The 260,580-nt window shown below is 40.0% G+C and overlaps 1 protein-coding gene across 1 annotated transcript; it reads left to right on the forward strand.

The window, feature by feature from the left end:
- The first annotated feature begins 7,098 nt into the window (after nt 1-7,098).
- COL5A2 (collagen type V alpha 2 chain) lies at nt 7,099-218,143 on the forward strand. The gene is made up of 54 exons (XM_089670000.1): nt 7,099-7,320; nt 110,353-110,568; nt 112,653-112,666; nt 114,933-114,965; nt 118,565-118,597; nt 119,582-119,635; nt 142,355-142,453; nt 143,528-143,608; nt 144,532-144,576; nt 145,605-145,658; nt 146,894-146,947; nt 148,681-148,734; nt 149,072-149,125; nt 150,613-150,666; nt 154,885-154,929; nt 157,178-157,231; nt 157,473-157,517; nt 158,596-158,649; nt 165,906-166,004; nt 166,206-166,250; nt 166,344-166,442; nt 171,715-171,768; nt 171,895-172,002; nt 174,060-174,113; nt 174,814-174,912; nt 178,584-178,637; nt 183,842-183,940; nt 184,033-184,086; nt 185,871-185,924; nt 186,016-186,069; nt 186,229-186,282; nt 187,169-187,213; nt 187,305-187,403; nt 187,828-187,935; nt 188,026-188,079; nt 190,285-190,338; nt 190,593-190,646; nt 191,933-191,986; nt 192,518-192,625; nt 192,981-193,034; nt 193,815-193,868; nt 194,375-194,536; nt 195,606-195,713; nt 203,036-203,143; nt 203,672-203,725; nt 204,786-204,893; nt 205,135-205,188; nt 205,273-205,380; nt 208,062-208,115; nt 210,202-210,309; nt 210,413-210,701; nt 210,896-211,086; nt 213,887-214,126; nt 216,137-218,143. The coding sequence occupies exons 1-54, from the start codon at nt 7,230-7,232 to the stop codon at nt 216,281-216,283; spliced, it is 4,476 nt and encodes a 1,491-aa protein (XP_089526126.1). The 5' UTR covers nt 7,099-7,229; the 3' UTR covers nt 216,284-218,143.
- The last annotated feature ends 42,437 nt before the right edge of the window (nt 218,144-260,580 follow it).

Raw genomic sequence — 260,580 nt, forward strand, 5'->3', positions numbered from 1 at the left:
TCCCCTAGCTCTTAAGACCAGAGAGAACAAAAGGAATTGTGATCATTTATAAAAAAAAATGGAAGAAAGGGTATTTATAGTTTTTTTTTTATATCTATACACAAATGTTTTAGCTTTCCTTTCTATTTTAATAGAATGAATAGGTTGTTTTACAAGGTGATCGTGTACAATGACTTTACGGCCCCAGGTGTTTTGCTTCCACCACTTAGTAACATTTATAGATACCACATATATATCTGGGGTATCACTGCAGAGTGCACTCAAAAACATTATCATTGCATTATTTGGGTCTGATTTTGCTCATTACGAGTTATTTCAGTTAAAGTTTGGACTTACATTGACACAGTTTAGGTATTTCCCCCTGTGATAGGCCAGAATTCAATTTGTTAGTTCTGCAACTTTTAATTGTTTATTGCTTGATGCCAAGTCTTGAATTGTTTACATGCTTGGATATAATACACTAGTTCATTATTCAGTAATCCATGTCCTTAGTCTGCTTGTCTTCAGCAAACTGTTTGCGGGCTTTCTTGTGCATCATCTTTAGAAGAGGCTTCCTTCTGGGACGACAGCCATGCAAACCAATTTGATGCAGTGTGCGGCATATGGTCTGGGCACTGACAGGCTGACCCCCCCACCCCTAAAACCTCTGCAGCAATGCTGGCAGCACGCATATGTCTATTTCCCAAAAACAACCTCTGGATATGATGCTGAGCATGTTCACTCAATTTCTTTGGTAGACCATGGCGAGGCCTGTTCTGAGTGAAACCTGTCCTGTTAAACCGCTGTATGGTCTTGGCCACCATTCTGCAGCTCAGTTTCAGGGTGTTGGCAATCTTCCTATAGCCTAGGCCATCTTTATTTAGAGCAACAATTCTATTTTCAGATCCTCAGAGAGTTCTTTGCCATGAGATGCCATGTTAAACTTCCAGTGACCATTATGAGGAGTGAGAGCGATAACATCAAATTTAACACACCTGCTCCCCTTTCACTAAGACCTTGTAACACTAAGGAGTCACATGACATCGTGGAGGGAAGATGGCTACTTGGGCCCAATTTGGACATTTTCACTTAGGGGTGTACACACTTTTCTTGCCAGTGGTTTAGACATTAATGGCTGTGTGTTGAGTTATTTTGAGGGGACAGCAAATTTACACTGTTATACAAGCGGTACACTCACTACTTTACATTGTAGCAAGGTGATATTTCTTCAGTGTTGTCACATGAAAAGATATAATAAAATATGAGGGGTGTACTCACTTCTGGGAGATACTGTATTTCTTCTCACTTCCTGTTTTGGTTATGAAACAAGAATTGAAGGGAAATCTCTCCAATGCCACACAAATGGTAAAAAATAAACAGAGGTTATAACCCTCCCTTAGTTTATCCAAAATGAAAAAGTGTTATAGTTCCACTTTAAAGCAGACCGTTTTTATCACAAACACAGAATCACCTGGTACATACAAATCTACATGCTGGCCTGAACAATTCCCCAAAGCAAACTGTATTTTATGAGATGTCATTTTTTTCTACCTTTTTTGTGTGTTCACTTTCGGATTCCTTGAGGTGCTTATGATGTAGCCCCGGTCAAACAAATGTCTCCAGGAAAGGCATCATCATCAATGCTTTCCCTGATGGTCTTCTCTCAAAGTTGCATGAGAAATCTCATGAGATTTCAGGGAAACATGACAAAGCATATACAAAAATGCATCTATTACTGTACATGTGCAAGATTTTGTCTCATTGGTGTCATGCTGCTGTCTCTGCCTATGCACAGTAATAGATGCTCAAGGTCCATATGTTGCCACGTTTTCCCAAGATTAGTGAAAGATGGCAACATATATGTAGCAATCGTGCCCACAGAGATGGATGCGGACCTCCATTTTGTTAAGAACCATTTCTCACTCCCAAAGCAGGCTGCCTCCTCCAATCATCCCCCCCCCTCGCTGTGGAGTGACATGTGGTCTGGGTGATGACAGAGGTCACAGGCAGCCAAATCACAGTAGGAGAGCTCCAGAGCTATAGAACCCCCAAGGGAGCTGGGGCCTAGCTGTCTGGTAGCTGTGCAATCTGGGATATCGTAAAAGCGTAAACCAAGTCCTTCACGGGAGTTCAAAGACACCACATTCAACATCCATTTTTCCCTATGATTTCATATCTTAGAATATGAGAGACTTACATAAAAACCAGGCATATCTTCAGATTGGTCAAGTTAATACAAATCGTTTGGTATATTACATTCCCTAGCTGGCATATATAGAAGGGCAGGAAAGCATATCTCCTGAACCATTCAAGTGTATATGACATGTTTCATCTCTAAACATTCCGCAGATGCTGCTGAGTATTAATATACTAGTGCCCAGGCTGCCAAATGCCCCGAGAATAAGTTATGAATCATAATAGCAACTTGAGAGTTTCTGGTCATAACTTAGGGCTCCACCTACCCCTTATCCCCAAAAGGAGATGATTGGTTTACTGCTCCAGGGAGGTACCTGGTGGAGATGCTAGAAAAGCTAAGCTGAGTTAAGGGGTAGAAAGAAGAGTCCCTTGTTTTAACATTGAAACTGACAGTGGGAGATAAATCCTTTTGACTTATGAAACTTGAAGCTGCTTAAACCAAGGCTGACTGGCAAGTACTTTAACTCTTTAAACTCCTTTCTGTTATCTCTTTGCTGTGCTATTGTTCTCTGTATATTTATATATATATTGGCTACATCTTTTTCTGTAAATATTTTCATTGCACCCTTTTGACCTTTTAGTAATAAATTTTACTTTCTGAAAGTGTTGAACTGTTTCTAAAGCTCTTTAATGCAAATTACGAATTCCTGCCGCTGAAGAGCGCTACTGTGTTTGTTTAACCCTCTGTATAACCTGCCTGCAGTGACAGTGGTATACAGATGATTATTTCAACCATCATATTGTTATTACTGATATTGCTGAGTTTCCTCTTTCTCTGTACAAAAAGGAGGTGGTGGCAGTGTGAAGGGTTAATTGTGTAATTAACCTGACCCAGTAACAATCGCTCCCAGGCTATCGGTACATCGATTGTGGTCCAGTGAGCTGGAAAATGTTTGTGCAAGGTTCAGCTTGGCATGGCATTGTTACACACGTGACATCGGTTTTAGATTGGTTAGTCCTTTGGTCACGAGTTTGGTGAGAAGGGCTGGGGTCTGACACCGCGATCGTCACAATATACACAAACATGCATTTTTTACTGCACTTGCATTACATTTTGTACATACATCATCATTGGCCAGCAAAGGAAACCAGGAAAAAAGATGCAGGCCACTGATCATGTTATTTTTTAATATGGCGGTGTTGAAGCAGGAGTAAAACATGAAGGGGAAATCTGACATGGGATATAAACTTTGCATTGATGATATATAGTAAGTGTATATGTAAGTTTGCTTGATTTTTTTAAAATGTGGTTTTGGCAGTTTTAGGATGGGGAGTAGGAAAATCCACTTTAACTCTTTCTTTCTTGGGAAAACCAGAAGTTTAGGTAAGCAGCACTGATATAGCAGGAGCCAGCAGAAGGTTAACCACTTAAATTGTTTCTTACTGTGTGTTTGCCTCCTTGTAATGCCCACTGTGAATTCCCAAACCTTTTCTCCCCCCCCCACTTCCGTTTGTTTGCAACAAGCAGTGCGTGTTAGTTTGCAGTCGTGTCCGCTGCTTTATTCACACTACACATCCCATAATCCATAGTCCACATACAGTGGGACCACAGAGAGCAAACATAGCCACAGTCTAGCAGGAAGTTTGATCACAGTAGCAAAAAAAAAAAAACAAGAAATTTGGAGATTTGGAGGAGGCTGCGAGCAATATAAGGTGGTTTTCTTGAGTTAAGAATACATACTTGAATATAATTTTATTTTTTTTAAACCAGAGTTTAGTGTCACTTTAAAGAAAATCCTTCTGTTGTGCCCTATCTGGTCAAAGCATGGCTTTGCTCTAAAATGGAGATGCTGAAAAGCCAAATAATAAATCCTTTGTTTTAAAGTACACTGCTCAAAAAAATTAAAGGAACACTTTTTAATCAGAGTATAACATCAAGTCAATTAAACTCCTGGGATATTGATCTGGTCAGTTAATTAGCAGAGGGGGTTGTAAATCAGTTTCAGCTGCTTTGGTGTTAATGAAATTAACAAGAGGTGCACTAGATGGGCAATAATAAGATGACCCCCAAAACAGGAATGGTTTTACAGGTGGAGGCCACTGACATTTTTTCCCTACTGATCTTTTGTGATTGTTAATCATTAGTTTTGTATTTGGCTGAGATCAGTGTCACTACTGGTAGCATGAGGTGATACCTGGACGCTATATAGGTTGCACAGGCAGTACAGCTCCTCCAGGATGGCACATCAATATGTGCCATTGCCAGAAAGTTTGCTGTGTCTTCCAGCACAGTCTCAAGAGCAAGGAGGAGACAGGCAGTTACTCTAGGAAAGCTGGACAGGGACGTAGAAGGTCCTTAACCCATCAGCAGGACCGGTATCTCCTCCTTTGTGCAAGGAGGAACAGGATGAGCACTGCTAGAGCCCTACAAAATGACCTCCAGCGGGCCACTGGTGTGTATGTCTTTGACCAAACAATTAGAAACAGATTTCATGAGGGTGGCCTGAAGGCCTGACGTCCTCTAGTGGGCCCTATGCTTACTGCCCGGCACCATAGAGCTCAATTGGCATTTGCCATTGAACACCAGAATTGGTCGGTCCGCCAGTGGTACCCTGTGCTTTTCACAGATGAGAGCAGGTTCACCCTGAGCACATGCGATAGACGTGAAAGGATCTGAAGAAGCCATGGAGAATGTTATGCTGCCTGTAACATCGTTCAGCATGACCGTTTTGGTGGTGGGTTAGTGATGGTCTTGGGAGGCATATCCATGGAAGGACACACAGAACACTAAAGGCTAGACAATGGCACCCTGACTGCCACAAGGTTTTGGGATGAAATCCTTGGACCTATTGTCAGACCCTACACTGGTGCAATGTGACCTGGGTTCATCCTGGTGCAGGACAATGCCCAGCCTCCTGTGGTAAGAGTATGCAGGCAGTTCCTGGGGGATGAAGGAATTGATACCATTGAAAGGCCCCCACACTCGCCTGACCTATATCCAATAGAACACCTCTGGGATATCATGTTTCAGTCCATCCGATGCCACCAGGTTGCACCTCAGACTGTCCAGGAGCTCAGTGATGCCCTGATCCAGATCTGGGGGATAGTACCCCAGGATACCATCTGTGTTCTCATTAGGAGCATGCCCCGACATTGTCAGGCATGCATACAAGCACGTGGGGGCCATACAAACTACTGAGTACCATTTTGAGTTGCTGCAATGAAATTGCAGTTAAATGAACTAGCCTGCTGCACCATTTTTTCACTTTGATTTTTGAAGTGTCTTTGAATTCATTCCTCTGTAGGTTGATCATTTTCCTTTCCATCTAACGATGACATCGATTGATGGAGATCCTTACATTCCTAACACATTACCCCAGTCCATATCAGTATAGATATCCAGCATGACATTTTCCCCATTGAGATCTGATGTGTTTTCAAAGTGATCCTTTAATTTTTTTGAGCAGTTTATATGTAAAACAACCCATTCCGTTTGAAATAGAATTGAAAAGCAAAACATTTGTGTATAGATATAAAAAAACATTATAAATAACCTTTTCCTCCTTTTATATAAATGATCACATACCCTCTTGTTCTCAGCTGCATAAGCAGCTCAGGGAGGAGAAACAGCAATACACTGATCCTCCCAGTGAATGACTGTGTGTGTGTTGTGTGTGTGTGGGGGGGGGCGGGGGTTCAGCAGAAGTCTGGTCATTGGAGGAGTGTAGGCTGAGTTCCCAGAACAGCCAGAAAACTGACAATTCTGTGTTCTTATGCCAAGTGGGGTCAGTTTTTAATAGGGAAGCAGAGGGACTGGCAGGGGCACCAGAGAGTTCACACAAAGGAAGCAATACAAAGAGAATAGGATACTTTTTCATATAAGTACATGGTACAGCAGGCACTAATCAGGAATATGAAATATTCTTTAACACCTAGTAATTCATTAAAGCTAAGCTGATTATTATGAAATATTATGTAAAAACAAGGGTCATGTTTATTCTTCTTTGAATCTTGGTGTTCTTTGTGTGCTTCTTCCAGATCTGTGCAGTAATCCAGTGTGAAACTTTGGCTCTGCACAGGAGTTTCCTGTAAAGACCTGTCACTGCTGCTCTCTCTCCTTGTGCACGGCGATTAGTCTTGTGTTCGCCCCCTTCCTGTAGTTTTCTACAGACAGGCTGTGGTGGGTGGAGCCAGATGGATCCCTCCCACAGCTCTTATCTCTGCACAGGCTATGTACAACCAGGGGCAGACTGACAACTCATGGGGCCCCCGGGCAATAGGGGATCATGGGGCAAACTCAAAAAAGCTTATGAAAAAGGTACCAGGGGCATCTCATGGGGCCCCCTACTGACCCTGGGCCCTCGGGCAGTGCCCGAGTTTCCAAATGGTCAGTCCGCCCCTATGTACAATACAACAATAATATCACTGCTACTTTTACAAGGTAATATCTGGTTTTGCAAAGGCATTTGGTACACACAGAGTGTCTTTATGACTAGTGAGGATATATTTAATTAAACGTTTTTTGTATTTGGAGTGCAGCTTTAATAATTGTCTGCCTTCTTTAGCATACTCTTTTTTAACCCCTTTAAATGAAAATGTATAATTATTACTTTCTTATAATAAAATGAACTGTTACTGTTAATGTCACTGTTACTGATGATATTACACTTCTAAAGAAAGCATGACTATAACCCAGCACAAGAAATCAGAGCTGACACAATGAGACAGAAGAAAGCAGGCGGTTTTAGTCTATTAAACATAACCTGTTAATTAACCCTTGCAGTGTTGGTCACTTTGCTGTCCTGAGAAGCCTTTCCATCCAGCAGGGAAGTTGAAGGAAGAGAGTAGTTTTGATTCGGTTGTTTACCATCAATCAGACTCAGCTTGGCAGGGAATGGATGACTATAAGCCTGCACAAGCTAAAAGGGGCAGGAAAACTAGCGAAGGCTGCATTCTTCCTATTTAAAGCTGCAACACTTCAAAAAAGGTCTTGTTTGCAGACTTTGTCTTGGAGCTCAGAGGAAACATACTGGTGGCTTAATGGTGCTCAGAAGACCTTAACCTTTTTTTTTCACCCCCCCAAAAAAGAAGAATCACATGTCTAGCAACTAGGCATGATGATTTTAATACAGAAAAGGAATTTCTTTATTTTTTCACTTTTCATAGGGCAGTTTCTAGCTGTAAAAGCTCAAGATGAAGAAAGTGGTAAGTAAAGCAAGTCTGTAATTTTCAGTCTTTTGTGTAATGCTAGTTTATAGGAAAGGTGGATAAGTTTGTTTGAACTACTTTTTACAACAATGGATCTCTGCTTCACTTGGGCTGATCACCTGGAGTTTGTTGCTTCATTTCTGCACAAGAGGTGTAAAAGAACAGCCATGTGACCTAAAGGTATTTGTCCCAGTAAAGGTCTTGACAAGAGCAAGGCGGGTGTTACCTGGCAGGAGGAAGACGAAACTGATGGATAGGGATGTGTGGGGCACAGAGTTACTTGCTGCAGATTTCTGACTTCTTCATCCAGCAAGGGTGGAGTCCTTGCTATGTCTTCAGGCTTTTCTTTGTTGAGAAAGAATTCCCTTGTCTCCTGGTTAATTATACTTGCTTTTACACTTAGCCTGTATTTTTCTTTTCTGTAATTAAGCAAAAGCCATTCCCAACCTTTTCTCTTTTTTATTTTGATGCATTGAATTATTTCATTTTGGAATGTTGCTCATCCCCACTTTCCTGGCAGGATTTGTTGTTGATATTTGTTTGATAGCTTAGTTTTTATTCTTGTATTGTTGGATAGATTTGTGCAATTAGACTTCTTTTTAAGGCAGACAGAGAGCACAGTTTGACTGTTCCCTGAAGCTCTGTTCTCCCTTAGAGATTTCCTTGTATTGCCTTCCCTTGGGATCTGCTTTGGATAACAAAGACACAGCAGTGAACTTTTTACTGAGCTTCACACCAAGTCATGTTTACACATTGCTGTATTTAGCACATTCTGAGTTGCTAATTGATGTACAGTTTCAAAACTGTGTAGTTTAAAGAGAAGGAAAACTATATATATATATATATATATATATATATATATATATATATATATTTATAAATATTTAAATGTATATATATATATTAACAACAATGTTCAGATTTTATTTCAACTGCCAATAGATTGCTTTTATAGATGAACTTGACACCATGTTCAATATGCTGATCATTTATAATGACAATGGGAAGAATTGTAGTTTCATCTGTGGCACTGAAATCACAGGCACAGTGATACCTGGTCATATCACAGAGAAGAATTACTGAACTATTACCTTTTAAAGGTAAATAGACATCAGAGACATTGGTGGTTATTTAGTAAACGTGGAGAGGACAAAATCTGGTGTAACTCTGCAGAAGAACCAATAAGCTTCCAGGTTTTATTGCCAAAGCTTAACTGAACAAACTGAAGTTAGAAGCTGATTGGCTACCATGCACAGCTGCACCAGTTTCTGAGTGCTCCAGTTTTAGTAAATCTCCCCCTGGAGGTTATTTACTAAACCTGGAGAGTGCAAAGTCTGTTGCAACTCTGTAGAGGAATCAATCAGCTTCCAGGCTTTATTGCCAAAACGTAACCGAACAAACTGAAGTTAGAAACTGATTGGTTACCATGCATAGCTGCACCAGTTTCTGAGTGCTCCAGTTTTAGTAAATCCCCCCAGTGAGACTGTACATAGCAGTCATAGGGATGATGATTTTTTTTGGACAGACAGGGAGGACTGTCTTTAAAATGACCACATGGAATATATTATGCCCCCCTCTGTCTTTGGTATCAGATAGCTTTAGCAGCTTTCTTTTCACAGTAAGACGCATGATGATGGTGATCCAGCAAGGACGTCTGGAGATTTACTCAGTCTGTAACTTTCCCATGCATATCTCTTGCTCAGAGCTCAAATACCAGTTGGGGGGATGTGCACTCTGTATGGTCACACCTACAGAAAAGACAACAGAACTCTAATGATTACAACAGTTGGCTTCAGTGCCATGTCAGGGGTCATTAATTCTAGCATGTACTGTCATGAAGGCATGTACCTGTTAACTCCTTCTTTCACATATAGTACCTAAAGCAAGCTACTGTCTAATTCACATTGTTTAAGAGGTTTTAATGTATGTTACGACGTGATATCTGATTATATTTTATTGTATGTCTGTGGATTACTTTTTTAATTAAGACCTTCTGTCCAAACACTTCACCAGATTTCTTCTATACACTTTCAGTGGGGTAATTCCTTATAACATAATTGACAAGTGTCAGAATGCAATCACCAATACCTGCTGGGATTCCCATATAGCTAGTAGAGTGAAAAAAAGTGCCCACTTGCCAGATCGCTATCTAAAACAAACTACAGAGCTGGATTAGGACAAAACCAGAGGCAAAGGGCCAGATTATTGAGCAGGATAAAATTCTATAAAGTTGCACTTAGGGTTACTGAGAGTCTTGTAGCACCTGGCTGAAGGCTTCCCAAACAAAAGGACAGGTTCATCTGAAGACTGTTATCTACAACAGTGCAATACATTGTGTGTTATTTTGCATAAACCTCAAGAATATTACACACATTTGTAGAGACAAAGAAGAACATGTACTTTATTGTTACTGTAACTGAGCCCTCTAGTAGAGTAGACCTCTAGCGGTGGATGTGTATTTATAAAGCTTTTTCCATTATTACTGCAAAGATCTAAAAGTTATATTACACTATAAATTATGTTTGCCTGTTTGCAGGACATTAGATATCCCTAAAATTGATTGAAGTGGTATGGTGTTCCTTCAAGGTATTCTACAAAAATACATTTTTATATCAATTCTTATGGCATAGACAATACATTAACTCACCATGAGGTCCCTGCTGACCTAGACAGCAGAATACAGTAGTGTATGGTAAATGAGTCATATTTTGGCTTCCAGACCCTTGAAAAGTGGTTAACAGGACTTTTTTTCTGGAAAACAGAAGGGATCAAATTTACAAAAAAAAATCGAGATCACTTAGCTTTTTAAAATGCAGAGAACTGAAATACCATCATTGAATCGTAATGTAAATACCTGCTGGAAACTTAATAGCAATGTACAGAGAATACTGAGATAAGACACATTGGTGACCTAATCATGAAAGAAGCTATGATATCATTGTATGTGTAATATTTCTTTTTCCAGTAGTAGTGACCGAAGCATAACACACCCTGGGGAGAATTACAAAGTTAACCTTACTGGAGAAATGTTTATTACTTACTTACTTTTAGTTGGCTTTCTTTAAAATGTTTTGGTTATTTTCTTTTCTGGTTCATTATAGATACTAAAAGACCAAGGAATATATTGCCCAATAATCTAGTTATCGGGTCATTATTGTCTGCCTTACTAACTATCATAAAATGATCTTTGCTATGAGCTAATCAACCTATTTGCTTGATGTTATGAAAATCTGGTGGCCATATATCTCAGATGATGGTTGAACCATAATAAAATACTTTTATGTTCAGTCTGATGCACAATGATTAATTCTTGGGTCTCCCATGGTATTTTCCAGTTGCATTATACAGGGTCACTTGAGGGTCAAATGTTTATGCTACAAACTCATGAGGGAGCAAGGAGGAGACACTAATGGGGATGGCTTGTCTCACAACAGTGATCAGAGGAGGCTTTGAGACCTAGCTAATAAATCCCATTCTCCTAGTTTGGCTAACCAGAGGCATCTGCTGGAACCAAATTTATAAAAGGTTCTGCTGGATGAAGGTGGCTGAATTGGGCAATTGTATGCTCAGCTTTAGATATCACCCAAAAATGTGTCAGTGAATATTTTATGACATTTGTGTCCATGCTTTTAATGGAAATGATAGGGTTAGACCAGATTATGTCACTTCCTGTTGATTACTGCAACTCCAGCCTAATACCACAATGTCTCCTTACACAATGTCCTGAGAAAGATGGATTTTTACATAAAACAGATCTTAATAACTCTAAAGAAGAAAACAACCATAGGCAGACCTTTTTGACCACTGTAGTACAGAATTGAACAGTGGTATGTGTCCAGTCTCCTTCCCCTATTTGCACTGTAACTCAGACGCAACTCCTAGGAACAACAACCATAGTTGGCAAGGAGGCAATTCTGAAAAAGAAAGAAAGAAACTGGAGAGACATGCAGTTGTGTATAATAAATACTGGAACACACTCTATTCTGGGTATTGGAGTCATGCATTGGATGCTTTTTATTACTATGTTGCTTTATTGGGTACATTTAATTTTTTAACAACAATTCCGCAGGAATGCGTGCTCTCTCTTGGTCTTGGCCCAATTATCATCCATATTCAGTAAAGTGTTATTCTAGTTTTGGATAGCATAACGAATGGTTTAAAGCCTGTCAATCTTATTGGGGAGATGTTCCTTCACTTCCTGTCTTAAAGACACAACAATGAGAAACAGTGAGAAATCTCCTTAGACAGTTGTCACGTTAACAGGTGTCCCCAATGAAAGCTTTCCCCACTATTCCTGTTGTGGTCACATCCATAACATATTGGAATTCCCAGTCATTTTCCATCCCAGTGACAGTTGTCACCAGGACAAACAAAGAGGGTACATCTTCACAACAAGTACACAGAGAGCAGCAAAAATCTTTAAATCTTCACCACTCTAGGGCCCCTTTCACTCGAGGTGAACTCTATTCAGATCTGCATGGGATCTCTCCACTGATCCCTTGCTGAACAGAGCAGGTGGGTGACAGGTCCGTGTCTGCTCAGTTTATGCGGAGTGGATATAGACAGAGCTCACTCTGCTCTCAGTGGTTGGGAGGAAATGGACTCCACTGTTGGTGTACACTCGACTGCCCTCCAATCCAATCCGCCTAAATGGAGAAGGATGGATCCCCTTCCATTTTTTTTTTAGCAGACTGGATCGAACCAGAGGTAGGCGGATGTAAACGGACACAAGTATGTTTACACCTGCTGGTCCAAAGGGGTGAATGGATCATCTAATTCAGTCCGCCTGAAAAACTGACAGGCGGACCTGATTGGGTCCTTTGTGTTAAGAGCCTAGCCAAAAGCTTTCACTGTAAACATGCTTTAACCTTCCATTTGACTCGATATAATAAATATCTAAACGTGTGTCTAATGTTGTTTAGACCTTTAGGTTTTACAGCTTTTTCATTAAGGAATTTTGTTGGTATTCATAATACACTTCCTTGATATTTCTCTGGATTGCTAAACACAATTGAAGAATGTATGGCAACATCATGCTAAACAAGGGTATTTACAGTAACTATTCCCCAGCCCAATTGTGGTATTCATTATCATTTTTAGGGTTAAAGTGTTACTGCAAATGATGGAGATTGTTGTAACATGCAGAACTGGCCAGGGGTTACAAACTTTACATGCAATCAATAAAAACGCTGGCTTCCTGTCTGATGACGTAATGGACTTATGAATGTTCTAGCAGTAAAGCTGGATTACAGCTCTCTTGGAAAAGACTATTCATTACACAAAAGAGAGACAGTGATTTTTTTTCCCTTGAATCACAGGATTTTAAGAGCTTTTGGGTTCCTTTTAGCTTCTTCACAGTAAGGTGGTTATCCTGTTTCAACAATAAGGTGGTTATCCTGTTTCATTACAATTTGGTAGAAACAAACTTGGATTAAAAAACATATTCAAGAGTTATGCTATCAATATGTAACTTTGTATGTTTTTTTTAATTGTTTGTATTATCAGGTGGAGTGATATGTTCATTCACAACTGGCTACACTGTATTTGCTTCAGTGAGCGTGCTTTTGTGTGTCACCTGATAGATGTACATTTATTTTAATTAAAAATTTTATATTACAGGTACTTGTATATAGCTCCATCAATTTATGCAGTGCTTTACATATATTGTACATTCACATCAGTCTCTAACCCTCAAGGAGCTTACAATCTAAGGTTTCTAGCTCATATTCATACTTACACATACTAGGGTCAATTTAGACAGGATCCAATTCACCTACCAGCATGTCTTTGGAGTGTGGAAGGAACTGAGAGTACCTGGAGAAAACCCACACAGGTACAGGGAAAATATGAAAATTCCAGGCAGGTAGTGCCATGGTTGGGATTGAATCGATGACTCTAGTTCTGCCAGGCAGAAGTGCTAACCACTTAGCCACTGGGCTGCCCAATGTACATTATCAGTTCTATGCAGTCTGGCCACTCACATGGTAGAGATAGCTGAATTGTGCCCCAGTTGGCAGCACACAACATTCAGCATTACTGCAAGGCTGGGTGGGTCCAATTATCTAAACTCCTTGCGCCCATAGTATGGATTGTGTGCCTCCTCATATGGGTTTTACGATTGTGTAGATGTCATCCCTAACAGGTAGCTTTGCTGTCATTTGGCCCCATTGGATGAGATCACTATGAAAAGACCTACTGTGAAAAAAATTTGTCTCAGGAACCACTTCTAGGTAAATGTGCAGACAAAGTGATACCTACATCCACATTCAAGGAAACCTAGAATTGCTATAATGAAGTCACCAGTAATTTCCTACAAGGACCAGTCAACATTTTAGTAATATCATTACACTGGATTGGATTGATTGAATCCCCTTCAGTCTATTATAAATGCTGCTGCTAGACTCGTACACATTACCAACCAATCAGTGACTGCTGCCCCTCTCTGGCAATCCCTTCACTGGCTTCCGCTAACCCAATGTATAAAATTCAAAATACTAACCACAACATACAAAGCCATCCACAACACTGTCCCTCGCTACATCACCAGCCTCATCCACAGATATCATTCAGATCGCTCGCTCCGTTCCTCCCAAGACATCTTGCTCTCTAGCTGACTTGTCACCTCCTCCCACGCTCACCTCCAGGACTTCTCCAGAGCCTCTCCCATCCTCTGGAACTCCCTACTGCAGTATGTCTGGTCAGCCCCCACCATGTCTGCCTTTAGGCGATCTTTGAAAACTCACTTATTCAGGGAAGCCTACAACACCTCCACCTAAGAACTGTACTTGAGCCACCTCCATCAGATCATCCCATGCAGCTATCACCTTTTGTACCACCTCCCCCTTCCTTTAGATTGTAAGCGCCAAGAGCAGGGCCCTCCTATTCCTTTTGTACTGAAGTGTATTGTACTCTCTCCCTTTATATTGTAAATTGCTGTGCAAACTGTTGGCGCTATAAAAAAATCCTGTTTACTAATAATGATGTCATGTCCTCAATGTTAAAGAGCAACTTTGGTCCTGTTTTACAAAAATTAAAATCAGCAGCTCCTTTTTCCAGGCTGTGGATCCTTGGCACTACCCTCTTGGATGTGGGAGCAGGCTGTGGCTTCTTTCTGTCTCCCAGCCGGATCACCACAGTGCAAGCACAAGATTACACTCTGCTTTCAGACTGGTCACATAGCCTTCTTGAAGCTGCGGGTGAGCCTAGCTTTTGTAATTCTTGCTTTGGTGAGAATTGTGGAAGTAGGAGCGGGTATCTGTCAGAAAAAGGTACCTACCCTCACAAAGATATAAAACTCCAGTTTTGTTAGAGTGGATAGGAGGATGAGTGGAATTTTCACTTTTAAGTGAAAGATGGCTGCAGATGGAATCCATGGCCAGAATGAATTCACATTGAGTATTTGAGAATTGTGGAAGTAGGAGCAGGTAACCATCAGAAAAAGGATGTTCAAAAAAAACCCTACCAATTTTATTATTGTGGATAGGTGGATGAATGGAACTTTCCCTTTTAAAGGATACGCTCACCTTTTTGACAAAAATAATAAATGCACATTTTTTTGCAGGTAAAAAATGTGCATTTATTATTTTTGTGTGCAAGAGCTTGGAAAGCATTACACCAGAGAAGATCAGTAGATTGCTGATACCATGCAGGTCTCCTGCAGATCCGTCATCTGTACATCCCATACGGCAAGCAGATATTCCAACAGGAAGCTTCAATGAACTACCATAGAGCTCCACAGTGCCAAGGTAGTTCATTGAAAACTACAAGCCGACAGCTGCTAAGGCTGCCAGGACTTGTAGGCACTCATTCACAGAACTCTGTGAATGAGTGATGCGGCTGTGTGGGCGGAGCCCCGCACGGCTGTGTTGTTTTCAAATCTGACAGATAGTATGGGAAACTTCTCCCTGTAGTATCTGTCAGAGGAGGGGGGCGGTGGGCATGGCTGCAGCTATGGGAACATGTAAAGTTCCCAAAGATGAACTTATCCTTTAAGTTAGAAATGACTGCAGATGGAATCCATGACCATAATGAATTCACTTTGAGTCATACATTTCATGATTACTGTGTGTGGACTTACCAACAACTGTATAGCAATGCAGTGGCTAACTGAATCTATAAGGGTTAGTGGAAACTATTCTCATTGAATGCTTTTTTGAGGTGTTACTGGCCAAACACGTGTTTGAACATTACAATTACCAAGTATTACATCTAAATACAAAAGCAGACACAGATATATTTTGAATTGATTTTGCGTTGTGTGTTCTTGGACCTAGACTATAGATTCAATTACTCTTAAGGGCCCTTTCATACGGGCGTTCTGTTTTTTTTCTTCAGTTCAGTCTTGTTTTTTCAAAGAAAAGACGGATGTTTAGATCTGTTTTTTCATCCGTTTTTCATCTGTTTACATCCATTTCCATCCGTTTACATCCATTTTTGGTCCGTTTACATCCATTTACATCCGCAAGTCCATAGAAATACATGGGAGTCTGTTTTTTATCGGTAAACAAACAGATGAAAAATGGACATACGGAACGCCTGTGTGAAAGGGGCCTTATACAAATAGTATGAAATAGCAATAGGAAGGTCTGTAACAGCATCCATCTAGGATATTTTGGAAATGTTATCTAATGAAACAAGTCTTAGATCCAGGCAAAATTTAAAACCTAACTACAGCCAAACATTTTGCTTTAGGTTGTTATAGGGTAGGAAAGAATCTGATTTTTTCATCTGTTTTGTTTTATTGTTGCATATGTCCCAGCTGGGGGGTTTCTCCTCACTCTCTGTCCCCTGTCACTAGGACATAAAATGTAAATGAAATCTTTCCAATGGAAGCACAAACAGCCATAAAACACCTTTTGTTCCAAAGAGTGTGGGAGAATACATACTCTGTCTCGTTTTATAACTTCTGTCTGTGACCCCATTTGCCCTCAGTTCATGGCCTGACAATACCCTCTATATCTGAGTGTGGCAGAGTGTCACCAGAACAGGAAATGAGAGAAAATCCCCCCAATGGGTATACAAAAAGCAATGAAACATCTATCAGGGAAGTAACCTTTCCCTACTGTGTTCCAAAAAATAGCTAAAATTGAGCTTTGACACTTTTTGGATTTTTTGCTCTGCGATTTTCAGCTAGCAGGCTAGACATGGTAATTAGCTGGTAGTACCGCCCAGGCTACGTAATGTACATTGGACCCTGTCCACACATATGAGTTCAATCTACTAGCAACCTGGCAGCTGTTAGCCCATTAAAGTGTGAGGACCTATGTGCTAAAAATTTCCAGCTCAACCCTACTTGCAATAAACAGCAGAGTAGCAGAGGGCTCTTTATAGCAGGGTTAGTAGCTGAGATAACATATATGTACTGGGTAAATAATATGAATTGTTGAGAGAACATAAGTGCAGCTGTGATGAAGAATGTATTTTTGTGGGACAGCCAGGAGATTTTGTGCTTTTTAGGATAATAGAGAGAGATCTGAGTTTTACTCTGGATATAATATTTTTGAATGAAGATTTGAAGAGTTTGTGTTAAGCAGCAGTGATGAGTGACTTCATCAAGATTTACACCTCCTGCCATTCAGCCATACTAAACCTACTTGCAACTTTGCAAGCCAGAATGCATTAGGGAGCTGAAGTGATGAAGACATGGAGCACCCAGAAAGCAGTGAAGCATCCACCCCAAACTTATACAGCCAGCAACAGTTTATTAGATATTTTCCATATTTGTATTTAAAATGTTCATATAATATTATATTACAGCTATAGAAAAACTTACTTAGGGGGTAACCTAACCTCTGTCAGGATACGTGCACAGTGGTTTAAATTTTTTTTCCAGTGTAATGCAGCTAAAGGTTGATTTGAAATCATGTGTTAATTAGACAGATTTTAAAATGTTGGTTAGTTCTTGAAATTTAAAGCTGAACTCCAGTAAAAGTACAAATGTCATAGCAGAAGTAGTACTTTAAAGCCCAACTCCGGGAAAATTAAAAATGGTCCTGTGCATTGGGGCTGTTTTTTATGTCGATGGGATGTGGGAAAGTAATTTTACATACCGAATCCTTCAACCCACTGTTACTTGACCAGTCCTGGCAGGCTCTTCACCTCGGAACTCCAGTAATCTAAGGTCCCCTGACATCATCAAGGCCAATGCAGGACCCATAGCCCTGCATTGGATGTAGGGACACTGAGGAAGAGTCCACCGATGGAGCACAGGAAAGCACTGTTTGCAAAAACAGAATCAAGCATTTACATCTGCAGTGCAGGCGCAGCCACAATGCAAGGGGAGCATTTTTTACTTTTCCTGGAGTTGGACTTTAAAGGACTACTCCATCTATGACTTTTTTTTTAAATTGAAATAGAGTGGGGGACAGCTAAAATAACTGTTAGTAATAATATAATAATAATAATACATGTTTGACTTCCTGTGTGGCCACTTTGATAGGAAGTGAGGGGAAATCTCCCCAAAGCAAACAGCAGTACAGAGCTAACAGTGATCTTAACTGTTCCCTTCTCTATTAAAAGACCACACAGGAAGTAAGCTGAAGCCTTGCTGATTTCAATGTAAAAAAAAAAAAAAAGATTTTGGACAGCTCTGGTGGTTACAGGCCTGTCCAGAAATAGATGGATTTCTTGTCATATTAGGAAGAAAAACTGCTCACTCTTGAAATGATAACCACATAACTGTGGGTTCTACTCCTGACTTTACCCGTGTACTAGATTTGTGTATTACATAATTGAATACTGGAAGATATTTATTTACAATGCTACAATTTTCTATTGCTTGCTACAGTAACTGGTTATCATTTTTTTTTTAATTTAAATATTTATTAATTTTTCAGATAAACAAGTTATACAAACATACTCATTAAAACCTTAGCTTTTTATCAAAACATTTTATTGTTTCATTCCTTCCCCCCCTCCCCCTACCTATTTACCACTCATCGCCTCCCATCCAATCTGTGACCCCTTCTGCTCTGCATTTTCCTGTTCATTTCTGGAGAACGTAATCCCTATAAAAGAAGAACAAAATTTGTTTCCATATTATTCTATGTTGATCCCCCATAACCTCTAAGGCTAGCCTTGACTTTTTTAATTCCTCCCATGTTCCATCTAGTATGGTAACTCTCCATCGTATTTTCATTCAAAATTTTATTTATTTAAATTCAAATGATAAAGTTCCTCCAATTTACATATTTGATCCACCCTATCCACCCAGTCTTTTATTTTCGGCACCTCCTGTCTCCTCCAATACTTGGGTATCAGTCCCTTTGCTGCATTCAAATAATACAATAAACCAGATTCTTTGTATTTTTTAACTGAAAGCTTAGTACTATGAAAAAGATAAATTTCTGGGTCTACTAGAATATCAACCTCTGTAATTTTCTGAATCAAGCTTACTATTTTCCCCCAATACTCTTGTATTTTAGAACACTCCCACCATATGTGATACATTGTGCCTCTACCTCCACATCCATGCCTATGGCCACATCACCCTGAATGCGCCCGATCTCATCTAAACTGGTTATCATTTAATACAAGTCAAGAATAACTCTCTAGTGCCTGTCAAAAATGAAGCATCACTATTTGGTGTGAAGATGACTTGAAGGGGCACTCCACCTAAAAGTGATATTTTTGACTTTTCACAGTTCTAGCTGGGTTGAGTCAGCTTCTAGGTTTGTATATGTCTTGGATGCTCCAGTAGTAAGATCTCTCTGGTAAATCACATTTCTAGATTGTTTCTGACTACCCTTGCATGACCCAGCAACTACTATTGCTTTTTCTATAATAATAATAATAATAATAATAATAATAATAATAAAATACAAATTAAACAGAGAGCTTGAGAATCCCTCAGATTGTCCACTACAGGTACAAGGAACTCAAGTGTTAACTCTCCAGCATGTACAAAGTGAAAAATCAGGTTCTGATGAATTTATGATTTATTACATATTTTCTGTGATCTTTGTAATAGGTAATAATTTATAACGACGTGTAATTTTGTGTGGCTATTAGGCTGTTTACCGCATGACTTGAAATGTGGTTCTCATAAAACTGCAAATCACTAGAACTGTCTTCTAATGTAATGCACATTCAAATCTATATGGCACTGTCCACATCAAAGATACTAAATGCTGCAGTTTGTTACATATCTCTTTGTGGGTAGTTAAAGGCATTTTCAAAAAGATGTGTGCTGGGAAAACATTGAAAGAAGCTGATAAATAATGAACTACTTTTCAGTATCCACTCATTGTATAAGCTGGTCATAAATGGATGGAAATTCTGTCAGTTCAGCAGGGCCCGGAAATTTGATCCATATGTTCCTAGATTGTAAGCTCTTTATAGATTGTAAGCTCTAATGAGCAGGGCCCTCTGTTTCCTCTTGTACCAAATTGTATTGTAACTGTAATGTCTACCTTCATTTTGTAAAGCACTGCACAAACTGTTGGTGCTATAAAAATTTTGTATAATAATAATAATATATGGGCAGGCTGATTGTACCCAAGTCAATCCATCTGTCGACTTGGGTACAACCAACCGGTCAGATTTCTTTACATGCAATTACTGCCACTGGCTATAGCAGCTAGCAGTAATCAATTTATTCTGCCAGCCGGGAAAGCTCCTCGCAACCCCCCCCCCGCTAGCAGAACACAATAGCGCTAGGGGAGGCATTCCCCATCAACACTGACTGTGTTGATGGGGAAATCTAGCAATTCTCTTTCTTTCTAATCGAATCATCTATCTGCAGCCCACAAAGAAAACACAATCTTTGTTTCCTCTATAATAATGTACTTGCATTAAACAATGGGGCTCATTTCCAATATTGGGGTTGATTAACTAAAACTGGAGGGTGAAAAATCTGGTGCAGCTGTGCATGGTAGCCAATCAGCTTCTAACTTCAGCTTGTTCAGTTAAGCTTTGACAAAAAAGAATCTGGAAGCTGATTGGTTTCTATGCAGGGCTGCACCAGTCTTTGCACTCTCCAGTTTTAGTAAATCAACCCCACTGTACCTAAACACATTGACCTGACCTGATTGATTTTTTTGTTTTGACAACTGCTCCATTTTTATTTTATTTTTTAGCAGTTTTTGCTAATCAGTACTTGTGTTATAGTGATACACATGTTTCTGTATGATCCAATAGTAAAGTGAAAGTGAGCTGCCAGGGGACCTAAGAGCACTTGTGAACTTTGCAAGGGAATTTGTATTCTGCAAGGGAATTTTCCCTTAGCTTAGTGAATGAGATGGAGCTCTGCTGACTTCCATCACTGAATCATGTGCAAGCAAAAATACATAAATAATTTTCCTTGCATGTGATTGGGTATTCTTTGCAAAATGAATTTTCATCACATTTACTAAGCTAAGAGAGTATTTCCTTGCAAAGTGCAAATTCCCTTACAAAATGAACAACCTATTTGCCTTTAGAAGATTAACCCCTTTTTGGCAATATACATGGCATACTTGCACATTATCAAAAAAATTACCTACTAGTTTGATTTCATGCAGTTACGACAGGTCTGTGCTTCCCCTTGTCATTCTATTGCTGCTGCTGACATCTTGTCAGATTCTTCTGGCCTGATGTCTTGTTTTTTCAGCCATTGGGAAGCAACTGATGATGTAACTCCTGTTCTGGTGCACTGCAGTTGCGTTATCCTGACACCTTGCTCCATTTTCCAGACACCGAGAGGGAACTGAGAATGTGTGCTACATGGCAGGCAGTGTATACACCAGAATACAAACTACTAAAAAATTACATCCCAGCATTTTTTTTTACTTTTGTGCTGCAGTGTATCATTAATATACAGGATTATTATTATACAGGATTTATATAGCGCCAACAGTTTGCTCAGTGCCTTACAATATAAAGGGAGACAATGCAGCAACGATACAATTCAATACAAATTGATTAGGAGGGTCCTGCTCCAGGGAGCTTACAATCTAATAGGGAGGGGCTGGTGGAACAAAGAAATAGACGATTTGGTTATTAGCTGAAGTCAGGATAGGCTTCCCTGAAGTGATAGGTTTTCAGGGATCGCCTAAAAGTGGACAGAGTAGGAGACAGTCGGTCAGATTGGGGTAGAGAGTTCCAGAGGATGGGAGAGGCTCTGGAAAAGTCTTGGAGATGAGTATGAAAGGAGGAGACAAGGGAGCTAGAGAGCAAGATATCTTGGGAGGAGTGGAGAGGGTGGTTTGGGTGATATTTGGAGACAAGATTGGTTATGTAGTTTGGGGCAGAGTTGTAAATAGCTTTACATGTTATTGTTAATGTTTTGAATTTTAGTAGTTGGGAAATGGGAAGCCAGTGGAAGAATTGGCAGAGAGGGGTGGCAGACATGGAATGGTTGGTAAGGTGGATGAGTCTAGCAGCCGCATTCATGATAGATGGAAGAGGGGATAGCCTGTGATTAGGTAGGCCAATGAGGAGGGAGTTACAATAGTCATGGTGAGAGATATGAATAAATTGCTCAATGGTTTCAATGGTTAAAACCATTATCTGCTTTGCAGCAAGTATATCTAACCCAGAAAAATAAGTAATATGTACAGTAAGTGTGCTTGTATTTATGCCCATGCGCATGTGTGCATTTTCTGAACATCTGGTTGTCTGATGCTTCCTTTCAACATGCTTGTATTGAAAGCACAAGAGATACTTCATGTAAATGGCAGGCCTGGAATGTATTAGAAAAGTTCAGCTAAATTCATGACTTTAGCTTCCACTTCTTCCCTTAAAACAAAAAATGCCCCATCCATGTGTGACTGATTATGCTTGTTTAACATGGAACTCATGCTTTAGAAAACACGGTAACCAACTTTGATACACACATCAAAGTCAATAAAGTATTTGATCTAAGAGGGGATGATTGCCAACTGTGAAGACACTTACGGGCACTGCTAACAATGTAGCAGGGAAAACCTGATCCAACAATATATTATCTGTAAATCATTAAAATGACTTAATGGAAATGTGATTTTTTTTTTAAAGTCATTAAATCATCTGGCAAAGAGGGTGGAACAGAGCCAAAGGATGTGTTTCACAATGAATAAATATTAATTCAGCACACAGAAGTATGGAAGGCACCTTTTGTAATATGATTGGAAAACAAAGTAGTTATGCTTTTGTGAGTTGAGATTAAGTATTTGTGAAAGGCTTTCTATTAAAAGTGACACCTACATATTAATGAATTCCTATGCCAATATTGCCTAGTATTTCAAATTTTTTTAAGTTGAGCTTCACTTAATGGGATAGAGTGGGGGCTTAAAACCTCTCCCATCCTATGGAACTCCATACCCCAATTTGTCCGGCTATCACCTACTCAGTTAACTTTTAGGTGATCCCTGAAAAGTCATCTCTTCAGGGAAGACTATCCTGCCTTCAGCTAATAACCAAATCTTTTATTTCTCCCATCAATGCATTCCTCACAGTTAGTACCTTTTGTTCCACCAGCCCCTACCTATTAGATTGTAAGCTTCCAGGAGCAGGGCCTTTCTATCCCTCTTGTATTGAATTGTAATGTTGCTGCATTGTCTTCCTTTATATTGTAAAGTGCTGAGCAAACTGTTGGCGCTATATAAACCCTGTATAGTGATAATAACAATAAACCTCTGTCTACAGTCAATTTACGCAGCACTTTACATATTTGTTGTACATTCACATCAGTAGCTGTCCTCAAGGAGCTTACAATCTAAGGTCCCTAACTCACATTCATACATACATACATACACATATTGGGGCCAATTTAGACAGGAGTCAATTAACCTCTCGGCACTGGACGCCTCCTGGCGTCTGGGCCTTGACGCTGAGCGGCCACACATTTGCGTGCAATTAAGGAAAACATATGTGTTGAGAGAGCGCACCCTGCGCGCTCCCAGCACACATGTCCGGAACTCATGGAAAGGTCCCGATCTCCTCTTTTGATAGGGACCTTTCCCAATCATGTCACCGCCATGACGGCGTGTCATGGCGGTCACATGACCCTAAACCCCACCCTGCCTCCCGCCTTCTGAAACTCTTAAAGGGCTGGGAGGCGCCGGCTCCAAGGGGTTAACCTACCAGCATGTCTTTGTAGTGTGGGAGGAAACCAGAGTAACCAGAGGAAACCCATGCAGACACAGGGAGAACGTAGAAATTCCTGTTAGATTTGTATTGCTGTTGGTGTCCCTGTAGTGAGATTTTCCCCTTACTTACTGTTGAATACTTTCCAGGTCTATATTACATGTCAGACTAAAGAGGGACAACTGAGGTTGAAAACTGGTTGTCTGTTGCACATTATGTTTCTGCCTGCTGATTGATTCTACTAAACTCTCCAGGATTCTTAAATGCATGAGAATGCTTAGAGAAATGTATATCGTGTATTTCCAGGAGCCAAAATATATCACCTACATTTTCAAGCAGTGTGTTGCATTGTTACAAACATCCTACTGTTTACTTTTGTCTTTTCTTCATTCATGGCATGTCATTTATCTCTATGCGTGTGTTGCTATGTGTTGTGACACGCTTTGGTGCATTCACATGCAGTGATGTGCATTACACTGCTTGAAAATGCAGACATGCTGCATTTTTACCCAACAAAGACAAGGCCTGCCCCTTGTCCACGGGGCGATACTATGTGCTTTAAAGACTTCTCTGCTGCTTTTGCTTAGTCACTGGGCTATTCTGTTCATTAGGGTGGTAAGTGAATTTTAGCAGCACCCCCCAACTAAGTCTGTCACTGACCCTTCTGAACTGCTATTTCATATTACAGGTAGGTCTGCTGCTCTTGTTGTCATTTCTGATTCTGATTGAGAATCTTAATAGTTGTTTTTGGGTAACTGCAGTCTCCTGCAGTTGGGTCAAATATACAAAAGGTTGCCTCTATCGTATTATTAACGTGTATCACCTTGCATTTTGGGGATTAGCCCACTGTTCTAGGCCTGGGGTCTTTTAGAGATCTATGCCCTCAGTATGAATTGCCCCAAGCAAGGGGCTATTCATACAACTGGGTGTGTTCCTGTGTATCAGATCTCCCTGGACTTTGGATGCTCAGGGTACCCCTTTTACCTCACAGGCTAACACCTCTCACTCATATGGTTTCCTTAGGCGTCACTGTTTTTCCTCCTAGACCTCTCCACTCTTCAGCTTCCATTTTGAGGACTGGGATTTACTGTATGTCTTTGGGCATACTTTATTTTCATTTATAACAGGAAGAAAGCATTGCTGGAGAGTACCATTCAGTTAGAATGATATCCTTTTCACTGTGGCTGATTTTCAGCTTGGACCAATGTAACTAGGTATATACCAACACCTGACTGATTTTCCTGGAAGCTGGAAATCACTGAAACAGACACCACTCAGAATGGCCACTGTGCTGAGCAGCTGACCTCCTCTGTCCTGTAAGCAGATATGCAGCTGCTTGGAGTGGGACCCATAATTACATTTGTCCAAGCTGGACTAATCTAACTATGTATAAAATACCTATGCCTGGAGTTATTCTTTAAGAAAAATCCACAATTTTGAGTTGTCACCAGAACAGAGGGGGAGATCTTCAATGGGGAGCATGTTCCATGAAAACTGTCTGACACACTGGGGGCTATTTATTAAAACTGGAGAGTTCAAAATCTGGTGCAACTCTGCATATAAACCAATTAGCATCCAGGTTTTATTGTCAAAAGTGAAGTTAGAAGCTGATAAGCTACCCGGCACCAACTTTAGTAAATCTACCCCGGTGTCCTGATCTGTCTATAGGACAGGAATGGAAGTGAAATATCCCAAAGGGACAAGATGGCAAAAACTCTTCCTGACCTTCTGACAGAGACTTTACTATTTGCTACAAAATCGGGAGATTTTGGTGGAATTTTGCCAAATTGGCAAAAGGTATTGATGTAAAGATGATTTGTAAAGGTGCAATAGGCTTTAAAAGGCTATTAGGTTTTATTGAATGTCCTTTCAACTGTTCTGGGCCTCTTTTAATGGTAAAAAAACTGTTCCTTGGTACCTTCTTTCATTGAGCTGCTATGGTGAAATTTGCTTGAATGAACGTGCGGCGAAAGTTGTAATTTACCAAGACAAAGGACACAAATTACTGAAATTACTCTCTTCATGCCTAATTGAAAGAAACATATATTCTGAATATATTAATGAAATAGATGTCCATGGTGGATCATGGCGACGTGTCACTGTAGCAGGAAGTTTAGTGGTATCTCAAACTGTTAATTCAAAATCCTAGGTTTTCCTTTAGTATGTCTGGAAAATGTACATCTTCACAATTTTGAGTTGGAAAAAAATAGCATTATGACTTAAACTCCAAACTTTCTGTTCATTGATGTCCAACACAGTACAAGACAAATGTAATTTACTGTATAAGCACTTCACACTTACAGACCGAAATTGGTGTTCTGTCTGTTGAAGTGTTTGTATTTCAGGTTGAAAGGCAATGAAAATAAACTGGGTACTGCTGCAGTTCAGAAGTCACATAAACATTAGAACTATGCTGCTTTGCTCATTACAGTAAAAGGCACAATTAGGATTTAAATGGCAGTTAAACCATCATAAAAAAAAAGGAAAGCGTTGTCTTTACAGCTTTCAGAGCAGACATGTATATTTCATTGGACAGGAAAGCTGGGATTAGTTGTTTTGTTGCCATGTTTGTTGGTGCTATTTTCTAGGCCACAGTGCAGCACTCAAGTTTAGTTCTATATCAAGGGGAAGATACAAAATTGCAAACTGTTCTCTGATTGGATAAGGTGAAGATCTTGACATTAATCAGGAACACTTTGCATTCAATGAGAAAATGCATGGTGTTCTCTGAATGGCACCCGTGCCAAGTGAACAGATCCCAGTGATTACTATGCTGAAGGGCAGCTGCTTGGCACAGGACCTAGAAGACAGCAAGGGTCACTGTAGTAGCCACAGCTGCTACTTTGAGTCTCTATTTCCACAAGGATAATATAGAATAATAGAATAATGTATCTATATAATACTAACCATCCCTGGAGTTCAGCTTTGAGATGATTGTAAAGAAAAAGAAAAAAAATCTTTATACTTACCTGTGCTGTGCAATAGAATTGCATAGAGCATCCCCGAACCTCCTTTTCTTGGGTCCCCTGTCTATGCTTCTGGCTCCTCCTCTGTTTGATTAGAGTTTGATTGCAATTATATTTGATTAGAGATTAACAGAGTTTGATTGCAATAAACTTGAATCTTGTATTGAGCAGAATGTCCAAGTTACAAACACCCTAGCGGGAGAACGCCGCTTAGGGAATCACTCACAGTTCAATGCAGTGCAAGATGAGGCTGAGGAGAGATACCTACAGCGTCTGTCTCAGAGGTAGGAGCGCGGCCTGGGCAGTTGGGTTCCAAGCGGGGAGGTTTCTTTCCAGGGTAGCAAATCCCTAACCAGTCCCTTGTCATCTGGAACCTTTCCCTTCTGCTAAGTTCTTTCCCGAGCAAGCAGGGTCTATCTTCCTACACTAGCCACTCGCACAAAGCGCTCCAAAACCCAAGAACAGGGACTTATATAGACCCTGCTGACCCAAGATGGGCGCCAAGGGTCAGGAGGCTGCAGCGTAGCCAACCAGAATGCTGCTGCGTTGACCCAGGAAACCATAGTGAAACCATGTTTCTCCTGACTTCCTCTCCAGGCTGTGGCACCACTCAGGTTGAGCACCACCTACAGTGGAGAAAACACTGCATCTACCTAAACTTTACCCTTAGCTTAGTGAATGTGGTAAAAATTCCCTTTGGAAAAAATACCCATTTACATGCCAGGGGAAAAAAAACTTGTTACCTCATTCACTAAAATAAGGGCTAATTCCCTTGAAAAGTGAACAACCTTTTTGCTTTTAGTAAATCAACTCCACTGCATCCATAGCTGACAGGTCAAACCATTGATTTCTTCAAGCATGCGGAGTGGGGGACCATTGGAACCTTAGTCTGTTCAATGTTTTGCAGAAAAATGAATAAAGACACTTTACACTAATTTAAAATAATATTAATAGAAATAAAGACTACGCTCGTTTATTGTCCAATTTATAGAAGAAGAAAAAATAAATTGGTCATCCATAGGGATCCCTGTCTTTATCTACTTTACGTCAATTTCCACCTCTGTGTGGTTTATCTGAGACCCATAATATAGTATGTACGCTGCTAATTGGTAAATCATTGACTGTTATAGCCTTTGTTATTATATTTTATTAAGGACCAAGTTGAGCAGGGTGAGGTTTCCATGTTTTCCCTTTTTGGACAGGAATCGATGGGAATTCTCACCACTAGGGACAGTAGACTACACTAATGTACTTTTTTCAATTAAATGGTGAAAGGTTAGAACCTCTCTCAGGTTCTTATTACTACCTGTGTTTTTCTGTCCAAGTACTCCCTCTTTTTATGTTCTCCTGTCACGCGAAGAGGAAGTTTGGTGAAATTCCCACAATGTAGTAAAGATCAGAAAAAACTACTTTTTCTGAAGAATTCACTCAGGTCTATCTAAAATTAAAGAAATAACTCAAAATTAATTCAAAGTAATTTCAAGGTAAATTTTATGATTCGATTTTCAAGCTCTGCAAATGAAAAGATGTTGTTCTAGAACATGTATTTTATTAAAAGAATACTAATAAGTGAGTTGTAATAGTGTATATATATTACTTCCATCTATCACCTTTTTAATGTAAACGCTTATCCAGTTGCATCATATGATGGCAGACAACTTCCAGATGTATTGAAAGCTGCTTGTTTTGGAATATTCTCATATTACATGTAGAGTATGCTGGGCAAACAACGGATGGAACTAAAACAGTAGAAGTCAACAGGGTTTGAACTAGCTAAGAGTAAAGAACATGGAAAGTAACAGCTTAACAGAATTGTAGCAACGGCCAACAAAGAAGTTTTCCAATGGCTTTTAAAATGAAAATGCTACTTGGATGGATATCCTTAGCAGGACAGAGCTTCTTTGTGTGGTGACAGCTTTCTTTATGAATCTGTTTCTGGATATTATCTCACACATATGAATAAATGCAAATCTTTGGTAATTAATTTATTTGTCATCTATGTACATATTTTAATTTAATTATGTTCTACAACCCAACACTGATATTTTGTACTGTATTTTAAATTCTAAATGAACAGGTGTAGATGCAAATCCCAAACACATTAGGAAGACCCCTGATTAGACAGATACTTAAATAAAAGTGGTGCTTCATTGGCACTTTGCTTTCAGGTTTCATAAAGCAATAATTTGTACATACCTTTACATTTTGTAGCATAGTTTGTGTAATGATCCATGATCGCTGTGAAATAAGAATAATATTAAACTATACTTTGCTGTCTCAGGCAGTTTTAGGTCACAGATGTGTCAATTCACAGACATTCCCTTTCCAAGGAACCTCTGATTACTTCAAATATCTAAACTATTTTCCGTTTTTTTAAAAGCTACAGCAATCATACATAAGTCAACTTTTTTTTTTTTAAATCTTAAAAACATTATGTCATAATGTGGTTGATTTACTAAAACTGGAGCGTGCACAGTCTGATGCAGCTGTGCATGGTAGCCAATCAGCTTCTAACTTCATCTTGTTCAGCTAAGCTTTGACAATAAAACCTGGAAGCTGATAAGTTTCTATGCAAAGCTGCACCATATTTTGCACTCTTCAGTATTAGTAAATTAACCAAAAATGTCCCATTGATCTCTGTATAAGTAAATCTATATTTTCAATATATGTGACATTTTCAGAATAAGCAGAATATATACTTGGGCATCATTCACACAACTGAAAGGAGTTGTACACTGCCAAAAATTAGTGGTTCACTGCGGTGGAGATAATAAATGTTTGTGATCAGCTAGGCCAAGAAGCTTGTACCAATCAATGACAGGCTGACAAGCATTACCACTGCACACATATTTATTTATTATAGGTACTTATATGACACCATCAATTTGCGCAACACTTTACATATAGTACATTCACATCAGTCCCTGCCCTCTAGGAGCTTAAATTCTAAGGTCCCTAAATAACATTCACACATACTAGGGCCAATTTAGACAGAAGCCATTTGACCTACATGCATGTCTTTGGAGTGTTGGAGGAAACCCACACAGGCACAGAGAGAACATGTAAACTTCAGGCAGGTAGTGCTGTGGCTGGGACTCAAACCAACGGCCCTAGTGCTGCCAGGCGGAAGTGCTAACCATGTAGCCACTGCACATATAACTGCAGGTACATTCCATTAAAGTGATATTAAAGGCAATTCTTTTTTTTATAAAAAGTAACAAACAGTGTATACTTACCTTTTCTGCGTAATGGTTTTGTACAGAGCAGCCCCAATCCTCCTCTTCTCAGCTCTCCTGCTGATGCTCCTGGCCCCTCCTTCCTGCTGGGTGACCCCAGAGCAAGCAGTTTGCTATGGAAGCACCCAAGCTGGCTTGCTCCTGAGCCGATTCTCTGTTCTCTATTCACACACAGAGCCAAGGCTTTGCCCTGCCCCCCCCCACCATCCTCATTGGCTCACTGGCTGTGACTGACAGAGAGCCAAGACACTTGTGCACATCACTGGATTGCTATGGGGATCAGGTAAGTATTAGTATTTTTGTATACTCTTGGTTCTTGGTGCATCTAAAGTGCTGTAGAAGTGTGTCCTTTGCTTGCATACTTTTTGTTGAAGTGAATCTTTTTTCATCTCACACGGTTGGAAGGTATGGCCTTAGGTTTCTATTTCTCTTGTAACTGCCACAAAGGAGAGATAAATTCAGGTAAGAACAAGGTGTAATTGATCTTTGTGAATACATGTAAACCTTAGCTAGAAAGAAAAGCACTTAATGAGAAGGCCTGCCCACCAAGCTAGTACTTCATTGGCTGCAGAAGACCAGACTGGAAGACAATTGGGTAGATTAAGAAAATGTAAACAAATATCTACGTTTTTGCAGATAAATGCTATTATTGTGGGGTTTTTTTTTCAGTTGAACGAGCCATTGGAAAAATATTACCAAACAATAAATGTAAAAGAGCATTGTTGGCTAATAAGCAATGGAACAAAACGTTTTAGTTTGAGACAGGATGTTGTCTTTTTTTGCATTAAAGTGCTCAAAAATGGAAGAAAAGATTTAGCTTGAGACAGAATGTTGTCTTTTTTGCATCAGCAGCAGGTGTATAGTGTTTTATTATCCTTGAATGTGTTAAAATAGATTTTCTAAGTTTTGTGTACTTAAAACAAACTTTGTGGAAGAGAGGTTTGGTTAAAAACCTACAGCGCACATCCTGCATTTTACTGACTGTCTTAAGTGCATTACAATTCTCAGGATTTTGTTTTCTCTTCCACTGAAAACCACATGCCTTAGGATGGTTTCTTTCTTCAGAGAACCTTGTGTAATTCTGTAAATATTTCCAAGGAGGAAATGTATTTTGCATGTGTGCCAGTGATAGACATTGCAGATGCAATGAGAATAACCTGTCAGCAATGGTAAAGTGATGATCCATGATTTGCTTTATAACTGTTCTCCTGTGTGTCTTGTTTTTGCAGCTGTTGGATGAAAACGTTCTGAAAAACAGATTGTATTGTTTTCTTTCTTCTTGACCCTTTAGAAGATGAAAAATAGCAGATTTTACCTGCAGTCAGGCATCAGATCTTTCCATGACATTGAATAGTTCCAAAGTAATTATGTATATTGGAAGACTGACAGGCTCAGAAGGTGGCCTTAAGTATTTGAAGGCTGGTATGAATTCATATGGGTCTCCTCAATCTTGAGCAATTTTGTTTTTAATAAACTGACTATAGCGTATACAGTACATGTCTTGCACACATTACCCGCTGTCAGTAGTTGTGCCAACTCATAAACCTTCATGAATAAAAGCACTTACACAATACTGCCCTCCGCACCAGCTTATGTAGCACTAAAACCAGTAGGAATTCATACCTAAGATGTTACCAGCCTGTCCAGAGACTGTCATATTAACTGTACACATATAGCCTGATGTACACCCCTGGCCCCTGGACCTGGGCAACTAACAGAGAGCAGCATGGCAGCCAACTGCTTCTATTCTTGACTGCGGTTCCCTGCCTCTCCCCTTCCCTTGTGTATGTGCACAATACAGATCACAGTTCAGGCTGCACTAGCTTAGTCATATGATACTGTTTTGCTGAGTTTAATAAACAGAACTTATCAAGTTTAAAAAATAAGTAAATGCAAAACTTTTTGCTTTATTTTTTGATAGAGTGGAGAGGGATTAGTACACCTATTTTATTTTTTGCTGTTGTTATTGCTACCTCGGACCCTGTTAGAAATATTCACCCTCTCTATTTGTCCTGTTTACCTTTATCACTAAAAGTAAAGGTAATCCCACATTTTGGGTTGCTACCAGAAAAGTAACAGAGGGGAAATCTTCCAATGGGGACACTAGTTCTGGTTACATGGGGGCCCCTAGGGCTTCCTATAAGTGGCAGGGATTTCTCATTTTCTGTTTTGGCTATGGGATAGGAAGTGAATGTAAATGTCCCCAATGGTATACAGATGACAAAAAAAAACGGACATGGTATATATCATTTACTCTATCCAAAATGAAAAACAAAAAGTTTTTCATATAGTTAAAATTTAACCATCTGTAATAACATGAAGCTCAGCTCTTGAATTGTTATAATGCTACATGGTTGCCTCTCAGGGATTACATGATTTTTGATTATTTACATGCATTGTCTCAAGGTCAGAGCAGAAGTGTTTGACTCTAAAGGCTGCCATGTATTCTGGTTGATCTCAATGCTGAGATTTTACAGACATTCAAAAAACCAAAGAGCTTGTCAGGATTACATAAAAAACAATGAAATGCTTTAATTGCCAGTTTTACCCTTCTGCAGCAGGCTCCAGAGTTCACAGATATCAATCTTACTCTTGGGCAGGAGACTGGTCATTCCCTAAGGCTTTACCGTCAGACGCTTACATGACATTTGATGGAGAGAGAATACAAGTGAATTACCTATCCCTGTGCTGTAAGCCTACACTATTAACTTGAAAGTATTCAAATCTTATTTACAAAAATATTAAAAGAAATAAGAATAAAAAGTAGGGCCTGAATATTCCCCATTATACAGTTACATCTTCCATAATACAAAATTGCCTAGAATATTGGACATAACTTCAGGAATAGCAGACTGATAAGATCAGCGCGTTTTGCAAATTTGCTTCCTCAGGACTTCTCATATGCCTGTGTAACCTAACTAAAGAAATATTTGTTAGCTACAACACAATATACATTATCAAACAAATCATAGTATTATGTTCATATGCACTTACATGTCCCTATAGTGCAAATAGGCCTGGTGGCGGTTTGCTGATGGCCAACAGGCCCAAACAGAGCAGTTATAGCATGTGGCTCCATGCTACTTAATAAAGATAGTATCATAAATATACTGTATATGCTTCCCATCAAAACAACTGGAAAATAAAAGGAAATACAGAACGTAATCTCACCGGACGCACTGGCTCAAAATGCACAGATGTGAACTAGATCCATAGGAAATCATGTTAAAAAGACTGTAGTACATTTCTGCAAACTGGAGAATGCAAAACTCCAAAGTAAACGTAATGTGAAAAATTATTTATAAATACCAAAACATTAGCTATTCAAAATGTTTGTAGCTTGCTGTGCAATCCATTATTCAGTTTTAATGGCTGTGAAGGACCCCCTACTCCTCCTAACTGACTGCTCTCTGGGGACCAATTGAAATGCTATGTTAAAATGTGTCCTGATCATTATTTTCACCCTTGTAGACAAACAGAACCCTATATGTAGTTTCTGTCAGCCCAGCTCAGCCCCTCCTTTTTCTATTCAGATGGACAGGAATGGTCAAGCAGATAGTAAACTTGTTTCTTCATGACCACTGGTGCCGGTCAGATGGTGCATGTACCTCCAACCACTACTACAGTTGCATCAGCTGCCTTACACAAAATAGCCACGTGTTTGACATATATATCTATTTATATATATAATTTTATTTATTTGTCCAAAATGCTCTCTGAAACAATCATTGAAAAAATAAATCCACTTTCATCTTGTTATATATCAGCTGAAAGTAGCATACTTTTTTATATTTAAAGTTTGTCTAAAGTAAAAACTTTTTTTTACTTTCAAGTAAGTGGTTAACCCCCCATGTCCTATTGGGGAGATCCCCCTTCACTTCCTTTGCTATTCTATAGATACAAAGGGGAAATCCCATGTTAGATAGTTGTCCATGGAACAAGTTTCCCCATTGTAAGATTTCCTTTCTATTCTTGCTTTGGTGTTAACTGCATATTTTGGATTTTCCTTCTCAGTGTTGGTTAAAATGGTTACTTGGACAAATAAGGAGAGTCAATCTCCATAGCAGGAATACAAATAACTATAAAACAGGAGTTCTAGTCATTTTGTTCTCAATCCAAACATAAAAAAAATATGTTTTGACTTTAAATACACATTATTATTAAAGAAGAACTACACTGCATCTAAGCAGCTCAAACCAAAAACACTATTAAATTCATTTTTAATATTCAAAGCAAACTCCCTCATCCATCCATGTCTCCATGCTTTATTTTGCTGAGAATGCACTTTGAAAAACACCCCTCTGGCACTTCTGGTTGCGGCCATCTTAAGTAAGGGCAGATGAATTCTGATCAAAGGAAAGTCCAGGAGGCTGAACTAAAGCACATATCCACTTTATTGTAGAAAAGCAGCTTAAAAACACAATACTGTATGTCAGTGGGAGAAAAAAAGTTTTACGTGTATTGCACTAACCTCAGCACTTAAGGGTATAGCGATACGCGTGTACCTTTTTTCCCCCCACTGGTATACAGTATGGTGTTTTTAAGCTGCTTTTCTATAAAATAAAGTGGATATGTGCTTTAGCACAGCCTCCCAAACTTTCCTTTGATTTACAGCACAGGTGTGCAAACTGGGCCAACACACACGCTGAATGATTGTGGAGTATGGGACTGGTGAGCCTACCTGGAGCAGTGCTACCTTCTCTTTCTATATTGGGAGATTAATTCACTTCCTGGAATCTGCAATCCATCTGTCTGAGCTGAGAAAGCCCCTCCTCCTCTCCCGAAGACTCCCGGGATGTATGACATCATTTGCCTAGGCATGGAAACCAGGAGATAACTGAACAAATGTAAAAAAAAGTTTAAAACAAGTAAATATAATAAACTTTACTGTCTCTTTTCTAATGCTAGCAGCATAAGGATTAAAAATAGTCAATGTTGATTGAGAGAGTGAAGTTTCACTTTAATTTTTAATTTTAAAAGAAGTAGTCAAATGCCTAAATCAGCCATAGTTCCACACATTTCATAGCCCATGAAATATAAACCATTGGCCTGTAGGATGGCCTGCTGTGTCTTACCTTCTGTTTCCTGCATACTTATTTCAAAATTTTGGGTAATTTATATTCACCTAACAACAGCAGGAAGCCATTATCCAACCATAAAATTCCACTCCAGTGAGGTTATAATTGATTCCTGGGATTTTTTTTTCTCTTGAAAGAGAACATGTGTGGCAGACATTAGAGGAACTCGGCAGGTATTGGTTTACCATACTATAAGTCACCAGCAAGTTTGTGGCCAGTTCAGCTATAACATCAGATGGAAAGTATTACCATATGATTTCAGTTTGCAAGTCAGCATGTGAAAAGTAATCAGGAGTACCCACAATGATTCACCAGTCTCAGGTGGTTGGAGCAGTAACATTGTTATTTTACTTTACTGATTAAATGAACATTCTCTTGATACACATATATACAATGTCTTGTTAGTAAGATTCTTAGAAACTATTACATGTGTACATTGATATATACAATGTGCTTTTCCTTTAGCTGAAGCTTATTGTCATTGGGCAAACCCATCCAAATTAATTTGAACAGGGTGTAAGTTACCCTATGATGACAGTACAGGTCACTCCAATGGCTGTTCAAAGTGATGTGATATAATGGATAATATACAATGTATGTTGCATTATTGCAGCTTTAGACTTTTTTTTAATTAGCTAAATTATTTAATTGTGTCGTCTGTGAAACAAGATATTTTGATACAATCAAAACATTAAATTAATGGTATAAGGAATATAATGCAACTATTCCCTCCACTGTAAAGTAAAAATTATAAGTGAATCATCAGGGAATTTTGGGATGATTGCTCTTAACTTTATAATTTACAGTAGGGGTATATTATTGATATTAAAAAATTACCAATAGATAAAACAGGCCTCATTCATATGGATGTATGCGTATGCATTTCTGCAGCAGTTTGCTGGCAGCATGAACTTGTGAAAAATGTTGTCTGTATGCAAATATCATTTCTGCTAATGTTTATAGGCGTCCAGCAAATGTTAAGGCTGCTTAGGGCCGACATGTAAATAGCAAGAATGGGTAGCCAGTTGCACTGCTCATTACACACTATTTATGTTTACATGTGAAAATGAGTTAATTATGTTGTGGTTGCTCATGCACTGAATGACCTCGGCCAATTCTGAATGACTGAAGACCGAGGATACTCATGCACCACTTCTGCATGAAGACTCATTCTGGGCAAACATGTAAACATCCATTGTGTGTAATCAGCGGCGGCAGCAGTGCTGGCTACACATTGTTGACTTTTACATGTTGATCCTGAGCAATGATGGTGGCTAGTAGGGTCAAGGTACTCTGTACAAATGTAAATGTTAGCCCAGCTTTCACATGCATTGAAGTGTAAATAATGCAGAAATTATATCCCCAGATGCAGCTTTATTTTTTTTTTACACTGCTAAATGCCAGGTACAGCTGTGTGAAGGGCCCATAGACTTCTACACTGCTGCTCACAGATGCGTACAAAACTGTGCACTGTAAGCAACATTTATAAAGCCTCTTTCACATGGGGCGGATACGTCTGCAGAGAGATCCCCCATTGAGCAGGTGGATGACAGGCCTCTGTCAGAGTGAACACAGACACTGCCCGTTGATTTCAATGGGATAGTCAGATGGAAATGGACTGCCTGTACTTTGCCACCCGATTGTCATCCAATTCGCTGGACGGATGTGGGACGGATCTCCATCTCTGCTTTCAGTATACAGGATCAGATCGGATGCCGGTGGGTGTCAATGGACTATTGTCCGCTGACACCCACCGGTCCATAGAAGTCTATGGATGGACTGATTGGGTCTGTCTGAAAAACGGACAGATGGACCCCATCAGTCCGCTCATGTGAAAGAGGCCTAAGCGTTTCTGTATTGTAAATAACAGGATGTCTCCCAGGAACATTCATATCTGGTTTAATTCAAATATCTCTAATGCCCGTTTTACCTCTAGCACGTAAATCTGTTTCCAATACGTCCTGCTACAGAATAATGGTTATGTTTTGTTCTAGCACAGGGATATTGGACAGCACTTTATAGGTAGTATCTATCCACCAAAGGAGCTGACAGCCTAATGTGTTGACCAGAAACATTTTGACTTACAAATGGCTCAGTTTAGGTATAAACAGTTTAATCTACCAATGTATATCTAAAATTTTAGAAACTCAAACACACATGGTCTAAGGCCCAATTAGAATCATACTGAAGAGCTTAGTTGTAAAGCACAGTATTGAACAGTTAGCTAGCATGCTTCACCAGGTACCTGGATGGTAACAGGGTAACAGATGTTTGCCTTGCAGGTCACAGTATAGCAAAAAAGGAAGACAGCCACTACGTAATATTTTAATAAGTAGTAAACTACAGCCAAACAAATGAATGCAGAGATAAATACATACATGTAAACTTTCTAATTCAGACACCCTTCTACACTGCAGAACCAAGAGGTTGACTTCGCTTCCTGCAATAATTAGGCAGTACAGTGTAGGCAACAGCTACATCAATAGGCAATGGCATTTTTAAAAGGTACAATGAGTCCTGACGGGTGTCTAGGTGAGTAATATCCCACACCCCAAGATTCACAGTATCGCGCCTATGGATATAAACAGAATCACATAATTTGGGAGCTGCTACTATTAAACTGCTGTAAAAATTAATATAAACTGTGATATAATTATACACAATGACATATAAAATAACCACAAATAATAGCGCTACCCTTGAGTAGAATAAATAAATACATAAATCATTAAATCCACCACCAAATAAGTGCATAAATGTGACAAAACATATATCAAATTAAGGGTCCTCATAGAGTCCATTCAATAAAGTCCATGTGCAAAAAATTGCCTATGAGCCTCAACAAATGAAGCTATGAAGTTTTCCTTCACCAGTCAAAATTCAGTGTGTTAACACCCATCAGATTGAACAGTCACCAAAAGCTGGTGATAAACCAGCATATCTATGTAAACCAGCACTCCTCTGCTCAGCTCCACCTTATGGATATCCAAACAGCTCAGAGCTGGTGATAAACCAGCGTATCTCTATTAGCCCAGCACTCCACAGCTCAGCTCCAGCTTAGAAGTATCCAGACAGCTCCATATAGTACATGCAGATATAAAAGATACTCGCCATAGTGCAATAACGTATAACAAAATTTATTCAAATACTCCCTCCATAAAATACACTCACATTGAGTACAAAAATATCCAGCATTTGTATAAAAGTGCAACACAAGAGCTTCCAGCCCTCTCAGCAGCGTCTTACCAGCCTGCCTGCAATCAAGATGCGTTGTTGCGGTCACGTGATCCGGACACGTGGGTTGGCGTGCGCGGTGACGTCACTGACAAACCACACCCTAACACGTTTCGTCATACGACTTCATCCGAGGGAGGCAAGGGCATTTGTTTAGTGCACAGGAAGTTACAAGGGCACAATATTTCTCGCAGGATTATCAGGAATATTTTGTTTTTGCAAAGAATATATTTAATCCAAGTCCTCATGCACACTGGACGTTTTTACAGCAGCTGTTTTTGGCTTTTGTCATTTTTTTCTACAGCCAGTAAACTTCCCAGCATGTTATCCTATGTGTCCATGCACACACAGGCTGTAATCAGCGTTTTTTAGCAGGGGCATTTTTTGGCTGGAAAAACCCCCCAGAACTAGTGGAATTCTAGAGGAGTGTTTTAGTTGTAAAAATGCTCTAACGAGGTGAAACATGGTAAAACACAGCAAACCAGCATTTTTGAATTTTTTTGTAGCAAAAAACTTATTTTTTTGATAAAAAAATGCAAACGTGGCAAAACACGGCTAATCGCTAATGCAAAAACGCTAAAAAAAGGCTGTCAGTGTTATTAAAATGCCCAGTGTGCATGGAGCCTTAAAAATTAAAATGAATACAGCCACGACCTTTTATGACTGATATGCTGTAATATATACATTTTTTGTTTTTCTGATTTGATACACTTCGAGCGCAGCAGAATCTCACACTAGTTTGCTTTTGGATTGGTTCCTATGGCTTACTACATTTAAAAACTGTCATTTAAGGATATAAACTCTTTATTGAGACAGTGTACAGTAAAATATGTGCCATATCTTTTAAAATGATAAACCTGCAGTAAAACCCAATTGTAACATCCGAAGACAGTCAGTGCAGTTCCTTTATCTGCACAAAAGATATAGAGATAGAAGAGGCAAAGTCATTAATGTAATGTTTCTGACTTTCATGTTAAATAATGTCTTTGAACTGTGCCAGCATAATTTATTTACTTCTAGAAACACAAGTGTATGTTAGCCATCTGCTTATTATCTAATGCATCCTTCAGCATCTGCCTCGGGACATATCTTTGTACTAGACTGAAATGCGATGCTATATGTCATGTAAAATTGGGAGTTGTGCTACGTTTGCTCATATCTATTTAGTTGTGGTCAAATAATGTCACCAAGAATGGGGCAAGGAAGTAGACAGACTTAGGTACACTATGTAATTAAAACAGTTCTCATTATGTAAACCCCCGTTCCCAAAATAATTTGTAATAGAAGCAGACTGGAAAGAGAAGGGCTAAGAGATACTCCTAGATTGTAAGCTCCAAGGAGCAGGGCCCTCAAATCCCTCTTGTATTGAACTGTATTGTTACTGTATTGTCTCCCGTTATATTGTAATGCGCTGAGCAAACTGTTGGCGCTATATAAATCCTCCCAACATGGTATCTGTTTTGCATGGACCTGAACATTTTTGAGGCTCAAATATAAATGTGTGCATGTTTAGTAATTTAATGTTCTACTGGCCAGTAAAAGCACAAGCAAAACAAAAGTACATTATTACATATTTGTAATGAAAAATAATGTGATGTATAATGTTCATGACTTTACAATAAGATCAATATCAATGTCCATTTATTCCCATTGCTTGTAAGGTGGAGACTAGAGTCATTCACTGCTATGGGCATAACAATGTTTTACTTTTACAAGTCAGAGTTGTTAGTCCTGAGTTTAATTCCCGCAATACTTAAAGGACCAGTGGAAAAATCTTAACCTGGTCCATAACCTTTGACCTATCTCGCAAGAGTGGCCTTACCAGAAGCAAAAGATCCCTTAGCATAGGTTTTTGGGTCGTAGAAAAATGCAAACAAAAGCAAACGAGGGCACACTCTCATCATGCATTACCATGGTACACAATGTATTTATTGAGAAAACAAATAGATATATACTCACAAACCAAAAGAGAATAAAAACAGAACAGGAGGTCCACAATATCAGTCCAATGCAATACTGCGCCCTAAATAGGGATAAGCTGACGCGTTTCGAGAGACGAACCCCCTTCTTCAGAGCTAAAGTGTATTCCTGCTGATCCAACACATATATATATATATATATATACCAAAGTGTGTTAAAGAGGTCAGAAAATCCACCCCCCCCCCCCGCACACATGACGGCCAAATCAAAAAGGGCCAATCGAATCCACCTCCAGCAAAAAAAAAAAAAACACACACACACTGCAAAAATATGCATATAAAGTATATGGGTAATAAATAATAAATGACATCAATAAATGGATGAGCTATACTCACTTACAGCACCAGGACATTTATGTATCAATGACTCTTATAATGGAGCACGTTTCTGGATAGAAAAATGCAAGCCCACCTACCACGTCAAGGCAGTGATTCATCCAAGATGCTTAAGAGTGACCTCATATATATACGTTTGCAAGCTGGCACTACATTTTAGGAAACCTTGCTTTATATTTTTAAGAAACTGGATTTCTAGTTCCGTCTAGTAGGACAGTGAGAAGAGTTGTTCTTTTCAGAGGCCATAATATTACTTCCATTCTCTGTCTTCACTCAAACATTACAAAGTTGAATTTAAATTTACTTCTGCAACCAAGTCTACCATCTTTCTTACTTTAACTTCCACTCTGGCATTTATCATTTCTTGCTTAATTCCTATAGCTGCAAGTGTACTTATTTTCTGTGGGCTGCTGTGACCTCTACATCTGAAGGTCTCATTCTGTAGTTATCAGATACAGAGAATGCACAGGAGGTCCCATCTCCAAGCACCATAAACCATTGGCTGAATCTGACTGCAGTGGATTATAAAATAAAATGTTAGTTTCTAGTCTTTGAGAGAATTGCTATGTTACATATACACTATAGCACCAACAGCTCATTGACTAAAGCTGCTGTTAGTTTCATAACTTGCACCACTGGAAAACATTTCATTACCAAACAAGTAAGGTACCAGAGATACTGTGCCTACATTCTCCTGAAGTGCAACCATAAAAATGTAGTAAGCTTGTTCTCATCCAAGCACCTGTTCCAAACCGTTGCCCATAAGGATGTAACCAGAGAGTTTCAGCTGCATAAAAGAAAATGAAACATGGCTGAGCAAGGTTCACTGGTTCCTTTAAGCTATAAATTGCCATTGTAAAATGTTAAGGCTGCCACTTGTTAGTGTCACACAAATTAGTACCCTAAATAGCTTCTCCATTACCATTCATGATCTCCAGTTTTAGAAGTTGTCCTTTCTACCTTCCATATTCACTTCTATTACAAGGATTGTAATAAATATGTGGATAAGCTGTTGTGCTAAACACATTAAAATATGCATCTGTGAACAGAAGGAAAGTACAACATGATATTAAAAGTGTTTTCCATCAAATAATTTTATAATACATTTCTAGATCACTAGCATGCAAGGAAAAAGTACAGATTTTTTAAAATGTCTAGACAGGATATAGTCCCATTCTTTTTGCACAGCATACAGACTTGGCAGCTATCAAACACAGATTCCTTTAGGACTCCATGACAGAAACTGCCTTTCTAATTGTAAGAAATCTGGTTGAGACAAATCCAGTTAATATTATGAAATCAAATAAATGTCTTTAAACGACTCTGTATGTGGTGTGCAAATGTTCATTCAAAGTTACATTCTCTTACCATTCATATTTAAACTAAAAATTAAATGTGTCATGATAAATAAAAATGGATAATATATATATATATATATATATATATATATATATATATATATATATACACACACCGTGTATATATATATATTTATACAGTTTCTTGAAGAGTAGCAGTCTTGGACAATGTATTTTGATGTCTTCAAACAACATTATTGAAATGTAAATGCTCAGCACAGCATATTTGCGAGAAGATCTTAGAATAGATTGCCCACTGGCATCATCCATGAAGCATCATTATACCAGTTCCAATGCCTCCACTTGCTCTGGTTAACCACATTGTCTAAGTTGTCTAAGTTTTTATAATAAATTGATTTTCTTGGATTTAGTTATCCTTAAAGTCTCTGACGAATGGGACATGCATTCCAAGTAGTCACAGACAGCTATACCTTTTGGTAATCCCCCCCACTCCACATCACTTAAACTAATCTGCACTAACTGAAAGTTTAGTAAAAAAAAAAGTGCAGTCCTCTAAAGTGTTTGTATAGCCAAAACTGTTTTGTTTAGATTTGGACGTAGTGGGGAAGGCTTAAAATTGTGTGCTCCATTTTCTGATATCACACTAGAGAAATTTCTCTTTACTTTCTGTCTTGAAGTTACACCAGGAAATGAGAGGAAATCACATCAAAGTCAGGGGGATTTCCATGTGAGACAATTGTCACATTTGCTAAATTGGGATATTGATCTTTACTTGCTCTGGAGACATTCAGAATTTTGGATTTCCCCCTCACTTTCTGTCTAAAATACCTGTAGCACCCTCCTAGATAGGTACTAGGATTAATTAGATTTAGTGCTGGATCACTGTGTTCAGTAGAGATGTGTATGTTTTTGGTTAGGTAAATTTGACTTGCCTTACTGTTAACCAGTGTGGCTGTAATTAATTTGTTAGTCATATTCAACTGTGCTCACTGTATTCAGTGCAGCTTATTAATTAGGTCAGTTCAGTATTCTCAGCTGCTGCTAGTCTGATAGCTCTCTCTGCTTTCCAGACAGTTGTATAATTTTCTGAAACATAGGTGTGGAGCTATGCAGATGGCAGTATGAATATTTATGCAACCCTACTAAACATAAAATAAAGTGCAGCGCTAAACATATATAGATAATGACATGTATTCAATCAGTTCGATCAATAAAAAGTCCTCCTCAATTAGGTGACAGAGATTAGGTGCTCAAGTATGCAGGTGACTTAGGTATTCAGGTGACTTGGTTCAGGTATCCGTGCACGAAAGTGATAAAGCAATGCGCACTCACCAGACCCGCATAAAATATGCGCCTTTGTGTATAAATGATCCAGATGTCATCCGATACTGGGTGGTCCTCCCTCAGCTGTGTATGAGGCTGATGATCCTCTCCACTTAGGGGTCCCCCTGGTGTTGGACGTTAAAGGATCTGGTCTGGGTCCCTCCGGTGTATCCAGGAGCAGGTCTGCAAATTAGAGTGCTCCCCCTCCTTGCTGTTCCTTCACATGTGTGTTTCTCTGTGCTCACCTATCTCACCTCATAGGTGAGCACAGAGAAACACACATGTGAAGGAACAGCAAGGAGGGGGAGCACTCTAATTTGCAGACCTGCTCCTGGATACACCGGAGGGACCCAGACCAGATCCTTTAACGTCCAACACCAGGGGGACCCCTAAGTGGAGAGGATCATCAGCCTCATACACAGCTGAGGGAGGACCACCCAGTATCGGATGACATCTGGATCATTTATACACAAAGGCGCATATTTTATGCGGGTCTGGTGAGTGCGCATTGCTTTATCACTTTCGTGCACGGATACCTGAACCAAGTCACCTGAATACCTAAGTCACCTGCATACTTGAGCACCTAATCTCTGTCACCTAATTGAGGAGGACTTTTTATTGATCGAACTGATTGAATACATGTCATTATCTATATATGTTTAGCGCTGCACTTTATTTTATGTTTAGTAAGGTCTTCTAGGGGTTATTGGTACCTCATTCGTGCATAGCAGCTTTACAATTGTTTAGTACTAAGGCGCTTCTCTCCAGTCACTTTCATTTATGCAACCCTGGCCAATCCCAGGGAGCAGGGCCCAGAAGGCATGCTGGATAACTGCATAAATACTCTGAGAGACCAGGCTTCTAGGCCTCTTACTGCTGAGGAACAGTCCAGCCTGGAGGACTGCTGCCCTCCAGGGCAACACTGCCATGTGCTTGCTGTTTGTGAGGCCTCAGATGGGTGACCTGAGGGCCTGGATGCTGAAGCTACAGAGTCTGGTATCACTGGAGAAAGTTGTTGCTTGTAAGTTGGCAGCAGGCAACCAACTGTCCCTGGACATTCTGTGAGTACAGACCGCTGTGAGAGATCTTAGAGACTCTTTTTGGGCTGCTACCACCCCTCTTGTGCTAGAGAATCAGCTCTGTGTTTGCTAAAGGGAACATCTGCTGATGTTCTGAAGAGCTTAGTCTATCTAGTTCTCTGTGAAGAGACTCTGAATGTATTGCTCTTAAGAAAAAGAAGCTTGTATACTGTTAGCTGCTTCTATTACAAAGCCAAGTCCACCATTTTCCTATATGCAAGGACTTTTGTTTCAGCTCTGCGTTTAACTGTTCCTACTACAGGCCATGTCCACAATTTGCTATATGCAATGACTTCTGATTCAGCTTTATAGAAAGAAGATCACTGTCCTAAACTTCTACATAGTTTCTGTTTTTGGAGTATCCCACTGAATTCCCTCAACCCTATCCAAGTTCTCTAAAAATAAAAACAACAACAAAAAAACACCCCTAGATTGCTTATAGAAGACTGTTGACTATTGACACTGTTTGCATGCCTGGACACAGCAATAAAAACTTAACAAAAGGTTTAACCATTCCCTGTTACATCCAAAAATAAAAATAAAAAGGTTTGGCTTTATCAACACTTTAATTAAGCAACTTTAAGCACTGAAGCACTTTATTTCAAAGCAACTGATATGGTACTGTTTATGTGTGCAGCTGGACATACAAATACTCTTACATTCAAACATCCTCACACAATGCTGGCTGAACAATACTTTTCTCCATTTTGTGAGGGTACTTTACAGCTTGTTTTCTTGAAGTGACCTGTTCCCAAATGTGGTTAACCTTTTGGGATAGAGTATTGTGACTATATTTTGTGATGTGGTATTTTAAGCAACGGGCAGCAAGAAAGTACATTTCTACGTAATCTCTAAGTAGTAGAGTTACCGTGGATGGGGTGGTTGAAGGTAACAAAAATTGAGTGTGGCTTCAGTGTTGTTGTGAGCATTTTACCCATGTAATCTGGTTAGACCATGTTACTTTTTTCAATGTTTTTAAGTGCTTGCAAAGCTGAGACTCCATTGCATCTTGCCCTCAGAGATACCTGTTAGAATAATATTGTTATTTTATGAAATCTGTTGCTTTGAAAAGGGTCAAAACAGGAAAAACTGCTAACCTGCCCTTCAAGTGCTTTTGCCTTTCTATTGGCCAGAATCATGCATTCTAATTTTAAATATCATATAATCTCAGTTATTGAAATCAGATGTCCTTTTATATTATTTAGCGGCATGTATCCAAAGCAAGATGACATTACTATGATTATGCCGTATGCACTAATGACATAGGCTGTGGATTATTCTATTGCTGTTACATGCCTTTCCCAGATGCTTGTATTCTTTTTTCTGGCCTTACCACAAGAAAAGATTTGTAGCTAAAACAGGAAACTCTGTATTATACACAAGTAAAATAAGTACATACTTTGAAAGATGCTGTAGTTGCCTGAGCAAGAACATGAGACGTGGCATGGGGAACACTTGATTTTCATATACATTTTACAGCGGTCAAACCCATTATTAGGGTATAGCAAGGAACTCTTCATTCAGTCACCATACCATGCTAATAAACCAATTCGTATGTTAGACAACAGCACTTGGTGCTTGGCAGGTCATATCCATGCATAATTAGCTAGTACTCTTGCCCCCCCCCAGTAGTGAGGTCCTAAGTTCAAATGTCACAATGGAGGTTTTATGTATTCCTTATATTGTGTTGGGTTTCCTCTGTGTGCATAGATTTTCCTCCGCAACCAGAGGCAGTAGAGGATGTGTGTGTGTGTGTAAATATGAATATAATTATTACATTAGATTGTAAGCTTCATTGCAGGCAAGGACTGGCTGTTCTTTGTAAAACACTGTATGTAAACAAAAGAAACAAATCTAAGATTTACTTGGCCTAGAGGACCTTAATCCTTTTAAACACTGAGGTACAGTAATATTGAAATACACTGCTCAAAAAAAATTGAAGAAACACTTTGAAAATACATCAAATCTCAATGGGGAAAATATCATACTGGATATCTATACTGATATGGACTGGGTAATGTGTTAGGAACATAAGGATGTCTCATCATTTGATGGAAATGAAAATGGTCAACCTACAGAAGACTGAATTCAAAGACACCCCGAAGATCAAACTGAAAAAATGATGCAGCAGGCTAGTCCATTTTGCTGAAATTTAATTGCAGCAAGTCAAAATGGTACTCAATAGTTTGTATGGCCCCCACGTGCTTGTATGCATGCCTGACAAGGTCAGGGCATGCTTCTAATGAGATGACGGATGGTGTCCTGGTGTATTTCCTCCCAGATCTGGACCAGGGCATCAATGAGCTCCCGGACCATCTAAGGTGCAAGCTGGCAGCATTGGATGGACCGAAACATGATAACCCAGAGGTGTTCTATTGGATTTAGGTCAGGCGAACGTGGGGTCCATTCAGTGGTATCAATTCCTTCATCCTCCAGAAACTGCCTGCATACTCTTGCCACATGAGGCCAGGCATTGTCATGCACCAGGAGGAACCCAGGACCCACTGCACCAGCACAGGGTCTGACAATGGGTCCAAAGATTTCATCCTGATACCTAAATGGTAATGCTGAATGATGTTACAAGCAGCATAACATTCTCCACGGCTTCTCCAGACCCTTTCACATCTGTCACGTGCTCAGAGTGAACCTGCTCTCATCTATGAATAGCACAGGGCACCAGTAGTGGACCTACCAAATCTGGTGTTCAATGGCAAATGCCAATTGAGTGCTATGATGTCGGGAAATGAGCACAGGGGCCATTAGAGGACATAGGGTCCTCAGGCCACCCTCATGAAGTCTGCTTCTGATTGTTTGCTCAGAGACATTCACACCAATGGCCTGCTGGAGTAAATTAGGCAAAATTAATGCAGCGTTGTCACCTTTCCAGCCACTACAGAGAATTTTCAGGATGCATATTGTGGTCACTTTCTTCGCAGTTGTCACTAACGATTCTCCATCTCCAGACTCCCTCACTAGCATTCTAGCCATACCTAACTCTGCCCTGTGCATTGGAGATTGACAACACTTTGCTGTCCAGACTGGCTGGAGCCTCCAAAAAGTATATTTCAACCAGTGTTCATGGTAACTAAAGTTTCAACAGCAGCTTGTACATCACAGGGAAATTATATGGAAGTGAAAAGCAATTCTCCTTACCTAGCTCTGAAGTCTCCAGTAATATGTATGTGCGAGGCAGCTTTAAAATAAGCTATAAGTGGATTAAATAAGCTGTATTGTTGTTTTTTGCTGAAATTGAACCTGGAGGATTGTAATAGCAGAGGCTTTTTGCTTAACCAACTAAAGAAAAGGGGAGACTTTAGATGAACTTCATATAACTTGCAGTTGTACTTCACAATATGACAGCATATTAATTGTATTTTTGTTATTGCTCTGGACTCTCCTAAATTGAAAGAATTAGGCCTTGTATCTGGCAAGAACCATTGACTGGCAACTGGTTTGTAACTGAGACTGCTGAAAGCATTTATTGCTGTCATTGGTGCAAGAATAGGTAATAGTAATCCAGAACCTGAGTGACCAAAGGGCCATAAACTAGTCATTCAGCATTTTACAAAAATAAGCTTTTTTTTTCCTTTTACAGCAAATTGTTTAGTGTTGTATTGCATTTGGCTTGTGCACATCTAGATAGAAGATGGATTGTTGCACTGTGACTTTGATAGAACTAAAATTATTTAGAAGAGAAGTTGTCTTCATCTGATCTAATTAAATTAAATGCTGCACATGTTTTGACTATGCTAAATATTTGTATTTGATCTCTATTACTTCAGAACCTGTTGCTAAGAATGCTACTCTCTGCTGCTGAGTTCTGCCAGCTTGAATAAGATGTCATTAACCAAGCTGCCTCAATGAGGATCCATTGCATGAGCTAGCATTCCTCTGCACTTTCAAATAACACCTCCTACTTATTCAACTGACTTTGTCTAAATGTTTGAATAGTTTTTCTCTCACTTCCTATTGTGTCATAGAAAGAGAAAGGAAATCTCCCAATGTGACACAGATTGCAAAAATATACCCTTAATTGGTTTAACCTTTCCCTACTCTATCTATAATAAAAGAAAAAAAAAGTTTGTCTTTAGTTTAAAACACTGTAATTGTTGTCTGCAACAGGGGCGGACTGACCATTTGGGAACTCGGGCACTGCCTGAGGGCCCAGGGTCAGTAGGGGGCCCTATGAGATTCCCCTGGTACCTTTCATAGGCTTTTTGGGTGTGGTTTGAGTGTGGGCGAGGACACAGGGGCCCCATGATCCCTATTGCCCGAGGGCCCCATGAGTTGTCAGTCCACCCCTGGTCTGCAAAGAACTTTTCTATGCTGTCTGGCAGAGGTACTTGGAAAACAAGACTGGCTTTTTAAAAAATCTTTGGTCAGATAAAACGGTCCAATAATTCTGTTCCAGCTATGTTTTAATGTTTTTTCTGCAATTTGCATTAAGGGTAACATTTAAATTCTTACCCATTTAACACTGAAGTTTAATGTTGAAAACAACACAACAGGTTTCAATAGCTTAGTTTAAGCAGCCACAATCTATTATTAACAGTGTATCTAAAATGAAAACAAATTTTGAAGTATGAAACCTTTGCTAAACTATAAGTCTCAGTCTAGAATGTTAGCACTTGCATCATCAAATGCTTACACTGACAGACAGATGATCCACGTGCAATATTGACTGTATAAGTGTATGTATATATATATAATATACATTACTTAATAAGTTGATTTATGCTTGCTATAGATTTCCTTTTAGAAAGAGGCCTTTTAGCCCCTGTAATGCAGAATACGTTTTGTAGGTCTGTAGATACTAGGTTATATGGTCAAGCTTTTGAACTAGAATTTTCATTTATAATTCATTTATATTCTGTATGTTTCAATTATCTTTTTTTAAGATATAGCTACGATAATTCAAAGGTTGAAGGGTAACATCACTATAAATGGAGTTAAATTATCAAATGTGTTTATGTCTAACCCAAAAGGATGAAAGAAGACTTGGAATATAACACGGTAATGATGTAACTATTTCAACCTTTGTTTTTTCTCTTTTGTCTGAAATATGAGTTAGGGTGAGGTAATGCAAAAAGGATATCATATTTATTTGAAGCATCTGCTAATTTATTTTACCCTATGCCCTTAGATTCAGCACCAGTAGTTGAATCGTTTATTGTAATAGGAAATTATGAAAGTGCAGTAAGGCATTGCTTTAAAATGTCAGAAATATTTGGAAATACAAGTAGTTTAGGCTAAAAGTTTAAAGAATAAGTTCAGCTTTATCATAAGATCCCAAATGTCCAATCATATACCCGTATTTCTGACAAATCAAAATATACACAATTCAGCCTGTTCACAGTATGTGCAATGTTGTATCCTCCAAAGGCCCTATTCATACTTGAGAATAGGGTCAGACTGAAATTTCCTGCAGAAGACCCAGTGGGGTGTTTCGAACACCAGCCGTTTACATGTAATCAGACATGCAGCGATTTCCTGCAGATAATCACTCCTGGATAAAAACAGTTTGTGACAGGTGAGGCCGTTTGCATTTAACCACTGCATGTATTAATAAATGTGAATGGCCGCACCTACGTGTAAATGAACATGAATTACTGTGGGCACTGTCAACCTCTCATTGGTTTTAACAGAGCTTCCTGTAGACATCCTCAGAGCAGGACTGACCATTTGGAAACTCAGGCACTGCCCGAGGGCCCGGAGTCAGTAGGGGGCCCCATGAGATGCCCCTGGTACCTTTTTCATAGGCTTTTTTGAGTTTGGGCAAGGACACAGAGGCCCCATGATCCCCTATTGCCCGGGGGCCCCATGAGTTGTCTGCTCGCCCCTGCCTCAGAGTCTCCTTTTGGAATTCCTAGTCTGTTCCTAATCACAAGTGTCAATAGATGTCCAGCAAGCCTTTGTAATGCAGTGAATACACTGGTTCTGGTTATACAGAGTTTGGCTGTCACAGGGAAATGCATCCAGATGTCTTAAGGTCCCATTCAGGGCAGGTGCATTGGGCTATATCCGGCTACATTGCACAATGCAAGCAAATGCAATAACAAGTCATTGTTTTCAATAGGCTTGTAATCCTGGGTCAAAATGGAGCTTGTTGTGTTAAATACAGTTCAATGGGTCACAGTGTGCTGCAACAAATAGAATTTATTTTGGTTCCTGTTGTGGACAAAACAATTGCTCATCAATGTAATGCAATTCATTACAAAAAGGATGCCCTAACCAGCACAAATGCAAAGGAAATTGTGGGAATCCAGCCTAAATGTGTCTAATTCTATGGCTAAAACAAGTACATGTACAGCAAAGTAGTACTTAGAATGCAGCAGTATGGAACACTGCGCAAGCTATGGGAAGGCAATGAAAACTGTTCTGTTCCAACATGGGAGGTGTATAGTTGCCTTTACATTGCCCACTCCACTGCTATAATTATCCCATGGTACTTCCCTCTACCCGTCACATTATAATGACCCTGTAATTCCTCCTCCACCCCGTTATAATTACCCCCACATTCCACCAATCTGGTATAACTTCCCCATAACACCCCCCTATTATAATACCTCACATATCTCTCTCTGATATGTATAATTCCTCTGCAGCCCTACCACCCTTAAATTATATTTACCCTCCCCCCCACACAATTATAATTCTCCTGCACACCCCCAAATTATAATCCCCCTCCTTTAAATATAATACCCCTGCAGCCCCCTCTTTAATTAGTATTCCCCTGCATGCCCCCTTTCAGTTATAATCTTCCTGTCCCCCCTCCCCCTTCAATTATATTTATCCTTCCCTCACAATTATAATGTCCCTGCAGCCCCTCCTATAACTATAATTACCCTCTCCTACACAATTTAAATTCCCCTGCAGCCCTCCTTCAATTTTAATTCCCATGCACCCCACAATCTCACATTGCATATAAATTCCCTGCACCCCCAGGAGGGTCTCTCCCACCGGCCATCACTCTGTCCAGCTCCAGCTAGTAAACAACAACCTGTTACCAAGACAACCAAGGAGCACACACTAGGTGATGACGTCACTATGTTCAGGAGGAGGAGCAAGCAAGATTTGTCTCTCAATGGGGGCAGGGGAGGGGAGGTGAGGTGGACAGAGAACTGACCATTCATGTTCTCCCTCCTTAGAGGTCACTGCCCCTCCTCTGGTGTATTCACCTCATTCCCAGACTACACCTACTTGATGGTGTCAACCCTCTGGTGGATGTCACCTGGGTGCAGTCCGCACCCCCTGCACCCCCCATAGCAGCACCACTGGAAACAAGGCTACAGTCATACCTAGGCACTCTAAAACGTATACCTAAACTTGTTGCAATGAATGATATAAAACTCAGAATATAAACAAATGAAGTAAACATTTACAGCCTTATTCTGTAAAGAGTGCAAGTATTTAAGTATACTAACCCATAGTAACCATTCAGAATGTATCTTGTCCTGATCTGATTTCAGTTGAGGGAACACTTATTGCTATGAGTTATAGATGGTATCTGTTCAATAAGTACACCGAAATACCGGTGTACTGACAACTTCATGTGCTTTCTGCCTGTGCTGCAATTCTTATTGGTTAGAATTGATCCCAGTTTTCTCAATGCACTACAGAACACCTCCCTTGATGTTATGGAGAGAAGGAGAAGGGATGATGTTCTACAGTTCTGTCCTAGGGTGACCGCCATGTGTCTCCACAGATAGAGTACATTGAGTAAGCATTGTCACCCTTGAGCAGGAAGTGTGTTATTGGCAGAATGTCCAGGTTAAAGCAAGCTTTAAAAAGCCTGAAAAAAAGAACAGCAATGCAGCCACCACATATAAGGGTTGATAAGATATGCTACATTATATTTTTGTTCTTGGGTTTAGATACAATTTAAAATAACCAAGGCCAACTGCAATCTGTACCCATATATGTGAAGATAGCATGATAAATGGTATTCATGACTAAGCCTTTGGTAGGATTAAATTGTGTTATAGTGGCATTCTAGCCCAACTGGATAGGGTAAAAGGCCAAAACATGTCTCAGGTTTTTACTCCTTTATCCCTATTTGGGAAATTTTCTCTCACTTCTTCTAACAGCAATGCATGTCCCTTACACAAAAAGCGAAGATAAATCTCCTCAGCAGAGGTAAAAACATTCAGAGGTTCTATTAGTTGGTTCAAACGTTCAAGTATATTAATGGATGTGAACAGAGCCTTTGACTTTAAAAGCCGAGATCTCATCAATTATTTTGTGTGCAATTCCTATGAGATTTAACAAAATCACAAATGCATGCAAAATTAGGGGCCTTAAGCTAGCCCTCTCTATCCAAAACTAAAAAAAAAAATAATTTGGCTGAAGTTCCACTTTAGGTTTTCTCATAACATCAGATGACAGTTGATGAATTTTCAAAGTTATGTAAATATTGTTTGGCTTAAAAAAAGTTTTGTAAATATCAGGATTGATTTAATAACGGCAAATAGACTTCAACTTGCAAGGACTTTTTCCCTTAGCTAAGAGAATGAGGTGGAGCTCTGCTGACTTCCATCATCCAATCATGTGCAATAAATATGTTTTTTTTTCTTGCACATGGTTGGGTATTCTTTGCATCACATTAACTAAGCTTAGATAAAATTACATTGCAAAGTGAAAATTTCCTCTTTCAAAGGAAACAGCCTGTTTGACTTCAGTAAATCAACCACATTATCTCTAAGAATTTGGGAGTATTTCATGCGCCTATTTCATGAATGTATGATTAGGTATTGGTAACATATTTTCCTAGAATTTAAATTGTTGGCATTAAGCAAACAGTGCAGACAAAGTCTGTGGATTCCTGAAGATTTGGGTACCTAGGTAGTAAATAACACAAGAAACGGGCCTCTGATTCTATTAGGAGGAGAAGCTCAGACTGGGCTGAGTAGATGACTCATGGCTGCTTGTGTCAGAAAACATTCCACCTCAAGATTAATAGTTAATGCATTACATCTGGAGGATGACAGCACAGAATGTAAAGCTGGCTATACACTAGTAGAATTTTGTGCAAAATGTTTCGTTTTAAGAATGTTTGTTCTATTTCCTAGGAAAGTAAAAAAAAATGGCGGATAACTCTTGAGTAGGGCTAGCAACTTTATAAATGACATTGTGGATGTCCACATTCTCATAATCAGGACTAAACAAAAGCCAAAACACACATGGGACTATCCTGTTATGGGCATCTGCAACCTATCACCCATAAAATAAATTCAAATATATTAATAAAATCACAGTTTTATTGTAATCTTAAAAGAAACAGATAATATAGATTGGAGGTATACATCAAGATTACCCCTCATGGGGTAATCAGTATTAAAAATACATTGAATATAAGCATTTTCCAGTGAAAATGGTGTCACACAAATGTGCAGAGATTTTGACTAGAAAGGAAAACAAGCCAGGGTTCAAGTTCCTAATCATTAGTGGAATCAAATCGAGATTTGATTCTGACTGCAGCCATGAGAAAATTTGAAAGAGCAGGATGGAAAATTTTTCTCGAATGAATGAATTTCTAGCAGTTTATTGAGTTTTCATTCAGTAAAGTCCATTTATTCCAAAATGGAAATTTCAAAATAAATGACATTTTGAAGTACTTTTGAACAACGTTTGTCAAACCGCCAAATGTACTAATAATTTTAGTACAATTAAAATCTACTAGTATATAACAAAGATTTAAAGTGACAAATGTCACTGGTCCCCACATTTCGCAAGTGTTTTAATTTTCCATATTATTATTTTTTTTTAAATGTGATTTTTTTTTTATTTTACTTCTATGAATTTATTATTATATATTTTTAAGCCAGTGAATGAATCAGGGTACAAGATTAGTTAAGAGCACCATAGATTAGATTTATTCTAAAGTAATGCTTAGTATTATCTGAAATACATGAAAATTGCTGTCATATTATGCATGTAATACAGGCTGTACAATGTTACCATTGGCAGTGTTAGAATGGGGTGCCTAGTGAACCCTTCCCCACTTTGTTATGAATTGTGATCTACCAGTACCCAGTGTAAGTTGTGTGTGGAATCTGTCAGTTAGAAATCAGAAAGGTTATGAGTCCCAGAGAGTTGAGGAAAACTGTTCTGCACACTGGCATTGCTATGATAATTTGAAAAGATGATCTCAGTAGGCAGTGGTATTATTTCAGCTCATGTGATTATGCTAACATAAATGATAAAATAACCAGTAAACAAAAGTATATCTAATGTTTAATTAGTAAAGCTATAAAATAATGTGTACAGAATGTGGTGATTCCTACCTATAACAAGTTCACACCTGTCCAAGTGTTGCTGTGTGAAGGACATAAGGTGGCAATAGATGACAAATGGAAAGACTACCTGTTCATGGTAATGCTGTGGATGAAGTACTGTACCTACAACTTGGTTGATGGAACGAGCTTGGTGTATGTCCTTCAGTCTTCTTAATGAGACAATAGAAGGGATAGCCCAACTTTAAAAAGACTTTCTAATGAACAACTGTGATAATAATTTTTAATAATGATATATGCTCCTTATCATTCCTGAGCTGTCAAAAAGGAATCTACAGTGCACACATCTATTGAGAACATGCTATAACCTACAAGGACAGTTGCTTGTCACAGTTCATTTTAGCACAATTCACATGACCAACATTAGGCACCCAAATGAAGTCTAAATAGTGCGTACTCTTCTTAAAAAACTGGAAAACCCTTTTAAAGGTACTTTCAAGTGCAGTAAAGAAAAACACTTTAATTTCCCCTTCCCCTAATGTCTAATCCAGGAAAGCAGCAGGATACATCTGGTATACATTTACTTTCAACCACATGTTTTCCACCTACATGCTGAATTTGCACTATAACGTAGTCATATTCTCAATCATTTGTTCCTGTTAGGAATTTTGTAGATTTTCTGTCATATCATATATCTTCTTTTCTATACTTGGAAAACAGCTATAAACTCAGTAGGGGAACTATACTTAATGTATTTTACAAGATAACTGTTAACAAGTACAGAGGATTTTTTTTACTAATTCAGAAAAAATAGGCATATGGTAATTATTAAAGGGAATGCATAGCCTTCGCTACATGCTTATAGATAAGCAGGTCAGATGATATACATAGTTTTACCAGTGTGTGTTGTTTTACTACAAAGTTTGGGGGAAATTTACTAAAACTGGAGCACTCAGAGTCTGGTGAAGCTATGCTTGGTAGCAAATCAGCTTCTAACTAAACCTTGTTCAATTAAGCTTTGACAATAAAAAAAAGAAGCTAATTGGTTACTCTGCACAGCTGTACCAGAATTTGCACCTTCCAGTTTTAGTAAATCTATGTACAGTATATTGCAATGCATTGCACAATGATTGCATTTATTGCTCCGTCTCATAATGTGATATTATGTATTAAGTTGTAATTAAAATTATTTCACTCTCTGTGTGCATTATCTCTTATCTTAACAGTTGTTAAGAGAAAGGCATAGTAATTGCAGCGAGACACTGAGAGCTCTCTCTAATGACTAAACTAAGAAAAACTATATTTAGTACAATAACAGAAATGTTCACAAGTTCTACTTTGAAGTAAATATTACATTCTCAAAATATGTGCTCACCAACAATGTTTGTTGCTTTTGATAGTATACACTTCATTATCAGTTATGAAAGCCTTTGCTACTGGAAATGTTCACCGCTTAACCTCTCTACCATTGGAAGAACACCCAGACATCTTCCAAACAATCTTCAGATTCCGTACTTCACCCTTGCCTGAGACAGCATATTGACTCATTGAGGCTGATTTACTAAAGCTGAAGAGTGCAAAATCTGGTGCAGCTGTGCATGGTAGCTAATCAGCTTCTACCTTCAGCTTGTTCAATTAAACTTTGATAAAAAAATGTAAAAAAAAAGTAGAAACTGATTGGTTTCTATGCAGAGCACCAGATTTTTCAGTCTACCGTTTTAATAAATCAACCCCATTGGGTTTGACTTACCAAAGGAAAAATAGACTGTTCAATTTACAAGGGAAATAAACCCAGAGCTTAATGAATATATTGAAACTTCACTTTGCAAAGAAAACCCAATCATGTGCAGGGAAAATACAAAAAAAAATTTTGCTTGCACATGATCAGATGATAGAAGTCAGAAGAGCTTCACCTCATTTACTAAGCTCTGGGGTAAATTCACTTGCTAAGTGCAACTTCCCTTGCAAAGTGAGCAGCTTATTTGCCTTTAGTAAATCAACCCAGTATCTGCAACAACCCATTCTCATGCGTATAAAGAGAATCTTTTATTGTCATCCATAGAAGCATGACCCCACTGACTGCTGCAAAAATTGTAACTTGAGCTAAGTAGAAAATGAAGAAAAAAAGTTTAACTGGTCACCAGATACAGCATTACTAATTTCCTTTCTTCCTGTGCTGGAAGGTAAGGTTAACAATCCTTAGAACATAGAACTAAAAGAAAGGACAGTTGCTGAGAAAAAAAGGTGACAGATGGATTTGAGTCTGAAGGATTAGCTGTCCCTCCTAAAGAAGACTAATTTGAAGTCATGTACATTTCATCCATCAATGGCCTGCTCATGAGAACTGCTTTAAAATCATATGGGTTATAGAACACTCAGAAACATTTTCAGAAGAGAGTAATATTCCAAAGTACTTGGTAACTGGCAAGAAAGAGAAGATGTTTTTGTAGGAAAGATAGTTGGGGTCAATGGATACTGAATGGCATCTACATATGGCTTCTATCTTTCTACATGTGGAACCAATACCACGGTGTGGGGGGGATTCACTGCCTGCTGTTACTGCTTTGAAACACATGTGAATGACCATTCTTCTGAATATCCCAGGAATTGTTCCGGCAACCTGAAAAGTACTTGTAGCTGAGAAAACACAGCTGTTGTAGTAGCAAAGTCACTGCTATAGTAAGCATGTAAAAATTGATTCTATATTATGAAACAAACAAAACAAGGATAGATTAAAAAAAAAAAAGAATGGAAAGACGAGGACAAAGACACATAGTAGAAAGGGGAGGCGAAGAAATGGAAAAATATGATTATAGGATAGATAGATAGATAGATAGATAGATAGATAGACAGACGACCTTTCTAATAGTGTGCAGCGTACTTCTGCAGTTTCCTATACAAAAGTTTTTCCCTTAGGCAAGGAATGGGAGTTATGAAAATGTATTCTGAGGTCTTTATTCTTGGCATCACTTACAAACATTTTTGCTTGCCTGTCTGTTTTCATTTCCCACAGGCACATAATTTTACCAAATGAATAGCTATGGTCTGCAGTCATCAACTTTATTCTATTCAATTTCCAGTGGAAACAAAGCTATTCAGCCTCCCCCACTTCCAAGGAGAAATATCTCCTTCTAGAGCTGTGTGCTGAGCTTCTTGTTGCAACACGAATATCAACATGATTTACAATGGCAATCTTCTGCAAACTACTTCCACAGTTATGTTTGTAATATCCATTGGATATTCATCAAATATACGTTCTTCTATACAACTTGGTTATTATCTAAATCTTTATATTTCATTAAGCATTTTACATTTTTATATAATTCACGTTTTTAACAGGTCATGAAAATACAAAAAATACATAAAATAAAAAAGCTTAGGGTACTAAGTACAGCTACCTGTCTGTACCCACACATAACCCCATGTAAGACTCACTGCTGAATCCAGGGGCCATTCGAAATGTGGCATTTCCTGACAGTGCCAAAACAGTTCATCCTGCCGCCTGCACATCCCCTGTTGGCCAGTGAAGGATCCTATCATGGTGATGAGGCAATAGGAATGGTCTACACAGTCATAAATCTTGGCATGATGCTGTTTACAGACTGTGAACAGAAAGTATGGCTGTTTACGCAGTTACATTTGTCCAGCTTGGACCAATGTAAGTATGTACAGTATGTGCCATATTTGTGGGATCCCTGTGGCAGCTGGAAATCACTCTACCTATAACTGCTGCTATGGTGATCTCCAATAGCTTCTGAGTCCCAGAGTGGCTGTCCTGCTGCACTGAACATAGCAGGTTGCTTGCTGGTACGGGAAAGCTGGCCAGACATATTCAAGTGTATGAGGCATGCTAGTGTGGGATTCGAGGTATTAAAGCATAAGGAGGTGGTCGCCTCTTCACCATTTGCCAAATGCTCTCTGGTGAGCAATCCAAGCACAAATCACTCTTCAAAGATCTAAGCACATGTGAACGAACCCTAAGACAGAAAATGTGCTAGGATTACAGATCATTTCCCCTCTCTAATCTTCATAACATAAGGGAGGTGTTCTATACTTCTAATATACTTCCTGATGACATCTCCCTGCCGCAGTTCTATCACATGACTAAGCCCTAAATTTATGTTAACAAGGTCCAAAATGTTTTTTCCATTTTCATTTTGGTATAATGTTTTAAGCGACAGCTTTGTCATTTTTCCAAATAACCAGTCAGGGAAAATTCTGGAAGAGAGAAATTTCTCAAGAAAAGCTTATTCTAGAAGAGCCACCACCATGTCCAAAATAAAGGTGGAATATTTTTATTTTACGATATCAGTAATACCATCCTAAAAAATATTATTAGCAATGTATCCACTTGCCTACGGGACCAATTCTGACACTTTGGACAAAAATCTGCATTTTGTTTTCTAGAAAATTACATAGAATCCCCAAATATATATATATATATTTTTTTTAAGCAGAGGCCCAGGAGAATAAAATGATGAGCGTTGAACATTTTATGATCTCACAGAGAGGGAAAAACCTCTCTCTCTGTTCAGTCCACTGGATGCCACCAACTGGAATGATCTCAGGCTCTCTGGACTGCAGAGCAAAGGAAAGGCGGTGTCTGTGGTGGTGGGGGGTGAGTTCCCCCTTCCCCCTTTAGAAGTGTTCAAGTGGCTCTACAGCCATTCAATTCGCCTATACATTACAGGGAATCACTGGCTGAAAATTTTGATACCAGAATGATGCCTGTAGATGCAGGCATCGATCCGGTATCACCACTTCAACCTGAGGAAGTCATATGGCTTCCACCCAGGGTTAAGTAGGTATGCAAAAACAAGCTCTCCCCTTTGAGGGATCATCTACATGACCTGATCTTTTCCCAGTTGTCACAAGTGATGCACAGCATATTAAATTCACATGTGACAAATGGATGTGGTGTCTTATATGTGGCTACTCACACAATGCTCCTGCAAAAATTGGTTTTGGAAGGGTGCTTTTCCCCATCTGCTTGGGACTCCTCGATGTGGGAATCCCAGAAAATGCTGAAATTGGATGACCTTTCTGTGCTATAACATGGAGCAGTGCTAAGCAGACAGTTAATCTGTGAATCCCCTTAAAAACATGTCAAATTTGGCAGCAAAAACTGATCACTTTAAAGCAGCCTTCCTCAACCGGGGTGCCACCAGAGGTCTTCAGGGGTGCTGTGGTGTCCTAGCAGAGAAAGGCTGTCATTTGAGCCCGAGCTCCCAATCCCCAGCTGCACTGTACATAGGACTGGGAGCTGTCAAACTGCAAAGCAAAATGATAGCAAAGGGAGGGGGAGTGTCTTCTGTGCTCTCTGTCCCCCCCTAGAGTGCAGTACCCAACTGTGTGAGCCAGGGTAAGGTACTGTCACTTTTCATAGGGCTGTATACATGTGATTGTCTGTGTGTGTGCATGTGTGTGTGTACACGTGTCTGTGTGTGTGTACATGTGTCTGTGTGTGTGTACATGTGCCTGTATGTGTGTGTGTACATGTGTGTGGGTCAGGGGAGGACTGACCATTTGAGCACTCGGGCACTACCCGAGGGCCCGGGTCAGTAGGGGCCCCATGAGATGCCCCTGATACATTTTATAGGCTTTTTTGGGTGTGCTTTGAGTGTGGGCAAAGACACAGGGGCCCCATGATCCCCTATTGCCCGGAGGCCCCATGAGTTGTCAGTCCGCCCCTGGTGTGGGTACGTGTGTGTGTGTACGTGTACATATGTGTGTGTGTACATGGGTCGGTGCATGTGTGTGTGTACATGTTTCTGTGTGTGTGTCTGTAAGTGTGTGTACATGTGTGTGGGTACATGTGTGTGGGTACGTGTACATATGTGTGTGTGTACATATGGCTGTGCATGTGTGTGTACATGTGTCTCTGTGTGTGTCTGTGTACATGTGTGCTTGTACATATGTGTGTGTGTGTACATGTGTCTGTGTACATGCGTGTACATATGTGGGTGTACATGTGATTTATGTGTATGTGTACATGCTTTTGTATGTGTGGTTTAATGTGTGTTTGTTTTTATATGCGTGTGTGTGTATGTTACTTTAAATCCTGACCCCGTATTCCTGTCCTTTCAGAACTGCTTTTTTAGGACTTGTTCCTAATAGCAGCAGGGACTGCTGCTCCTCTGAAAAGCAATCCATGCTTGGATCATTTTTCAGAGGCATTTGACAGGTGGTAAAGAGGCAATATGTTGCCTCCTCACCACCTATTTTAACCCTATAAAAAGCATCATCACCACACCACAACTGCGTGCAATGTGCACACAGTTGCAGGGTGGTTGTAGTTCAACCCCATTCACCTGGAGGTATACTTCCAGCTGCATACCCCCAGCTGCTGCTTCTGCTACTAAAGGGGGAGCAGTTGGGGGTAGTAAAAGCTCAATTGCAGTTTTTTACTGCCCTCCAACCTGACAGGTGAACAAACCCTTGGTTTACATCTGTGTGGTTGTGTGTAGGGCAGCCTATTCATTTAAATAGGCTGACGTACCAGCAGAAATGCAGGGAAAGTCGTCCCTGGCCCTTTTTTTTAAATTGCACCACACCAAAAACACCCCGGGTTTGCCAATGTATGGGGGTACCCCTAAAGTGCAGAGCATTTGTCTGCGTGGAATGACCACAATTTCACGTGCATTCCGCGGCACACAGTAATGTGAACCAAGCCTTGGACAGGGGTGCCTCGAGACTGAAAATACTTTTCATGGGCGCCCCGACTGGAAAAAAGGTTGAGAAACACTTCTTTAAAGTATTGTATTCAGGATTACTTGTATTTGTAATTTCTTAAACAACTTTGTAAGATTGATTAGCCTAATGAGCTAGCTTCCCCTTCCCAAGGGGCTGTGTTTGTGCTTGTTAAGCATACATACCAATTAGTGCTTTCCTGAGAGGGGACAAAACCAAATAATCTTGTTCCCAGCTGATTTATAATAGCCCCCTGCTGTAAAACCCAGGGGTCTCATTAACAGTGATTGCAGATAGGGAGTTAACTAGTCTGTATAGGTTTTATTGGATTACACCTTCTAAGGCATTTTCTAATTAGTGTAAACACTAATGGAATGTATAGTCTAGCTACATGACAATAAATATGGAATTTCTCATTTCTCATTTTCTAATTTTTATATACAGCAAAAAAAAAAAAGAGCAACTAGCATTAACTTTCCAGGCTGGTATCTTTTCATAGCTCAATGAGCTGATTAGTCTGCTGATGGTCAGTTACCTTTAAGTATTAACTGATTGGAAGACTATCTAAAAATCCCCCCTAAAAAATAAGCTTACATATTTAGTAGGACAATCTTTGACTTTTTTTTTTAATTACAGTTAAAAATTCTAAAGTATGTATTCCATACTGTACTATACACCAGTCTATATGTTCTAGGCTCTGAATGGTCACTGAAGCATTTATCTTCCTATACTATCCTTCAAAGAAATTAAAAAGCTTTTTAAGCACTTATATAGTGCTGTTAATGCACACAGTGCTTTACATATGCATTATACATTCACATTAGTCCCTGCCCTCAAGGAGCTTTCTAAGGTCCCTAAGGACACACATTCATACACATACAAGGGCCAATTAACCTATCACCATGTCTTTGGAGTGTAGAAGGAAACCCATGCAGGCTCAGGGAGAACATGCAAACTCTGCATGGGTAGTGTTGTGATTTGGTACCAACGACTCTAGGGCTGCCAGGCAGAAGAGCTAACCACTTAGCCACTGTGATTTGTGGATATCATGTACCCTATAAGATGTCTAAAAGGTTTACCAACCCCAGTCCATGCTACTGTTTTTATTTTTAAACAAAATACCAACAGGCCATACAGTGATGTGCATGAAATAATAAAATAATAGATATAACTAATTCCAAAGAATGCATGTACAAAAATATTACACAAATGGAGAAGGGCATGTCAAATGAGCTTCCAATCTGAATGTTGCCATAGGCCTTAGATCATAGCTTTGCCTACACATTACGACTATCAGGTGATGTCTACAGTTATCGTTTCGTGCAGAAATATTTAATCTTAGGTAATTTGAGTACATATACTTGTGAACCAGGGAGGAGAGAAAAAAAGGCAGACACTTCCCAGTGTGGGCTTGGCTTGGGGGAGAAATTAGGGATTGGCCCATGTGACTACAAATGGATAGAATCTGCTGGACCTATTAGCTTAAAGACTAGCCTGAAAAAAGTGGGTTTATGGATATTTTTCAGATGCTCCTATTTACATTGCATTGGGACCAAAAACACTGGATTCTGCTTCTGTAGTACAAGTTATGCATAAAAAACCCACATACACACATACACAAAGATGGGCAGCACAATGGCTAAGTGGTTAGCAATTCCACCTAGCAGCTCTAGGGTGGTTGGTTCAAATCCCAACCATGGCAATACTTGCCTGGAGTTTGCATGTTCTCCTTCTTCCTGTGTGGCGGGGCAGGGTTTAGGGTCATGTGACATGCCGTCACGGGGGTCACATAATCGGGAAAGGTCCCGATCGAAAGAGGAGATCAGGACCTTTCTGTGAGTACCGGACATGTGTGCTCGGCACATATGTTCTTTTTTAATAGAATGCAAATGTGCGGCCGCTCGGCGTCTAGGCCCAGACGCCGGGAGGCCGCACATTTGCGTTCAGCCAGCGTGAAGAGGTTAAACTAGTAAGTAACTCACTATTAGTATATTTTTTATCAATAGCGCAACAACAATTGGATATCAATTATTATTTGTAATGATATTTTTTGAGTGCAGCTATTGTTTCACTGTTTGATTTGTGGTTCACAATTTGTTTGGATTTTTTTGGCACTCAGCGTAGTTACATCATTTTCACATATATGTAAAGCACTGTGTAAATTGAAGGAGCTTTATAAGTACCTGTAATAATGCCACAGGGTGGAAATTTTGGCTTCCTCCTAGGGCTCATAACACTACATTGAAACTGTACTTTGTGATTTGCATTCAAAGGTCTGAAATAATCAGCAAACTCCTTTTAGCATAACTCTCTATTCCTAAAATGACTCCTGTCTTGTAAAGGAGTGGAACATTTGAATATGGAGACTGTCATTGTTGCCTTCCTTCTGAAAATTCTAGTTCCCTAGTTGTCTCAGTGTTTCATAACATACTGAAACCAGTCCTGGGATAGACATGCAAACCATAAGTAACAGTAAAATCACAGTTCCTAATCTGCATACTTGTTCCAAGTCAATAACTTGGAGCATACTGAAGTAACTGGATCAACATGGCATATAGAGAAACCGTATTTTCAGACAGAAGAGTGGCAGCAGGGGCGGACTGACTATTTGGAAACTCGGGCACTGTCCGAGGGCCCGGGGTCAGTAGGGGGCCCCATGAGATTCCCCTGGTACTTTTTTCATAGGCTTTTTTGAGTTTGGGCAAGGACACAGGGGCCCCATGATCCCCTATTGACCGGGGGCCCCATGAGTTGTCAGTCTGCCCCTGAGTGGCAGCTTCCATACTTTTTAAACTAAAAATGTTTTACTTTGTTTCTTTCAACTCTCACTTTACGTTTAGTTACTCTAACTTTTCCAGATGTTTAGAATTGCTGTGTAATGCATTTATCAATCCTTTAGAAAGGTTTGCTGCAGCAAACCGGCAGAGAACAAACACCATTTCAGAAATTATCTGCTCAGACCAAGAACTTTGGGAAGTTTGGGAAATTACAAATCCTTAGATGCTTAAGCTCACCAATGACTCTTAACAATTTAATTACCCTGGTACTAGTCTTCTCTTTCCTGTACAAGAAATTGATGTATTTTTCAGTTGTTTGTGACGCCTATTTTGTATATCACAAAGTTCACTTTTTCATTCTTCTTTATACCCATAAATTAAATGTTTCTGCATAAGAGTGAGTGAAACAGTACAACACATCACTAAGGAACTTGTAAAGGATTTAACATTCAAAAGGATCCTTTGATTGCATTTCTACAATCTGGTACATACATTGCCACTATTGTGTTGTTTCCCACTTCTCATAAATGGAATTTTCTCCTAGGACACAGATTGTTCTATGACAAAACAATAGTCTTTTTATATGTTGCAGACAAGTTAAGGTTTGTGAATGTCAACACTCGACATCTAAAATTGTGCTGAGATTTTTGTAGGATTTACACACCTTACCCTTTCTGCTTCTGAAACAAATACTGCACTTTAGTATGCAGTTTAAATGTTAAAGCGGAGTTCCACCTGGAAAAAAAAAACTGTAGCTGCTGACTTTTAAAATACAGACACTTACCTTTTCCTGAGTCCAGCGGTGTTCTCACCACAGCTGGTTTCACTGGCTGTCTTCTGTCCCAGCATCCCAGCATCTTCAGTGTGGGCACCCGGCTGTGACAGTCTGCGCATGCGCGAGAAGTGCTGCGATTTGTGAATTGCCCTGTATGGGGAGGGAGGGTAGGAGGACAACTTCTGTTTCCAATCGCCTAGGCGATAGCAGCGGAAGTGGGAGTGGGAACCTGTCAAATTCCCCCCCCCCACTCCCCAAAGGTGCCAATCCTTAATGGGGAGTGGAGGACAAAGGCTTAAAGCGGAACTTCCCCTTTTGGATGAAGCTCCGCTTTAAGTGCATTTTGGAAAAAGTTGACAATCATTATAAGAGCACAACTCAGATGAAGACAAATTTAAATCCCTCATTGGGCTTTTATTTATTGCTGCTCCAGTGACCACTGAAATATTGTGCATTCCCTAGCCCTGGCCATAGAGAATAATGGAGGGAATTTGTCAAAACTAGGGCAGACAGAATCTGAAGCAGTTGTGCATGGCACCCAATCCACTTTTATTTTCAGTTTGTTCAGCTAAAGTGACACTAAACAATATCTCTATTCTTAAAAAATAATCCATACACATCCATTACATATTTCTCTATTTTTCATGAAATAGTTTCTCACTATGGTTTGCTACCTGCTTGTAAAGTCCCTTTTTAGCTCCAGAACCTGTCTTTCCTCTTTCATTTCATTTCTTTCATATATTTGAAATGAGCAGTGCTTATTAGTTGCAGTCTTGTGCACTACACAATGCATGCTACGTATGCTATAGTCCATAGTCAACAGTCTCTAATCCATCTCGAGAATGAGCAAGAAAGGGTGGCTTGGTTCCTAGATGCAGTGGCACAACAGAGACTAAGCATTGCCAACCTCTTATAGAAAGTCAAATTAAAGCAGCAAAAAAAAAAAATGAAGATTTGGAGGAACCTGAGAGTAACAGAAGATACTTTTATGAGTTATTTATTTAATTATAGATACTTATATAGCACCATCAATTTACGCAGTGCTTTTACATATATATTCACATCAGTCCCTGTCCTCAAGGAGCTTATAATCTAAGATCCCTAACTCACATTATTTCATACACATACTAGGACCAATTTATAAAGAAACCAATAGACCTACTACCCTGTCTTTGGAGTGTGGGAGGAAACTGGAGTACCCTGAGGAAACCCACGCAGGTACAAGGAGAACATGCAAACTCCAGGCAGGTAGTGCCGTCGTTGGGATTTGAACCGACAACCCTAGTGGACTGACTTGGTTTCCATTCACAGATGCTCTGGATTCTGGCTTCTCCAATTTTAATAATTTCCTCTCAATATTCATCCCAGGCACATACTTCAAGCTTAGGATGGAAGAGCACATTATTCTTTATGGCTGGTTCTGGCACATAAGCGCTATTTCAGAGGCCACTGAGATGCTCTAAAATGTAAACTCCAAGGAGCAAGAGAGCAATGGAGCAGCATGCAATGGAATGTTAATACTGTTTCTCCCCCTCATAGGTGGAATACAAAAGCAGCTCAAAGCAAGTTAATTCAACTTAAAAAGAGGTCAAATGCAAACCAGAAGCATGTCAATTGCAGGACAAATGTACCTGTGAATGAACTCTGAATGATCTCAAAAGCATCCCAAACTAATCACATTTGCAGGCTGAATGAACATGAAAACAAAATCTCATGATGGCAGTTATCTTCTCAAAGAGTTTCCATTTAAAGTGATTGTAAACCTCAGACATAAAATATGAACAAAGCATATCCCTCTATAGTGTGTGCTTGTCTCAATCCAGAGTACTAAATGTTATTTCTGTTCACTGCCACATTCCTCTGCTATAAGCATAAATCACTTCTGAAAAGTTTTCCTGACACCAAGAAAAAAATGGTGACGGGGAGGGCACAGCCTGTGATTGACAGCCTCAGCTATGTTCGTGCGTACTCTGTGAAGGGTGTCCCTTCCCTCCAATCAGCTCTCAGAGCTCTCCTCACAGATATAACTTCATCTCCCCACCCACTGCTTTTCAGAGCTGAGATTTCCTGTGTAAATTTTGCACTTTAAATGGATGTAGGTGTAGGAGAAAGACTGCTGTAACTAAACAGGTACAACTTATGTTGGCAGACTTGTTTCATTTCTGTGTATCACCTGAGGCCAGTCATTTTACTGGGTATATGTAAGAGTTTACAACCACATTAAATAAGAACTTCACGCCCCACTTTTTAAAACACCCCTTTAGGCCGGCTGTCCTTGATTTACATACTCATCTGCCTGGTGAATCCAGTGTCTGCTACTCAGCTGCCACAGTCTGGGTCCCTCCTTCAATCTCCTCAGTCATTGGGAGCCAGCTGCCTTTTCTGGATTTGGCCAGGCTGCTTCCAATGACACATGCCAGGTCTGCCAACTGGACATTGTAAGTCCCTGCTCCTATAGCCTTCTAGGATATGTGGCATTTCCAGGATTGGACAAGACCTGGGGCACCTTTGGGCACTTTAAGGAGCGTTACGCATGTCATTGGGAATGGTGGCTTTTGCCAAAATGTGCTAACAGTGGGAGGGGCTGAAAAGAGTATGGTTAAATAAAATCCAGCCTCCGCTGCTCTGGGTCAAGAGTGCACAACACAGAGTGCAGGACCCAGAAGTGCTTAAAGCACAGAGTGTGGTGGTCAGGATTAAGTAACCCATAGAGTGCAGGGGTGATGAGTAAGTGTGCTCTCCTAAACAAAACTGACCCCCTCCTTGCAATACAATCCCCTCACCCCCATGACAAAACCATTTACAGTACTAACTGCCCTAGATGAGGAAGATCTTGACACCATGACCACACACTTTTTTATGTGAATAATGCAGACCCCGCACAACGAGGACTGCCATCAGTAAAGGGGGGTAGATGGCAACCATATTAAAATCTGCCAAAGGCCAATGGAAAACACATCAGATTTCAGCATGGTTACTGATTATTAGGGGTTTCTGGACTTTGCATATGGTGTCACAGCCAAATTGATCTAATTGTGACTACCTCAATCTACTAATGATCAATGCAGAGGGACTGCAGGTGCGAGCAACAGCAAATGTCTGTATGTTTATCTAATGCTATCAAAATTCACTACTGCTCACTACTTAAATACTATAAAGGTTTGCAGTGCCTCAACACGATACCTTGCTGGAAGGTTTTCTAAATGTTAAAATATGCTGGAAAGGAATGCTATGAAACTATACACATTTTGATGAGATTAAATAGTCACTGTTTGACAAGGTCTGTTTAGACATAAAATATTTAATCAACTCGAAAATACTTGGAAGATTGTACAGAACAAGATGACGTGTCGGTGTTGCTTGATATAAATGCTTTTAGCATTTTTAGAGTATACAATATTGATATTTTTCCTTAAAGGTAAACGGTCACAAAGCACATCTGTCTCTGTTACTTCTGATGGAAAGTGTTTTCAAATCACAGAACAATATTAGTACCAGAGAAGGATTTGAAGTCAGTGCTGAAGTTAGGCCAGTACATGATTGGTTCTGATTGATTTCTATTGAATACTGAACAGTTTATTGATTAACAAAAACAGTTTGTAAACTGCTAAATTGCTGTGAGACAGATCTTAAGGAGTATTTGATGGGCTGCTTCCACTATGGTGGGTCACCAATCTGCTGTTTTGGTTGCTCCAGCAATAAACTAGTGAAAGAGTCATAACATATTTGAACTGTCTTTACAACACATTGGGGTTGATTTACTAAAACTGGACAGTGCAAAATCTGGTGCAGCTGTGCATAGTAACCAATTCGCTTCCATTTTTTTTTGTCAAAGCTTACTTGAACAAACTGAAGTTAGAAGCTGATTGGCTACTATGCGCAGCTGCACCAGATTTTGCACTCTCCAGTTTTAGTAAATCAACCCCATTGCATAATGTACACAGTATATTGTTTTTTTTAACTCTTTATTTATAAACAAAGGATGTACATACCAAGTTATAAATCTGTACCAGGTAATGTGAAATCCACATCAAATAAACATGTATAGATTCCAAAATCTTTGAAGTATTGTTGACAAAAAAGAAAGACTAGCCACAAAAGTGAAAAAAATAACCCCGGCGGGGTAGATAAAAAAAGAGGGGGTGGGAAGGGAAAGGGGAAGGGGGAAAAGGTAAAGAAAGGGAAGGACAGCTCCCCTCTACCCAGTATCCTGTTGAATCTCTGAATGTTCCAGGATTGATGTGTACTCGCCGAGTATGAAGTCATGGGAATAAAACCATTTGGTTAGAAATTTGTCTTGTCTGTCATGCTGCGAGAATATGAGATCTTTCATTCTATAAATTTCCTCTACCGTAGCTAACCACATAGCTATGAAAGTAGCTCGTGACTGTTTCCAAAGTGCCAGAATTGCAGTATGCGGCAGTACCAGGCGTTTGTAGGTCTTGTGTGGTATGATATGATGTAGAAGGAATCAGGTTGAGTCTAAAGGAAGTTGGTAGTCCATGAATTTTTGGGTGATTCATCTGACTTCCAACCAAAAATGTTTAAGGCTACGTTCACACTAGCCTTGTGTGCAGGCGGCAGAGAGGCGTTTGGGAAGCGTTTTTACCGCTTCCCAAACGCCTCTGCCAATTCTGCACATTACAGCACATGGTGCTGTTCTAACAGGAGTGTTTGCGTCGCGTCGCGTTGCGGCAAAACGGACGCCTCTGGTCGAGTCAGGAGGCTTTGAAGCCTCCTATTCTCGTCTATGGTGCCGCTCCGCAAACGCCCGGCCGGCGTTTGCGGTGCGGTTGCGACGCGGTTGCGGGGCGTTTGCGGAGCGGTAACACCACTCAAATGCATTATAGGCGTTTGTGGGGCGTTATTAACGCTCGGCAAATGGCTAGCAACTGCTGCTAAACCGTGCATGCGGCGTTTGCGGAGCGTTTGCCGAGCGTTAAAAACGCTCCGCAAACACCGGACCAACGCTTGCCAAACGCTATAGGGGCGTTTGGCAAGCGTTGGCAAAACAGCCTAGTGTGAACGAGCCCTAAGTCGGTCACAAGACCAAAAGATATGCAGGGGATCACCAATGGCATCACCACACTGCCATTATCAGTCTGTGGGGCACAGTATATTGTTAATGAAAACCCAGCCATGAAGTGGTTAACTGTCTTAGGTTTGAATAAACAAGCAATATGTGAGGGGCTGGGACCATTCGTGGTTGGAGCCTGGTGGCCATGGAACTGACTGAAGGGGTTCTAAAACCCCATAGTTGTCTGGACTTTCTGAATGTAAATAATTTGGATTCTGCTTTAACTGAGGGTTGACAGTCTATAACCTGCATTAAGTGTTCCACAGTGGTTCAAATTAATTAATAAAGGATCCAATGGGCTCATCTGTTATTTACTGCCAAGCAGATTACTATTAATATCCTTCAACTAAAAGGAATATTATGGCATTCCAAGTTCTAATCTTTTCAGCTGAGTAACTCACTTCTCATTCTTATACAGTATACACTTTTTGGTTTTACTCTTCCCCATGTTTTAATAGTCTAGATCGTACAACTACAAAAATTCACCAAACAATAAATGGCATAAAGAATAAAATACAGATTAAACTAAGAACATGGTTTTAGAAAGATTGCATTGATTATATGAAAGACAACTAAAATAGATCGAAACCCAATCACTCATCTCATATCTCATATGAGTTTTAACATGTTTATGTCATTTCAAAAGTGTTTTTCACAATTTTTAAATTTGTGGCTTTTATTAAAATGATGTCTGGTAATCCTGCCATGAGGTGCTTTTTTAGGAGTGCTCTGTCCCTGTTTTATAAACTGCTGTCTTTCACTGTCATCCTGTCACATTTGCTTCCGCTGGCCAAGCAGCCATGCCGATAATCAATGAGCAGACAAGTCCTGCCTTTCTCACCCTCAGGCATTGTGTGAGATTTTTGTCATTAGTTTATATCTGCTTGAAAATAGGGTACCGATTGTATATTGTGCACTCTAATTCCCTACTTTTTGATATTTCTCCAACGTTGGCAGATGTGGTGGACTAAATAGTGTATTAATTTTCTTTTGTGTACTGTCTGATATTTTAAATTGTATGTAGAGCCTTTTTTAGTTATGGGTACAGTTGGGATGGATTAAGACCTTTATTTATTTTTTGCTATCTATGTATCACTAAGGAAAAATGTGTTCTTTTCATGTTCCAGGTGCAAAATAAGTTAGAAAGAAATCCCAAACAAAAAGAATTCCCCTCTTAGGCAGATGTCCTTAGATGTTTACCTTTGGACGATTTCTACTTACCTCTTGCTCAGAGGATAACTCTAAAATGTTGGATTTTCCCTCTCTTTCTTTCTAACTGACAATGGTCACCAGCATGGGCAGACTGACAACTCATGGGGCCCCCAGGCAATAGGGGATCACGTGACTCCTGAGTCCTTGCCCAAACTCAAAAAAGCCTATGAAAAAGGTACCAGGGGCATCTCAGGGGGCCCCCTACTGACCCCGGGCCCTTGGGCAGTGCCCGAGTTTCCAAATGGTCAGTCCGCCCCTGGTCACCAGTATAAACAGAGGGGCGAATCTTCCCAATGGAAACACAGGCAGCATTGAAAATTTGACAGTGCGTAACCATTCCCTACTCTATGCAAAACTAAAAAAGCGTTTTGCATAGAGATACACTTTACTGAATATTCTATTTCAAATAAAAGTGTTGTTTTTACTGTATTTTAAATGCATAGATAGGTATAGAGACAAATCTTGCCAAGATTAAAGAAAGTTGAAAATGGAAATACGTGTTATTTTTATTTTAATGTAGGGGCTCAGTTCATGTTTTGTCTGCAATGTGGCAGTCTGACATTAAGTGGTTGTACGTTGGCTACAGAGCAGGTAGCTATATAGATTAGAGTTCTTTGGAGCCCTATGGCTCTGTTCCTTAGGGACCTTTTATCAACAAGTACCAGCACATGCATTCCAGAACCTGATACATCAACCTCTTTGGATGCCTTTTAAAGGCACAGCTGGCACAGAGCCTTGCATGAAACACACATGCCAGATTCCAACTGGGAACTGGCTGTTGTCAGGCTCAGTGTGTAATGTGCTCCTGAACAAAGGTTAACAACAGCTCCCTGACTGGCTGTGCAAGGGTAAGCAGTGTGTTTAACAGACCCAGACAGCAATTTTAGCCTTTGCATTTTGGGACTGTTAAGCTCAAAAACACACTTTACTTTACAAGGCAGAGTTGGATGAAAGACATAGGGGAGTGGAAAGGATCAGTAAAATTAAATTACAAACAGAAAAAGTGTGCAAAGGAAAAGTAAAACGACAGCGTGAAGTAAACAAGACATACAAGGAAAAATAAAATGAGAATTGTAAAAGTGTCCAGAAAGAGTTAGCTATAATAAAAAATGGGCAATAAAGATCGAATCTGCAGAGCATAAAAACAAGAGAAGCCTGCAAGAAAAAAGCAGGAGGTACCAACCAAAGAAAGAAATAACTGGCTTTGCTTTAGGGTGACATTGTAACCTTAACATTTGAAGTTTGGTCATATAAGTATAGAGCCATTCCCCTGTGATTTGTTAATTGGTGTGTTGGGAATTCAGGGAATGTTATCTCTGAAGACTAGATGGCTTGCTGAGGACAAGTGTTGAAGTTCTAAAATCAAATATTTCCTAAGAGCCAGCACTGCAAATCTTTGCTATTATGTTTGTTAACTTAAAAAGCCCCCTTCAGGTAATAGGATAGCCCTCCACTACACTTTGTAGCAAAAGAGCTCAATGTCTTCACCTTGGGAGGTATGCCCGAACCACGAGATCATAGTTCCATTCAACAGTTGTCCCACTTTCAAATAAGAACACCCCAGCAGCCAATAACGGAGTTTAATTGGTGTATGGAAAAGAAAATGCATTAGTATTACAGCAATTGGAAAACTTTCTTATAATATGTAAAGTTTTGGGGTTTTTTTAGATAAAAACCTGTACTTTTTGCCAGGTTTCCCTAGTAGGTTGTTTAAACCAGGAGAATATGATCCATTTAATTCATTCTGTTTCTGATTTAAATCTAGTATGGTATCAGAATGGAAAGTAAGTGATGGGATGAGTCATTTCCCTGTTTCTTTTGTATGTATAGATTTTAGCTTTAGCAACTGAACTCTTTAAAAAATGAGCTTTTTAAACAGAGCAATTAATGAATCCTGGGAAAACATGTGAAGAGTAGCCAGGAGCTTCATCTGCTGGTTTCAAATATACTGTAGCTATAAAGCATTCATATGAAATATTTCATTTTTACCTGAATACAAAACATTTTTTTGTCAGTCTTCAATATAATAATTTAATATTATGGATGCACCAAACATCAGATATCTGATGCTACAGTTTTTTAAAAAAATATGATTTAAGCAATGTGCAGTTGCTTTGCATAACAACATAGTAACTTATTTTTTCAATTCTGGGTGGCAAATTTTAAAATCAAAGTGAAGACATACAATGAAAGTTAAAAATCCATAAAATTAAAATAAAATAGATGTTTGCTTTCACTTATTACATGCTATAAAAAATATCAGAATCTGTGATTATGGACAAGTCCACAGATTTCAGGTGTACAGGCTTTCATATATACCTTACATTGCTTTACATTAAATTGATTGCCCTATTGCTTAGATACTAACTTCCTTTTTTAATGAGATTTGTGTGGTGGGGCTACCATATAATTTTGCTTAGCTTGTCCATTTTACAAGAATTTAGGGGAAGTATACAGCTTTCTTCTAGCATAACAGCTTAAGGCTAAAACCTACATGACAATTTTATGCATCCAAAACTGTAAAATATAATAGGTCATAATTGCTTTGGTGTGTAATGCCATACAACTCATTACAGCCTATTTACCTACCCCAAGGCATTTTGCTGTGAAAATTGACTGTGTTTAACTTTTATCTGTTGTGATTTACAAGTATTCAAATCTTAATAATTTTGTGTTATATGACTGCCTGTACTTTGAATAAAGACATCATAGAGGCTTTCATGCAGAAGTTTAATATTAACTCTAAATAATTTAAGATTTTATGATTACTTTTATTTTTACTGAGAAAAGTACAAACTAGATCACAACGTCCTGAAAGCAGTGTCTGTAAATACACAGCATACAGAAATATTTCAGATTTTAACAACTTAAAATTTTTACTGGCATGTTGTTTTGGTGAGTGTCAAGTAAAACATTTTTTATTTATTATATTTGCTTTAAAGTGCATATATATACTGTACATCCTGAAATAACACAATATAATCTGAATACTTTAAGATCCCACTAGATGTCCTTTAGCTAACCTCTTTGGGGTTGATTTACTAAAGAAAAATAGTCTGTGCAAGGACATTTTCCCTAATGCCTGGTACACTAACAGTTTTTTTTCATTCATCCCAGTGGGCTGAGCGAAAAAAAACTGAAGAGGCTGGGAGGAGCTCTTTGTACTAACTATCAGATATTAATACAGTAATCTCCCCTGAGCTATTGTGTTCTATTGTGTTCAGAACATACCGGTCAGCACTTGCAGCTGCCAGCACTGATTGGATGCCAGTTTTCTAGCATGCCTGTTTGACAGAAGCTAGCCATTCAACCAGGTTCTGTTGGACAGGCTGGTGTACACATGGGTCAAATGTCGGCCGGTTTCTTTTGAACCAATCAATGCCAGCTAATAATCACCCTGTGTACGGAGCTTTAGCTTTGTGAATGTGGTTAAAATGATAAGCTGTAACGAGCAGGGCACTCTGATTCCTCCTGTATTGAATTTACATAGTTAGTCTGGCTGAAAAAAGACAAAAATCCTCCTAGATTGTAAACTCGAAAGAGCAGGGCCCTCAATCCCCTCATGTTTTGCATTGTATTGGTATTGTTATGTCACATGTTCTGTCCCCCTTTGTAATGTACAGCGCTGAGCGAACTATTGGCGCTTTATAAATACTGTATAATAATAATAATAATAGTTGAACGATTAAAAAAAAAAAAGTTATAATCCTATACCCACAGTTGAATCAGAGGAAGGCAAAAAAACCCAGCAAAGCATGATCCAATTTGTTCCTGCAGGGAAAAAAATTACTTCCTGATCCCCCGAGAGGCAATCTGATTTTTCCTGGATCAACGTTACCTATAAATGTTAGTATCCAGTTATATTCTGTCTATCTAAGAAAGAATCCAGGCCTTTTTTAAAGCAATCCACTGAGTTGGCCAGAACCAACTCTTGAGGGAGTCTATTCCACATTTTCACAGCTCTAACTGTGAAGAAACCTTTCCCTGTTTGGAGATTAAATTTCTTTTCCTCCAGATGTAAAGAGTGCCCCCTTGTCCTCTGTGATGACTTCAGGGTGAATAGCTCTACACCGAGTTCACTATATGAACCATTGATGTATTTATACATGTTGATCATATCACCCGTAATCTCGTCTTCTCAAGAGAGAATCAATTCAGTTCCTCTAATCTTTCCTCACAGCTGATCTCCTCCATGCCTTTTATCAGTTTGGTTGCCCTTCTCTGTACTTTCTCCAGTTCCCCAATGTTCTTTTTGTGAATTGGTGCCCAGAACTGAACTGCAGTATTGTAACTGTATTGTCTGTCCTTATGGTGTACAATTTTGGCACTATATAAATCCTGGACATTTATAATAATAATAATTAATTCACTTTGCAAGGAATGCTCAATCATGTGCAAGGGGGAAAACAAAGCAATATTTTTGCTAGCACATGACTGTCTGATAGAAGTCAGCAGGGAGTCACTTCATTCACTAAGCGAAGGTAAACTTCTCTTGAAAAGTAAAAATTCCCTTGAAAAGAGTAGCTTATTTTGCAGTCAATCTATTTGTAAATCAATCCCTTTGAGTCTTGACTTTTACCTTGGCTATATGATTCTTGTCTATTTTTGTCTTGCATTATTGTTTGAAAGCTTCAAGATGTCATTTAGCTAAGCTGTATGAGTCTTGATGTTTTCTGTCTCGCCTGTGCCTTGTACATTGTGCTCTTTAGACAATTATTTCTCATTTAGGGCCTGTTCACACTAGAACTCAGTGTGGGAAACTTGCTTTCCATGTAGGTTTCCTGCACTGTATTGAAATCACATTGCCCTTGAAATCTTCATTGGGTGCCAGTGCAAAGTTACCAACACCCCAAATGCAGGTCACAATTGCAGTGTGTTTGCCCATACTGGATCACATGATACAAAAGTACCATGTGATCTGGTTGCACTGTGTGTTTCCAAAAATAGTGCATGCACTCCTTCTGGTGCAGTGCAGTGTGATTTCTGGCCATAATGAATAAGCTGAAATTGCACTGCACAGAACTGAATGTGAATCCCACAGCAACACGTAGCACATTCCTGTGTGATTCACATGTAGCTCCTAGGGTGAATGGGCCTTTAACCCCTTCACGCTGACCGTACGCACATATGTGGCCCCACTGGACTGGGGATGCTAATTTGCATACCTGTCTTTGTGCTGAGAGTGCACCACATGGCATGCTCCCAGCACAGAGACCGGGGTCTCACTGAAAGCTCTGGGTCCTGTTCTAACGATTGGGACCTGGAACTCCTGATTACGGGTCACCTGATGGCTGTGATAGCCTCTTACTGGCTATCAGAGAGATCAGTCACTGTGAAGCCCTCCCCTGTGTTTTCTCTCTCTGAATGGAGGAGAGAGATACATTGTATCTCTCTCTGTCATTTCAGAGAAGAAAAAACCCCCCCATGTAAAATAAATAAATAAATAATAATTAAAAAAAATTTAATTTAAAAAACCCTAGATCAAGGTTTGATCTAGGTCAGTGCCAGGGTTAGTGGTTGGGTCAAAGGTCAAGGTCAGAGTCAAGGGTCAGGGTCAGTATTTTTTGTTTTGCTCAGAATATTTTTTTAAATTTTTAAATTAGTATCAGTTAGTGGCAGGATTAAAAAAAAGTGCACTATTGTTTCTGGGCCATACTACGGGTACAAACATCAACTAACATACACATATGTGGTAACGCTGCGATCTGCAGGAGCAGGAGAAATTATTTTGGATTGTTTCTTGGTGGTAGGTTATGATAGTAGCAAGAAATATACAGCTAAATGTAAAAAAAAAATATTTTTTACACTATTTTGGGCCAGTTTTCCTTTGACAGTAAAAAAAAAAACCTGGAGATAACCATTACCATTTACTGCCACATAACATCCCAATTTGTCCTGAAAAAAACAAGGTATAATCCACCTGGATACACAAAGTAGTTGTGATGATATGTATGGTTTTGCTAATGCATGTCAAAGTTGCAAAATTGTGCTTAGGTGTTAAGATTTGTTTTACCCTTAGGCGCAAAGGGGTTAAAGCTCAGTTGTTGACAAGTGAACCCCTAATGTCACTTACCATTGAGAAATTTCCCTGATCATTATGTGAAATATATTACCTGCTTCTTGGAAATAGGTGCAAGATAATGCATACTCACTGTGACAATATTATAGCTCAATAACAACAGGATATATTATCACCGGATTCCTGGCTTCAATGATGGCAAAGTGGCCAATATTCCAAATGCCAAGTCTGGTAACACCACTGCAAAATCTAACTGGCTCCAGCAAAAACAATGTAGTCCAATATCTTTGGCTACATTTGTAAAAATAGTGTCCAATATTCCTGTCTCCAATGTTGATAATAGTGTCAAATGTTCCTGCCTCCACTGGTGGGAATATTATTCAGGAAATCAGAAATCAGTGGTGGAACCACTACGTAGCAGCAGCAGCTCATATACTGATTTAAGAACTTTTCCCCACTCTGTGTTGCTCATCTCCACATTTTACTTCCACCAAAATCGAGGAGACATAAATACATAATTCCTATTGTCAGAGAGGTATGTTGCTTCCAACCCTACACTAAGTCCTGTTTGAGCCTATGAAAGAGCCTGCATGGTGTGTCAATGAAAGCCAAGCATGTCACAAACAACTTTAGCAGGGATAGTGTCCTTGTGCAGATCATCTATATATTGGCCAGCAAAATGTTACAGATGTCAGCTTCTTCCTAACATTTATTATGCTTTTAGAGATAGCTAATGTATACTGTGTAATGGAGGCCTATGGGACACAAACTATCTTAGTGCAGGAGTAAATGTCAAGGGCAACTTGCAGTTGAAAAAATCATGTAGGCACATTTACAGCTCATATGGCTGTAATGATTTCAAAGTGGGTATGTCCTTCTGTAAAGTCCTTTACAAAATTAAAGTAGAACAAAAGGCAACACTTTTTTTTAATTTTGGATAGAGTAAGGTAGGGTTATAACCCATGTCAGTTTTTGCGCCATCTGTGTCCCATAGGAGAGATTTCTATTCACTTCCTGTCCCATAGCCAAAACAGGGAGTGAGAGGAATTCCCCTAAAAGTGATGAAATCCAGGGGTGACCACAACTATTCAACCAACAAACACAAATGCTCCTGCGCTTGGTGATGGACTCAATGCAGGCTACAACCACATTAAGAATGTCCTGAAACATGCACACCTTGCTGCCCTCAATAGACCAGGGAAATCCAAAAATACTGAATGAGGAAAGAACAAACAGAGGGCGCACAGGCCTAGTGCATTACCATAAAAAATGTTTAATAAGAAATAAAGTAGGTGTTGTACACAAACGACAATAAAGTCAAGGCCCGTCATAACAGAAAAGCTTGGTCAACACCGCGCTGAGTAACAGTTCTCAATAGGGAGTGTAGACATCCAATAGGTTGACGTGTTTCGAGGACTTGCCTCTTCCTCAGAGCCCAGGGCTCTTATTAAACATTTTTTATGGTAATGCTCTAGGCCTGTGCGCCCTCTGTTTGTTCTTGCCTCGACCACAACTAGTGCTCTGATTGGATGATGTCCCCTCTATTACTGTTCTGATGTAAAACCAAAATTTGGGATTTTCTATAACTTTCGATTATAATGGTAAATGGGACAAACAGAGAAGGTGAATCTCTCTAACGACGGTGCTGACAGCAATAAAAACTGACCAGTGTTCTAATCCTTCTTCACTTTATCTAAAACTAACACAAGTTTTGATTTTAGTTACACTTTTTCAATTGAGGAAGATGCCAAGTCGTTCCTTAGGCAATCAAGCTATGCTTTCCTACATCCTTTTACATTTGAACAGTTTAACCTTTATCAGGGTTAAAACTGCTCACATTTCATAGATTTAGTAACGCATTTGAACATTTATTTTGTTTATGTAGTTTATAATTAGTACTGTAACTTGTACTTTCTATAGATTTTTTTCATAATTTAGTTATGTGCAGCCCTCAATGTCACAAATCTGGCAGACCTTACACATTTATGATTTGCAGTTTTGAGCTTCCTTGTGTTAAAGCATGAGATGCCTGGTGAGGAATCCTTTATGCATCAATTACCCAGGATTCATTGCCAGTTTCTGTGAAAAGCTATTTGGGAAATGCCAAGTCTGTAGAAAGGATTTCCCTCGAATCACTGGGAGACAGTTTACTAGATTTTTCATGCTCTTCATCTTTTACTCATATTTTGCAGAATTTAAATGTTGCCTAACAGATTAAAAAAAATACAGAAATAGCGAATTACTAGCTATGATGACCCTTAAAATCAACAATAACACAAATAATGTACAGCAACGCTCAGTGACAGTATGGAAACAGCCACGTTTTGTAGCACTTTTTAAAACACCTGCAAAAGGTGATGATGCAAATACAAATTGTTGTTGAGTTATTGTCAATACAGTAGCATCTGTGTGCAGAAAGAATGCCTGCTAGCATAAAGGCAGATGTCAGATTAACAGGGCAGGGAATGATGCGGTGATCCACCAATCGCTCAGTCACTTACTGATTTTGTTACAATAGTAAATGAAGTTAATATGTGACTGCTGCATGCTACTGGTACTGGGAGAAACTATCTATGGACTCTGGGTGCCACCTTGGGAAAGCCTGGGTTACATAGGACACCAGATTCTCTCAAAATTTGTCTGGATACTTTTGATGGACCCTCCCTTGATCACTGAGGCCCTTGCAGTGTAGGAAAGTCAGGCAGGGACAGGAACCCATTTTGTCAGGGGAAGATAGGCCTCCTGCTAGAGACAAGTCTCTGAGGAGGAGGGATAGCACAGCTCTGTGTGGAGCATTTTCTCCAAGAGGACAGAGGCTGAAAAGAGGTCCCAGATCATAAACGCCAGTATCCTGAACTGAGGATAGTATACCAGATAGCTGCTGGATAAAGGAAGCATCATCGCTGGGAAAGTCTTGCTTAAAGAAAAACGTCACTCTCCTGCCCCCTATAATTTTTTCCCATACTTACCTGATGTGGGGATGGCCACAGTTCAGCTACTCACCCACACAGTGGATCCAGCATTGTCCTGCTGATATCTTCTTCTCTGCGGTCGTTGCCAGGTCCTATGTCACCATGCTTGCCTGTCATATCATCAGTGCAGCCTCCAGATGACACTGCTAGCCCCCCCCCCCCCGCTCTGTTAGTGAATAGGGTGAAGTGCGGGACATCTGGTTCCTCCTGGTACATACACATCACAAATCCCAGGGGGCACCGAGGGGTACTGGTGTCATTTGCCAGGCTAATGTTGAAAGATTGGAGGTGGGCTGAGACTTAGTCCACAAAAAAAAAAAAGCAAGTAAACAAAAAAAAAAAGAAACTGATATATATGTAGTAAGGGTGGGGGCAGGATGGATCTGCTTTAAGGAAGCTCAGCCTGTGTAGACACTTAAGGACAACCACCTGCTGTAAGCTCTGTATTCTTAGTCTTAATTGGTGACTGTTAATATACTGTATGTGCCTTACTATTCAGAGTGAAACTCTGGAGCTGAATGGAGAATCATAGTAACTGCTGACTACTCTGATATTAAAAATTGCTTAAGAGAGAAGTTATGTTGTTTGTTCCTTTTAATTCACCACTGCATGGTTAGAACCCACTACAAGAATGGAAAGATTGCACTAGGTATGCAGAAAGACAACTGGTGGACAGACAATCCTCTGCTTATGTGCAGACAGAACACCCCTTGTGTGTTGAAAGACCCCCAATAAAACCCCACTGACTGTGCAGAACAAACCAACCCCTGCTACTACCAGTTTGTCTCCCTCTGGGCAAGATACTCTGTGTACGTCATTGTTCTTTCATTCTTTTGTGCCTGGGGGGATTGCAAGCAAAATGTTCATCCCACCATGAATTAAAGTTCAACTTCAGCCAAACATATTTTTTTAGGTTTGGAGAGACCGTACCAGGGGCGGACTGACCATTTGGAAACTGGGGCACTGCCCGAGGGCCCGGGGTCAGTAGGGGGCCCCATGAGATGCCCCTGGTACCTTTTTCATAGGCTTTTTTGAGTTTGGGCAAGGACACAGGGGCCCCATGATACCCTATTGCCCGGGGGCCCCATGAGTTGTCAGTCCGCCCCTGGACCGTACAGAAGTTAGCTTCTCTGACAGGTTTTTATCCCTGTCTTTGACACCACTACTTCCTGTCCCAGATACACGATAGAGAGAAAGGACCTTTCCTTGCTGGGGACATGGACAGGAACAAAAACCTGACAGAAGCTTGCAACCTTTTTAATGCTACAAATAGTTGTATTTTTATTGCTGCCTCTATTCCCACTGGAGATATTATACTGAATTGCTGTCTTGAGGACTTAGCAGGAATTAAAGGACAATTAGCCTAACAGGTACACAGGCAAAAATCCTGAAAGAAATTTCCCTTTCCAACTATATAAAAAAATATGTTGGGGTGTCAGAAAAAACTGGCTAATGCAGTTCCCTTACTTGTGTTGTGCAACCTGCATATTAGTGGGTTTCTGTGCTATACTTGTTCAACGCAATATGGTGACTGTCTCTTATAATGACAACTAGATGTTGTTGCTTTCCCATAGATATGACCACTAATAGAGTATTAGCAGTTACAAATGTAGAGTTACCTGAAGCCAAATCCTATCTATTCTGCAAGGGTGTGCTCCCTTCGGAGTATACCCTTGCTTGCCAATTACTGGACTGGACTTCATCATACATATAAAGTACTGTACATACAGTACATGCACAAAAATATGGTCTGCTATATATAATAAACAGTAATAAATGCTTAAAGAAAATTTTTGGTCAAAATCACAGCTCATACTTATAGCCCAACTACAAGAAGTGTAAAGAGAAAGAAAGAATAGCTAAAGGTTATTTGAGGTAATGAGCTTTGTCTCCCCTCCCAGCAGCTCCAGTTAGGCCTCCTTCTTCAGTGTTCCTGGTTTTACCTATGTGTCCATGGTGGACAAACTACAGAAAAACAAAGAAAGTGTAAACCAAAATTGGCATTTGTGTAATTTAATACTGACTACATTCTACTCTGCTACTCTAAGCACTGGCCCACAACTGCTTTTTTGGTAAATATGGCTCCATATTGATGTGTGGATTCACCCTTTTCAGAACTATGAAAATGCAAATGAATGTCTATGTTTTATTCTGATTTTAATTTCCAGGCAACAGTGTTGCAAGCACACAACAGTCAGCTATGATATATGCATGTATTTTTTTTCTTACTAGGTGGTCCTGGCAAAGTATGTTTCAGCTAATGATCCTTTTTTTGTGCTACATGATATTTTAACCTGTTACATCAACTTTATTCCTTTGAATGATTTATCAGTGATGCACATCACCCAGAGGTAGTGAATAAAGTTTTATGTTCATGGTGAGGAAATGAAAAAAAACAAGGGGGTTAACAGGAATAGCAGTTACCTAATTCTTTACAGCTGAGTAAATACTTCAAACTGTTTCCATATTATCCATTATTTAATTTTTCTGCTGTCTGCTGCATCACAGAAAGAAGGACTATGAAACATACTACTAGGTTAAATAAGTTTGTAGATATTCAAGTATATAATATGCATATCATGTCATCATACCATCTTATTACTTCAGAATATACCATGTAGTTATATTTCATATGTAGACAATCCTAATTTATCAAATTGGAAATCAAATCAGATCATTAAATAGATATAATTTGAAGTATTGTTTAAAAGAGAGTCATCAATGACTAGACTGGCAGGAATTTGAGGAATACAGGACAGTAGACCCCAATCTAAAGCCCATGTGCCATTTATGGCCAACTAGCTGCTCTAAACTGGTTCCTGCAATAAGGAGGCATTGCATGCAAGGGTTTCTCACTGGAAGCCAGAGGATGGGGTCTTCTGATTGCAAAGTGGAAGCGGGCGTTGGTTGCTGGAATGCAGAATGTTCCACCACACTGGTCTATCATGGGCAGTGTCAGGGTAATGTATACATGACTGTGACTTTACCACAAGGAGTGGCATGGAACATGGAGCCTGCACAGAGGTAAGTGAACACTGAACTTGAATGACGGAGCATTGTATTCCCCCAATGACCAATGAACATTAACATTCTATATTATTTACACTGACTAATGACCGACATTGATGAGGCAGCATTCCTTCCACTCTCACTGACAACATTGATAAAGCACTATTCCTTCCAATCATCACTGACATGGGGCATTTATTGCTTCCGTTGATACCAGACCATTTATTACTACCATTTACCACTGGCGCTGGGGCATTTATGTCTCGATTTAGCCTGCAATTTTCCTACCTGTGTAATTCTTACCTTTATTGCTGCAGCTGTTCTCCAAGACCTGTGCTTCCTTTCACATGTGTTGTTTGGCTTCTGTGCTCACCTATGGATGTCGCCTGCTATCTCATGGGTCTTTACTTCTTTTAGACATGTACATAAAGTTTTCATTTTGTTTCGTTTTGAATGCATTTGTTAATTGAAGAATTTTGTTTAATCATATTTGTTATGTTTAACCAATTCATTTTCGAAAAAAGCTTTGTATCTTTAACATTCATTTCGTATATTCATTGGTCCGGGTGGAATTAGAAAAATGTTGCATGTTTTCCAGACGATTCCTATATATTCTATATATTATCAAATTGGATGCATTCAAATTAGAAGGATTCAATCTTTTCAAATGCTATTCCAATCCACCAAGAGAAATGGCATGAGCTGATTGGACAATATCGGCTGCTATCACATGCATTCGAATTAACGAATGAAACCAAATTCGTATCCATTCATTATCTAAATCTGAATTATCGAACACATTTGAAAATTATATTAATTTTACCATGGCCTCGAACTACTATCGCATTATGTGATGTCATTTGATGAAACAAATGCATTTGCTATTTTTGGTATAATTTTTTTCGGATTTGTTGACATTCCTCACTATTTCCATTCAGAGATTCATATACATCCAAATTTCTGAAAATTAAATTTTGGTCCAAAAAACAAATCAAAACGAAACACACATTTCTAATTTCTTTTCCCTTCTATCACTACCTGGCCTGCCTCCCAGTTTGCTTCCCTATATAAGGCATGCTCAGTTCAGCCCGTGTTGCCTGAACAATTTCCTAGTTCTCTGAGCTCCTGTTTGCTTACTATTATGTGTATTCAGTGTCCGAGTTCCCGTGGACAGACCCCAGTTTCATTTACAATTTGTGCTTCCCTGCCACTCGCCCTGACCTCTGCTTCTTTCCTGGATTTCTTTCTGTCTCCTGCCATTTGCGCTCTATACATGATAGTGATCTCAGCTGGGTGTACCTGGGGGTTGCGACTTGGTTCCAGGTCCATGCCCTGGGAAACCCTGAGTTGGTGTTCTACAAGGGCTCTCTACCACAGAGACCTGAAAATGTATCACTACCGTTAATGCCAGGGCATTTATTGTTCCTAGTGCCTGTTTACAAGACATTTATTACTCTCCCTGGCCATCGACCCCGGTGCATTTATTAATTCCTCTGCCCACTGATGCAGAGGCATTTTTTTCACCCTCTGACCACTGAAACCAGGGGATTTATTATTTCTCCTTGACACCGGGACATTTATTACTCCTCCTGACCACTGATACTAGTCCTACAGAACACTGATACAGGGACATGTGTTACTCTTGCTGAGACACTGACAACAGCAAGTCATTATACTACCCATACTGGCTACAGTCCCAAGGTAGACTAACAGATAGTAAACTGGCTCATTATGTAAACGTTTGAGGACCCATGATATATATATATATATATATAGAGAGAGAGAGAGAGAAAAGGTTTAATTTTTTTTATAAACTTGGAAGGAGTTAATGCCGCCATCAAACTTTTATTGTTGTCCGTGACAATGCACTTGAAATTAAATAATCTAATTTTGGTGATAACAATACAAACAGGTTTCTCAAAAGTGTATCTTTTGGGTACATTTACAAAAAAATGCAAAACTATTTCCCCTGTAATAATGCATGTACATTTGATCTATGTGCATGGGTAAATAAATTGTTTCTCTCCAGACTGGTTGTTATTCATTCATATAAAATGAAAAAATAATATTATGGACAATTATTGGTACTGAAGATCATAGTAAATATGTTTTTCTATGATCAACTCCATCTAGTAGTCATAATACAGTAATTTCCTGATTCACTCTTTTGCATGAGTAACATTCAACTTGGAAAGAAAATAGCCTAGTAATATTTGATTCAGCCCCTATTTACACAGAATGAATGCACATGCAGTTTCACGGAATGAATAGCTGAGAACAGTAAAACTGAACTGGGAATCCTTACTGCTCACCATGCTATTGAAAAGTAAAGAGAAGGTTTTTGCTGGATATGCACTTTATGGTAAATCGTTTTTGGCAAACTTTTGAAAAGGAAAATATCCAACATCTTTTCAAAGTCACCCAGTTTGGCTGGAAACTAGGCAACAAGAAGATCCTGGACCCTGGCCAGGAAATATGGGAGGGGCTCATATAGCAATACAGTGAAGCAGATAATTTCCAGTTGAGTTTAAGAAAAGTGACTAGCATGAAATCTCCAGGCAGAAAAACACCAATCATTACAGTTCACTAACCCTTTAACGGTCAGGCACAGTCTACCATTTTACACCTCTACTAAACCAACTTGGATGTTATTTGCATTCATATACAAATGTGAAAGTTTGCAAAAAAAAGATGTATTTTCTAAAAGCTTGTGATCTATATGATTAACCACTTGCCCTCTGGATGATTTACCCTCCTTCATGACCAAGCTGTCTGGCTGTTTTTTGCTATGCTAATTTGACTGACAATTGCGGGGTCATGCAACACTGTACACAAATGAAATTTATATAATTTTTTTCACACAAATAGAGCTTTCTTTTGATGGTATTTGAGCATGACTGGTAGGGCAGCACAGTGGCTAAATGGTTAGCACTTCCGCCTGGCAGTACTAGGGTTGTTGGTTCAAATCCCAGCCACGGCACCTCCTGCCTGGAGTTTGCATGTTCTCCCTGTGCCTGCGTGGGTTTCCTCCAGGTACTCCGGTTTCCTTCCAGACTCCAAAGACATGCTGGTAGGTTAATTGGATCCTGTCTAAATTGGCCCTAGTATGTGTATGTATGAATGTGAGTTAGGGACCTTAGATTGTACACCCCTTGAGGGTTAGGGACTGATGTGAATGTACAATATATATGTAAAGCGCTGCGTAAATGGACAGCACTATATAAGTACCTGAAATAAATAAAAATGACTGAGTTTTTTAATTTTTGTGCTATAAATGAAAAAATACAGAAAAAAAACAATATCGTTTACTTTTTGCATAAAACATATACAATAAAAAAATTAAAAAAATATAATTTCTTCATAAATTTAGGCCAAAATGTATTCTATTACATGTCTTTGGTAAGAAAAAGTATACTAATTGGTTTGCATGAAAGGCATAGTGTCTACAAATGGTGGTATTTACACTTGAATTTTTATCATTTTTTTTTTTATACTAGTAATGGCGGCGATCAGCGACTTAGAGCGGGACTGTGATAGTATTCCAGGCATTCTGACACTAACTGAACCTGGCTGGAAACTAACTAACTGCCACTGACATCTCCAATGACACTATACTGTGATCAATGCTAATAAAAAGCACTGACACTGCACTAATGACACTGAGCAGGAAGGGGTTAACATCTGGGTTGATCAAAGGGTTAACTGTGCATAGGGAGTGATTGTACTGTGTAGTGTTTAACTAGGGGGTGTATTAGTTTTTATCTCCCTGCTTTGCACAGAGATAAAATCCAGCTGACAGGAGAGAGATCCGTGTTGCTTACACTCGCAGATCTCTCTCCTGTCAGCTACTCCACCAATCATTGAGTTCTTGTTGATTCCACTGGAGTTTGTATGGGCTAGTTTAGGAGGATTTATTGCCCTAGTAGTGGCAGACAGAAATTTTGACACATAATTTTTAGGGTGAATTCACACCAAGGACAGTAGGAGTAAGTTGGGCGACTATGCCATCGCAGTTCCACTACCAAATGCCATTTCTCTTGCGTGCCTGGTTCATACCTCTACGCTGCGGTGGTGTGCAGGCAATGTGCACTGCAAAAAAAAATAACAGCAAGCCACACTTTTTCAGAGCAGTGCAATCCACTGCCTTGTACTGTGTGGCTGCCGATTGAACTTACTGAAATTTCATTATGTGACATTTTAAGCCATACAGAAAAAAACTACTGCGCAGATCCACAAAAATCTTTGGTTGGCTGTGACATGTAGTACATCCGAGAGATTCAAAAATAGGCATTGCAGCTCTCCAAAATATACCCTGGGTGGCAGAAGGTAATCTAATCAAAAAACAAAAGCAACATAGAGCGCACATCCGCCCTAGTGTAACTTCATTTATTAATGTGTAAAAAAGACTGAAACCATCGCACTCACATAGTGAAGAGGTAAAAAAGGCACATCAATCAAGAAGTAGTCCTCAGCTTCTCCCTGGTATCTGCTGAGATGTGTACTGAAGACTGCTGTAGAGACAGACAGAGAGCACAGGCTTCACTATGTGAGTGCATTGGTTTTATTCTTTTTACACAGTAATAAATGGTGTTACACTAGGGTGGATGTACGCTCTCTGTTGTTTTTGTTTTTTGCTGTGACATTTTATTAAAGTTTATTAAAAAAAGTGAACAGTGCAATGCACTAAGACTGGCACTACAGTGATCCTGCTGGACCACACGGTATGCCAACCACACTGCAGCAACTGGTGCGACTAGACCCTTAGACATGCCAAAATGATTGTTAGACATGGAAAGAAGGTGCCTCTAAGTGTAGTATTGGCAGTTTATTAACATACAAAGAGAAAATTCCACTTACAGGAAGTCAAAACATGACAGGCTCATCATAGTAAATTGACCGATGTTCCTGATGGTATGGGTTTAAGGGCCATCCAGCTGTTCAGCGACAGTGTGACCCATGGAACGCAGGGATGTCGGAACCTATAGATTTTTAGGACCAAGGAGCAACCTGCTTGTTCACCCGCTCCATCCCCCTAATTCTCCCACCCCCTTTGCTGATATAAAACTGTCGGTGAGTTTTCGGGGCTTAGGTCTGATGAAAGAGCCCTTTGCTTATGCTCCGAAATGCGTTACCGCCCTCACCTTGAATCACCTCCGACATATGCATTCCATGACTCCTCCCGAGGTTCTACAGCCATCTTAGTTCTGACAGCACTGAGTTCCATGGGTCTCACTGCTGCTGGACAGCCAGACGGTCCTTAAACCCATACCATCAGCGACATCGGTTGGTTTACTATGATGAGCCTGTCATGTTTGGAGTTCCTGTAAATGGAATTTTATCTTTGTATGTTAATAAACTGCTAATACTACACTTAGAGGCACCTTCTTTCCGTGTCTTTTTGCACTAGAGCTTTGCCTCCAACTCTATGAAGAGCTGCCTCAGTATCTGTTGGGCTTCCCTATCCCTATGGACTATACAAAATGATTATTAGCAGACACATTTTGGTAGGAAGTATAGACACAAAGAAAATGCTTCAGATGGCTGCACTTCATGTTCTGTTTTTATTGGTTCATGTGACAAGAAACCAGCACAAACAGTGGGGAAAGGAAGGAGAAAACTAGAGCATTTTGCATTCTCCTTAGTGCTTAGTCATAACCCACTAAGCACTAGAGAGAGTGCGAAATGCGTCAATCTGCCCCTTTCCTTCCCCACTATGTTTGTGCTGGATTGTTGTTACATGAACCAATAAAAACAGAACAATAAGTGCAGCCATCTGGACATTTTCTTTGTATTGGTACACACAGTTGATGAGCTGGCCTGGCATCTTTGTGGAGCGGTGTAGTAGTGAGAGAGACTGTGGGAAAAGCCTTAATACCTAGGGCAGTGATTAATCTGTAAGGGGGAAGTATACTTATACTTTCAGTATATAGGTTTGTACACTTTAATCACATGCTATAGAACTAATTATCGTAAAAAAACACCACTTTACTTGACTAAATTGCCAGTCGAATGCTTCTAAGGTATCTGTGTTTATATTTTTGTATGTCTAATGTATGTGACTTTGTTAGTACATTACTATATTCAGTTTCTATCTACTTTCATTTCCTCAGCCCTCTATCCAACAAAGCAACCTCACTCTAATCTATTTCAAGCATACATGTTAAAAACGGAAGACATTTGTAAATATATATAACCCATGGGAGCACTCAAACAGGGAGTACATGCAGCAACATATAAACTGTGATGAGTGCGGGGCGCTGCCACAGGGAAAATGGTTGGAAAAAGGACACAGGTTCACAAATGTGCAGAGTGGGGGACTCTGGAGCATTGATTTTGAGTGGAGAAAACCACTGTTTTTACAGCCTTCTCCAGATTTTGGTATTCCCGGATTGGGCTCCCTAGTTTGGAGCAGGTACGAACTGACAACTCATGGGGCCCCCAGGCCATAGGGGATCATGGGGCCCCTGTGTCCCTGCCCACACTCAAAGCACACCCAAAAAGCCTATAAAAAAGGTAACAGGGACATTTCATGGCCCAGGGCCCTCGGGCAGTGCCGGAGTGCTTGAATGATCAGTCCGCCCCTGGTTTGGAGATTTCGAAGTTCCTTGGGAGGAAAAAAAATCTGCAACCCAGTATGCAGGTTTTGTTGAAGACCAGTAGGGTGTGCGTCCAGGAGCCTTTATAATGAAGGACTTGGAATAGTTCCGGGCTCCAGACAGAAGGGAGGATGCATCCCTGGGTGCTGATAGGTGGGTCTCACCTTAGTAGGGAGGTGGAAGCAACTATCACTGTGTGCTGGCTGTGTGCATTAACCACTTGAGCTGTGGAAGATTTTAGCTCCTTCATGACCAGGCCATTTTTTGCTATTTAGCTCTGCTCTACTTTAATTGGTAATTGTGCAGCCATGCAACAATGTTGTACCTAATCTAAATTTATATCATTTTTTTTACACAAATAGAGATTTCTTTTGGTGGTATTTGATCACCGTTATTTTTTTTTCTAATATAAACAAAAAGACTGAAAAGAAAAAAAAACAACATATATATTTTCTTTCTGCTATAAAATATATATTAAAAAAAATCACATTTCTTCATAAATTCAAGGCAAAATGCGTTCTACGTCTTTGGTATAAAAAAAATTCCAACAAGTGTTTATTGATTGGTTTTCGTGAAACTTGAAGTGTCTACAAACTATAGTATATATACTGCAATTTTTATTTTAATTCTTTTTATATACTACTAATGGAGGTGATCAGTGACTTACTGGGATTGTGATAGTGCAGCAGGCAATCTGACACTAATTGACATTGGGTGGGAACTGACTAATTGACACTAATACAGTGACCAGTGATAATAATATACTCTATCACTGTACTAATGACACTGGCCGGGAAGGGGTTAACATCTTGGGGTAATCAAGAGGTTAAGTGTGTGCCAAGCAATGTGCTGCTGTTTACTAAATATCTCTTTATTCCTTCTCCTTGCTTTGCAGGGAGAAGGAACAAAGAGATTGTTCCCTATGTACAGAACCCTGATTTGGTCTTAGCCATGCAGGTCCTGGCCATCAATCTGTGGCTGGGCTGAGTCGGCGGGCAGGAGCACACACACGCTCTATACCCAGAAGAGGTTAGCGTTTTACAGGTATGTCGCTGTGCCTGTATGGGCAGCCCGTCTGCAGTGCGGCGTGACCCACAAGCGGTTAATGAGGAACTGTGTGCTTAGAATAACCTCTGGCCTGGGTGACCATTGTAAAGTGCAGAGATACTGCTGAAATGAGAGCTAGGTGGCTCAGTATTTTGTGTCACCTGTTGATGCTGTGTGCAACCAAAACTCCTTTGTGGGCAAGTTTATGGACTTTACTTTGTTTCAATAAACGTGGGCTACCAGACCTTTAAAACACAATCTGGACTAGCATTGATGTTATATATATATATATATATATATATATATATATATATATGAGAGTGAGAGCAATGATGCAATGAATACAACAAGAACAGTAGCCCCATCCCTCAAACCAAGTTCAGACTCACTCAAGACAGCTGAAGCCCCCCATTGTGTGTGTTTACACCTAATACAACAACATTAGAAAGTAGCATCTGCTAGAAATAAATAGCAGATGAAAGGTGTGAACAGGAGAGCAAAGTCATAAAGAAATGAACAATACAAAAATTCTCCAGCACTCAATCCTGATAGCCAGAAAAAAAAATGTAAAGCCTAGCTCCGGAAAATCTTAAAATGATCCTTTGCAGTGGGGCTGCTAGTACACTGCAAGGAATCCATGCTTTCCAGGCTCCTGTAATAAAAATTAACAAGCACACCTTTCTTTTTCTGCAAAAATATGTGCATTTTTTATTATTTTTTTCTGTAAAAGTGAACTTAGCCTTTAAGTGTGGTCCTAAACAAATAAGTAGAACATTTCCTATAAATTTGCTAATGTGCACCCCAGAGTTTACTTTTTTCAATCTATACATTAGAAATGCATAGATTCATTTATTTTATAGTATCATAGATAGACTAAAGTTTTGTTCTCCCTGTAATGAGCACAGGGAATTTTAGTTTTTTTTTTTCATTTGCTGTACATATCTCACCCGCACATATAATTTTCTAGTTATAACCTGTTCAGGCATCTGTCACTTTCTCATTTTCCTATATTTTATGGTATGTTTTTATGTCCTTTGACAAGTATTTCCCTTGACTTTTTTTCTGTATGCTTGTTAACCTGTATATTACTGCTTATTATTCCTGCCACACTGCCTAGCCACAGAGTAAGAAAATGAACAAACAAGACAAAGTTCAACTCACCAGAGTTTCGGCATAGCCAGAAGAAAAGCAAAAAACCTGGACATAGTGCCAAACCCCACTGATGTTTATGGAACATGAATCTTGTTTTTTTTTTGCCCTTGTTCAAGGCCAAGTTGAAAGCTTTTCTGATAAATGGCATGAGTATCTGGGCACTGCCATGGGGTACATTTACAAATGCAATAGTATTGAAAAAAAACCAATCAGAGAAAAAAAGATAGAACTATGGTCAAAACTCTTTTCTGTTTTGGATAGAGTCTCTGTGCCTTCGCGGGTTTCCTCTGGGTACTCCGGTTTCCTCCCACACTCCAAAGACATGCTGGTAGGTTCATTGGATCCCGCCTTAATTGACCCCAGTATGTGTATGTATGAATGTGAGTTAGGGACCTTAGATTGGACGCTCCTTCAGGGTTAGGGACTGATGTGAATGTACAATTGATATGTAAAGCGCTGCGTAAATTTACAGCGCTATATAAGTACCTGAAATAAATAAATAAATAATAAATAAATAAATAGAGTAAGGGAGGGCTATAACCCATCTATGTCCCATGGGGGAGATTTCTCTTCACTTCCTGTCACCTAGTCAAAACAGGAAATGAGAGGAAATCCATGCAAATTAAGGAAATCAATTGGAATCCCCCAGGCGACCAGAACTTGTGTTCCCATTGGATGATTGCCCCTCTATTACTGCTTTTTCTTTTACTTTCACTTTTGATTTCAACTGAAAATAGGTCAAGTAAAGAGAATTAATCTCTCCAAGGGGGGCAGAAGTAGCAATAGAAAACTGACAGGTGTCCTAATTCCTCTTTACTCTATTCAAAACTTTAAAAAAAGTTTTGCCTTTAGTTACACTTTAAGGCAGTGTGACAGTGGGGCGATCTGTCACCCAGGATTCTCAACAAGGCAGGTTGAGGGGGTACGTGTTTGATACAGAGGAAAGTGGATTTTCACTTTCCTCATTTGTTTGTAAGGTCCATTTTGGGACCTGGAGCCCTGAGATTTTAAAGCGATTTGGGAGGGATGAAATCTCCAATCCTGGGACCAGGTTTTGGGAATGGCCAGGACACTGATTGCACAGGTGTGTGCAGGCCTTTTCATAGAGACCTAACCAGGGTTCTGGGCTCCACCCCGGCAGACAGGAGTCAGGAGGGCTCCACCCTGGCAGACAGGAGGTCTCTGCCTTGGAGTCAGGTGGGCTTCACCAAGGAGAGGTGGAAGCCAGACTAGCTGTGTGCTAGTGGCCAGCTGTGTGCGAGAGCCATATTTTGGGAAGAGTCTGTAGGAGACAGACATAAAACTGCGTACAAGCCAGGAGGCTGAATTTTCATTTGCATGTGTTTGATGGTGGATACCCCTGCGTGGGAAGCTTTATGGAACATTTTCTTTTAAATAAAATTGGGCTAAAAAGGCCTTAAAAAAGAAAGCGAGTTGCTGTGTGCGTTTAACAAAGCTCTACCATTTGAAGTGAGTTCCCACAGCAGCTTAACCGCTTTCCCACCACCCTATAGCAGATATATTACTACAGGGCGGCAGGGGTGCACAAAATCATATATATATATACGTGATTTTGCATTTCCGGGTAGGGGGCACGTGCTGTCAATCACTGGGATTTTTTTTTAGCAAAGACATGTAGCAGAATACATTTTGGCCTAAATTTTTGACGAAATTAGATTTTTTTTCATTTTTTTTACTGGACATGTTTAATAGCAAAAAGTCAAAAATATTGTTTTGTTTTCTCAAAGTTGTTGGTCTTTTTTTTTATAGCGTAAAAAATAAAAAATGCACAGGCAATCAAATACCACCGAAAGAAAGCTCTATTCGTGAGAAAAAAGGACGTAAATTTCATTTGGGTGCAGCGTTCCATAACAACGCAATTGTCAGTTAAAGTGACACAGCACCATAACACAAAAAATGGCCTGGTTAGGAAGTGGGGTAAATCCTCTGGAGGGCAAGTGGTTAAAGAGCAACATTAAAAATGCACAAATCAATTAAAGAGGAATTCCACTTTTGCTAAAGAAAATGAATATATCATAGAAATTGCCACACTATTCATTTTGTAATTTAACATTCATAGTCAACAAAGTGCTGTAATTTTCTAAAACTGTCAAGAAATTCAGTGCATTATGGCAACCTACAGGTGTTCTGAAATATAAAAAATGTCAGCATCCCCTGCAATAGGAATTTCATTTTTGATTTAGACAATTTTAAGGGTTTGTTACTTCTAAAGGTATTCAGACATTGCAGTTTCCTTATTAGAGTACCTAGGCGGGGATTTACTAAGACTGCAGCAGCCTAAATCTAGAACGGCTGTGCATAGCAACCAGTCAACCTATAGGTTTCATTCTGCAGTAAAACTGTCGTGTGTGTAATAAATTGTGTATTTAACAGTTTGCTTTGTGTTCCACTCTAAAGGGACTCTGTCAATTTAAGAATACTTAAAATGGTTGTAAACCTCAGACATGAATTATGCTATAGTGTGTAGTGGTCTGCTACCCCGTTGATCTGATATCCGCATGAGTCACTTTTGACTAGTTTTCCTGATACCAAGAGGTAAATAGGGGACAGGGGAGGGATCTCCAGCACACAGCCTGTGATTGACAGCCTCAGCTCTATTCCTGTGTGCAGGGGATGTGTGTTCCTTTTCTGCAATCAGCTCTCAGAGCTCTTTTTACTGAGCTCTGCGGTGTGTAATTTCAACTCACCGACCCCTGTTTTCTGACAGCTCAAGCTTTACAGATTCTGGACTTTGAATGAATGTAAAGAAGAGAGGTCTACAGATAAACAGGTACAACTTATGCAGGAAGATTTGTTTAATCTCTGTGTATCACCTGGGGCCAAACACTTCACTGGTTATATGAAAGGGTTTACAACTACTATAAAACTTCCTGGATATCTTACAGATCAGCAGCTTTTAGTATTCTTAAAGCAACAGAGTATCCTTAAAGCGGAGCTCCACTCAAAAGGGAAAGTTCTGCTTTAAGCCTTTGTCCCCCGATCCCCATTAAGGATTGGCACCTTGGGGGAGTGGGTACCCGTATTTGACAGGTACCCACTCCCACAGCCTCTGTGATCGCCTAGGTGATTGGAAGCGGACGTTGTCCTCCCCCCTCCCTCCCTGTAGTCTTCTGGGACATGTGACAGGTCCCAGAAGACTACGGGGCCATTCACAAAGTGCAGCGCTTCTTGCATATGTGCAGTGGGCACCCGGCTGTGAAGCCTCAAGCTGTCACAGCCAGGTGCCCCACACTAAAGATGCCGACACCAGGGAGAGAAGATGGCCAATGAAGTCAGCCGTGGTGAGGACACCGCTGGACCGAGGGACAGGTAAGTGACTGTATTTTAAAAGTCAGCAGCTACAGTTTTGTAGGTGGTGACTTTTATTTTTTTTTCAGGTGTAACTCCGCGTTAAGTCTAGACATTTAGTAAAAGCCTGTTCCATTACTAGCATATTTCTTACACCATTGTATTGAAGGCAGTCTTATGGAGGGGTTCCTTTATGTCAGTGCATTTTTGCTGTTACCAGCAGTAACTCATTGAAGACTTCAAATGTGCATTGCTGCCATAAAACAAAAGCCTAGAATACAAAGTCACTGGGATTTTACTCTTTTGATTTAGTGGCACATGTGTTTTGGTGATGTGTAAAAAAAATCTTAAAAAGGGAACCCGGTTGGTTGCAGAAAGATTGATGGTTCCTTGCTGTTTTGTGTTGGGCGGAGATAGTGACTTCTGGATGATCCCAAAAAAGGCCTGGGGTTAGATATTTCACTCTGGAAGTTTGCCAAATTCCAAGTCTTATCAGCAGTTCAATGTACACAAAGCTTACTACAGATAAGTACTCTTACTGAGTTCTTTTCACTCAAACATGAATGAACCTACACAAGCAGATTGCACTGATTTCAGATTTACCCGTCTTGTGTGCTAATGGAGTTCATCACTTTTCCCATTTTGTAAACTAGAAGCAGAAATTTGTAGCTGTAGCATTCTCAGCATTTTACATTCACTGTTAAGTCAGGCATGACCACATCCGTCCACTATCACCCGATCTACAGTTAGTGGGGTGTTACTATACATTTTTCACTTACATGGATTTTCCAGGTTTTAAAACTGTACCTTGGAAATCTGTCTCTGGCAGCATTTGTTGAGATAGTTTTTTTCCAAATGCATGTAATGCTTTTACTGTATGTATTAAAAATCTGCCCTACGTCATGTTTATTATCCACATACATTTTAGTAGTCTAAAGCTTTAGAGCAAAGATTCATGCAAGCAAATCAGTTTGCATTCAGTGTAGTGTTTTGATTCCTCTAGCACATGGGTCTTCAAACTGTGGCCCAAGGGCCAGATGCGGCCCATTGGTAGTATTTATCCAGCTCTTGGGGCACTATTCCTCCAAATGATAAGAGGCACTATTCCTGCCACTGACACCACCAATGGGGGACTATTTCTTCCATTGATACCAATAATTGGGTTCTATTCCTCCCACTAAGACCAATGATGGGGCACTATTACTCCCACTGACACCAATGATGGGGCACTATTCCTCCCACTGACACCAACAATGGGGGACTAATTCTTCCATTGATACCAATGATAGGGTTCTATTCCTCCATTTAAGACCAATGATGGGGCACTATTCCTCCCACTAACACCAGTGATGGGACACTATTCCACTGACACCAATGATGGGGCACTATTCCTCCCACTGACACCAATGATGTGGCACTATTCCTCCCACTGACACCAATGATGGGGCACTATTCCTCCCACTGACACCAATGATGTGGCACTATTCCTCCCACTGACACCAATGATGTGGCACTATTCCTCCCACTGACACCAATGATGTGGCACTATTCCTCCCACTGACACCAATGATGGGGCACTATTCCTCCCACTGACACCAATGATGTGGCACTATTCCTCCCACTGACACCAATGATGGGGCACTATTCCTCCCACTGACACCAATGATGGGGCACTATTCCTCCCACTAACACCAATGATGGGGCACTGCTCTTCCTCCTACTGACCACCAACCCTGAGGCCATGTGCATTTTCACTGATGCTGGGCCCGGGAAATTTTCTGCCCCCACTCGCCACAATCTGGCCCTCCTAAAGTGTGAAGGTCAATAAACTGGCCCTTTGTTTGAAGTTTGGAGACCCCTGCTGTAGCACATAACAACTTTGTTAAAGAAATATTAAACCCAAAGCAAAAAATGTAATATATTGCAGCTTACCACTCATTATACACTCACTGGCCTCATTATTACTAGGTACACTTGTTCAATTACTTGGTAACACAAATTGCTAATCAGCCAATCACATGGCAGCAAAAAGGAGCATAGGGGGCGCCTTTGAACAGCAGCATTGTCAGTCTGGGGGAGGGGAGTGTTAGATATACTAGAGAATTTAGATATAATACCAAATTGAAACCAAACTGCAGCTCACACTTTATAAGCAGTTACAATAACAGTTTTTTTCTCTTTTGGAATAAAGGTTTTACATTAATAAATAAAAGCTGATCATTGTAGGCACCCCTACCAGTGGTAAATGGTCGGTCTTATCCCTATAACTGCTATTTCTGCAGGAAGTCTTGTTCTGTTGATAAACAACAGACTTTCTGGCCAAATCACTAGGTGAAAATAAAGGAAAGAAAGCCTAAAAAAGAAAACGTAAGCAGCTATCACATCTAACAATTGGTAAGCTGTAATATAATAAATGTTTGCTTTTGTGTTTAATACCTTTTTAAGGTATATATCAGAGCTAGATTAGATGAAATGGAATTAATTATACTTAAAGTGTTACTAAACCCCAGACCCTGCATTCACTCTATCTGGTCTCCCACAGTACACAGAACATGGAAATGAAATTATTTTAGTAAATATATACTGCTAAATACCTTTTCCCATCAGCAGTTAGAGCAGTCTTGTCACTTTAGCAGAGCAAAGGTTAAAGCTTGTATGAGGAGTTTTCATTTAGCTCTAGGAGGATGCAGAACCCCTGAACCTCTGTCTGGACAGTGCTGATTGGCCCTGTGCTGATCACATTCACTCTCCCAAGAATATATCACATGCACTCTCCCAAGAAAAAAAAACAACCTCTCTATCAATACACACCAAATTGAGCATGTGCTGAGTGTCTCCACGCTATGTCTTATCAGGAGATAAGAGGGGGACACTGGAAGAAGGAGAGGGTCAGAAAAGTCAGGATCAAACAGCGTTTTTACACAATGCAGAGGATTAACCCCTAAGGTTCCACAGTGAGTATTACAAGCATACTTTACTGCACATACAGACTGATTTTACTGTTGTGGGTTTAGTAACACTTTAAAGCTGGCAATCAATATACAGTCACCTCTTTTGCCAAGAGCTATGTAGTATGATGGCCTAACCTATGATATGTTCATTATAATTTAATAGGGAAGACCCTAACATTACATCATTGTTGGTAAATCTAAAAAAGATTGTTCAATCAGATTGTACCATAAGTGGGCAGCTTAAAAAACTTGGCAAGAGTTGTTATTTAAGTGTTCATTTTTCAAAGTGTGGAAATCATTTTTTTATTACTTTGTTGCTTGAAAAGTTGCAGGCTTACATGCCTAGCGGTCTGTCTTAGGTACACGTCTTAGGTCTCACCACAGGGATGTAACAAGAGCAAATATGCTGTAGTGTAAAAATCCTGGCTATCCAGTCCATCCAGTTCAACCATTATCCCCCCTGGTGGTATTCCCGAGTGTAGCTGGGGTAAAGTTTTAGCACCACAAGCGGTAACCCCGAGCTACACTCAGGAATACCCTGCAGCGCTGCTCCGGGATCTCTTCTGCACTTACCTTGTTCTGCGCTCCCGCAATGTCCCCCCTGCAGCGTCGCCACCATCTCCTCCGGCCGATGCCAGCATCTGTCTTCCGGGTTCCGTTCCCTGCAACGTTGGGACGTACGGAGGACGGAACCGGCGGGAAATTTAAAAATGTCAAAAAGTGACATTCACTCAATACACTAAAATCACATAGTAAAACATTACTGTATCAAACCATTTCACATACATTTTGGCCCTACTGCTTTGTCCTGTGCCCTGTCTACATTTTTACTGTTCTTTCTGCCTGGAAACTGAGAAACGTCCATGGCGTCCAAAAAGCGTCCCTTTAGGTCAAAAGCGGTTTTAGACCAGCTAGAGAACAGCAATAGTAAATTAGAACCACTTGCAGAATTGAGTGATAATGATTTGTAGGGAAATTCGTCAACAGACACTGAAACGATTTTGGGACTTTGCTCAGTGATGTGTGAACTTGGCGCTATAATTCAAATTTCAGTGTTTTCGGTTTGATTATATTATTGAATTCAATTTATTTTTATATTATTATTTTTTATGGTTATTTATTAAATTATAATTTATGATTTCATATTTCAAGTTTTATCATACCCGGGATGTTTACTAGACTCTTGTTCGGACAGATTTCAGTGAGTTATTCCTAAAAATTACAGGCCTACAATAAAAAAAACTACATATTTCCATGCAAAAAAAGTACCGCTTTTGAGCACAGAAATATGGACATAATCACACTGCTATAGGGAGACTATAATAATAATAAAAAAAAGTTATAATCCTACACCCACAGTTGATCCAGAAGAAGGCAAAACGCACAGCAAAGCATGATCTAATTTGCTCCTGCAGGGGAAAAAATTCCTTCCTGATCCCCCGAGAGGCAATCGGGTATTCCCTGGATCAACTTTACCTATAAATGTTAGTATCAGGGCGGACTGACCATTTGGAAACTTGGGCACTGCCCGAGGGCCCGGAGTCAGTAGGGGGCCCCATGAGATGCCCCTGGTACCCTTTTCATAGGATTTTTTGAGTGTGGGCAAGGACACAGGGACCCCATGATCCCCTAGTGCCCGGGGGCCCCATGAGTTGTCAGTCCGCCCCCGGTTAGCATCCAGTTATATTATGTGTATCTATATCTATATTTACTCCTTTTTCTGTCCGTGTGCATGGGCCCTTATGGTACTTCATAGCAGTTGATTCTAAACATAATGAATGTAGAGGAATCACTTTGAAGAAAATGTAAAAACACAGCCAAACATGCAGAAAAAGTCAAGTTACTACTTTATGTTTTTCATGTAACAGTTAATGGTTAAGAAATTCAAGTTACAGGGTCAGCATTTCTAAACCTCCTCCTCCCTTCTAGAACATTGATTGGTCACATGCAGAGGAAAATTCTACTATGAAGCCTAATTTTTATGTGAATGTATTGGAGCAAAGCCAGAAGACTTGGATCATATTGTGGAGACTGGCTTTTATCCATAGATGTCTGTATTAGGAAGAAAATATCCTAGACGCAGCTGTATGCCGCCACCTTGTGGATATCTTTGGAACATCCTATATATTATACAACTAAATCTTTACTTTAAATCTCATAAAAAAGAAGTATTTATACACATATATGCCATAGAAAAAATGGACCGAAGATTATTTCATAGCAGCTATTTGTACATCAGTGATATGAATCAAAGAATGTGTTGTTATTAATAGCTAATGTGATCTGTAACTCACTCATCCATCATTCACTTACCTCCTTATAGGTATGCTTTACATAACCTACAAAAACTACAATAATAACAGCAGTAGTAATTATAATAGCAACAACAACAATAATAATAATAACAATATATGCTTATTATTATATATAATGTGTGTGTGTGTATATATATATATATATATATATATTTATTTTTTTAACATCCATAAAGAGATGTGTGCAGGTAACAGCTTCTTCAGTTTGTGCAGGAAAATAAATATTTTTGCACTTTCATTGCTTGGTACTTCAAGCACAAGCCATTTTTTAAAAATGTGAAATAAGGCTTCAAATTGTACGCTCCTTGAGGGCAGAGACTGATGTGAATGTATAATATGTAAAGTGCTGCATAAATTGTAAATTGTTGGCCCCATATAAATACCTGTATTAGATGAATAAATAAATAAATTCAAGGTCTGGTTTAGACACATTCATTCTCTCTTTCCTCCCCTCTCTCCTCCCTCTCTTCTCTCCCAGCTCTCTCTCTCTCCCTCTCTCTCTCTCTCTCTATCTATTATATATTTTTATTATTTTATTAAACAGTCAATATTCCCTGTACTTATTGAGATCATTAAATACAGGATCTCTATACTGATTTATTTCTCACCCAGCTGACACAAAACATGTAGAATACATCTAGCAGACATAATCACTATTAAAAAGGCCATTTTAAGTGTTCAGTTTCAGGTTGAGCAACTCTGGGCCGGATAAAATGGCACCCATAAAAGTAATGACAGTACGATAGACCCACTAGGGAAAGGTTTGCTTTCTGCAGAGACATAGTTTTATGCATGCTATGAGGTACTGAATTATGGGAGGATGGGTTAGTCAGTGCAGAGATGGTAGAAACATGAACTTAGAGTGAGTTCCTGCTCAGACCTCTCTTGTAGAAATGTTTGAATGTGCATAACAACTGGACCTGGTGGGTAAAATGGTTTTAAAGTAGCAAATTCCAGGAATCATCCCCAAACCATTTATCAGAAGAAGTTGGTGGAATGTTTCTCAATGTTTATGAAGTGGTAGATTACCATCTGGGAGTGCCCTAATCCTGAGAGTTTCTGCTGTAGGTTCTTGGGTTAGAAGAAGGTAGTCTCATTAGTTTCTGCTGCAGGCCCCTGGTGACTTCAGGTGAAGAAGAAAGTTTCACCAATGGCTTTTAGTGAAAAAGTGCGGAGAATCACAGCTTCCATTGAAAGCATGCAAATTGCAATATCATGATCCCTGGAAATCAAACCACTGTGGAAAGGAATTTTAATCTGTGGGGTAAAGTTCTTTCTGGAGGAATTGTCCTAGGGTGGGTCAGTGTATCTACTCCCTGTGCCTCCCTGGAAGTGCTATTCTTCCTTCGCTGCCAGATCCTCATAGCCAGTACCCGATGTCTGGCATCCACAGTTAGAATGGCTATTCTGCCTGGAGTATTTGAGTGTTTGGTCTGATTCAACCTGTTACCCACCAACACAACACGTTTTTCTGTTTGTACAATATTCTTTTCTGTTCCATTGCATATGGAACCCTATCTGGAACATGTGCATTTTCTGAAAAGGCCATCTGACCATAGGTGTTGTGGAGGAAAGAGTGCCAAAAAGGCTCAGGCACTTGAATACATACATTCATTTTCAAAACATTGCTGCCTGTACCTTGCCCTAAACAGCAAAGTTTTTTTTGCAGTAGCTGAATTGAGTTGTGTCCCGTAGTGCCCTCAAAAAGATTAATTGCTGGCCAGGAATCAGATTGGGCATGTTTTTGCTGATTAACCAGCCAAATTCCTGAAACTTAGTGAAATTTTCTCTGATTCTGTAATACAGTGCTTCAGTCCTGAGCAAGGAGTAAGATGTAAGTTAAATAATTATTTAATCTAAGACTCTTTCCTTTGAGATGTGCAAAGAGAGAAAGGGACACTTATGAAATTCCTCAAGGATGTTGATATTTTGAAAAGAAGACATGCAATTTGGAAGTGGTAACCCCAAACTAAAAACCAAGGGAACCTCTGGAACTGTGGATCGATAGGACTATGCAAGTATGCATCGAACAGGTTCACAAATGGAATCCAGTCACCCAGATGAATGGCTGGAATATTAGACTGGAATGACAGCATTCAGAAGGATGGTACCCACATTTATTTATTTAGTGACTTCAGGTCACCAGTGTTTTGTTTACTAAGAAAAGAAGTAGTAATCAGTGAATTTTTCTACTAGAGGAACTGCTTGCTTTTGAAGCAAAAATTAAATGGATTGGATGAACAGGAGAGAACTCTTTTGGGTGGCAGGAAGAATTGTTTACACAAAACTGATTCTATGGTGGATGAGATTTATAGGGCCAAGGATGGTCCTTTGTCACAGTAGCGATCACCCAAGGATCTTTGATAATTTTTTTTCCTCACCTGGGCAGACACTTGGAGATGGACACACCATCAAAATATTTTTTGGGCTCCTGGGGGATAGAGATGTAATTCTGTTTGGAAATTTTATGAAGAGAAGACTGGGCTACTCTTCAACTTCTACAGAACTTCTTAGCAGGTTTAAATAATCATGAATCTTTAGTTATTGATATATTGATTGCTGCTGCTTTGCCTATTAAGTCCCCCGCATGTTTTAATCTCTGGAGCATGGGGATGATATGTTCTTTTTTAATGTTGATTACTGCTGCTCGGATGTTGGTTGTCCATAAAGAGATTGCTCTAGCATCCCATGCCAGAGTGATCCCAGGGTGTGATACCCTGCCTGACCAAAGATAATATTTCCTCAGATCAAGATCTGCCTTTCTTCCATATGGATCTTAGCAGACACTGCATCCTCCAGGGAGAGGGTAACATTCCCTCTTAGATTGTAAGCTCCAAAGCGTATGGCCCTCGAACCCCTCGTGTATTGTTTTGTTACTGTATTGTCTCATGTACTGTCCCCCACTACAATGTACAGTGCTGAGCAAACTTTTTGGCGCTATATAAATACTGTATAATAATAATAATAATAATAATAACGTGATGTGCTAACTTCGTAACTCAGACATCCAATAGGGGGCCATGTTCTTAGATTATAATTATTAAAGTCTATCAAGACAAGGTTTCTTTTTGACTTTTCTAAATTCCTCTGTGATGACTTTCTATAACTCCTTTATACCATATATTCAAAGGAGCTGCTTGATTTTTGAAGTAAGGATAATACTTTCACTTTTTTGACGGTTCTTCAGTGGAATCCTAATGCTGAATCTTTTCCTAATCTTTTGCTACAAACAGCTCCACCATGCTGAAGTCAAACCCAGTTGCACAGGGTTCTTCTGGTTTGCTGACTGATCACTGCAGTCCACAGCAGTGATGCTTTCACCCGTCGGGAAGGGGCAGGCACAAGCACGTTAAGCTCTTTATTGTGACCTGCAATCAACTATTTGGTGATGGAGACTACATATGTAGTTGCAGCCTTGTGGGTAGCCTGTGAAAGACACTTGCAATAGATCAGCAGTTGTTCTTAAACAAGTATTTCTGCCATGAGTATGAGTTGGAATCAGAGTGGCTGCTCTGAGGGTGAGCGGATAAATGGCTATGTCTGTGAGAGTGGTGACATCTTGGTGAAGGAAATGAACAATCTGGCTCATGAACATATGCATGACCTTCAGTTGGATCTTTGTGAGGGGAAGTTATATCATTTTTATCTTTTACTTAAACCTGCCCTTATCTGTCAGGAGTGGCAACGTCTTTTGTGACAGCAATCTCCATCATAACATTGGAGAGGGATGAGGAAGAAAAGCCATTAGGCTATAGGCAAGCTTTTTTTAAATTCCACCACCATGGAGGCCCCTGACCCCCCCCCCCCACACACACACACACACGTGCAAGCACTGGAAGATCATAGGAAAAGCGGAAGGCAGTCATCAGAAGTGGTGGCCAAGCCACAACAGAACCCAGACTGAGTTACCTGAAACACAGCAGAAATTTCAGACTAGGGAAGACTAACCTGGCTGGCCAACCAACCAAGGAAAGATGGCAGATAAGGGCAAAAATAAAAATCCAATCTCATCAGATAATGTGTCCATTGCAAGGACACAAAACATAATTGTCATATGAGGGTGAGGGGTTGATCATTTACTGATTGTATGCTGCCAATATGTGCAGAGAAACTTAAAATAGGCACAACCATTGTTAGGTATACCTAAAAATATTATAATCAAAGAAATCAATACAACACTGGCAGTTGTAGGGATCGTGTATATTTACAACTTTGTTTTTAGAATGGTGCTTTAGAAATATTTTCTTGCTGGATCTTTGTATGTCCTGCAAAATACACCTTTCATTTTAACATTAAAACATGCAAAAGCAATTCAACACACCCCAATATGTTCATTTACTTCATGGAAAACCACAGAGGAATGAATGTAGCTCTCAATATACTGCAGAGACTTGAGGGAAACAGACAATCCTATATTTTATCTTTTCTGTATAAACAATTATTTCTATGAATTTACTATATACATTGTGTTGTTGCATAATGTATCCTGCTGTAATTTGAAGGCCTGTGTAACAGCCTGCATCCAGACAGTTAAACTTGCAAGAAGACGATGTATTTGATTTTCCAAACTGACATCACAGAAATGAGAGGGCTGGTTTAAAGGATCCTGCCAAAACATGTGGTGTGAATTAAATCAATAGTCAAGTAAAACGTTTACGTCAGAGGGTAACCAAATGAAACACTATAAATTAACCTTTTCCTTTGGGAAGTTGCATTGCTTTAATTCTTTGCAAAGTTAAAGAGAAACATTCACACCCAACAAGCCATCAGCTTTGTAAGCCAACATTGTTAAACGGTATGGTTGGAAAGAGACATACAGTACCTAAGGGTATGCATGAATGGCAAAAAAAAAAAGTCTTTGTTTTTATTGTGGCTAGCTTTACAGGTCCTGTCTCTGACAGTTAGCCAGCTCATACTTTTTTAATCTCTGCCATAATCTGAGCTGCTGTCTGTACAGATGCCTTAGGTTTCTAGTACTTCTTCAGAGGTGTGTGATGGTTTGGGACTTATCTGGGTTCCCCAGGGGCCTTCTCTATTATATCAGTTCAGCCTAGATTCCTCCACTAAAAAGTATCTTGTAGCATAATTAATACAATTTGGAAGAGAAAATATAGATGACACAATGAACAACCGATGATGTATTAAATAGTACAAAGATGCCCCTTTGGAACTTCATGTTGCACATACACATTCATTCTAATAGCTGTGTGGTTGGAAAAAAACATTTAGGATGATAAAATTCATATGCCAGACATCTGGAAAAAAAGGCCTGCTTTTGTTAAAGAAAATCTAATACAATAAGTCATGCACATGCAAGGGGAACAACATGGAATGCTGTCCAGAGTGGATTCTTCAACCGTGAAATATGTTTTTTTTCACAAGAGTGTGGTCAGAATTTATTGAAAAAGTTTACTCTTGGGACCAGATGTTCCTATAAGCAAACTATTCCTATGTCAAGCTTTATTTTCCCAGGAAGAAAGGAACTTTTCTTTATATAAATGCTTCTTAATGACAAATATTAAAACACCAACAGATGACTGAACATATGAACATAGCAACAAACTGTATATATTTATATATTTATTTATTTATTATGCTTTTAAAATGGTATCAAATGTTACAGATGCTGTGAGCTAACATTTCCTGCTTGCTTCTGTAAAATTAACTGAATGAGGATTTATTTTATTCTTGGGCAAAAAATCCCTGTTTGGATTGGATTTTACTGTTGAACTTGTCAATGTTTGAGGGTGCAGAAGAACATTGGTGAGAATAAATTTCCCTTCTGACATGGCCCATAATGTGAGGATGGCTGTCAAACAGACAACGGAGCCCCGCAGATTACATCAGAAGGGCAGCTTTACCAGAAGTCTGTGGGGCTGAGCTGATATTGGGAGAGGCTACCATATCAGCTGTGCCCTCCACCACCACAGTGCCCTTGGGATGGGCAATATTTGGCATCATTTGGAGCAGTTTGGAAGATTGTTATTTAAGGATCTTTAATATATATAGTACTGCACATGACATGCTGCATGTGATACATGTCTCCAATGGTCATACAATGTTGCTAGCTATGTATTCCCATTTTGTGAAATAAACAAACTGAAAATCAGAATGGTGTTGTTATTTCTTTTTGAATATGAAGTTTGCATGTATGTTTTAAATAATAATTTCTGTGAGAAACATAAAGCAGTTGAGGCAGATATATTTTTTGGCTTACACACTTTTGACCATGTTAATTATAACTATCTTTAGATAAACTTCTAAGACCAAGTCCATCTGCAGCATAATTACTTTCTTTAAGATTTATTGGTTTTAGTCAATGAGAGTTATACCAGGATTTGCAGTCATTAAACTTTATATAGTAATCTATTGCTATTAATAATATACTTCAGATGTGCATGCTTTAGGCTCATTGGTTCCTTTCCTATCTGCTTGTGGTTTTCCTTACTATACTTGGTCATCCCACATCACAAGAGTATGCTCACAAAATGTTTTTCTGCTTTATAAAGAAGTACAGAGAAAGTGTTATTGTTCACAGACATCTTGATGTAAGACACCCCCCTCACACACACACACAAGCATGCACACACACAGAAACACACTGCACACAATACAGAAACATAAAGCACTACAGATAATACAGAGATGTGAGACACTGAACATAATACATATTATTAAGCAGTAGATGTAATGGAGAAGTATGAAGCTTTGTGTTTACCAGAGAGGTATACGGTATTTCATGATACTCAGATATGATGCAGTGTGCATGTTAAAAGGATAAGAAGCATAGCATGTCTTACAGAGGTATGTGGCACTGTATGCTCCGTCATGTAAAACATAAGTACACCCCATGAAGGTTGTTGACTTTTTCAGCATATTTGAACAGTAAACTTTAGATCTTGATTCAAATAGTGCTTTCATATAAATGTGACATACTTGAACAAATGGCTCAAAAAATTGATGTGGTGTATTCATTTTCATTATCTGAAGCAATGGTATCTAAACTGTGGTCCACGTGCCAGATACAACCTTTTTGATAGCCTTCATATTTATCTGGCCCTTGGAGTACTAATACACCAGTGACACCAAGGATGGGGCGCAATTTCTCCAACTGATACTGATGATGGGGCACTCTTCCTCCTTCTACTGACCAAAGGCACAATTTCATTTTTTTTTACTCCCATTGACCACCAAACCTAAGACATTGTTTGTCTGGACATTTTCTGTCCTCACTGACCACAATCTGTCCCCCCCAAGGCCCCTTTCACATTGATGCAGTATGATTTTGCCTGCATCATGAGTGCAGTGTAGTGTACCCACAGATTTGGTGTGGGTTAGCTGCCCTTTCCCATTGACTTCTACTATGTCCTGCCGTTTTCGTTTGCTTTCTAAAAGCATCAATGTGAAAGGAGTCTATACTCTAAAACTCTGAAAAACAGTAAACTGGTCGGCTTGTTTAGAAAGTTTGAAGAACCCTGATTTGACCTCAAGCCTGAGATGCCCACAAAAATGCCTGTATAAATGCTAAAAAAAGTGACCAAAAATTACCAAAGATGTTGAGCTCCAATGTAAATGCAACCTTACACTTTCTTAGCATACCATGTATTACTTGATGTAAGCAAGTAATAGAGGGTTATATGGAATCTGTGATAGATGTGAGGCACTGTGTGTAACAGACAGGTATGAGGCACTGTAAGTAATATAGTGACTTCATTGGAACCTCATGGCATCACCTTTGACAAAACACATGCTGGAACGGTATGGCGTTCTGATGTCAACTCATTATGTGTGACATAGCGGGACAGTGAGAGGATGAATTTACTTGTTTACCTGCTTCTTTACTTACCTTTTGAGTTTTTAGTATTGTATTTTGTTGATGAATGTGAAATTGTTTACTTGCACCATGTGCAATGCTTTTGTTTTTTTAGCATGTTATGATAGTATGCTGATGGTTTAAGGGTGCATCTTCACTTGATGATCAGCTAGCAGTATCCTGTTCTCCTACTGGAGAGCTTAACTTTATGAGAGATATGACCTGTTATGACTTTGAGGTTTTATTATTAAGAGTCTTTAGTGCTTGTGATGGTGGCTTGTGGTCACAAAAAAGAGTTTTCTAATTAAAGATTTATGAGTGGACTGTTATGGATTACCTTTTAGTCTAAGGAAGCCCTTTGGACTTTTATGGTTGTACTACAATAATTATTTCATATTTCACTTGTTTCAATTTATTTGCTTGAATGTTATTATATATATATTGAGTTGATTGCATTATTCACATTTTTTATTTAAAGGGGTGGCGTAGCAGAATTAGGGAATCACAATACAGAATTACACGTTAGAGGTATAGCTACATAGGGGACAGCAGATGAGGTGCTAAAGAGGCACAGTGACACAGGTGAGCGAAGGTGGAACAGAGCCAACAGACCGGAAAAGTAACCTGCTTGACAGCACTTCCCACTCAATAAAATAAAAACGGACTGCTGTATGTAGAGTAATTCTTGACTTGTGTACCCTGTAGGTAGGAGGCTCTGACCCACCCCTCCTGCCCAAAAAAACCCCAAAACCTTCATCCACCTATGTTGCTACCTGAGAAAGCCAGTCTCTGCAACCATTCTGTACTCCAGTGACGTGTCAGCTATATCAGGGATAAGTGGTCATCTGATTCATCACAGAAAGCCAACTGCATCAGCTGTGTGCCTGAGCATGTCTAGCAGTTTAGTTTTCCAGATGATTACATTTATTATACTAAAGCACTGGAACAGGATTGTTATGTACCTTTGGTGTGGCTTGGGGCTTAAAGTCCATGAGCATAACCATCCTGAATTGGAGATTCATTTGAGATGTTTTTGAGTTTTGTGATCAACCCCTTAGGTACCTATTTTATCCTAATTTTATTTATTTATTTGCACACTTTTTTTTGTTTACAAACGTCTCTAGCATGAAGAAGAAGATGCAATGTATCTTTTCTCCATTCAAGAGGAGAGGGTATAGGGCAGGCTGTACAGAGACTGATCACCTATCACAGGCTCTTACAATAATACTATGATCAAAAGTCAGACCTCCTAGCTCCCGGTTATTAGAGCTGTGAGGCTGCATATGTGCATATGCTCAGTAGGAGGGGGTTAAACAGCTATATAGCACATGTACCTTGATAAATGCATATCACCATGTTTGAGTTCTGTCAATGCTCCAGTCATTCAGCAATCAGTATTAGAAATTGCTGACCATTTGCCAGTGACACCATGTAGCTCAGCGCTCACGTGCTATTTACTTCTAAAGTTGATTCTAAGGTAAACATCCACTTTAAGTATGGAAATGTCAGCTCTGTGCACTTTAGGTTTTAATTTAAAAATTGTTCTTATATTTTGAGAAGAATTTACTATGAACAACATTATAACTGGCCAACTATGATAACTATTTACCGGAGATTCTTCTAACTTGGTTCAGTCAAAAAAAAAAATGCCATCCAAATATATGGATGAGCTATTACAAAAAAGGTAAAATATAATGGATGCGACCATCACTATTTCTTACTCTGCTAGTCAGTCCTTTACAGATTATGTTTGTCTTTGTGTTATAAATGACCAGTTAAAGCTGAAATCCAAGAAATCAGCTACAGTACATGTTTTTTCAGGCACCCCTGCCAGACAGCACAATCATACTCTTGACTTCTGTTGCAGCAGTAACATAGCTTGTTCAAGAGCACTGGGTCAAAACCTCAGTTTTGCTGATTGCACAATGAGGGAATATAGGACTGAGGTCATCCCTCTGCTATTTTGCTTTGACCTCAAATTGGCATGTTGCCTGTCAGCATATTTGCATGCAGCACACCTGATTGGCTGCCAGTTCTTCCCCTCCCCCATCTCAGTCTGCTATGCTGCATACAAGGGTTTACAGATGGCTAGCGTCAAAACAAATTTTCAGGTACTTACATTGAATAATTAAATTTTAATTTTTCTTAAAAAAATACTTTTCTTTGACAAACTGATGTTGGACTGGACCAAAACATCTACTGTATATGGAAGAAAACACAGACAAACATTTTCTGAAGTCTAAGAATTGTTTACTGATACTTTGCCACTTTTGACCAAGAAAAAGATTGTACAGAGATTTTCTGTGACCTCTTGGTAAACACTTAGAGCTTTATCCAATGCTGTTTTAGGTTGCCCTTATTGATACTCAGTTATCCACCATTGGACATTTTTCTTGTATGTAGACAGGATTTCCTGGTGTATTGACTCATGCATGCGGTTCAATATATGTTAAAATAATAACCTACCTGTTTGTTTGTTTTATTTACAGGGGAAACAGGAGGCTTGGCCTGCAAGCAAGGGGAAAAGCTTTATATGAATCAAGATGTTTGGAAGCCATCTCCCTGTCAAATTTGTGTCTGTGATAGTGGTGCCATTTTGTGTGATGACATCCAGTGCCCTGAGATTGTAGATTGTGACAATCCTGAGATCCCACCTGGAGAATGTTGTCCTGTATGCAGATCTGGTGGTCGTCCCAATAATCCCAGTAAGAAATAACTTTTTAAACTTATATAAGACTGGATTGTTTAGTTTTTCAACATAGGTTAGCCTTTCTGTCTCAGTGCTGGAAGCTTGAGACCAAAACTGTATAAAAGGTGGTATGTTATCCTTGGTGGCTTGTATAATTTTCTGACATTTTTATATACTTCTCAAATCGTTATAGCATTTATGATATGACCATTCACTCCCTAGTATTCTATCTAGCATTCTCTAAGAAATGATGAATATGTGCATTGCTAGACATAATAAAATAGTGTATATTACATGTATCATATAAACTGTTATTTTGGCAACATGATCTCTGCTCTTTTTCAAGGATATGCAGAGTGGTAGAAGATCAGATAACCTTTCTAGCCAGGTGCTAGCAAACAAATTTAGGTTTGGAGTTCCATGGTTCTTTTATTAAGACACACTTACAGTATGCACACAATTGGGTATATTTGACATGAAATTCTTAAGTATTTCAAACAATTAAAGGAGGATCAAGGTTATGATGTTGGCCTAGAGACATGCTTTACATAATGCTTGATACCTAGTGGGAGAGTGGGCCATTGTCATGTGTGGACCATTGCACATTCTTGAGGAGAGGCTTACATCAGGTCTCCAGTAAATAGCAGGAAAGACTTAGAATAGTTGGGAGTTACCAAAACCCCCATAAGCTGCATCAGCGGCTAGAAATAGTTGAGAAGGTTTAAACTCCTCAACAGTCTTCTGCAAAAAGAAACATGTTCTTGAGTGCAGAATGGATATTTAGCAGGAATCAGTATTCATTTGAAGAACTTTGAAATATCTTCTACTGCATTATTTTTCCTTTTAAACTGCTTACTCCAAAATCCCCTCTTCAAGCATAACTTGATCTTAACTTTTGCAAAATGCTTTCAGTTCATCACTAAACATTTTCATTCCATCGTTCCATCTATCTCACTCTAGTAAAATTCTTTCTTCCTGTCTCATAGAATCATCTCTAGTTCTATTTTCCTCCAAACATCTTCCCTATTTCTTACTCTCTGCTTCCTACTTCCATATTAATACTTATTTATTACAGGTACTTATGTAGCACTGTCAATTTACACAGTGCTACATATCCTCATGTCCATGGAAAGATAAGAACATCAGTGTAGTATGAAGATGAGCTTTACCTGAAAACCCCATTATGAGAGCTGGAATATTCATGTTCCATTACTTCAAGCTCATCCTTTCCCAGTTTGTCATGTGTGATGTAACAACTATAGAGCTGTAAGAAAGGAAAGGTAGGGAGGATAGGAAAGCATCCATGAAAGACAGTGATAGGAATCAGGGAGGTTTGAAGGAAGGTTTATGCAACAGTAATGAAGGAGGTGTGAAGGATATTACAGGGAAGTGGCTGGTAGCATAGAAAACAAAAAGGATGACTGGCAATATGAAAGGGTAAAGTAGGAGGCATGGAGCAAATAATAATAAATCAGAGAACAGAGGCACTTGACTGATTGGCTACAGTACTGTAGGTAACTAATCCAAAACATGTATTCAAAAAAAAAAAGTCAGAAGTCATTATCTCAAATATTTGTTTTGGATAAGTATTGAAGCCAGTGGATCAGCATGTACTGACAGCAGAGGATCAGCATGCCAGCCAGGCAACCGAATGAGAGAGCAGAGCACTGATAGCCTCCATTTTTTTTTTCTCATAAAATGTTTCTTTTCAATTTCAGCAAATGATAATATTAAAAACAATATGTTGTATAAAAATGATTTAAAACAGTATATATATATATATATATATATATATATATATATATATATAAAATTATTTATTTAAAACAAAATATGTTGTATGAGTTATTGGTTGGCGCTGCTATATGGAAATCAGGGTAATCAACTATATCTGCACAATTCATAGACTGAATCAATAAAAAATGTGTTACATGTCTGTAAGAGAGGGGTATAATTGAATAATTGAATACATTTCAAGGAAAACAGTACAAGTACAGTATATCATTTTAAGTAATTTTTTTTAACAATTGGATCTGACTGCAGTGTGTTTTCATTGCCTTCTCAAGTATCTAACAATGTCCATTTTCTTTTTCCTTTTAGGTAGAGGATTAAAGGTGAGCGAACAATGCTGAAAATGGCATGTATAAAACTTTAAGTAGAATTAAATAGTGAGAAGCTGGCCAGCACTTGTCATAATGTACAAGCATGAAGAGCATACTTGCACAATATGGTACACTTACCTCTAGAAGAGCTCACCTGCTTTAAGTGAGGATGGAGGTCCCTGCTCCGGCTAGGTCACTGCCATTGCTTTGTCTTTCTCCTCTTCTTCTAGGTCTGACCTCTTCTCTCTTCATTCATACTGAAGATACAATCCCACACATTCTTTGCTTCATGATTTACTGCATGATTCTTTACTTCCTTCATTGAGACTGGTGGAGTTGATTTACTAAAGAAGTAGAAGTTTTTTACCTAGCAAAGTAAATGTTCACATTAAAAACTGAACATGCACTTTGGTAAGTGAAAGTAAATGAATAAGGTGAAGCTGTTTCCACATTGCATACCCAAGTACTGTATGCGTGAGGGAAATTAAAACAAATGTTTCTTTAGCACAAAGTTGGGTATTTAAAGTGGACAGAGTTTCACACATTCACTAACATTCAGTTTGCAAGCTGAGCAGAAACTTCCAAAGTGATCAATAACTTTCCTGAATGGACAACCTCTACTCTTGTAGTAAATACCCACAATGTCTAATGAAGTATGTTTTTTCAGATATCAATATGGTGTGGATCAATTAAGGAGATTTTCCCTCACAGAAAGTAAGAGACAATTTCCAACAAGTACACAACAATAAAATTTCTCCTCACTAAAGTATCAAAAGACTAGAACTCTTTGATATTTATTGCTGTTTTCTCACTGAAAATTGGTCTTCACTTCCTGTTTTACTTACAAAATTGTCACTGGGACAGGAATTTAGTTTAATGCCTATAATCTAGACAAAGGTGCGCTTTAACTCCCTTTTTCTCAGGGGATCGTCATCCCTGTATATTGCCACTCATAAAGAACATTGGATAAATAGTCATCGGGCAGTCGATCCACCCGGTATTTGCTGTGTACCAAACTGTTATGACATGGCCCGGTACATAAAGACACTGTAACAAGCCAATCCAAGAGGCTGGGTACCATGTGACCACAGTGACTGGTCATCACAGCGATCACATGGTACTGGTTACAGTGTTAATCCATCCGCTTCCCTTTACAACAGAAGGAGAGTGAGTACTTGTCAATGATGAAAAAATGAATGAATTAATAGCTGCAGATTTATTCATTCTGTTTCAGTGATATAGGTAAGAATCATTTTTTTCAACCCTTTTATGCCCCCCTCCTCCCCTACACCTACTACCTCTAAGCTGTATCTATGTGGCCTATAAATGAACCCTTTCACCTCTCTTTTCCAACACATCTGCACATTAACCCCTTCATCTTCATCCTGCCACTGAATGTGACCAGTACAATAATCCTTTGCATATAACCTGTACATTTAATATATCTAGTGCACCATTCCCATGCTCCATGTTTAACTCCCTAATACCAGCATGTTTCTTCATTTCCAAAAAATTGTGGCACAAAAATGAGATCTCCTTGGGGTGTCTACTTTCCAAAAAAGGGTCATATCAGGGGTTTTCATACTATTCTGACATTTTTATTTTACGTACGGATAGTACGGAAAACAGGTTCTTTTCAAAATGAATTAAATATTACCAGAAAGCTCTGTTTTACAAAACTGATATAAAATTGTAATTGTCAGTCAAACTGTCACTAAAAAATGAAAAATTCCCTGGTAAGAAGGGGTATTACAAGTTCAAACTGAAGTGAGGGGACATTTCCCTTTTTGAAAAGAATGTTCACTGGGCCTAATAAATAAGCTTGTATTCATCTCAATCTACCAATCATGTACCACCAAAAATCCTGTTTTTACATATCATTCACATGATTTGGTATAAATAGTTTCACTGTATTCACTAACATTCACTTTGCTAAATAGTTTACGCCTTTACCCCTGGTACATGCAAAATATATATAATGTTGGCATCCTGTAAACTCGGCAATGATTAAAAAATGTATGTCAGCAGTAAAAAAACTTTAATTAAGTTTCTGTAAAAATAAATTTGTTGTAGTCTTTTAAATGGTGGCCCTTTTGGCCTGATTACCCATTAGCAAAATCTTCAAACTTCCATGAGTCTCCATTTTGTATGATTCTAGATATATCAGAATTCTTGACTGACTATATATTTACAGCACCAGTTAGATCATTTGTTTAGGTATTTGTGTCTAATGTATATTGTGTATTAACTATAATTCACTTCATTTCTATTTGTATAGGGTCAAAAGGGAGAGCCTGGAGATGTGCCTGCTGTAAGTTTTTCATTATCACTAATACTTAACACTGATGTAGTAGCAAGTATCATAGCAGTATATTTCCTACTTTCAACATTGTCAATTATTTAGATGTAATAAGGTATATATAAAACATTTTTATCCCAGCTGGGAAGATTTACCATTTCTAAGGGTTTGTTTTCACCAGATGCAGTTGGGTACATTTTTAAACACAGTATGAGCGCACTAGAAATGCATGTATGGTATGGAAAATGAATGTATTTCAATGAGCCCAGTTTACATCTCAGTGGCGTTTTCATGTGTTTTTTTAAACACGTAAAGTATGCTGAATGTTTCTGCACCAGAACAGACTGCAAATGTATGTAAATGCATATAAACTCATAACGGACACGTAAAAGCACCACAAACTCACACATGCAAACACATTTAAACACAACTTGGCAAAAAATCTTTAAAAAATAGAAACACATTTCAATAATTGCAATGCAAACACACATAGACACAAATGCAGAGAGGTAAATGTTTGAGCTGTCAATGAAATAGGAATAGAGGGAAAATCTTCCAATGGAGACACTTTGGATTTTATTTACTAAAGCTATCGAGTGCAAAATCTAGTGCAGCTCTGCATAGAAACCAATCAGCTTCCAGGTTTTTTGTCAAAGCTTAATTGAACAAAATGTAGTTAGAAGCTGAGTGGCTACCATGCACAGCTGCACTTTAGCTGCATTTTAGGAAATCCCCCCCTTTGTCTAGTGACAGGTGTCTAAGGCTTGGTTCACACTTATGCAGTTTGCATTTGATCCATTTCTGCAGTGCTTTTTGTGGTGCGTTTTGTATTTTTGCACATGTGTTTTTGATGCGTTTTGCATTTTTTCCAACTTATTGCTGGGCAGATTAAACTGCAAAACTCATCAAAACACCTCACAAACACACCAAAAATGCACTACATGCCTTTCTGCAGCGTCTCCATTGAAGTCTATTGAACCAAAAATGCAATGTTTTGCATTTAAAAAAGTACCTGATCCTTTACAAAAAACGCGGAGATATGAACCTGTCCCATAGGAAATCATGTTAAATGGACTGCTATGTATTTCTTCAAAACGCAATGGAAAATGCATAGGTGTGAACCTAGAATAAGAGAGGATTTGTCTTACTTTGGAGTGATCTCCCCAAACTGTCTGGTGGAAGTGAAGGGAACATAACCTCCAAGAGATGCAATCAGAAAGCAGTTTTAATAATTTACCACTCCCATCTAAAACCTAAGAGAAAACCTTTTTGGTTTTAGATCTACTTTAATTTAGATGCATCTTTTTTACAGAAACGCTGGTATTACTGGTATATATTTAGTGGTTAATGTATTGCCCCCTCAGATTGTATTCATTTTTTGCAGCGATTTTTGTTTTTCTTAGAAACATTTAGCATGAAATAAGTGGGAAAGTTTTGTACTGGAATGGACAGCATATGGTTGGCTGCAGATGGATGTCTTCTGTGTCACAGCCAAGCAAATGCATTTGCCAAGCCAGATTCAAAGTAAATAGAACCACTGATTCCCAGCATTGTGCATTTGTTTAGGGAGTGCTATAACATAGTTAGTTTCCAATAACAGCCATGTATCATTCAAACACTCTTGGAGAGTTTCTAGGTGATCTCTACCACTGCCAACCTAACTGTATGGATATTGCCTCATTAGTCAAGCAATACCATTTTAGTCAAGCAATACCAGTTTTGAGGTATTTTTCAGAGACTTCACTTTGCAGTCACAAAAGTACAGTCTTTTTTTCATCTCAGTTACATTTCTCATATACAGTAGGATTGGTTTTGAAAAGGTAGTAAGCCTATTCTCTTTCAATGTAAAAACAGTTAAGCATTTTAAAAAGGACTGATTTTAAACATGAATGGATAATTTAAGTGAATAGAGTTTTTTACTTAATTTACTATGAGTCCATTTGCATTTTTCTGGGCTGTTGTGGTGCATCAACACACGCTAACTAACATGTGTTATGTAATGCTTAACTTTAGGCAGCTTATTCATTATGAATGGCTGCCAATGCACAACAACACCTTAAAATCTAACATGACTCGTTTTTTATGGCAGCATTGTATAATGCTTGATAGGTACATTGTGTTGTGCTGAAGTGCAAGTGTTTTGCCTGATACTGTAATAGTACATTGTGGCCAAAATTAATGGCACTGCAGTAGTTTTGCATAACCCTGTGAATTCTTGGTGTTTTCAAATGCCATTATAGTCAATAGTACTGTTCGCATCATTGCATTTTTTTGTCCAGTGTGTTTTTGGAAAGTCAAGCACACCACTAGCAATGTAAATGCCTACTCTATGTAAAATACATGCAAAAATGCTTTAAAAACTATAAAAATGCATTTTGGAATGCCGCAGAGTGAACCTTTGGTTAATGATTACTGTTTGTGGAAGATGATTTTTTCTTTCAAGTAATTTCTTGCTGTATTTTGGCTTTTGGATATTTTTATAAGTAACACCTTTTACCTCCCCTCTTCTTCACTCTCCTCCCCTTCCTTCTTCAACCCACTTCTTCCCTCTTTTCCACTCCCCTCTTCTACCCTTTCCTCCCCTCCCTCTTCATCCTTTTTCTTCCCTCTCCTGCACTCCCCACTTCTCCACTCCCCTCTTCTCCCTTCTTTGCCCCTCTTCTTTTCTCTTCTTCACACCCCTCTCCTTCCATCTCCACCCCTTCCCTTATTCCCTCTCTTTCACTCCTGTCTTCTTCTCTCCACCCCTCCCTTCTTCAAGCCCCCTCTGTTACACTTCCCTCTTCTACTCTCTCATCCACCCCCTTCTTCAGCCCACCTTGTTTCCTCTTTTCTACATCCCTCTTCTACTTTTTTCCCCTCTCCCTCCTTCACCCACCTTTTTCCCTTTCCTTCACTGTCCATTTCTCTACCCTCCTCCTGTCCCCTCACCTCCTTTTTGCACCCCTCTTCTTCCCTCTCCTCCAGTAATTTCTTCTAGCCCCTCCTCCCCTCCCTTCTTCACCCCCATCCTCCCTTTCTTCCACTTTCTCTTCTACACTTTCCTCCCCTCCCTTCTTCACCTCCTTCTTCCCTCATTTCCACTACCCTTTTCTACCAATTCCCTTTTTCACCCCTCTTACACTTACCTCATATACCATCTCCTCCCCTACCTTTCTACCTCCTTCTTCCCTCTCTTTCACTTCCCTCTTCTACCTTCTCCTCCTCTCCCTTCTTCACCCCACCTTCCCTCTCTTCCACTCCTCTTTCAGTCCTTCTTCGCCCCCATCTTCCCTCTCTTCACTTCCTCTTTTTTTACCCTCACCCCTTCTTCACCCCCCTTCTCTTCTCTTCCACTTTTCTCATCTACCCTCTCCTCCCCTCCATTTTTACCCCCCCCTTTCTTCGCCTTCTTCTACATCTCTCTTCTACCCTGTCGTCTCCTTCCTTCTTCACCCCTTTTCTTCCCATTCCTCCTCTCTCCACTTCTTTTCTCTCCTCCATTCTCCTCCTCTCGCTACACCATTTTGATTGGCTGGATGATTAAATTGGTGATTAATACTATTTTGCCGCATGCTTAATAAACTTATCTTACATGTAACAAATTTAATGTGTTGTCTTTTTCATTCTAGGTATCTGGAATTCGTGGAAGGCCAGGGCCTGCTGTAAGTGTTTCATCTTAAAAGAAAGAGATGTTTTTTTTTGTACTACCTTCTGTTCCAGACACATATATTCATATCCAAATCAGCAGTCGTAATATAAGAGACTATAAATCAAAAAGTACAAAGGAAAGATCTAAAATTTTGAATTCCGCTTGACTAGGTAAAAATATTACCATCAATAAAGAAAACGAGGACACACAATGCAAGAAAGTCTGGGAGTATAGTGATTGTACGTAGATAGAATGGAAAATTAGGAACAGATAACTAGTGATCAAAGGAAACTAAATGTTCCTTGCTCTAGTCAAGGGACCAAAATCTGTTTAAACTTACTCATCTCTGCCATAAACTGCAGATGTAAAATGCTACACGTGGAGCATGTTAGAAAGTTTGTTTTGAATGTCTGCCAGGGAAGCACATCTGATCTTCACTTGCATGATCTGTGTAACCTGGAGGCTATTGATATTTAATTAAAATTATACATTCTCAGCTCCACCCAGACCTAGCACATGTTGCCTCATTGGGCAGCTAAGGTGTTCCAACAAGATCTGAAGGCAGTGAGTTTCTTCCCAGAATAATATTTGAGCCCTATGGCAGTTCCAACAGATGTGCAACAAATTTCATAAAACATAAACTAATAAAGTAAACACTGATATCTATAAAGGAATATATCATGCTATCATAATAACATCAATGATAAATAATTTGTTTTTGTAACCAAGATTTCTTTAGAACACGGGTGTCAAACTGGCGGCCCTCCAGCTGTTGCCAAACTACAAGTCCCATGAGGCATTGCAAGATTGACAGTTACAAGCATGACTCCCAAAGGCACGGGAATAAAGGGACTTGTAGCTTCGCAACAGTTGGAGGGCCACCAGTTTGACACCCCTGCTTTTGAACATTGCAAGCTATGTTTTTAATTTATGTTATTTCTTTGTGTAAAAATGTGTATTTCAATTATTTCAATGCAATTCTGTTTATATTTCACAGGGACCTCCAGGATCACAAGGACCTAGAGGAGAAAGAGGCCCAAAGGGAAAACCTGTAAGTTGACATATATATATATATATATATATATATACACACAATTTTTTGGCTTTTTGCCATATTGCACGCTTAGTTTGGTGACCAGACATTCCTGATTTCCATAGACTTTCTTGATTGATAAGCATTCTCTCAGGTTTATATTTCTTCCAAGCATGACCTCAGGCAGGCACAGGAGTGTGAAACTTACTTAAAGTACTGCCTAATCATTTCTTCTTTTCTGAAACCTCACTGAAAGCAGAGAGGGGTGTCAGAGCAGCTGGTTTATCACTTACATGGGCTAACCATAAATCAGGCGTATTTGTTAAATATGCAGTAAAAGCTATACAAGTGAACCCAATGACACAGGTTATGTGTTAAAAAAGTGCCAATAAATAAATCACACGCAAAGTCGAGGAAATTGCACTCGTTGACCTCTCTAGTGAGTACTAGCTGATCAAGTGTTGCCATTTTCAATCAATTACCGGTATATATAATCACATATGAGTGCACAATACTATGAGAAACAATCTTTAGTTGATTCTAAGCACTTGATTGTTAGATTATAATAAAAATATACTGTATACTCACCGGCCACAGTTAATGTATACAGTGAGTGTATACTCACTGGCCACAATTGCTTTTTCTATTGGGTATAGTTATAAAGCAGTGAATACTTATATACATTATATTTATGAAGTAGTGTCTTTCTGGTGTATGTTTCAAATTATAGGGATTTATTTTTATTTACTGGGAGTGAATGTTAAATATATGCCACTATTTTTTCTTTTGGTTTGTAGGGATGTAATTAGTTAATAGAAGGACATAAAGGCTCATGCACATGCATGGTTTGGCCCATACAGCACAAATTTTCATTGTTTCCAGGCACAAGGATGGCACAGGTACAGCTTAATAGCTATAGGATTTTATGCTGTATGTGCCATTCTGTCCATGTGCATAAGCCCTAAAATGTAATGCTTGACTAATAAAAATATTTCATATTCATCTTCAAAAAAGTAAACCTTTTAACTTCTATCAGTGTCTTCCCGCCAAGCTTTGCATATGTTTTTCCTTAACTTCCACTGGCAAAAGCTTCCCACAGATGGTGCATTATTGTATGGATGTGGAAGAGATGCACATTCTTTTTTTCTTCAGCTTTACCAGATCATCCCTTTAGTTACTGACTTATCTAGGTTAATCAACTTCCATGGCACACAGATCTCGTACATGCCCCACTCACACCTTTGCACTTGGAAACTCTCAGATAAGTGAGGCTGGCAGTAAAATAGTAAGTATACGGTCACTGTTCAGTGTCTATCACTGAACCCAAAGGATAACCCACATGGAGGAAAAAAAAAATATGAAAAAAAATATTCTTCCCAAATATATTGACATATATTGGAAATGCATTTACAAATATACGTAAAAATATATGTTAAAATGACTTTTAATATATACATTAATATATAAAAGTATATATTTGTAAATGCATTCCAAAAATGTAGATTTGTATTTTTACAGACATACAGTATATTTGAAATGTATTTTTAAAAATATTTTTCATATATTTTATAATAAAAATGCATTTCAACATGCACTATATATATATATATATATATATATTGAAATATATTGAATATTGCCAAAATCGTAGCATTTCAAATATATGTCGATATATTTGGGAAGAATATTTTTTAAATATATTTCAAATATGTTTTTCTTCCATATGGGAATCCCCCATACTGCTGTAAGAATTAGTACACAGCTAAACTCACTTCAGGAGACATGGTTTATTGTCGAAAATCTATTGCCAAATATTAATCTCAGTTCATACTGTATATACGTTCCCAAGTGTAAACAATACATTGTGAAAGGGTTTAGATGTAATTTGTCATTAACTCGCACGTTTCAATAAATAACAGAATAAGTTAAAGGGATACTAAACCCAGGACCCTGCATTCACTATATCTAGTCTCCCACAGTACACAGAACATGGAAATGCAATTATTTTAGTAAATATAAACTGCTAAATACCTTTTCTTATCAGCAGTTAGAGCAGTCTTGTGACTTCAACAGAACACTGGTAATAGCTTGTCGGAGTTCTTTTTCTGCTCTAGGAGGATGTGAAACCTCTGACCCTCTGTCTGGACAGTGTTGATTGGGCCTGATCACATGCACCCTCCCAAGAAAAAAAAAAAAAATTTTCTCTAGCAATACACACCAAACTGAGCATGTGCATGTGACCATGGATGCAGTCTGTATCAGGTGGTCATTTCAACAAGAAAAGGAGCATAAAAGAAAGGATCAAACAGCCTTTTTACACAATGCAGAGGATTACCCCTTAGGCTAATCAGTCAGTAAAATCAGGCCCCATGTACATGGGACACTTCCAATTGATGGAAACTGACTGCTGGAAAACGTAGGTTAAAAAACATCTGTTTAGCTGCGTTTGCATACCGTTTATGCGTGTTTATGTGCGTTTGTGTTTGGAAGCGTTTTTTAAAGATAACCTCAGGAGACCTTCCAAAATGTCCAGAATGCACTGAAAAATAGTAAAAAAATTAACTATTTCAGACACTTTGAGAGAAATATAGAGAGCAGAAGCAGAGAGAGCGGTATTTGTTGAGATTAGCTGTCTTTTTTTTGTGGTGTTTGGATGTGTTCCAGCTCATTTCTGTGCAGAAATTATTGCAGAGTGTCTAACATATTTTTTTTCATGGAAAACCTCAAAGTATGGTGTACCACGTCCATTTGAGTACCAGGAAATGCTTTGCATGCATTTTTCATGATGAAAAAAGGCTCTGGACATCATCTGGAAATGAAAGAGTTAAAAAAAAATTTCAAACGCAAACGCCTATAAACGCGGTTACCCGCGTTTACACGCATCTACAAATGCTTTACGTTTGAAGCACTGATAAAATCTATTGCTGAACGCAAGTTTTCTGTGTTCAAAAAAAGTCTGTATACTCAACTGCTTGTAAACGACTATGTGTACATGGACACATAGGAAGACATTAGGGAGAGTTCAGGGGCTGCTGCACAAACTGTTGAACAGCTCCTGAACGTCAGTTTATCAACTGCAGTGTACATGAGCCCTCAGTCTATATATTCAGTGAAGCATGCTTGTTATAGTCACTGTGGAATCTAAAGGGTTAATCCTTCTTACTAAAATAATTGCACTTTCGTGTTCTGTGTACTGTGGAGACCATGTATAGAGAATCCTGGGTTTAGTAACACTTTAAGCCCTGATGAAGGGGGAGTGCCCCCCAAAATATAATGGGTTTATTCTGCTATGAATCCATTTTATCAGTAAATTACCTTGGACTCTTGGATGATTATTTGGTGCTGCTATTGGATTGTACGTGTGTGTAATCTCAGCTCTGGATACTTTCCTTTTCTCTTGAGGTTGGTCCCTGTTTTGTGGAGAGCTGCTGAACCAGAGCCAGTGTGCCCAGTGACAGTTTCTGAATCAGACTCCAGCTCCCTGTTTGTTCTTGTGTCCGGACTAGTATGGCTTATTTACTAAGGCAAGGCCTCATGCACATAGGGATTCGGCCTATACAGTGTAAACTCCCAGGGAGCAATGCACAGCTCGCTGGCAGCAGCCTGTCAGAATCAATGACGGCCTAAAATATGCAATGGCTGTTGGTGGCTGAATGCTGTTCCCAGCGGTACTCACATTTAGGCCATACGCATTTAGGAATGTATAACCTGAACGTGGAATTCCTGTTTATTTTCCTCAACCCCATCAGTGCTGTCGGAAAAATAAAAATGCTGAGAAATAAATGTGTGTTATAGTGCGCAGTGCAATGATGTATCACAATGCTTGATCTTTTTCTTTTTTTTTTAACTTTAAAAATGACATTCATTCAACTCTATTTGTGGAAGTATATTGGGATGCATTTCTGCACATCGTAATGCACTGCACTGTGATAAAATCATTTTATTGCAGCACACATTAAAGCTAAATTCACCTTTTCTAAATTCCAGCTCCCCTATGTACTAATATACTGTGCCATTAATGTATTACATTTTGGCGTGTTGCGCTTTGCAAGTTTCTTTACTGTGCGTTTTGCTGCTTTTGACGCTCATTTTTTCACACAGAAAAATGTGTGATTGCTTCCGCTTTTGGGGTGCCATTAAGAATTAATGGCACTGAAAGCATGACTAATTCATTTTAGGTGTATAAAGGGGGTCATACACTATACAATCTTTGTAATATTTCCTTTATATTTACCAAAACTATGGAATAGGAGGACCCACCTATGTATCCATTCACTCTGTATCCAATCGGGCAGGCTCTTGCACTACATCAGGGGTGTCCAACCCTTGGCGCCAGAGAGTTTAGCATGTGGCCAGGCCCATCTGGAGGGACGCCGGGGATGCCATGCAAACACAGCAGCTGTGGCAGCCTACATTGAAGAGCCAGGCAAATGCACGCCTGGAGGGATGCCAGGAATGCCATGCAAACATAGTTGATGGGTGCAGGGTGTGTGCTAATGAGGTCCACTGGGGAACTTCTTCCTGTTTCTTACTGTTTTTCATGTCCTAAATCTACATACCAGGAAGTGGTGAACTTTCTATGGTACGCACCAGAGGTTGAGGTAATGCCTTGTCCGAATAAACATAGACAGCTTTTTTTTTCTGCAGCAGAGGCACATTAGTGGTGTATTGGTACATAGGGAAACTGGATTTAAGGAAAAAAATGTGGAAATATGCTTTATAACAAAAAAACAAACAAGAAGTGCCCACAAATCTAGTAGAGTGCGCCTTAATAGGAACGGGTGGAACCCGGCCCTTTTAACCATAAACATGTGTGGCCTTACACTGTCCATCCAGGATTATAAAAATGAATCGGTCTTCCTGAAAAAGCGATGGCTGAGAGATTATCAAAGATTAAATCCCATCTAGGCAATAGAGGGAAATTTCCTTTCGATGAACTGCAGCTAGATAGGGATGGGCTTGATGTTCGAATTGAACGTAAGTTCGACTCGAACACAGGCCATTCGTGTGTTCACCGAATGCTCTCTCACAGTGCATTGTGATTGGCCAAAGCAATGCACACAGGTCAGGTGCAATGCTTTGGCCAATCACTGCACAATTGTGTGGAGCTAGCAGTGAAGTCACCGCTAGCTCCACACAATTGTTTGTGGCGAGTGCTCGGCAGGTGCGAATGGGTCTGCGGGCGGTGGGTTTTTATTTATTTCGGCAAGTTGGTGGCGGCGTGACAACGCTGGACACCATGATTGACAATGGATTGCAAAGATGGAACCATTTTTTGGGCTTTGGACTTATCAAAAATGGTTTTGTTTTTTGCTCAATAAGGAGTTTTTCAAAAGTCTGGTATCTTAATTTTTTACTGAATTTAACCCTTTAGTGAATGGGTAGGGATACAAGTATCCCTTACTCATTCACAAGGGGGGAAGCATCAGGGTGCCCACCTATTTAAATGGGTACCCTGATGCTAATGAGTTCCCCTGCCTACAGACCCCCACAACCACCAGTCCAGGGTTGTGGGGAAGAGGCAATTGTCCTTATGCCGAAAGGACGTAGCCTGGTAAGCCGCAGGGAGAGGGGGTGCTCGTTCATCCCCCCCTTTTCTGCCCCACCAGGCCTGTGCTCTGATCAAGGGTGTGGTAGGAATTTAGGGGGACCCCACGCTTTCTCCCCATTTTTTGGGGATGGAGTTACCCTTAAAAGTCCTACCGGGCCTAAAGGGGCCTTTGAATTTTTTACTGTGGGGTCCCTCCTAACCTTCTTAGTAGACCTAAAAGGTCCGGTACGGATTAGGGGGGGATCCCAAAATGTTTTGTTTTTTAAAAAAATGTAAAAAAAAAAAAAAGTCAGTCATGCTGCAGCAGGTTCTATACATTGTACGGATGTGCAACTTTGCAGGTAGTTTAGGGTACCCCCCAGGCATGATATTTAAAGGAATATTTTTTTTTTCTTTAAGCAATGAAAAATGACTGCCCCTTTTTGACATTTTTTTTCACTGATTCATGTCCCTCAGGGTAGTACCCAAGCCCTCATACCCCTTTGATGACCAATAACTTGCATATAAGCCTTGGCACTTTTGAATTTGAAAGTTCGAGTTCCATTGACCTGCAGGGAGTTTGACGTTAGCTGTCGAACATTCATTAGGTTCGGCTGTCCGATTGCGAACTTAACACGGGCGTGTTTGGCCCATCACTAGAGCTAGATAGAGGGACAGAAGAACAATGTTCTCGCTGAGATGAAAGGCAGAACTACCTTAGACAAAAAGAAACAGCTGGACCTCAAGACCACCCTATGTCTATGCAAAAGCAGAAACAGTTCTTGCAGGTAAGGCCCTCTAGTTCAAATATTAGCTTCAAAGAGCTGATGGCTACAAGAAACACAATTTGTAGGTGAGAGAAATGTCCCTAATGGGTTCAAATGCAGTCTTTGACGTGCAGAACCCAGATTCAGATCCTATGGAGTCACAAGGAACAAACAGAGGAAACTATATGGGAAACTTTCAAATCAAAGAAAGAAAGGCAAACAAAAGGAGCAGAAACTTGTTCTTTGAAAATGCTGAGAACCAAAAGTTAAACTAGACCCAACTGTAGGAAGGAGAGGATTCATCTCAAGGAATAAAAACTCCTAGGGTAGAAGCCCAGAAAATTGCACCAAGTAAAGTATGTCTTCCAAATGCAATAATAGACCTTATGGGAAGCAGTCTTCCTAGATATTAGTATCATAGAAATCAGAGATTCAGAAATGCCCCTATCTCACAAAACAGATCAGCAACCATTCCATTAAACCTTTGGTTACCAGAGCTATTTTTGCATTTTTTTTGCACACATTTTAGGAATAAAAATTAGTTAAAACCCCAAACATTTTATATTTTCTGAAAGAAAAGCCAGTGTAGAATAGTAATAACCTATACCACTTAAAGCACCGCTAAAGGTACTCTGGTAAATTTGGTGTCTCACAGCAATATAAGGGTGCAGGCTGTCTTATGCTTAATCCAGAAAGTAGTAAAGTATGAGGTGATGAGAGATACCGCAAACCACTAGCTGAACAGGTGATGAGAAATGTGAACGGCCTCAGCCATGAGCTCCTCTCCGTCTCTGATGCATTTCTCCCCACCCATTTTAGGTATAAAGATTAGTTAAAACCCCAAACATTTTATATTTTCTGAAAGAAAAGCCCGTGTAGAATAGTAATAACCTATGCCACTCAAGGTACTCTGGTAAATTTGGTGTCTCACAGTAATATAAGGGTAAAGGCTGTTTTATGCTTAATCTAGAAAGTAGTAAAGTATGAGGTGATGAGAGATGCCGCAAACCACTAACTCAACAGGTGAGCCCTGCTTCTGATGCATTTCTCCCCACCCATTGGGGGCTTAATCATAGAGATGATTAAGCCCCCGATGGGTGGGGTGAAATGCATCAGAGCGGGGCTCTGGAGTAGCCCATGGCTGAAGCCATTTACATTTATCTTCACCTGTTGAGCTAGTGGTGTGCAGCGTCTCCCATCTCCTCATACTTCACTGCTCCTTATAGAATAGTAGTTGCAATATTACCCATTTTTTTTGTAAAATATATAAAGGGGGTTGAATCGAATAAATAAATACCAAACATGTAAAATTGCATGAACCGGTAACAAACTTTGGTACCCAGTCCATAGATGACAACTTGCAATCACTGTTTTTGCATATAGGCACACCTGATGCAAGACTGTAGGTATGTATGTGAGCCTTTTTTTTTATTTTATTGCTATCACATAGAGGCTAAAATGCCATAATGGACATGATAAGTCTGCTTTAACTCAGTGTCAGTGCTTACTATTTTCTTTTATTCTCGATCTCCCTTGACCTGTGGAGAAGTTAATCTGTGTGCTGTAATGCAATGAGTGGTGCTTACCAGTGGAAATTGACTTCTGTAACCTAAAAACTATTTCCAGGATGGATGCTGTTATGCTAATGGAATACATTTTTCATACGATTCACGAATCAAACCTCTGTTTTGATCCTAAGTGGGACCCATGATTCCTGTATCGTCTTTCTTCTGTAGAATTATATTCTCTTGGATTCTGTGGCTGTTTTTTCCATTTTTGGATTTGGATTGTGCCATGTAAGCTCTATATGCCTGTGCACATTTTGCCTTTTGGATGCTTCAAGATTTAGGCTCTAGCTTCAATGTGATTTGAAAGTGCCTTATGTTGTGATTTCTTTTTGGGATATAATTTTTTGCCTTCTAATTATTATTGTTATTATTATACAGGATTTATATAGCTCCAACAGTTTGCGCAGTGCTTTACAAAATGAAGGTAGACCTTACAGTTACAATACAATTCGGTACAAGAGGAAACAGAGGGCCCTGCTCGTTAATTCTTTAGTTTTGTTCTCTGGTACTGTGTATATCTATAAGATATGTTAATACTGGATTGACGCTATTTCTGCTAATCTTTTTTGACTATGTCTGATGTCTCTGGTTTTTGTATCTTTTTTTTGTTCTATTTGCAATAAGAGTTTGTAAAAAAAAAAAAGATCTCCCATCTTCATTGACAATCAATGAAAAGGGTTATTTTTTTTTTTTACTATTTACCAGTTTAAGGGGACGCTTCTGCACTGACCACTAGATGTAAGAGTGGACACTAACTATGCCTCATTACTTATTACTTATTACACTAAAGTATAGTGAGCTGTAGGTATAATCCTTTTTTGCAAGGGTTTCCTGGGAACCTGAAAACTATTTCAATGGTTTCTCAGAGGTAACAAAATTTGAGAAAGGCTGCACTAAACAATGTATACTCTGTTCTGTGGCTTAAAGTAATTTTAAACGTACATATTCAGTGGTTAAGATGGTTAATAGCCATTGAAACCTTAAAAGTTCAGTAACCTTGAGTTCAATAAAGCTTGCATTCCCAACCAATGGGAAGGAGAGAACAGGTAATAGTGCTGCATCAATGCACATATTGTACAGTTTATTTTACTCTGAAAATATTGTACTGTTTTTAGTAATTGTTAACTAGGTTAAGTGTGTAAGTAAATCCCCTCCAAACTCTGTAAGACTACTTACAATTACACAGCTAGAGGATTCTTCAACAAAAGAAGTAGTTTAATCTGAAATATACATTTATTAATAGGGTTTCATAATATATACAAATTATATACCAATCAGTATTTACTACATAATGTACTGTATAAGTACTAGAGATGTGCACAGCAGAAAAATGAGTTTAGCTCCAGTTTCATTTGTTAAGTAAATCAATCAGTTTCATCATATATGTTTTGTTAGATTGATTTATTTCAGAATGATTTGTTATCTTGGGAGAGTATATCTTCCTTGACTGCGCTGTAGCAGAATGACGGCTACAGCGCAGTTGTCCAATTCTGGGAGGGTGTCATATGACGTCCTCCCAGAACATGCTCCCCACGCACCACCCCCCAGCACTGCACACCTATTGCTCTCTGTGATTGCTGTGTTTTTTGGACACAGCTGATCACATGACATGGTAAAGGGCCAATCACAGCTGCCTTTTACCATGTGATCAGCTGTACCCATCACAGCTGATCACCATGTAAATACACTTGCTGGTTATTGGCAGTACTGGTACAGTGTGAGGAAAGTACTGCCGATAACCGGCAACTGTGAAAGGAGACATCTACACTGATAATCAGGGTGCTGATTATCAGTGCACTGATTATCAGTGAAGTACCAAAAGTGCCCATCAGTGCTGCCAATCTGTGCCTGTCAGTGTTGCCAATCTGTTCCCGTCAGTGCCGCCAGTCAGTGCCACCTATCAGTGCTGTCAGTCAATGCCACCAGTCAGTGTCACCTATCAGTACTGCCAGTCAGTGTTGCCTATCAGTGCTGTTAGTGCCTCCAGTCAGTGCCTCTTATCAGTGCCCATAGTGCTGCCTATCAGTGCCCATCAGTGCCCATCAGTGCTGCATAACGGTTCAGCCTCATCAGTGCCTCCTTATCAATGCCTACCAGTGCCACCTCATCAGTGCAGCCTATCAGTGCCCATCAGTGCCTATCAGTGTAGCTTTTTTCCCCAAATTCTTGGTATTTTTTCATTTGTTTAACAAAAAATAAAACACCCAGTGGTGATTAAATACCACCAAAAGAAAGCTCTATTTGTATGAAAAAAATGCTAAAAATGTCATATGGGTACAGTGTTGCAAGACAGCGCAATTGTCAATCAAAGTACAACAGTGCTGAAACCTGAAAATTGGCTTGGGAAAGAAGGGGGTAAAAGTGCCCAGTAGGCAAGTGGTTAAGTATAATTAGGTTCTTGTTATTTCAATAGCTTGGCTATATTCATTTTAACGTAATGAATTAATACGTATTCATTTGTTGTGTGATTAAGTTGAATTAATTCCCCATTCCAAACTGACTTTGTTTGTTGGGCTGCAAACATACAAATGAAACAAATGGTCTCTCAAGTTCAACCTCAACACCAAGAAAATCTTATTAGAACATTCACACTACGCTCAATAGAATAAAAATGAATGGCTTCAAATCAATTCGGATAATTTGGTATGTTATTTTGGATCCTTCAAACATTAACAAAAGACCCAAATTATCCCATCACATCACCCAAATTAAACAAATGAATACAAATGAATTTGTTGTTTTTGTTATAATTTATTCTGGATTCATTCAAATTCATTACTATTGTGATTCAGAAATTTGGACACATCTGAATCTCAAAATAACGCAAATTTTGTTTGAGTTCGATTCATAACAAAACGAACTGCACAAATGTAATAAGTTACATATTTACAAATTGCACACAAAACCATATTTACAATACAATGTACAGTACAATCTTCTAATTGCCACAAGCGCCAAGTCACATTAGTGTACAGCTGAAAACGAAAATGCCCCCCTGGGAAAACAATCTTATATACACAAATCAGCGCACAACTGTCCTTCAATCAGCACAAAGTTCTTCATATATATTAATTAAATAACTTGTGAACCACTACCTAAATTAAACAAGGTTCGTCAGCACCAAACACGTACTCAAACAATGTGTGTGAAACATAAACCAATTTAAATAATAGTGCCGTGCTCCTAAATTGCTAATAAAACATGTATCAAAAAAATGTATATCATAAATTTATGATATAAAATATAAATATACATAATCTCTATCGGTGTGATTATTATTAATAAACGTCCATTGTGATAATGTGATATACATCCAATAAAAAAGTGATCAAACAAAAAAAACAGTCTCTAGTGATGAAAGTGACAAATCCAAGATGTGAAATCACAATTCCCGGTGACTTCTTATTATAATTTCTCTATACGCGCTCACCTCATATAAAGCCTTCTGAAAGGCTGAACCAGCTTTTGTTCCTCAAATGGAACTATAAAACATGTATTGCACCATAGCAGTAGTGGTGAATATCTCCCAATTGCTGTTCCAACGTGGCTCTCCTCTCCTCTCAATAACACTGCAGGGATCTCTGACTCAATCTCCTCTTTAGAGTATTCTTCAGTATAAAAAAGACATAGACATAGTGCCTTATCTTCTAAATATAATAAACCTTTAATATGTGCCCATATGCACTCACATATAGTGTAAAATAACAAGCGTTTTTTTAAAACCATCCACGATCAGTAACAGCCAGCGTGTCCGCCGTACACTGAATGTACTTGCCGTCCTCGTGTGCCTGGTGACGTCGTAGCCCCTCCCCTACGCGTTACGCTGCAGCTTCATCAGGGGGATTTGATTAGGAGCGCGGCACTAAAGTTCTTCATATATTCTCACCAGATTCTTCCCATTAAGCATTGTATATCATACATGTATATCATACAATCTCCTCTGTCTCCTCTTCTTTATCATCTACTCCACTGCTCCAACTCTCCAAAAAACAAAATAAACTGATATAATGTAGTAAGTTCTGATAAACGTTATACCATGATAGATCCGTGTGCTCAGTACACAAAGCCAAAACGTATTCAGACTACATAAACCACTCCATGATTGGTATCACCCACTAGCCACACTAATTACCCTTACCCTCACAAGGTGAATTATGTGCATGTAATCTAGATATCACTCTTCATCAATATATCTTAAACTCTTAATTGAAGTATACAGTGCACCATCCACCTCCAGTGTTCAAACCAATATATGCGCTCGTCGCTTTAGGCATGCACCTTACCCTGCATACATCAATATGTGCCTTTAAGTTCTTAATAAAATCTTCACTTTCTCCTCTCCTTAATGGTTCTTCATATACTCCCGATCAGGGGCGGACTGAGCATTGGAGCACTCGGGCACTGCCCGAGGGCCCAGGGTCAGTAGGGGGCCCCATGAGATGCCCCTGGTACCTTTAATTGGCTTTTTCATAGGCTTTTTTGGGTGTGGGTGACCACACAGGGGCCCCATGATCCCCTATTGCCCGGGGGCCCCATGAGTTGTCAGTCCGCCCCTGTTCCCGATCACCATACAGTTTCAAATATACAAGCCCATATACGTAAAATGACATGTTTATTGTTAAAATTGTGCTTATATGGATAAAGAATACAAACTACCCATTCCAAAATGGATGGCTTCCGCGGCACTTGCGGTTATGTCTGACGTCACTTCCTCTGACGCGTTTCATCATCAAATTGCCTTCCTCTTAGGCAGTAAAAAGGTTTTACTGCCTATGAGGAAGTCAATTTGATCATCATCGTCAGATGTAACCGATATCAGACGAAACCGGAAGTGCCACGGTGGCCATTTTGGAATAGGTCGTTTGTATTCTTTATCCATGTAAGTGCAATCTGTCATTTTACGTATACTGCTGCACTATGGGCTTGTCCGGACACTTTCACCCCTTTTAAGTCCAGGCCAATTTTCAGCTTTCAGTGCTATCACACTTTGAATGGCAATTGCACAGTCATGCAACACTGTACCCCTATGAAATTTTTAGCATTTTTTTGAAACAGATAAAACTATTTTGGTGGTATTTATTCACCACTGAGATTTTTATTTTTTTGCTATATAAATGAAAAAGCCCAACAATTGTGAAAAAAAAATGTTTTTCTTATAACATTTTGCAAATAAACAATCTTTCTTCATAAATCTTGGCCACAATATATTCATCTATCTTTTTAGTAAAAAAAAAAAAACAAAAAACACAAATTAGTTTATAACCAAAAATTATAATTTTTCAAAAATGTTTTACATTTTTATTTTATTTTTATCACTGATTGGCCAATCAGTGATCACATGAATCGGGACCTCACATAGAGGTCCTGTACAGCGATCTGTGTTCTGCTGTGTCTGGAGGACACAGCAGGCACTGATCGCAGTGCCTTGCGCTCCCTGGAAGTGCGCACAGGCAATGGATGCGGGGGGACGTTTAGAAACGTCCATCGGCAGCGCTCCCTTCCGGCCGTTTATCGGCAATGGGCCGGGCCGGAAGAGGTTAAAGGCAAATATCAATGTATGCAAGGCAAGGTGGATGCCTAAAGGGTTAGGGAAGAACACATATAATGGTTGTATGATATACAACACATGCTTAATAGGAAGAATCTGGTGTGAATATATGAAGAACTTTGTGCTAATTGAAGGACAGATGTGTGCCGATTTGTGTATACAAGACTGTACAGTACAAGTATTATTAATATTATTATACAGGATTTATATAGCGCCAACAGTTTGCTCAGAGCTTTACAAGTATGGAGATAGTTTACCTCTCAGCTTCAGGTCTGGCCATGCTGAATGTTCTTGTGTCCCAGGATATAGACAATGCACAGCTTGGCAACAATTCATTATATCCCCCTCTCCTTTCTGCACAGTGGCTAATATAATGCTCCCTAATTGGTCACTACCCCTAGAAAAAGTATACAAGGAACGGTCTGATTGGAGGATTTAAAAAAGGCTGCTGTTTAAAAACCATATTCGATGTGATAAGGAAAAACAATAGCTTGTTTTTTAAAGTAGAAAAATATTTATAATAACACCAACTGGGAAGCTAGAAGTATAATAGAGAAACACACTCAATGGTTTAGATATATTCCCACCTAACTAAACTATATTCTGTTGATTGAGAGTTCACATATGTAACAGTAAATAACCTGGAACTGACATCTCCAGTATCACAAGGATGGAAATATAATAAGAAGTCCATCTGTGAAATAGTGAGGGTTGGTAATAAAACTGGAGAGTGCAAAATCTGGTGCAGCTTTTCATAGAAAACCAATCAGTTTCCAGGTTTTATTGCCAAAGCTTAATTGAACAACCTACGGTTATAAGCTGATTGGCTACCATGCTGGGCTGCACCAGATTCTGAGTGCTCCAGTTTTAGTAAATCTATCCCTATCTGTCCATAGGACGGATACTAAACAGTCTGGTAATGGATGCACACTTGCTTCTTTGAATTATTACTTTCCAACCTACAGTCAATATCTCATAGCTGGTGCAGACAAGCAGTACAAGGTTAGACAATCCAGCATGATAATTCTCTATAAATAGAGCATATTAGGGTTGATTTACTAAAACTGGAGAGTGCAAAATCTGGTGCAGCTCTGCATAGAAACCAATCAGCTGCCAAGTTTTTTTTGGTCAAAGCCTATCCAAGCTGAAGTTAAAAACTGCACCAGGTTTTGCACTCTTCAGTTTTAGTAAATCAACCCCATAGTATTTAGCTTCACATTAACCCATTGCTATTTGATATGTATATGTTACTATAAATCAGTCTATCCCTGGAGGTGATTTTTTCTTGAGGGCAAAAACTAACAAAAAAAAAAACACTTTTTCTGTTCAATTGTGAAGTGGTAAAGGCTAATCTCCCTGGGGAATATAAACAGTATTGTCTTAATTTAATTTGCTTATCTGTGCACGCAGGGAAATATAATAAAGATATACAGTATGTACCTTTGGCACAAAATTAAGGAGAATTTTTGAGTGCTTATAGACCCCTTCATTCTTTGTTCTATAAACTATTGCTTGACAGAGTATGAGTAGAGGACAAGAAATTGGGGTTCAACTGTGGTTTCTGGACAGAGAGGAAAACATAATATTAAAGAAGTTAAGGTGCGTGTGTGTATATACATATATATATATATATATATATATATATATACACAGTATCTCACAGAAGTGTGTACACCCCTCACATTTTTGTTCATGTGACAACACTGAGGAAATGCAAGTGTACAATCCAAACGCACACGTTCCTGCATTAAAAATGGCTGTGTGTTTAAGTGGGTGCTGCAGCGACCGTTGGCTGGAACCGAACAGAATCAACAAAGGAGAATGTCAGCAGCAACCACACCATCGGTGTGCTGGTGACATTCTCTCCCCCCCAACACTGAGGAAATGACACTTTGCTACAATGTAAAGTAGTGAGTGTACAGGTTGTATAACAGTGTAAATTTGCTGTCCCCTCAAAATAACTCAACACACAGCCATTAATGTCTAAACCGCTGGCAACAAAAGTGAGTACACCCCTAAGTGAAAATGTCTAAATTGGGCCCAATTAGCCATTTTCCCTCCCTGGTGTCATGTGACTCGTTAGTGTTACAAGGTCTCAGGTGTGAATGGGGAGCAGGTGTGTTAAATTTGGTGTTATCGCTCTCACTCTCTCATACTGGTCACTGGAAGTTCAACATGGCACCTCATGGCAAAGAACTCTCTGAGGATCTGAAAAAAAGAATTGTTGCTCTACATAAAGATGGCCTAAGCTATAAGAAGATTGCCAAGACCCTGAAACTGAGCTGCAGCACGGTGGCCAAGACCATACAGCGGTTTAACAGGACAGGTTCCACTCAGAACAGGCCTCGCCATGATCGACCAAAGAAGTTGAGTGCACGTGCTCAGCATCATATCCAGAGGTTGTCTTTGGGAAAAGTCACGCATTGTGCTGGGAGTGTCATGGTCTGGGTGTGCATGAGTGCTGCCGGCACTGGGGAGCTAAAGTTCATTGAGGGAACCATGAATGCTAACATGTACTGTGACATACTGAAGCAGAGCATGATCCCCTCCCTTCGAAAACTGGGCCACAGGGCAGTATTCCAACATGATAACGACCCCAAACACACCTCCAAGACGACCACTGCCTTGCTAAAGAAGCTGAGGGTAAAGGTGATGAACTGGCCAAGCATGTCTCCAGACCTAAACTCTATTGAGCATCAGTGGGGCATCCTCAAACGGAAGGTGTAGGAACGCATAGTCTCTAACATCCACCAGCTCCATGATGTCGTCATGGAGGAATGGGAGAGGAGTCCAGTGGCAACCTGTGAAGCTCTGGTGAACTCCATGCCCAAGAGGATTAAGGCAGTGCTGGAAAATAATGGTGGCCATGCAAAATATTGACAATTTGGGCCCAATTTGGACATTTTCACTTAGGGGTGTACTCACTTCTGTTGCCAGCGGTTTAGACATTAATAGCTGTGTGTTGAGTTATTTTGAGGGGAACGCAAATTTCCACTGTTGTACAAGCTGTACACTCACTACTTTACATTGTAGCAAAGTGTCATTTCTTCAGTGTTGTCACATGAAAAGATATAATAAAATATTTACAAAAATGTGAGGGGTGTACTCACTTCTCACTTGTGAGTGTATGTAAACAGTGTTTGCATTATGCATGTGAGGTATCATTGCAAAAATTAGAGAGAGCAATAATTCTAGCACCATGCATCCTGTTTAACTCTCAACTGGTAACCTGTAAATGCTTTTAAAGCGTTTCCCATGGAGATTTTTAAATACAGTAGTTTGTCGCCATTTCACAAGCATCCCCAATTTTAGAGCATGACATTTTAGGTATCTATTTGCTCAACATAATAACATCTTTTATTTTTTGCCAGACAATTGGGTATTATATTGTGTTTCTGTGTATTCAAATTCATTAAAGTGTCTTTTTTTCTAAAGAAATTGCATTTGAAAAAACGCTGTGCAAATACTGTGTAATATAAAAAATTGCACCCACCATTTTATTCTCTTGGGCTTCTGTTTAAAAAAACATATAATGTTTGTGAGTTCTAAGTAATTTTCTATTGAAAAACACAGATTTTTAAATGTAAGCAAAAAGCGTCAGAACTGGGCTGGTCTTAAAGTAGTTAACCAGTTGCCGCCCGGCCTATAGCCAGATGGGCAAACACCTCGTCCCTTCAGGTGGACGCCATATGGCGTCCTTTTCGCAGTGTGCATTGCGCATGCCCGCAGAGCCACGCTGCGGTGCGATCTGTCACCGGCTGTGTACCTCGGACATGGCCGATGACAGATCTGTGCACCAGCCCCGTTGCCAGTACCATGTGACCTGCTGTGACCAATCACAACAGTTCACATGACAGTTGTATACAATGGATGTCTTCCTTTCATGCCATCCATTGTATACAAGTGTGTCTAGCTGTGAATGGTCACAGCGATCACATGTACAGGCTGGGCCAATCACAGCCCAGCTGTGTCATGTGATTAGCTGTGGCCAAATCACAGCTAATCAAAAAAAACCCCTGAATGAATCGATTTCATTCAGGTAAATGCTTGCTTATAGCAAAGTAATTCTTTGCTATAAGCAAATTGTGTAAAAAAAAAAAAATACTGATCACTTTCCCTAAGTAGTATAATGTTACTATGGTAACATTATACTACTTTGGTCATAGTGAAATATGAAAAAAAATCTTAAAAAAAGAAAAAATGTAATAAAAAATAATAAAAAAATAAAATAAATTATCAATTTTTTTTTTTGTACTGTCACCAGTCAGTGTCCCTGATCACCACCATGCCAGTTATATGTTGATGCTGTATTGCACTGGTGACAGTATGTAAAAAAAAAAGTAGTGAAACATTTTTTTTTAATTTCTTCATTTTCCGAAAAATTATGACAAAAAAATACAACTTCAAAAAACTCGCCATACCTCTTATGAAATACGTTGGACTGTCTACTTTGCAAAAAGGGGTCATTTGGGGGATATCTGTACTGTTCTGACATTCTCTGACCTCAAGAAATTCGATTGGCTGTCAGTACTTCAGAATCAATCAATTTTCAGATATATCCCATATTTTGTGAACTCTATAACTTTCCTACAGACTAAATCAAAAATACTAATTTGGGTTATTTTCACCAAAGACATGTAGCAGAATACATCTTGGGCTAAATTTATGATGAATAATTATTTATTTGCAAACTTTTATAACAGAAACAAAGAAAAACGTGTTTTTTTTCAAACTTTTCTGTCTTTTTTTGTTAATTTAGTAAAAAGTAAAAACCCTAGTGGTGATTAAAAACCACCAAATGAAAGCTCTAGTTGTGTGAAGAAAACGATAACATTTTAGTTTGGGTACAGTGTTGCATGTTCGCGCAATTGTCATTCAAAGTGTGAGAATGCTGAAACTTGAAAATTGGCCTTTGCAGGAAGGGGGTAAAAGTGCCCTGTATGGAAGTGGTTAAAGTATGGGCCAGGTTTGGGCTGGTGCCACCCATTTATGTATTATATATAAGTATAAATAAGAGTACATTAATAATAGATAGATAGATAGATAGATAGATAGATAGATAGATAGATGATAGATAGATAATGGATAGATAGATAGATAGATAGATAGATAGATAGATAGATAGATAGATAGATAGATGATAGATTAGCATATAAACAGCATACAGGCACAACTATAGAATAAGTGATTACAGCAGGTTTTATCTATTTGCATTTGCTTCCGATCAACACTGGATGTCAGTGCAGCTTCACAGAATTACTGAATGTTTATGAGCCCTTGGAAGAATATTTGACAGAAATAGTTTGAAGACACTTTGATGCTATGACTGAAATCTATTTTCCTCTCTTTACTGTCATACGTCATTTTCAGAGTAATGTTTTTCAATCGGTATATTACAGGAAAACTAATCAAAAGAATTGCAACATTAGGAACCTAATTATTGATAATTTTTTTTTAATACAGTAGTTTTAAAGGATTTTTATTTTTGTTTTATTATAAAAATGAAGCACCAGAAATGGTTTCACTTTTGTTGCACTATTTGGTGTGGCGTTTTAATATGGGCCAATGAGCTGTGGGCAGGGAATTCCCTGTCTCACAGCTGAGGTATGCAAAGAGGCAGGGATGCTTTGGCCATGTTAGGTCAACATACCATGTGTCCTAATTAGGTCAATAATGTAATGAGCATCACTGCAGGAAAAAGCTCTTTTGAACTAGAGGGAATATGTGGTGTTCATACGTCTGGACTGTAAAGGTTACTGTTTCCAGTTGCTACATGTATAATACTTTCTATGCTTTGTAAAGGTTAGTGCCTGTTCCTGTTATTTTGTGTCAGAGCCCACCCTTTTTTTAGGACAAAAGTATATACTCTAAAAATACAATATATTCATTAGACAATTGTTTGGAACCAGGCCTGGACTGGGATAAAAATAGGCATTTTAGACTGAGCAGGCCCTTCCCTCAGAGCCCAGTGGCAGAATGCCACCGCAAGTACAACCTTTGTGACACTGGTAGTTCTGTCACTGTTGTCAGTAGTTTTTAATTTTTTTATATTTTTTACCATTTTATTGTATTTTGGTGAGATATCAGGGTTCTAAACAGACCCCTGACATCTCACTTTTGAGACAGAGAAAGGAGAGCGAGGACACAGCCCCCAATCTCCATCTCTGCAACTTCAGCAGCACAGAATGAATGGACAGGAATAGTTCCGTATAGAGCTTACCATTCATTCACAAACTGAAGCATAGTATACACAGTTTACTATGCTTCAGCTATGAATGGACAAAGTCAGATCACTGACTGTCCATTCACACAAGGAAGGGGCTGGTAAATTACGAGGCACGAGGGACCAGGAGAGAGAACAGGGGCCTGGGGGCAGCAGATAGAAGATGGATAGGAGAGGCAGCATATACAGGAATTGATCTGTCTGTTTCTCTTCTTCAGCAGCTGAATGCCTGCAGGAGAGAGAGGAGGAGAATTGGGCATTCAGCATTGGCAGAAGAGAAATGGACGGATCAGTTTCACTATAGGCTGCCCCGCTGTCTAGGTGGCCCTGGCCTACTGGGAAAATGCCAGTGTGGCCTATGGCCAGTCCGAGCCTGTTTGAAACTATAAAACCCTTAAACATTTTTTGTTTTTGCTAGCATAATAAAAGGAACATCATCATGAAGTACAAGAAAAAAATGTAGTTAATAAGTAAATAGTTACAGTAGTTTCCTACTAGATTGGCTAGCTACCTAGTGGTGTCATGGCATTTGACCTCTTGGCAGGTAGGGACATGACCTCAAACTAACAGGAGGAGAGTTCAAAACGAATCTTAATATTATTTTACTGAAAGGGTGATTGATGCTTGGAACAGACTTCCAGCAGAGGTAGTGAGCTAGTCAACATTAAGCGGCTACAAACATGCTTGGGAAAAACACAGATCTATACTCAGACAAAAAAAAACACAAACAAAAAAATACGTATAAATAAAAAAAGGGCTCACTTGGTGAACCACTTGTTTTTTTTTTTTTGCTGTCACTTTTCTTTGTTTCTATGTTAATAAGGTATGTTAAAAAGGTAATCAGGTCCCAGTGAACAATAATAACATCAAAACAAACAAATAAAGAACAATAAATAAGTATGGAAGCATACATATAAATTACATAAAATAACATTGAAAGTATTAAGAAAAAATTGCATAAATTGCAGTATTTTCAATCTCAATCAAATTTTCAGTGCCCAGAAAGAAATACTGATATATAACAGCAATAACTGAGCACCAGGTAAATAGTTGTTCTTCAGCCTAGCTGTTCTAGCCCTAATGCTGTATAATCTTCTACCTGGAGGGATGAGGTCAACAATCAATAAGCAGGATCGGAAGAGTCCCTCATAATATTAAGGGTCATATTTCTACACCAGATGTTGTAAATATTATTGAAGATTGACAGATTGCTCCTATTTGTCCCCTGGGAAGACTTTACCGCCTGCTGCAGTGCCTGTTTATCCACAGCAGGCCAATTTCCATACCATACAGTAATGCAAGAAGTAAGAAAGCTCTCCACCACAAACCTATAAAATGAAATGAGTACTGAAGTACCAAGCCCAGAACACTTCAATCTTCTCAAAAAGTAGGGTCGTTGATAGGCCTTCTCCAATATGCTGCACAAATATTTGAAGCAAATATTTGAAGCAAGGGACCATCTCAACATCTTCACCACTGGTGTAGAGAGAATAGGGAGCAGTGATAATCTTCCTAAAGCCCATAATCATTTCCTTTCTCTTTATATAAATGAAGGGATTGTTAAGTTTCAACAGATTTCCAGGTTCTACATGTCCTGCCTTTACATGGACACTTCATAATCTTCAAAATATGACGGATCAGCTACATAGCTGAGCATTCGTAGTTCAACAGAACATAGCGTGTATGGAAGACTATGAAACATTGTGAACTCTAATAGACTGGGTGGTTATCACTATCCATCTGCACAAAATTGAGCTTATTTCAAGTAGTGTCAGTTTATCTATCAAATGTGTGGACATGAAGGACTTTACATCATCTCTTGTGTGTAGAGTATATCACTACAACTAGTACTGTTACTACCTACCCTATCCAGAAACCTTGGATGTATGCAGAGTTTGACTCTCTACTGGAAGGCTGTGAATCCACATTCAGGTCTGGCAATGAATTTGAACTCAATATAGCAAGGAGAAGCCCCATTGTGGGTAAAAGGAGGGCCAAGGATAACTATGCTCATAAAGTTCAGAGTCATTTTTCCACCAGCGACCCAAGGAACATGTGTAGGGGCATTAAAATAATCACAGTATACATCACCACTTATAAAGAATGTCTGAGAGATCCTTCTCTTCCTAAATTCTGTAGAAACTTTTTATGCACCTTTAGGTGATTAATGCATTTGCAGCATAAACGATTAATAAAATATATGTCTGTATACAGTATATAAAAGTAAGATATGCAGATATATTCTGTTTTAAGAAGGATCTATGGCACTTTGTATTTTCATAACAAAAAGCTCCCAGTTAGATTTGGGTTTGGAGATTCAATTCCTCGCCTAGGTGAAGGTTGTTATATGTGAAGCCTGCTGGCTGAATTTGAGATCCATTTTCACTAAGTTGTGGTATAAGCCAGGACTTCCTCATCTCTGCTCCACTGTGTCATTGCTAATGGTTGCTGATGTCCAAAGCTAGATTAAGGCTAGGTTCACACTTTTGTGGGTGGTTATAGATGCCGGACAGCTTGCAAATCACACCTGTTCCGTGCACCTACAACTACCCCCAACCAAACTGCACTGCTATTTTGCAGATGTGCAGGGCTGCTCTTTTGAAGAAAGTTTTTGGATGCGGAGAATCACATAGCACAAAAGCACCATGCAATTTCCCTTAGGCTGTGTTTTAAAAGAGGTACAGGGACCTTTTTCCTGCATTTCATGCAGGTTTAGCAGTCCTTTAAAGTGAATGAGCTGCTGTGTCTGCACAAGTGCGGGTGGCACAGAACGCAGGTGTGAACCTAACATAAATGTGCAGAGATTCCATCAGTGTTGGGCAAGCAATATACAACATATTGATAAATACATATAGACATGAGTTACTGTTTCTTCTCAGAAAGGATATTTTACAGTGTTTCTTATAAGTAGATATGCTTGGTAAACTCTTTATTTCTCCAGTAAAAAATATTCATTGTGAGGGTCTAACAAAATTTGGCAAAATTGTGTCAACATTTGAAAAGTCAGGTTGCAAGTGAGGAAATAGCTTTTTCAGGTACTTGAATATTTCTGGAATTCTATACTGGCCTCTATATTAAATGTTGCATTTTGTTCCCCATAGGGTGCTCGGGGTCCTGCTGGAATTGATGGAGAACCTGGTATCCCTGGACAGCCTGGAGACCCTGGACCGCCTGGACACCCCTCCATTCCAGGGAGTCATGTAGGTGAACATGAAACATTATTACAATTTTCATTGTTCATAAAAAGGATATAGCTACAAAGTAATACAAAAGAAATATAAAGACATATTTGAAACATTTTCAGGAAATTGATGTGTGATGCTGGCAGTTGAGTTTTCCATAGTTATATGTTAACCAAGCTGTCCAGCAAAAGTGACTAGGGGTGTGGAGATACTGCAGAACTGCCAGGTTTTCAGCATCCCTGCCAGGGATCTTTTCATTGTCACTTTTACTGGACAGCTTGGTCTGCATACTGTATATATGTGGAGATTAATATAATTTAAAGCACAATGTAATAAATATAATAAATTAGCATGCTGAATATTATAATTAAAGAATATGTAAACTGGAGAACCAAATTATGATATATTGCAACTCACCAGTCCTTATATGCGGTGACTACATTCATTTTTTGCAGGCTAACTACAATCTCTGCAAGTACAGTATCTATGTCATTTCCTGTGCATTGAACATACATCACAAACAATGTTATCAGTTTTCAAAGATATCTTCTGTGAACTACAATTCATCCCTTCCCTAAGTAAAGAAGATGGAGAGAGGAGGAGGTGTTTGTAGTGCAGATGAGAAGAGCAGCTTAGGGTGACAACACGGCAACTCCATAGATACAAATTAGTAAATGAGTGATGTTCCTTTAGATAGAGTTAGCAGAAAGTATGTTTTGTGATATTGATTTCTTCTTACTTCAATTCTAATATACTGTATGTACAATATTTGTTTGTGCTTTATTTCTTAATCTCTTCCATTTTCCATTGCCTTAACAACTATCTACAGCTTTTTATGTAATTAAATGGCTCTCTAGTATTCACCTTTGTTAACAGATTAGCTTGTGTTGTGGATATTGGATATTGATATGTTGGCTACTGTTCAAGCTCCAATCTAGTTGATTTAACATGGTCACTTGTAAATTCTCCATACCACCAATTTTTTTTATTTTTTTTTTGGGGGGGGGGGTGTTATAATTCATGGCATTATAGTTTATTTGCTTGTTTTTTTTAAATGAATGTTTTAATAATGAATACATATTTTTTTAACAGCCACTTCAGGCCCAAATGCAAGGAGGCTTTGATGAAAAATCTGGACTTGGTTCCCAAGTAGGACTAATGCCGGGTTCATTGGTAAGATTAGCCTAATCAATGTTCCCAAACATATTTAATCAGGTGTCTTTATTTTATAACCTTCCCTTATGTACCAAAAAGAGAATGGGCGGATGGCTGGTCCCTTAGCAATATATACTGGTATGAACATTTTATGATATTTGAATCCCAAATAAAGTACAGCTACTGGTAATCCTTTTTAGGTTTCAGGAGTCTCTGGAAAAACCTATGACTGGAGTGCATAAACAGATGTTTTATCACATCCTGTGTTCCCAGTGATATTTACCACCTACAGACATGGGACATCTTCCTTTGTTGTGGTCTGCATAGCAGAGTGCAGTGACTAGCCCCTGGTAGCCATGATCTAATACAGATTTTAGTAATTTTTTCATTATATACTAAAAAGGACCTTAGTTGTGAATCTTCAGACTTATAAAATGGTTTCTGTCCTGATTTCCATATAACAATTTACTGCCTTTCTTTTAAAGCCTACACAAGTATGCAATTTGCTGAAAACCATTTTCATCTGTTTTGTAACATTTTTCGAAGGTTAAAAATCTAACCATATAAAATAGACATGCTATGTCTGTCCATTTGTCCAACAGTCCACTTGTTCAATGCAATGACAAATAAATAATAGCATTTGAAAGACATTTAAAGTAAAACTCTCATGTTAAAAATTTACCAAATAAAAATACCAATTAATAATTACCAAAGTGAAGCCACAGTAATAATCAGGTCAAATAATTACTGTTTTAAGTGGACTACAGATGCATGTGCATGTTTTATATGCAGATAATTCTGCATCATATTCAGTTTTCTTGTAAACTATCTCATAACTGGGATTAGTCAAGTTGGGGTGAGCAAATTATGTTTTACTTTCTCTGGTATGACATTGATTTTTTTTTCAGAAAACATTTATGAACATTTTACTTTTGTTATAGGGACAACCTGGACCAAGAGGCCCACAGGGTTCACCTGGCAACCCGGTAAGAAATATGAGCTTAACTATTTATTGTTACATATGTTATTTTTAAATCTTATCTTTAATAAAGAAATATAGCACACTGCAAAAAAAGACCAATCCATTCAAACTATCCCATAGTATATAATACCAAAATAGAATAGCACATTCGTCGTATGCTTTGTGTATGTATTTGTCAATTAACATAGCTGATTTTGACATTATTTAAGTTTCTTACTCTTAATTATGAGATATTTAAGGATGCATAAGAAAAAAAAATAAGGTCTGTGAATATAACATGTTGTCCAGTGAAGTGTATGCTTAGCCAAATCCCTTTTTTTAGTTTTAGATAGAGTAGGGATAGGTTAGAACACCTTTGAGTTTGGAGCAGAGATAGATTTTACCTCACTTTCTGTCAATGGTTTTACCATACATTAAGTGAGAGACAGAGACACATGATTTTGTGTCTGTGTTGGACAAGAAGTGAGGGGACATTTCTCAAACAGAGACAAAGTGGTTTATTTACTAAGCTGGAGAGTGCAAAACCAGGCTCACTTCTGCATAGAAACCAATCTGCTTCCAGGTTTTATTGCCAGAGCTTAACTGAACAAGCTGAGGTTAGAAGCTGTTTGGCTATCATGCACAGCTGCACCAGATTCTGAGTGCAATTTAAACAAGTTATATGTGACCCATATAAAGGTGTATCCAATGTGTGCTCTAGCATTTACCTGTAGCCAATATATGCCACTGAAAAACACCCATTAATCTATCTACTTTTATAAACCCTAAATACACACAAAATAACAAGACATGTTGCCAAACTACTTCAAAGGGGATCCGTCAAACCCACAGGTTACAAAATATACTACAAATTCTATTAATTCTCTCAATATGCTGCATCCAGTTATCTCCTCCTGTCATCTCTGTACTTGTGGCAAGCATTGGCATTGTGCATTGTAAAAGATGCAAAGTCTGGCTGAAGAAATTATTTAGTAATGTTGATCTCTTTTTATAAATAATATAACACTCAATTTGCATTAACCTATTTTCTAGGGTGGAATAGGTCCTCAAGGCCCTACTGGTGAATTAGGTGAACCAGGAGGTATGGTAAGTACTTGCATTCTACACATTCTGATGCTCTGACTTTTCCTTGACTTTCCTCAGCTTCATAATTGTTATTAGTCAGTGACTCAGAAAATAAACCTAGTAAATTGCATGACAACCAGGACAAGTTTCAGGAGATCAAAATTGGAACCCTCAATATTTCTGTGATGACAGATTTACTTTAAATGTTAAGTATTATTATGAAGGTTAATGGTATTCTTTAGGGGTTAGGCTGTGTAAGGTGTTTGCATGGGAAAGGGTTAAGTTAGGAATAGTTTAAGGTTCAAGACAGCTCAGAAAACTCTTATTAATTATGTCACTTGCAATTCATGTAATCATTTTATTGAAACAAATGTTCCAATAAAGAGCTGCTATATTTTTGGCTACAATAATTTTCTAAAAGAAAACTTTAAATGGTGAATATCATATGAACTAATGAAATTAGTTTGGCAACAAACATTCGTAGTGGTCTGTTTGGCCTTTAATACTGTAGCGTTCGTCAGCACAATACTATTTCACAAAGCGAAATTTTTTTAGATAAATTTCAAGCCTGTGAAACGTAGACTGAACATATGATGAAAAAATTACAGACGCAGAATTAAAACTGCATATGAAAATAAATGGAATCCTGGCAAAATATAAAAATGTATACATTTTGCACATTTATTTAAAAATAATATGCATTCAAAATAATTTAATATATTTTAAATGCAGCTAGTACCAGAATTGTATTTGGTGTCAGCCTTTTGTAAACCTCTGTACAGGGCTGAGACAGGGAGGGGCAGATCTAGGAGCCAATCAGGTGTTCTGTGTGCTGACAAGGTAAATTCTGACAATTGGAAAAAGCTGAATTTAGCAAAAAGTTGGGTTAATCAGTGGGCTGCTGCTGCCCAGACAGTCCAATAACAGGCTGGAGGCAGGGAAGTGACCAAGCTGTTTTCTCTGGTCAACAAACCTGTGCTTTCTGGTAGGACTTCTAACATATATCTAATGATTTATTGGATATACGATCTATGGCAAAAAGTGGTTCCATATCTACCTGTTTGCCAATCCAGCTTTTATATACTGTATGTTGTCTGCTGAACCTAGCTTTGAGTGAATAGCAGTTGAAGGTTTTAAAATGTAATTACAGTATTCCCAGCATCTATTTTATGGGTATGTCATTTTCTTTTTTAAAACTACCTTAAGTAGCTACAAAACAAAAATAATAATAAAATTAATATTGTTTCATTTTTTAGGGCTCATCTGGTCCACGTGGCCCTGAAGGTCCTATAGGAAAACCAGGTGAAGATGTAAGTTTCTTTAATAGATGCTTATATTAATAGTACCTTCGTAATGTGTTTTTTTAAATCTTCTTATAATTACACATGTTCTGTTCAAACATTTAGCTGCTGTAGTATGTACTGCACTCACTGACACAAGATTCATTTTCCTCAGAATGGAAAAGGAAACAGCAAAAACAATGAATGCAAAGCAAATTCATACTGGCACATCAGGAAACACATATCAACCAACAGTGTACCCATGCCCATAATTCTGGCACAGTTTTCTGCATCTATGTTAACAAAAGATAAATTATTCCAAAGATAATCAATATAAGATGCAGGGCAAACACAACACAATCCAAAATAAACACAATCAAAATGGCAAGCATGCACTTATACAAAGGTGGTGTTGGGCCAGGCTTCACTGGAATTGTATTATGCATGGTTCCCAAGGATTACTGCTGTAACAGAGGCTGCATTGTATACTTCTGCAGCTAAAATTCTCTACATGCATCTGATTAGAATAAATCATGTTAGGAGTATTTAGGTAAAAAAAACTGTGGCATTGTGTACTGCACATGTATCTCATCTTAAATACAATGTACATACAGAAATACAGAAGTTAGCATCAGGATGAGCATATTGTTCACCAGTGTAGATGTATCCTTTACAGACACGGACTAGATGCATAGGTATGGTATAAATGTGTACGGGTGTAACAATGATGCACCGTTAAGCATTTAATTTATTTCTACCCAAACACTACAGTAATATAGGATGCGAAAGTAACATTCTGACTTTCCGAGCTCTGAAAACGTATCTCAAAAAAACATTTTGGCTCTGTTCACCCTAAGCCCATCCACTGGATAGTGAATCTACAGTGGCTTCTGCTACAAGCAATACTTGCTATTTATTGTAAATAATTCTATTTTTGTCATACTACTGTCCTGATGGGAGATTGGAATTTGTAGAAACTACTGTAATCCCCCAACTCAACATGTCAGTTGTAAAAATAGATCTTTGGCCTGCCATTGGTGGACTTAACAATCTGATCATTTTTAATGTTGATAGACTATTTTAAAAATGTGTCTCGTTTTCTTATAGTTCTTAGATTTAGCCTCAGAATTAGGTTTTTAGTTGACATAGGGTTGTTCCATATTCAGTCATTCTTAGCTCTGCATCTAAAATTTCAAATAAGGCTTGGGTTGAGTAAACTGGAGAGAGAGAGAGAGAGAGAGAGTTTGCTGGAGAGAGAGAGATTGGTTGGCTCTGTTTAGAAAAAATTCCACCACTCCAGCGCTCAGACAGTAGTACATTCAATGGCATCACTGCAATGCTTCGACCGATGAAACCCTCCTCAGACTTAAAAACTTTAAATAAACTGCAAAAAACACACAGGCAGATGCAAATGCCTCATGCATTGCCACCATAAACATTTATTGGATCCAAAAGACAAATTCATATTCACAAACATAATAGGGAACAAGCGGTTTCAAATATCAGCTCCAGCCATGAGGTGATGGTGTCCAACCATGTACACCACGGTTGGAAGGCTAACACATTTCGGGGGAGGTGCAACTTCTTCAGAGCTCTGAATTCTAGGTAGATACCAAGGGTCACTAAAATGTTTGAAAGTGTTCTACTTGATCCATAGGTTTGACTTTTATTTTCTCATGTATCATTCTTAGCCTGATTGTACATATAAGTTCAGAAATATTTGGAGGTTTGGATTAAATAAATTATTATTTGTCTTTTTCAAGGGAGAGGCAGGAAGGGCCGGACAGACGGGTGAAACAGGATTCCCAGGATCTACTGTGAGTAACTGTTATATTCAATACAATTTTATCATTTTTAACTTTACAATAACAGTTCAATTGGGCATTTCTTTTAATTTTTTTGTTCATTCTCCTGTACAGTGAGCTAAGGAATTTTATAGTAATCATATATTAAAGTGTTTCATCATAAACTAAACAACTGTATAGTGCATCACTTTCACTATGTCATATTTAAATATAATTTGATATCTGATATGTTTCTTGACACTTTTAGATAATTATGTATTTAATAATGCTAATAAAGCAGTTTTACAAAAAAGAGCATGTCATTTATGTATGTCACCTGTCCTAAAGTAATTAGCTATTTTTGTTTTAGGGGGCAAGAGGATTTCCTGGCGCTCCTGGACTTCCTGGACTAAAAGGACACAGAGTAAGAAAATGCTGATGATATATAGTGCTTAACAATGTGCAAAATAGATGGCTATTATAAAAATAGGTGATTTTAGGGCCATGTGTACATTTGAAGGATTTACATTTTAATTTAAAATTTAGAACTTTTCATGAGAATTCATGTCGTATTGTCTATGATTTAATATGTTTGAGAATTGCTCATATTGTTGATACATAATGTTTAAGTTAGAGGGAACTCAGCATGGTTTTGCATGGAGTACGGCTCTGAAAATGTCCTGGTCTATAACCTAAATGTGGCTCTAACTCTAATCTGGCTCTTAACTGCACCAGTCTGAAGCTTTAAACCTAAAAAAGCACCTAAAAAGATTGACCCTTAACATATAACCTCTTCATAACACTTAACGTAGAACTATAGGCATTTTGTTTTCATTTTGCATAGAGTAAGGGAGGTTTATAACCTCTCAGTTTATTTTTTGCCATCCATGTCCCATTGGAAAGTCTTCACTTCCTGTCCCATCACTAAAACAGAGAGAAAATCTCTGCAAATCAAGGGAATTCCTTGGGGACCCCCAGATCACTAGAACTATTGTCCCCAATTGACCCCCCATTACTTTTCTGGGGACAACCCAAAATTTGGGCTTTCTTTTACTTTCACTTTTGATAATAATGGTAAACAGGACTAATAGTGAGGATGAATCTGCCTAATGGGGACACGACAGCAAAAAAAAAAAACTAACAAGTGTTCTAACCCATCTCCACCCTGTCCAGAAGTAAGAAAAAAGTTTTGCCTTTATACTTTAACATTTTTTTCTTAAACCTACTCTGAAACCTAACAGCTAACTTGATCCATAACCTTTATGTCATCCTATTAACCCTGAACCCTATCCTAAAAGGAATCCTTAACCCATAAGGTTACATAAGTTCCATGTTTGCCATATAAACAGAATGGTACAAAACACGTGCTTTGCCATTTAATTAGCAGTTGTTTCATTATTCTGGGTCACAATCCTGCGAAATGTCCTTTTGTCTCTTTCGGTCAGTTGACCATGTCAACCACGCTTATGCTCATCAGACGTTTTCCTGGAAACTGTATATGCCTTCATAACCTTTGATACTGTACCCCGTGACATGGCGAATAATATGCCAACTTCAGTCACAGAGGCACCAGCTAAGCAGGTACCAACGAATTGCCCTCATTGAAGCTCAGTAACCTCTGACATGACTCCGTATTACTAGCAGTGCATGCAGTGAATGACAAAAGTGAGGCTTCCCACCTGTCAGCTAGGTGTCTCATCACACAGCGTACGTAAAAGAATGTTACATCACTTCTGCTGTCAAAGTGAAACGTCATCACTTTCACACCTGCAAATAATGTGTGTCCATTTTTTGTCTAACCCTGTATATACATATATATATACATACACATATATATATATATATAATGATGTACTTATAGTGTTAATGGTAATTATCATTGATAATTGATAATGTATTCTCTACTTTAAGGGTCATAAAGGTCTTGATGGTCCAAAAGGTGAACTTGGAGCAGCCGGGTCAAAGGTAATTGGGTCATCTAAATTTCAAACAATGGTTGTCATAGGCTAAAGTATTAGCGCCACTATTTTTTGGTTTCTTACTTTAATTTATTTTGGAAATTAATTTTGCTTTTAACTTTAATGTGTTGATTGCTTCAAAAAGGCCTGGATTCTTTCTTAGATACATAGAATATAACTGGATACTAACATTTATAGGCAAAGTTGATCCAGGGAATATCCGATTGCCTCTCGGGGGATCAGGAAGGATTTTTTTTCCCAGCAGGTGCAAATTGGATCATGCTTTGCTGGGGGTTTGTTTGCCTTCCTCTGGATCAACTGTGGGTATAGGATTATAACTTTTTTTTTCCTATGGTTGTACTGGATGGACTTTTGTCTTTTTTCAGCCGGACTAACTATGTAACTATGTAATGTGGATGTGAATATATCCAGTTAAACATACACTACCTCTCACCTGATCACTACTCAAAGTATATCTATACCCAAAACTTTTTAATTTATTTTTATTCGTTTTTGAAAAAAGCAGGGAAGGGCTAGATCTCCTGTCAGGTTTTACTGCAGTCAAAGGCACCATTTAGTTTCTTGCAGTTCCAGTCTTCTTAAAAGGTTGTCCCAAGGAGAGGAAGAGAGGGAAAATCTCTCTAACAGCAACATAGACAGATGTAAAAATGCCTTTTATTTAAAGATTAGTAGGGGAATGCTGAAAACATTTTCAGCTTTTTATTGTTGTCTGTTTCACTGGTGCAGATTTTGTCTTCCTTCCCATTAATCAAAAAGGTTGTTCCAAGAAGGGGAAGTGAAGGGAAATCTCTTTAATGGAGCACTGGATAAGAGTAGGATCTGAGAAGGGTTCTAACCTTTCACCAATCTATCCAAAACTAAACAAGGTGTGTATATAGATACACTTTGCATTATGGCTGCATAGGAAAACAATTTTTACAAATCATATCTTATTTTAGCTAAATATAATTACAACGTTCTACTGAGTAGTACATATATGCTCCCCATTTGCTTTGCTGGAGTGTATTTTGTGCCTGTCATTTTTGGTAGGCTGTTAGAGATTTCTCTTTTTGAGACCTCACATACATACTCATACTACTAAACAACTTGTAGATACTAAAATAGCTAGTTAAACTAGCCATAGATGGATTTAAATATGGCTGGTTCAGCAAGGATTGGAATAAGTTTGAACTACCTATGGCTGATCTTGTTCCAGAGAAGTCGATCCAATAATCGACTTCTTTCGAACCTGTTGGGAATTTTTCCTCTAATCAGCAGAGGATTCTCCAATGTCAGAATGCAAAAACACAATGGAGAACATTCCTTCATCCACCTGGCTTGTGTGGATGGGGGAAGCCATTCAGTTTTTCCTCTGGCTGATCAAAAAAACTGATCCATGTAAGGCCACCCTTAGAAGGATGTAGATTACTCATGTTACATAAGCAGGAAGTTCTAACAGATTTTAACCACCTCCCGCCCGCCATATAGTCCAATGACAGGCGCAAGGTGGTTCTCTCGTTCTGGGAGGACGTCCTATGACGTCCTCACATTCTCACCGGGCATGCACGGCTTAGGGAATGCGCAGCGCGGCGATCGGTGGTGCGCTGCGTCCCTCGAACACAGCGGATCACCGATCTATGGAAAGAGCCGAAGATGTCGGCTCAGTCATGTGATCGGCTGTGTCCACTCACTGCTGATCACATGTAAACAGGGAAATGCCAGTTATCGGAATTTCTCTCCTCACAAGCTGTCACACTGACAGCTCGAGAGGAGAGCCGGTAATCGGCTTTACGCAGAGGGGACATGTACACTGATCATCAGGGCACTGATGATCAGTGTGCCCTGATGATCAGTGTGGCCCCTGAAGTGCCATCTGTCAGTGTCCATCAGTGCCAGCTGTCAGTGCTGAAGAGTGCTATGTGCCAGCGCCCATCAGTGCCACATCAATGCCACATATCAGTGCCTACCAGTGCACATCAATGCCACATATCAGTGCCCATCTGAGCTGCCTTTCAGTGTCACCCATCAGTGCCAGTCAGTGCCACCTATCAATGCCAATCAGTGCCACCTATCAGTGCTGCCAATCAGTGCCAGTCAGTGCCAGCCAGTGCCGCCTATCAGTGTGCATCAGTGCCGCCTATCAGTGCTCGTCAGAGCTGCCTAACAGTGCCAGTCAGTGCCGCTTAACAGTGCCAGTCAATGCCGCCTAACAGTGCCAGTCAGTGCCACCTATCAGTGCCGCCTATCAGTGCCATATATCAGTGCTGCCTTTCAGTGCTCATCAGTGATGCATGTCAGTGCCCATCAGTGCCACCTACCAGTGCATCATCATCAGTGCCCATCAGTGCCACCTATCAGTGTCCATCAGTGCAGCCTATCAGTGCCCATCACTGCAGCCTCATTAGCGCACATCAGTGAAGGAGAAAAATCACTTATTTTTCAACATTTTATAACAAAACTAAGAAAAACTTTTTTTTTTCAAAATTTTCAGCAGTTTTTGGTTTGTTTAAGAAAAAATAAAAAACCCAGAGGTGATTAAATACCACCAAAATAATGCTCCATCTGTCACAAAAAAATGATAAAATTTTCATATGGGTACAGTGTTGCATGACAATCGTCATTCAAAGTGTGACAGCGCTGAAAGCTGGAAATTGGCCTGGGCAGGAAGGGGGTATAAGTGCCCGGTAGGCAAGCGATTAACAGATTAGCACAGAGATGTATGATGAGCTGCAAAGAGCAGGATACAATAGGAGGGCAAATTTCTTCACATCACCAATTAACACAGTAACATTTTTGCACATTTCATTTGCTTTACCCTTAGGAAGCAATAAAGAATATACTATAGTAATGTCATTGCACTTGAAATAAGAGGTTCACTTAGTGATGTGATCCCCTCTGTGCTTAAAATATATGTAAACCCTAACAATAGACATCTCTTAATTGCTTCCTTTTGGTGAGTTAAAGTGGTTCTAAAGGCAGAAGGTTTTTTACCTTAATGCATTCTATGCATTAAGGAAAAAATCATCTGGGTGCAACTTCCCTTCAGCCCCCCCCCCACCTTGATCCAATGATGTGCATGAGAGCTTCGGCTCTCCTGGGTCTCTTCCCCTCATTGGCTCACACAGTAGTGGGAGCCATTGGCTCCTGCTGCTGTCAATCACAGCCAATGAGCCAATGCGAAGAGAGCAGGGGGTGGGGCCAAGCCACACTCTATGTGTGAATGGACAAAATGGACAATGTTTGCCTGCTTGAGGCTTGCCATTGGGGGCACTAGGTAGGGGAGAGGAGCCAGGACCAGTGGCATGGGACTCAAAAAGAAGAGGATTGGGGCTGCTTTGTGCAAAACCATCTCACAGAGCAGGTAAGTATAACATGTTATATACAGTATATATTTTAATTACAACATTTAGAATAACTTTAAATATACGATTAGAAGAATTTTGCTATATTTGTATCATAAGTGCAAAAAAAACTTCTTGATCTTGTCAGAAATTCAGAGCTGTCCTGTGTGTCCTCTGAACACTTCATGTGTCAACTGAAAGAGCCCTTTCAGCCCCTCACTTCTTATCCTGGACAACGGAATGATTAGCCTTTACATTGTGCAGATCTGAGAGTGGCAGGAGCTAACTTGATTAGTTAAGACACCTCCCAGTCCACGAAAGGCTGTCCACAACAGGACTTAAGAGCTGAGAACATTTCTGGCAGAACAAAAAATATTTTTTTGTACTTGCAGGGCCTTTAATGGAATACACCATTGTGAAATGTGCATGTATTGCAGAGATGCAATATATCTTGACATACTGTACATGTTCATGTTTACTGTGCACTCTTTTTTAACTGCTTAGCATGATTTAGTCACTGCCATAATTTCTTTGTACACTAAGGGGTTGTTTTACAACAGTTTGACAGTACAGAATCTGGTGCAGCTCTCCATGGTGGCCAATCAGTTTCTAACTTCAGCTTGTAAGCTTTGACAAAAGAAAATGGAAGCTGGTTGGATAAACAGCAGAGTTTCTATGCAGAGTTGCACCAGATTTTGCACTCTCCAGTTTCAGTAAATCAGTTCCTATTTGTTTGTAAAATATTACAGGCCTGAATGTCGTGTTTTCTTTTATTATTTATTTCTTTAGCATTTAATCAAAATGTAAAATATAGTTAAGGCTGCAACCTAAATTATTATTATTATTATTATAATATTTATATCATTTTGACTCTTTCTTTGTAGGGAGAATCTGGTCCTACTGGTCCTATGGGTGGCAACGGTCCTTCGGTAAGTAAGCACCCAGTATGAATGCCAGTGAATTTGACAACTTTTTTTTATTTTTCATTAAAGCTGCATTCAAGTATTTAACAGCAGTAATATTATAAATATGGGTAGTTTGCACTGTTCCTTGCTCTGCAGGACTTAGCAGAAATATTTTCATCTCCTGGACTTTTCCAAATTTGTAGTATTACAGCTTGTAATTAAAATGGCTGTATTTGGGATTTTATATCACTAGTCTATGCAAAACTTGAAAAAATTATGTTTTTCAAATGCATTGCAATATAAAACTGAAAAATTCAAATTGAATAAACATTCACCCCTTTGCTGTAAAACCCACAAATGAATTCTAGTTTATCCAAATGCTTTCAGAAGTTACAGAATTACTTAAATGGAATCCACCTGTGTGGAACCACAGTGGAAGTATTGTGTGATTATATTAAAATCACCTTTATCTGGAAGACGCCAGATTTAAATACCATATCTCGAAATTAACATTTTGAAAAGACTAATAACACAAAAATTTGATAAAGTTCTAGAGAAGCACCATCCAGTGTTACTTTAATTAAAAAGCCCTCACTTTGAAAATCCTGAGTGTGCATCAAATCCAAAATGGCACAATGATAACTCTGCCTGGAAAATAGTACCTACTAGGTACAAAGGTCATTAGCTAGAGCAACAAATAAGGTGTACATGGTAATTCTGAAGAAGCTGCAAAGATCTTAAGCTGAGAAGGGAGAAACCATCCATTTTAAGACTGAGAAGAAGAAAGGCATTGCTGATAATTCCTACATCAAGTTATATTAGGAATCTACTAAAACACTAGCAGAAGACATACAGAAGAAAAATGTAGGGTAATGTTCTCTTGTCTAATTAAGCCAAAACAGGTTTTTGGCCTTAGCACAAAATAGCTTGGCAGTGTTATTTGGCAACACGTTTGGCAATAGTGTTGCTTGGCATCATGTTGCAAGGATGCTTTTTATTGTCACAAATTGGAAAACTGTTCTGAATTGGGGGAAATATACATAAAACCAAATTCAGGCCAATTACAGAATGAACATTATTTCAGTGTGCAAGAGATCTGAGATGAGGTTTAGCTGAGAATCTCACATTTGGCATGACAGTGACCTAATTCACACAGGCAAAACTACACTGAAACGGTATAAAACAAGATCCTGCATGGTGTACCCAAAGCCTGGTCTTCATTACTACTGATTATCTCTGGCAAGCAAAATTTCTGTTCAGCAACAGTCCTATCCAAATCTAAAAAGCAGAGCTAGATGTACAAAGCTGATAGAAACTTACCTTCAAAAACCTCACAATACAATACATGTTATAGCACAAATATATTGATTAAAAAAGTAAATACTTACAGTATGTGACTAACATGTCTGCTTTTTGTTCAACTTTCGAATTCAAATAAAATATCATTTGAAACTTCAAAGCGTGAAGTATGGTCATGCCCCTCTCCGTTACCATAAATCTGTTTGTTCACTAAGTGGCTCAGCTGAAATTCAAACCATTGGTTGCCCTGTTGGCACCACCAAACTCCACAAAAGTTGACTAAAGAATCAAAGGAGTGGGGGGATTGTCAGCTGAACAGTCACTGCATTCTATCATATGAACTGTATAACCTAAATTGCCCCACCTTCCACCACTAATTAGCCAACCTATTAAAATATATCTAAAAACTTCATATAATCTTTAGCATGGTAAGGTTGATTCTATTCTTTTTAAATCTGCAGCTCAATAAATGTATACTTGGTGATCCAGTCACAAAGGTCACTGGAGGTTATGGGGTTACAAGTGTTTACTTTACCTTATCACATGCCCCCCTGGTTAAAATTACAAGTGGCCCTGCTACCACATTTATGTAGGCATGGTCCAATGTCCACTATTTGGAACTGGTTAAGAGCAATGATGTACAGATAATACTGGAGAGAGTGTGTATAAGTAATTATTTAAGCATTTTCTCACTACATTACTCCATTTACTCCATGAACCTTTGTGTTTGAAATATATTTTCAAAAATAGATATAACTTATTCAAAGTGTCTCTAGGAAGACCTTCTTTCTGCTTTGGAGTCTAAAAAATCATAAGTTTGGGAACTTTAATTTGGAGTCAAGATCACCAATATTTTCTTAGGTACCCTAGTTGGGATAACTAATATTTAATTTAATTTTCTATAAGATTTTTACAATTTTTTTACAATATACAATTTGTTTCTAAGCAAATTATTTTCTTTTTACGCATAAAGGGACCAAGGGGAATGCCTGGTGAAAGAGGACGTATTGGATCTCAAGGTGTACCTGTAAGTTGCATATTGCAAGTTTGAAAATGGTAAAATATATTTAATATAAATTTAAAGTTTTGAAGAAAAAAGGCAAATATTTCAAATCCTTGTACAATGGCAATAAGTGATGCAGCAATGATATCACAACATAGACAAAAATATATATCTCTAGTAATTGGTTACATAGATGTAAATAAGCATTAGTTTACTGTAGATATTTCTGTTTTTTGAAAGCTCTGTATTCTGTATTTCATTTCAGGGAGCAAGAGGAGGTAATGGGCTTTCTGGAGCAGCTGGAGCTATAGTAAGTTTCAATTTTATTTTGCATTTTCAACTTTTTGGAATGGATATCATCTTCAATAATCTATCAAGATATGTTCATAATTGATGATCAAATTATTTTTGTTTGAAAATGAATCCAGTGCAGCCACGTTTGTATATTTTAAAAGGGATAGGGGAGCTGAAATATATTTCAAACATATGCACCAGGAAGGTAGACCTGCAGAAAGCCTAGGTTCACATCTATGCAGCTGTGCAGGCTGCGGTTTGTGCGGGCATGGCAGCCCATACATTTGAATGGTTGCTGTGTCTCATGAAACACAGGGAAAAAGTCTCTGCACTATTTTTGGAATCTCAGTCCACACAGTACAGTACAGTGCGGTTCCCAGTGTGGGTGTGATTTCAAGTGTGGGTGGCGTGCCATTAGGATTAGTGGCACTCACCCGCAGCTACTGCGTTTCACTGTGTGTGGGAGAAGGTGTGGGTCCCTTAGTAGCAACCACCCACATATTTTACATACAGGTAAGGTTATAATAAAGCACATTTAGGAGATATTCAAGTGAGCAGCAGCCCATGATGTCACCGGCACATGCGTTCTGAAGGCCCAGCATACTCATGGTGTCCTTTCAGAGCTCTGTGCCACGATGTGTGGGAGTGACATCATCATGGCTTGACCATTCAAACAGCCGGAGCCCACGAACCCTAAAGGAAAATTGGGTGAAAGTGGAATCCCTGTCGGCAGTGACAACGCACCACTGCAGGGTTCCGTTCCATAGTTTAGTCTAATGTATGCATACATTCTGGCTTAAACCTGCAGTGGGACATTTTTTAAAAATGTTTTAAAAAGTTTTTTGTTAAGTTTACTACCTCTTTAACCATACAGGAACCTTTTGCAAATAAGTCATAATCCGCCAAATCACATTCATGAATTGATATACTGATCTGAATTTTAGTTACTAAATGTCTCGGTGGTAAAATATCTTTTTAATGCTCCACATTTCTTTCTGAAATGTATATGACTATAACTGTGATATATGAATGTCAATATAAGAAATGGCTATCAAACCTCAGAAAACAAATGCATTTTCTGTTTTGTCCATCAGGGCCCCATAGGCTTAAATGGCGCTGCAGGATTTCCTGGCATCCCCGGTATGAAGGTAATAATATTTTTTACATTATTCATCCAGTGGTAATATATGTTAACTAGAAAATTTGAAGTGCAAAAATAGTCATACTTACACCTCACTCGCTTTGCTCCAGTTAGTTAAATCAGATCAGTCAGTTACCAAAAAAATCAATGCTTTGCATATACTATATGTACAGTCAGGCCCATAAATATTGGGACATCGACACAAGTCTAACATTTTTGGCTCTATACACCACCACAATGGATTTGAAATGAAACAAACAAGATGTGCTTTAACTGCAGACTGTCAGCTTTAATTTGAGGGTATTTACATCCAAATCAGGTGAATGGTGTAGGAATTACAACAGTTTGCATATGTGCCTCCCACTTGTTAAGGGATCAAAAGTAATGGGACAGAATAATAATCATAAATCAAACTTTCACTTTTTAATACTTTATTGCAAATCCTTTGCAGTCAATTACAGCCTGAAGTCTGGAACGCATAGACATCACCAGACGCTGGGTTTCATCCCTGGTGATGCTCTGCCAGGCCTCTACTGCAACTGTCTTCAGTTCCTGCTTGTTCATGGGGCATTTTCCCTTCAGTTTTGTCTTCAGCAAGTGAAATGCATGCTCAATCAGATTCAGGTCAGGTGATTGACTTGGCCATTGCATAACATTCCACTTCTTTCCCTTAAAAAATTATTTGGTTGCTTTTGCAGTATGCTTTGGGTCACTGTCCATCTGCACTGTGAAGCGGTGTCCAATGAGTTCTGAAGCATTTGGCTGAATATGAGCAGATAATATTCCCGAAACACTTCAGAATTCATCCTGCTGCTTTTGTCAGCAGTCACATCATCAATAAATACAAGAGAAGCAGTTCCATTGGCAGCCATACATGCTCACGCCATGACACTACCACCACCATGCTTCACTGATGAGGTGGTATGCTTAGGATCATGAGGAGTTCCTTTCCTTCTCCATACTCTTCTCTTCCCATCACTCTGGTACAAGTTGATCTTGGTCTCATCTGTCCATAGGATGTTGTTCCAGAACTGTGAAGGCTTTTTTAGATGTCGTTTGGCAAACTCTAATCTGGCCTTCCTGTTTTTGAGGCTCACCAATGGTTTACATCTTGTGGTGAACCCTCTGTATTCACTCTGGTGAAGTCTTCTCTTGATTGCTGACTTTGACACACATACACCTACCTCCTGGAGAGTGTTCTTGATCTGGCCAACTGTTATGAAGGGTGTTTTCTTCACCAAGAAAAGAATTCTTCAGTCATCCACCACAGTTGTTTTCCGCGGTCTTCCGGGTCTTTTGGTGTTGCTGAGCTCACCGGTGCGTTCCTTCTTTTTAAGAACGTTCCAAACAGTTGTTTTGGCCACGCCTAATGTTTCTGCTATCTCTCTGATGAGTTTGTTTTGTTTTATCAGCCTAATGATGGCTTGCTTCACTGATAGTGACGGCTCTTTGGATCTCATGTTGAGAGTTGACAGCAACAGATTCCAAATGCAAATAACACATTTGAAATTAACTCTGGACCTTTTATCTGCTCATTGTAATTGGGATAATGAGGGAATAACACACATCTGGCCATGGAACAGCTGAGAACCCAATTGTCCCATTACTTTTGGTCCCTTAACAAGTGGGAGGCACATATGCAAACTGTTGTAATTCCTACACCGTTCACCTGATTTGGATGTAAATACCCTCAAATTAAAGCTGACAGTCTGCAGTTAAAGCATACCTTGTTCCTTTCATTTCAATTCCATTGTGGTGGTGTATAGAGCCAAAAATGTTAGAATTGTGTCGATGTCCCAATATTTATGGACCTGACTGTATATATTGCAAAATTAGTCATCTCTTATCTACTATAGTACTACAATCTACTAGGACCACACTTCAGAAACAGGTGTTGTGTAAGCTATTTCTCACCCTCCTATTAAAACTTATCAAACTTAAGCAGAGTAACTCTAGAGATTAGTATTTAGTGAATATGTGAATATGTAATTATATACACATTTATGACACATTCTGAAACAATGGCAGCAGTTACTGTAGTAACAACAACTATGGGCCCTCGAACCCCTGTGTTTTGCATTGTATTGTTACTGTACTGTTGCATGTTCTGTCCCCCTTTGTAATGTACAGCGCTGAGCGAACTGTTGGCGCTTTATAAATACTGTATAATAATAATAATGTAGCACTGTAGTCCAGGCCACATACATGCAAATTTAAATTACTTATTTTGTTCTTTTATCTTTTGGAGGCTCCAGTTTTTGTCTTTATTAAAAAAACAAAAAAAAGTATCTCTATAGTGCAGTTGGATTACTGAGTTATTTTTCATACATTACAGACAATACCTCAGAGCTGTGATATACCAAAAATGTAATTGTAAAACAAACATCATATTTGTGTGGAATTCACCTATATGAAGATATGAAGATTCTTCAGAATAGAACTATATTGAATCAGATATCTGAAATAAACAATCATGTATACTGTATACACATGATTTTGCACACCCGTGCCGCCCTATAGCAGTTTTTCTGCTATAGAGCGGCGCGGAACTGGTTAAAGCAATTCTAAAGGTTCATTTTTTTTGGCAAACAACACCTACCGTATACGTGTACAGTGGTTTTGCACAGAGCATCCTGGATCCTCCTCTTCTTGGGTCCCCTGCATGCTCTCCTTGCTCTTCCTGTCTGTCGGGTGCCCCCACAGCAAGGAACTTGCTACGGAGGCACCTGCTGCTCCGCGTGTCCATTCACACATGGAGCTGTGGCTTGGCCCCACCCCTTCTCTCGCCTCATTGGCTGAATGGCTGTAATTGACAGCAGCGGGAGCTGCCAATGGCTCCCGCTTGCTGTCTCAGCCAATGAACAGGCAGAGACCCAAGACAGCCAAGGCGGTCATTCACATCGCTGGATCGTGATGGGGCTTAGGTAAGTATTGAGGGAACTGGGGACACTGCTGCACACAGAGGTTTTTTTACTTTCATGCATAGAATGCATGAAGGTAAAAACCTTCAGCTTTTACAACCACTTTAAGTTTTGGATGTTCCTAAAGAAAATATCAAATTTGGTAGTAATTTTTATTGGTCTGTAGGGAGCACACAGTTAGAATCAAAAATTTGTAAAGGAGTAAAAGGACGGATTTCTTGTAGTTTCGTGTAATTTTTTTTTTAGTCTATAACTTTTATCTTAAATGTGTCCTTAGACTTTGGATGCCTTCTAAAGTGTTTCCAAAGTCTCTAACAACTCCTATGGCAAGCTTGTGGTCTCTGCCTCTCTCTAGTAGCCTGCCCATAGTCTTTGACCATCTCCTGTTGAATATTTACTGTCTGACAGCTTTCTATAGCAAAACATTCAGTTAATATTGTGTTCAGTCCTTTGGTGACATTAGCGCTGCATTTGAGGCCCTTTGTATTATAGAGTTAACCACTGCTAGTATCATTTGATACCTAGGTCATTTGATATCTCGTTTGGACAAAAACACAAATATATTGCTTGTTAATATAGATTAATTTGGCATTTACCTATCTAAAAACATACAGTATTGTCAAATTTGAAATGTAAAGGGAACTTATAAGATTGTATGTTGTTAGCTAACTGTAAATCTGATTCAAAAACATTAGGTTTAGGAACACAATATCCTTAGAAAATATTTACTTTCTGAAAATTGTGTTGTGCATAAGGTTAGACATCCCCCCAACTTCAATTGACAATGGTGAGTTCTGAGTTAAGGTCACTCTTTTGAAACTCTGGAAGTCTGAAACTATAGGAATACTTAGATAAGCTTTTTAGCAACACTGCAGGTATGTTCTTCTACATTATGGTAACAATAATAAAGAGTTTCTGTTGGTTTACAAAGTGCTTCCAATGTACAGGTCCATTTTAAACCTAACAAAGACATAAAGAGAATGTAACCTACCTGCTCAGAGCTTACACATTTTGATTAGACAGAACAGTATTGTATGAGGCCACCTAGCCTCTTAACATTATTGTATGATCAGTAATCTAGGATTCTGGAAACCGCAATTACTGAGTCCAGCAAGTTTGCATGTCAAATATTCCTAACTCTTCCCACCAAACAGACCTTCCGGTCCAATCAGACAGAGAGAAAAAGGGCAACACAGAAATATGTGAAAAGAGAATGCAGATCTACTCACAAGCTGATTTGCAATATTTTGCAGGTTTCCTAGATAGCATCAACTGTTTACATTGTTACATTTCTTTTTTACATTCCTTGGAGGTGTTTCTAGTTTTATGTGCACAGTAAAAATATGATGGAAGTTTTTCTCTCTTTCGGCATGGTTTTATCCTGAAATACTTACCTTAGTGCTTTTTAAGGAATCTTAAATCTGTGGGTTTCAGCTATACTTAGTAGGTTTATAATATAGTGAGAGGCCTACAACTTTAGTGACTTTCTCTTTTATATGGTTTAGTATATAATTTAAATGTGCATAAAGTGTTCACTGATCTTGCATTTTAATTAAAAAACACAGAACACATAAAGAACAGTAAGGCTGTCATAAAACCTTTTCAAGGTATGAAAATACACTCACCAGCCACTTTATTAGATATACTTGTTCAATTGCTTGGTAACACAAATTGCTAATCAGCCAGTCACATGGCAGCAACTCAGTGCATTTAGGCATATAATAAACGTGGGGAAGACGATTTCCTGAAGTTCAAACTGAGCATCAGAATGGGGAAGAAAGAGGATTTAAGTGACTTTGAATGTGGCATGGTTGTTGATGCCAGACGGGCTGGTCTGAGTATTTCAAAAACTGTTGATCTGCTGGGATTTTCATGCACAACCATCTCTAGGGTTTACCGAAAATGTCCTGAAAAAAAGAAAATATCCAGTATGCGGCAGTTGTATGGACGAAAATACTTTGTTGATGTCAGAGGTCTAAGGAGAATGAGCATACTAGTTTGAGATGATAGAAAGGCAACAGTAAGTAAAATAGCCACTCATTACCACCAAGGTATGCAGAATACCATCTCTGAATGCACAACACATCGAACCATGAAGCAGATGGGCTACAGCAGCAGAAGACCACTCCAGGTGCCACTCCTGTCAGCTAAGAACAGGAAACAGAGGCTGCAGTTAGCACAGGCTCACCAAAATTGGATAACAGAAGATTGGAAAAACGTTATCTGGTGTGATGAGTCTCGATTTCAGCTGCAACATTCAGATGGTAGGGTCAGAACTTGGTGTAATCAACATGAAAGCATGGATCCATCCTGCCTTGTATCAACATTTCATGGATGTACCACCGACAAATCTGCAGGACAGTGTGATGCTATTATGTCAATTTGGGCCAAAATCTCTGAGGAATGTTTCCAATACCTTGTTGAATCTATGCCACGAAGAATTAAGGCAGTTCTGAAGGCAAAAGGAGTCCAACCCGGTACTAGCAAGATGTACCTAATAAAATGGCCGGTGAGAGTTTAATGTAGCATTGCACACTTTGTAATTTTTCTGTTTGTTCATAGTTTCACTTATAATAGAACATAAATTATCTTAAAGTTCTCTGGTATATTAGCATACATTACATGGCAGCCTATAATTTTTGAATGTTTGATGCTCTATGGGTTTGGCACACAACCACGTGACAAAAGCTGACCACAAAAAGTTAATCATTTGAGGTCCACAGGTGCTACTTACTCACCAGCGTGCAGACAGCTGCAGCTGAAAATGTTACAGTTGGCAGTGTCTTGTTATTTATTTGCCACAAGATAATGAATCGCAGACTGTTTTAAACAATACAAGTTTTCATTACTTTAAGAAGCATGTAATCTGTTAGTTTCTCATGCATCTTTGGCTATAGAAAATTCCCAAAAGCCTTTAAAACAACTAGAATGGAAAACATTTGGCAGATTGAACAGAAATAATGTGAAATGCCCTAAGGATAGCTCATGATTTTTTTTTAAGGAAGATGTTTCTGGAAATGCTCATAGACTAGAACTTCACTTAAGACCTTTGTTGTAGAGAAAACTAACAAATATTCCATTTAGTGTTTATTACATGGATCGGCCACCTCTACGTTCCTAAAAAAAATTAGTATTCTGCAAATGAATCAGAGCACTATGATGTCCAGTCCTTTCTCATGCATTAGCTGCTCTGAAATGGATTTGCTTTTCTGAAAGGATCTGAACCATACTTACAGAGGTTGATGCTTGTTTCGCTATCACACAGATTTACTTATTGCAGCTGGTGATCAGGTGTGATGCACCATATAGCACTGCTTGAAAACTTTTATTTATCAGTCTTATGTTTGAGAGCCAGAGGTTAGTCAGAAAATTTCAGTAACTACCGTCTCAGTGTACACTTGGTCTTATTGCAGCTGACTCCTCAGGTAGCATATGCTCAGCCCTACACAAATGTTCAAAATACTCACAACATGATGAAGTCACACCTCTACTGAGCAATTGAAGGCACCTGGCAAAAAAAAGACATTGTGCAACAGGTGGAGGTCATAAAACATATAAACATCTAAATTAAAGCTTGATAGTCCTAAAATAGAGAACACAAAAGATATACCCTAGTGGTTGGAGGACAGGACAGTTAGACACATAGGACGTATGGGTTCTGAAAATAAGCAAGAAAGCATGATGTTTGGGAGCACATACACTTTCAAGAATAACATACAGAACTAAAAGACCAAAGCTAAACACGAAACAGTGAGACCAGTTAAACATAGGAACCAAATTTCCAAAAGGCAGGATGGGGAAGGTGGAATGCAGACTTTGCAAAAAAGTAAAGCATGAGATATGAGAGGTTCCTAATGTGCTTTAACAATTGTAAATGTGAACATCTGCCAATACTCACTATAGAGAGCTCAACTGAAGACACCTAATAGCTGTAGAGAAGAAACAACCCCATGTTGCATTTATACATTAAATCCTGAATGAATTAACAGAAATAAACATTCAGCTAGATAGATATTGTACAAACAACCTCCATTTTCATTGTCTTACCTTCACTTTTTTACAAATTCTTTATTTACAGCATCTGGCATTCATTGAATGACAAGTAGCAATATAAACCTACAGATAAAATGTGACATAATGTTATACCTTGAGCATAAGAATGGTCAACAAAAAGTGCATTAACCACAAGGTACAAAGGCATCCAGTCAGTGTAGTCAATCACCTCCACTTTTATGTAATAGTAGTTTTGCAGGGTGACTAAATATGACCTTCATCCTTCTTTTTGTAAGACTAAATACAACATTTTCAGGTATATATGTCTTTTTTAAAATTTTGATTCAAGGGTGAAGCTGGACCAACAGGAGCACGAGGCCCTGAAGGACCCCAAGGATCAAGAGGGGAAACTGGATCACAAGGACCAGCTGGTTCATCAGGCCTTTCTGTAAGTCTTTTTTTAAGTATGTAACAGATTGTAATTAAACAGGACCTTGAATATTAAGCTGCCTTAGCTTGAATTAAATGCTATAGTAACAATGAAAAAAAAACTCCCTTTGTTGAACAAAGACTGCATACTATATGTTTCATTTAAACAGGCAGAAAATCTTATTGCAGGCAAAATTCTAACTAAAGCATATGTTTGCAGGGTGCCCCAGGAACTGATGGCACGGGTGGTGCTAAAGGACCTACTGTAAGTAATTTGCATACAATATTTAAATTATGTTATTCAGCGAATTGCTGGTTAGAATTGTGTCTAATAAAATTTGAATGTTTTTGGTTCTAGGGTGGTCCTGGTGTTGCAGGTTCTCCTGGCCTTATAGGACCACCTGGATCTCCTGGACCTCAAGGAAGTACTGGAGCACCTGGTATTCGTGGCTCAGCGGTAAATATAATAAACAGATTATGAAACCATTAAATTTTCATAGAAGATGACAAAACACGCATACAATAGAGAAAGTAGTTTGTGTGATGTGGCTGGGAGTAGACGCACTGAATTGTCAGGTCAATTATTTCACAGCAACATTAATTCATTAAAGACCTTCTGATTACTTTTGGATGCCTCTACCCGAAGTGAAAGTGTAGCTTTTAATAAATAGGTCAAAAATGCAAGAAATTTATTTTCCACTTAAAGTCTAGGCGGTAAATATGCATATTTGTTTATTACAGGTATTTATTTAGCACCATTTTTACATGTTACACATTGTACATTCACATTAGTACCTGCACTCACACAGTCTATCTCACATGCATACATACACATACTAAGGGAAATTGTTAGACAGGAGCTAATCAACCTACCAAAATGTCTTTGTAATGTGGGAGGAAACTCATCCAGGCAAGGCAGAGGAATAAGGAGTAATGCATACTTTATACTTTGCTCCAGCTGCCTCCCTCCGTCTGTGTGATTAGTCCCCCCCCCCCCCAAAATCTTCTGTGAAACATTCACTGTTAGGGTCAGCATTTGCCTTCTCCTTATAAATTACAAGACTAATAGTCATGGATTGTATGTGATAGCAGTGAGGGACTGCCCATAGCCCAGAATGTAAGGAAGAAGAGAGCAATGAAGCTTGCTGGAGCCTGCCAGAGCAAGAGATAAGGTAAATAATACAGTCTCTTCCTTAGTGAGCATTTACCCATGCAGTGTGGAGGGCCCTACTGCAAAAGTATTTTTTCCAGCCCCCACTTGGGCTTTAAACCTTGAAAAGTACATGTTCTGCCTAACAGCAAAAAATCACAAGTTTCTTGTTATTACGTTATTGTTGAAGCTGCCCCTATATAGAGTAATTTAGTTTGACTTTTGACCTTGGATTGACTTTCTCTAACTTTCCCTCACTTGAGTTCCACCAACTGCTATCTCCCTGTACAGTATGAGTGTCTTTCAAGGCCATTAACAAGGGGAAGACATAGGCATGTGCAAATCAAAATCCACAAGGCTTAGAAAGAGATACTGTAAGTGTTTCTCACACAAGCATAGATTTGGAAAGCCATTGGGTTAGGTTAGGCTGATTGGAAGAGAAAAGATGGAGGGCTCACCACTCTGGTTTGGAGGTACAACACCTCTCTTGAAACAAAACAAGGTTTTTCTCGCATTATGTAGTAAATTTTTGCCTCCTTTGTGTGAAATCCCTAGTGTCCCTGCCAGTCCATTTGCTTTCCTATTAAAAATTGACCACACCAAACAGGAGAGCACATTGTGGTCAGTTCTCTAGGTGTACTGGGAAATCAGCCTGCTCTCCTGCAACGATCATACTTGTTCTGACATGCCCCCTGCACAGCCATTTACTGGGAAGATCAGTGTACTCCCCTAGCTCTTATGCAACTGAGAACAGAGGATATATGATCACGTATAAAAATGAGAAAGAAGGTATTTATAATGTTTTATTTATGTTTTAATCTATACACAAATGTTTTGCCTTTTATTTGTAGTTTAGTTTATTTCAAACATTTAAAAATAAAAAACATAAAAAATGTACAATCAGTAGTAAACTAGTTGTCCAAAAACAACTAGTTACAAGAGAAGATGAACAGCTAAAAAATTTTTTTTAGTTTACATATCCGAAAAGGAGTGGGAAGAACTACAAATTGTTTTAATCTCACCCCTTCTCCATAACTATAAAGTTGTACAATTAATAATTCAAATGTAATTGCCAATAATCTTGCTTTATAATCATACATACAGGCACACGTACACACAGATATGCATACATGCACATACCTTAAACTGAATGGTTTTTTTTTACAAGGTGAGGGTTTATAATCACTTTAACAACAGTTATTTGAACCAAAAACACTTTTTGATTTAAACATAAACATGCTGGAATATATTTAATTAGCCTCTTATGTATTGTAGTGTGAATTAAAAATCAAACATACCTTATATAGTTATTTCAATTGTTTATTATAGCATATAGAAAGTTAATCTAAATTATTTAAAACAAGTAAACTTAAAAAAAAGTAGCTGTATTAAAAATAAAAATGCTGCTGTGAAAAGTTTGCATGGTGTAAAGTGTGGCAAATATTGGACATGGCTTAAAGGGGGTTGGTTAAAGAGTCTGAAGTGACTTACACAGTGCAGAATGTGCTAATGTTAAATAAGTAATGTAAAGAGTGGAGTGTACGGTGGTGGTAGTATGTGCAGCAGATAGGTGGGGAGTGTATGGTGATGGATGGTGTCAGTAGGGCAGTGGATAGTGTCAGTAGAGCAATGGACAGTGTCATAAAAAAAAATTAGTATTTTAGTATTTTTAATTTTTTTTTTAACAATTTTGTTTTTAAATTATTTTTTACAATTTTTTTTCACAATAATTTTGGGGGGGGCAGTGAACAGTGTCATTAGTGCAGTGGATGGTGTCATTAGAGCAGTGGATGGTGTCAGTAGCTTTTACTTTCATTATTTTACTTTTTATTATTTTTCACAATTTTATTCTCTTTATTATTTTTTACAGTTAATTTTTTTCTTATTTTTCCACAATGCTTTTGGGGTGGGAGCAGCAGGCAGGGTCAGTAGGGCAATGGATGGTGTCAGTATTTTGTTTTTATTACTTTATTTTCTATTATTGCTTCTCGAGGGGCAGTGAACAATGTCAGTAGGGTAGTGTGGATTGGCAGTAGAGCAGTGGGTGGTGACAGTAGTTTTTTATTTTTATTTTTTTACCGATCACTGACTCATTTAGAAAAGGAAGGGGTCAGTAAATGACATTTACTAGCCCTTTCCGCCTCTCTTCATCCTGACAGATCTCCCGCAGCAACCTGCGAGAGAGGAGAAAGGGGAGTCAGCAGCCCTGCGGGGGGATGAGGGAGTGGCCACAGGGAGCCCACAGGGGGACCCACATAAGAATATAAATCTGATGGACAGTCGGTGGTGATCAGTGTGGCGGTGACGGCAGTTACAAGCACTGATCTCCCTGTATGGATTTCAATTAAATAGATTAAATCTGCGGGAGGGAGAGGAGGAGAAGTGGATTTCAGCTGCTTCATAGAAATCCATACTAGGAGATCAGCGCTTGTAACTGACCCCACCACTGCATAGATCACTACCAACCAGGGGAGGACTGACAACCCATGGGGCCCCCGGGCAATTGGGGATCATGGGGCCCCTGTGTCGTTGCCCACACTCAAAGCACACCCAAAAAACCCTATAAAAGGTACCATGGGAATTTTATGGGGGCCCCTACTGGCCTCGGGCAGTGCCCGAGTGCTCAAATGGTCAGTCCGCCCCTGATACCATCTATCAAATTTCACCTGCTAAAGGAGGTGGCAACCAGGAACAGATCATCCACGATGGGTGCACTGTGCCCCACCAGGGCCCGTGTGCAGTGAACATCTTGCACCCATGGATGATACTCCACTGTATACAGTATCACCTTAAAAAATATATAAGAGATTTACTGAATAATGCATCTGTCAGCAAGGAAACCTTTCTTGTTCCTTAGGCAAGATGTAGCTGTTGTCCGGAGCAGAGAATGGTGTGCTTGTCATCTTTTTGTCATCTTTTTCTCTTTACATTCTACTGGATTATGAGCTCTAACAGGACACTAGGAGCTCACTTAGCAGGGCTAAGACATAAAGTCATAGGATGTCATGTTCTAGTGACAAAATAAAAGCAATTTAAAGAGGGCACAGTAGAATTTTTTCTGATTATAAAGGAAGAAGTAGGTAGACTTATTAGGAAGAATTTTTACTTCAACAGTTTAATATAGAGCACAGACTTTCTTTAAATGCAGACATTAAACATATACAATAAATGTTAACTGTTTTAACTGTCAAATGAATTTTCTCATTTATTGAACAATGTGAAAAGTCATATTTGAAGCTGCAAACCTGTACTACTTTAACCCTAAATTTTGTGCCCTTTTCCGTTATGGAAGAATGCAACTGCTCAAACTATTCCTGCTCCTTTAAAATTAATCTACCTTACAAGAGAACACACAGCCCTAAGCTTCCTATATATTGTCACATCAGTTTATTGCAGGTGTCAAAAGCTCATTTCATATAAGGGACAGAGGGGGAATTTATCAGAGCTACAACAGACAGAATCTGGAACAGATATGCATGGCAACCAATCAGCTTCTATCTTCAGGTGGTTTGATTAAGCTATGAAAAGGAAAGATGGAAGCTGATTGGTTGTCATGTTCCACATTCTGGCAGCTCTAGTTTTCATAAATTGCCATCAATGAAATCAAATAAATGCATGAATATATTGATTTGATTTTTGGCTTGCCACAATCTTCATCCCAATCATATTCATATTCAAGAGCTTAACTTTCAGGTTTACAAGTTGGCAACCTGGCAGCCTTCCTCCAAACAATATTGCCTCATTACCAGTTTATTGGGACAATGATTAGTTCTACTTGTGTTCAAAGTATCTATACATTTGCAAAGATTTCTTTACTCAAAACTATCTTATTTTCATTCAAACATTACAAATGTAAAGTCAATTTGTAGGGCATACCCCTATCATCTTGACATACAAAACATATTTCTTAAGCCCTGTCTATAATCCATTTGAACCCTTCACCAATGTGAACATTTTTCACCTCCTTGTTGTTTTGCTCAGTCTAAAGTCAGGTGCACTATGAAATTTGGCTGGTTCAGCAGGAGCCAGCTGACTTTCTGTCTGTGTGTACGACTCTCTGTTCAAAAGAAGGCAGTCTACTGACGGACTTTTGTCAAACGGTCATGCTGGAAAACCTGCTGTCAGAATACAATAGTGTGAAAATAGGAATTCAAAACCCGATAACGAAGTTTACTCACCTCAACCTATCTGTAAAGCACCCCCTTTTAAACATTTATATGTACTTATTTTTCTGAGCATGTCAATAGCAATATGAGACTACCAAAGACATGGAGGATTCTGAAGCACTATGAGGTATGCAAAGTTAGCTATAAAAGAGAAAAAGGAACATTTAGATGTTCCCAAGTGTCTTGGGATTATTTTACTTGATGAAGCTAAGCAGACCACCTTATAAACTTACATAAAGACCAGTGTAGTTTTATAACTTCCATCTGTTTTATGTGTGGTCCTTTGGGTCATGATGTTCTATGGCCCTTGTCCAGGTTCTCATTTTATTCCTCTGGAGTTTTTCTCTGTAGCTTCTTTCTCATACAACAAATAATTGGTACAAAGAAACATATGGGTTGTTTATTTTTTAAAGGGTGATCCCGGTGTACCTGGATTTAAAGGTGAAGCTGGTCCCAAAGGTGAACCTGTAAGTAAATTGTATTTCTATCATGTTTTAGGGTGTAAGTGGGAATTTGTGTAACAGTTAAAAAACTAGTTACAGTATATAATCTCAATATTATAGTTTAGGTAATACTCTATGATGCTTTTTCAGGGTCCCCATGGTCCACAAGGCCCAACTGGTCCACAAGGAGAAGAAGGTAAAAGAGGTCCCCGTGGAGACCCAGGATCTATCGGGCCACTAGGCCCAGTTGGAGAAAGGGTATGAAAATGCCATATTGCATCTAAATAAAATATTCTTATAAAATAAAAGACATTAAAATGGTAACCAATTTTGAATGTATTACATGTTATGGAACTATAAACAGATGATTGATGTCTAAGTATGCAGTTATGTGTTCCTGACACAGCTAGGGTTTTACATGTCAATAATAAACTAAATTTGTTTTATGCTTTTGAAAGTGTTTTCTGTTTCTCATAAAATAAATATTTGACTTGGAACTGAAAATACTCTCTCATCCAGTGATGTCTAAAAGGGCCGTGTTTGTAAAACTATTGAAGTGTGTTTTTGTATTGAAGGTTTGTTCATGGCCAGATCAGCTGGAATCCAATAGGTTGCTATTGACTACTAGACAGATACTTTACTTGATTCCAGCTTAATTATCTCTGCCCTCTTACTTTTTTGACCTGCACTTTTGCAAGTGAAAAGACAATCATGTTAATCAACTTCTGAAGTACCTGAACTAAAAGCTTTCAAAATGAACTTCAGTAAATTGTTTTAGTATTTTTTCATACAGTAGGGAAGGGCTAGATCCCCTGTCATGTTTTAATTTCTGTGTCCCTATTAGAGAGATTTGTCTTAACCTTCTGTACTCCAACATGAAACAGGAAGTATATTGGAATCTCTCCAATATGAACAGCAATAAAAAACACTTTTGTTCGGTAAAGTGGAAAAAAGTCAGAGCCCCATTTTTATTACTATCAAGGGTCTCTGTTTTAGAAATTTCCCCTCGCTTTCCATCCCTGTGACATCTTGGAGGGGGGGGTTTACTAAAACTGGTGCACACACAACGGTGAACATGTGCATAGTAACCAGCTTCTAGATTTATTGGTCAATACTTAATTGCACAAGCTGAAGTTAGAAACTGATTGGTTACTATGCAAAGTGGCACCAGATTCTGTATACACCAGTTTTAGTAAGTCTACCTCCTTGTGTGTCAAGTGTGTAAATAGGGTTCACCAGGACAAAAAATAAAGGGAAATCCTCATAAAAAGGTATAGGTGTATTTTTTTTTCTTTTTTTTTAAACTGTTTAACCAATTCCGACCGCACTATGGACAAAAGACCGCTACAGTGCAGTCAGCTAGTTCTGATAGGGCGTCCATGGGCACGCACCGTGCGTGATCTGTGATTGCTTTGCCCTTCGGACAAAGCTGATCACATGTCCAAGAAAAGGGCTTTTAGCATGTGACCAGCTGTGTCCAATCACAGCTGATCACAGTGTAAATAGGAAATTCTGGTTATCAGCAGTCCTCTCTTCATGCTGACAGCACGTGAGGGGAGGAGAGCCGGTAAGCAGCATTTCTCAGGGGGACATCTACACTGATCATCAGGGCACTAATCATCAGTGCCTTGATGATCAGTGTAACCCCATCAGTGCCCATCATTGTGGCCAATAGTGCCCATCAGTGCCCATCTGTGCTGGCTTTTAGTGCCAATCTGTGATGGCTTTTAGTGTCCACCTGTGCTGGCTTTCAGTGTCATCTGTGCTGACTATCAGTGCCCATCTGTGCTGGATTTCAGTGCCCATTAGTGCTGCCTTTCAGTGCCCATCAGTGCTGCCTATCAATGCCCATCAGTGCCGCATATCAGTGCAGCCTCATCAGTGCCCATCAGTGCAGCCTCATCAGCCCACATCAGTGAAGAAGAAAAATCACTTATTTCCAAAACTTTATAACAGTATCTAAGAAAAAACCGTTTGGTCTTTTTTTGTTTGTTTAGCAAAAAGTAAAAACTCCAGTGGTGATTAAATGCCACCAAAAGAAAGTTCTATTTGTCTAAAATATAATTCAAAAATTTAGATTGTGTGCAATGTTGCAAGCTGAAAACTCGCCTGGGCAGGAAGGGGGTAAAAATGCCCGGTAGGCAAGTGGTTAAAATGTATCCCATAATAAGGTTTTATGTGAGTTTATCAACTTTACAAGAAGTGACTGGGGTCATGCAAGTTTATTGTGTCATTTACTAGGAAAAAATGCTACCTTTTCAAATTCCTTTTGTTGTATCTTCATGAATAATTTACCCTTCTGATATTTCTATTAGGGTGCACCAGGTAATCGAGGTTTCCCTGGATCAGATGGTTTACCTGGACCTAAGGTAAACAAGACTTGGTTTTATCATACTTTCAACTCACCTGTCTTAGAAGAAAAAACACACCCAACTCCAACAATTAAGTTAAAAAAATGTTTTTTTTTACCGTGGAATTTTGAGGCACACATTGTTCTCTTCTTTATCTTTACAATCAATGGGTGCTTTAAATGTAAAGGTTTGTCTATCTAAAAGTGTTAATTAAGGTATAGATGATGCCTGGGGGTCTGGGTTAGTCCCTAGACTTTTATTTGTCAATAAATTATCAAATGTGTTCCTACTCACTGGGAGCTATGAGTGCTCCCAGACATCTTTGCATGTACCTGTTCCTCCTGTTGTCATCTCCATAATTTAATATACATTAGGCCCAATAGGGTTAATTCTTCTATTGCTGTTATAGCCAGAATTATATTCTGTAATAATAAAAAAGGTTTAATATATGATAGACCCAAACATAAACACTGTCACTAATGGACTTTTGTAGTAAAGAGTAATCTTATATGCTAGCACATGGCATATAGTGTACCAATTGGTTTCTATGTACTGCACCTACAAATAAGAATATTTATCATTTTTATTTTAAAATATAATGATAAAGTTATTTTGCTTTGCATTTTGTTCACATGTGCTATGTTTAATATTAACCTATAGTTCAGAAGTTGCAATTTTTATGATGTTTTTTTTTTATTTTAATTTATTTCCTATTCAGGGAGCTCAAGGTGAACGTGGAGTTGCTGGAGTCTCAGGACCTAAAGGGGCTTCTGGAGATCCTGGTCGTCTTGGAGAGCCGGGACTTCCTGGTGCCAGAGTAAGTTTCACTTGATAAAAGTCCTCCTACCTATACTGAATGACAGGATCAGCTCATCTAGTGCCCAGGATGAAGATGGCATATTGTGCCCCCCCACCACCATGATGTGTAAGCATCCTGTCCCAGTAATAATCAACACCCCGCAAAAAAAATACACCACTAATCTGCACGTTTAACCCTCTGCAAGCCAACATTCTCCCCAAACAAACATGCACAAAGTCCTTCTCATTCCAGTACAAATTCCCCCTCCCAGCACCCAATCCACACTGCAGCTCAGGTCTTCCCCTCCTAGCACACATCCGTCTTAAAAAAAAAACAACCCTGCTAGCACAATTCCTCTCCCCTCAAATTTCCCCTCCTAGCACAAATTCTCCCCTTAGTCTGCCCTCCTTGCATAAATCCTTTCTCCCTCAAATCCCACCTTCCTCCCTCTTTTAGCATAAATACAGTTCCCTCCTCCAAATCCCAACTCCTAGTACAAATTCTCCCATTCCCAGAACAAATGTTTTTTACCCCCTTCCCCCCTTACAGGATCAAGAGCAGTGGAAGGGCAGAGAGGAGGAGAGATCTGGGAAGACCTTCCAGCTGTGCTCTCCCCCCTTCAGTTCCTTCCTCTTATTGATCTACAGGAGTTGACACAGTAGCATGATAGTTTGGTTAAGCATCCCCTACCCATATTTTCTGTTGCTCTCTCCTCCTCTCTGCTGCTGCCACTACTCCTGTAGGCAGCTCACTGTCACTACTCCTGTAGACAGATCACTGTCACTACTCCTGTAGGCAGCTCACTGTCACTACTCCTGTAGGCAGCTCACTGTCACTACTCCTGTAGGCAGCTCACTGTCACTACCCCTGTAGGCATCTCACTGTCACTACTCCTGTAGGCAGCTCACTGCCACTACTCCTGTAGGCAGCTCACTGTCACTACTCCTGTAGGCAGCTCACTGCCATTACTCCTGTAGGCATCTCACTGTCACTACTCCTGTAGGCATCTCACTGTCACTACTCCTGTAGGCAGCTCACTGCCACTACTCCTGTAGGCAGCTCACTGTCACTACTCCTATAGGCAGCTCACTGTCACTACTCCTGTAGGCATCTCACTGTCACTGCTCCTGTAGGCAGCTCACCGTCACTACTCCTGTAGGCAGCTCACTGTCACTACTCCTGTAGGCAGCTCACTGCCACTACTCCTGTAGACAGCTCACCGTCACTATTCCTGTAGGCAGCTCACTGTCACTACTCCTGTAAGCATCTCACTGTCACTACTCCTGTAGACAGCTCACTGTCACTACTCCTGTAGGCAGCTCACTGTCACTACTCCTGTAGGCAGCTCACTGTCACTACCCCTGTAGGCATCTCACTGTCACTACTCCTGTAGGCAGCTCACTGCCACTACTCCTGTAGGCAGCTCACTGTCACTACTCCTGTAGGCAGCTCACTGCCATTACTCCTGTAGGCATCTCACTGTCACTACTCCTGTAGGCATCTCACTGTCACTACTCCTGTAGGCAGCTCACTGCCACTACTCCTGTAGGCAGCTCACTGTCACTACTCCTATAGGCAGCTCACTGTCACTACTCCTGTAGGCATCTCACTGTCACTGCTCCTGTAGGCAGCTCACCGTCACTACTCCTGTAGGCAGCTCACTGTCACTACTCCTGTAGGCAGCTCACTGCCACTACTCCTGTAGACAGCTCACCGTCACTATTCCTGTAGGCAGCTCACTGTCACTACTCCTGTAAGCATCTCACTGTCACTACTCCTGTAGACAGCTCACTGTCACTACTCCTGTAGGCAGCTCACTGCCACTACTCCTGTAGGCATCTCACTGTCACTACTCCTGTAGGCATCTCACTGTCACTACTCCTGTAGGCAGCTCACTGCCACTACTCCTGTAGACAGCTCACTGTCACTACTCCTGTAGGCAGCTCACTGTCACTACTCCTGTAGGCAGCTCACTGCCACTACTCCTGTAGGCAGCTCACTGTCACTTCTCATGTAGGCAGCTCACTGTCACTACTCCTGTAGGCAGCTCACTGTCATTACTGTAGCAAGTTCCTGCAGCTGTAGCAGCATGAACTCACCACGCAGTGCCTCCCTACCATACATGAGTTCACTGCACCAGGTGGCTGCTACCCCCATGTCCCAACCCTGCCTATACTCAAAAAACACTATATGAGACATTCAGAAAAGACACAGCAATGCCAATTAGATTTTTGAAAGGGATGCACCTAATTTAAGCATTACCTCAGATGGCCATGTGAGGGTTAGGCTTTGCAGGGCTGGTTATAAGTAGGGACATTTAATTGTTGGAAAACACTGTGAGTGTGGAATACAGCTATTCCCTTTTCTAAGGAGTAAAAAGAAAAATTATTTCCCAGCATATGTACCACTAACACCTGTCAGCTGAGCTGAGAGAAGAGTACATCGGCCTCTTTTGGGATGGTTATGCATTAAAGGATGGACAAATGGCATATCACTAGCCAGCCTTACTGTTTACATATGAGCAAAAAGTATTTTGAGAAAAATAAAATAAACATCTTAAGAACCGTAGAACTTTATAGCAAGAGGTCCATTAGACTCCATTCACATCTTATACAAATTATAATAATAATAATAATTTATTTAATTTTAACGTTAGGGGTTAATTATTAATTATTTATTATTTATTTATCATGATTTCTTATTTATATGTGTATTTATTTATTTAACATTTATTTATTCATATATTATTAATTTTTTTAATTTGAGCAGAAAATCATGCAAAACGCACATTAAAATGCATACAAAACCATGCCAATCACGATTTCTTTTCTTTACTATGAGAATAAAAATGCACCAAAAAAGTGCAAATCTGACCAATTTGAGTTGCTTCAAAAGTAGCTCCAAAACTTTTTTTTTTCTGCTTCAGGCGACTTGAAGTGGAGATGTGAACCATCCCCATAGAGTAATTTTGATTTTTTTTCCCCTGAGTGTTTTGTAGCTTCGAGCTTTGCTCTACAAAATGCTCACATGTGAATGGGGCTTGAGGGTAGGATTTTACGTTTGATATATTTTATTGTTTGAGGGTATGCCAATTTACCATATTGTTCACTGTTTCAAGGAAAATTATAATGGTGTTTTGTTTTTATTTTGTTTTTGAAAATGTCCAGATTTATAAAGCGATCTTGATATAATTTTTAAATATTTGCATAAAATGTTTGATAAATAAACATTTTTTAATAGGGTGTATTCATGACATTTAGTTTTCAAAGCACTTTTCAATCACAAAATTGCTTTCTTGCTGAATGGCAGCAGGATAATATGAAATTCTAATTTGCAAGATTTACCTAATTACATCTAAAGTGAGATATTGTGAGAATATTTTATTTCTGACATTGGCTGTATCATTAAGAAATGGCTCTAAGGCTTACTATTTTAAATTGCACTTAAGTGAATTTCAATTTTTTGTCACATTGGGACTAGTTTAGCCTTCAGTACATTTGACCAGATCGTGACTTTTTTTTCATCTTCCTGTCCTGCATAGTGAAGCGGTTCTCAATATGTTTATAATTAAAAACATGCTCTGTTTTTCTGCCCTATTGTACAGTATATTTTCAGATAGAGATGTGAAATTTAAGCACAGTTGTAAAACCAGATTGCTAGTATATAACTATATCTTTCATAATTTTCAGGGTCTGACTGGAAATCCAGGAGTCCAAGGTCCAGAAGGAAAACCAGGTCCAGTGGTAAGTCACACATTGGTTATAAAATAAAGGCATCCTGCAAAACAAACCAATGTATTAACTATTGCAATTTTTTTTTTGTTTACAAACGTTTTTATTAGGAGAGACTACAAAAAAACGCACCATTTAGTGAAGTAGAATAAACAGCGTGAAAAAAAGCATATATAAGAAATTAACAGAAATACAAAGTACAATGCATCCAATCCAGCAACGTATAGTGAATACGTTCCATAAGCATAACCATATCAACTGTCCGTAAGACAGAAGCCAAAGGGAGTACTGGAGACTTCCAATAAAGGCAAATTTGTCTTTATTTGGTTTTGCAATAAATCAAACAATGCATAGTATCAAAGAAAGAATTATGGGAACATCAACAGTGATAAGGGTGAATAAGAACTTTCAAATGGGAATTAGCGTAGTCTATGGATTCGGGAGATAAGGGTCCCTTCGTAGTTATAGAGGGGGCATCCCCCAACAGGCGATATTCAAGGATGATACAATAATTCCTTAACGTCTAAATGAGAAACCCTTGTAGAGAATAGTGGAAACGCTTGAGAGAGAGCGAGGCAGGGAGAAAGAGATATAGGTAGGGCAAGAGGGAAAGAGAGAGAGGGGGCGAAGAAAGTCAAGAATGAGAAAGAGGCGCAGAGAAGAGAGGAGAGGGGGGAAAGAAAGAGAGAAAGAGAAGAAAAAAAAAGGGGGGAGGGGAGAAGATCCTGGGTGGGGAGGGTGGCTGGAGCAGGCCTGCTAGGTGGCCCGCCGCTGGTATTTCACCAGAATGGTCCCCTAGGTCACCCCCTCAGGGTGTGTCAGATACTTGAATCGGGGGGTATGCCTGGGGGCGTTGAGTATGACTCCATCAAATCCCATCAGGGGCGCACAAATTTCGCAGGAGTGAGGAAGAGAAGTGGAGCCAGACCGACCACAACAGCTTGTGTTTATCGAAAGTGTCGTTGTCAAATGCCAACATTTCCTCCATGCGCATGGTATCGTTTAGCACCGAGACCCACAAGGGTCTCCATTGGTTAAGGGAACCGGTCGTGTCTGAGGAGTGATCAAGGACAAAGTGTTGTATGGTCTGTGATACCTCTGCGATACACAGGGAGTCCTTGAGCAAAGTGTCGTTCAGACGCCAGGAGAAATGGCGCGTCGATGTCGGTCGGTCTTGGATTGCCAGGTGTATTGGGGCATGGTCAGACCACAAAAGGTGGCCAATGGCGGAGGAAGTTGGGTGGTCGAGGAGAGATTGCGACACAAAGAAGTAGTCAATGCGACTGTACGACTCGTGTGCCGGGGAATAGTAACTGTAATCTCGCTCCGATGGGTGTTGGGTTCGCCAGATGTCCACTAGGTGTAAGTCGTGAAGGCGCGACTTAATGAGGAATAGGGTCGTCACAGGGAGAGAAGATTTGCCCATGGAAGTGTCAAGTTCCGGCGAGAGAGCCATGTTAAAGTTCCCTCCGTCTATGTAACAGGGACCACCAAAATCAGATAGCTTAGAGAGGACCTTTGTCAGGAATGGGGCTTGGTCTTGGTTGGGGATGTACACATTCGCTATCGTGAAGACAAAGTCTTGAAGCTTTAGCTTGAGGAAAAGGTATCGACCACTGGGTCGATGAGTGAGTCCAGGACCTCTGGGTTGAAGGTGTGATCGACACCCCCCCAGACCTAGCCAGTGGATTAATGCTATGATACCATTGAGCAAAGTGGCGATTACGGAGGGCTGGGATACTATCCAAGCAAAAAATGGGTCTCTTGAAGGAGCAGGATCGGCGAGCCGTGCTTGTGGAAGTGATATAGCATCTGGCTCCTCCCCTACAGTTGATGAAGGAAAATTTGATCGGAGTCATAGTCGGGCCATGCGACAAGTAGGGGTGGGATGCGTCACCCAAAACATTGCCTAAACCCTCCCTTGGGTTGGGTGAAGGGGAAAGAAAAAAAAAAGAGAAATGGGGGGGGGTTATCCCCTGAGGCTAGGTGAGAGGGGGATGGGAAGATAGGGGCAGACAAAGAAAGAAAAGTAACAAAGAAAGCTACCAGACAGACACGCTGTCTGAACACGCAGTGTGTTATACAATACACTGAGGGCCTAGGTGGGGAACATCACAGGCGCACATGTCCGATCCCGACCCAAGCCCCCCACAGGCAATTGGCAACTTCAAGGGGGGTCCCCCCGGCTGGGGGTGACCCCCCTAATCAAACATCATCAGCGAACCCTCCAGCATACTTGTTACAGATAAACAGTTGGGTCCCCCCCTTGAGATGTAAAACTAGGGTAGAGAAACACAACCAGGTGCTAACCTGGTGAAGATTTAGGCAATTCGGGGGGGCCTAGGGCCCCTGTGAGTAAGGCCACAATTGGCGGCGGTGTCACCTGAGGAGGGTCCTCCCGCCACAGCCCCAGAGTCCCGAAGACAACAGGCACAAGTTTATAAAAACTGAAGAAAAAAAAATGTAAAAAATAAAATTAAAAATTAAAAAATTTTAAAATTTCAAAAAGGCACAAAATCAAGCGAATAGAGCACACAGAGAGAAATAAACCACTCAGGTAAGGGTGGACAAGAATGGCGGGCTTGTCTCTAGTTATTCAGGTAGTGTTCATCCTTCTGGGTTCTTCTGGGAAGAGGACCCGGCGCGTTTCTTCTTCTTTTGGTCGGACCGCTGCCCTGTGGGTGGGGGTGGGGGGCCAGGGAATAGGAGCTGGTGGGGCCAGTCCAGGAGTGCCACTTGAGGTTGGCCAAACACCCCTAAAAATGTAGGTAAGTCTCCGATCGTGCAAAAAAGGGCGGATTTACCCTGATGCGTCGCTTGGAGCTGGAATGGGAATCGCCAGTGGTAGCGGATGTTCCTTTCCTGCAACATCTGGGTGAGGGGGCGCAGGGCCCTGCGCATGGCCAAGATCTGACGTGAGAGGTCAGGAAGTAGCATCACCGGCGTTCCGTTGATTAAGATGGTGTCCTGTAGGCTGGCTGCACGCATCCTTGATTTTGAAATAATGAACCCTGCATAGGGTGTCGTGGATAAAAGGATGGGTCAGATTTTCTGGGGCCCATCGTGTGGTGTACACGGTCCAGCTCTATAGGGGTATCCTTGGGTTGCTGCAGTAATTGGTTAAAGATAGAGGAAACCGCCACGGCCAGGTCTTTAGGTTCAACTGATTCTGGGATGCCCCTGATCCGAATGTTGTTGCGGCGATTTCTGTTTTCGATATCGTCCTCTTGATACAGGAGCTGCTGTATGAGTGCCGTATGAGATTTAAGGGTCTCTTCGTGCGTTTGAAGGATGTTACTTAGGCCGTCAGTAGTGTTCTCAATTTCATCCAGGCGCGCGCAAACGTCTTGTTTGAGTGCGGCGATTTCCTGTTTATAAGTGCGTTCGATACGATTCATGCAGTGTTCAAAATCCGTCTTTGTGGGGAGAGATCTAATGTATGTGTGTAGGGATCTCATGTGGGACTGCAGGTCCCAGCCATCTTCAGAACAAGGGGATGGTCTTGGGCTTGGCGAGGGGCTGTGGGATCTCTGTGTGGCCCGCGCACACATCCGTGTATTGGGGAAGTGGGCTCCTATTGCTCCCCGTGGGCTCTGTGGTGGGGGGGAGTGTGGGACCCCCGTGCGGCCTGCGGACTCCGTGTTGGAGAGGGGCTGAGGGCCCCCCACGTGTCCCGTGGGCTCCGTGGTGGGGAGGGATTGCGGGACCCCCTGTGATCCAATGTATCAGTGTCTCTGTGGTGCCCCCGTGCGCCTCCTTCATGTGTGGTGGTTAGGGGGCTGCAGAATCCCTGATTGTCCCTTTGTCCCTGTGTGGGGGAGGGGCTGTGGAGCTCCTGAGGGTCCCGGGTCCGAGGTGCAGGGGAGGGTGGTGCCGAGGGGTCCCCAGGGCTGGCGGGGGAATCAGAACCCCCGTGGGCTTACCTGTTCCTCGATCCCTGGCTCCGGAGTCCTCGTATCCCCGCGTGCAGCAGTGGCTGCAGCCGTCGGCGCCAACTTGGATGCCGGGGCGCTTGCTTCGCGGTCCCACGGTCGAACCAGATACCGGCTCAGAGAGCCGCCGGATCGGTCCCCACTCGTTTCCCTGGGGATGCAGTGAGTTCTTCTCCCTATAGCTTGTGCCTTGGGCTCCAGGAGAGGGCGGATTAAGCCTGTGTACTGGGGCTCGGGCCAGGAGCTGAGCAGATGTGCTGCTTAGCTGTCCATGCACTTGGCCTCGCCCCCGAGACTTCCAATAAAGGGCAATGGCCCATAGGGCGGAATTGCAGATTGTGTGAATTAGCCTCATTTGGATTACTGGGATCCCCAAAAGTGATACACCTAATAAGCAAATTTGCAAGGATAAGAATTATTTAATTGCAGTTTGCATGATCAATGAGTTTAAGAACATTTTACATTTCACTGTATTGAGAATAACTAGAATAACGAGGAAAACCAATTCTATTATAATTGGCACAAGGATGGCAATAGACAAGATGGTTATTAGAAATGGTTTTGTTCACAGTCACACTCTATTTTTTCAGACCTCTTAGTATTCAATGTATGTGTGCTATTTTTCTATACAGCAATTAGAAAAATATTCCCCCTTTGAAAACAATTAACTCAGGCTTGATAGGTTTCTTCCTGTGGTCACATTCATTATGACACTTGGAATCTGTTTCTGAAATGTAAGATTTATGCTGGAGGTTAAGGTTAGGGTAAGTATTAGGGTCCGGTTTAGTGTTTAAGGTTATGTTTTAAAGGTGAGTTTAAGTTACGGGTTAAGTATTAAGTGATAGGTTATGTGCTATTAAGAGTTTTAAGTTAAAGAAGATCTGTAGTCTCAGCATACACTATCATTTAATAACATCAACATTATAATAGCAATGCATATGATATTTATTTTGACAATACAATATGCTGTAAGCTTACTTAGAAAACTTTATCCGTGTTGTGTATGTTGCCATCTCATAAAATCTCCTGGATTCCCTGAGTGCTTTCAAAATAGAAGCTCCAGATTTCCTAAAAACATGGAGCCTCAAGTAGTGGAATCCCTTAAAAAAATTATTACTCTTTCTAGTACAGGTATACGGGTTCATATTTACCTTTACGTCTTTTTAATGTTGTCCTTATTGGGTAGAAAGATGTATACAATCCTACCTATAAATATGGAAAGACTGCAACTGCAATTTTATTATATTGTTTAAATTGAGATATTTATTTGTTGGCTTTTTGTAGGGAGCTCCTGGAGAAGATGGTCGTCCAGGTCCTCCTGGTCCAATTGGAATTCGTGGTGAAACTGGTACCATGGGGCCTGCGGGTCCAAAAGGCAATAGTGTACGAACTTAGGCTACTTATTAAAAAACAAATCAAAAAGAATGACATTATTTTGGTATGCTAATTAAAATGAAAATTGTCTATTTTTACAGGGAGATCCTGGAAAACCAGGCGAACAAGGCAGTGCAGGAGTTCCTGGACAAAGGGTATGTTTTACGTTTTATTTGATGTGTGGTTGGTTGTTATTTTAAGCATTGATTCATTCATTTTCAAAGTCTTCTTAAAGGCTAAGTTCACCTTTTGCAAAAAACTAATGAATGCACATATGTTTGCAGAAAAAAGTGTACATTTATTATTTTTTGTAAGGTAAACAAAGAGTAAATACAAACCAGTCTAGCAGCACTGTATAGCGTAAAACCACAAACAAACAACAGAGAAAAGGAAAAAGGGCAACAATCCTCCACCACCCGGTGATAAAACAGGGCAAGTGAGTAAAGTGTCCTCATCACAGTGTAACAGTCCAACCTCAGACTGTTACACTTTGATGAGGACACTGTTTTATCACCCAGTGGTGAAGGATTGTTGCCTTTTTTTCATTTTCTCTGTTGTTTGTTTGTGGTTTTATGCTGTATAGTGCTGCTAGGGTGATTGGTATTTACTTTTTGTTTGCTTTGAAGTTTTAAGTGATATATTGTAGCTAGCTGACAGCAGGGTTCATTCACAAATCCTCCTAGAGTAGTATACTATTCTATACTTTTTTTTATAATTTTTTTGTAAATGAGCTTGCAAAGCATTGCAACCATGATCAGTGAATCACAGGTGCAATGCCAGGCTTCTGCACACTCTCCCTCCAGCTGCCTATACCGAGCTTCCAGATGGAGAACATAAAAGTGTCAATGGACTATGGGAGTGGTGATTACCACATTTGTATTCCATTGAGGACTTGTAGTTTATCCATTCACATACCTCTGTGAATGAATGATGTGTATGCGCCTGTCGAGCTCGGCACAGCTAGGTCAATTTTAAATCTGATAGCTGCTGCGGGAGATGAGTTTGTTACATGTCAAACCTTAAATAGGGATGTAACATGTTACATCGTCGTAAAGGTAGGGAAGGGTTAGAACTTCTTTTGGCTTTTAGATCTGCATTCCATTGAGGACATGCTTCTGTTTTAGAAGCATTATGTGTCCTACGGCGATTCCATCACTTCCTGCTCTAAATGAAGACAAATCTACCAATTTTAAGAACTAAGAAATGTATCTTATACTGAATACAGGCAAAATGCATCCTAAATTGATTTTTAACTAAATCAACCTCAACTAAATCTTCCCTGCCAAAGAAGATTTTAAATACTCAACTCTCACACAGTCCAAGCCCATAATCTCTGTAGTGAGAGAAATCGCTGGCTGAAGAATCTTTAGAAATTGACACCTCCAGAAGTGTCAGATTCCTGGTCCTCCTGTGCTCTGTTTTTTGATTCACTGGCACCCACTGTACATCACTATTGTGTCTGTAGTAATGTAGGTGTGGAAAGAGCAATAGCACACTGGGGACAAGTAATCAACACTACGGAACGTACAAGTTTCAGAAACATTTTTCAGCACACACAGAGGAAGAGGTGAGTAACTGAACTCTTATTTTTCAGGAGGCAACAGTTTTGGGTTTTTTGACAAAGTCACCTTAAAGACCTCATTTGTTTACCATAAATGTTTAATATAATTAAAGCAAGTAATTCCTTGGTTTGTGACTAAATACCTACTTCCATTACTATAGCAATACAATTCAAAATTAAACAGTGTTATTTAAACATACTGTATAGAGTACAGTACATAATCTTGTATTTATCTTATTACTAGAAATTTCGCAGTGAATTTTCATAAAGATACACAGAATGCTCATGATAAGACAGTGGCATAAAAATCATGGTATAAAACAAAAAAATATTTATGAGTTGAAATTCCCATTTACAGCATGCCTTTATTTTTAATAGGGAGCTCCTGGAAAAGATGGTGAAGTTGGCCCCTCTGGTCCTGCTGGCCCACCTGTAAGTAATGGACCTCATAAATATTGTTATAGTGTTGCACATAATGCATTATGACTGTAGAAATTAAACTATTGTCATTATTTATATTAAGGGACCTGCAGGTGAAAGAGGTGAACAAGGGCCACCAGGTCCTACAGGATTCCAGGTATTTTTGTTGTGTGTATTATTGTTAATATGTGGTATTTGTATCTCCAGTTAGAATGTTTGTAACCTTAATAAAATCTGAATGTATAAGTATTTATACATACATACATGAGCTTCATCTACTTGTTTAGGCTTTAACATGTTTTTTTATTTACTGTAGGGATTACCAGGTCCACCAGGTCCTCCTGGAGAGACTGGGAAGCCAGGTGATGAGGTAATTATGAAAGAAAGATTAGCAGAAACAGATTTAAATACAATGGAATTACCTGAGGGCCCTGGCATTGAATCCAAACATGAGAATATGTTCCTTAATAAATAAAAACTCCTTGTGACAGCCTGTAGTTGTTCATGCAGAAGTAAGGGGAAAGTGCCTTTTGTTTCCAGCAGTGGCTTTCTGAGCAACTAATGTAAAGATGCACGTATTGCAAACCAGCCCAGATACATGTGATACATAAGGGAAAAGTCCATAATGGCAGTGTTTGAGTCCAAACCAACAACTGTATCTAACCAGCTTGATATCAGTTTGTAATTTCTACTGGAGACTGTCAAAATGAAAGGATCATAGGCCTTGTTGGGAGCCATCTGAAGAATATTTAAAAAAATATATATATTTATAAAAATGTATTTTTTTTAAACATATTCTTCAGATTTTTGTAACATATAAAAAAATAATTTTAACATATATTTTTCTATATATTTGTAAATGCATTCCAAAAATGTAGATTTGTATTATTTGAAGACATACAGTATATTTTAAATTTATTTTTTTAAAAATTTTTCATAAAATTTGTAATAAAAATGCATTTCAACATGCAGTGTATATATATATATAGATAGATAGATAGATATTTATTGAAATATATTGAATATGGCCAAAATTGTAGCATTTCAAATATATGTCAATATATTTTGGAAGAATATTTTTAAAATATATTTCAAATATATTTTTTTCCACATGGGTGTAGATTGATAAAATGGCACACACATGGTTACCACATAGAAAAAGGATAGGAAGTAAAATGTACATAAACTAACTTAAGATTCATAGTCAGGCAGTTAGGGCATTGATATTTTAATATAATTTTTTTTTTGTGATTTAGGGAGTTCCTGGAGATTCTGGAGCTGCAGGACCTCTTGGACCAAGAGTAAGTACTGTCTATATAATGCTTTTTTACAGAACATTTACATAATAGATGTATTATTCAGTGAAAACATGTATTAAATTATTTCATTAAGGGAGAGCGTGGTAATCCTGGTGAAAGAGGAGAACCAGGTGCTTCAGGACTTCAAGGTGAAAAGGGCATGGCTGGAGGACATGGACCTGATGGACCAAAGGTAAATTTTATTTTTTGGGGAAAATATTTGTTAATGTAAAGAAAAAGATATAATTGAATATATGAAACCTTGCACCTGTTCAAAATCGTATCCAAATTACCACAGTATGGATGATTTTAGCTGTCATTGAATATTATGAGTATAAATCTTAATCGGACCTATTTAGGCAACAGTGTTGAAAATTCATTCACTAGCAAGATTGTGTTGTTTCAGAAACAGTCAATATAATCAAACATTGTAATCTAATTTTATGTATAAAAATCGAGATTTTTGTGCGTTTTGCATTATTATCTGACTAATTCCTAAATGCACAACTTATTTTTGCTTACCCATAAGTCAATATTTACAACATTTTGTTTGGTAATTTAAATGGTATTGTACTAAAGCATATTTACTAATATAGATATTATGTTTGTGATTCTAGGGAAGTCCAGGTCCAACTGGGGCAGGTGGAGATGTTGGACCACCTGGTCTACAAGGTATGCCTGGAGAAAGAGGGATAGCTGGAACACCAGGCCCAAAAGGTGACAGAGTAAGTATTCTTTTGTGTCAGCCTTTACTATTTTTTGTGTTTTTTTTTAGCAAAGAGCAAATAATTAATTTATATACTTATCTATATTAGGGAGGTATTGGAGAAAAGGGTTCTGAAGGTACAGCTGGCAATGATGGAGCAAGAGTAAGTATACAATTCAGAATCTCTGATTCTGTTTGGTGGTTGTGAGGTTTATCCCACTGTGATAGCTGAGCCCCATTACATAATTATTTTAAAACTCTGAGTACATGGTTGCCACATCAGTTAACATCTGAGCCACTGCCCATAATTGCAACAGACTCAAAAATGTAATTTACAACTTTTAATGGCTACGTATTTTTAACAATTCAGTGTTTTGTGATGTGAAGAATAGATGAGATTGAGAGCCACCAGAGTTGCAGCTCCTTTATTTCCACACTGACCAGATCCCATGCAACCATGGTGGGAAGCATAATAGATATATTCATAGCTGGTTCATAGTTTGCCTGTGTATTATCACCTAATAGAAAATAGCATCAGAGTCCCTATAATCTGTTATATGGGGTACATTATTCACCAGTCTGCCAGATATACAGTAAGTTAACTGGTAGAGTCCCTTGGATTCTGTACTAAATAACTCCCTATTCTTGTTCCAAATCTTAGAGAAAGCCCCCTCCCCCTTTGTCCCTAACTGAGGGGACAGTTCACTGTATCTTACCGCATCTGAGTATGCATAAGATACCACACAGCTACTAAAATACTGCATGAGTTATATAATTAAGTTATGGGGTATTTTAGCAGTGAACACATTCTTTCATGTTTCAGGTGTCAGCAGGGTGAGCACTAACAAGCGAGCGCCCCCCCCTCCTGAAGCATACCAGGCCACATACCCTCAAGGTACCCCCCAAAGCACCTTGTCCCCATGTTGATGGGGACAAGGGCCTCTTTCCCACAACCGTGGCCGGTGGTTATGGGGGTCTGTGGGTGGGGGGCTTAATGGAATCTGAATGCCCCCTTTAACAAGGGGAAAATCTGGATGCCCCCTTTAACAACCACTTGTGATGTCATCATGCACTGTGATTGGCCAAAGCATTGCACCTGACCTGTGGTGTGTTCGCTAAACACATGAACGGCTGATGTTTGAGTCGAACTTATGTTTGACTCGAATAGCATGCCCAACACTATATGACTGACATGCCGTTAGGCATTTGCCACATCTTTATTATAATATTTTCCTTTATTCTGAGTTATCTCAGGTTCTATTAAGAAAGCAATAGAAGTCCATAATAAAGCATGCAATAATGATGTAATACACCCATGATGTCATGGACTATGTCAATCATAATAGATATAGCACTGGGATTGGTTTGGTTTCCAGATGAAAAAGGGGGGCAGTTCCCTTGAATGGAAAATTAGGTCTCCCATAGTGGAAAAAACACCTATTCACCAGGTTCACTTCACTTATTGAGCAGATTGATTCACCCGGCAGTGCAGAGTTTTGAGATAACACCAAGAAACATGGTAATCTGGAAAAAAAAGGGCATATCATAGCTCAGAGATTCAGTTACTGTTATTCAAATACTAAAAGCAAATACATATCTAATTAATCTTCTAATAGATTTTAATTTTTTGCATTACAATAGATAACCCAGACATAATTAAAAGGTAATTCCACTTTAATGGAAAAAACAGCAAATACAGAAAAAATAATATAGCATATACAATTGCTACACAAGTCATATTGTAACTGGATGTTAATAAAAATTACTTTTCCTTTTCATTCAGCAGCCACTGTCATTTTCTGTAAAATGCTGTGCAGTATAACAACCTGGAGTCGTTCTGTACACAGATGGTATACAGAACACCCCCCAGAAATTACATTTCCTGCATGTATGATTGGCTTACTGAAGTTTGTAGTAAGAGTCATATTTTGGGCATCCCCTGCAACACAAAATTTCACTTTTGGTGAGATATTCCCAGAGGTTAATCACATCTAAAAGGATTTAGACCCTGCCACTTTTCTCATTGGAGCTCTGCATTTGCAGCAATTGATTGATAATTATAAAATCACTCCCATTAACATTCACTTTGCACATCGGCACAGACAAACAGCTATTTTTCAGAATAACAAAAGGTAGGAATCTGCAACAAAGTTTGTTAAAAATCCTTACAATGTACCCAGAGGGGAATGTTTTTTTCTCAACTAAATTTAAATACTCTTGATTTTTCACTTAAAATGTATCTGGTTGCTTTTTAATTTTAGGAGGTGGTACCAAAAACATTGTTATTAATTATTAGTTTTTATTTTCTTTTGCATAGGTATTTCCCGTTTAAAATATGTAAAAAATGATATTCTTATTTTTCTCTCAGGGTCTTCCTGGTCCACTTGGACCATCTGGTTCTGCGGGTCCAGCAGGTGAAAAGGTAACTTAATAATATCTAATAGTATGATTCAAAGAAATTCAACATTTATGAAACACTGGGGGAGATTTACTAAAACTGGTTCACTCAGAATCTAGTGCATGGAAACCAATCAGCTTCTGATTTCAGCTTGTTCAGTTAGGGATTGCCAATAAAACCTGAAAGCTGATTAGTTTCTATGCAGAAGTGCACCTAATTTTGCACTCTCCAGCTTTTGTAAATAAACCCCATTATGACTAATAATTATTTTTTTCTAGGGTGAGCCTGGTCCCAGAGGTGTGATGGGTCCAGTTGGGTCACGTGGAACTCCTGTGAGTAAATATTTTACATAAAATATTTTTTAAATAGGTTTATATTTTCCACTCAATAAATGCAGCTCAATCTAGTTTTTGTAGTTATAAGAATTTTCTAGGTCTAGAGATTAGCGAATTGATCTACCAGTTTGGACTATTTACCTAAAAAATGCTGACTTATATAAAATAGAGGGTTATGATTGTTGCCTAATTTGTGGACAGTGTTTTTTCACACTCCTTTAGTTTATTTATGGTATTGTAATGGATTATGGTTCCCCCCCAAAATTCGTAATTTTGCTACACCATGATTGTATTAGCCGATCTGCCTGTTCTTGATATGTGTTTCCAAAAATTAGGCTCCCATCCTAAAACACCAAACTGGTACTGACTGGCACAAGGTTCTGCTACATGCACAAGGAGGTGGTGCATGTAGCAGAACATTAAAATATATAAAAGTAAAAATCAAAGTAAACATTGGGTTTAAAATGCATCAAATTAGAGATGCATTAAAAAAAAAACCTCCTAATTACAAATTTATTTTTAAAAGGTTTGAAGGCAATCATCAGTGACCTTTCATCTTTAGTCATTCTTTAGGGTTTCTTTTTTCTCATGTCATGAGGGCAAAAGTTGATAGATTGGAATCTTGGTACGACTGAATATATTTCTAATACTTATATAAAGTAGTGGTCACTGTGTTTTTGAAGTCAGAAACGTTAATATGGACCAGTTCCTATACTGCTATTAATTAATTGGTAAATTCATGCAATAGGTAGCATTGTGACCCTTATTTAGCTTCTCATTCTTGAGGAACCTGCTCATTTTAGAGAGACATTAAGGCTTTGGTTACATGCCCAAAGTCTTTCAGCCATAGCAATGCTGTGCTTGAACAGTAAACAGTGGTTTTAAAGGAAGGCTAATTGTTGTAAAAAATGTAACAATAATACATTTTGGGTATCATTGGATGCAAACCCAGAGGTTAGATCACTGGAGAGTATAGTACAAACTGCAAACAGAGCAGAGCAGACTTTTTATTAATTAATCATCCTAAGATGGTAGTTGTTTTTTTTATAGTATATTGTATGTATCTTATAAGAATACTGCTTGAATGTTGAAGAAGGGGCTACACCATGAAAGGTTGTCCTGCAAATTTGGATTTTAGTGCAAATAAAAAAAGTATCATGGAGAGTTGTTTTTGTTGCAAGTTCACTTATATGACTACAATCACCTCAAGCTTAAAAATTACTAAAAAAAAATCTCTCTTTTATGTTGTGCTTTTGCTTACATTTTGTAATTTCCTGTGTCAGGGTTCTCGAGGAGAAAATGGTCCCACTGGTCCTGTTGGTTTTGCTGGTCCGCCGGTATGTGTTTAAAACTGAAGTGCATTATGATTGTTCGCATGCTCAGTACAAAATAGGCATTAAATTGACACCATTGTATAATAAAAGAAAATGAAGACTGCAGCAACCTAAAATTATGTGTATTCTTTTGATTGATAGGTAACAAACATTTGTTTGGAAAGTTTAGCTCTACATGCTTAATGAGTGTGAGAGACTTGCTTTTCAATACACATCATTAAATGTTGACCTTTCACATTTTTCATTTCACAGGGTAACAATAACCATTCAAAAAATACTTTCACAGAGTAGAAATATGTTCATGAAAGGAAAACATTACTTTCTTGGTTGTATTGTCAGAAATAATAAAAACTGAAGCTCTGAAAACACTCTCTTATATGGGAGAATTTTAGTTTACTGTATCCACTGGTATACTGTGTGCTGGTATATTTTGAAAACACACATTAGATATTTGTAGAGTTAATTCTTTATATTTATGTGCTATTGCCAAATGACCAAAATCATTAAAACACAATCTGCACATCTTTGTCTTAGGGACCTGATGGACAACCTGGAGTGAAAGGAGAACCTGGAGAGCCTGGTCAAAAAGGGGATGCTGGATCTCCTGGTCCTCAAGGTCTTTCTGGATCTCCTGGTCCGCCTGTAAGTAACAGGAATGTCAACAAGTGCATTAAAAGAACATTCTGATAGCCACCACAGTTGTTTTCATTTTATAACCTAACCTGTAATTTATTTTTTCAGAGAATAGCAATTAAAAACATGTCAAAGTAATACAGGTGACAAAGCAGTAACAAGTATTTTATATATGAAGATTGTACAGATCGTGTTGGAATTCAGTATGCCCCTGAATATGATATATTATATATTTATAATACATATTATTAGTAAAAAATTTCAAACTTACAAATCAGGCATAAAAGAATACACGCTATATTACTGATTAAGCTTTATAACTGTTTAGAATAAACAGCACTATAATGCAGCATCTTTCCTTCAGGGACCTCATGGTGTGCCCGGACTTAAGGGTGGTAGAGGAACCCAAGGACCCCCGGTATGTACAGATATATTTATGTTTGAAACAGTTTTATTTTCTTTATTTAGCAGATAAGAGTACACACAATGCATGATTTTCGATCAATGGATAACAAAACAAACATGTTAAATTTAAGTATAATTAATATCTGTTGACAGTTTTATATACATTAAAAAGTGGATTATAAAGGATATAACATTTTTTTTTTAATTCTGAAAGAAATCAGTAATTGGGGTTAATTTACTAAAAGAGTCAAATGTGTTACTTTGCAAAGTGAATTTTCACTTTACCAAGAAGTTTTCATGTATGCCCAATGATTAAGGTGAAACTTTGCTAACTTCAATGATCCAATAATGTGTAAGCACAAGTCCTGTACTTTTTAAAAATGTCCTTGAACATTTGTATCTTTCCAAAGTACATATTTACCACATTCACTAGATTGACTGAAGATTCCCTTTCAAAGTGAAAATTCCTTGCAAAGTTAACATGAGCTACTCCTTAATAAACCATCCCCATCGTCTCATGTTCTACTACAATAATTGTGGTATTGGTTGAACAATTTAATAGACTAGATATACTAAAAATAATGCGGAAAAGGCAGAGGCCCTTTATATACCTTTTGTTTTTATGAAACATTTATGCAACAGAATATCATGCCTTAACTGGAAAAGTCTGGGGTACTGCATTTTTTATTTTGCTTGTGTAAAGAATTTGAAGTTTCTTTTTTCAAAATATTTTATAAATTGTGTTTCTTATATTTAACTGCATATTTGCTGAATATTTCATTTTTGTTTTAAGGGAGCAACAGGATTTCCTGGCTCAGCTGGCAGAGTTGGACCTCCTGGGTCTGCTGTAAGTAAATCAAAAATATGTACTTGTCAGCTGTAATGAGACAGAATGTTCTTCTATTGTTCTGGTTTGTTTTTAACTCTATTTTAACTCGGGCACACTAGCATATATTTATATATCACAATAAATTACATGGTAAAAGTACTTTTTTATGACAACCAGTAAGTTGCCTTCTTTCAAGAATAGTTATGGTTTGTTAAGTTATAATGTGGAGAGAAGCAAATCTGAGAGGGTGCTGTATGTGCGTGCCCTCTATACATGGCACAGCACTAATGTAGTCATCAATACACATACAATGCAAGCTTAAACAAGCACATGGCATCCCCGCTTATTTGGAACAGGACAAAAGGATAATGTGATATCAGTTATCCTAGGTTCATGTAGAGATCCATATTTCTAAGATAGTGTGAATAAGATCTAGGTAACTTAGAATCCATGGAGGTGTAGCTTCTTAATTTACTATATTTGTGTTTATATTAGGTAAGTAAACTTTTGTTTTTTCTTAACAGGGAGCTGTGGGCCTTCCAGGCCCTATTGGTGATCCTGGCAAGGAAGGTCCACCAGGTATTCGTGGTGAGCCTGGTTCACATGGTAGAATTGGAGACAGAGGTCCTGCTGGCCCCACTGGAAGTCCTGGTGATAAAGGAGACCCTGGAGATGATGGACAGCCAGTATGATTTGTTATATTTTTAAAAAAATGATTTGAACTATTTGTACTCCCATGTTGATGTGCCAGAGGTTTTTAATGAGAAGTCATAGCTACTTTGTAATGAAGTCACCTACATGCTAAAGATTGTAAAGGTTACAGTTTTTTTTAATAACAAACATGTACTTACCAAATAGTTACCTGATCTGTGCAATGGTTTTGTACAGAGCAGCCCCCAACCTCCCCTTCTCTTCCTCTTATGATGCCATATTATGTATCTATATGACTGGTCTAGGTTTGTTTCATGTAGTGCTAAAAAGACACATCAATTTTGAACTAATTATTTTCAGATTAATTTGAGCAGTATTCTCACTAAATCATTCTCAGTTAAAGTGTATTCATTTGTTCCCTTTTTTGTATTAGGATTCCAGCTGAGAACAGAAAATCATTGTTTTGCTTAATTCAGACATTTAAATGAAACTGTGCTTGACCTGTCCAGTGTTTTGTTTTTATTTTGGCCTCCTAATACATTAGTTATATGAGATCAGAAATGGACATAAAAATTTGATTAAAATAGCAACAATCAACATCTATATTTATCAGAATCTATTGGTTGAGTTATAATTAATATAGGATCGTTGGACTGCAATAGTTTTAGACTACTTGGCAAAAAAAGATAAATCATGATCCTCTTTTAGGCTCCATGTACACTGCTGCTTCTAAACTCGAGTTTAGGAGCTTTTGGCATTTTTTTGCCAAAGCTCCTAAACCCAACTCCATAAAAGCCTATGTGTCCATGTACACATAGGCTTTTAGGAGAGTTTAGGAGCTTCTGCGTTTAGGTGAGGCTAAACGTCCCTCTCCTGAACGCAGAAGAATTCAGCATTCAGGATAAGAACGTTTTGACCGCCGGCTGCCGGAAAACGGAGAATGCTGCTATACAATTTTACAATTTTGTATAGGATAAAAGCAGCTATTTTACACATTTTTTATAAACCATCAATATACTTTCCAAGACTATATTTTCAGTGTTTGCACTATACATATAACAAAGTATATTATATTTACCTTTTATTTGTATTCTTAAATTTTAGGGTCCTGATGGTCCACCAGGTCCATCTGGAACAACAGGTCAAAGGGGTATAGTTGGCATGCCTGGTCAAAGAGGAGAAAGAGGAATGCCAGGACTTCCAGGTCCAGCTGTGAGTATCTCAGTAGTATATGTGCATTTTAAAACTAAATAATAAGTAGAAGGTATGCAATGTATTTGACCGCTCAACTTTTTCCACTATGGTAGATGGTGTGTGATTTTCCTGAAAAACCCATATATCAATTGATCAACATAAGCAAATGTATTAAACTCAACAGACCTAAAATAAATGGTCTACAATACAGAAGTAGTGATCAGGCTTCTTTATCATTTTAAACCTTATCCATTGAAAACTCGTAAGTTCAATAACTTTTGTAGTAAAAGGAACAGTTTATATTAAAAGATATCTAAATCGAAGAACAAAAATGTAATCTATTTCAGCTTACCAGTCCTTAAATGTGGTGACTGCATTAGTTTTCAGTGTGCATGTCACTTCATGTGAGCAGACCTGAAGGTACAAACAATGTTATATTTCTTATGTAAACTACCAATCCCCTCACACCCCCTGTAATAGAGACAAAGAGAGGAAGAGATCTTTGAAGTCCAGCCTGGGTGACAACCATGGCTCCCTCTGTAGATACAGTAGAGTGTATGAGTGTTCCCTTGGTACAGGAAATGTGTTATTCACAGGATTACCAGGCAAAAATAAGGAAAACACTTGAAACAAAGAGAACTAGTACAATCTTCTCATCTAAAGCCTGGTACATGGAGGTCAAATATCAGTCGGTATTGGCTGATTTTACAGAAACCAGCTGACATTCAGCCTGTGTGTACAGCAGCCCATCCGACTAAGGCCAGCCTAAAATCCAGATTCTGTCCAACAGGCATGCTGAAAAAACAGCAGCTGATCGGCATCTGATCAGCACTCACAGCCAGTGGCTGCAAGCGTTGACCGGTGTGTTCAGGCAGGGGAGCAGTCCCCCTGTCAGAACACAATAGCTCAGCGGGGAGATCGCTGTGTTAACAACACTTGTGTAATTATACTTTTGCTTGTATTGTGCAGATTGCTGTTAGTAGAATGAGACTTTTTCTGAACAAGGAGCTCTATTGCTGTCCTGAGAAACAATAGCGCTGTGTTTCTCAGTGTCTTGAAAGTTGTACCCATTACAAACTATTAAAGTTGAACACAAAAAACCCAGGAAGCGCTGTCAAATAGCACTAAAAATAAATAAATAAAATAGATGGCAGGGGCTTCTACAAACACCAGCAAATATCCTCACGTGATAGATATCAAAGAATAAACTAAAATTATGAAAGTATAGCACTGCCCCAATGTACAGAATACTAGAACCAATAAATAAATAAAAAATACAAAAATAAAAACATAAACGCTGCACAACTATCATACAATAAATATACTGGTGAAAAAAGTGCAATGGAAAATCAAACACAAAAGAAAATTAATGAATAAATAGTGACTAGATAAATGAATATATAACGAATGAATATATAACACATCTCCCACACAGCTCCAGCATATAAATAAATCTAATGTGATAAATGTGGTACTAAATGCATAAAGCACACTAGTAAACACCTGACAGCACCACGAGCCCACAAAAGTGCTAAGGTACAATCAGGGGCGGACTGACAACTCATGGGGCCCCCGGGCAATAGGGGATCATGGGGTCCCTGTGTCCTCGCCCACACTCAAACCACACCCAAAAAAGCCTATGAAAGGTACCAGGGACATCTCATGGGGCCCCCTACTGACCCCAGGCCCTCGGGCAGTGCCCGAATTCCCCAATGGTCAGTCCGCCCGTGTGCAATAAAATAGCAAAAAAGTGAATAATCCAGTGATTGCAAGTGAATAGATCAATAAATAGCTAAAAGTGACCCTTTATACACAAGGTGAAAAGTCCAGTATATGTCCACAGCAATCCTATGTGTTCCACACTCTGCATGGTCCAGGGAACACCAGTGATTCAAATCCAATCACTACCCTGGGGTCCGAACTGAAGGACCAGATGTTTATTTCCCTTACATTCTGATTTGTTTTATTTAAGTCTATACTCAGGTTTTTATTGTAAATGCATTTTTATATGTGTATTCATGGTTAATAAAGTACTGCACTATGAGAGGCGTATTTTCCTCTTTTGAGTCCATACGTCACCCGGGACTGTGGAAGATTTGAAGGGGACATATATCACTCCTTATCTTTAGCATTAGGATTGTTATGGCATATTGCTTCACCTAGTGGGTTATCATGGCAAGCTGGTCATTCAAGTTGTGAGCACATGTTGACCTGTTTTATATAGGTCAATTATTAAGGTCAGGGCGCATTTTATGTGGTGGAGATGCACTGATTGGATCTGAATCACTGGTGTTCACTGGACATACAGAGTGTGGAACACAGAGGATTGCTGTGGACTTTTATTGGACTGTCACCTTGTGTATTATGGATCACTTTTAATTATTTATTGTTCTATTCACTTTCAATCATTGGATTATTCACCTTATTGCTATTTTATGGCACATTAGCACTTTTGTGTTTGATTTTATAGTGCACTTTTTCACCAGTAGATATATTGTTTGTTAGTTGTGCTGAGTTTATGTTTTTATTTTTGTATTTATTTATTGGTTCTAATATTCTGTACACTGGGGCAGCGCTACACTTTTATAATTTTTTGTAAACTATTAAAGTTAGCCACCACCTCTAGCATGCTATAACTATTACCAATAGCTAATAAATGTTTATACAAATTTTGAGGAATCCTGTGTTTTGGGCTGACAAATATGCACTTTAATAAAGCATGATTTGTGTATGACATAAACTGACAAGAACTGTTATTCTGAGGATATGTAGCCAAAAGCACCTCTAAGAGAGAAAAAACAGGTGGCACACACAACTAGTGCATTATCTAAGGTTTATTGTAAGGAGTGAAAGAATAATAAAAACATACTCACAGAGGAAGCATGTATCTAAAAAGCATAGAAAAATGACAATGGCCACAACTGCAGGCAAGGTGTTCTCACTGTCAGTGCGGTCAAATGGCTGACGCGTTTCGGTGACGAATCCCTTTCCTCAGAGCTGATGACCAGCCTCTGATGCAGATGTGTAATGAATGGAAAGTAGGAGCCTTGCTGTTGATGCCTCTGATGTAATTTTTCTATGCTTTTTAGATACATGCTTCGTCTGTGAGTATGTTTTTATTATTCTTTCACTCCTTACAATAAACCTTGGATAATGCACTAGATGTGTGCGCCACCTGTTTTTTCTCTCTATCCAGTGGCTGATTTCCCTGTCTGAGGAAGGCTGCACCCCTGAAGCATTTCCTTTGGTTGTCACTGTCCTGGTACCCTTGGCTTCCATTTTGGCTGTGCATATCCTGAGGCGCTGGAGAGTACATACGATATCCAAAAGCACCTCTAAACCTGTCTTAAAGTAGAACTATAGACATTTTTTTCTAATTTTGGATAAAGTAAGGCAGGGTTATAACCCTTGTATGCCATCTGTGTCACATTGGGGAGATTTACCTTAATGTCCTATAGCCAAAAGAGGAAGTGAGGGGAAATCCCAGAACTAGTGTCCCCATTGGAAGATTTTCTATCTATTACTTTTCTGGGGACAACCAAAAATGTGGGATTTTATTTTATTTTCACTTAAATAATAATGGTAAACAGGACAAATAGAGAGGGTGAATCTCCCTAACAAGGGCACACACAGCACCTAATAGGTGTTCTTATCCCCTTCCACTCAGTTCAAAACTTAAAAAAAAAGTTTTGCCCCTAGTTATACTTTAAGTAACCCCGGATACACATGTACCACCTATTAACAAACTGTGTAGTAGGTGAATCAGTCTGCCATTGTCATTTCATAACTGTAAGATCTGTATATATAATTATATACATTAGCTTATAGACATTGGTGTCTTCTTACAAAAGATTGCTTCTGGCCCTTCATGAAGTCACTCATTCCTCTGGATTAAAATTTTGCTTTTGTAGACTTTAGTAATTTAAACTAGATATAACTGGCTGCAACATAAAACCTCCAGTAATATTTTTTAAATTACTTTGTTCCACAGTAAAACATTTCACTCTTAAAAAGACCCTGTCCCAATGTAACCATTCATTAAAAAAATATTAATGGCAGGCAGACATTTTTCCTAAGCACCCTGGCTCCCTTGTGGGTTCAGAGGCCCAGCCCCATGGACCTCACCTCTAATGATGCATACTGTCAGGGATCCGGGTATGACCAGAAATGTGTGGACTGACACAGGGAAGTAACAGGCTTCAGAAATGATATAATAACAATATAATTTATTGTTAGCCGCCCAAATATACAAATGCACAGTAAACAAAACCAACCTTCCACTAATATTAGTATGTGCAGGAACACAGGCGTAGTCAGGGCTGGAGAAGTGGAATGGTCAGGCAGGCCTTATGGTTCTGTCAGCGGCCGACTAGCGGAAGCCTCTAGCGACCCACTGGCCGGAGTCCCCCAGGGCGCGGAGTCTAAGCCTTAGTCTGCTGGTTCACCAGAGCCCCTGATGGTGGGGATGGACTTGAGGCAGCCTGAGACCAGGTCCTGACACCAGCTGTGGTAGAGGCAGGTGCCAATGGCGTAGAGCAGGTAAGAGCCAGATGTGAAGAGGTATGCGTGGTCAGACAGCGGCAGACAAAGAATAACAAGTCACAGGCCGGGTTCGGTAACAGGAGGTCAGCCAATGGAAGCAGGCAGAGAATGGTCAGGACGAGTCAGGGGTCAGAGCAGGAGAGGACAGCAGTATCAGGATCAGGCTGGGTCGGCAACAAGGCAATCAGGAGTACAGGACAATCAGGAACAAGATACAGTGGCTCATGGGACAACACCAAGGCACTGACTGCAGGCCTAGCCATTGCTTAAATACACCTCCTGCAATCAGCCTCAGGTAATGGCTTGATTGCAGGAGTGAGATTCTGGCTGCTGAGAGCACCCGCTGGTCAGCACTGGTACTGCAGCCCACACGGCAGGTGAACCCCAGCAACACCTGTGGTGAGTCCATTCCTGACACATACTCTACTTAATCTATGGGATAGGCTGAATCGTATTGGTTCCTTGGCCCCTCCAATGTCCCCCCTGCAACCTTTAGCTGGCTTCCCCTAATTTTCACCAGGAGAGCAATTAGCTTTTTTTGGAACTTGAGCTAAAGACTGAGGTGTGAGTTGTGGCAGGTGTCTGGTGGGTGGTAATTGGATCCCGCTCTCCGCTCGAACGTGATAAATATGGAGCTTTTGTCATGGATGCCTGGTGACATAAACAGCTTGAGCACTTATTCACTACTCAAGCATGCACAATACATGCCCAATCCTCTCAATTCATGTGATTCTGTGCTGCTAAAGCTCCTATTGCAGGCATGGTTTGTACACATTCCAAATTTCTGTCAGTAGAAGTCTCTTACATTAAACCAATCTACACGGTGTCCCTAAAGTCTGGGCACATAGGAATTACAAACTATATGTTTTTTTCTCAATATACATTTTGCCACTGTGTCCAGACTTTAGAGACACCCTGTATACCAAAGAGTTGGAATGTAACCTTCAATGTATTTTCTCTGAAGTGCAACTGCAACAGCTCAATTGAATTCAAACACAAGAAATAATTACACAGAAATGATTATAAACTTTTAACCTGGTGGTATAGGGTGCTCACTGCCTTAGCCCATATCTATCCTTTCACTCCAGTCTTGTGCTGCAGGAACTGTGTCACGTTTCTGCACATTTGGTGAGACTGCCATAAAAATAATGCCTTTTGGGCAGATATAAAAGAGAAAATTGTGAAAATCTTGGATATACACATCCCTTTTACCCTCTGCATTTCTTACTCCACGTTCCTACTATTCTGATATATTTATATGCCTGTTGTTTTTTTACCTCATATACTCAAGGTAGCTAAGCTGCCAATATATTGGACACAGTCTCATGTCCCCAGTAGGATCACCTAGATAAAGTAGTGGACATAATGGATGCAGAAGATTGGATTACCACAATTTGAGATAAAAGGGAATGCTATACTAAGATGTGGGCCTCCTGGACACACTATGCTGATGGAATCGGTGAAATACAACCCAGCCCTGCCATTCTCATCACATCACAAGGAGATATTTTGGAGGGTCAACTTCCTCAACTGCCTTAGGACTTGGAGGAGGTGTGACCTCTTCACATTCACACCCTTACCCCTCCACCCACTTATGCTCATTTTTGTAAACCTCTTTACATCCAGCCTTTTTGTCATTTATTACATTGGCACTAGGGGAATGCTTAACCAATGTGATTGCCATTAGTGAGTGGGAAAATGTCCTAGCTGGGCTACAATGGTTCTTGCCCTGATTCAAGTTTTATGAAAATGATTCTTGCTTGTTTATTGAGTTTTGTTTTATTGAGGATAACTGTCACTCTATGTTAAGCCTCACAATACTTGTTTTCCCTTGATGTCGATTTACTATTCAATCTCATTGTTACCTATGGGGCTTATGCACTTTTTTTGCAGGATGGGCCCTGTCATGGGAACAATGAGCTTTGATAAACATGAGATACTTAATGCTTGTGCTGATGTGGGCCTGCTGTATACTTGTTGATCATTTATGGTTGGGATTACTGACCTTGTTGATACTATCACATGATCCACAGCTGTCTCTTTGCTATTATTTTTCTGCTAAATGCAAAATGTACTGCTGTGATCCTTCATCATTCTATGTATGATACCCCAGATTCTTCTCTTTCTGTATTTTATTTAGCTGTAAGCCACATACTACATTAGCAGTGGTGGGTTTCTATACTGTTTTTGTACTGAAAGAAAATAATAAATAAAGATTATCCAAAAAAAGAAATCTTTGCATAAAATCATATAAGAATAAGGATTATTTTTATTTTCATTCATGCTATTTATACATTTAACATTTGATGCATTTTATTTACCTGTAAAAAGCCTCCCTTGTAAAAGCCCCGAGACTGCTCTTGGTCACCACCATTTTGGATGTGATGTCAGTGGTCCCACACAACACAAGTGATACTCTATTGTATACCTCTTCACTCTACTATATCTAATGGAATGATTGTTCATAGCAGTAAAAGATACCAAAATTTTAAGGTAGTGTCCTGATAACAAGTTAATAAAATCTCTACCATGCTAACATCCCTTACTAGTAATGTTTCAATATTGTGTACTGTGTAATATATTAGTGGATCAGTTTTGGTGTCTTTCAAAATCTACATTGCCTAGCAACATAGTGAATAAGAAGAATTGAATTCAAACTATATTTATAATAATTTTAGGACTGAACTTTGTGTCAGAATACTCAAACTATAAGAAAAGAACAAATTAGATGTTCATGTTTCTATATCCAGAAATTTTTTAATATATAACAGTACTATTTTGAATGTCTGTCTTCTTAGGGATCCCCTGGAAAACTTGGTCCTACTGGTTCTGCTGGAGAGAAAGGCCCATCTGGTCCCATTGGTCTTCCAGGTGCTAATGGTCCTGTTGGAGAGCCTGGTGCAGAGGTATTATATTGTGTTTATTTTCTGCTAACCATCAATATGTATTATTTATTTATATAATTTATTTATTTGCATTAGAAGTATTTATTTAAAAAGTGCTATTGCAGAGCCCCTATTACTATAATGCTTTAATATATCATGTCTATGAAACATAATTTTTATTAATTAAAGACATATTATTGCAACAACTATTAAAACATCCAAATTTTAACAATGCTTAAATGTTTTTTTATTCTTAATGTGTATCTGTCCTAAACTAAAAACGATCTTTTAAAGTGTAAGCACCTGAGAAATGAAAAATGTTACTTTACATGAAGTCCTCTTTCTTGTTCATCAGTGTACTACCAATATCTTTAAAAGACCTTCCCAGTCAAGCCTCCTGCCCCCTTGAATTTTGTATGCATCTTTTTCTGAAGGCATCTACTAAGTAGAAATTATTATGTTTTACGAACCTATATTACATATTACTAAAAGTAATTTAGTAAACATGGCAGCTTGTTGTCAAATGCTAAAAACATATATATTTTTAAGGGTCCTCCTGGTAACGATGGTGCCCCTGGACGTGATGGAGCTCTTGGAAAACGTGTATGTAGGCATTATATGTATTTTCATATGAAAGTTGTTTCAAATGGAAATTATATTTTACCAAATGTCATCTATCACATTAACACCAACATCACAAATTACCATTGATTAATGCATAGTTTCAGCACTTTATGAACAGAAACAGATGGTAGATTTGGATATATTTTGTAGTCTGTAAAAACAAACAGCTGAACATAATGTTTATTACCGCAGAAGAAGCTTCCCTAGAAGTTTTGCCTGCTCTACAGGTAGAATTGACCACTATCTGACTTGATGGAATGAATGTCCAGTGGATGTGTGTAATCTTCAGCATGTTCGGTGTCAACATTTTTTAAGATTTGCTAACAATCCAGTGTATAGTATTTATTATATTAAACTCCAACCAAAACTTTCTACTTAGCTTTGGATAAAGCAGGAGAGGGTTAGAGAATCTGTACAAAAATAATGGGAAATCTCTCCAAACAAAAAAACTCATTAGTAGAATGAAGAAGGATTAAAACTTCTGACAATTAAATTGATTTACTAAAAGAGTAATAGTTGTTTATTCACTTTGAAAAACATGTTTAAGTTAAGTTTACAGGGTGCAGGTGTGTTCTTTTTGAACACCGATTATGTAAGGATAATAAAACGGGATTTTTTCTTGCACATGATTTAATGATTACAGCTTTGAATACAGCTTTGCCCCATTCACAAAACTACATGAAAATAAGCTTTACAAATTGAACATGCTGTCAGCGTCAGCATGAACATGCTTACAAATTGAACATGCTGTTTATTGCTGTCGGCGTCTTCCTATTTCAATGATGAACTCTTACCGATTTCTTGTGCGGGTGTCAAAGGGACAGGGAGTGACGGAAGAGCTTCCCAGTAAGGTTACAGCCATAAATAAAAATCTAAAAGAAATGTTTATTTTATCCTGCTGTATCAATAATTTAAAAAATGGACAAGAGTTTGGCATTAAAGGCTTATCATTTCCTTTTTTTCGTCCTTTGCAATCAAATATGTAAGAAAAATTTCACTACAGGTTAAGCTGATTGAATATATAATTATAATCTTGCAGGGGGATCGTGGTGATCCAGGACCTGAGGGCTTAGCTGGATCTCAAGGTGCTCCAGGAACACCAGGACCCATAGGTGCACCAGGAGAAGCTGGGCCAAGAGGTGAAACAGTAAGTAATTTTAATCAAATTATGTGCACCTATCAATTAAAGAAGGAAAAATAACAAAAAACAATTGAAGATGGTAATACTTGTTTATTTTACTTCATTATGCATTTTAATTTTGTATTTTTATTGAATATTTGAAATATTTAGCTAAAATTCAATTAAGACATTGACATATTACATAATTTGAAATGGAAAAATTATTCTGTTTACTGTATTTTTAAACTATTTTTCTTCTCTTTGCTAGGGATCCCGTGGTCCCATGGGTCCTCCAGGTAGAGCTGGAAAACGAGGCTTTCCCGTATGTTTATTTTTGTATTTAATTGTTTGGTGAAAGTTATGTTGATATGTGATTCTCAATCCTAGGCTCTTTTTTCCCATGTAGGGGCCACAAGGACCACGTGGAGACAAAGGAGACAATGGTGAACGTGGAGAAAGAGGGCAAAAGGGACACAGAGGTTTTACTGGTTTGCAAGGTCTTCCAGGTCCACCGGTAAGTTTTGTTCTTTTAATGAGAGAATAATTCTAACCCATAATTGCACCTGGGTATTACTTTTACTCATATTTTATTTTGTGTTTGTTGCAACTATACAAATACCTTGTAATTGATTTTTCAGTAGGCTCTATTTAGTTTGCATCCCTACTTTCCGTCTGCACACACATATACATTATCATACTGCCAAAACATCAGTTTGACCTGTGGGCACAATGGCTGGGAAACTGAGTACACAGACACTTGGGGGTTTATTTACTAAATCTGGTTGACTCAGAATCTTGTGCACTTCTGCATGGAAAGCAATCAGCTTCCAGGTTTTATTGCTAAAGCTTAATTGAACAAGCTGAAGTTAGAAGCTGATTGGCTACCATACACAGGTGGACAAGATTCTGAGTCAACCAGCTTTAGTAAATAAACCCCTTGGAGACAACATAGAGGTTGCTATTTACAGATCTACATGAATTTGTCATCAGTAAACAATGATGATGTTGCACATGTTTTATGAATTTGGTGGAAGCCTTCCAACTACATGCTCACAGTCATAAAGGTGGCACATTTGCCTTACTGAGTTGCCCACCCTATGTTCCACTGGTACATGTTCTTAATTGAACATATACAATAATATACACTGCTCAAAAAAATTAAAGGAACACTTTTTAATCAGAGTATAGCATCAAGTCAATTAAACTCCTGGGATATTCATATGGTCAGTTAAGTAGCAGAGGGGGTTGTTAAACAGTTTCAGTTGCATTGGTGTTAATGAAATTGGACAACAATGAGACGACCCTCAAAACAGGAATGGTTTTACAGGTGGAGGGCATTGACATTTTTTTCCCTATTCATCTTTTCTGACTGTTTTTCACTAGTTTTGCATTTGGCTAGGGTGAGTGTCAATACTAGAATTGGGCGATACCTGGACCGTAAAGAGGTTGCACAGGCAGTCTAACTCCTCCAGGATGGCACATCAGTACGTGCCATTGCCAGAAGGTTTGCTGTGTCTCCCAGCACAGTCTCAAGAGCATGTAGGAGATTCCAGGAGACAGGCAGCTACTCTAGGAGAGCTGGACAGGGCCATAGAAGATCCTTAACTAATCAGCAGGACTAGTATCTGCTCCTTTGTGCAAGGAAGAACAGGATGAGCACTGCCAGAGCCCTACAAAATGTGAATGTCTCTGACCAAACACTCAGAAACAGACTTCACGAGGGTGGCCTGAGGCCCCGACGTCCTCTAGTGGGCCTTGTGCTCACTGCCCGGCACTATGGAGCTCGATTGGCATTTGCCATTGAACACCAGAATTGGCAGGTCCACCACTGGCGCCCTTTGCTTTTCACAGATGAGAGGAGGTTCACCCTAAGCACATATGACAGATGTGAAAAGGTCCGAAGAAGCCATGGAGAACGTTATGTTGCCTGTAACATCATTCAGCATGACTGTTTTGGTGATGGGCCAGTGATGGGTCAGTGATGGGGAGGCATTGCCATGGAGGGATGCACAGACCTCTACAGGCTAGACAATGGCACCCTGATTGCCGTTAGGATGAAATCCTTGGACCCATTGTCAGACCCTATGCTGGTGCAGTGGGTCCTGGGTTCCTCCTGGTGCATGACACTGCCTGGCCTCATGTGGTGAGAGTATGCAGGCAGTTCCTGGAAGATGAAGGAATTGATACCATTTGATGGTCTCCATGCTCACCTGACCTAAATCCAATAGAACACCTCTGGGATATCATGTTTCATTCCATCTGACGACGCCAGGTTGCACCTAAGACTGCCCAGGAGCTCAGTGATGCCCTGATCCAGATCTGAGAGGAAATACCCCAGGACACCATTTGTTGTCTCATTAGATGCATGCCCAAACGTTGTCAGGCATGCATACAAGCACATGGGGGCCATACAAACTACTGAGTACCATTTTGAGTTGCTGCTATGAAATTTCAGCAAAATGGACTAGCCTGCTGCATCATTTTTTCACTTTGATTTTCAGGGTGTCTTTGAATTCAGTCCTCTGTAGGTTGGTAATTTTCATTTTCATCAAATGATGGGGTATCCTTATGTTCCTAACACATTACCCAGTCCATATCAGTATAGATATCCAGCATATTTTTCACCATTGAGATCTGATGTGTTTTCAAAGTGTTCCTTTTGAGCAGTGTGTATATTAAAATAAACGTAATCTTCAAGGCTAACATAAGGATACTCTAAAGTTTTCCTGGGATTGAAAAATAAAGGCTAACCGAAATGCTAAAATGCATACCTTTGCCTGAGAAGGGAATTTCAGCCAATTTCTGCTGAAGTCCTCACCTTCAACAGAGACAAATTAAGCAAGAGCATATTCTTCTCATTACCTGGAGTAGGCATGGTGCAGCATAGGAAAGGTAAGTATAAGATGTCCTATTACCATTCATTTATTCAAAGTAGTTTCATACTACCATTTCAGTATAGATTCAATTGAATGTGTAAATCTGCTTAATCTAAATAATATCTTAATAATATTAGTATACAACAAATGCACATTGTACATAGTTCTGTATTTTTGTAACTTAGTCTACATATTTTTTTTAATATATGCAATGTGCATTAATTAAAATGCATTAGTCATTCTTAATTATAGTGCATGCAAATGTTTTGGCAATATGGCACATACTAAACTTGTTTAAGGCATGTATTTACTGTTTTAGGGTCCTATTGGAGAACAAGGTGCTTCTGGTCTTCCTGGACCGTTTGGCCCCAGAGTAAGTCCCAAAATGTAACATTGTCTCATTAAAACGTATTATTGACTTCATATTCACATGGTGGATACAATTTATATAGATATTATATAGAAAAATATAGATATTTTTAGAGAAATAGGTTGTATAATAAAATATGGAACAATTATGTCTTTATCTAGGTCAAAGAACATACCCACATTATCATGTATATTCTACCAACATAAGGCAAACATTACATATCAGTTTTTGGTGACCCTTGAAGATATACACCATCTTAAGTCAGCAGTAAACTGACCTATGTTGCTTCACAATGTGAATGCTTCCATTTATTTTCCAACACCTCTGATATCATGAGCTTGGAGGGGCAATATTTTTCTTGTTACACGAAGAGAAACTGAATTGCCCATATATCCAATTATGTTGATACAGCGTGTTATTCAGAGTGTCTTTGGTGCCCGATGCATACCAATGTTGTTTTCTAGTTCCATGAAAATGCCAGGTGTAGGCAACAGGCTTTTAATGTGTATAGGTTTCTCATATATTTAAAGCTGAGCTGCTCAGCATATTACATTCCAACAATATACTTTAAATAGTCTCTTAAATGCACCTAAATCTGTAAGCAGTTAGAGTATACTTCAATTGCCCTATCCAAATACAAAACTGTTTAACTCCTTCACACCTAAGGGTAAAACAAATGTTCATGCCTAAGCACAATTTTGCAATTTTGACATGTGTTAGTAAAACCGTACATATCATCACAACTACTTTGTTAATCCAGGTGGATTATACCTTGTTTTTTTTCAGGACAAATTGGGCTTTTATTTGGTAGTAAATGGTAATGGATAGCTCATTTTTTATTATCAAAGGAAAAATGGTCCAAAATAGTAAAAAAAAAACATTTTTTAAATAAAATTAGCTGAATATTTCTACTACTATAACCTACCACCAAAGGACAACACAAAAAACAATTCACCTGCTCCTGACAACTGCAGTAATACCACATATGTGTATATTAGTTGTTATTGGTAACCGTAGTACAGCCCAGAAACAGCAGTGTGCATTTTTCTTGTTATCCTACTGAAAAAAACACACTGACACTTGCCCATAAAAAAACTGACCCTGACCTTGGCCCAAACACTAACCCTGGCACTGACCTAGATCAAACCTTGATCTAGGCATTTTTTTAATTTTATTTATTATTATTATTATTATTATTATTATTAATTGTTTTTGTGCACACTGTTGTCTTTTTTTTGCAAAGAGAAAGAGAGATACAATGTATTTCTCTCCTCCATTCAGAGAGAGAAAACACGGGGGTGGGGTTCATAGTGACTGATCACGGTGATAGCCAATCAGGGGCTATCATAGTGATTAGGCAACCCAGAATCAGGAGTTCCAGGTTCCGATCATTAGTACAGGACCCAGGGTTCTCAGTGAGACCCCAATCTCTGTGCTTGGACCTTGCTGTGCAGCACGCTTCCAGTGCAAAGTTAGATACGCAAATATGCGGCCCCATGGAAAAAAGCCCAGTCCAGTGGGGTGACATATTTGCATGCTCAATGCCAAAGGGTTAAGGATAATTTTGTTTTACCAAACAGTAATATAATAGTTGAGTTACACAATATATTTACTTTATATACATTTGAAAAAACATTTTGAGAGTCAATGATATTAAAAAAATATCAGCCACACTCCAAATTTAGCTCCTTTGGTTGTATTTATTGTCATCAAAGTGACTGCATACAACATGTTTCCACGCTAAAACCAACCTTCCTGGTTTCACCACTCCTGGCCTGTTCACAAGGATAGATTTCTCCTATCATTTGAGCAAGCCAGGAGTGGTGAAATACGTCAAATAAGGTTATTTTGTTGAGTGGATACATGTTGTATGCAGTCATTTTTCTGATAATCAATCAATACAGCAAAAGAAACTAAATTTGGAGCACAGCTGATAATTTTTCATATCTTTGATGGAGACAGGTTATAAAAGCAAGCACATAAATTTTCCATGTATGACAAAAGCTGTGGGTTTTGAGCGGAGCTTTGAATTTTGACATTTTTACAGTCATTATAATTTTATAATTTTATTATTTTTTCACATATTTAGGGCCCACCTGGTCCAACTGGGCCTCCAGGTAAAGATGGTAATCAAGGATCAAGTGGACCAATTGGACCACCAGGACCAAGAGGGACTGTTGGTGAAGCTGGACCAGAGGTAATCATCATTACATAATCATTATGTATCACTTTAACTGTACATAACAGTAGAATAGCTGTTGGTTGTGATGATTTCACAAGTAAATCCTTTTATTGTTTAGGGTCCCCCTGGTGATGCTGGTCCACCAGGTCCACCTGGCCCCCCAGGCCTTTTAACAGCTGCCATAGATGATCTAATAGGTGGCTATGATGATACTGTACCAGATCCTCTTCCAGAATTCACTGAGGATGAAGCAGCAGGGGATGGTAAAAAGAATGATCCAGGTGTTCAAGCAACTCTAAAATCACTAAGCAGCCAAATAGAGACAATGCGTAGACCTGATGGCTCTAAGAAGAATCCAGCACGTACATGTGATGATCTGAAACAATGTCATTCTTCAAAGAAAAGTGGTAAGTAAAAGATGAATTGTACATGAATCTTTACACAGCAATATACAGTACATATTATTTCAATAAAAATAGGTATCTATAAATATTTATCTAAATTGAAGTTTCTCCTCACACGCTCATGCACATAATCATTTACAATATTATTAACTGTATTTGTTATATTCATATATATACTTCAATTTGCTTGCTCTCAGGAGAGTACTGGATAGATCCAAATCAAGGCTGCTCTGAAGATGCCATCAAAGTTTATTGTAATATGGAATCAGGGGAAACGTGTATATCAGCAAATCCTGCCAAAATACCTATTAAGACCTGGTGGACTGGTAAAGGTGGAGATAATTTCAAGCCCATATGGTATGGTGTGGATATGAATAAAGGGGCACAGGTAAGTTGTATAGTGATATTTTATTATGCGACATTAGTAATAATCTTAGTAATACATAGCTTTTCAGAATTAGAAACCTGAAGCAGTCCTAAAATAATCAATTTTACCTATACATAAGGCTTCTACAACATATTTTGTGGAAATCCTTAAAGTGTTATTAAACCCACAACAGTAAAATCAATCAGTAAAGCATGCTTGTTATACTCACTGTGGAACCTAAGGGGTTAATCCTCTGTCTTGTGTAAAAAGGCTGTTTGATCCTGACTTCTCTGCTCCTCCTCTTGTTCAAATGTCCATGTCTTATCTCCTGATAAGACAGACTGAACTGTAGCCGTTCTGTACATGGTTAGATTAGTGTGTATTGCTAGAGAGGGCTTTTTATTTCTTGGGAGAGTGCATGTTATCAGAACAGTGCCAATCAGCACTGTCCAGACAGAGGTCAGGGGTTTTGCATCCTCCTAGAGCAGAAAGAAAACTCCTCCTATAAGCTTTGACCAGTGCTCTGCTGGACACTGATAGAAATCACAAGACTGCACTAACTACTGATGAGAAAAGGTATTTAGCAGTTTATGTTTACTAAAATATTTCTATTTCTATGTAGTGTGTACTGTGGAAGACCAGATATAGTGAATGCAGGGACCTGGGTTTAGTAACACTTTAAATGCATTTTTTTAATCATGTAGTGTAAGTACCTGTTTCAGCATCTTGCAGTCCCTGTGCAGCAGAACTTGTTGAAGGAAAGAGAAACAGCACAAAGAGTTAATTAGCTGCACTACACTGCAAGGAGCATACTGATAAGAGAAAAAAGCAGAGTGCCAGAGAGATGAACTCATCAGTTTGCTGCTTCTCCTTTCACTTTCCAGTTATAGTGGAGCAGGTGTAGTCCCTACTCCACCAAGCAGATAGTGCTTTGCAGCCTTGGGGATGGAGTTGATTCTAGGGAGAATGATGTTTCCCTGCAGCCTCCATAGGTAATGCAGGAGAAATGGCTCCCCGATTGGACGCTGGCGCCCCCAGTGACCTTCTGCAACCATCTTGGTTGGGCCAATGCTAATAAATAGAGGTGCCCCACTGCATTTGGCATGCATTTGCAAGTAGATAGAATAGTGAAAGGAACCCCACTTGTCAGGTACAGTGATATAGCCTACAGAAAGGTCCTGTGTGAGGATGGTCAGAGTAGGGAATACTGCTGCTTGGTCCCTATAGCCTCTGGCCTCTAGAGATGCCGTCACAACTTGTCAGTGCTGTTACCCGTGTAAGCAGCATGTCCTTCAGCAGATGCCACCCCAGTAATGTAAGCCTTGCCTGTGTTGTGCCTTACTGTGCTGCAGACATACCACTGTATTTCTGTGTTCAAGGGCTGCAGCCTCACAGTACCACCAGCCTATTCAATTTGCCCCCTCATACATGTGCATTAAGGACTTAAACAGCACCCAGCTGGGAATTGCACTGTGCCTGTGTGAAGCAGCAGTCATACCAGTTACAGCTAATGTCACTGGAGTGACAAGGCGCCTGGTATCGCAAATGTTCATATGCCTGTAGCCCAAACGTTTTCACATGTGTTACAAAACTAGTGGTAGTGACTGTAAACTGCCAGCTTTCTTGTTAGCCGTAAACCTGTAATTTTATAAATACAACTGTTGAAACCTTGTCTGGACTCTGTATATGCTGCTTCCTCAACCCATAACAGGGTCAAAGTGGTGATAAGACCTCTAAGAATTACTGAACTGCAGTAGAAACAAATCAGGACTCCGACACAGTCACACAGAGCTGTGCTGTATGGTATAGCTGTGTAAATCTCAGAACTGAATTGTTAGAAATAGGAATTCTTTGGCAGGTACAGCAACATACTCCAAACCCAATATAATTCTGTGCTTGATGTGATAAAAGCAGCTAACAGAGGTGAAAGATAAATAACCTCAAATAACATGGCATAAAAAGTGCAGCACTAGGATTAAATAATCAAATATAATGGAACCCCTAGAGGATTCCATGCTCAGATAAATGTCCATAATGATCCACCAGAAAAAAGTCCTTGCTCAAATAAATGTCCACAATAGTGAATGTGTTTCCAATCATCCAAGGAGAGCAGAAAAGACCCACTTTTACAATGAGGCTGAAGAAAAAGAGTGAAAATCCGAAACTTCTAATGGAAACCACGGGGTGAGTAAGAACCCTTACTGTTGGGCTTTTAACCTAATGAAAAGCCAAAATGCGCTTTAGGACTCAAGCCCAAATAAGTCCGCAGCAGTTGACCAAACTCCAATCCTGCAGTTCCTCCTTGAGCTTCAAACTCCACCAGTTAAGGAAATGCAAAATGCAAAGTCTGATAGTGCAGTATGCTCTTGAAGCCGTGAGACACGGAGGAAAGGTTCGAGAAATCTGAGCACAGAATCCTCTGGGGTTCCATTATATTTGACAGCAACATACTTATCTGTATTTCACCTATACATTTAGCTATTTAACTAGTTCAGTCATACGTCACCTATCTGATGGCTGAGCACTATTATACTCTTGTTTTTTTGAAAGCTATAAAACTAAGCTAGGATATTTATGTGAAAAATATCATCGCAATTCTGAGATTAGATCTTTGTCTGGCATTGTGATTTAATATAATGGAACAGGAGGTGTGATTTGTTGGTATAGGAAGAGGGGCTTACTATTACCTTTACAAAATACCCTCAATTAAAAGATACAGTGCCTTATTACTTCCTATTTTCTTTCCAACACAAAGTTTTCTTTAAAATTGTAGGTGCCTTTTCTTTAAACTTAGGGGTCATGTTTTTTTTTTCCTTTGCAGTTCGTCTATGGAGAAAACGATTCACCGAATACTGCTGTCACACAAATGACCTTTTTGCGTCTTCTGTCAAAAGAGGCTTCACAAAATATTACGTACTATTGTAAAAATACAATTGGATATTTGGATGAGAAAAATCAGAATCTAAAGAAAGCTGTTATTCTTAAAGGTGCTAATGATCTTGATATTAGAGCAGAAGGGAACAGCCGTTTCAGATACACAGTTTTGGAAGACACTTGTTCGGTAAGTGCAGATCAGACAAAATACTGTAAATATAAAATTTAAATTAATTTTTTTCCTCCCCCGGATGCTTATGCTCCAGGGGAGGAAAAGCAGTGTTAAAAACATGCCTAAAGCCACATTTTGCAAACGCATTAGGTGCATTTAGGTGTTCATTCATTCTACTGGCCAAAATATTAATTTATTCTGACCATTGCAATTAATAAATACGCAAACGTTAAGCGCACCTAGCACTTAAATGCACTTAGACACATTTACATGCGTTTAGGCTTGTGAGGCGTCTAAATGCCTGTAAATGTCTAAGTATGCAAGGACACATAGGTTAACATTTAAACTGTTATTGTACCCTTTGACTATCAATTTTGAATAGACTTTCTATCCAAAAGTAATACATAAATTATACATTGAACCTGGGGAGCTGAGCCACCTGTTGACTGTTTACACGTCTGAAGGACTGCCGTAGCTAGATATTAGTGTTCCTGCTCACCCTGGAGTCTTCACAGATCCTCTTCCTGTTGCTTATGTATAAAATATATAAATATTCTACAGAAAGAGTAAAACTCGTTTACTGGCTGCAGTGGTTATGCTACCTTGGGATCTTAAGTACAGCAGTCTGAAATATAACTAAAAGTTGTGATAGTATCATTCCCAATTTTTTTTTTACCAAGTATCAATTTTGGGTGAGTTGACACTTGATAATTTTATGTTTAGAAAGGCATATAGATTTATGGAGTAATAAGAGGCAAATTTAATAGGATGAAAAAATAAAACTAATCAAGTACATTAAAAACAGCAAACTCAAATTAGTTTTCAGCAGTCTAAGGGAATTAATATAATCAAAGATAATTTTAAGTAATGGCATCCTAATAAACCAGGTGAAATACAATATTACCTTGCTTTTAATATGCCATCTATGTGATCTAGAATAGCCTTTCTCAATCGGGGTGCCCCCAGAGGTCTTCAGGCGTGCCGTGGCATCCTGGTAGAGAAAGGCTGTCAGTTGAGTCCAAGCTGCAGATACCAAACCGCACTGTACATCAGCACTGGAGACGTCAGACTGCTGAATACGCTGAGCACAGTGAAAGCAAATGGAGGGGTGTGTGTGCTGTGCTCTCTGCCACCCCCTACAGTGCAGTACCTGGCTGTGTGGGGGAAGGTAATATACTGCATCTTTTTATAGAGATGTATACATGTGTTTGTATGTGCGTTTGTGTGTACATTTGTGTGTGTGTTTGTGTACATGTGTCTGTATGTGTGTCTACATGTGTCTGTGTGTACATGTGCCTGTATGTGTGTGTACATGTGTCTATGTATGTGTCTGTATGTACATGTGTCTGTATGTGTGTACATGTGTTTGAATGTACATGTGTTTGTGTACATGTGTTTGCATATGTGTGTGTGTACATGTGTTTGTATGTGTGTTTTAATATATGTGTGTGTTTGTTTTTATGCTTGTGTGTATGTATGTTACTTTTATTCTTTACCTCCTATTCCTGTACTATCACAACTGCTTTTTTTTTAGGACATGTTCATAATAGCAGCAAGGACTGCTGCTCCTCTGAAAAGCAATCCATACTCACATCGCATTTTGGGTTGAGCAAAAAAAAAAACTGCTAGTGTGTAACAGTCTTAAGGCTTTGTTGTTTATAGGAAACATGCTTACTAGCTGGAAAGATAGTGATGACCCCATTAATTCATCAGTGTTCTGCTGTCCAATCACAGATGGGGTGGAGTGGGTCTTCGCTTATATTTATTGTTAATGTGCAGTGTAATCAGAAGAGAGTTCCTGATTCTTTGTTGGCTAAAACAGTTTAGATAAATGTATTTTAATTGTGTAATTAGGTGTCTCAAGTTCAGTCTTACTAATTAATTATTAATTATTTGTGGATACCTTGAAGTGGAAGATTTGAATTCATAGAAAAGTGACAAGGAAATAAATGTGATTTTTTTAGCATTGATTAACCATTAAACAATGAAATCACATTGTGTTCTTTTTTTTTTTTTACATTGTAGAAACGCAATGGAAATGTAGGCAAGACTGTATTCGAATACAGAACACAAAATGTGAAACGCCTACCTATTATCGATATTGCCCCTGTGGACATTGGCGGAACAGATCAAGAGTTTGGAGTAGACATTGGGCCAGTTTGCTTTTTGTAAACCACCAACAGAACAATCTAAAAACTTTAAGTGACTGACATTATCCTGAGACTCTTGAAAATAATAGCTGGCAACACACCAGCACTGTACATACAGGTTTCCATGAATTGCCATTTTGTTAATTGCCTGGCCTACCACCAAGTATTTATTTTACATTTTTGTTTTAAATTCAAGAGCAGAAATACTGTAAAAGGACCAATGTTTCTTTATAGTTTTCATTTGTGGTGTATTCATTAATATTTAGGAGTCCTCCAACATCTAATTGGGAAATGTATAGCCAAAGTTTAAATGTTTACATCAATGCATGCCCAATATCTTGACATGTGAAGGTACATTTCTAGATTTTACGTGTCCATATCTACAAATGTGTTTTAAGGCACCATTGTTTTACTTTGGAACCAGTTCATCAAGCTTTATGTTTTACTATGTGCAATTAGTGGTAAATAAGCTAAAACACTGACACATTTGGAAAAAGTGAGTATTGGGGTCCTTTCCCAATTTGCCAAATTTACATTCTCTGTGAATATCCTTCCCCAAGGGTTCCATCTTATCTGTCCCCTTCACAGTGTTCATAATTTGATGAATCGGTTGGTTTGGCACAGGCTTCTGAATAGTTTTAGTATGTGCACTTAAACTAGACGTCAATATTTATTATTGTCATTTCTGGTTGTGAAAGATTTCATAAAACCTACAAAGATTAGTAATAAATTTACCATTCAATCCAAATTGTTGTACAAAATACTGTAAAAATTAGTTACAAAGCTTGATGGATTTTTTGATATCTCATTTTGTATTATAGTTTTTCTGTAATGCAAGAACATTGAAGTGAAAGTCAAGGCACAAAAATAAAATTCAGTAGAGAAACCCTTTGCTACGTCCATTAATAAGTCTTCACTTATAAAATGAAATTGTGAAGTACCATTAAATGTTCCTCTAAAATCAGGTCACATAATCCTGCTTATCTGCTCCCTTTTTTAAAAGAAGCAATCCTAGAGGGATTGCTGCTTAGATTCAAGCTGACATTAAATGGAAACTAAGAGGAGGTTAGCTCTGCAAAACACTTAATTGACAAGGAACTAGGGGGTACTATGCTATCAATAACCCTCCATTGGTGTGGGGAAAGGTGCTGTCACTGATCTGGTGTATTGCCCAGTGCATCTGCGCCTGAGCCTTGGTGGCACAGTAAGTGACAGAATTGTTGCTAGTTAGTTAGTTGCAGATTTAGTTCCTGTTATGGCATGAGTGCTGACTATAGAGCAATAACATAAAAGGTAAGGTGTCTTAATTAGGGCAACAGTGTTGATGAAAAAATTATGCCATGACTTTCACTTATATAAATATATATAAACATGAGATCTTCAACGTGGTGCAGAATGAAATAGAAATATTTATTAACAAGTTTTAAAGGCAAGATTTTTGTATTTTTCATGTCTTTTTTAAGTACACATACCATATCACTCGAAAGAATAGATTTAAATAATGAGGGAATATATTTCAAACAAACTGTTATGTACAGTCGATGACTCATATTTTCTATTTTTAACCACAAGTTGTCAGGTACAAAAGGATCAAATGTTTCAAAGCATAAGCTACCTCATCTCGTGATGCTGGGATGCATTAAAATACATTTGTTTCTTGTTACATATTTAAAGGTGCTATGCTGTTGTTGTAAAGAGAATGAGGAAAGTCCGCAAACATGTCTGATGGTGCTAAAAATTCCTTTTGTAAAATCCTGAATAAATAAAAAATGACAGCTGCCCGTAAAGGACATTATTTTATAAAGTTTAGTGTGCTTTTCATATTCTTTAGTAAGTACATGCTGTGTACATATATATAAATATTAGCTTTGCTTTAACTGTATTAAGCATTGTTTTTTATTTTATTTTTTTCACTTAAATGTACTTTATGCTTCTGTAAAGTTTTCAAAGGACAGAGACAACAATCATTTCAACTGAGTTACAGGTAACCCCCCCCCCCAAAAAAAAACAACAACTTTGCATTCAAAACAAACTAAATGCTAACCATGTATCACTTCAATTCTATTTATTAAAAACTTGCTCCTCTTTGGTGAGTGTGGAATTGCTAAAAGGATATTTATATACATTCCACAGTTATTAAAATGCAGTGATAGCTGCATGTGTTGCATTTATTGGCTTGGACATGCAAAAACTATGAAGTCGAAAAGCAATACAAAAGACCTTCTCTGATTCTGCCATATTGTCTGGGGCAAACTAAGCAATTTGGGGATTTTATAAGTGAAGTGTAAGTAAACATCAGCTTATATGCTCCTATTGAACTCTTCTTAAGGACTGCAACAGGTAGGAGAATATAACATATACATATATATATATATATATATATATAGCTATTTAAAGACATAATTCCAGTGTTAAGATTTTGAGTATGATCCGGACAGTTGCTGCAAAAGAAAAAGAAGGAAAAGCTCCATGTACTATTATTTTCTTAAACATGTTCATTATGATTATCACTCCTAATATACAGTATTAAGCAAAATGTAGCATTAATTTGCTCTAGCTGTTCAAATGCTCTACCATCTGCCAAACCTCTATTTTTATTATTATTATTATACAGGATTTATATAGCGCCAACCATTTGCGTAGCGCTTTCTAAAACTCTGTTGATCCTGGAATTTTATTCTTTAAAAACCACAGTTAAGAGCTCACCCAGTCAAGATGTGTTGCAGCAAACCTGAGTAATGCAGCCACATATTTGTTTAAATATCCAGAAAGACATAATGAAAATTGAACCTTAAGAAAGAACTACTGTTGTCAAGAACAAAGAAAAGAACCCTAGTCTAAGCTTTGAGTTGCTCCCTTTGGAGCTCCTTAGAAAAGATGCTGTATGCAAAGAGCCTGAGGGAGTGAGAGATTAGGTACATAAAAGTCATTTTCACTGGTATGCTAAGCATACATGAGCATTTAGACCTTGCAGTGCTGGAGAAGCCCAACTTCAAGGGTATTTTTTGTTTTCACTGGAAAACAGCTTTAAAGAAACACTGTCACCTTATTTTTACTATTCTTTGGCCCTGTGATACAAAGTAGGAAGGAAGAAAGCTGTTTCTTAACTGCAGCTTGTCTCTGCTCTGAGCACCTTCCAGAGACAATGTCAAGAGAAATTCTGGGGCTGAAATGTCCTCCCTCTCTTTGCATTCCTCTTGCCGCTACTTGCTTCAAGTGCTTAGAGCAGAGACAAGCTGCGGTTTTAAACTTTCATTCTCCTTCTATGGTTTGATTGACCATGGCAGGAGGGAAAGGGGGCAGGTTGGACCTCATACGTAGAGTGCTAGCAAAGTAGTACATGCACTGTAATTTTTTACCATAGGGGACAGCACTGTAAAAATTTTTATAGTTTTTCTTTAGTGCTGTTTTCCAGTGAAAAAATGAACCCTTTCCAGTAGGGTTTCCCCGCACAGCAAGACCTAAGTGCATGTGCAGCTGGGAAATAGGCTAATAACATTAAACTGTTGCTTTGCACAATGGAGAGCAAATAGCCCTGCATTTTACATGAGTATGCCCAAGTACTGCCCACAACTCAGCATCAGAGAGTTGAGCAGTGGCTGCAGAGGAGAAAATGAGTTAGGAAAGTACTTTTTACTGGTACCTTTGGCACAAATAAACATTTAGCTCTTGCAGTGCTGGGGAATCCACACTGCATAATCGATAACTATCATAAACTTACTGCAATTTTCCGTTCCTGATTAACTCTAGCAGCATATGAATGGGTAGGCTCCACCCTCGCTCCACCCTCGCTCCTACCTCCTAGGACACCTCTCTCATAAATTTTAAGGCTGATCCAATCCAAGTGTTCTGTAACGAGGCTTCTCAACCACTTGGAGGGATCCTATGCAGGTATGGCATTAATCAGGAAAGGAAAATTGTGGTAAGAATTTGATAACAAATTTCCATTTTCCTTAATTCCATACCAGCATATGAATGGGAAATAACTAGCTCCAAACAAGTGTGGGATGTTGTAGCTAACAAAACTTTAACACCAAAATAGCTAGATAAGGATGCTAGCTTGCCTCTATGGTGAGCCATAAAGGTATTGGTGGAGGACCATGTTATCCCACCCGTTCCTGGAGATGGCCAATAGTAAATGGATGCTGTAACAATTACCTGCTAGAACTTGGTTACAATACAAGTCAAAGTATATATCACCAGCACATAATGGCTCCCAGTTGACAGTGTTGCCATTGCTTCCATAAAAGTCAAACCTTATTCCTGTATCCAGCAATGAATCTTGGTGTACTTCCCTCTGATTTTGCCAAAAAGGTGACAGAGATGGCCTAAATCAAAGCCTAAGCTTGTGAGTAAACTGGAAGTAGCCCAACATCCTGTGAATGGAACTGGTGATCCTAAGTAGTCCTACATGCAGGGAGAACAATACCTGAACCAGACAGAACACCAAAAAAGGGCCATTTTAGCTTAAGTTCCTGATATCTGCAAACCTCATGGCAGGAGGGGATAGCAACTAAAGAGGCTGTCTTCATGGATCAATATTGCTTTAACTGGACAAAAAGAAATGATCTGGAGGTGGCAATCAATCAAGTCAAGTGGTGGATCCCACTAGGGGAATCTTAGCTCTGTCTGGAGTCTAAGACTCAGCACCCCATTAAGGAATAGGATGAGCAAGGGGTAATTTGCCTAAGAGACATTGGAGAAGGTCTGGAGTGCTGAACTCTACACTCCGAGATTGCGAGGACCAGCCCAATATCCAGACTGGTCTGTAAACAGAAAGGTGCAAGACCTGAGAATTGAAAAAAGAGAAGGCAGAAGCAGCCTAACTGGATGTGCATCACTCAAATTCTGTGGTAAACTATATTAGTGCACCATTCAAGTGGAGTATAGATACATCTATCAGCCAATAATTGGAAAAGATGCACAAGGGTGGAGTAATGCATCCTGCAACAGAAGATCTCATCTGAGATTTAGAGGGACTGGGTCCTGATAATTGAGTTTGAAGTAGAAGAGGGAACTAAAGCTTTCTTGGCCAATAAGGAAACACTGCAATGGTTTCAATTGTTTTTATCAATAGTCTTAAGAAACTAACTCTTGTGAATATTGGAGGGTAAGCATACCGCTTAGGAAACCTCTCCTGGTCTGTCAGAACATCCTTTTCCAGGACTTGCTGGCCTAGACCCCTTATGAAAAACTCTACAGCTTGCAATTGTAAAAAGATGCAAACAGACCTAACTCTGGAGTTTCTGCCATTGGTATGTCCTCTAGCAGCAGAAAAAAACATACAATTGTAAACCATGCTTAGTTGGGCTCCCAAATACACAAGAATTTGTGTAGGGCTCAGATGACCCTGTTCTTTATTCGCTAACAAGTCGAACATCTGTAATAGGCATGTAAACTGACGTGTATGACTTTCAAACTTCAACTACCACAACTCCCAAACTACAGAAAAACAGTGGTACTTCTGAGAGGAGACAGCTTTGGAAAGGTGGAGTAGATCACCCTCTGAATGACAATAGTACTTGTCCTAAGAACTCATCTGTTGGGATCAGAATTACCATCTCCTGAGAAAGCAAGTTGATTTGTTAGGTTAGGAGAACTAATCTCTTATTGCTCGAAGAAGTAATTCTTTGTGGAGCAATCTGAGACGTGAAGGATGAATGATCTCCTAAATATGGCCTGAATTGTTTGCCCTGAGGGCCCAAGCACCCAGACCAAGGCTGTACCCATGTCGAAAGAGGAGCAACCAAGTGAGCATAAGACATGTATGGGTGGCACAATCCCCAAACCACCAGAAAGCATCCAGGCATGGAACTCTTTGCTAACTTCTTGGATGATGTGTTGGGTTTCCTATACTCCTATCCATAACTACAGAAGCTAACCTATCTGGAGTGAGAGTGGAAACTGACTCAAGAACTGCAGTCTCCTTTAACTCAACAGACATTTATCTTGAGGCAAGAAGTCAGACTAACCACAATCACAGATCCTTGCTGTCAATAGTTTCACCGTCCAAGAGGAAGAGTATTTTCTTGAAGAACACAGCATCTTCTAATAGCAAAGCCATGTATCTGGCCAATCTCAAAAGGGATACACAGGCCAAAGGGGTGACTCCATATTCTGGACAACTTCTCCTTCAAAAGGGCAACATTTTTACATCTTGTTATGAAAACATGCTTTTTTGCTCCATTCTTCTAGAATGAGCTTTTAATTCAGTGACTATAGAGATATTGCAAAGCCATCTAATGAAGGCACTTGACATACTTCCACTGCTTTGCTTTTATTTAAAGGAATCTCATTAGCCTTAAAAAGGCAGGGATCAAAAACCTGCACAAAGGTCATCCTCATCCACATCTTCTTTTTTGGAAGAATCTGAAGAGGATTGATTGGCCTGAGCAGGCTCAGAGGCCAGTTTACTGGTTTTGGAAGAAAAATTGGGCATTGCCAGAATAAACGACCCTTGCACAAGGTGAGTTCAAACAACTCCTTTAGAGTGTCTTGACCATGTGCTTAACAGTCCAGCATATAACAAATAATCCATGGCTGCCACACTCCTTTTTCTTCCAAAACTTACATTCTTATATTCATACTTCATAGAAACATCTGTCTTAAAAAGTAATAATCATTGTTGTTCCTTCAGCAGACTTTCACATCAGTTCCTCATGCTAGGAACAGCACATATTTGTAAAGTGATTGTAAAGGTAATTTTATTTTTTAAATAACAAACGTCATACTTACCTGCTCTGTGCAATGGTTTTTCACAGAGCCACTCTGATTTTCTTCTGTGTTCCCCTGCCGGTGCTCCAGGCTCTTCCTCCCTTTCGAGTGCCCCTATAGCAAGCCACTTGCTATGGGGACACTTGTGTAGGCTCAATCTCAAGCCAGGCTTTGTGTGTCCATTGACACACAGAGTATGGCTTGGACCAACCCCCTCCACACAGGCTATTATTGACAGCAGCATGAACCAATTGCTCCCACTGCTGCCTCCATGTTCAGTGAGGAGAGAGAGAGGAGAGAGTTGCTGCTCTCAGGCACAGCACTGAGTCGGGAACAGGCTCAGATACGTATTTAGAGAGGGCTGGGTGAGAGGAGAAGAGAATGCATTAAGAAATCTTCTGCCCTTACAGCCACTTTAATTATTTTTCTATTGCAATCATCACAATATATAGGAACCACAAGGAATGCAATTAACCCTTACTTATCATATAATTGTACTTTGAATACATTCCCCTTATACTGATTATACAGAAAATTAGGATTGAATGCTCTGTTTCTATGACATCTGCAGACAAAGGTTATAGCAATATCATCCCTGTTAGCTCATACACTCGGCTTGCATGAGAACGGTAATTTTGTCTCATCTACAGCTTGTCTGGCAGTTGAATTGTGTATTAAAAAAGTAGAAGCAGATGTTTTTAAAATTTCTGAATGGTAGGACTAAAAGGGGCCATATTCTGAATGATTGTACAAGAGAGCAGCTACAAGTTTTACGCTCCTTGTCTGTGCTGCAGGATATTGTTATCAAATCGGTAGACAAGGCTGGCTTGATAGTAGTGATGAACAGAGATGATTATAAGAAAGAGATTACAATACAACTGTATATAATCTTCTGTATATTAACCTGTACAAGTTAATTCTACTGCACTAATACAAAGTAAACTAGAGAATGTTGCAAATAAAGCATTGAATCAGCAATTGATTGACAGTGACACTAAAATGTATTTGATTCCCAATGCCTCAATCCAATCACTCCAGTTTTTTATATTTTGCCGAAGATACATAAAAAATCGTTTGTAACCTCCAAGAAGACCCATAGTGACAGGTATGCAGTTGGTGTATGCTCCTGCAACAAAATATATAAATAGTATTCTTTCTCCATTAATTGTAGATACCCAATCATGTATATGAGTTACTAATGTTTTTATTACATTAGATTAGATTAGAGATGTTGTGGTACACGCTGGCTGCATGCTTGTCATATAGTATATCTCCCGTTTATACACTAATGCCCACATGATTTGGGCATATTGGTTTGTAGACACTTGTTAGAGATATCAAAATTATACAACCTATGAACAGAGAGAGATTAATTTTTGGATAAAACTTTTAGACTTAGTTTTGACTAATAATAATTTTTAATATGCAGATCAGCATTTTTACAACTGTGAAAAGCATCTATGGGTTCACCCAGCCAAATGTATACCCGTTTATGAATATGATTGAAACATCCTTCATGCTTTCTAAGGATTTTTTTTTCTTTGGTATTTCCTATATTAGTATTGCTTTATTGATTATATTTTTGTTGTATGGGGGGCCACAACTAATCATTATTTTTGTTTTATGGATATTTGAATTTTTTGGTTTCTGGAGTGGAGTTTAAGTTAACATAGGATAAAGATTCAATTCCATTTTTAGATACCCAGGTTTTTTAAAAGAATGGTAAATTAGTTTCTGATCTGTATATTAAACCTACAGAGTACAACCAATTACTTCCTTTTTCTACTTATCACTCAGTGGAAGTTTTTACATTGATCCCACAAAGTCAATTTAGGAGAGTGAGAAGGGCTGTAACTAACTTTGAGAAGACAGAGCAAAAACTTGATGAGATGCAGGGATTTCAGTGTAGGGGATATCCATTGAAGACTCTGGAGAGTGAACATCACATGTGAGTATGAGTAGACCAAGGGTAAAATTTTGAATTTTGTTTCACAGTTTCACCCTTAATCTCAAAATATACCTACACTTATCAAAAACAATGGTTGTTACTTAGAAATAATTTTCCAGGGTTTGAAACCAATAATTTGAGAAAGGGAGACATTCTTCGGAGCACGCAATATTGGTTCCTTACCCTGTCTCTGTTGTGTTCAGTTCTCACATATGATTTAAAGTTAATTTTTTAAGCATCTTCATTCAGGAAAAAAAAGAAAGATTAGGGGGCACCACACCTGTCAAATGGACAATGTGGAATATTTATTAAAGTGCCAATGCAGCCTTTATTATATTGGTGAAACAACATAGACGGTTAAGGACTGGCACTGCCAGGTACAAGTATGTCAAGTATGTAATTCATGATAATATTGATACAGCCAGTTGCAAGACATTTTGTGGAATGTGCACATTCTGTTTCACAATTGAGGTTTATGGTAATTGATACTGTCCCTAAAATAGAAGGGGAGGAGATAGGGAATTAATATTGAAGAGAAGGGAGTTATACTGGGTAGATTTGAACACTTTGCAACCAGGCTTGAACTCAGACTTTGATCTTTACTTGTTTTTATAAACACATCTTTATGCATTTCCATTCAATGAAGATAGTTTCCCTATGCATGTTTACAAGTGTATGTATGTATTCTGACCATGTGCATAGACAGTGAATATGAGGAAAGATGATACGCACACAGAGAAAGGAATAGGTTTTTAACAATTTTATTGGGAGTGTGAGAATTGTCAAAATAAGCTAGGGAGCATTCAGGATATGCATCTGAAGTATAATTATATGATAAGTAGGGGTTAATTGCATTGCATGTTGTTCCTATATATTGTGATGATTGCAATGAAAATGTGATTCTTAAGAATATGTGGTGTTCTAAGCCTGAGGAAGAACATGGTCCCAAAGCTTACTGAAGGAACACTTATGATTATTTTGTATGGTGGATATTTCTTAGAGATAATGAACATAAGTTTTGAAAGAAATGGAGTATAGCATCAAGTCAACTAAACTCCTGGGATATTGATCTGGTCAGTTAAGTAGCAGAGGGGGTTGTTAATCCATTTCAGCTGATTTGGTGTTAATGAAATTAACAACAGGTGCACTAGATGGACAACAATGAGATGACCTGCAAATCAGGAATGGCTTTACAGGTGAAGGCCAATGACTTTTTTTCCCTACTCATCTTTTCTGACTGTTTTTCACTAGTTTTGCATTTGGCTAGGGTCAGTGTCACTACTGGTAGCATGAGGTGATACCTGGACCCTACAGTGGTTGCACAGGCAGTCCAACTCCTCCAGGATAGCACATTAATACATTCCACTGCCAGAAGGTTTGCTGCGTCTCCCAGCACAGTCTTAAGAGTATAGAGGAGATTCCAGGAGACATGCAGTTACTCTGGGAGAGCTGGACAGGGTTGTAGAAGGTTCTTAATCAATAAGCAGGACTGGTATCTGCTCCTTTGTGCAAGGAGGAACAGGATGAGCACTGACAGAGCCATACAAAATGACCCCCAGCAGGCCACTGGTGTGAATGTCGCTGACCAATCAGAAACAGACTTCATGAGGGTGGGCTGAGGGCCTCACATCCTCTAGTGGGCCCTGTGCTCACTGCCCGGCACTATAGAGATCGATTGACATTTGACATTGAACACCAGAATTGGCAGGTCTGCCACTGGTACCCTGTGCTTTTCACAGATGAGAGCAGGTTCACCTTGAGCACATGTGACAGACGTGAAAAGGTCTGGAGAAGCTATGGAGACTGTTATGCTGCCTGTAACATCGTTCAGCATGACCGTTTTGGTGGTGGGTCAGCGATGGTCTAGGGAGGTATATACATGGAGGGACGCACAGACCTCTACAGGTTAGACAATGACACCCTTACTGCCATTAGGTATCAGGATGAAATCCTTAGGACAAATAAAGTGTGTAAAATCCTCCTGCGCTTAATGGATTACCTATAAATTCTCGTCTGGAGCAGCCAGCACTGGATCTGATACCCAACAGTTAAATAATACAATTTTATAGAAAAATAGTGCAGCGCTTAACAATGACCATAGAAAATACACTCTATTAACAACACATGGATAATTGGTGACACAAGGAGTTAATGGTAACGGTAACAGTGCCCCTCTCACTCCCACTTAATAATTCGGTGAGTGTGGTAAATAAATAAATCAAATGAATAAATATATATAAAAGTTCTCAATCAAATAAGTGACAGTGCCAACAACGCACAAAACTTCATGCAAGGTGCATAGGTAGAACTCATGGGTGTACTGCATGGGTGAACTTGCCTCACTATCAGGTGTACCAAGATGGCGGTAGACCGGAAATGCGTCATCGCTCACCGGAAGCTGCGTGGTACACCTGATAGTGAGGCAAGTTCACCCATGCAGTACACCCATGCATGTGAGGAGGATACCAGCCTGTAACGTATAATCTTGGAAGGAGGCACATTAGTGCTCACCCTATGTAACAGCTATTCCATCTTTATTAAAGCACTGAGTATTTAGACTACTACACTATCAGAGTCTTTTTATCCTTTATTATCCTGTCGAGTGGCATAACCAGCGGTGGTCAGGAGCCAAGGTCTCCAGTGCATTATCTTCACTTGAAGCAAGTATTGGAGGAGCTTGTCTGGCAGCAATAGTGGTTAAGATCCCACTTAGTGATCTTGAAGGCGCATAGGCCCAGTGGGTCATTGCAATAAGGTGAGGGGGCATTTTGGCCAGAGGAGGAATGTCACTCACCATCACCTGAGTTCTACCTATGCACCTTGCATGAAGTTTTGTGCGTTGTTGGCACTGTCACTTATTTGATTGAGAACTTTTATATATATTTATTCATTTGATTTATTTATTTACCACACTCACCAAATTATTAAGTGGGAGTGATAAAGGCACTGTTACTGTTACCATTAACTCCTTGTGTCACCAATTATCCATGTATTGTTAATAGAGTATATTTTCTATGGTCATTGTTAAGCGATGCACTATTTTTCTATACAATAGGATGAAATCCTTGTACCCATTGTCAGACCCTATGCTGGTGCAGTGGATCCTGGGTTCCTCCTGGTGCACGACAATGCCCAGCCTCATGTGGTGTGAGTATGCAGGCAGTTCCTTGAGGAAGAAGGAATTGATACCATTGAATGGCCCCACGCTCGCCTGACCTAAATCCAATAGAACACCTCTGGGATATCATGTTTCGGTTCATCCGACACCACCAGGTTGCACCTCAGACTGTCCAGGAGCTCAGTGATGTCCTGGTCAAGATCTGTAAGGAAATACCCCAGGACATCCGTCATTTCATTAGGAGCATGCCCCGACATTGTCAGGCATGCATACAAGCACGTGGGGGTCATACACACTACTGAGTATCATTTTGAGTGGCTGCAATGAAAGTTCAGCAAAATGGACTAGCCTGCTGCATCATTTTTTCACTTTGATTTTTGGGGTGTCTTGAATTCAGTCCTCTGTAGGTTGATAATTTTCATTTCCATCAAACCCTGGGGCATTGTTATGTTCCTAACACATTACCCAGTCCATATCAGTATAGATATCCAGCATGATATTATTCCCCATTGAGATCTGATGTGTTTTCAAAGTGTTCCTTTAATATATATATATTTATATATATATATAATCTCTTTATGAGATACTGGGAGGACTTCTATATCTAGAAAAACAATCCCTACAAGCAAGTCTGGTCCTCTATACTAGGTATATAGATGACATCCTAATTATCTGGGATGGTTCAGATAAAGAGCTCAGTGATTTTCTTGAATACTGCACCAACAACCCGTATGGGATCACATTCACCCATATAGTAAGTGAGGAAAGTCTGATTTTTGTAGATCTGGAACTCAGAGTGGATCCAGGGGGCATTATTTATTTTAAAACCCACTTTAAACATAGTGGAGGTAAGAGCGAACCTGGCCCCCATAGCAGTGTCTTTGACTTGTTTGAAGTACTCTCCCAAGAAAGAAAAATAATTGTGTGTTGGCTTGTACTCTATACTGTCATGCAGGACGTTTGCTTGGGCTGGTTTGAACTTCCCATCTTCCATTAGATGGTATTCAATGGCTCTAAAGCCATACTCATGAGCGATTGATGTATATAGAGAGGCTACATCTAGTGAGAGCCATCTATAACCAGGTTGCCACTGATAATTAGACAGCATTTCCAACAGGAAGAAATCAACATAATATCCCAAATTACTGGTGAGGCTATCTATCCCAGCTATAATTGGTCTTCCTGGTGGATTCATGATGCTCTTATGCACCTTTGGGATATGATAAAAATGGGGTGTAACTGGATGTTTTCTGAAGAGAAAGTAATACTCATTCTTAGTGAGTACATTATTACTCAGAGCCTGGTCTAGTAGCTGTTTTGTTCTTTAGTGTATTCCACTGTGGGATCTCTTTTTAATTTAAAATGTGTCAGTATCTCCCAGTAACCTCCTTGCCTCGGTTTCATAATATTCTTTATTTTGTATCCCTAAGCTTCCCCCTTAATCTGCCCTTTGTATTGCTACCTGCTGATTTTGTTTCAGCCTGTCCATAGGGCCCTTATTGGGGTCTTTTTGTCTGTTTCTTTTCTTAGGGCTGATATTCTGGATGACATCTTTACAGTTGTTAAAAACACCTCAAAAAGGTGGGAATAAAAATCCCTTTTGCCCAATGAGGAAAAAAAGTTGAAAGGGTTTAAAGGTGGTCTGTACCACTTTACTCTCTAGCGTGGGCACTGTACCCAATGTTTCCGGCAGGTTCATTAATTTGTTTGGTAGAATTAGAAAATAAAGGGCTCATAAATAACATGTATCGCTAAACGTACAGTATCTGCTCAGTAACCAAAAAACCAAACATTAAAAAACAAGGGGATGTGAAAAGAGATTCACAGAAAAAAGTGGTTACATTATGGACAGAATGTGATACTCAAAGTAATTAAAAAAATTATGCTTTATAACACAACACATATATGGACAAATAAGATAAATACCTCAGTTAGCCATCACCCCAGAATGAGATAATACATCAAGGTATGACCTAAAATCAATTAAAAATAGACGTCATGACCGGTCAAATTTTTTTAATTACTTTGAGTATCGCATTCTGTCCATAATGTAACCACTTTTTTCTGTGAATTCCTTTTCACATCCCCTTGTTTTTTGATCACTAATTTGTTTCCCTACATTCCTTCTATATATAGCTCCTGTAGGATTTCAAGAGCTGAATCATCATTGGCAATGGCAAAGGATGGCTCTAGTTCCACCATTTCATCACTATTCTTGGATACTTGCTTTAATGCAAAAAATCTTTGGGCAGTAAGATTCCTGATAAACTTATTGAGATCGACAAATAGTTTGAAAAAAATTACGTGTACTTGGAGGGAGGCAAAAATTGAGTCCCTTTTGTAGTTGATCTAATTCCATTTCTGAAAAAACAGAATGAGACAAGTTATACATTGTAATTAGAGATGAGCGAATTTCTCAAAAATTCGATTCGGCTGATTCGGCGAATTCCAGTGTGAAATTCGATTCGATGCGAATTTCTTCGCTACGAAGATGACATATAAAAAGGGTTTCTAGGCTTCAGAGAGCCTTTAAATTAGTGCAGAACACTGTACCTTTAATTTAAATGCCCTTGGAGATGAGGAAAGAGAAGGAGAAGGAGAAGGAGAAGGATGAGAAGAAGGAGAAGGAGAAGGATGAGAAGAAGGAGAAGGATGAGAAGAAGGAGAAGGAGAAGGATGAGAAGAAGGAGAAGGAGAAGGATGAGAAGAAGGAGAAGGAGAAGGATGAGAAGAAGGAGAAGGAGAAGGATGAGAAGAAGGAGAAGGATGAGGAGAAGGAGAAGGATGAGAAGAAGGAGAAGGATGAGAAGAAGGAGAAGGATGAGAAGAAGGAGAAGGATGAGAAGAAGGAGAAGGAGAAGGATGAGAAGAAGGAGAAGGATGAGAAGAAGGAGAAGGATGAGAAGAAGGAGAAGGAGAAGCAGAAGGAGAAGGATGAGAAGAAGGAAAAGGAGAAGGATGAGAAGATGGAGAAGGAGAAGGATGAGAAGAAGGAGAAGGATGAGAAGAAGGAGAAGGAGAAGGATGAGAAGATGGAGAAGGAGAAGGATGAGAAGAAGGAGAAGGAGAAGGATGAGAAGAAGGAGAAGGAGAAGGATGAGAAGAAGGAGAAGGAGAAGGATGAGAAAAAGGAGAAGGAGAAGGATGAGAAGAAGGAGAAGGATGAGAAGAAGGAGAAGGAGAAGGATGAGAAGAAGGAGAAGGAGAAGGATGAGAAGAAGGAGAAGGAGAAGGATGAGAAGAAGGAGAAGGAGAAGGATGAGGAGAAGGAGAAGGATGAGAAGAAGGAGAAGGATGAGAAGAAGGAGAAGGAGAAGGATGAGAAGAAGGAGAAGGATGAGAAGAAGGAGAAGGAGAAGGATGAGAAGATGGAGAAGGAGAAGGATGAGAAGAAGGAGAAGGAGAAGGATGAGAAGAAGGAGAAGGAGAAGGATGAGAAGAAGGAGAAGGATGAGGAGAAGGAGAAGGATGAGAAGAAGGAGAAGGATGAGAAGAAGGAGAAGGATGAGAAGAAGGAGAAGGAGAAGGATGAGAAGAAGGAGAAGGATGAGAAGAAGGAGAAGGAGAAGGAGAAGCAGAAGGAGAAGGATAAGAAGAAGGAAAAGGAGAAGGATGAGAAGATGGAGAAGGAGAAGGATGAGAAGAAGGAGAAGGAGAAGGATGAGAAGAAGGAGAAGGATGAGAAGAAGGAGAAGGAGAAGGATGAGAAGAAGGAGAAGGAGAAGGATGAGAAGAAGGAGAAGGAGAAGGATGAGAAGAAGGAGAAGGAGAAGGATGAGAAGAAGGAGAAGGAGAAGGATGAGAAGAAGGAGAAGGATGAGAAGAAGGAGAAGGAGAAGGATGAGAAGAAGGAGAAGGAGAAGGATGAGAAGAAGGAGAAGGATGAGAAAAAGGAGAAGGATGAGAAGAAGGATGAGAAGAAGGATGAGAAGAAGGATGAGAAGAAGGAGAAGGATGAGAAGAAGGACAGTTCTGTGACAGTTTCTGTCTATTTCTGACAGTTCTGGGACATTCACTCCATACAGCTGTTTCAACCGCTGTATGGAGGGAATGTCATGGAACTGTCAGAAATAGTCTATTTCTGACAGTTCTGGGACATTCACTCCATACAGCTGTTTCAACCGCTGTATGGAGGGAATGTCATGGAACTGTCAGAAATAGACTATTAATGACAGTTCTGGGACTCTGACAGTTCCATGACATTCCCTTCATACAGCGGTTGAAACAGCTGTATGGAGTGAATGTCCCAGAACTGTCATTAATAGTCTATTTCTGACAGTTCCATGACATTCCCTCCATACAGCGGTTGAAACAGCTGTATGGAGTGATTGTCCATTGATGGATCCATTTATGGAAACAAATACATACAATGTTTCAACCGCTGTATGGAAGGACAGTCCCAGAACTGTCATTAATAGTCTATTTCTGACAGTTCCATGACATTCCCTCCATACAGCGGTTGAAACAGCTGTATGGAGTGAATGTCCCAGAACTGTCAGAAATAGACTATTTCTGACAGTTCTGGGACTGTCCTTCCATACAGCGGTTGAAACATTGTATGTATTTGTTTCCATAAATGGATCCATTTATGGAAACAAATACATACAATGTTTCAACCGCTGTATGGAAGGACAGTCCCAGAACTGTCATTAATAGTCTATTTCTGACAGTTCCATGACATTCCCTCCATACAGCGGTTGAAACAGCTGTATGGAGTGATTGTCCCAGAACTGTCAGAAATAGTCTATTTCTGACAGTTCTGGGACATTCACTCCATACAGCTGTTTCAACCGCTGTATGGAGGGAATGTCATGGAACTGTCAGAAATAGACTATTAATGACAGTTCTGGGACTGTCCTTCCATACAGCGGTTGAAACATTGTATGTATTTGTTTCCATAAATGGATCCATTTATGGAAACAAATACATACAATGTTTCAACCGCTGTATGGAAGGACAGTCCCAGAACTGTCATTAATAGTCTATTTCTGACAGTTCTATGACATTCCCTCCATACAGCGGTTGAAACAGCTGTATGGAGTGAATGTCCCAGAACTGTCAGAAATAGACTATTTATGACAGTTCTGGGACTGTCCTTCCATACAGCGGTTGAAACATTGTATCTATTTTTTTCCATAAATGACATTCTGCAAATACACTTAGAGGAGCGCTGCAGATACACTTTTTGCCGGCTTGGAATTAATCTTATTTTCATCCTACTTCTTCTTCTTCATCCTCATCCTCATAAGAAGAAAAAGAAGAAGTAGGATGAAAATAAGAATAATTCCAAGCCGGCAAAAAGTGTATCTGCAGCGCTCCTCTAAGTGTATCTGCAGAATGTCATTTATGGAAAAAAATAGATACAATGTTTCAACCGCTGTATGGAGTGAATGTCCCAGAACTGTCATAAATAGTCTATTTCTGACAGTTCTGGGACATTCACTCCATACAGCTGTTTCAACCGCTGTATGGAGGGAATGTCATAGAACTGTCAGAAATAGACTATTAATGACAGTTCTGGGACTGTCCTTTCATACAGCGGTTGAAACATTGTATCTATTTGTTTCCATAAATGGATCCATTTATGGAAACAAATAGATACAATGTTTCAACCGCTGTATGGAAGGACAGTCCCAGAACTGTCATTAATAGTCTATTTCTGACAGTTCTATGACATTCCCTCCATACAGCGGTTGAAACAGCTGTATGGAGTGAATGTCCCAGAACTGTCAGAAATAGACTATTTATGACAGTTCTGGGACTGTCCTTCCATACAGCGGTTGAAACATTGTATGTATTTGTTTCCATAAATGGATCCATTTATGGAAACAAATACATACAATGTTTCAACCGCTGTATGGAAGGACAGTCCCAGAACTGTCATTAATAGTCTATTTCTGACAGTTCCATGACATTCCCTCCATACAGCGGTTGAAACAGCTGTATGGAGTGAATGTCCCAGAACTGTCAGAAATAGACTATTTCTGACAGTTCTGGGACTGTCCTTCCATACAGCGGTTGAAACATTGTATGTATTTGTTTCCATAAATGGATCCATTTATGGAAACAAATACATACAATGTTTCAACCGCTGTATGGAAGGACAGTCCCAGAACTGTCATTAATAGTCTATTTCTGACAGTTCCATGACATTCCCTCCATACAGCGGTTGAAACAGCTGTATGGAGTGATTGTCCCAGAACTGTCAGAAATAGTCTATTTCTGACAGTTCTGGGACATTCACTCCATACAGCTGTTTCAACCGCTGTATGGAGGGAATGTCATGGAACTGTCAGAAATAGACTATTAATGACAGTTCTGGGACTGTCCTTCCATACAGCGGTTGAAACATTGTATGTATTTGTTTCCATAAATGGATCCATTTATGGAAACAAATACATACAATGTTTCAACCGCTGTATGGAAGGACAGTCCCAGAACTGTCATTAATAGTCTATTTCTGACAGTTCTATGACATTCCCTCCATACAGCGGTTGAAACAGCTGTATGGAGTGAATGTCCCAGAACTGTCAGAAATAGACTATTTATGACAGTTCTGGGACTGTCCTTCCATACAGCGGTTGAAACATTGTATCTATTTTTTTCCATAAATGACATTCTGCAAATACACTTAGAGGAGCGCTGCAGATACACTTTTTGCCGGCTTGGAATTAATCTTATTTTCATCCTACTTCTTCTTCTTCATCCTCATCCTCATAAGAAGAAAAAGAAGAAGTAGGATGAAAATAAGAATAATTCCAAGCCGGCAAAAAGTGTATCTGCAGCGCTCCTCTAAGTGTATCTGCAGAATGTCATTTATGGAAAAAAATAGATACAATGTTTCAACCGCTGTATGGAGTGAATGTCCCAGAACTGTCATAAATAGTCTATTTCTGACAGTTCTGGGACATTCACTCCATACAGCTGTTTCAACCGCTGTATGGAGGGAATGTCATAGAACTGTCAGAAATAGAATGTTTCAACCACTGTATGGAAGGACAGTCCCAGAACTGTCATTAATAGTCTATTTCTGACAGTTCTATGACATTCCCTCCATACAGCGGTTGAAACAGCTGTATGGAGTGAATGTCCCAGAACTGTCAGAAATAGACTATTTATGACAGTTCTGGGACATTCCCTCCATACAGCGGTTTCTGGCAAAAAGTGTATGTGCAGAGTTCCTCTATTCTGCAGATACACTTAGAGGAGCTCTGCAGATACACTTAGAGGAGCTCTGCACATACACTTTTTGCCGGCTTGGAATTATTCTTATTTTCATCCTACTTCTTCTTCTTCTTCTTCTTCTTCTTCATCCTCATCCTCATCCTCTTCTTCTTCTTCTGAGGATGAGGATGAGGATGAAGAAGAAGAAGAAGAAGAAGTAGGATGAAAATAAGATTAATTCCAAGCCGGCAAAAAGTGTATGTGCAGAGCTCCTCTAAGTGTATCTGCAGAATAGAGGAACTCTGCACATACACTTTTTGCCGGCTTGCAATTATTCTTATTTTCATCCTACTTCTTCTTCTTCTTCTTCTTCTTCTTCTTCTTCATCCTCTTCTTCTTCTTCTGAGGATGAGGATAAAGAAGAAGAAGAAGAAGTAGGATGAAAATAAGATTAATTCCAAACAGGCAAAAAGTGTATGTGCAGAGCTCCTCTAAGTGTATCTGCAGAATAGAGGAACTCTGCACATACACTTTTTGCCGGCTTGGAATTATTCTTATTTTCATCCTACTGCTTCTTCTTCTTCTTCATCCTCATCCTCAGAAGAAGAGGATGAGGATGAGGATGAAGAAGAAGAAGAAGAAGAAGAAGTAGGATGAAAAGAAGAATAATTCCAAGCCGGCAAAAAGTGTATGTGCAGAGTTCCTCTATTTCTGACAGTTCTCTCACAGCTTCTTCACATGTACAGCGGTTGAAACATCTGTATCCTAAATGGAAACTAATAGATACAAATTGTATCTATTAGTTTCCATTTAGGATACAGATGTTTCAACCGCTGTACATGTGAAGAAGCTGTGAGAGAACTGTCAGAAATAGAGGAACTCTGCACATACACTTTTTGCCGGCTTGGAATTATTCTTCTTTTCATCCTACTTCTTCTTCTTCTTCTTCATCCTCATCCTCATCCTCTTCTTCTGAGGATGAAGATGAAGAAGAAGAAGAAGTAGGATGAAAAGAAGAATAATTCCAAGCCGGCAAAAAGTGTATGTGCAGAGTTCCTCTATTTCTGACAGTTCTCTCACAGCTTCTTCACATGAACAGTGGTTGAAACATCTGTATCCTAAATGTAAACTAATAGATACAATGTTTCAACCGCTAAACATGTGTTCCTTCTGTCAGAGAACTGTCAGAAATAGCGGAGCTCACTGCAGGGACACTTTTGCCGGCTGATCGGGAAATGTTCGATTCGCGCACCCGAAGTAGGCAAAATTTCGGTTTCGCCGCGAATCGAATATTTCCTGAAATTCGACTCGAATTCCGGTTCGCCTGGTTCGATTCGCTCATCTCTAATTGTAATGGTGGAATACTCTGCATGTATATTCTGCCTCTTTTTGTGTCCTTTGCCACCTCTTCTACTTTGTCTTGTTTTTCTTCTCTTTTCCTTATATTCCTTCCAGACTTTGGGCTGTTTATTTGTTCTTTTGCTGCAGGTCTTATGCTCCCTGCAGCTTTCTTCCCTAAAAAAGGGGAAGACTTTTTAAGGTCAGTATCTAATTAAATGTCAAAGGATCCTTCATCATGAAAGGAATTAGCTGTGGTCACTGGTGTATATTCTATTATTATTTTTTCATCTAAACATATCATTATATAATACTGTATATCATCACAAGCAGAGGCGTAGCTTGAAGCTTGTGGGCCCTGATGCCTGTGGCCATATGAGGTTTTTTTTGTTGTTGTTTTCTTTTTCCCAGACATTTATGGACAGGAATGGAATTGGCAGATTTTTACAAACCGTCTGTAAATTTCTGGAGGTTGGCAACTCTTCCTTCCCTCCCCCTCATTGTAATAACATGTTCTCTGCCCCCCCCCCCCAGTTGTAACAAATACAATTCCTCCTCCAAACAAGGTAATAATAGAGGTTTGTCTACCTCCTGGTAAGACACATGCCCTCCCCCTCCAAGTAATGACAGATGTCCCCCACTTCCAGGTAATGATAGGTGCCCTCCTCCTGATAATTATACATGACATTAGAGATGAGCGAATCGAAGTATCCGAAGTGGAATTCGAGTCGAATATCGGAAAAATTTAGATTCATGCCGAATCCGAAAAACAGCCTAATTCGGACGCGCGAATCGAAATTTTTCCGAAAATGGCGGCTGACATGTGCGGCGACGGAGCGGGGATGTCGGGGAAGGCGCGCAGACAAGGCGCGCTGCCCCATAATGCATTCCTCAACGACATGTGATCGCATCAGCCAATCAGCAGCCAGCCAGCCAGCACTGTGTAATGGTCGAGGTATATATAGCGGCCATTTTGGAAATCTTCATTTGCCTGCAGTCATTGAACAGAGGCAGACCGCTCTGTACTAGGGACAGGGACAGAGTTAGGGCCACAGAAACGAGAATTGGGGACAGAGAGAAGTTACTTAGGGACAGAGAACCATTACTCAGGGACACAGACTTGTTAATGAGGGCCACAGAATCGTTATTTAGGGACAAAGAAACGCTAGTTAGGGCCACAGAATTCATACTCAGGGACAGACAGAATTTTCACTCAGTGCCAGAGAATTGTTACTTAGGGCCACAGAAACGTTATTAGGGCCACAGAATTTTTACTCAGGGACAGACAGAATTGTTACTGAGTGCCAGAGAATTGTTACTCAGGGACAGACAGAATTGTTACTGAGTGCCAGAGAATTCTTACTCAGGGCCACAGAATTCATTCTCAGGGACAGACAGAATTGTTACTCAGGGACAGACAGAATTGTTACTGAGTGCCAGAGAATTGTTACTCAGGGACAGACAGAATTGTTACTGAGTGCCAGAGAATTGTTACTCAGGGACAGACAGAATTGTTACTGAGTGCCAGAGAATTGTTACTCAGGGACAGACAGAATTGTTACTGAGTGCCAGAGAATTGTTACTCGCACAGACACAAAATTGTTACTTGCACAGACACAGAATTGTTACTCGCACAGACAGAATTGTTACTCAGGGCCACAGAATTCATACTCAGGGACAGACAGAATTGTTACTGAGTGCCAGAGAATTGTTACTCAGGGACAGACAGAATTGTTACTGAGTGCCAGAGAATTGTTACTCAGGGACAGACAGAATTGTTACTGAGTGCCAGAGAATTGTTACTCAGGGACAGACAGAATTGTTACTGAGTGCCAGAGAATTGTTACTCGCACAGACACAAAATTGTTACTTGCACAGACACAGAATTGTTACTCGCACAGACACAGAATTGTTACTGAGTGCCAGAGAATTGTTACTCAGGGACAGACAGAATTGTTACTGAGTGCCAGAGAATTGTTACTCAGGGACAGACAGAATTGTTACTGAGTGCCAGAGAATTGTTACTCAGGGACAGACAGAATTGTTACTGAGTGCCAGAGAATTGTTACTCGCACAGACACAAAATTGTTACTTGCACAGACACAGAATTGTTACTCGCACAGACACAGAATTGTTACTCAGGGCCACAGAATTCATACTCAGGGACAGACAGAATTGTTACTGAGTGCCAGAGAATTGTTACTCAGGGACAGACAGAATTGTTACTGAGTGCCAGAGAATTGTTACTCAGGGACAGACAGAATTGTTACTGAGTGCCAGAGAATTGTTACTCGCACAGACACAAAATTGTTACTTGCACAGACACAGAATTGTTACTCGCACAGACACAGAATTGTTACTGAGTGCCAGAGAATTGTTACTCAGGGACAGACAGAATTGTTACTGAGTGCCAGAGAATTGTTACTCAGGGACAGACAGAATTGTTACTGAGTGCCAGAGAATTGTTACTCAGGGACAGACAGAATTGTTACTGAGTGCCAGAGAATTGTTACTCGCACAGACACAAAATTGTTACTTGCACAGACACAGAATTGTTACTCGCACAGACACAGAATTGTTACTCAGGGCCACAGAATTCATACTCAGGGACAGACAGAATTGTTACTGAGTGCCAGAGAATTGTTACTCAGGGACAGACAGAATTGTTACTGAGTGCCAGAGAATTGTTACTCAGGGACAGACAGAATTGTTACTGAGTGCCAGAGAATTGTTACTCGCACAGACACAAAATTGTTACTTGCACAGACACAGAATTGTTACTCGCACAGACACAGAATTGTTACTCAGGGCCACAGAATTCATACTCAGGGACAGACAGAATTGTTACTGAGTGCCAGAGAATTGTTACTCAGGGACAGACAGAATTGTTACTGAGTGCCAGAGAATTGTTACTCAGGGACAGACAGAATTGTTACTGAGTGCCAGAGAATTGTTACTCGCACAGACACAAAATTGTTACTTGCACAGACACAGAATTGTTACTCGCACAGACACAGAATTGTTACTCAGGGCCACAGAATTCATACTCAGGGACAGACAGAATTGTTACTGAGTGCCAGAGAATTGTTACTCAGGGACAGACAGAATTGTTACTGAGTGCCAGAGAATTGTTACTCAGGGACAGACAGAATTGTTACTGAGTGCCAGAGAATTGTTACTCGCACAGACACAAAATTGTTACTTGCACAGACACAGAATTGTTACTCGCACAGACACAGAATTGTTACTCAGGGCCACAGAATTCATACTCAGGGACAGACAGAATTGTTACTGAGTGCCAGAGAATTGTTACTCAGGGACAGACAGAATTGTTACTGAGTGCCAGAGAATTGTTACTCAGGGACAGACAGAATTGTTACTGAGTGCCAGAGAATTGTTACTCGCACAGACACAAAATTGTTACTTGCACAGACACAGAATTGTTACTCGCACAGACACAGAATTGTTACTCAGGGCCACAGAATTCATACTCAGGGACAGACAGAATTGTTACTGAGTGCCAGAGAATTGTTACTTAGGGACAGACAGAATTGTTACTGAGTGCCAGAGAATTGTTACTCAGGGACAGACAGAATTGTTACTGAGTGCCAGAGAATTGTTACTCGCACAGACACAAAATTGTTACTTGCACAGACACAGAATTGTTACTCGCACAGACACAGAATTGTTACTCAGGGCCACAGAATTCATACTCAGGGACAGACAGAATTGTTACTGAGTGCCAGAGAATTGTTACTCAGGGACAGACAGAATTGTTACTGAGTGCCAGAGAATTGTTACTCAGGGACAGACAGAATTGTTACTGAGTGCCAGAGAATTGTTACTCGCACAGACACAAAATTGTTACTTGCACAGACACAGAATTGTTACTCGCACAGACACAGAATTGTTACTCAGGGCCACAGAATTCATACTCAGGGACAGACAGAATTGTTACTGAGTGCCAGAGAATTGTTACTCAGGGACAGACAGAATTGTTACTGAGTGCCAGAGAATTGTTACTCAGGGACAGACAGAATTGTTACTGAGTGCCAGAGAATTGTTACTCAGGGACAGACAGAATTGTTACTGAGTGCCAGAGAATTGTTACTCAGGGACAGACAGAATTGTTACTGAGTGCCAGAGAATTGTTACTCGCACAGACACAAAATTGTTACTTGCACAGACACAGAATTGTTACTCGCACAGACACAGAATTGTTACTCAGGGCCACAGAATTCATACTCAGGGACAGACAGAATTGTTACTGAGTGCCAGAGAATTGTTACTCAGGGACAGACAGAATTGTTACTGAGTGCCAGAGAATTGTTACTCAGGGACAGACAGAATTGTTACTGAGTGCCAGAGAATTGTTACTCGCACAGACACAAAATTGTTACTTGCACAGACACAGAATTGTTACTCGCACAGACACAGAATTGTTACTCAGGGCCACAGAATTCATACTCAGGGACAGACAGAATTGTTACTGAGTGCCAGAGAATTGTTACTCAGGGACAGACAGAATTGTTACTGAGTGCCAGAGAATTGTTACTCAGGGACAGACAGAATTGTTACTGAGTGCCAGAGAATTGTTACTCAGGGACAGACAGAATTGTTACTGAGTGCCAGAGAATTGTTACTCAGGGACAGACAGAATTGTTACTGAGTGCCAGAGAATTGTTACTCGCACAGACACAAAATTGTTACTTGCACAGACACAGAATTGTTACTCGCACAGACACAGAATTGTTACTCAGGGCCACAGAATTCATACTCAGGGACAGACAGAATTGTTACTGAGTGCCAGAGAATTGTTACTCAGGGACAGACAGAATTGTTACTGAGTGCCAGAGAATTGTTACTCAGGGACAGACAGAATTGTTACTGAGTGCCAGAGAATTGTTACTCGCACAGACACAAAATTGTTACTTGCACAGACACAGAATTGTTACTCGCACAGACACAGAATTGTTACTGAGTGCCAGAGAATTGTTACTCAGGGACAGACAGAATTGTTACTGAGTGCCAGAGAATTGTTACTCAGGGACAGACAGAATTGTTACTGAGTGCCAGAGAATTGTTACTCAGGGACAGACAGAATTGTTACTGAGTGCCAGAGAATTGTTACTCGCACAGACACAAAATTGTTACTTGCACAGACACAGAATTGTTACTCGCACAGACACAGAATTGTTACTCAGGGCCACAGAATTCATACTCAGGGACAGACAGAATTGTTACTGAGTGCCAGAGAATTGTTACTCAGGGACAGACAGAATTGTTACTGAGTGCCAGAGAATTGTTACTCGCACAGACACAAAATTGTTACTTGCACAGACACAGAATTGTTACTCGCACAGACACAGAATTGTTACTCAGGGCCACAGAATTCATACTCAGGGACAGACAGAATTGTTACTGAGTGCCAGAGAATTGTTACTCAGGGACAGACAGAATTGTTACTGAGTGCCAGAGAATTGTTACTCAGGGACAGACAGAATTGTTACTGAGTGCCAGAGAATTGTTACTCGCACAGACACAAAATTGTTACTTGCACAGACACAGAATTGTTACTCGCACAGACACAGAATTGTTACTCAGGGCCACAGAATTCATACTCAGGGACAGACAGAATTGTTACTGAGTGCCAGAGAATTGTTACTCAGGGACACCTAATCGTTGAATTAAATAGTATGTCAGACAACATGCAGAGGAGTGGCAGAGGAGGCAATGTTTTAGGAGCGAGCAGACGTGGCAGCAGAGGAAGGGGTCGAGGCAGCAGTATTCGCAGCCAGAGGCCAGTGCTCCCGGTGTCATCCAGCGGTCGTGTCTCCACCGACAACCCTGCCGTCATTGATTGGTTGGCTCGGTCGTCTTCCTCTTCCCAGGTCACCTCTGACACCTACAGCCAACGGTCGGTGGGTACGTCAGACACAACCGTTAGTTGGCATGGCCCGGGAGCAAGCCCACTGAAATCACGTGTCCTCTACCTGCCCCTGTCCTTTGCTGTTCCCTCACCAAGCGAAGTATCGCATGCTGTGGGCTCAGCCCCACTGTACAGTGAGGAAGAGCTAACAGAGGGCGGTCAGGAACGGGGGGAGACATCGGCCTTTTCAGCAGCCAAGCGAACAAGTACTGGCGAGGAGAGTGGCTCGGTAGCCGGTCTAGAGACAGGTCTGTCTCCTGACCCAGACGCAGCCGAGGGGGCTAGTAGTGAGGCGGAGACCCTACTTGATGATGAGGAGGTTGATCGCACTTGGCAGCCTCGTCGTCATCAGGCAATTTCTTCCGCATCATCAGGAGAAGAGGGTGGCAGCTTGGCAGCGAGCAAAACAGTCGGTGGGTTGCCCAGGAGACAGCAGCAGGGTCGCATCAGTGTCAGTGGAGCCAAACGTCCACGGAGTAGAGCACCAGCTCCACTGCAGCCTACCACCACGGCCAGTAGTGGTGCCGGTGCGCACGGAGGAAGTAGCAGTCAGCCAGTGAAGAGTAGCGGGGGCAAAGTTTCCTACTCGGTGGTGTGGCAATTTTTCCTCAAGCCGCCCGAGGAAGTAAACGTAGCCGTATGTCGACTATGTGGCCAGAAATGCAAGCGTGGCCAGGGGGCCCATGTTGGGACTACAGCGTTGCGTCAGCATATGCAGCGTCACCATTCGGTGGCCTGGGAAAACCGTGATAAACATACGGCGGTTCTGCCTGCCCCAGCCCCCGCTCCATCACCCGCTCCGTTACTTGCTCCGTCACCCGACGTCGTCAATCGCCCTCTATCAGCCAGTCAAGGCTCCAACACCTCTGCTGAGGGGAGTTGTCGCTCGTTGGCATCTTCCGCTCGTTCAGATGCTCCTTCTCCTGCTACTCCTCTTCTCGGATTCCGTCAACAGTCTTTCTTGGAATCCGTATCCAAGAGACAACAGTTTGCGAGCACGCACCCGACGGTGCAAAAGCTGAACGTCCTCCTGTCCAAGTTGCTGGTGCTGCAGTCCCTCCCTTTCCAACTGGTGGACTCAGCACCTTTCCGAGAAATGATGGCTTGTGCCGCGCCGCGGTGGAGAGTGCCAAGCCGTCATTTCTTCGCCATAAAGGCAGTGCCAGCCCTGCATTCACATGTAGAAGAGATGGTGGGCCAGTCTTTGAGCATGTCGGTCTCTGCCAAAGTGCACGGCAGCGCCGACGTGTGGAGCTGTAACTACGGTCAGGGACAGTACATGTCATTTACGGCCCACTGGGTGAACGTGGTGCCGGCACAGCCGCACCAGCAACTTGGACAGGTCACGACGCTTTTGCCTCCACGTTTGCACGTCCTTGGTCCAGCAAGCATGTCCGCCTCTACCACCTCTTTTTCCGCCGTGTCCTCAGCCGCCACCCCCGTGCCAAGTCCCATTACCCGACCGGCATATCACATGTGCAGGGCGCAACGGTGTCACGCTGTGCTGCACCTGGTATGCCTTGGCGAACGTAGTCACACAGGGGAGGAACTGCTGAGTGTAATGAACAGAGAAATCGACAGATGGCTGTCTCCGCGCAAACTAAAAATCGGAACCATGTTGACTGACAACGGAAAGAACATGGTGTCTGCTCTGCGTCAAGGAAGGTTGTGCCATGCGCCATGCATGGCTCACGTGTTCAATCTGGTTGTCAAGCGGTTCCTAAAATCCACCATCCCACTGCAAGACATCCTTAAAATGTCACGTAAACTGTGCATGCATTTCAGCCATTCCTACACCGCAAAGAACACCCTCATTGAGCTGCAGCGGCAGAACGGAATTCCACAGCATCGCCTGATCTGCGACGTTGCAACAAGGTGGAATTCAACCCTACACATGTTAGACCGCCTTTACGAGCAGCGAAAGGCCATCACCGATTTCCTGATGTTACAAGCGGATAAAGGTACTCCCCTGTGTAACTTAGATGTCAGCCATTGGCAGCTCATGCGTGACACCTGCCGCTTGCTCAGGCCCTTTGAGGAGGCCACGCTATTCGTGAGTCGGCAGGACTATGGGATGAACGACGTCATTCCTCTGTTGCACGTCCTGGAACAAATGCTGTTAACAATGGCTGGTCAGGGTGCGGTAGACGTGGCGCACAGATCTCAACGCCACATGACCCCTGTGGGGGCAGGACAGGAAGAAGAGGAGGAGGTAGAGGAGGACATTTGTGCTCAGGAATTATTGAGTGAAATGGGTGGTTTTTCCACTCAGCGGACAGGAGTGGAGGAGCAGGAGCATCTGGTAGAGGAGGAGGAGGAGGAGACAGAGGACCCAGACGCACCGTGGCAGTATGCTGTGGAGATGGAGGCAGGGAGTCCCTCGCATTCCTTGGCACAAATGGCCCATAGCATGCTCGGTTGCTTGCGTAGCGACAGCCGAATAATAACCATCAGACAGAGGGATGACTTTTGGCTGTCCACCTTGTTGGACCCTCGCTACCGGTCCAAAATGGTGGCCTTTTTCACACCTGCTGAGAGGGAGGCCAAAATTAAGTACTATAAAAACCACCTATGTAGTCAGTTGGTCTCTGCCTTTGTGCGCCAACGTCCATCCTCAGACACTGTGGGCCCTGTGCGCTCGCGTTCCGCTGGCATGGCAGCAGGGGAGGGGTGGGGTGGTAGGAGCAGTGGCAGCTCCACCAGCAGTGGCTGCCTCAGTCTGCAGTCGATGATGAGTAGCTTTCTTCACCAGCGCAGTGAGGAAACTACTAACCAGCCGCAGCAGCAGCAGCAGCAGCAGCATCAGGTGGACCTGGAGCAGGAGCTCAAACAACAGGCTTGGGCCTACTTGGACAGCACCCTGCCAACCGAGGTAGACAATCCCCTTGACTACTGGGCAACGAAACTTGACCTTTGGCCCCAACTAGCTGAATTTGCCCTTGAAAGGCTGTCATGCCCGGCCAGTAGCGTGGCATCGGAGCGCGTGTTTAGTGCGGCAGGAGGTATTGTAACTCCGCGGAGGACACGACTGTCCACCCAAAGTGTGGAGAGACTCACGTTTGTGAAAATGAATCAGGCGTGGATTAGTCTGGATTTCAAACCACCAGTTCCTGACACAACTGACTAAATCCGCCATGAATCATGCCTCAAACATGTGCCACTTTCAGGTCTCCTCACACTGCTGGTGTGTTTAATTTTTTGACATAGGGTGCTGGCAGATTACGGGCCTCCCATTGCTGCTGCCAGACATGTAATCTGCCATGGGCCCCCGTACCGACTCCTCATGCTGTGACGTTGCAACAAGGTGTAATTCAACCCTACATATGTTAGACCGCCTTTACGAACAGCCGCCTCCTCATGCTGCTGCTAGGTCCAGAGTCTCTCATGGGTCCCTGTACGGCCTCCCATTGCTGCTGTCTCCATCGCCACACTCTGCTGCCATGTGCCACTTTCAGGTCTCTTCACACTGCTGGTGTGTTAAATTTTTTGACATAGGGTGCAGGCAGATTACGGGCCTCACATAGCTGCTGCCAGGCCCCTAATCTGCCATGGGCCCCTATATACCGCCTCCTCATGCTGCTGCCAAGTCTAGAGTCTGTCATGGGTCCCTGTACGGCCTCCCATTGCTGCTGTCTCCATCGCCACACTCTGCCATGTGCCACTTTCAGGTCTCTTCACACTGCTGGTGTGTTTAATTTTTTGACATAGGGTGCAGGCAGATTACGGGCCTCACATAGCTGCTGCCAGGCCCCTAATCTGCCATGGGCCCCTATATACCGCCTCCTCATGCTGCTGCCAAGTCCAGAGTCTCTCATGGGTCCCTGTACGGCCTCCCATTGCTGCTGTCTCCATCGCCACACTCTGCTGCCATGTGCCACTTTCAGGTCTCTTCACACTGCTGGTGTGTTTAATTTTTTGACATAGGGTGCAGGCAGATTACGGGCCTCACATAGCTGCTGCCAGGCCCCTAATCTGCCATGGGCCCCTATATACCGCCTCCTCATGCTGCTGCCAAGTCTAGAGTCTGTCATGGGTCCCTGTACGGCCTCCCATTGCTGCTGTCTCCATCGCCACACTCTGCCATGTGCCACTTTCAGGTCTCTTCACACTGCTGGTGTGTTTAATTTTTTGACATAGGGTGCAGGCAGATTACGGGCCTCACATAGCTGCTGCCAGGCCCCTAATCTGCCATGGGCCCCTATATACCGCCTCCTCATGCTGCTGCCAAGTCCAGAGTCTCTCATGGGTCCCTGTACGGCCTCCCATTGCTGCTGTCTCCATCGCCACACTCTGCTGCCATGTGCCACTTTCAGGTCTCTTCACACTGCTGGTGTGTTTAATTTTTTGACATAGGGTGCAGGCAGATTACGGGCCTCACATAGCTGCTGCCAGGCCCCTAATCTGCCATGGGCCCCTATTTACCGCCTCCTCATGCTGCTGCCAAGTCTAGAGTCTCTCATGGGTCCCTGTACGGCCTCCCATTGCTGCTGTCTCCATCGCCACACTCTGCTGCCATGTGCCACTTTCAGGTCTCTTCACACTGCTGGTGTGTTTAATTTTTTGACATAGGGTGCTGCAAGATAACGGGCCTCACATAGCTGCTGCCAGGCCCCTAATCTGCCATGGGCCCCTATATACCGCCTCCTCATGCTGCTGCCAAGTCCAGAGTCTCTCATGGGTCCCTGTACGGCCTCCCATTGCTGCTGTCTCCATCGCCACACTCTGCTGCCATGTGCCACTTTCAGGTCTCTTCACACTGCTGGTGTGTTTAATTTTTTGACATAGGGTGCAGGCAGATTACGGGCCTCACATAGCTGCTGCCAGGCCCCTAATCTGCCATGGGCCCCTATATACCGCCTCCTCATGCTGCTGCCAAGTCCAGAGTCTCTCATGGGTCCCTGTACGGCCTCCCATTGCTGCTGTCTCCATCGCCACACTCTGCTGCCATGTGCCACTTTCAGGTCTCTTCACACTGCTGGTGTGTTAAATTTTTTGACATAGGGTGCAGGCAGATTACGGGCCTCACATAGCTGCTGCCAGGCCCCTAATCTGCCATGGGCCCCTATAAACCGCCTCCTCATGCTGCTGCCAAGTCTAGAGTCTCTCATGGGTCCCTGTACGGCCTCCCATTGCTGCTGTCTCCATCGCCACACTCTGCTGCCATGTGCCACTTTCAGGTCTCTTCACACTGCTGGTGTGTTAAATTTTTTGACATAGGGTGCAGGCAGATTACGGGCCTCACATAGCTGCTGCCAGGCCCCTAATCTGCCATGGGCCCCTATATACCGCCTCCTCATGCTGCTGCCAAGTCTAGAGTCTGTCATGGGTCCCTGTACGGCCTCCCATTGCTGCTGTCTCCATCGCCACACTCTGCCATGTGCCACTTTCAGGTCTCTTCACACTGCTGGTGTGTTTAATTTTTTGACATAGGGTGCAGGCAGATTACGGGCCTCACATAGCTGCTGCCAGGCCCCTAATCTGCCATGGGCCCCTATATACCGCCTCCTCATGCTGCTGCCAAGTCCAGAGTCTCTCATGGGTCCCTGTACGGCCTCCCATTGCTGCTGTCTCCATCGCCACACTCTGCTGCCATGTGCCACTTTCAGGTCTCTTCACACTGCTGGTGTGTTTAATTTTTTGACATAGGGTGCAGGCAGATTACGGGCCTCACATAGCTGCTGCCAGGCCCCTAATCTGCCATGGGCCCCTATAAACCGCCTCCTCATGCTGCTGCCAAGTCTAGAGTCTCTCATGGGTCCCTGTACGGCCTCCCATTGCTGCTGTCTCCATCGCCACACTCTGCTGCCATGTGCCACTTTCAGGTCTCTTCACACTGCTGGTGTGTTAAATTTTTTGACATAGGGTGCAGGCAGATTACGGGCCTCACATAGCTGCTGCCAGGCCCCTAATCTGCCATGGGCCCCTATATACCGCCTCCTCATGCTGCTGCCAAGTCTAGAGTCTCTCATGGGTCCCTGTACGGCCTCCCATTGCTGCTGTCTCCATCGCCACACTCTGCTGCCATGTGCCACTTTCAGGTCTCTTCACACTGCTGGTGTGTTTAATTTTTTGACATAGGGTGCAGGCAGATTACGGGCCTCACATAGCTGCTGCCAGGCCCCTAATCTGCCATGGGCCCCTATATACCGCCTCCTCATGCTGCTGCCAAGTCCAGAGTCTCTCATGGGTCCCTGTACGGCCTCCCATTGCTGCTGTCTCCATCGCCACACTCTGCTGCCATGTGCCACTTTCAGGTCTCTTCACACTGCTGGTGTGTTTAATTTTTTGACATAGGGTGCAGGCAGATTACGGGCCTCACATAGCTGCTGCCAGGCCCCTAATCTGCCATGGGCCCCTATATACCGCCTCCTCATGCTGCTGCCAAGTCTAGAGTCTCTCATGGGTCCCTGTACGGCCTCCCATTGCTGCTGTCTCCATCGCCACACTCTGCTGCCATGTGCCACTTTCAGGTCTCTTCACACTGCTGGTGTGTTTAATTTTTTGACATAGGGTGCTGCAAGATAACGGGCCTCACATAGCTGCTGCCAGGCCCCTAATCTGCCATGGGCCCCTATATACCGCCTCCTCATGCTGCTGCCAAGTCCAGAGTCTCTCATGGGTCCCTGTACGGCCTCCCATTGCTGCTGTCTCCATCGCCACACTCTGCTGAAATGTGCCACTTTCAGGTCTCTTCACACTGCTGGTGTGTTTAATTTTTTGACATAGGGTGCAGGCAGATTACGGGCCTCACATAGCTGCTGCCAGGCCCCTAATCTGCCATGGGCCCCTATATACCGCCTCCTCATGCTGCTGCCAAGTCTAGAGTCTCTCATGGGTCCCTGTACGGCCTCCCATTGCTGCTGTCTCCATCGCCACACTCTGCTGCCATGTGCCACTTTCAGGTCTCTTCACACTGCTGGTGTGTTTAATTTTTTGACATAGGGTGCTGCAAGATAACGGGCCTCACATAGCTGCTGCCAGGCCCCTAATCTGCCATGGGCCCCTATATACCGCCTCCTCATGCTGCTGCCAAGTCCAGAGTCTCTCATGGGTCCCTGTACGGCCTCCCATTGCTGCTGTCTCCATCGCCACACTCTGCTGCCATGTGCCACTTTCAGGTCTCTTCACACTGCTGGTGTGTTAAATTTTTTGACATAGGGTGCAGGCAGATTACGGGCCTCACATAGCTGCTGCCAGGCCCCTAATCTGCCATGGGCCCCTATATACCGCCTCCTCATGCTGCTGCCAAGTCCAGAGTCTCTCATGGGTCCCTGTACGGCCTCCCATTGCTGCTGTCTCCATCGCCACACTCTGCTGCCATGTGCCACTTTCAGGTCTCTTCACACTGCTGGTGTGTTAAATTTTTTGACATAGGGTGCAGGCAGATTACGGGCCTCACATAGCTGCTGCCAGGCCCCTAATCTGCCATGGGCCCCTATATACCGCCTCCTCATGCTGCTGCCAAGTCTAGAGTCTGTCATGGGTCCCTGTACGGCCTCCCATTGCTGCTGTCTCCATCGCCACACTCTGCCATGTGCCACTTTCAGGTCTCTTCACACTGCTGGTGTGTTTAATTTTTTGACATAGGGTGCAGGCAGATTACGGGCCTCACATAGCTGCTGCCAGGCCCCTAATCTGCCATGGGCCCCTATATACCGCCTCCTCATGCTGCTGCCAAGTCCAGAGTCTCTCATGGGTCCCTGTACGGCCTCCCATTGCTGCTGTCTCCATCGCCACACTCTGCTGCCATGTGCCACTTTCAGGTCTCTTCACACTGCTGGTGTGTTTAATTTTTTGACATAGGGTGCAGGCAGATTACGGGCCTCACATAGCTGCTGCCAGGCCCCTAATCTGCCATGGGCCCCTATATACCGCCTCCTCATGCTGCTGCCAAGTCTAGAGTCTGTCATGGGTCCCTGTACGGCCTCCCATTGCTGCTGTCTCCATCGCCACACTCTGCCATGTGCCACTTTCAGGTCTCTTCACACTGCTGGTGTGTTTAATTTTTTGACATAGGGTGCAGGCAGATTACGGGCCTCACATAGCTGCTGCCAGGCCCCTAATCTGCCATGGGCCCCTATATACCGCCTCCTCATGCTGCTGCCAAGTCCAGAGTCTCTCATGGGTCCCTGTACGGCCTCCCATTGCTGCTGTCTCCATCGCCACACTCTGCTGCCATGTGCCACTTTCAGGTCTCTTCACACTGCTGGTGTGTTTAATTTTTTGACATAGGGTGCAGGCAGATTACGGGCCTCACATAGCTGCTGCCAGGCCCCTAATCTGCCATGGGCCCCTATATACCGCCTCCTCATGCTGCTGCCAAGTCCAGAGTCTCTCATGGGTCCCTGTACGGCCTCCCATTGCTGCTGTCTCCATCGCCACACTCTGCTGCCATGTGCCACTTTCAGGTCTCTTCACACTGCTGGTGTGTTTAATTTTTTGACATAGGGTGCAGGCAGATTACGGGCCTCACATAGCTGCTGCCAGGCCCCTAATCTGCCATGGGCCCCTATATACCGCCTCCTCATGCTGCTGCCAAGTCCAGAGTCTCTCATGGGTCCCTGTACGGCCTCCCATTGCTGCTGTCTCCATCGCCACACTCTGCTGCCATGTGCCACTTTCAGGTCTCTTCACACTGCTGGTGTGTTTAATTTTTTGACATAGGGTGCAGGCAGATTACGGGCCTCACATAGCTGCTGCCAGGCCCCTAATCTGCCATGGGCCCCTATTTACCGCCTCCTCATGCTGCTGCCAAGTCTAGAGTCTCTCATGGGTCCCTGTACGGCCTCCCATTGCTGCTGTCTCCATCGCCACACTCTGCTGCCATGTGCCACTTTCAGGTCTCTTCACACTGCTGGTGTGTTTAATTTTTTGACATAGGGTGCTGCAAGATAACGGGCCTCACATAGCTGCTGCCAGGCCCCTAATCTGCCATGGGCCCCTATATACCGCCTCCTCATGCTGCTGCCAAGTCCAGAGTCTCTCATGGGTCCCTGTACGGCCTCCCATTGCTGCTGTCTCCATCGCCACACTCTGCTGCCATGTGCCACTTTCAGGTCTCTTCACACTGCTGGTGTGTTAAATTTTTTGACATAGGGTGCAGGCAGATTACGGGCCTCACATAGCTGCTGCCAGGCCCCTAATCTGCCATGGGCCCCTATATACCGCCTCCTCATGCTGCTGCCAAGTCCAGAGTCTCTCATGGGTCCCTGTACGGCCTCCCATTGCTGCTGTCTCCATCGCCACACTCTGCTGCCATGTGCCACTTTCAGGTCTCTTCACACTGCTGGTGTGTTAAATTTTTTGACATAGGGTGCAGGCAGATTACGGGCCTCACATAGCTGCTGCCAGGCCCCTAATCTGCCATGGGCCCCTATATACCGCCTCCTCATGCTGCTGCCAAGTCTAGAGTCTCTCATGGGTCCCTGTACGGCCTCCCATTGCTGCTGTCTCCATCGCCACACTCTGCCATGTGCCACTTTCAGGTCTCTTCACACTGCTGGTGTGTTTAATTTTTTGACATAGGGTGCAGGCAGATTACGGGCCTCACATAGCTGCTGCCAGGCCCCTAATCTGCCATGGGCACCTATATACCGCCTCCTCATGCTGCTGCCAAGTCCAGAGTCTCTCATGGGTCCCTGTACGGCCTCCCATTGCTGCTGTCTCCATCGCCACACTCTGCTGCCATGTGCCACTTTCAGGTCTCTTCACACTGCTGGTGTGTTAAATTTTTTGACATAGGGTGCAGGCAGATTACGGGCCTCACATAGCTGCTGCCAGGCCCCTAATCTGCCATGGGCCCCTATATACCGCCTCCTCATGCTGCTGCCAAGTCCAGAGTCTCTCATGGGTCCCTGTACGGCCTCCCATTGCTGCTGTCTCCATCGCCACACTCTGCTGCCATGTGCCACTTTCAGGTCTCTTCACACTGCTGGTGTGTTAAATTTTTTGACATAGGGTGCAGGCAGATTACGGGCCTCACATAGCTGCTGCCAGGCCCCTAATCTGCCATGGGCCCCTATAAACCGCCTCCTCATGCTGCTGCCAAGTCTAGAGTCTCTCATGGGTCCCTGTACGGCCTCCCATTGCTGCTGTCTCCATCGCCACACTCTGCTGCCATGTGCCACTTTCAGGTCTCTTCACACTGCTGGTGTGTTAAATTTTTTGACATAGGGTGCAGGCAGATTACGGGCCTCACATAGCTGCTGCCAGGCCCCTAATCTGCCATGGGCCCCTATATACCGCCTCCTCATGCTGCTGCCAAGTCTAGAGTCTCTCATGGGTCCCTGTACGGCCTCCCATTGCTGCTGTCTCCATCGCCACACTCTGCTGCCATGTGCCACTTTCAGGTCTCTTCACACTGCTGGTGTGTTAAATTTTTTGACATAGGGTGCAGGCAGATTACGGGCCTCACATAGCTGCTGCCAGGCCCCTAATCTGCCATGGGCCCCTATAAACCGCCTCCTCATGCTGCTGCCAAGTCTAGAGTCTCTCATGGGTCCCTGTACGGCCTCCCATTGCTGCTGTCTCCATCGCCACACTCTGCTGCCATGTGCCACTTTCAGGTCTCTTCACACTGCTGGTGTGTTTAATTTTTTGACATAGGGTGCTGCAAGATAACGGGCCTCACATAGCTGCTGCCAGGCCCCTAATCTGCCATGGGCCCCTATATACCGCCTCCTCATGCTGCTGCCAAGTCCAGAGTCTCTCATGGGTCCCTGTACGGCCTCCCATTGCTGCTGTCTCCATCGCCACACTCTGCTGCCATGTGCCACTTTCAGGTCTCTTCACACTGCTGGTGTGTTTAATTTTTTGACATAGGGTGCAGGCAGATTACGGGCCTCACATAGCTGCTGCCAGGCCCCTAATCTGCCATGGGCCCCTATAAACCGCCTCCTCATGCTGCTGCCAAGTCTAGAGTCTGTCATGGGTCCCTGTACGGCCTCCCATTGCTGCTGTCTCCATCGCCACACTCTGCCATGTGCCACTTTCAGGTCTCTTCACACTGCTGGTGTGTTTAATTTTTTGACATAGGGTGCAGGCAGATTACGGGCCTCACATAGCTGCTGCCAGGCCCCTAATCTGCCATGGGCCCCTATATACCGCCTCCTCATGCTGCTGCCAAGTCCAGAGTCTCTCATGGGTCCCTGTACGGCCTCCCATTGCTGCTGTCTCCATCGCCACACTCTGCTGCCATGTGCCACTTTCAGGTCTCTTCACACTGCTGGTGTGTTTAATTTTTTGACATAGGGTGCAGGCAGATTACGGGCCTCACATAGCTGCTGCCAGGCCCCTAATCTGCCATGGGCCCCTATATACCGCCTCCTCATGCTGCTGCCAAGTCTAGAGTCTCTCATGGGTCCCTGTACGGCCTCCCATTGCTGCTGTCTCCATCGCCACACTCTGCTGCCATGTGCCACTTTCAGGTCTCTTCACACTGCTGGTGTGTTTAATTTTTTGACATAGGGTGCAGGCAGATTACGGGCCTCACATAGCTGCTGCCAGGCCCCTAATCTGCCATGGGCCCCTATATACCGCCTCCTCATGCTGCTGCCAAGTCCAGAGTCTCTCATGGGTCCCTGTACGGCCTCCCATTGCTGCTGTCTCCATCGCCACACTCTGCTGCCATGTGCCACTTTCAGGTCTCTTCACACTGCTGGTGTGTTAAATTTTTTGACATAGGGTGCAGGCAGATTACGGGCCTCACATAGCTGCTGCCAGGCCCCTAATCTGCCATGGGCCCCTATATACCGCCTCCTCATGCTTCTGCCAAGTCTAGAGTCTCTCATGGGTCCCTGTACGGCCTCCCATTGCTGCTGTCTCCATCGCCACACTCTGCTGCCATGTGCCACTTTCAGGTCTCTTCACACTGCTGGTGTGTTTAATTTTTTGACATAGGGTGCAGGCAGATTACGGGCCTCACATAGCTGCTGCCAGGCCCCTAATCTGCCATGGGCCCCTATATACCGCCTCCTCATGCTGCTGCCAAGTCCAGAGTCTCTCATGGGTCCCTGTACGGCCTCCCATTGCTGCTGTCTCCATCGCCACACTCTGCTGCCATGTGCCACTTTCAGGTCTCTTCACACTGCTGGTGTGTTAAATTTTTTGACATAGGGTGCAGGCAGATTACGGGCCTCACATAGCTGCTGCCAGGCCCCTAATCTGCCATGGGCCCCTATATACCGCCTCCTCATGCTGCTGCCAAGTCTAGAGTCTCTCATGGGTCCCTGTACGGCCTCCCATTGCTGCTGTCTCCATCGCCACACTCTGCTGCCATGTGCCACTTTCAGGTCTCTTCACACTGCTGGTGTGTTTAATTTTTTGACATAGGGTGCAGGCAGATTACGGGCCTCACATAGCTGCTGCCAGGCCCCTAATCTGCCATGGGCCCCTATATACCGCCTCCTCATGCTGCTGCCAAGTCTAGAGTCTCTCATGGGTCCCTGTACGGCCTCCCATTGCTGCTGTCTCCATCGCCACACTCTGCTGCCATGTGCCACTTTCAGGTCTCTTCACACTGCTGGTGTGTTTAATTTTTTGACATAGGGTGCAGGCAGATTACGGGCCTCACATAGCTGCTGCCAGGCCCCTAATCTGCCATGGGCCCCTATATACCGCCTCCTCATGCTGCTGCCAAGTCCAGAGTCTCTCATGGGTCCCTGTACGGCCTCCCATTGCTGCTGTCTCCATCGCCACACTCTGCTGCCATGTGCCACTTTCAGGTCTCTTCACACTGCTGGTGTGTTAAATTTTTTGACATAGGGTGCTGGCAGATTACGGGCCTCCCATTGCTGCTGCCAGACATGTAATCTGCCATGGGCCCCCGTACCGACTCCTCATGCTGTGACGTTGCAACAAGGTGTAATTCAACCCTACATATGTTAGACCGCCTTTACGAACAGCTAAAGGCCATCACAGATTTCCTGATGTTAAAAGCGGATAAAGGTACTCCCTGTGTAACTTAGATGTCAGCCATTGTCAGCTCATGTGTGACACCTGCGCTTGCTCAGGCCCTTTGAGGAGGCCACGCTATTCGTGAGTCGGCAGGACTATGGGATGAATGAGGTCAAATCGGCCATGGGCCCCCGTACCGCCTGTTCACGCTGATGCTGGTCCCACAGTGTGACCTGGGTCCCTGTACGGCCTCCCATTGCTTCCACTCTGCCATGTACCTCTTTGAAATCTCCTCACACTCCTGCGGTTGTCCATTTTGTCATAGGTTGCTGGCAGATTAGCGGCCTTCCATAGGTGCCGCCAGGCCCCATATCGACCATGGGCCCCCGTACCTCCTGGTCACGCTGCTGCTGAGCCCACAGTGTGACCTGGGTCCCTGTACGGCCTCCCATTGCTTCCACTCTGCCATGTGCCACTTTGAAATCTCCTCACACTCCTGCGGTTGTCCATTTTGTCATAGGTTGCTGGCAGATTACAGGCCTTCCATAGGTGCCACCAAGCCCCATATCGGCCATGGGCCCCCGTACCGCCTGGTCACGCTGCTGCTGGGCCCACAGTGTGACCTGGGTCCCTGTACCGCCTCCCATTGCTCCCACTCTGCCATGTGCCACTTTCAGGTCTCCTCACGCTCCTGCTGGTTTCCATTTTGTCATAGGTTGCTGTATGGCCTCCCATTGCTGCTGCCTCCACCGCCACACTGTGGCTCCAAACACTGGTTTTGGCCCCGTGACTGGCCAAAGGAGTGAAGTGTGCAGTGATTCTAAGATCGACGGCACTCATCTGCATGTCATACTGACAGACAGTATTATTTCTCTTCCCCAGCAGACTCCAAGGGCATTTAAATTAAAGGTACAGTGTTCTGCACTAATATTAAGTCTCTCTGAAGCCTAGAAACACCCTTTTTTAAGTTAAATTCACAGCGAATTTATTCGACTCGAATCGAATATTGTCCACGAATTCGCCGAATCAGTCGAATCGAATTTTTCATTTCTTCGCTCATCTCTACATGACATGTCCCCCCTCTTCCCACCATCCTAGTAATTACATGCCCCCTCCCTTCACCATCCTGGTCATAACATGCCCCCCACCATCCTGATGATGACTTGCCCCCCTACCCCCACCATCCTGGCAATGACATGCCCCCCTCCCTCCACCATCCTGGTGATGACATGCCCTCCCACCATCCTGATAATGATATGTCCCCTCCCCCCACCATTGTGGCAATGACATGGCCCCCTCTGCCAACCACCCTGGTAATCACATGCCCCCCGCCTGTGTGTCCCTCCCCTCATCATTGTGGTCATGACATGCCCCCCACCATCCAGATAATGACTTGCCCCCTACCCTCGCCATCCTGGCAATGACATAGCCCCACTTTCCCCTGCTGTCCCGGCAATGACATGCCCCCCTTCCCCCCACCAACCTGGCGATGACATGCCCTCCCACCATCCTGGTAATTACATGCCCCCTCCATTCTGGCAATAACATGCCCCCTCCCCCCAACATTGTGGCAATGACATGGCCCCCTCCCCCCACCATCTGGATAATTTCATGCCACCCACCTTTGTGGCAATGACATGGCCTTCTCCCCCCACCATCCTGGTAATGACATAGCCCCCCTCCCCCCATCATCCTGGTAATGACATACCCCCCTCCCCCCACCATCCTGGCAATGACATGGTCCCCCTCCTCCCACCATCCTGGTAATAACTCCTGTGACCCCTCATGCTACGCCCATGATCATAAGCAATTTTATAAGAATTGTTATGCTTGTTAGTCACTTAGGACATTAAAATAGGAAGTTCCTTTATACAAGTGCCCATTTTGTTAACACTGCATGAGTGCCATGGATCCCCCCCCCCCCTTTTTTTTACACAGTTTTATTTATCGATTTTTTTACATTTACCTCAGTTAGAGGTTTTGTTCGCTGATGATAAAGGTTTGTTTTCTTCCATGACCTTACATTGCTGTATGGCAGACCGCTTTAATCATTTCTTATAGTGTACTGTGTCTATCCACCAGATCTTGTTAGACCTCATGTGGAAGGCTCCACCAATATGGTGGTGAGCCACAAACCGGAAGTGACGTAGCGGTGGACCAGAAGTGCCTGCTGGAATTAATTTCTGGTGCACACTTTTGTTTTTTTTTACAGCGGCGTGCATTCCAGCATGGCAGTGACCGCCATCTCTAGAAAACATTTGTCCTTGTAGGAATTATTACTAATGGCAATGTGGAAACCGACCTGACATCGTTATTCCACTCTACAATGAGTAATGTACCCCTATTGATGTATGGCGGGAATAGTCTAAATATGAAAAATATATATTATGTATATACTATATATATATATATATATATTTTATTTATTTATTTTTTTTGTAGCACATATATATATTTTTTGTAGCATCTATTTATTCATTTAGCTATGTACTACTTATTCATAAACAAATGTTCTAAGCACTTTGTGGTATTATTAATAACAATAGCAGCTGCAGGTTGGAACATTCTGGAATGGTTCAACTCCTCCCCCATGTGCAGTTAGGGGTAAGGTACCCCAGGCTCTCATAAAGTGGATTCGAATATTTAGCTAGTGAAGTGACCTTTTGTCTTTAGGCTCTGAGGAAGTAGGGTATCCTTCGAAATGCATCAGTTTAGGGGCCCTGGGGTGGCCCCCTTGTGCTTGAAAGATTGTCCTCTTTAGCCATGGAAGTGTGGCTTGAAGTGTGCTTTTTACTCCTATGCTTGTGAGTATGTATTTTACTGGTTTTACTGTATAATAAAAGATAAGATAACAGATAATGCACTAGGTTGGTGCACCCTCTTCTTTTTTTTCTGTTGTTTTAGTTACTACAGGACATCCCCAGATCTAGAGGGCAGCAAGGCTTTGTGTGACTATCCGAATTTCTACTGGGCTATACACTTATGCGCGGGAGACTTTTCTTCTTGTTGTTGATTGTTTTTATCCCCTCTCCCATTGTTTATATGTCTTTGTGACTTTTTCTCATATCATTTTCTACATTAGTTTGATTGTTTCAATACAGGTTATTGTATTTTTTATGTACTTTTGTGCTTTACATATCACTACACCAGATTTACTACTAGGAGATGGGTAAATTATGCAGAAGCAGATATGCTTCCTGACAATTTTTTCAGTTTGGTGATACGTTGGAGTGGCTTATTATTAGAGATGAGCGAATTATTCAAAAATTCGATTCGGCTGATTCGCCGAATTTGCGGGAGAAATTCGATTCGATGCGAATTTATTCGCCGCGAATTTAACTTATTAAAAGGGTTTCTAGGCTTCAGAGAGCCTTTATATTAGTGCAGAACACTGTACCTTTAATTTAAATGCCCTTGGAGTCTGCTGGGGAAGAGAAATAATACTGTCAGTCAGTATGACATGCAGATGAGTGCCGTCGATCTTAGAATCACCGCACACTTCACTCATTTGGGCAGTCACGGGGCACGACGAAGAAGAAGAAGAAGAATGAAAAGAAGAATGAGAAGAAGAATGAAAAGAAGAATGAGAAGAATGAAAAGAAGAATGAAAAGAAGAAGAAGAAGAATGAAAAGAAGAATGAGAAGAAGAATGAAAAGAAGAATGAAAAGAAGAAGAATGAAAAGAAGAAGAAGAAGAATGAAAAGAAGAATGAGAAGAAGAATGAAAAAAAGAATGAAAAGAAGAATGAGAAGAATGAAAAGAAGAAGAAGAAGAATGAAAATAAGAAGAAGAAGAATGAAAAGAAGAATGAAAAGAAGAAGAAGAATGAAAAGAAGAATGAAAAGAAGAAGAAGAAGAATGAAAAGAAGAAGAAGAAGAATGAAAAGAAGAATGAAAAGAAGAAGAAGAAGAATGAAAAGAAGAAGAAGAAGAATGAAAAGAAGAATGAAAAGAAGAAAAAGAATGAAAAGAAGAAGAAGAAGAATGAAAAGAAGAAGAAGAATGAAAAGAAGAGGAAGAAGAATGAAAAGAAGAGAAGAAGAATGAAAAGAAGAAGAAGAAGAATGAAAAGAAGAATGAGAAGAAGAATGAAAAGAAGAATGAGAAGAATGAAAAGAAGAATGAAAAGAAGAAGAAGAATGAAAAGAAGAATGAAAAGAAGAATGAGAAGAATGAAAAGAAGAATGAAAAGAAGAAGAATGAAAAGAAGAAGAAGAAGAATGAAAAGAAGAATGAAAAGAAGAAGAAGAAGAATGAAAAGAAGAAGAAGAAGAATGAAAAGAAGAATGAAAAGAAGAAGAAGAAGAATGAAAAGAAGAAGAAGAATGAAAAGAAGAATGAGAAGAAGAATGAAAAGAAGAATGAGAAGAATGAAAAGAAGAATGAGAAGAATGAAAAGAAGAATGAAAAGAAGAAGAAGAATGAAAAGAAGAATGAAAAGAAGAATGAGAAGAATGAAAAGAAGAATGAAAAGAAGAATGAGAAGAATGAAAAGAAGAATGAAAAGAAGAAGAATGAAAAGAAGAAGAAGAAGAATGAAAAGAAGTAGAAGAAGAATGAAAAGAAGAAGAAGAAGAATGAAAAGAAGAATGAAAAGAAGAAGAAGAAGAATGAAAAGAAGAAGAAGAATGAAAAGAAGAATGAGAAGAAGAATGAAAAGAAGAATGAGAAGAATGAAAAGAAGAAGAAGAAGAATGAAAAGAAGAATGAAAAGAAGAAGAATGAAAAGAAGAAGAAGAAGAATGAAAAGAAGAATGAAAAGAAGAAGAAGAAGAATGAAAAGAAGAAGAATGAAAAGAAGAATGAAAAGAAGAAGAAGAAGAATGAAAAGAAGAATGAAAAGAAGAAGAAGAAGAATGAAAAGAAGAAGAAGAATGAAAAGAAGAAGAAGAAGAATGAAAAGAAGAATGAAAAGAAGAAGAAGAAGAAGAATGAAAAGAAGAATTCCAGTACAGCAAAAAGTGTATCTGCAGAGAGCTCCGCTATTTCTGACAGTTCTCTGACAGTTCCTTCACATTTACAGCGGTTAAAACATTGTATCTATTTATTTCCGAATAAAAACATCTGTATCCTAAATGAAAACAAATAGATACAATGTTTCAACCGCTGTAAATGAACTGTCAGAACTGTCAGAAATAGCGGAGCTCTCTGCAGTGACAGTTTTGCCGGCTGATCGGGAAAAATTTGATTCGTGCACCCAAAGTTTGCTAAAA

Source organism: Staurois parvus, unplaced genomic scaffold (genome assembly GCF_062004578.1).
Source record: "Staurois parvus isolate SC_StPar_1 unplaced genomic scaffold, SC_StPar_1.0 ptg000011l, whole genome shotgun sequence".
In the NCBI taxonomy this organism is placed as follows: domain Eukaryota; kingdom Metazoa; phylum Chordata; class Amphibia; order Anura; family Ranidae; genus Staurois; species Staurois parvus.

Coding starts and splice junctions, on each gene's coding strand:
- COL5A2 (XM_089670000.1), top strand. CDS start 7,230: ATGATGATTTTAATACAGAAAAGGAATTTCTTTATTTTTTCACTTTTC. Junction 146,948..148,680: donor TAGGAAAACCAGGTGAAGAT/GTAAGTTTCTTT, acceptor GTCTTTTTCAAG/GGAGAGGCAGGAAGGGCCGG. Junction 172,003..174,059: donor TAGGCCCAGTTGGAGAAAGG/GTATGAAAATGC, acceptor TATTTCTATTAG/GGTGCACCAGGTAATCGAGG.